Source organism: Enhydra lutris, unplaced genomic scaffold, assembly GCF_002288905.1.
Source record: "Enhydra lutris kenyoni isolate GAN:26980312 unplaced genomic scaffold, ASM228890v2 scaffoldscaffold48, whole genome shotgun sequence".
Lineage (NCBI taxonomy): Eukaryota > Metazoa > Chordata > Mammalia > Carnivora > Mustelidae > Enhydra > Enhydra lutris.
Window position 1 is genome coordinate 16,471,363 of NW_019154132.1, and position 252,783 is coordinate 16,724,145.

The 252,783-nt window shown below is 42.2% G+C and overlaps 2 protein-coding genes across 3 annotated transcripts; both read left to right on the forward strand.

Moving 5' to 3' along the window:
* The first annotated feature begins 5,309 nt into the window (after positions 1-5,309).
* LOC111156756 (RNA binding motif protein 24) lies at positions 5,310-15,695 on the forward strand. 2 transcript variants are annotated; one of them, XM_022517816.1, is made up of 4 exons: positions 5,310-5,512; positions 6,660-6,783; positions 8,326-8,380; positions 15,332-15,695. In XM_022517816.1, exons 1-4 carry the CDS (start codon positions 5,345-5,347, stop codon positions 15,693-15,695), a joined length of 711 nt encoding a protein of 236 aa, XP_022373524.1. In that variant the 5' UTR covers positions 5,310-5,344. The 2 variants fall into 2 exon arrangements, with proteins under 2 accessions (XP_022373524.1, XP_022373525.1); XM_022517817.1 differs by having other exon boundaries at positions 5,345-5,557.
* Positions 15,696-89,925: 74,230 nt separating this feature from the next.
* On the forward strand, positions 89,926-222,670 carry LOC111156708 (cyclase associated actin cytoskeleton regulatory protein 2). The gene is made up of 13 exons (XM_022517746.1): positions 89,926-90,056; positions 115,270-115,391; positions 119,334-119,434; positions 148,849-148,926; positions 186,947-187,090; positions 187,415-187,500; positions 190,283-190,388; positions 209,347-209,536; positions 210,518-210,693; positions 211,984-212,107; positions 212,242-212,324; positions 218,240-218,380; positions 221,246-222,670. Exons 2-13 carry the CDS (start codon positions 115,271-115,273, stop codon positions 221,327-221,329), a joined length of 1,434 nt encoding a protein of 477 aa, XP_022373454.1. The 5' UTR covers positions 89,926-90,056; position 115,270; the 3' UTR covers positions 221,330-222,670.
* Positions 222,671-252,783: the final 30,113 nt, after the last annotated feature.

Consider the following 252,783-nt stretch of genomic DNA (forward strand, 5'->3'; position numbering starts at 1 on the left):
GGTAGCTCATATTTGTACACTTATATGTGCATATTTATGTATAAGAAATGACCCGATATTAGGCATTCTAAAATGTCACATTATTCTGAATAGGACTGTGGATTGTGAGGGGTTTTATTTACTTAATGTATGTCTTTATGTGCATTTAAAATTTTCTGTCATGAAAGTGCCTTTCCTTGGTTAGCAGAGAAAATATCAGTCTTACAAAATGATCTCAAGCAGTTTAAACTAAAAAGTAAAGAACATTCAAGTGTTAGCATTGGGTTGTCTCATCAACTCAAGGTGACCCTCTAAACATATCTGTAAATAAAGGGTCAGACTGGCGTCCCCCATTCTAGGAGGTGTCCACTCAGGGAAGACTGTTGCAGGTTTTTCTAACTGCCTTCAGACGTTTTCATGGAGGAAGCCAAACAAAGTCTTGAATATGGCTCATGAATGCCTGGGCTAGCCTCTAGGTCTGGGGACTCAGGGCTATTTCCACCACACTGTGTCCTCTGCTCAGCACACAGGCAACATCATTAGAATGAATCTGTCATCAAGAGAGAGTCATTCAATACATTTGGAGAGTATCATCCACTCCGTAAAAATAACTTGGCAACTCAGAGGCTCACTGTTTAAAGACTTAAAGCCAAAGTACTCCCTGAATTTAAAATGGGAAGAAGCACCCAGCGGGTTTAAAATGTTTGCGTTCTCTGCCTTGCCTTTCAGACTTCTATAATAGGATTTTCAAGGGTGCATACACTTAATGCCACTTCTTCAGAGGGCCACTGTTGGTCGTGCAAAGTTGGCAGTGAGCTCCTTTTGTCCCCCTTACTTTGATGTTTGCCTTCCCCTTGTTCTCCGAGGAACCCTGTCCTGCTTCCTATTTTCTGGATGTTGATGTGAAAGGAGCATGAGTGAATAAAAGTTACAAATTTCCATTTCACTTTACTTACCAGCTTAGATGTGGTTTAATGCAGCATGAATAGAATTTGCCCAGAGGTGGATGTGAGCTGAACTGACTGGGTTTCTGACTGCCAATTCTTCCGCACACTAAAATAGCAGCATAACCTATTACCACATTTGTTATCTGTTACTAAGAGAAAATTACCAACCCACCCAGAGAGAAACAGAAATACAGTCGATAGTGGGACTTCTCAAAGGGGCAGGAAACCTGTTGGTTTTACATCAGAACGCACGCACAGGCTTTCAAAAGAAGAGAGATGTTTCCAAAGCACCAAAACAAAAAAATCTCATTGAAGCCGTATTCTTGTTTTTCCAAAACAACAAAACAAAATGAAATGAAACAACCAGTAATCTGGCCTAACTACATGGCATGTAGTCAGTTCTAATCAAGAATGTATTTCGGGACGCCTGGGTGGCTCAGTTGGTGAAGCATCTGCGGTCAGCTCGGGTCATGATCTCGGGGTTCCGGGATGGGGCCCATTGGGAAGCCTGCTTCTCCCTCTGCCCCTTCACCCCTGCTCATGCTCACGCACGCACACGCTCTCTCTTTCAAATAAATAAAATCTTTTAAAAAAGTATTTTTCCCCCATCAAGCTTGCTGGTAAATAGATTTAACATAACTATTCTCATAAGTAAATACTTCTTCAGTGTTTGTATGGGTAGAACTATGTGGAGGATCTCACTGACCTGCAGGAAATACAGTGACATCCGAGAGCCCAACCCTGCCCGCAGGTGACTTACTATCCAAAGCGTGCTATTCCTGGAGCAGACACCTCCATGCGTGGAAGAGTGCTTCTCTACCTTCGTGAAATAGTACTCTCTATTCTCAAAACTCTTCATAAGCCTTGGCCCTGGAGATGATTTCCATGATTAGTTTAAGGGGATGGGGGGCAGAAAGTGGATAAAAGAATGTAAAACTTGTCCATTTGGTTCTGTCCCTTAATAGCCAAATAAAGAGTCTGAACAGAGTGGATAATAATTTACTGTAAGTAATAAAATAATATCGATCTTGCCATGGAGTAGGAAAGGATTCGGGCCATCCATATGTACTAATTTGGATATGACAAGCTTGGAACCTATTTATAACTTTTAAAGTATTTTATGGTTCTTTCTTTCCAAAGAAGTACACATCAGATTGCACAAGGTCTGTGAATATACAAGTGTTCTTCTCTGCCAAGAGCAGCTGAGAAAGCAAAAGGATTACTCAAGTATTGTTTTTCAAACTTGACTTTGTAATGGGTAATTATACAGAAAAATTTGGTACTTAATAACCTTGAACGTTTGAATTCAGGAAGATTTTTACGGCCCCAAGGCTACGTGGTCTGATGGCTCAGGTTCACAAATCCACCAAGAATGGTCCTGGCCCTTGAAACTGAACCCACTTTTGTGGGGATGGAGAACAAAACCCAGTTGTCAACAATGCCTCGCTCTAGCCCAGTGCCTGCCTGTGGGGGGCGCTCCACGGTTTGCCAGGCTGATTGGGGGTAGAAATTATGGCTTCCATTAAAATCCGCATGGAAAATAAGGAATCTCTCTTCCTCCTCACCTTTGTTCTCCGTCAATCACATAACACCAGATGATTAGTAATGTTTTAATTATCTGTGGAATTCAAAATCGGGACTACTCAGGCATCATTTCATACGGAATGAACAAAGTTTCAAACCAAGCAATCAGATATTTACTGCTCAGTTGGAAGAATAAAAACACACCAGTCAGGGGCTGCAGGGGGTACAGGGAGGGGGTCTGAATTCTTTTCTCTGGGACCACGGCAGGGAAGCATCTTGTTTCCAGAAGCCGAGTTCTATGTCACGGCGATCCCAACCTGGGATCAGAATTTCCTAATAGATCTCACCACTTTACTTAGTGAATATCCAAGCTGCTGGCTACATTCCCAGACACCCTTCATCCCTGATATTATCACAGTTCCCTCCGGGGTGGGCTCCTCATCCAGGTAGGAAGAGAGGTGAGATCGCCAACATCACTCTTCTCCCCCAGGCTTCTCTGTAATAGCTTCTCCCTCACAAAAGAGTTTTTGCCTGAGCCTCATCCTAACTACAGTAATTCTTCAGTGACCCAGCAAGATGGATGTTGAATATTAAAAAACATGCCTCCTTTGTTTCATAGGCTGCTTTGTTTCTCTAAGTTTTAAAAATTACCTTTCATCACACCAGTACACAGAGTCCCTTTGAAGCGTACTCTGCTTAAGCAATAGGAGAGAGTGCTATTTACAATTTCCCTTTCTGGCTCTCATATGCCTGTAAAGTACCTTGTTTTTCTTCAACTGGATTTTTAAAAAATTCTCCAAAAACCTTTAGATTTTTTCTTTCTCCATATCACCCACTGGGGGTTCAAACTTAAAGGAACTCACGACCCCAAAAGGCCAACTTCACGCAAAAGGCAACAAGGTGAAAAGCTCCAGGATATGTGCGTTCCCGTTCCCTTCGGCAGATGCAGTTTATCTCATCCTTCTGGGCTGACTGCAAAGGTGCCCTGGAAACAGAAACACACATATGTGCTTCTCTAATAGGTTAACATACTGACCTGCTTTAAAGGGAATAAATGGTGCAGCCCAGGGGCAATTAATGCATGGACTTCAGCAGACGCTCCTGAAGGAAATGACTTAAAAGCAATTCATGCTCCAAAAGGGATGGGGGGGAACATTCTGCTCACATTAAATACCTTCATCCAAACCTCAGATAGGACAAGGATTTTATGCTTAATTGAATGTACTCTTGATAAAAAAAAAAAAGTTGCAAATGCTGATATTAAAAAAATAAATATATAGGGGTTGCACTCAAGTCTGTATTTTCTACAAAGGCTTTAAAGGTCTGCTGGTAGAAACCAGTGGTTATGTAACAAGTCGATTTCAAAAATCACCCTTTTTACAATTACAGTACATCCTAGTAAAACAGTTGAGGTCGAGTCACTGAACAGTCCTGCAATTCAAAAGGAAGGAAATGCTTCGGGAAAGAAAAACAAGAGGATTTATAATGAGAAATCGGTACCAAATCTCCCCGAATAGTTAGGGAGGAGTAAGTAGGGAGGAAACACAAATTTGATAACTGTAGGGGCTAAAGTACTAATTTATGGTCCTCTGAAAAAAAAGGCGGTGTCTACGGTTACTTCGCTTGGCTGGGGCCGTGAGCAATTCAAGCTAATGGTTTTCTCCAGCACACCCAAGCACTAGACCTGTATTTTTTTACCCCCTTCTGGCTCTGCCTCGCCGGTTCTCTCCAGCACTGGCTCTCTGGGGGACAAGGAAGATTGGGGACCCTCCTACTCACTCTCCACACCCCAGACTATCAGACCCGGGTTCCGCTGGCCGAGCTCGCCGGCCCTCCCCGCCCGGCGAGGAACTGGCGTTTCCACGAACCGCCCCAGGCCTCCCGGCCCCCAGCTCGTCAGTCCAGGTCGCCGGCCCTGTCACCGTGGCCCAGCGCAAAGAGCTCGCGTCGCCGTTTTGGAAAAGCGACGCAGCTCCCTCCGGACGCAGTGTGTGCGCTCCGGGTCCCGGCTAGGACCGTGCCGAGTCCCTAGGACTTTGACGGGTTAGAGCAGGCGACGCTGAGAGCAAGGCCGCCTCGGGCCATCCCCAGCCCTGCCCCAGCGCCGGCTCCAGAGCCCGAGCCCCGCGGCCCAGCGCCGCGCCGGGAGAGAAGCAGCTGTTCCCAACAGCTGGGGGGCGGCGGCGCCGGGCACCCCAGGTGCGGCCGCGGCCAATCGCAGGCGTCCGGCCCGCCCCCTCCCCAGCCGGGCGCCGACCCCCGGCCCGCGGGGGAAGGGAGCAGAGAGGTGGAAAGCAGTCCTAGCCACTTGTCTTCCAGCTTCCGCGGCGGGAGGGACAGAACCGGAGCCCCAGCGGCGCGGAGTCCCCCACCCCCGGCCCAGCCGCCGCGCCCCCCGCCCGCCCACCTCCGCGCCCGGACGCGCTCACCGCCGACCCTACCCACGCCCCACCCAAGACACCTACCTAATTTTTCAAGAAGGAAAAAAAATCTACCTCTAAACGCGCCCGCTTCTTCGCTCGAGGACCACCCTCTCTTTTCATTTTTGGCCTCCCAGCCGGGTGAGTGGAAACCGCTTGCACATTCTATAGAGCAAGATCCTAACCCAGACGATCCGGAGAATTTGTACCGTGACCGGCAGGGGGGGCGGGAGGAGAGAGAGAAGTCAAGTCTCCGGGGCTGCTGGCGACTTCGGAAGCCGCGCGCCCCGCGCCCTCGGCCGCCCCCGGCCGCTCGCCCCCGCCGCGCCGCCGCCCTCGCCCCCGCGCTCGCCCTTGGCCCCCGGCGGCCGCGAAAGGGTGCGGCAGACGCGGAGCGGGAGGAGGAGGCGCAGCCGCTGCTCGAGCCGCAGCCGCAGCCGCAGCCGGAGCCCGAGCCGCGGAGCGGGCGCGAAGATGCACACGACCCAGAAGGACACGACGTACACCAAGATCTTCGTCGGGGGGCTGCCCTACCACACCACCGACGCCAGCCTGCGCAAGTACTTCGAGGTCTTCGGCGAGATCGAGGAGGCGGTGGTCATCACCGACCGGCAGACGGGCAAGTCCCGGGGCTACGGATTTGTAAGTTGTGCGGCTGGGGGCTGGGGTGGGGTTGGGGAGGGGGAGGTGGGGGCGACAAAGGGCGGCGGGGAAACCGAGGACTGCGGGTGGCGGGTAGGCTCGGGGCGGCGCAGGGCCTCGGGGGTCGGGGTTTGCAGTGGGGGGCTCGGCGTGACAATGTGAGGAACCCCGCGGACGGGGGCGGCGCTGCCCCTTTGCTCCCGGCTGAACTGAAAGTTTGCGCGCGGCGGAGCTGGAGAAGGGAGGGCCGGCTGCTCCCTCGCGGGGTTTCGAGGGGACCCAGCGCCCTGCGGTGTCGGGGGGACCGGCGGAGCGGGGGTGGAAGGAGAGCACTAACCACTGCTGGATTTGCGGGTGCGCAGGGCTGGGAGGGAGGGGCCGCAGCCCCTCGGAATCGCACTTGGGGGTGGGAGGCCGGTGGTTAAGCGCGCTGTTGCTTTGTAAAAATGCGTGCTGTCTTCAGGCGTTCTGGCTGGGGCGGGGAGGGGACACCCCAGGAGGTCTAGGGCTCTACTCCTTATGCCATCCCCCCACTTTTTTTTTTAATTGCAAAGATGGATTCTTTAAAAAGATGAACCTCTGGCTCTTTGCTGAACTGAAAGAGAGCATATTAAGCCTCCTGGGGATTTAAGCGTGCGAATTCAGCTGCCGGAGAGCGGGGAGCTCCAGAGTAGGACAATAGCTATTGTCGTTAGGGAGTGCTTGCTGGTGGTTGGGAGCACGGGGCGGATGTGAGGCTGGACTTTCTTTAAAGCAAACAGTGCCTCTTAGGCTGGGTAGGGACCTGGGGGGTGGGAGGCGGTCGGGGGCGGGAGGATCTAGAGTTCCAAGACGGAATTCAGGCTTCCAACTCCCTGCTAGGCCCTACTAGCGCCCTGAAGACTTTTGAAGTATGGGGAGGGGGTTGTTTCTTTCTTCCTCTCTGTTTTTTTTTTTTTTTTCTTTTCTTTTCTTTTCTTTTGATGGGGGAATCCAGGAGTAAGTTCCAGGGGGGGCGGGGAGAAAGAAACGGAAAGAGGAAAAGTTTAAGAACCCCCTTAGTTTTCTCATGAATGACTTCTCCAGGGTGATTCTTGGTTTCCTTCGGGGGGTTGACTTAGAGCTTTGTACGTATGTCTGTGTGTGTGTGTGTGTGTATGTTGCTAAGGTCACCATGGCTGACCGAGCTGCTGCTGAGAGAGCCTGCAAGGACCCGAACCCCATCATTGATGGCAGGAAAGCCAACGTGAATCTGGCATACCTGGGCGCAAAACCAAGGATCATGCAACCAGGTGAGAAATGTTCCTCCTACCCACCCACACCCAACTTGAGACCCCCTCCCCCCACACCCCAGCTTCTGAATAGAAGGAATCCCTGATTCAGAAGACACTGTAGATGTTTAGTAAAGTTGAACCAGGCTGGTTATTTTAACCAACACATTAAATGAGTGTTGTCACCGGCTCTTGCAGGACTTGAAATGTACCTATGTGCAAAAGTAGATCTTGGGGGTCTGGACAGTTTGTACCCACCCAGACTTAGGCTTGACTCATCTGTTTCAGGTATGACATACAGTCACAGTCTACTCTTTTATTGTCCAGTTTTTAGCCACTTGTAGATCATTCACATGTGGATTATGTGGGCTCAATGTGTCACCTCCCACTGGTTATACTTCCCTACATACTGTTGTCTCTCCTTCTACCACCATGGCCCTGTCCTCAGAGCGGCAATCCAACTTGAACTCTGACCAGGAGAAGCCTGGGGGTAGGGGTTAGGGGATGGCGTCTGGATGGTAAAGCTTTAATATTAAATCACGGACTACTCAGTAGTTAAAGAAAATGGGGAAGATTTCAGTATGCCTGGGTCCTCCTGTAACAGATAAAGAAACTGACATGTAGAGATGGGAAATGTTTTACTCCAAAGTGGTCAGAAGGGAAGCAGGCTTTTATCTATGTGAAAATTTGACCTTTTTGATTATTTACAACACTGCCCTTGCCATTAGCACAAATAATTAAGAGTTGACTGCTGAGCAAATGGGAATCTTTTTCTTGGGTGAGCAACTTGGTTTTGTTAAGTTATTTCCCTCTTTACTCAAGTGTTGCCATCTGAAATTTTGGGATGGTTGACACTTCCATCCTAGTAAAATGGATTTACTAGGGAACTAGATTGTCAAGAAAGTGAGCACATGTGCCCACATCCGTGAACATTAAAACACTTGTGTTAAAAAAAAAAAAAAAAACCAACAACTTGTGTTTGTGTGTGTGCTATCCCGAAAAGGAGACTTTGTTTTCGTGAATTTTTTAATACCATAATCTGTAAAACCCATAATCTTCCAAAGCATTGTCCAGCATGTTCCAAATTACAAAAACTTTTTATAGATCATGATTCAGAACTGCAGGAATATTTGTGACATGTAACTTCATTATCAAGTCCTGTTGTTCCTGGTTTCATTCCATGAGAATTTTTCCCTGGTCTGATTTTCTAAGGTCTTCTTGTGGGACTGTCAAACTTTGCAGATAATTTTTAGTATCCACCTGTAGCTTATTAAAATTTTTACTTGGGTCCATGATAACATTAGTAAAAAGAACTTTTAAATATATATATTTAGTTAGTTAGTTATAATATACGTTTATAATGATAACATTAGTAAAAAGAACTTTTAAATATATATTTATGGTTGTAATATATATAATATTTTTATATATAATGTTTATCATTATAAGGCCTCAAAAGAATGATGATCTTCTCTAAGGGAAAGTTGTGATTGCATTTTATATGTAGGAGTAATGCATGCCTAACCATGCACAAATAGAGAATGTGGTATGTTTTATTGCTAGGTTTTGCCTTCGGTGTTCAACAGCTTCATCCGGCCCTCATACAGAGACCTTTTGGGTAAGTCAACTCATCATGCCCTCCCAAGTTTCCATAGGTTTCATCTGTAAACCTGCCTGTTACATGCAGACAAGATCATCGTGTCACAGAATGTTCCTTGTGATACATATTTATAAACGTTTGTACCTTTTTGATGCTGATAATATAAATATTTTTAGATGAGTCAAGTTACTGACCAAGTTTGCAGCCTCCAAACCAGACACATTTTGAGCTTATGATTAACAAAACAAAACAAAACAAAACTACCAGGTATGACTTGTGTACGAGACGATTGTGTCCCAGACCGTGATTACTGTTCAACTTGACTCAATGTTATTTATCTCTTTCTAACCTGACAGGGCTCGTATACAGTTAAGCTAACTGATCAGAAGGATACGATGTAAGAGGTGGAATAGTTCTGTTTGGAATTAAACTCTGTAACCAGTAGACTCAGACACACAAGCTCAGATGGTGATTAACGATGCATGATGTTGGTGTTGTTGTTTTATTTTTCACAATAGTCAATAGACCTCCGTGTGCTTTATTTTTATTTATTACAGTAATGAAGTGGTGTTGATAGCTAAACTGTGTGCTTTTTACTTAATTGAAAAGAGCTGTAGTGAAAGTGTTTTCTTTTCCTCGGGGAAGGGGCTCTTTGTGTTTTTGATGTTGGTGGTGGTGTTGAGGAGTGTTGACTTTTGACTTTGCCATGGGAAGCAAAGGGCCTTTTTTTTTTTCTCCTTGCTTTTAAGCTGTAGCCTGTGACTTCCACTTAACCATATTTTTGTAGTGAGTGCTAAATGGTGTGATTTCCCTCTGTGAGAATACAGATTTCATTGCTTGCATGTCCTAAGTTTCTGTTTTACTGGGGAGTTTTCTGGGAATGGGGCTCTTTGGCAATGTGTATCCACTTTTAGGCCTTCTCATTTAAAGATTCAACAAACACTCATCAGATTTCACTGACACTAGCCAGTTTTTGGAGTCGAGTGGCACTAACTTCCACCGTTCAGACCTAACTCAGATGAAAAGGCTGCTCATCTTGTTGTTGCCTTTGGGCTCTGTGATACCAGCTTTCCTCCTCTGAGTGCCTTTTTTTCCCTTCTGTTTGGACACCGTAAGTGGGCAATCCCTACCACCTAAATTTACTCTGACCCCTTAGAGTCTGTTTGAGGTGCATTCTACCTGAATGACATTGCTAGAACTCCAGTTTTAGAGGTTTCAGCTCCCTTTTTAAATATTCTAGTTGTTCAAGAAGTGTTTTATCCTCAGGTATATTTTCTTCTCTAGCTTAGCACCTAAACATCTGTGTAACCTGAGAAGGTCAGATTCTAGATAGACAGACAGACAGACAGATATCTGCCTGATGTGTCTCCAAGGATAGAGTAATAATCATTTGACTTGGAAGGGTCAAGTTGTTTTCCATGAATACCTTCTTTTTTTTTTATTTTTTAGATTTTATATAGTTATTTGACAGAGAGAGATCACAAGTAGGCAGAGAGGCAGACAGGGAGAGAGAGAGGGAAGCAGGCTCCCCGCCGAGCAGAGAGCCCGATGTGGGGCTCGATCCCAGAACCCTGAGATCATGACCTGAGCCGAAGACAGAGGCTCAACCCACTGAGCCACCCAAGCGCCCCTATGGATACCTTCTTAAAACCCTCCCTTTAACATAGGGATTCCTCACCTTACCGCCAACCCTTACTTTTTTAAACCATGGAAGAGTGTTCTGTCCAATATGATTAGAAAGGACCTTCATATCTCCATAGCTATCTATCAGTGCCCTATCCCAGCCATCCCGGGTACTCACAACAAATGGTGGGTTGATGGGTCCATTTACGTCTGTAGATCCTCTCCTCGTTGGTCTAGACTACGTGGAAGGTGGGAATGGGGAGGAGAACATACATCCTAACAAGTGGTGATGAACTTAGTCGTGATCTCACAATAATAATCTTGAAACAGTTACACAGCTAAATCGATCAACAGGTATTCGCATGTGTTTATGTTTCGCTGTGCTGAGTAGATGATACAAAATAAGGAGACTACAAAACTAATACACACCAATCAAGAATGATTAATTGCTAAGATACTTGGTATTTAGGACAAAAAGAATTCAGAATAGCCAGAAAACAGGTGAATTGGAGAGGTTGGACAAGGCTTCATGGAACTTGAACTAGTCTTGGACCAGTGGTATGTCTGGACAGGTAAGGAGGGCTAAGGGGTGAGTTGAGCTTAAGCAAAGACAGAGAGGAGGAAAGATTTAGGGCATGGAGACACCAAACTTTATTGAGGATATGGAGAGCTCAACGTAGAAATTTGGACTGGCTGTTGTAGTCTGCATCGATCCTTGAGAAAGAAAGTATCACGAGGAAAATAAGAATGACGAGAATAAAATGTCCTATGGAAATTTTAAATCAAGCATGCTTTGATAGTAACTTTATTGTTCATCCCTGCTAATATTAAGCTGTCTTTATAAAGGATGGTGATTACTACTGTTTGCCTAAATTGTTTGAACTTGAGATTCTTATTAGAAATAGATAGCATTCCAGGAGGACCAAGTGAACCTTCTCTTTTCTTTTTTTAAGGGGTTTTTAACACTGCTGTAATTCCCAGAGTCTGTACCTAACAGATCACACCTGGTCATCCTCAATTCTGTTGGAATGCCACAGATTCTTATTTTAGGCCTGGAAAGAAGCTTGAGAATTTTTAATCTTACTTGATTGGTTTGAAATTGTAGTAACTGAACTAATTTTTTTTTATGTGGTCCTTCATTGGCCCCCAGATGATTCTGGGCTTTTCAAGAGAAAATCTTGGCTTGAAGGAATTTCTGATGTAACACAGTGGGCAGGTGTATGGATACTGGTGCATTTGCTAAGAAATGTCTCAGAAATACTTTGTTTGCAAGAAGCATTTTCTCATTGAAACCTTAGAGAGGAAAGACTATGCATCTGAGAGTAGAAAATTCGAGGCTGGTTTAGATCAGGTAAATGTTTATTCAGTATACCTTTAAGTGGTCAGGGTTTCTGGGGTGGGGAGGGGTTTGAAGATTTTATTTATTTATTTGAGAGAGAGAGAGAGGGAGCGAGGGGTGGGGAGGGGCAGAACGGGAGGGAGAAGCAGACTCCTGGCTGAGTGTGGAACCCAATGCAGGGCTCGATCCCAGGACTTGTAGATCACGACCTGAGCTGAAGGCAGAAGCCTAACTGACTGAGCCACCCAGATGCCCCTTAAGTGCTCAGTTTTATGCTAGTTGTGTTTACACTGTACTAGATACTCTGCTATTCGCTAAGGGGGCAGGAGGGGCAGTAACATTAAGTGAACCTATCCTACATGCACGGTACTAGTAAGAGATTTACATAAATCATGTACTTCTCACAATACGTCTGTGACTCAGGCTGTTCATGTCAGCCTGTGAATGTCCTTTCCAGGGGTGACAAAACAGATACAGAGAGGTTAATTAACTTGCCACAGGGCTAGTAAGGAATAGAGTTTAGTTCTAGGTTCAGAATCATGGTTTCCCTGATCTCAAAAGCCGTGTTCTTTTCTCTGTCAAGTTATAGCCAGAAAGACACAATTCCGTTCTCCCCTGTTATCTAGTAAGGAAACTGAGAAGCCCCCAGAAGGGTTGTGGCTTCAGACAGGGAGGAGAGACATCAGGTTCGTGGGACCCAAGAAGTCTTCATGAAAGAGGTAGAAGCTGACCTAGATTTTTAAAGGATGGTGGAAGATAAGGTTCTTTTGCATTGAGTGCCTACTTTATTCATCACTGTGGGCTCCGTGCATAGATAATGTTATTTAATGCACAGCAATTCAGGGTTGGAAATACTGGATTCATGTCACATATGAGAAATGTGAAACCAGAATGTGATCCAAACTCCTGCAGGCTCTGTACATAGTGAGTGCTAGAGCTGGGTGGATAGGATTTGGATTTTAACAAGTATAGATGGAACGAGGATTGGCTTCCCTGGCAGAGGGACGGCATGAGCAAAAACGTGAAGATCTGGAAACGTGTGGCTTGTCCAGGGAACGCGGAGGAGTCCAGCTGACCTGGGTTCGAGGAAAGGTGGAAAGGTGCTGGAAGGAATGTTTTGGAGCCAGAAGCATTAAAGGCCTAGTATGCCAGTGGGGCCACAGGTTACTAAACAGGCGAATAAAATGAAGACTTTGCCAGCAGTCTGGTGATAGAATGGAAGAGGAAACCAGTTAGGGTGTCAAAAGTCGCAGAGAGACATCAGAAAAAAGAAAAGGAAAAATGTAGTCAGTGTTCTTCGACAGTTGCCCAAGTGCTTTTGTAACCTCGAGGTATGCCCACTGTGTGACTGAGGGAGGGGACACTGGTAGGTATCTCATGGGGGGACAGATTCCCAGATTGACTTCAGGGGCTCCTTGAACTAGTCAGAGACCTCCTGGTGCAAGAATGGCTTCTGAGGCACCACCCTAGCCTTTGGTCCTTTCCTGCTTTCCTTCCCAAACCGAGGTATTTTAGGCTGTCCAGGATCTTCTGGACTCTTCCTTTCCCGGAGCCTCTAACGCTGCTGGGGTTTCATGTGCCTTCCAAACGTATTCCCAACCCTTGCCAGACTTCATGTAGGGTTCTGATATGCTAGGGAACTCTGCACTCTCATTGGTTGGCATTATCAAATGAAAACTATTAATGTAAAATCAGTGCAGAGACAAGAGTCCTATAAGCAGCCCTATCTTCTAGTGCATTCCACACACACACACACAGACTTCATCCTGCCTTTTTGTAGGCTACACGTATTTTCAGTTACCAGCCTTCATTCAAAGATAACAAACCTGGTAACATCCTGTGGTCCTGAGAGCTCTGGGAGTACAGGAGTTAATGTTTCCGTATCAGGGAGATTCATACTGGCTGGACTTCGCAACTGATAGATGTTTTACTTTGGCCTTATAAAGACATTTTGCCCGCTGGAAACCCTTGTCGCATGACAGGATCAAAAATAGCCCGGCTGCAGCCCCTGCTGTCCATCACCACGTGTAAACCGCCTTGAGTGGAGGCTCTCCTGCCGCGTCTGCACATTGCGGACCCCGTGGCCTCCGGGGACGGGTTTCATAAAGCCACACCTGTCGCTGTGAGTGAGTCAGTCACCTGACCTAGACAAAAAAAGTCTGGAGTGTGTGTATGACCGTGCGTCTGGTTTCTGACAAGCAGCTAAGAACATCTCTAAGTGTCCTCAGAAACACTTGATGACGTCTTTTCTCCTGGCACTGGGAAAGATCTACAAGTCTAGTAAAATTGAGTGTATTTTTATCATTGGGGTCAAAGTTCACCACCCTCTGTGATAAATTCATCTTTTCCATGGGTGTTGGTTAGTAAGGACTTTCTGTGAAACTCTGAAAAGGCAAAGCAAAAATCTGTGTTTTCAGAAATCTGAATGTGAAGTTTTCGGTCTTAAGTTCTTTAAAATTCTTTAAAATAAGGATCGTTACTTGTTGCTTGTACTTCCTGTTAAGCTGGCTTAGCCAACAACCAGATGGCATTAGAGTGTCATATTTTTAGAAATATAGGGGGTTCTGATGGAGATTGCTTTAATGAAAGATGAAAATAAATCAGATATTCATGGTAGCATTTAAAAGGGGCAGTAATGAATCGCAAGAGTGAGAATTGAAATGCATGTTTTTTTTTAAATACCTCTTGTGATTTTTTTTAACAAAATTAACTTTTAAGTAAGGTCCTTGGAATGTGTCTTGTATGTGATCTCTGAACGTGTAATTTATAAAGGTATTTGATGTTGCTTCTTGAACTTTTACAGGATAATACATAATACAATTGATATGTATATGTATTAAAAATCTATGAGTAGGGCAGATGTAAAACAAACATGCTGATCTACTTGTTGATTAGGAGGATATAACAAGAGTTAGTATTTGTGCAAAAAAAAAATGTTTCCTTATTCATTTTGTTATGTAAACCTTTTAAGTTTATATGAATTTTAGAGCTATTCCTATTCCTACCTTTTCCCTCAACCTCATCATTTCCCCAAAACCCCTTCTGTCTGTCTTGCATAGAGATAAACAAGCTGGCTGACCTTCAGGTGCCTGATAGTCAAACAGGTTTGGTTGACCCTTATGTCCTTACGAATTTTATGGAGAGAAAGAAAGAAAGAAAGGCAAAAAGCGTGCTGCACATCTCTTTGGGAATCACTGCCATGAATGTTAATAGCATTTCTGTAGCTTCCCACAACAGCCTCTTGTGATAGAGTGAGCTGCACTACAGTTCGTTTGAGAAGTGTGATTCTGCTGTGTTTACCACACTTGTGAACTTTTAAACTTTTTTTTTTAATTTTGTCGCCTGCTTCTTTTATCATCATTATTTTTAATAAGGGTGACTGAGGTTGCAGAGAGATTAATGTGTGCTGAGTCTGCCAAGCAATTTCAAGTAGGGTTGCCATGATAATAAACATACGGATTTTGTGGGAAAATTTATTTCAGTTTTGGGAAATCGGCCAACCCCCTCCTCCCCCCCCCCCCACCCCGCCCCGAATTGAATGATCACGGATTACCTTTGGAGTCCTCTCTTTATCCTATTCATCGCTGAGCATTCCCCCCCCCTCTTTGCTGCAGTTTTACGAACTCGCTGCAAAATTTTCCAAAAGTCTCAAAAATCAATTAAGCATGTATCCACTACCTCTCCGGTGCGCAGCCCTCCCGAACCTGCAACTGGTTTGCCAAACTTCTGCTGAATGATCAGCACCGGTGCTCTTAACCGATCCTAAATCCGACCTCCAGCAGGGAGGGGCACCCCCCCTTCCCCGTTTCTGTTCGCTCAGTTCCTTTCGGGGCGCTCCGCGAGGCCGGCTACCGCCGGAGCACTCGGGCGGACCCCCGGGCGGGGAGATATTGTGGCAACCCTATGCTCGTAATAACCACTAAATTTGAGTCTGTCTGATCTCTGGACGCGCCGCGCTGCGGGCGGGAGGCCGGCGGCGCCTGACCCGCTGTCCGGTTCCTCCGCAGGATCCCCGCCCACTACGTGTACCCGCAGGCGTTCGTGCAGCCCGGCGTGGTCATCCCGCACGTGCAGCCCACGGCCGCCGCCGCCTCCACCACCCCGTACATCGACTACACGGGCGCCGCCTACGCCCAGTACTCGGCGGCCGCCGCCGCCGCCGCCGCCGCCGCCGCCTACGACCAGTACCCGTACGCCGCTTCGCCGGCCGCCGCCGGCTACGTCACCGCGGGGGGCTACGGCTACGCAGTGCAGCAGCCAATCACCGCCGCCGCCCCCGGGACGGCAGCCGCCGCCGCCGCGGCCGCCGCAGCCGCCGCCGCCTTCGGCCAGTACCAGCCGCAGCAGCTGCAGACCGACCGCATGCAGTAGGGCGGCCACGTGACCGGAGCCGGCTCGTTTCCCCTCCCCCTCCCCCCTCCCCCCAAGCATTGCCCGGTGTGTCGTAGGTAAGGCGAGTGAACGTCGACCTCACAACTTTCAGGAGGGACAAAAAAAAAAGAAAAAAAAAAAAAAAGCAAAGCTATGCTCTCGTGAAGCAGAATTCTTCTTTTTTTTTTTTTTATACTCCAGTAGTGTCGTAGATGAGAGAGAGAGGGGAGTGGGCGCCGTTTTGGAAATCGATCCCAAAGAGAGCCTGAGTCGAGGAAAGTGGGAGTAAACAGTGGAACTTCACTTTCAAAACGGGGTTTTTATTTTTTGCTCTTTTTATAGTATCAGGGAAGCAAACTGCCTTTTACAAGTTAGGGGATGCTCTTTGAATCTAGTCGAACCAGGGAATACAGAGCGAGCAATATGTAGCTTGAATTACTTTAAAAGCAGATTTAAAACACACACACACACACACACACACACACAATGGCGAAAGCACTGATTGTCATTTTTTTTAAGCAGTCACTACGGCCTCTAGAACTTTTTCAGGTAAGAAGATCACGTTCTTACTCTCTCAAAAAATGGGCATCGAACAATCAACCTGGGAGCGTGGCAGTGGGTGAAATGGTGGACAGGCACCAAAGCGATTTTCTCATCTCTCCTGCGGATGAGCGGGACTGTGGAGCAAGTGATGTGGAATTAATGGGTGCAGCAGCTGTACAGACAATCAATAACACACACAGTTCTGGAAAGAACACATCACTTGTGCTTGTTTGATGAGCTTGTCACATTCTAATCCCTCTCCCCATCCTGTTTCAATTTTGGGAAACTTGTATCTGCTGGTGTCAGCAGTTCTGATTCTGAACTAGGATCAGGCTTTTACTACAACAGCCTTCTCTTTCTATTGATTGTGTTGACTCGTGGCTTACGATTAAAGGCAGGCAAAGTTTGCAGACTCTAAACCCTTAAGAACTGTCTTAAGGACGTTTATTCCCCCCCCCTCCCTTTTTAAATAATTTTACACTTTTTAGTATCTATTTCAGAGTCATATTTAAAACTATTTATTAGTGAACACAGTACACGAGACAACAAGGTGACCGAGATTACAGTTCTTCAAAGGTTAACGATAATGTGGTTTATACTGTGCCTTAATAGTAATGCTATTTAAGATATTTATTTTTAAGTTTTACTATGCTGCACTCTAAAGAAAGGAACTTTAGATGTGACACTGTAAAATTATGTATTCATCTCATGGCATAAATTATTTAGTAGGTCTAGATGTAGCATATTAAATATTAACCTATCCAACGAAAGATGTTGACTTGGATTTATTTAAATTCATATGTGCACTGTATAAGAGAATACTCTTACATTAACACATTTTAATTTATTTTTGTTTTTAGGTTTTTTTTTTTTAAATGAGAGATACTGCTAGTTTCATGCTTCCTTCTCTAAGTTTTGCTCGTGTAGATCTCATTTATTGGTATTTCATTAGCGTGACACTATTCTTACATAGTTTGTGCAGTTTTAAAATGCTGCTTTACTTTTTTCTTCCGAAACTGCAATATTTGCAATTTTTATTCTTAAACTAAATTGAATACTATTTTACACTGTATTGGATTTTTATACTTGAACAATTTCATACAAGGGAAGACAGGTTAGCATTTTTATGGACTTTCTCCATTATCACTGGATTTACTTTAAGTATTCCCATACTAGACAGTGTTATGTAATGTAGACATGACTCTCCTGTGCAAATTATTTATTCATTGTGTATATTGCTTTATAACATTTCAGATCTTCTAATCTATTCACTTGTATTAAATATAATTTTTAAAAACTTCTGTTGCATTGATTGTTTCTAATTTTGTCGTAAGGGTAGGACGATTTCTCCTTTTAACTTGCATTAATGACCATGATTTACATGTAACATTTTGGGTGAGCAGAAAGCTTCCCAGATGCCCTGTTTTTATACTTTTTAAGTAAATTTTATTAACCCAGCATCTTTCTTATATTCAACAAATGATCTAGGTCTTCCTCCAACAGTGAACCCTAAAGGACTATTCATGTCACTGGAAATCGCTTAACTAACGGTCGCTCAGAAGAGTGGGTTGCAGAGGGGGCCAGTCCATCCGAAGCTGGAGTTGGGTAAACTGAGGTGTGGTGTTAGAATCCACCATTTGCCGGCAATATGAATGGAGTAGGTTGCTTTTTGTTATCCAGCTTTGGGGTGAGGTTTTCACTGATTTCTATAATATTGGGACAGTAATCCTGGTCTCACATGGTTATTTAGATATTAAAGTATATCAACGACTTGGCCCAAAGCCAGATACGGAGTCAGCTCTTCAAATGGTCACTGGTAGTATTCGTCATACCCTACAGTAAAAGCTAATCAAACAGGAAGTCACCTTTTGGAATGTGTTCATTTTTAAATTTTTGTGCACATCGATGTGGCAGTCTCTGATAACGTGGATTAGAACATCAAATTCATTTTGATGACAAAATTCATTTGACTGATTGTCAAATGCATATTGATTGTCTTAAAGTGTATATGTTACGTTAATTATGGAATGGATTGTTAGTCGGTCCCTTGGTCTTAACATTTACCAAACCTGTGATACAATGTCTTTTATTGAACTCCATTCCTTTGCGAAAATTAGGAGCAGTAGAAAGTTGTGATAACAGACTCTATCATGCTTTCTTCTTTATGATGACCAGTAGTACTCTTTTTAGAGCCATCTTAATCTCAAATGTTAATGGTCTCTAATTTTCCAAAGGAAAATAAAGACCAACTTTTTCCCAGGCAGGAATATTACACACCTTCAAGGTACTGTCTTGGGATCTGCAAAATAATTTCTAAGCTACTTAATTCAGTCAGTGCATCAAGGGTTATTTTACTCCAAAAGACACATTCTACCTTTAATTTTTCAGATTTGTGAAAGGTCACTTTTGACCTCAATAAGCCATATATCGATTGCTGAATTCTAGAACGAAACTTTAATATATCAGTGAAGAATAGGTCAGAGGGTTCTGGGAAAAGCTTGTCAAAAATAGCCACACTCAGGAAAGCGGAAAACCCACCTACCCTTGGCTGTACGTTTCCTGGGGGTATTTCTGATCTATGTTAACATCAATATTAGCAGTAGGAAAGAGGGCAAGATTTTTACTTTCTAATACTAGGCTATATATCTATAAATAAGTAAAAGTTCTTAATATCTAATTAAAAGGGGAGTGTAGCCATGGCCTAATGTCCACAGTGGTCAGGCAGGCCAGTTGTATTTGAGGAGGTACAGAAACCAATGGGTCTGAAAAGCAAAGAGCCAGCTGAGTCCTGGTTCCTCTGCCTACCAGCAGGGTGATCTTGAAGCAGTTCATGCTGGTAAGATGTGAGTTGATAGCATCCAACACAGTGGCTCTGTCTACCTCTCACATTGTTGATTAAATGAATTAATTATATATGAGAACATTTTAAAAATTCTGAACTGTTAGGCAAATGGAAATTATAGCGAGGGAATATATACAATATTAATTTGGAAGCTGGTCCTTTGTTATTTTCTCATATGGAAGACCCTTCCAAAGGAGGACAAAACCATATCTTATGATGTTATCTTCATTTGGTCCCAACCAAGTAACAGCTAAAATTGCTGTGCAACAGGAACGGCACAAAAATAACACTGGAAGATGGCAAGATTGCCCAGAGAGGGGAAGGAAGGGGAAAAGAGAAGATTCTGGAATTCATTTCTCTCACAGGGGAGTTATATTTAGCTCCTTCCTCACTCCTGTCAAATATTGTTCTTCTTAATTCCCTCTGAGGCTTGAGAATGTTCATTAAGATGATAGCCTGAGGTTTGAAGGGGCAGAGGTGAAGAGGAACCAAAAAATAAATAAGTGCATTTTCATGCTTACTTTTGTCCTCTCTTCTCCTTCAAGAATTCTAGGCTGTTTCCATGGAAATTCTAACTTGTTTTGCTTAAGCACTTTGTACAGAAGAGGTTTCATTTGGGGTACTTGTTCCGAGTTGAATATCAGAAGTTCAATAACGGTTGAAGCCAAGTCCTTTAAATTCCAGGCTTTGAAGCCCCAGTCGTAAATCAAAATGAGAAAAAAGTCAGGCAAGACGTGTATAAGCACTTTAGAAATTTTAGATAAGAAAAGTAATACACATTTATAGCTTTGATAACATAAATTAGTTATGTCTTCCTGCACAGTATTTGGTCATTCTTGACCCTTGACCAATTTCTAAGGAGAGAAAGTCTATAAAGTCCCCTTTTTTCTAGTCACTCCTTTCCTGAAAGATGGAAGCCATTGCTTTATGTCCACAAGGATAGCACTGAGCTATTAATACCCTGTGAGTTGGAGGGTGTGCTTTCTTTTTCCATTTTGCCACTGTTGGAGATAATTCTGATGGCAGTAGGGACTGCCATCAGAATTTTTCTTTTTTCTCATTTTCTTTTTTTTTTTCTCATTTTTCTTTCTTTTTTTCTCATTTAATAGCTCAGATCATGTGTTCTCAAAATGGCAAATACCTGAATCTGACGTCCCAAATGAGTTTGAAATACAAAAGTAGTTTTGCCAAGTAGAAAGTGTGTTTTTGCTGTATCTTAAAACCGTGTTGCTCTGACAGCCCCAATCAGGTAAGAACTCGTTTGCAAGTTTTCTGACCCCTGCCTCAGATGAGGTGCGAGACATACAGCAGGTGACTTTGGAGAGCCTTGGGGTATGCATTTCTACCCTGCATTCACCTGTGTATGTTTTATCACTGGAGAAAAGAGGGATGTGAAGATGTAGAAGAAAAAATTGAAGAAAAAAGGCACAAAGGTCGAAAGCATCTCTTAACAGCATCTCTGAAAGGGGATGAGATGATGGAGTGTGAGTCACGTGGGATGGACATGTGAGGTGAGGGCTGACCACGAAAGGGGCCACGTGCAGGAGAGAGAGAGAGCTGGCTTGCTGGGTGCTGGGACACTTCATCTGGGGATGGGGACTGGGGGAATCACTTAAAAGACAATAATTGGGGGCACCTGGGTGGCTCGGTCCATTACACATCTGACTTTTGATCTTGACTCATGTCATGATCTCAGGGTCCTGGGATCAAGCCCCAGGTTGGCCTCTGCACTGGGCATGGAGCCTGCTTGAGATTCTCTCTCTCGGGGCGCCTGGGTGGCTCAGTGGGTTAAGCCGCTGCCTTCGGCTCAGGTCATGATCTCAGGGTCCTGGGATCGAGTCCCGCATTGGGCTCTCTGCTCAGCAGGGAGCCTGCTTCCCTCTCTCTCTCTCTCTGCCTGCCTCTCCGTCTACTTGTGATCTCTCTCTGTCAAATAAATAAATAAAATCTTAAAAAAAAAAAAAGTATTCTTTAAAAAAAAAAAAAGATTCTCTCTCTCACTCTTCCTCTGCCCCTTCCCGCCCCTCTTAAATAAAAAAAGACAGTGATTGGATATATGGTTTTCTGTTTTCTAGTTAAATAAAAGACATTTAAGACAACAGCTGAGTTTTTGAATTTGGAAAGGTTTAGACATTTAAAAAATAGGAGTATATTCTTTGTAGTGGGAAAATTTTAGAAACAGGCAAATGTGGTGCCCCTGGGAAGATTGGATGGAGCTTCGCCATGGACCTTGCACGTCCAGAGACATGGAACACTGGTGTTCTTTATCTGTTGTGACTTCCAGTCTTAGGCCGAGAAGCGAGTCAGAAGAGAAAGGAGGAAGATTAGAGAAAGTGTACTTACCTTGCTCTCCAGTATCCTTTCCTCCAACAGATTAAAACGTCATTTGTGGGGCACCAGGCTGACTCCATCGGTAGAGCGTGTGACCCTTGATCTCAGGGTCATGAGTTCAAGCCCCATGTTGAGTACAGAGATGACCTAAAAATAAAATTAGAAAAATATAAAACAACATCTGCGGCTAAGAGTCAGGCTTGCATCGTCCGTATTCACTTGTGCTGCACTGCTTCTGTCCTGCTGCGGGCCCTTGCCTGTTGGTGGTGGACCTTTATAGAAATAATGGCAAGTTTGCAAGGGGAAGCGCAGGAACAGGCTTGCAGCACTAACCACATACCATGTATCAGGTACTTGTATTTAATCCTCGCAGCAATGTGAGGTAGGGGATAGTAGCCCCATTTTTCAGAGGAAGAGAAGAGTGCAAAGGCAAGAAGCAGCAGCCTGCCCAAGGTCACGATGTCCACATGGTGCACAACCGGGCTTTCAAGGTGGGGGTTGGGGGTGCCGAAACTGCGTCCTGTGTGCGCGCCACCTCACCATGCTGCTTCCTGACTCATCCCTTCCCAGCAAACCCTTTGCCTTAACCCTGGGGCTCCTGAGACAGAGCCGCCCACCACTTCCCTGTCCTCCATCCTCTGTTACCTACGAGCCAGCAACCACCAAATTGGTGGAGGGAAAAATCCCTGCACACCTTTAAGAATTATTGGAAACAACGGGGACAACAGGTCCCAGAGGAGCTGAAAAAGCATCAGGATTGCCCTGAACCCATTTTGATTCATTCCCAATCGCAGCTGAATCCACCCTTTGGACCTTTAGCCTGACATCTAACTGTACTTACTGTACCTGCTTATCATCGGGGCACCATATTAAAGAAAAGTGCCATTTTCCACTTCATCCAATATTATTGATAAAGTAGACCCTATGCCTACTTCATCAATAATATTTCAGAGCGCTCCCTATGCTCTGTCCTTGACCATGAGTGGCCATGGGGGGGGGCATAAACCACCACCCAGTGGAAAGAGAATGTGTTGGGAGTGTGGCTGGCAAATGGAAAGCTAACATAAGAGTCAGAAGTCCCACGGGGACATAGAGGGGAATTATTAGTACAAAGCCTTGACCTCATGGATCTTTTGTTTGATCCTTTCCCTGTAGCCCTTGCTTTCTCTTGTAAAGAGACATTCCATCCCGTAGTTCCATATCTGAGAAGGAAGACTGGTAATAGTCCACATCAGATGGAACATTCTTCTCTTTATTCCCATCATTCACTTCTTTGCTGTAAATGTCTACATTTTGGCTGGGCATCCCTTTACCAGACACTGCATACATTATCTTAATTCCTCACAACCTCACAGTAGCTTGGCGTTACCATTTTCATTTGACAAAGAGGCTAATACAATTGGCCCAAAGTCATAACTGAAGGTGATAGCACTGGGAAAGGAGCCCTGAGTCTGGATGATGCCACAGAAATCACCACCATTGGACTATTTTTGCAACCTCCTGTGTCTGAAGGAATTGTCTCAGAAATTCTCAGGGAAGCTTCATAAATATGCCTTGGGTTCAGTACACTGTGGGGCTAAAACCAAATTTAAGGATCCCTGAGGCAAATTATACGCATGATTAAAACCCTTCATACAAGTCATAGAACGTAAACGTCTCCATGCTTCTATTTTAAGTTTAATTTCTGTGGTCAACATTTGTTTAGTCATAGTGCTAAGGATTATACTGATTATTTATCATCTTGACCTCCATCCACTTGGGCTTTTATGGGAAGGATACTATTCAGTGATTTATCATTATGAGCTCCTATAAAACTGAACGAGTCTATGTCAATTAATTATAAACTTTGAACACTGCCAATTTTAACAACAACCACATTGTATTTAAATGCAGAATGTCATTATTAAATGGGTATAGTTCAAGACATGTGCCATTAAAAGCCTGGCTGTCTCCATGAAAACCGAGAAGAGATGGAGGAGAAAAAGAGAACTTGAAGAAGAAATAGTGCCAGAAACAGGAGCCAGGGCATCTTGAAAATGGCTGAGCGAGAGGAACACACGCATCTTCACTTGGAGAGAGTTTGCGAGGGGAAGCTGGCTGGCCAAAGGAGTCATTGGGTTTGTCCCCAAAAGCGCACATGGGAACCCATCTTTACCGTCCAGGGCAGACCGAGAATCTGGACAATTCACGCTTTCGTAACAGCTGCATTTCTTATCATCTTTGGCATATTTCTTCGGCTTGCACAAAGCCTCTTATCTTGCAAACAGTCTCTCTCTGGACTGCTGTCTCCTTCAGCTGCTTCGAGGCCACGATCTCTTAAATCTCCCAGCTGTCTTTCCTACCTCTCAGCCCATGCTTCCTTTATCTGTCTCTATTTTTTTTAATCTTTCCCAGCTGCCACTTTGGGCACAGGGGTTGTCCCCTGGTTCTCTCAGAATGAGACATTTCAGCATGCTGATGTGGGGAAGAGATGGAACGGTCAAAACAATGTATTTTTCAAAATTAGCTCCGCCATCGATTAGGAAAAAACATTTCATTGCAGCTTTCATATAACCTGTGCTCTGTGAATCAACCTGTACATTTCTGAAATGATGCCAGACGCTCCAGAGTCTTGCACAAAGAAAAGCAAGAGAGAACCACGGGAATCTTAATTGTCCCAAACAGGAGATTTCTCCCCTTTAGAAATGCAGATTCTCCGTGGCTACAGGCTCACAAAGTTTATGTAACACCCTCTCAGTTGGATAAAATGTTAACTGGCGTCCCCACTGTGTACAGAAATGTAAATGCTACAATCTGGAGAGAAATTTCATTTCATATTGGAAACTATTTTGTTTCACTTGCCAACTCCCAACACCTCTAGTTGATTCTAAGCTTGTATAATCAATGTAATTGTCTCTGTTCTGGGTAACTTTTTTTTTTTTAAACATATAATGTATTATTTGCTTCAGAAGTACAGGTCTGTGAATCATCAGTCTTACACAATTCATAGCACTCACCATAGCACATACCCTCCCCAATGTCCATCACCCAGCCACACCATCCCATCCCTCCCCACTCCAGCACCCCAGCAACCCTCAGTTTGTTTCCTGAGATTACGAGTCTCTATGGTTTGTCCCCTCCTGATCCCATCTTGTTTCATTTTTTCCCTCCCTACCCTCCCTGATCCCCCGCCCTGCCTCTCAAATTCCTCATATTGGAGAGTGATCATGTGATAATTGTCTTTCTCTGACTGACTTATTTCACTTAGCATAATACCCTCTAGTTCCGTCCATGTCATTGCAAATGGCAAGATTTCAGGGGTTTTGATGACTGCATAGTATTCCGTGTGTGTGTGTGTGTGTGTGTGTGTGTGTGTGTGACATATCTTCTTTATCCATTCATCTGTTGATGGACATCTAGGTTCTTTCCATAGTTTGGCTATTGTGGACATTGCTGATATAAATATCTGGGTGCATGTGCCCCATTGGGATCACTACATTTGTATCTTTAGGGTAAATACCCAGTAGTGCAATTGATGGGTCGTAGCGTAGCTCTTCTTTAAACTTTTTGAGGAACCTCCATACTGTTTTCCAGAGTGGCTGCACCAGCTTGCATTCCCACCAACAGCGTAGGAGGGTTTCCCCTTTCTCTGCATCCTCGCCAATATCTGTCATTCCCTGACTTGTTAATTTTAGCTATTCTGACTGGTGTGAGGTGGTATCTCACTGTAGTTTTGATTTTGTATTTCCCTGATGGCAAGTAAGGAGCACTTTTTCATGTGTCTCTTGGCCATTTGGATGTCTTCATTGCAGAAAAGTCTGTTCATGTCTTCTGCCCATTTCTTGATTGAATTATTTGTTCTTTGGGTGTTGAGTTTGATAAGTTCCTTATAGATTTTGGATACTAGCCCTTTATCTGATATGTCATTTGCAAATATCTTCTTCCATTTTGTCAGTTGTCTTTTGGTTTTGTTGACTGTTTCCTTTACTGTGCAAAAGCTTTTTATTTTGATGAAGTCCCAATAGTTCATTTTCACCCTTGTTTCCCTTGTCTTTGGCGATGTTTCTAAAAAGAAGTTACTGTGGCTGAGGTCGAAGAGGTTGCTGCCTGTGTTCTCCTCAAGGATTTTGATGGATTCCTATCTCACATTTAGGTCTTTCATCCGTTTTGAGTCCATTTTGGGGTGTGGTGTGAGGAAATGATCCAGTTTCATTCTTCTGCATGTGGCTGTCCAATTTTCCCAGCACCATTTGTTGACGAGACTGTCTTTTTTCCATTGGACATTCTTTCCTGCTTTGTCAAAGATTAGTTCACCAAAGAAGTGAGGGTCCATTTCTGGGCTCTATTCTGTTCCATTGATCTATGTGTCTGTTTTTGTGCCAGTACCATACTGTCTTGATGATGAGAGCTTTGTAATAGAGCTTAAAATCTGGAATTGTGATGCTGTCAATTTTCGTGTGCTTTTTCAACATTCCTCTGGCTGTTTGGGGTCTTTTTTGGTTCCATATAAATTTTAGGATTACTTGTTCCATTTCCTTGAAAAACATTGATGGTATTTTGATAGGGATTGCATTAAATGTGTAGATTGCTCTAGGTAGCATAGATATTTTCACAATATTTGTTCTTCCAGTCCATGAACATGGAACATCCATTTCTTTGTGTTCCTCCATTTCTTTCATGAGTACTTTATAGTTTTCTGAGTACAGATTTTTTGCCTCTTTGGTTAGGTTTATCCCTAAGTATCTTATGGTTTTGGGTGCAATTGTAAATGGGATCAACTCCTTAATTTCTCTTTCTTCTATCTTGCTGTTTGTGTATAGAAATGCAACTGATTTCTGTGCATTGATTTTATATTCTGACACTTTACTGAATTCCTGTATGGAGTCTTTTGGGTTTTCCACATAAAGTATCATATCATCTGCAAAGAGTGAGAGTTTGATTTCTTCTTTGCCATTTTGGATGCCTTTTATTTCTTTTTGTTGTCTGATTGCTGAGGCTAGTACTTTCAGTACTATGTTGAATAGTGGTGATAGTGGACATCCCTGCCATGTTCCTGACCTTAGGGGAAAAGCTCTCAGTTTTTCCCCATTGAGAATGATATTCACTGTGGGTTTTTCATAGACGGCTTTGATGATCTTGAGGTATGTGCCCTCTATCCCTACACTGTGAAGAGTTTTGATCAAGAAAGGATGCTGTACTTTGTTAAATGCTTTTTCAGCCTCTATTGAGAGTATCATATGGTTCTTGTTCTTTCTTTTATTACTGTATTGTATCACACTAATTTGATTTGCAGATGTTGAACCAACCTTGCTGCCCTGGGATAAATCCCACTTGGTCGTGGTGAATAATCCTTTTAATCTACTGTTGGATCCTATTGGCTGGTATTTTGGTGAGAATTTTTGCATCCATGTTCCTCAAGGACATTGGTCTGTAATTCTCCTTTTTGATGGGGTCACTGTCTGGTTTGGGGATCAAGGTAATCCCTTGATGGGATGGCCTCATCAGATGAGTTTAGAGGTTTTCCTTCCATTTCTATTTTTTGGAACAGTTTCGGGAGAATAGGTATTAATTCTTCTTTAAAGAATTAATTTAAATGTTTTAAAATTATATAAATGGAATATATGTTTGGTAGAATTTTTGGTAGAATTCTTTAATTCTTTAATGTTTGGTAGAATTCCCCTGGGAAGCTGTCTGGCCCTGGGTTGTGTTTTTGGGAGATTTCTGATGACTGCTGCAATCTCCTTACTGGTTATGGGTCTGTTCAGGTTTTCTATTTCTTCCTGGTTCTGTTTTGGTTGTTTATACATCTCTAGGAATGCATCCATTTCTTCCATATTGTCAGATTTGCTGGTGTATAGTTGCTCATAATATGTTCTTATAATTGTTTGTATTTCTTTGGTGTTGGTTGTGATCTCTTCTCTTTCAATCATGATTTTATTAATTTGGGTCCTTTCTCTTTTCTTTTGGATAAGTCTGGCCAGGGGTTCATCTATATATATATATATTTTTTTAAATATTTAAACTTTATTTTATTTTTCCAGTGTTCCAAGATTCATTGTTAATGCTTCACACCCAGTGCTCCATGCGATATGTGCCCTCTTTAATACCCACCACCAGGCTCACCCAACCCCCCACCTTCTCCCCACCAAAACCCTCCGTTTGTTTCTCAGAGCTCATAGTCTCTCATGGTTCGTCTCCCCCTCTGATTTTCCCCAACTCCCTTCTCCTCTCCTTCTCCCACTGTCTTCTGTGTTATTCCTTATGCTCCACAATTAAGTGAAACCATATGATAATTAACTCTCTCTGCTTGACTTAGTTCACTCAGCATAATCTCCACCAGTCCCATCCATGTTGATACAGAATTTGAGTATTCATCCTTTCTGATGGAGGCATAATATTCCATTGTATATAAGGACCATATCTTTTTTATCCATTCATCTGTTGAAGGGCATCTTGGTTCTTTCCACAGTTTGGCGACTATGGCCATTGCTGCTATGAATATTGGGGTACAGATGGCTCTTCTTTTCACTCCATCTGTATCTTTGGGGTAAATACCCAGTAGTGCAATTGCAGGGTCATAGGGTAGCTCTATTTTTAATTTCTTAAGAAATCTCCACACCGTTTTCCAAAGTTGGCTGCACCAACTTGCATTCCCACCAACAATGTAAGAGGGGTCCCCTTTCTCCACAACCTCTCCAACACTTGTTGTTTACTGTCTTGTTCATTTTGGACATTCTATGTGGTGTAAGGTGGTATCTCAATGTGGTTTTGATTTGAATCTCCCTGATTGCTAATGAGGTTTATCAATCGTATTAATTCTTTCAAAGAACCAGCTCCTAGTTTTGTTGATCTGTTCTACTGTTCTTTTGGTTTCTATTTCATTGATTTCTGCTCTGATCTTTATTATTTTTCTTCTCCAGCTGGGTTTAGGCTTTCTTTCCTGTTCTTTCTCCAGCTCCTTTAGGTATAGGGTTAGGTTGTGTACTTGAGAACTTTCTTGTTTCTTGAGAAAGGTTTGCATTGCTATATACTTTCCTCTCAGGACTGTCTTTGCTGTGTCCCAAAGATTTTGAACAGTTGTGTTTTCATTTTCATTTGTTTCCATGAATTTTTAAAATTCTTCTTTAATTTCCTGGTTGACCCATTTATTCTTTAGTAGGATGCTCTTTAGCCTCCATGTATTTGAGTTCTTTCCAACTTTCTTCTTGTGGTTGAGTTCTAGTTTCAAAGCATTGTGGTCTGAAAATCTGCAGGGAATGATTTCATTCTTTTGGTACCAGTTGAGACCTGATTTGTGACCCAGGATGTGATCCATTCTGGAGAATGTACCATGTGCACTAGAGAAGAAAGTGTGTTCTGTTGCCTTGGAATGGAATGTTCTAAATGTATCTGTGATGTCCATCTGGTCCAGTGTGTCATTTAAAGCCTTTATTTATTTGTTAATTTTTTGCTTAAATGGTCTGTCCATTTCAATGAGGAGGTTGCTAAAGTCCCCTATTATTATTGTATTATTGTCTATGTGTTTCTTTGATTTTGTTATTAATTGGTTTATATAATTGGCTACTCCCATGTTAGGGGCATAGACATTTAAAATTGTTAGATTTTCCTGTTGGACTAACCCTTTAATTATGAGATAGTGCCCGTCCTCATCTCTTATCATAGTCTTTGGCTTAAAATCTAATTTATCTGATATAAGGATTGCCACCCCAGCTTTCTTTTGCTGTCCATTAGTATGGTAAATTGTTTTCCACCCCCTCACTTTAAATCTGGAGGTGTCTTTGGGTCTAAAATGAGTTTCTTGTAGACAGCACATCGGTGGGTCTTGTTTTTGTTTTTGTTTTGTTTTGTTTTTTTAATCCATTCTGATACCCTTTGTCTTTTGATTGGGCCATTTAGCCCATTTACATTAAGGGTAACTATTGAAAGATATGAATTTAGTGCCATTTTATTGCCTAGAAGGTGACCTTTACTGTATATTGTCTCTGTTCCTTTCTGGTCTGTTACTTTTAGGCTCTCTCTTTGCTTAGAAGACTGCTTTCAATATTTCCTATAGGGCTGGTTTGGTGTTTGCAAATTCTTTCAGTTTTTGTTTGACCTGGAAGCTCTTTATCTCTCCTTCTATTTTCAATGACAGCTGAGCTGGATATAGTATTCTTGGCTGCATATTTTTCTTATTTGGTGCTCTGAATATATCATGCCAGTTCTTTCTGGCCTGCCAGGTGTCTGTGGATAAGTCTGCTGCCAATCTAATATTTTTACCATTGTATGTTACAGATTCTTACCCTGAGCTCCTTTTAGGATTTTCTCATTGTCCCTGAGACTTGTAAGCTTTACTATTAGATGATGGGGTGTGGACCTATTTTTATTGATTTCGAAGGGGGATCTCTGTGCCTCCTGGACTTTGACGCTTGTTCCCTTCACCAAATTAGGGAAATTCTCTGCTATAATTTGCTCCAGTATGCCTTCTGCCCCTCTCTTTCTCTTTCTGCTTCTTCTGCGATCCCAATAATTCTAATATTGTTTCATCTTATGGTATCACTTATCTCTCAAATCCTCCCCTCATGGTCCAGTAGTTTTTTGTCTCTCTTTTGCTCAGCTTCTTTATTCTCCATCATTTGGTCTTTTATATCACCAAGTCCCTCTTCTGTCTCATTTATCCTAGCAGTAAGAGCCTCCATTTTTTATTGCACCTCATTAATATCTTTTTTATTTCAACTTGGTTAGATTTTAGTTCTTTTATTTCTCCAGAATGGGATTTTATTTCTTCAGAAAGGGATTCTCTATTATCTTCCAGGCTTTTTGGAGCCCAGCTAACACCTTGATAATCCTCATTCTGAACTCTAGTTCTGACATCTTACTAATGTTGTATTGATTAGGTCTCTAGCCATTGGTGCTGCCTCTTGTTCTTTTTTTTTTTTGAAGTGAGTTTTTTCACCTTGTCATTTTATTCAGATAAGAATAGATGAATGAGAGAATAAAATACTAAAAGGGTAGCAATGTCCCCAGAAAAATATACACTAATCAAATCAGAAAAGACCTGAAACTGGGGGGGAGGAGAAAGAAGGGTGGGGAAAAAAATACACATATATATAATATATATATTATGAATATATATTATATTATATTATATTATATTATATTATATATATTATTCGTGTATATATATATATATATATATATGAATAAAACAGAGCCACACACTTGATTTTGGGTGTATTTGACTTTGGGTGATTTGGGGTGTATTAACAGAAGGGTGTATCTTCTGTTAGAAGAAACTGCCTCCCAAATTTTTAAAGGAAAAAAAAAATATATATATATATATACATATATATATGTAAACACGATGAAGGGATGAAATATGAGTGTAAAGATGAAAATTTTAAAAGATTCTAAAAAAGGAATTGGAAAAGTTAAGAAGTTGATTGAAAAAAGAAGGAAAAAAGGAGGAAAGAATATGATCAGGCTGGAGACTAGAACAAAGCCATGTGGTATATTTAGGGTATATTTTGATCTGTTAAAAGAAACTGTATCCCAAAATTTAAAAAAAAGAAAAATCTATACATATACAAAAAATAAGGTTAAATACAATGAAGGGAGAGAGTATGACTATAACAATGAAAATTTAAAAAGATTTTTAAAAAGCTACTGATAAGAAAAAATAATTTAAAACATTAAAATAGGAAAAAGGAAAAATTTTTAAAAATAGAATAAGAAAAAATAAAATTAAAAAAAATTTAACTTTGAAAAACTAAAGAACCATGAGGAAAAAGCCTTGAAATTTATGGGTTGCATTGACCTACCTCTTGAGTTCCGCAGTTCTCATTGATCAGTGAACTTGGGCTTGGCTGGGTGTTCTTGCTGATCTTCTTGGGAGGGACCTGTTGCCCCTGTGATTCTCAAATATCTTTGCGGGAGGCGAAATTGTACCGCCCTTGCCAGTGGCCTAAGCAATCTGCTCAGGTTCCCCTTTGGAAGCTTTTGTTCCCTGAACGCTGTTCCCTGAACGCTTTCCGTAGAGCTCTGGAGGAGGGGAATGAAAATGGCGGCCTCCCAGTCTCTGGCTGGAAGAGCCGACAGCTTGGGGCCCCACTCCTCAGTGCACCCTTGGAGAAAAGCCTTTAATCCCTCCCCTTTCCCTGGTCTCCGGCCACGCTCTGAGCTCACCCGTCCTGTGAGTGAGTGTTTCTGTCTCCGGCGCTCGGTGCCCTTTGGAGTCTCCAAACCCAGCTGATTCCTGGCATGCACTCCTCCCACTCCTCCCACTCCTCCCGGAGGAAGGTGAGTCTCCCTGGACCTGCCACGTGGGTCCTGCTCCAAGAGCAGTGGCCCAACTGTGTCTTGGATCATGGTTTAAGGGAACCCCAAGCTGAGAGCCCCCTTCTCAGCTCTGTCTCTGCCACAGCCTCCCCCACTCTGATACCTGGGGGCTCTGCCACCCTTAGGCACTACCGGTTTTTCTGTGACCCTGCGGGTCCTGAGACCCCACTGTCCTGGCAAGGGCTCCACCCTCTGCTTAGCCTCTGGAGCCACGTCTCCCAGTAGAGCAGACTTCTAACAGTCCAGGTTTTGTGCTCTACTGCTTGCCGGGAGCCGGCCCCTCCCCCCATGGTCTAGCTTCCTGTATATCGCCTTGGACTCTCTTCTCTGCTCATCCTACCTTCCAGAAAATGGTTGCTTTTCTGTTCCTAGAATTGACGCCCTTCTTCTCTCTGATCTCCTGTTGAGTTTGATAGAACGGTTTGATAACTATCTAGCTGAACTCCTGGAACCCCACGATATTTAGGTCTCCTACTCCCCTGCCATCTTGCTTGAGTCTCCTCAGGGTAACTCGTGTAAGAGAGTTTTAGTGGTTCTGTAGGTCTACCAGGTTTTTCTTAACATGATGGGTTCTGAGTGATTAAGAAAATTAGTATAATCTTAGTTTGGGGGATTTTTTAAAAAGATGTATTTATTTATTTTGGAAGAGAGAGAGAGCGCGAGCCTGGGATGGAAGGGGGAGGAGGAGCAGAGAGATAGAAACTCAAGCAGAGCATGGAGCCTGAGGAGAGACTTGATCCCACCACCCTGAGATCATGACCTGAGCCAAAATCAAGAGTAGGACACATAGCTGACTGTGCCACCCAGGCACCCCTTTGGCAGATTTTTTTTTAAAAAACTGTATGATAAGGGCTTCAGGACCTCGGCAAAGCAGAGAGGGACAACTTCTGGGTGCCACGCTGCTAGGCACATCTAGGAGATTCTGGCTTGGCACTTGACACTCCTTTATTTCTCCTCAAAAACAAGCTCAAAAGGTACAAATGTCTTGGGTAGTCCCCTAATTCCCTTTGAGGTTAACCAGTATGGCTTTCTTCTCCATTAACCCAGGAAATTTGGACAAATTTGTTAAATATCTTTGTGTTGCTAGTTTGCTGTGAAGATTATGTTTCCAAAGAATGATAGCAACCAATGTGAAAGGCGAATCTCTTAATCATACAAAAACACTTGCCCACCATGCTCTGAAGTAAATGGTTACTTTATATACTTAATTAAGTCCAGGTTCTTGGGCGAGGGGAAAATCAAGAGGCAAGGTCTATCCAAGTTGGGTTTACTCATTTTAACCGCTTTCTCATTCAGAATAAATTGCTGTGTCGGAATGGATTCTGTAGAAGTCTGCATCGATGATAGTCCACCAGAAAGAACAGTTGAACTGATACCCACATGCGCACTCACATCTCCGGGTTACAAGGAATGAGCTCTTTCTAGTGAGTACTAATAAGATAAGAGTTTGGGTCCTGATAGAAATAGTTTGTGTTAGGATAGAGCTCTATAACTCTGAAAGATGAATTGGGATCTTGCAGTTCCAAAAATGTATGATTTAACTGAATCAGTTCAGTGCTTCCTAGCCCTCGGGCAGACAAATCATGCATCCAGTGGATGCTACAAATTACAATTTAAGAGCGAAAAGTGAAAAGTTGTAATTATTTTTCATTTTCAGAGTCATTCTTACTCTTTTTTTTTCCCTTGGTCGTAATTGAATTCCATTATCTTGTTCTACTCCAATGATGTCAACACTAAAATCAACACTTTATTGGGCATTGTTGGGCATTTCTTATGTATAAGACATGTGAAATACACTATGTTTCTGCAGTTTTGCTTCTAGGTAATAGCCAGTATGTAGCAGCTAACATCCCCTTGACATTATTTTTAGTGAATCTCTGAATACATTACTTTTTAAAATCCCTCATAGAATAAAGTAGGAGTAACTAAAATGGTGGGAACAGCCTTCTTAAAATTAAACTTGTCACTGTTTTATAGATCAATTATCTTTCTCATAAATATTCCAGAGGAATGATTTGCAGTGGTACTCGTAACAGTTTAATCATCTTCATGATTTCATTTATGTCAAGTTACGTATACCTCGGACTTGTTTATAGAGAGGAGATGTCAGTTAATACCGACACGAATCCCAGCATGAACACTATAAAAAGACTGTAGGAACATGCAAGCGCAGTGAAGAATGAGACAAAGTATTCTCTAAGGGTGGCAGAATAAAAATAATGTGCACCATGGTGTGAAGAATTATGAATTTGCACAAAGAGAAGCATTGAGCTATTGAAATGCCTCAGTAGCCTTTGCAGTATGCTAGGACCCCTCTCCGCCCCAAAAACCTTAGTGGCGTAAAATTTAAAAACAGCAAAAAAAAAAAAAAAAAAAAAAAAAAAAAAAAAGAAATCTGTTTATACTCACTGCCTGTGGGTCAGTAATTCAGAAAGGGCACAGTGATGACAGCACTTCTGTGCCCTGCAGTCAGCAGCCATGATTAGAATGGCTAAGCCAACTGGGAGGCCTGGTGGCCTGAACCATTGTAGCCTGGTGGGTTCCTTGCAGGATGGCCTCCAGCATGGTGGTCTCGGGACTGGTGAGCTTCTTACACAACAGCCCAGCACAGCAGTGAACAAGGTGGGGACCACAGGAATTTTCTTGGACTAGGCTTGAAGCTTCTACCACATCCTGTGGATTCCCAGTGAGTCAGGAAGTCCCACCCAGACTCAGTGGCAGGGAACTTAGACCCTACCTCTTGAGGGAGGAATCAAAACTATTTGGCTCCATCTTTAAAACTGCCCCATTAACAACGTTTTATTTTCGGTGTGAATTTGTTTATCTTTAATGCCTTTTTCATCCCAATATCCAGTGTGTAAAATTCATCATCATCGTACTAAGTTCTCTTCCTTTTCCTATAGTTATATTTGCTTATTTTTTGAAATGGAGGCATTGGCGTGTTGTAAGTGGTACCTTATACCCCCAGGGATATAAGAAAGGTGTAAGAGGTTTCTTCTGACATATCACTGATTTAGTTTTGGTAATAAAATAAAAATGTAGTTGGGTATCTGGGTGGCTCAGTTAGTTAAGTGACTCAATTTGGCTCAAGTCATGATGCTGGGGTCCTGGGATCGAGTCCCACATCGGGCTCCCTCTGCTCTGCAGGGAGCCTGCTTCTCCCTCTCCCTCTGCCTGCCACTTCTCCTGCTTGTGTGCGCTCTCTCTCTCTCTCTATCAAACAAATAAATAAAATCTTTTTTAAAATGTATATGTCAATAGGACATGTTAAATAATTATCACATGTAATTTATCACCCAGCTTTGGAGGAGACCAACACTTTTCCTGAACTTGGTAATCAGGATATAGGGATATAGGGCAGAGAAAAAAGAGCTAGATCTAAAGAGCAGAACGGTAGAGGGCAGGAACCCATGTCCAGAGGAAGCCAGCAGGCTGTCCAGTGAAAAGGACCTAGGACTGGGAGGCCAAAAGCTGCAAGTGTTCAGTCCATGCCCTCTGAGCCACCAGGATGGGCTTGGGCAAGCCGCTCGACTTCACGGTCTTGTTTCCTCATCTGTAAAGAGTTTGGCCGGGATGCCGTCCTTCCAGTTATAATAACACTGTGACTGTAGTTCAAGACCCTCTTTACTGTGCTCTTCACAGAGCAGCTCTGAAAATACCTATGAAAAGAAGATAGGAAAATAATTGAATGAACAAATCCTTTGGTAACCAACTTTATTTTGCATGCACTTTACATGTTTCGGTGCATTTTTACATGTAACAAAAATGCCTAAACTAAGAAAAGAAAGATCTAAGAGCTTGAAGGGAAGGTATTTCAGTGCAGATGGGTTACAATTAAGATTTTGAGTCCAGAGAGAGCTTCCGGGTCAACTTAAGAGACATTTGGTAATGATGTGTGTTTAGGGCAATGACAATTGCCAGTGTCCCTCCCCTCTCCTTTCTCTTTTTCATTTAGTCAAAGAAAAGGCACTTTTATTTTGACATGTAGCTTGAACTACAGCCGTCCTCACGTTGCCTTGGATAAGCATGCACATGGGTTGCCGTAAGGGGACATCTGTGCTGGCCGAACTGAGGCTGAGGAACGGTGTCATGTTTGTCTAGGGTGACAGGGGTCTTGCCTAACCATGAGCTCTATCAATAATCCATGGCCCTGTGGAGAAAGAACCCTATGAATAAGAAATGTTGGCTGTTGGTAGAAGACAGAGCCAATGATGCCCTCGTTCTAGGGAAACAGAATATGCTCAGACTGACACAGCACTCTCCGAACTTTCCAGTTACATCACCAGGTAGCTTAGATCAGAAGCAATTTTAGAAGATGCATTTAATATTCAACTCTCCTTTCTGCCAGCCTAATTTGTTAGGGTCAAAGTCTGGTCAGAAACACCCTTGACCAATTTGTCAATTATACCTCCTTAAGAAGGGAGGGAGGAAAGAAGGAAGATATCAGACCAGAGTTTTGCTTGTTTGTGTTTAGACCGGGCAAGGTCCCTGGTTATTTTGGCGCTTTAGGCTTTATGTTAGATCACTAAGTATGAAAACATTATCTGGGTGGTTTTACACATAAAATGGGAGACTGAGAATCAACAGAATTCTGAAATCTATTTTTTATTCCATTTAAAGCTCATAATCTTCTAGGTTCGTCTAGTTCTTTTTTATGGTGACATTTAATTATTAATCCTTCCTTACTTTTAGGTTCTAATTTAAGAGTGCATTAACAGGTTGCTCACTAGGGGGTTTGCCAAAGTCACACCAGGACAAGGTCGTTAGCCTCCAATGGTTAGGAGCATGGACTTGGAGGCAGACTGATGTGGGGCTGAGACCAGTCTCCACCCTCTGCCAACTGAGTGACCTTAAGCAAGTTACAGCCCTGCTAAGTGTCTATCTTCTCCTCTGAAAGTGGAGATGATGCCTCATCAAGTACAATAATGTAAAGCATAAAGCAAGGCAAAGAGTAAGCACTCAATAAAGGTTAGATATTTTAGTTGTTTTTCTTAATTATCCATCTCACAAATATTTGTTGAGTGTTTAATAGGTGTTAGGCATTGTTTTAGGCATTGGGGACATAGGACTCAGATTTGGTGCTCATGAAGCTTACATTCTGGGAGCAAGGGGGACCACAAGTAAAGAGTTTAATGACTATACTTTTCTAGGAGATAAAAAAGTAATAACGAAGTATAAAGGAAAAAGGGAGATTAAGAGTGATAGAGGTGGGAAGCAGGTAGTAGCATATTATCAATTTCTCTGATAAGATTATATTTAAACAGGGAATAAGAGGATATAAGGGAGCAGGCCATGTGGACATTTGAGGGAAGATTATTTGTGCACAGAAAAGTGCATGTGCAAAGGCCCTGAGGCAAGCGTGTGCTTGGTGTGTTCAAGGAAGAACAGCTAGAGTGGGGACAGGAGATGAGGTCAAGGAGGTGGCAGGAAGCAGAATGTTATGGACCATAATGACTTCAGATGTTACTGCAATGAGCTAGAGAGCCACTGACAGGTTCTGAGCACAAGAGTCAAGATAAGACAGTTTCAAAAGGGTTGCTCTTCTACAGAAGGAAGGATACAGGATATACATAGGGAGGCAACAAGGGAAATAGGGAATCCCATTCATACAAGAAATGATGGTAATTCACGCTAGAATGGCCATAATGAATGGGCAAGAAGAAGTCCTATTCTGTATATATTTTAATTAAAGTGCCAACAGAATTTACAGATAAAGTGTGGGTCTGGAAAACAGAAAGTAGTCAGAGAGGACTCCAAGGTTTTGGTCTGAGTAGCAGGTAGAATGGGGTTGTTACTATCAAGAAGTCAGTCAAAGGCAGGGACAAATTTGGCAATATGAGGTGAGGGCGAGCAAGAAGCCAGGGATTTTTGTTTAGATGTATGAAGTCGGAATTATCTCCTATACATCCAAACGATGTCAAGTAAGCACTTTGACCCACCAGTCTGGAGTTTAGCAGAGATGTTGAGAGAAAACTGCCACAGGTGCAACCATTAGAGCCATTCACCAATATCCCGAGACCCACTGTGGGACTGTACTTTCTGTCCCCTTACCCTTTGGCAGAGCCACGTGACTCGAAATGGCCAATGACTCGGGAGCAGTAATGATTACGTCACTTTAGGCAGAAGCGTTTCGCGTTATGAGTGTGAGTCACAGTGGCCTCTTTCCCTGCCTAGGGGGTTGTGCACACGTGTGTCAGCCTGGATCCCTGAGTGACAGACACCTCTGCTGACTCAGGATGGAAATTGACAATGAAAGAGAAATCTTTGTTGTTCTAGCCCACTGAGGCTTGAGGGTAGTTTGCAGAAAAACCTAACTTCTTCTGAGAATTGTGCATGAAGCTAAAAATGTTTTTAAACCATGGAACTCGAGAAGACCACCCACGGCATGAGTGTTGATGGTAATGAGAGAAGGGCTGAGGCCTGAGCCCTGCAGGGTCCTGACACTGAGAGGTGAGGAAGGAAAGGATGTTCCAGGGAAGGAGACTGAGGAGGAGAAGCTGCCAGGGGGAATGAAGAGATCCCAGGAATAAAATGCCTCAAGAGGGAGGAAGTAATGGATCTGTCAGGTGCTACTGATCTGCTAAGAGCAGCGAGATTTAGGAAATGAACAATGGGTTTCGCGACATGGTGGCTACCGGGACCCCAACAGGAGAGATTCTGTGAAGCTGTGAGAGCACGTGACAGCTTGTCCTGGGTTCAGGAATGGATGTGACGAAAGGAACGGAGATGGATAGACAAGACTGGCCAGGGAAATGTTTCCGTGAAGAGAAGCAAAGAATGGAGGGGTTCAGAGAGAGTGTTTAAAAACAGAAGATTGTAGCAAGAAAGAATTGCCTGGTAGACAGGAAAATATGAGCAGCGCAGGACAGTGGACAGCAGTGGGAGTGGTGTCGTAGGGATCGGACACTCCGCTAGAGACACGGGAACATGGGCAGTCATCCAAGGCAGGAAGGAGAAGCGAAACTCTAAGGACACAGATGCAGATAGGCTGTAGATGTGGAGGTGAATGAGGTAAAAGTTCTGTTTTGATTGGTTCCTTTTTTTTTTTTCAGTGAAATAAGAAGTGAGGTCATTAGTTAAGAGTGAGGATGATGAAGGTGAGGATGGTCTCCAAAATTCTCTGTGTTCTGGCTGCTCCCTGCCCTCTCTGACCTCATCTCCTACCACTCTCCCCTTACTTTCTCCACTTTTTTTTTAAGCTGCACTTTCTTTCTTGCTCTTCCTTGATCAGAACCATCACACTGTAGTCTCAGGACCTTTGCACGTGTAATTCCTTGTGCCTAGAAGGATCTTCCTTTGCATGTCCACATGGGTAATTCCCTTATATCCTCTTGTTCTTTGTTTAAATGTCATTTTATCAGAGAAACTTCCAGACTAGCTATTCAAAAACACCCCCTTTTCCTGCCCACCTCTGTCATCCGTTTTCTGTCCCTTTTCCTACTTCATTCTTTGTCATTACCTCTATCGCCTATCTGAAAAACGTATTTGCTTCTTCATTCATTTTTGGCTTTCCATGTCCCCAGAATTTAAGCTCCGTGAGTACCGAAACTTTATGTATCAAGGAGGGAGGTGAAGGTCTACAATAAAAGGTTAGCAGAGTGGGATTGTTGAAAAAAACAGAATAGAACTACCAGGCAGGAGGTCAAGGCCTGTGTCATGAATTTAAAGCACTGTATCTTAAGTATGACAATATTTACAATTATCTTTTCTACCTGGAAAAAAATTCAGTTTCATGAGCAAAGAGGAGAGGTAAGAAGAAAAAGTCACGAGAGCTCTAACGAAATGCTTTGATTGTCATCCAAATGGAGTTGCAGAAGGTGTTCTGAGAACCCCAAAGCCTAGCTAACTTTGCTCCCAGATACATTTCCACATCATCCACTTCCTATTAGATGGTAGTGGTTTCTTTTAAGGAAATTCAAAGGAGCAGTCTGAACCAAGGAACAGCATTTTCCTGTCTCACTTCTAAAGGCTGGATAACAAGAGATGCTGCTTCACTTATAGCTCTTTGGGTCTCTCTGTATGAAGCTGAGTGTTGGATTTGCCCCTTTTAGGAATGAGCCACCCTGAAGACAGGGACAGGTCTTGTTTACAGTGTGGCTAATTTATGTATATAGTTAGTTTTGCCATCGTGGCAACTGACTTCATGCACATCGTGGCAACTAAAAGCCCCCTTTTTAAAAAGAGGACTATGGGGGGCGCCTGGGTGGCTCAGTGGATTAAAGCCTCTGCCTTCAACTCAGGTCATGATCCCGGGGTCCTGGGATTGAGCCCCCACATCGGGCTCTCTGGGCAGCGGGGAGCCTGCTTCCCCTTCTCTCTCTCTCTGCCTGCCTCTCTGCCTACTTGTGATCTCTGTCTGTCAAATAAATAAATAAAATCTTTAAAAAAAAAAAAAAGAGGACTATGGCAGGAATTGTTTCCTTACCGCTTGCTGAAGGAGAAATGCACTGTCTGGAACAGAGGTGAGCTCTCATAGAATGTGCTCTCCTTCCTGGTATCTGTCTTGAGACTTCTCACCCACCAAGGATACAGTTTTGGTGCTCCTGGCCCCTAATACGTTGGGAAGTTATGGCCTGGCATTTCTTGGTTTGGAAGACTCAGCCCACTGTCATTGATCAGCCACAACTGTGAGTGATTCAGGGACTTATTCTCACAAAGTCTGAATCCCACTCAAACTATAAGGCCATCGTGGTTGCCTGACGCCAGAATAACCCGGCCAAAACCATCTGGGATATTCAGTGACAAGGGAAGACATGAATGTGACACACATCGCTTCTCCTACTCCAGTGGCAAAGGTGTCTCATGACCAAGTGTGCCTTCAGTGAGTTGGGAACATGGAATTTTCTCTCAGGAAGGGCAAGCAGATATTATTGGTAAACTGTGATGGAGGCTACCAGAGAACCGCCCCCCCCACCCCCTGGTCTTCCCAGACAAGCTCATCACTGCTTCCCCTGTTTGACCTCTAGGACCTCTGTATTATTACCAAGGGTATCATAACTGCTTGTGTGACTACATCCCCAACTACGAGGAGTCTTTGTGAGATTTAGGACTGCCTTTTATTGTCTTGTCCCTTCCACGGTACCTGGGATGCAATAGACATGCTGTTGATTAAATGATCTTGGATAAGTTGAACAGAACTGGATGGATTGGATCAGAATGATATAAATCAGAGTATTTGAGTCCATGTGTTGACACGTGGTATAAATAAATAAGCCTGGATAGAATATGACATCAGGTAAAATTCATCTAGATAGGAATTTGAATACAGAGGTCCATTTGCTCAGTGATGATGCTTTGTTGATGAGAAGATGAAAACCAAAGCAGGAGAGGGGGCTGTGGTCCCACATCACACACACAGCCAGCGAGGAACTCAGGGCTCCATTCTCCCGGTTTAGCTCTGTTCCTATCATCACCAGAAGCACCCTTTGAAAACACACAGCCACCACCACAATCACCACCACAGTATTTACTTACAAATTACATATTCAAAGTTAAATTTAAAATAATAAAAAAGGATACGCAACATCCATTCTCCCCATATCTTACCTCTACCCCACTTCTGGACAAGTAACCGTGTTGACACCTGTTCATGTATCTTCTAGAAATTTGCCACCCATGCATAAGCACATAATGTGATTCTTTTTTACCCAAATCATACAACGCGTGCGCCATTTGCTTTTTTAACTTAACGCTATATCCTGGACACCTTTAGTATCAGTCTGTGTGAAGCTATGCCATTGTTCAGTGGCTACGTGGGATTCCATTATGGATACTATAATTTATATCAGTAGCCAGCTTTGATAACATTTAAACATTTCATATCTTTTAATATGACAAATGATGAAATATCACCATTTGCTCAGGACTCCCTAAGGTACATCTCAAGCCGTGACCTCTCCCCCAGATTGTTCTACTCTCGGTCTACTTGGCGTCTTCAATTTGAATATCTAGTAGGTTATCAAAACCGTGGTGGTCAGAAAGAAGAGTTCTTGCCTGCACTCATCAAACTTTTCCTTTCCCAATCTACCTCTTTTCAGTAACATCTCCATCTACCCAGTCTTACAGACTGAAATAGTAGCAGCCCTTCCCATGTCCTATCTTCTCCTCAGATTTCAAATTCGATTTCTCATTGGCTCCAGCTCCAGAATGAATCATGATTTCAGCCACTTTCTCGGATCTCCATTACTGTTGCTGCAGGCTAAGCTCTTCTGCCTCATTTGTTTTATTGAAACAGCCTCCCTGTTACTTTCCCTGCTTCCACCCTGCAAAGTAGCCAGAGTAATCTGGTGGTGTTTTTATTATCAAACAACTATATGTGTGTGTGTGTGTGTGTATGTAATATATATATATATGAATGTAATATATTCATATATGTATATATATGTAAATACATATATGTATATACATGTATATATATGTAAATACATACACAAATACACAAATACCCATATATGTATATACACACACTAATGGTCAAACTATACTTGTTTTATAGATTATATATTTATTCATATATTGTTAAATTCATATTATTTCAATATATATTTTTGTTGGATATTTATGTATGTACTATGTCTCATTAAATATAGATTTATCATTCCAGGGGGGCCTGGATGACTTAGTCAGTTAAGCACCTGACTTTTGATCTCAGCTTAGGTCTTTTTTTTTTTTTTTAATTTATTTGACAGATCACAAGTAGGCAGAGAGGCAGGCAGAGAGAGACAGGAGGAGGAGGCAGGCTTCCTGCTGAGCAGAGAGCCGGACGCGGGACTTGATCCCAGGACCCTGAGATCATGACCTGAGCCGAAGGCAGAGGCTTTAACCACTGAGCCACCCAGGCGCACCTCAGCTTAGGTCTTGATCTCAGTGAGTTCACAGGGAGTTCAAGTCCTGTGTTGAGAAAAATATGTGTGTGTGTATTTATTTATATATATTATAAATATTTATATTATATTTTATAAATTATTCTTAACACCAAATTTATACATTGTAAATGTAATAAAACAAACACCAGATGCACCCATCACCCAGCTTAGGAAAGAGAATATTACCAATAAATACTTTTGAAGAACACAGAGGTATGCCTTTCCTCAGTCATATATCCTTCTCTCCTCCAAAGACAGCATTCTCTGGAATTTTGTGTTCCTAATTTGCCTTGCTTTTTGCTGTTTTTGCCACCTCTGTAATTTGTTGTACATAGTCAAGTAGCTAATGGTCATCAAGATTTCTGATTCTCCTCTCCTGCTGGACACCCAGAAGTTTGATATGAGGCATAATCATCCCAACTGATTTGGCCGGTGAAATGTGAGCAGAATGACACAGCTGGAAATGTATTTATTTTACACTCATCCTGAAATATAATTTCACAATGCATATTAATCTGGGTTTTGCAACTGTGCTCTAAAAACACGTAAGATATGTTTCTATTGTCTTCTGACTCCTAATCTCGCTGTGACGGGAGTCACCGGTAAATCTAACTTGCCATTCTTTTGTGGTAATCCACCTCTTCTCTTTGGCTTTCTGCAATTTTACTCTGATATAGTGAAGAATGCATTTCTTTTTATTTTATCCTACTTGGAATACTTGGGGTATCCTGAGTCCAAGGGTTGATATCTTTTAATAATTCTGTTCTCAGTTCTCAGCATTTGTCTCAAATCATTTCCTCCTCTGCCTTTTGCCTCTGCCTTTTTACAAAACACTAATTTGGTATATTTCTATATTCTATATATTTCTATATTCCTTGACTCTGAACGTATTTATTTATTACCTGTCTAGCTGAGGTGTAGCTATCTTCTGGTTACCTCATCCTCTCTTCAGGTCCTCCCAGTCTGTGTATCACTCCATCCACTGACTTTTAACCTTCTGTTATTTTTCCTTTTGTGTTTAGATATCCTTCGATCTAACCTACCTGATAAAATCTTACAGTTTCTTGCTCTTGGCTCATAAACGTAAGCCTCTAAGCCTCTCATACTTCCTTAAACATAGTAAACATTAAACATGTTCTATGTCCTCATTCAAATGCTCTGTTTCTGCGATGTGTTTTTTTCTGCTGCTTCTCATTCATGGCCTCTTGTTTCCTTGTGTTCTGAGAGACTTTGGTTTATGAGCTCAACATCTTTAAAACTTTATCTAAGAGAATCCTTTGAGTCCTGGGTTGAACTAGGATTCTTCTTGCCTTTGTTTCTCCCAGTTGTATTACAGGCACTGACAACCGAGGACCATTTAAATTAAACTCTTTCTTTGGGATACTATGAATTATTTTTTATTTTCCACCTACCATCAAAGTCAAGGGCACATTTTCACACTTTCTTTTCTTCTTCTATTGTTTTATTATGAACTCTTTTATTACACTCTATTTGTTTTATTTACAAATCTTCCCACGTATCCACTCCCTTATCTGTCCACCACCCCAGAGTGTTTCTGATGTGTTTGAAAGTACATACCATACTTTGTCATACATGTATATTATTAATTGAGTCAATATTTGTTTATGCTTCTTTCTTTTTTTGGAGAATAACATTTAAATTACATGACATGCACAGATTTAAAATTTTCTGTTCTATGGGTTTCAGTTTTATGAAGATATAGAACATTAACGTAACACCAGAAAGTCTTCTCCTACCCTTCCCAGTGAGGCCATGTTCCCTATCTCTAACCCTAGAAGCATGAATTGTTCTGACTTTTGCCTTCTGAGATTAGTTTAGACAATCTAGAATCTCATATAAATAGAATCCTACATTTTGTGCTCTTTTGCGCGAGGCTTCTTTCACTTAGCATAATGTTTCTGAAATGTATTCATGATGTTAAGTGTATCAGTAGTTGGTTCTTTCTTTATTGCTAGCTAGTATTCTATTGTATACATACACCACAACTTGTTTATCCATTCTTGTGTTGGTGAACACTTGAGTGTTTCCAATTTGGGGCTATTAAAAATAAAGTTTCTATAAATATTCCCATACAAGTCAATTTTGGGGCATATGTTTTCATTCTCTTGGGTAAAGACCTCAGGAATAGAATTTCTGGGTCATAGCATAGGATTATGTTTCATTTTATAGGAAACTTCCAAACCATCTTGCAAAGTGATGATACTGTTTTATATTCCCATCGACATTTCCGTGGGAGCGTCTGCTTTCTCCTTCTGCACCATGGTTTCTTTTCTTCTTCACTCTTTAAGATCTGTTCTTTTGGGAACTGAGCTTTATACTGGGGTGGGGGGGTAGTTTTATTACCCTCCCAGCTTGGGTGGGCCCTAGACTTCATCTCTTTCTGCGTGCCTTGAGCATCAAATAAAACAAAGATTAAAGTTCACTACAGTTGAGCAAACACCCTTAGGACGAAAGCCATTTCCAAGGATGTACCCACTAGGATTCCTGTTTTTCTTTCATTTGGTCATCTGCAAATTCCTTGCCTGTTTGCAAGATTTTTAAATATTAGAAACATAAAATTATCCAGAATTTTTAGTTGTTTTTAGGGCAGGGATTCATTTCCTATTTTGATGAGATTAGATTTCATTTAGGAAATCTGCCATGCTATCACTAACTGGAAGTCTCCAGAACATCCTTTTTAAAATGCAAATCAGATCACACCACACCAGTGATTAAAAATTTTCAGGGGCACCTGGGTGGCTCAGTGGGTTAAGACTCTGCCTTCGGCTCAGGTCATGATCTCAGGATTCTGGGATCGAGCCCCACATCGGGCTCTCTGCTCAGCGGGGAGCCTGCTTCCTCCTCTCTCTCTGCCTGCCTCTCTGCCTACTTGTGATCTCTGTCTGTCAAATAAATAAATAAAATCTTAAAAAAATTTTATTTTCAGTGGTTTCCTATGGCACTTAGACCAAAACTTCAACTTCCTATTTCGACCTTCAGGGCCCTACATGATATAATATGTACTTCCTACCCCTTTTTTCACCTTAACACATGATATTCCTGCCACATTGGCCTTCTCTGTGGTCCTCAGACACACCCAGCTTCACTCCATCGTAGGTCCCTGCTGAGACCTTCAGCTAGCTTCCTCTTTCTCCTCTTCAGGGATCCAGAGAGACTCTCCCTGACTTTGCATCTGGAGTAATTCCCCTCCCCCACCAATCACCCTTCCTCCCAGTAGTCTGTTATTTCCTCAGGCCTCTCATCACCGCAAGCAATCGTATTACTGTTAGTACACCATGGGTAGCTCACTCGGTTAAGCATCTGACTCATGATTTCAGCTCAGATCATGATCTCAGAGTCCTGGATTGAGCCCTGTGTTGGGCTCAATATGTCCCTCTGCCCTCCCAGCTTGCATGCTCTCTCTCTTGTCTCTCTCTCTCTCTCTCTCTCTATCTCTCTTTCATAAAAAAACATATTATTATTCACTTACATGTTTGCTTGTCTGTCCTGCCCTGGGAGAGAATGTAAATTCCATGAGAACAGAGACTGGGTCTCTTCATTCCACGCTTGTTTTTCCGGTGCCTAAAACTGCGCTTGAGAACTAGAAGACCCTCAGTCAACAGCTGTTAAATGAATGAACAAATGAATGTGTTCTGTAGGAACTAATCTTATCTACATATTTTATATATACTTTCACTGTAAGTGTAGTCATGCCTGATTCTATAAATACTAAATTTTCATTTCAGAAAATAAACTGATTTCTTTTTATTGCTCCTTTACCTGGTGTTATTTGGATTCTTTTTTTTTTTTTAAGATTTATTTATATATTTTAGAGTGAGAGAGAGAGCGTTTGCAAGTGGGGGGAGGGCCAGAGGGAGAGAGAGAGAGAAGCTGACTCCCCACTGAACACAGAGCCCGTCACGGGGCTCAAGTCCATGAAACTGAGATCCTGACGTGAGCCAAAACCAAGAGTCAGAAGCTCAACCAACTGAGCCATCGTGGCGCCCCTGTTATTTGGATTCCTAATATATATATATATTATATATATATATATATATTCCTCATCTTATCCCCTGGAACCTTCAACATTCTCCTTTCAGGTCTTCTGCTACCTTTCTGTCACTCTTAGTCATAGACTATATACTTAATGGACATCAAATTACAGGGAGGCTACTGTGCCTTAGCCATTTTCCAAAATTCATATTACGAAGTGAACTTTCTAAAGTTTCGCATCTGATCCTGTCCCTGGTGCCACTTTGCCTACCTAAGAAGTTCATTCCCCTCAGCCTGGCTGTGCCGCCCTCTATAACTAGGCACCATCCTCATTCTCCAAACTGTTCCCCAGACAACCCCCGCACCCCCTACACCCCATGCTTCAGCATCCTGCAGTTCCCAAGCTTGCATTATGTGCCTGAGTGGCCCTGGACACATTTCCTCAGCCAGAGTCATCCCTGCCCTGTCTCCTCTTGATTCGCTGTTGAAATCCGTAATCAAAGTCTCCCAAAACTTAGCTTAGCTCTCTCTTCCACTGAGGAGCTGCCTGGGTCTTTACTCCTTCTCTCTGTGTCCTTGTATCATCACACTCACTGTGCTGCCCTGTAAGTTTTTATGCACATCCCCCAATTGGAATGCCACCTTTTATAAAATCCCAACCAGCCGCCTCTCATAAGAGACCAGACTCATGAGAGATACCCAACAAACATCCCTTGAGAAGATGAAGGAATCTCGCACTTGTAGGGTATCTTTCTTCCTAAGAAGGAGTGTTTCCAGTCTCCAGTTGACGAGCTTGAATTAAGATTTCCTCATAACATTTCCCCATGGTACTTTAGACCATCCTTTTTATGCTTCTATTATAGGTCTTTGGAGAGGAAGTTAATTAAACCATCCATACTCAATAAAATGACTGCCTCTCTGTCATGGGCAGAGCAACATGGGCTTGAAAACAGAGACACCATCCCTGGTGTTGTGAAGCTCACAGTCTTATAAGGATGTAACAGCATCACTGGACTTTAGGACTAGAAGAGACTTTCATTTAACAGAAGAGGATATGGAGTGGAGGAGAGCCCTTGAGGGCAGGCTGTAGTAGAACTAGGCTAGAATCTAACTTTTCTGGTAGGAATAATACAACAGAGAGAGAGAGAGAGAGAGAGAGAGAGAGATAGAGAGAAGAACCCTACAAGTGCATGAAAGCATTCATGTTTAGTCAGCAAATGAAACCTATGTGAAAAGTTGGAAACACTAGCAAAGTGATGAGACCATCGTGTAGTCTCAGACAAGCAATTTAAATGGTTCATGCCCCAGTTTCCTCATTTATAAAGTAGGCTTCCTTGCAGGGTGTTGTAGGAATTACAAAAGACACATGTAAAACAATCAGCTCAGGATGCGGTGGTTGCAAACAACATAAAGCTCCATTTGTCGTATCTTAAAAATTTTTTCTTCATATTGAAGTTCTGGAAATAGATGACTGTTGGCATTCATCCAGTGGCATGTGTTGTTGAAAGTTTCTTGGTCTTTTCTTATGACTGTGGCCCTAGACATCATGCCTGCATTCAAGACAGCAATGAGGGGGAAGGAGGAAAGGTCTTGCTAGGACATCTAGTCTTTAAAAGACAAGATAGCAAGTTTGACCTAGAAATGCTGGCAGAATTCTGGTTGTCACATGGGCCCTGTGCTATCATACCCTCTCTAGCTAGACAAAAAGCTCAAAAAGCAAATATTGAGCTTTTAAGCCTCTGTGGTAGGAGATGTCCAAGAAAAGTGAGTTGGGAACAACTTTTCAATAACCAATGAACAGAACCTTCCATAAGAACCTCCCATATAGAGGTGCCTAGGTGGCTCAGTCGGTTAAGTGTCTGACTTCATCATGATCCCAGGGTCCCAGGTTGGAGCCCCACATCAGGCTCCCTGCTGAGTGGGAAATCTGCTTGCCGCCCCCCCACCCTGTCACTCCTCTGTCTCATGCTCACTCTCTCTCAAATAAGCACATAATCTTAAAAAAAAAAAAAAAGCCTACAGTATAAGAAAGGGCTTAATTAAGGGTGGTTTTTGGAATGCTGAATAAGCCTTTGAGGTTTGCTCTGAACCTGTGCAGTCGTCTTGACCTTTGTGCTCTCAATAATGATGTTCCCATTACAAAGAATGAACAAGAAAGTATTTGGTGGTTTTGGTGCGTGGTTTGTGTCTCCCACCACACATCATTGGCGCTTCCCATCTTACATATTGTTTGAGATTATCCTGGGATTATGGGAATTTGGTGACTTGGGTCACGAACTCCATTATGGTGGCATTAACCTTCAGGGTATGGATCCAATAGCAAGCTGGTCTTTGTATCTATTTTTAACATCTTGGATTTGGAAGTAGAAGGAGATAAAGTGAAACCCCCAAACACATTGAAGATTGTGAAGGAATGGGAATGTTAAGTTGGAAGCATGAGGAATCAATGTGTTCTTTATCATCTTCAACGGCTTAAATAAAATGACTGACTATTCTCAAAGTCAAAAATAATTCAGGATTTAATTGGCAAAGGTATTTTAAGGTTCTGTCTTCTTCTATTTTTCTCCTGCTTGGTGAAGCTATGAATTATGTTGCAAGCCCTGAGCATCTTGAAATAGGAGTTACTAAGACAACGTCTTGAATTAAGAATTAATTGAATTTTAAAATCCTCCCGTAGCTGCACACAAACAAACCCTACTGGTATTGTGCCTCTCCTTTTGCCTTGGCCCATCTTCCTAAAAGAAACCTATATAGTCTTCAAATTCTGAAAGGCAACATTTTCCCACCTCCGTATGTAAGCAGAATCCTTTAAACATGATAAAGGATCTTCTTCCTAAGAGAAAGCTACTTATTACATATTACAGAGTCCCATTATATCCTTGTTAGCAGGCCTCCAAGCTGGCTTCCACCAAATTATAGTAAATAGCTACTTTCACTTAAAAGTTGATTCCAGAGTTCCCAGGATTATCTGTCAGTGGTGCTGCCTTGTTTTCTGCGTGCTTTCCTGAATTTCTCATTGTGAGTCCGTGAAGTTCTTCTAACACAGGAAATTAGGAATCTTGGTTTTGAGCCTTGAACGTGCTGACGGGTGCTCCTGATACTATGAACTGAATATTCCAGTAGGATGCTACTCTTCTCTCTGGAAACAGAAGCCAGATTCCTGTGGACACCAAAGGTTAAGGGCAAAGGCACTGCCAAGAACACACAACTCAGCCTACTTACGTGTCTCACAGAGAATCACAGCACAGATCCGCTCATTTTTCCAAGACCATAAACTCGTGGCAGAAGTAAAATTACATCTCAGATCCTCATAAGCTTGAAAATCCTTCATACCCTTTTATGGCGTTCGTGCGGCCATGGTTCTCTCCCCATGGCTACATTCCCCGACCCCCTCAGCTGGGTTCAGGCTCTGTGCTGGGATGCTAAGGATACAAAAGGGACTGAGATGTGATCTTGCTCTTAAAGAACCCACCTGGTTTTTCTCCCTCAAACCATTTGCCCTGCAGGGCTACAAGAAAACTTGCCTCCATTCCCTTCCTCTTCTGTCTCTGGGATCTGGGGACTGCCAAAGCTGTTGACAATGCAAAACCCTTAGAAATCACCAGGAGTGCAGTGTGGGGAGGGATGAGAGTGGGGATGGCTCAGCAGGTTGTGTAGCATGGAGATGGGAGAGAAAAGTTGTAGTGGCAACCACCGTGCCCGCTGCAGAATCCTGGGGCCAGGGCTGAGGGCGGGCTGTCAGCCCTTAAACCCAGGCCACCTCTAGAGCAGTCAATGAACAGGGAGGGGCTTTCCACCCCAGTGTTCAGGATTTTCACTCCATCCTCCCTCCCGTCTCACCCCCTGCCCTGTGGGTACCAACAGTGCCTGGGTTAGCATGATTGGGACAGATGTCATTCTCTCTGATGGGACTAGCTGCTATCTTCCTTGGTTTTCTTAAATTATAAAATAATACATGTCATTTTTTTAAAGATTTCATTATTTATTTGAGAGAAAGAGAGAGAGAGAGAGCACAAGCAGGGTGAAGGACAGAGGGAGAAGTAGATCCCCCGCAAAGCGGGGAGCCAGACGCAGGGCTGGATTCTGTGACTCCAGGATCGTGACCTGAGCGGAAGGCAGGAGTTCAACCCACTGAGCCACCCAGGCGGCCCAATACATGTCATTTTTAACAGAAAAAGAAAAAATATGGAGTTATAAACACTGAGTATTTTGAAACACCACCATCTTTTAAACGCCAAGCATGGTAGTGAATTGTTTAAAAAAGGTTGGATAAATGAACACCAATATTTTACCACCATTTAATGAGAAATGCTTGTCTCAGCTTAAGCTTTAAACTATCACAAGAATCATAAATATATTCAGATGATTCACTTGAATCATTTCAGGTATCTTGATTGGTTCGTGTTTTATTATATCTATTTAGTATTACATGTATATTTTGTGCCCATGAATTTGGAAAACATAAGTATACCTTATGGCAAGGACATCTTTAATCTGTAATCGTAATAAATTAAGGTCTAGTACTCTATGCTTTCTGGACATCGTGCAAGACAAAAATAAATGCCGTCAAAGAGCTCACAGTCTAGTTGGGGAAGCAACCATTTCATTGCTGCCAGAAACTGACCTCATTGTCTTGCTGGCAGCTACTGACTGTGGTCCAAGAGTCTAAAAAAAGACATTCCAACTCACAAGGCAGCTCCAAATTATAGAATAAATACAGTTGCCCACTTAGCCACTGATTCTATTGTCTTCTTTCTCTATTTCTTTTGCTACACACTATATCGCACCCTCACCAGCAAACACAGAGCTGCGGAGATGTTCTACTGCTCGCACATTAGGGTGTAAGATGGAAGAAATCATTCCCGTGGGTCAAGAAATTTAGTTTTTAAATTATTAGATTATTTATTCATAGACATTTTTACCTAAAGATCCGTCTTGGTCCTCTCATTCATTTTATAGCTACACCCATTGGAGAAGATTGAGTCATTTCAAAAGAATGTTTGTTTATGCACTTATCTGGTATACTAGAAAAAGGAGGCATATTTCTCCAAATCTGCGTTGCTTGGCAACTACATCAGCTTTCCATTCTAGTTAACCAGCAGTGGATAAAGCCTGTTAGAATCCAAGGATTGAGCTAACACTCACATATTCACAGGTGGCCTAGAGCCAAGGTCAGTCACAGAGCTACAGTCTCAAGAGAATTGATGCTTCTCGCACTTATAAGATAATAAGATATAAGGCTCTCCGGTTGGAAAAGAACCCAAAAGGTTCTTTAACCTAAGTGCCATCCTGTCTGTAACTTCGATGTGGACTTCTGGACCAACCGCTGTAGGAACATCTGCCAAGTTTAGTGAACTATTAAACTCAAAACGTTTTCAACAATGTACTAGCACGCTTGAGTTTAAACAGATGGTGAGGTTTAAAAATATTAACAATGTTTATATTCCAACATTTTTTGTTTTCTGATTTTTTAAAAGGACATGCATTCTTTTTTTCTTTATTTTATTTTAATTAATTTATTTATTTGACAAAGAGAGACACAGCGAGAGAGGGAGCACAAGCAGAGGGAGTGGGAGAGGGAGAAGCAGGCTCCCCGCAGAGCAGGGAGCCCGATGCGGGGCTCGATCCCAGGACCCTAGGATCATGACTGGAGCTGAAAGCAGACACTTAACGACTGAGTCACCCAGGTGCCCCCATGAATTGGATTTACAGTGAAAAAAACAAAACAAAACAAAACAAAAACCACTATTATTTACCCCATCAGCTTTTCCCCATCAAAATTCTTCCTTAGACTGGGACAAAATCTCTCTGTTAAATCTCCCCATTAAAGATAGTTTACCTGGGGTCACCTAGGTGGCTCAGTTGGTTAAGCACCCCACTCCTGATTTCAACTCAGAGCATGATCTCAGGGTTGGGATCCAGCCCCAGTCTGTGTTAGGCTCTGTGCTCAGTGGGCAGTCTGCTTCTCTCCCTCCTCCTCTGCCCCCACCCAGCTCCTGCGTGCAGCCCGCGCACACGTGCGCGCGCGCGCGCGCACACACACACACACACACACACACACACACACACACACACTATCTTTTTCTCTCTCTCAAATAAGTCTTAAAAAAAAAAAAAAGATAGTTTACCTGTTTGTACCTTGTTGATCAAATCTAATTTCTTTCTCATATGACAGCCCAGCGATATCTTAACCTCCTTTAAGATTTTCCTTCAGGCTAAATTTTCCATTTCTTCAATCAAACCTCACACACCTAGTGCCGAGTCTCTTCACGGTCCTGATCACTCATCTCTAATCTCAAATTAATTTTTATATCTTGTTTTTGAACTGGGATTCTGAGAGTAGGATATAGCCTTCCAGGAATCACAAGGGAAATTGTGACCATGCCCTAACTTGAGTCGACACCATGCTTCTTCCATCAATGCAACTCAACATCACATGACTCGTTTGATGCAAACGATATTTGAAGTTAGTATGTGTCCAGTTTATTGAAGACAAAAACTTCTGTGGCTTGTCCCCATACACAGCTATTAAACGCTGTCTCCCACATCCTGTACTTGAGTTTTAGGCTTTTGGGGGCCAAACGCGAGACTTTAAATATATCCAGTCAAATCTCATTTAATTCTGTCCCTCAAGTTAATCAATCAAAGTTTCCTGATTCTTTTCTCCAATATATCCTTTCTTACAGCTTAGAGTCATATAAATATGTGATGAACCATACCATTTATACTCTTACTCAAGTCAATGACAAAAATGTTTAATGGGGTAGAAGGGACAGAGTCCGATGGGAAGTCTTGAAACCCATCACCAGACTGGCAGTTTCCCATTCATCTACGCTTGATCAGAGCCAGTGAAGAAGATACTCATTCTTGCCTCCAACCCATAGTCCTCTATCTTCATGGGGAACAGATCAAGAAGAACCTTATCAATTGCTCTGCAGGAACCAAAAAAAGAAAAGTAATATACACTTGTCACCTCCTACATTTGAGTTGCCTTATATCACCTCATTTGTATATTCAACAGCTATGTATTGAATACCTAGAGGCCCAGTGCTCTTCTGGGCTCTGGGAAAATATAGCAAAGCAAGGTATTTTGTATTATCACCCATCCAAGTATTATCACCCTCATCTTACTGAGTAGAAAAATTAGGCTTGAAAATGTGAGCTGACGCTCCAGGTGAACATGTAAGCGTCAGAGCCAAGATCCAAACCTAATGTTGACCACAAAAATTCTTGATGTTATTGCTGGCATCCACACTCACGGTTGCTACCCAAACCTCCTTCACTTCAATTTCTTCAACTTTTGCCTTCCACGCATAATGGTTTCCTCTTCGTTAAAATCCTTGTCTAGAGGGTCTATGCCTTAACCCTAAGTGGTGACTATTGGTGAGAATTATAGGCGTCACAGGAAACTGATTGGGAAAATGTCTGGGATAACCAGGCTATCAATTTATAAGGAATCACTGGCTTTACATGTTTTCCCTGTAGCAACTCACTTTCTGGTTCTGTTGTTCTCCTCTTAACAAGGATCCACATCTCCCAAAAATGAACAAAACTCCTGAAGGAAGATAGACAGATTGAAGCACGTTCCATTCCATACCTAGAAGTCATCAAATGCACCTCAAGTCTAGTGAGTTATTCACTATGCTGTAGCCCCCACATCATGCCTGGGAGAAGAGGACGAGGGTTGAGTATTTCCAGGGCCAACTTTCAGTTCCCAAAGAAAATACTAACGTTGTGTTTAAGGCAAACAAAACCAGCAAAGTAGTCTAGAATCTCCTGTTTGTCTTTATCCTTTTAGGTAAAAAATTTAAGCTCACAGTAAGTTCTTTCACGATTACTCTTTTTTTCCTGAATAAAATCATAATGAACTACATTTTTATTGAGAAAGTAATAACCAAAACTGGATTAAATTGGTTTAGTAGAAGGATGGGTATATAATGAAATAGAAGCCTTCTGGATTTCCACATCTCTCTTTTCCACTTAGGAAAAATTGTTGATTATGGTTACCTGTGTGTTCTTCCAGACCTCATTTTCTATGTGCATATTTTATGTATGTGGGTTTTTTTTTTTTCTTGGAGATCTTCCCATATTGAACAAGGGAACTTGCCATGCTCTTTTTGATATGTTCATTGTATGCTTCTGTACAAATGTAGTATATCTGATTTAACCAGCATCCTGCTGAGGGGCATTTAGCTTGTTTCTAGACTTCACAATTGAAAGCAATTATTTTAACTTTACTAAATCAAAATATATAACATGTACCAAGGGCCAAGCTGTGATCTAAGCCCTTCCCAAAAGTCAGCTCACTGAATCTCTAAAATAACCCATGAAAAAATAATGATAAAATAACCCATTGAGGTAGGCATTCATGTCATGACCCCTGTTTCACAGATGAGGAAACAGAACAGCATGAAGTAACTCATCCCAGGTCACAGGGGCTGTTAAGAGACAGAGCTGGGTTCAAACCCAGCCTCTTCCGACTCAAGAATCCGTGTAGCCTCCCGTGAGAATCAAAATTCCTCTCCTTTGCCGCAACACAATTGCCTGTTCCTGAAGCAAATCAGTTGCTAGGCATAAAGAATGAAAGATGCTTTTAGTAGCCCGCATTAACATCTGAAAAAAAAAATGAGAAAGAAGAGAAAAAATAGATGACAAAATGCCTCTAGAGCCTCTTCCATTCCTCTCTACATGCTCCTTCTCAATGGCTTCTGCAAATCTTTCTGAAAGGCAGACAGACCCAAGCGTCCTGAGTGATCAATTCCTCTGCAGGGTTAAGTCACTTCAACCAGGAGTGGAAGCGACAGCCCAAAGAGCATCAGCTTTTAAATCTTGCAGAAAAATAGCACAGAGGCTAGCGCACTTTTGCACAAAGCTTCGCTGGCATGCACGATTTTCAGTGAAAGGTAAACAATCCAATCAAGACTGTTAAAAAGAAGAATTTGTCTCAAGAAATCTTTCTATCAGAGCTACAATTACAGCTTCTCAGTCAGAAGAGAAGCAATTTCGTTGCTCTGAAAAGCTCAAAAGCCGAAACGCGCTCAATTCTTTCTCCCAGATGCAGAGCAACTGGTTCTTTGGTGCCAAATTTCATATTTCTTAAAGATGATGTTGCATGCTGCCACTAGTGATTCTATTTGAATCTCAAGATTTGAGGGGAACCTTGTCAATGCTTTAGGTTTTAAACGTGACAAACCCCCTTCCCTTCTCAAGTGGTAAATAGGAAAAGTAACTGTCAGTTTCTCTTAGTACACACAATGCTAATGAGTTCACTGCTCTAATTTTATTTCTAGTCTTGGATCCAGCTGAAGCTTTGCTGATATATTAACAATGACATAAATGTTTGCACCGTTTTTGAGAGTCTGAGACTATAAATCACCTTGAGAGAACTAGCTTTGATCAGAATATGAGAGCTCCATCGGAAGTTGCTTTACTATTATTATTGGTGGTAGGCAGGCCATTTGAACTTCAGGATGAAAAAATTACAGAGAATCAATGGAGGGAGAGAGTGTATGCCACGTATATGCAACTCTTGGATCAGGCAGTCAAAAGAGAAAAATTCAGAAAATTCATGGCTCCTCTGGGAAACACAAATTAATTCGATGATCTGATAAAAGAAAAAGAGATAATACATTTTTCAAGGTTTAGAAGAATTTACAGATGGGTTTCTGGGAATACTGAAAATCTTTGAACTGCTTCTTGGTATTTCATTTGATGACCCCAGAGGGTAGACCCACCAAGGATCCCCCCACTTCTCTCTCTCTGTTCTGACCCTTCTTCTTCCCTGATACCTCCCCTTCTCTCTAGCAGGATCTCATTATAATACCACATGAGAGGCACACTTCCAGAGGGAATTAGAGGTCTCAACAGCCATCTTAATCTTCTGCTTCTGCAAATAAAAGATGACTCTTCCCCATTGGAAAATAAATGTACACCACTGCTCTTTTGGGAACGACAAGGAATCTGACCAGGCTACGTCTACATCAGAAATACTAAGAACTTTAGACAAGAATTAGGCATACTTGGGCACCTGGGTGGCTCAGTGGGTTGGGCCACTGCCTTCAGCTTGGGTTCTGGTCCAGGGGTCCTGGGATCGAGTCCCGCGTCGGGCTCTCTGCTCAGTGGGGAGCCTGCTTCCCCCTCTCTCTCTGCCTGCCTCTCTGCCTACTTGTGAACTCTGTCTGTCAAATAAATAAATAAAATATTTTTTTAAAAAAAGAAGAAGAAGAATTAGGCATACTTATGTTCGGTTTTACATCATCTATGTGGGAAAAAGTTGTGAAAGACTTTGAACTGTACCATGAGTTCACTGGGTGTTTTCCATGCAAAACTGTGTTCTGCTTGGAGAACATTCTTTTGGGTTATCTGTAGGGGGTCTCTGGGGCTTGTGTCTTTTATTGTCTTTGAGCTGTCTTAGCATTCAGTAAATTGGAGGTAACAAATACAATGCAGTATTTTTTGTCAATAGACCTGCAACTAAATTCTGTCAAGGGAGAGACAGTTGCTGTCTCTCCTCTACCAGCAGAAAGAGCCAGTTTGGTCCACCTAAACCACCACTTTTTAAATTCTCCTTGAAACTGGTTGTAGCATCTTATTGGTCCCCTTATTCATCAATGACTTAAACTCTCTGATACTTATTCATTTTATCTGTACAAAAAAGTCATGATTTTACATTTTATGAAAGTCATTTTGAAAAATTTAACAAACTGCTATATATTCCATTGTAATTGATTTTTAAAATTACCCAAGCCATCATTTGACTTTGCAAGAGACTCTCCAGGTTCTCTTTCCCAAGAACAGAATATGGAAATAAATTATTTCCCCCAGCTCTGCTCATCATCCTTACCTCGCAAGTGAATTTTTTTTTTGCATAATTTAGTAAGGTCTTTTGTTTCTCTTATAAATGTTTCACTCACAGATGTCCTTGGGGTCTTAAGTCAGGAAAACACATCAAAGAGGGAATGTTATGGCATTCCATTAGTGAAATAGCTTTCCTTTTTTAATTTTTTTCTTTCCTTTTTGGGGGATAATTTTTATTTATTTAAGGTATTTATTGATTTATTTATTTGAGAGAGAGCAAGCGAGTGGACAGGGCAAGGAGCAGAGGGAGAGGGACAAGCAGACTCCATGCTGAGCACATAGCCCGAGGTGGGGCTCCATTTCAGGACCCTGAGGTCCCCACCTGAGCTGAAATCAAGAGTGGGACACTCAATTGACTGAGCCGCCCAGGTGCTGGGATAATTTTTAATATATACTTTATCTATCATTGCTATCCTTTCTTTTCTCTCTCTCTTTTTTAAAAAGATTTTATTTATTTGACAGACAGAGATCACACGTAGGCAGAGAGGCAGGCAGAGAGGGGGAAGCAGACTCCCCACCGAGCAGGGAGCCCAATGCAGGGCTCAATCCCAGGACCTGGAGATCATGACCTGAGCCGAAGGCAGAGGCTTAACCCGCTGAGCCACCCAGGAGCCCCTCTTTTTATTTTATGATATGTAAGCCAATCGAACTAACAGAGTGAGCCTACCTAATATTTATGTAGAAAGTATGTTTATGATGGGGCCCAAATTCAAGAAATGCCTCCAAGGAGGCCTTCAAATAATAAAGGCCTTGCACAATTTGTTCAGATTCTCTTGGTGCCTGAATTAATGCTGGGAGTCTATTGGCTATTTAGAAGAATAGAATCTCTAGCTTTTGGGACATCTTTCAATAAATGAATATCACAGATCTCTCAGCAATAATCATGAAGGTCTTATGCATTATGATAACCACACATACCTATGCCTTCATCCCAAAAGTACCGAGAAGGAAATATGAAAGTTTTATTGAAGCTGATTTCAGCCCAAGACTTCCTTTGAAGTTGAAATCAGCACATCCCTGAAATGAGTGGAAACTTTTGGGCATGGCTGTAATATCTGAGTCTCAGAAGCAGACAGAAGACCAGCTGTTTGTAGTGATGAAACTGTATTCTATATTCAATTTAAAACTGGGCTTATGGGACCTACAACTAAAGGGACGTAGAAGGGGGGACTCAGGGGCAACCGTGGAGGTTAGTGACCTTGAATGGTGAACCTGGCCCCTTGCAGCGGCAGCAATCTCTACAAGGATTGACAGTCATGAGTTTTGTTTTTTTTTTTTCTTTAACTTACTCTTTCAGGAAATGTAGAAATAGGAAACTGTAGTCAACTCTGATCCTTAAGCTCCCCCAGGAAAGAGTATTTATAGGAACAAATAGACCCTGCTGAGTCCCTTTCCAACTCGGAGTTCTGTGGGTCACCCGCTGGAGGTTTGGGTGTTATTTAGCAGCAAGTTCAGTTCTGCCATTCACTGTCATTGGGTCAATCCCCAAATTCCCGTTCTGGAAAATGACTAATAATGGTATCTGTCTTAGAGGGCTGCTTTGAGGATTGAGAACATTGATGTGTGTAAACCTGGTATCTGGGAGGCAGTAGGCACTCAAGAAACATTTATTAGCAGCATGAAAGTCAAAGACTGACTCCTCAGGTCGATGATATTTTATTTTAGTGAGGAAAAGACTATATAGGGCAGTGCTTTTCAGACTTCAATAACCATGTGAATCACTTGGATAAATGGTGGATTCCGATTCAGTGTGCCTGGCTGGGGCCTGAGAGTCTACGTTTCCAAAAAGCTCCCAGGCCAGACAATTCCACTTGCCGGAGGACGAGACTTTGTATAGCTGGGCTGTAGGTTTACCAGGCTTACTCTTGAAAGAAACAGAAATTTGTTGAAAAATGTGTAGTATTTGTTAGGATTTTAAAGTGTGCATGCTTTTTAAGAGAGCAATTCCATGTCTGGGAGTTGACACTATCTGATTTCTTTCTCATTTACCTAAAGATAAAAGGATGTTTGTAGCAGCATGAGTTATTAAAGCAAAAAATTGGCAACAACCTAAATGTCCCACAGTTGGGAGTAGTAAATCGTGGTAAATTGAGGATTATTTTAAAGCCATTAAAGAGAACATGTACCATCATGGGAGATCCTTGGAATTTCATCAAGTGAAGTTATATAGAGCACCACACATTATATATTTAAGGAAGTGTGTATATTAATGCATATATATGGAAATGTATAAGAAAGTATCCAGAAGGACACACATCGATTTTGTAGTGGTTTCCTCTGAGTAAATGATGTAGGAAACAAAGGCAGAAGAAAAATTAAATTTCCTTACTGTCTACAGCCCCTGGACAAGTCCTTGAAACAGACAGAGTGACCTTCCTTAGGGACTCAGCTGCCTTGATGTTAATACTTGGTTAAGGGCAAAAGGCAATCACAGTCCAAACCCCTAGGATCCTCTAAGTCTACTTTAACATGTAAAAATTCCTTTGGAGGGCACCTGGGTGGTTCAATAGGTTAAGAGTCCGTCTTCCACTCTGGTTTTCATCTCTGGGTCCTGGAATGGAGCCCCACATCGGGCTCTCTGCTCAGCAAGGAGCCTGCTTCTCTTTCTCTCCCTTGGATGCTCCCCCTCCTAGTGCTCTCTCTCGCTCTCTCTTTCTCTGTCTCTTCCTGTCAAATAAATAAATAAAATCTTAAAAAAAAATTCCTTTGGAAACTTCCTTTATCTCCACCCTCCAACATGTATGTTGGTAGTCCTCCCCCAAACAGATGACTCACTGATATACATCCGAAGGGTCTCATGACTGAGGTTTTATTAGACAGTAATAAATAACCTTTTCCCAACGACAGCTGGCCCCCTCAAGATCCTGGAAACCTTGCTTCCAAAATTCCTTAGAAACTTACACTCTCCCTAACCCCCTCCCAACTTGAAAATAGATAATCAGCCCCTCCTCACGACCCCAGTGCAGCTCTTTCTGCCCACAGGTCCTGTCCCCATGCTTGAATAAAACCACATTTTTGCACCAAAGACATCTCAAGAATTCTTTTTTGGCCATCAGCCCCAAATCCTAACATCTTTCCTACATTATAAAGCCATGAAACCAGAGCAGGGAAATAAAAAGGAAAGCTTCACTTTTTAGACATTTTCCTTCTGTATTTTATACACTTCAACACAGACACAAACAACCGTATAATTGTTTCTAATAGGAAAGCAAGAGATGGGCAAGGGAAGTTGCCATGGGTTCATTAGAAGTATACTCATGAATGAAGTCTAAAAGAAGACTCTGGCTTTCTCTACTGCTACTACGGCTCACGCCACTTTTTTTTTCTTTTTTTAAGATTTATTTATTCAAGAAGGGGAGAAGAGGGAGAGAGAGAGAAGCAGACTCCAGCTGCATGCAGAGCCCAATGGGGGGATCAATCTCATGACCCTAGGTCATGACCTAATCAAAATCAGGAGTCAGACACTCAACTCACTGAGCCACCCAGGTGCCCCTCATGCCTCTTCCGACACCAAATGCGGGGGTTATCTACGCCAAGCAATGCTGACGCTGACTTCCTGGAGTTGGCATCAGACCCCACAGGTGAAGGGCTCAGTCCAATCCAGACTCGCCCCACTGCCGTGCTGATTGCAAGTACAGGTCCCCAGTAGTCCCGAATACAAATCAGGGGTTCCCAAGACCCCCTTCTAAGGTTTGATAATTTGCCAGAACAACTCACAGAACTCGGGAAAACAGTGTACTTACTATTACTGCTTTTTTTTAAAGGCTGCAAGTCAGAAACAGACAGATGGGTAAGGGGTACATAGTGCAAGGGATGTGGAAGAGGTTTGAAGCTTCCATGCTTTCTCTGGGAGCATCAACCTCCCACCCCCTCAATGTGTTCACCAACCCAGAAGCTCCCCAAGCCCCTTGGTTAGGGTTTTATATGGAGGCTTCATCAAGTTAAGTGTGATTGATTAAATCATTGGCCATTAATGATTAACTCAACCTCCAACCCCTCAACCCTCCCTAAAGGTCAGGAGGTGGGGCTGAAAATTCCCAGTCCTCTGATCTCCAGGTTGGTTCCTCGGCAACCAGCCCACATCCTCACAAGCTTTCCAAAAGTCACCTCATTAGCATAAACTCAGGTGTGGCTTGTTACAAATAACAAAAGACACTCCTTTCTCTTTTCTTGCTTTGGAGCTATTTCAGGAACCGGGGATAAAAACCAAATATTTTAACAAAAGATGCTCTTATCGCTCTACGCTTAGAAAATGACAATGGTTTGAGAAGCTCTGTGCCAGGATCTGGGGACAAAAACCAAATATATAATCTCCTTATATCACAACATCACAATGTCCTTATGGATGGATTGGATTCAAGGACAAAAAGTGGATTTGTAATTGTTAGAAAAAAACAAATCCACAACCTATTCACCAACAAGAAGGGGCTCTTGTGGCATGCTCCGCTACTCTGCTCTGGTCCATTGAAAAATGCTAACCGATGGCTTGCATAGGGGGAAACAGGGTGTTCAATCAAATATTCAAATGATGTAAGGCTAGGGGAGAATAATTCTTTGAATGATAAAACTAGGAATTCAAAAATATCTTGACTGGGTGGAAACATTGATCAAATCTGAAAGAATGAAATTGCTTTGAGATAATTGTGAAGTCCTACTGCTAGGTTTAAAAATCCAACAACACAAGTACAAAAGGAGAGAAACATGGTTTAATCAAATCTCACCTGATAAACTGGAGAGTTTAGCTGCCTGCCACTCCAAACGAGCTAGAATATAATGTGGCTGTCACAGATACCAAAGATTAGATAGCTGGAAAAAAACAATGTTTCTTAAGATCCACATCAGGACCAAAGTGGTGAACTTTCATGAAGACAAATTTCAGGTCAATATAAGGTAGACCTTTAGCCAGTCTAACAGTAGAGTACAGCATCCTGAGATCTTGCATTCCTGATTTGTGGAAATGTTCAAGCAGAGACCACTTTGCTGGACAAAGTGGGAAAAGATGAGGCAGACCACCTGAAAGTCCAATTCTGGGATTCCAGAAATGTACATTTGTATGACATGAAGTCATAATCGACTTGTGATTTTTAATGTTCAAAGACAAGATATGATATCATATCTTAAACAGAAGAATTTTATTCATTTGATCAGTTCTGCCAAGAGCGAGTCTTTTGACAGGCACAGGAAGTATAATGGGGGGTCCAAGGCTTTTCTGCCTTGCTGGGTGTGGCGCATACTTTCTTTATTAAAGGTACCTCCTTAAATCCCAAACCTGAAAGAAATTAGGAGCATCTAGTCTAGAATCATCTCACTGAAAATGAAATAGAATTGTGTGCCTAATGTACATAGAATCCTTTGTGCTCAACCTCTGCCTCACACTCACATTCCTTCAAGCTTGTACCCTGGCCCCAATCATTCAAGGGCATCTAGGGTCAAGGAGGGTTGCTACCATCTGGGATACCAGGAGTAGTAGTGGAGCAGTTCCTCTACCATACTTCTATGCTCTGATAATAGTTTTTAATGATATTCAGGAAACAAAATCCCTCACTCCTGGATAGTGGGGACCAGGGCTGTAGACTAATTTTCTGCCCTGCTCCCAGCCCCCTGTGGAGGACTTTACTTTGTCCTAAGACTGCTGACTTGATAATGCTAACCAGAGCTTTCCCGCCAAAAGATTTCCATATTACCCTTGCACAAATCCACTGTGCCACGAATTTATTTTTTTTTAAGTATATCCTACACACACACATGCAAAATTATCTCTCCCAATATTTTCATGGCTTAATTTTTTAAAAGATTTATTTATTTGAGAGAGAGAGAGAGAGAATGAAAGCAGGGGGAGAGGGAGAAGGGGAGAGAATCTTAAAGCAGTCTCCCCATTGAGTGGTAGGCGAGTCAGACACAGGGTTGGATCCCATGACCCTGAAATCATGACCTGAGCCAAAATCAAGAGTCTGACTCTCAACAGACTGAACCACCCAGACACCGCTCCTGGCTTAATTTTTTTTAAGCCCAGAAAATTGCCCCTGACCACCTTAATGCTGGTGTTGATGTCAGTGTTGCCAGTTAGGAAAAAAAAAAATAATCCCTCAAAGAAAAAGCAGATAGATCATTTGGGGATTCATATTGTGTTACAGGAGGGGAAGAGTTTGTATGTGTGTGTCATCCTGTCACCCCAGAATTGCTATCGGTGGACAGAAGTATGCTAGTCATTGTTTAACTGCTCTTCAGGAAGAAGAAAAACATGGATATGTAGCATTGGCCAGTTTCTATGGTATAAATATTCCCACCATGCTTGATTTTGAGCTACCGGTACAGACAACCCTGGACTTGGGGGCAGAAGGAGATACACTGATAGACTCTGATAAGTCAAGCAAGCCTCTTCTACTGGAAATTTAGTTGGGTATTTAGAGAAAAACAACAAATGCTTACATTTGATACCTGATGTGACTCTTTCTTCATAAAAGATTTTGCAGACGTTCTTAAGACTGGTTTGAGCCTGGTGCATTAAAATAAAGCAGTATTTGTTTCTTTTTTCTGTCCTTACGCCAACTGTTTTGATCATCTGTCTAAACTTCTTTCTTAATAAAGAATATTTTAAGCATGAGAATTGCAGCTATTCTAATATTTATCTTGAGGTCCTTCCCATCATTGTGATGCTTAATCTGTATTTTTATATCAAAGAGGAAACTGCAATAACGATTAAAGCTGTGTGGTTGTAAGGAGAAACATAATTATATATCTTTAGGATAATTCACTTATTCTGAAGTTATATCCTCTCTCCTCCACAAAATAGCTACATAAATGATTCAATCCCATTCAATGTAATGAAATCTGTTTTTTTAGGTTGACATTCTTTCTTTTTTTTTTTTTCAAGATTTTATTTATTTATTTGAAAGAGAGAGAGAGATCACAAGTAGGTAGAGAGACAGGCAGAGAAAGGGGGAAGCAGGCTCCCTGCTGAGCAGAGAGCCCAACACGGGGCTCGATCCCAGGACCCCAAGATCATGACCTGAGCTGAAGGCAGAGGCTTAACCCACTGAGCCACCCAAGTGCCCCTAGGTTGATAATCTTTGATGGAAAAGAAGACCCAGAAATTCTTGGCTGAATATCCTAATACCCATTCCCAAACCCTCTTCCTTGTCTTCCTACAGAGAGAGGAGACAAGTAAATGAACACTTTCTCAGATTCCCCTGGGAATCCCTGGGAAACTCCATGCTCAATGGAGGTCTGTCCAATAACATGCACATGAAACCTGCTTACAGCATATGGGAGAAAAGTGAATGGACACGACTGCCAGAATCCTGTGTCTTCCCGACATAATGCCTGATCGATGGCAGCCGATGTCATAGGTAGCTCACAGGAGGATGAAGGCCAACATGGGAAAGATGGCAGATTGGAAGGTGAGATTGGATGAATCCTGACAACACGGTCAAACCACTGACGGGTACTTGATGTCTTAAAATGAGAAAATGGCCCTATTATTTTTTTACAGCTTCACTGAAGTGTAATTTACATAGCATAGAATTCACTTGTCATAAGTAAAAAATTCAGTGAGTGTTAGTAAAAACTAACAGAGTGGTGTCCCATCAAAATCCATTTTTCCCCTCAACCCATTTTCAGTCAGTCCCCATTCCTAGGACTGGCCCTGGGCAAACACTGATCAGTTGTCGGAGTCTAAACTTACCCTCCCTGGACATTTCCTATAAATAGAATCCTGCAACCAGCCATCTTTTGTGTCTGGCTTCTTTCACTTACAACGTTTTTGAAGTGTCCATGCTATAGCCCCTATCGGTATTTTATTCTTTGTCAATGCTGAATCCCATTCTACTTGTATAGATAAATCTCAGTTTGTTTATCCATTAACTTATTGATTGATAATTGGGTTGTTTTCAGTTTGGGGCCATTATGAATAATGCCAATCAGAACATTTATGTATATGCCTTTTTTGCAGATCATGTTTCCATTTCTCCTAGGAATGAAATCTGGAAGTCACACAGGAAGTTTATGTCTCCCTTTTAAAGAAATTGCCGAACTGTTTCCCCGAGTGGCCGTACCATTTTACGTTTCCACCAGCAGTGTATAAGAGTTCCCATCTCTCTACATTCTTGCCAAAATACTTGGTGTTGTGTGTCTTTTTGATTATAAGCATTCTTAGTGTATAGTGACATCCGATTGTGGCTTTAACTTTTATTTCCCTAATAACTAATAATGTTGGGCACTTTCTCATGCAAATAAGCCATTCATGTCTGCTGTGGTAAAAATATCTATTCAAGTCTCTTGTCTACCAGTAACTGGGTTATTTATCATCTTCTCAGTTATAAGAGTTTTTTTTAATAAATTCTCAATTCATGTTCTTTATCAGACATATGGTTTGCAAATATTTCTTTCAGTCTCTGGCCTATTTTTTCATTTTCTTAATCTTTTCTTCTGAAGCACAAGTTTTTAATTTTAAAGAAATCCCTATTTTTTTTAAAGAAATCCTTAATTTTAAAGAAATCCAGGGACACCTGGGTGGCTCAGTAGGTTAAGCGTCCTCCTTTGGCTTGGGTCATGGTCCGGGGTCCTGAGATCGAGTCCCATATTGAGCTCCCTGCTCAGCTAGGAGCCTGCTTCTCCCCCTGCCTGCTGCTCCCCTTGCTTGTGGGCTCTCTCTCTCTTTCTCTGACAAATAAATAAATAAACTTTTTTAAAAAAAAGTCAAATTTATTCATTTTTTCCTTTTATGGCTTGTGCTGTTAGTGTCGTGTGTGATTGTTTGCTAACCCAAGGACATGAAGATTAACTCCTGTGTGTTTCTATAGAGATTTAACCTTTTTATTTCTTTTAGGGCTAAAAAAAAGTACTCTGGAGTTAAGTTCTCAGCATAGTGTGGTGAAGTTCTGTTTTCTGGTTTATATTATTTATTTGTTCCATTTTTTTCTTTTCCACCTATGGATATCCTATAGCCTCATTGCTATTTATTGAAAAGACTATCCTTTCTCTATTTAATTTCTTGGCATCTTTGTTGAAAATTAATTTACCATAAATGTAAAGGTTTATTTTTGAACTTTTTTAAAAAAGATTTTATTTATTTGACAGATAGAGATCACAAGTAGGCAGAGAGGCAGGCAGAGAGAGAGAGAGGAGGAAGCAGGCTCCCTGCCCAGCAGAGAGCCCGATGCAGGGCTCTATCCCAGGACCCTGAGATCATGACCTGAGCCGAAGGCAGAGGCTTTAACCCACTGAGCCAGCCAGGCACCCCTGAACTTTTAATTCTATTCCACTGATTTATAATAGGGGTCACAAAGTTTGGTCTATGAGCCAAATCAGCCCACCACATTTTTTTGTTAATGAAGTTTTATTGAACACAGCCATTCCCATGTGTTTACATTTTGTTTGAGCTGCTTTTGCACTATGACAGCTGTGTTGAGTCATTGCAACAGGAACCCTAAAGTCTCAAGTATTTACTATATGGCGCTTTATGAAAACAATTTGTCAAACTCTGATCTCCGTGCTATCCTCCTGTCGTTACCGCATTCTTGATCACTGCAGCTTTACAGTAAGTCATGCTATCAGACAGTGGAAGTCTTGCAACTTAGTTCATATTACTCAAAATTGTTGAAAAAGAATTGTTTTGGCTATCCTAGGAACTTTGCATTTCCATATAAATTTTAGGATCAGCTTGTCAATTTCTGAAAAATCATGGTAAGACTTTAATAAGGGTTGTGTTGAATCTATAGATCGATTTGTTGAATCTATTGATCAATTATAGATCCGTCAGCCATCTGACAATATTGGGTCTTCCAATCCATAGGCTTGCAGTACATAAGTCTTTGATTTCATCAAATATATTTCTCTGTATTTTATTATTTGGGAGGCTGTAATAAATGAAATTGTTTTCTTTCATTTTAAGGCTTTTCATTGCTACTATATAGATATACAATTCATTTTTGCACACTGATTTTGTATTCTAGGAACTAGCTAAATAATGTATTGCCTCTTTTATGTTCCCTGGATGTTTAAAATTTTTCCACGTGGAGGCTCATGATATATGCAAAGAATATACAAGAATAAAATATACAATTTTATTTCTTCCTTCCCAAACTGGACTAGATTCTTTTGTTTTTTTTTTTTTTTTCTCAAACTTTTACACTGACTAGAACCTCTAATATGATGTTGAACAAAAGTGTTGATAGTGGACATCTTGCCTTTTTTCCTCCTGATCTTCTTTGTGGAAAAGTTTTCAGTCTCTCACCATTAAGTGTGATTTTAGTTGTAAGTTTTTCATAGATGATCTTCATAAGGTTGAGTAATTTTCCTTCTATTCCTAGTTTGTTGAGATTTTTTAAAGTAAGAATGGGTGTTGGTGTTTTTTTCACATGCTTTCCCTGAAACAATTGCGGTAATCATGTAACTTTTTTTCTTACTCTTCTATTCAGATGGTATTCTGTATTACGTGACTTTCAGTTGTTAAATCGCCCTGGAATTCTTGAAACAATCACACTTGTTGATGGTGTAAAACTCTTTAATTAATTTATTTGAGAGACAGTGAGAAGGGGCAGAGGGAGAAGGAGAAAGAGAGAGCTTTAAGCAGACTCCCTGCTCAGTGTGGGCTCGATCTTATGATGCTGAGATCATGACCTGAGCCAAAATCAAGAGTCAGTCATTTAACTAATCCATCCAGGTGTGCCTTCCATAGACGGTTTTTGACTCTACATTTCACATTCTTTTTCAAAGATTTTATTTATGTGTGTATTTGAGAGAGAGAGCGCAAACAGGGAGGAGCACAGGGAGAGGTACAAAGAACCTGCAGCAGAGCCTGACCGTGGGCTGGATCCCCGATGGTGAGATCATGACCTGAGATGAAACTAAGAGTCAGATGCTTAACTGACTGAGACACCCAGGCACCCCTACATTTCAGATTTTGTTTTTCTTCCACTATACATGTTGTATAAACTATGACATGTCCATGACACGGTCTCTGGCCGTGTGCCTATGTGTCATAAAGTAGAGTGATTCAGTATGAAACAGTAGAAATATTCCTAAAATTGTATCACAACAGCTATCAATAACTCTACACGAAAGTGTTATAAACCACATAAATATAGCCTTCTAAACCTAAATTAAATGTATCCCTGACTCAGCTTCTCTCTGGCTGCATTCCAGAACTGGCTGCAACCATTGTATCCCCACCCAAATGAGGGAAGATGTAATGGAGGAAAAGTTGGAGTGGAAAGAGACAACGATCTTGCCATAGCTGAAAATATCTTATGTTTGCAACATTTACAGAAATAGGTTTCTTTTATGAAAACATTGTAAGGACCCTACCCAGAGCCTTAGGAAGGACTCAAAAAACAGTCCTAAACCTTGGATAGGACTTGGATGATATAGGATAACTGAGACACAATGAACATGCACTAGAGATTTGGGGACTAGGATGGTAGGGAACAAGGGTAAGAGAGAGACTTTCCACGGCATGCCTTTTTATTATTTGAGCATCTGTGTACCTATTAAAAATTAGAATGTCTAGACAAACCATAAGAGACCCTTAATTTCACAAAACAAACTGAGGTTTGCCGGGGGGAGGTGGGGTAGGGAAAGGGTGGCGGGGTTATGGACATTGGGGAGGGTATGTGCTATGGTGAGTGCTGTGAAGTGTGTAAACCTGGCGATTCACAGACCTGTACCCCTGGGGCTAATAATGCATTATATGTTAATAAAAAAATTTTTTTAAATTGGAGTGTCTAATTGGGGCCAAATATTATAAACTGGAAATGAGTAGCAACTACACTAAACACCAAGTGAGCCTAACTTTCTGATAAAAAAGAAAAAAATCAGAAAAAACTGTGATTGTAAGTAAACAGTTTATACCGAGGACTATGAGGGCGGGCAATAGACCCCCAATACTAAGTAAATAGTGATAAAACCATTTTTCATTGACCCTTAGTCCTGCCCTTCCTAGAGGGTCTTCACAATTATTATGTTAAGATATAGCCAAGCATCCCATAATGTGATTTCTTGGCTGCAAAAATTCTGCTATTATAAATTCAGTTAAGTGTAGACCTTTGAAGTTGTACCACAACCCAAGTTCCATGTTTTTATTGAGCACTCAAGATGTGGTTAACACATCTTGAGATATGTTGTAGTGTAAAGTGCATACTGTGTTTTAAAGATTTCATACAAACAAGAAGCTCGGAAATAAATTTCACAGAAAATTAAATGATTACAAGTTGAAGTAATATTTAGAATATCCTGAGTTAAAACATTAAAATTAATTTCACCCTTTTTTTACTATTAAAAATATGACTACTGGAAGAGTTTAAATTAGATGTGTCTTAGGTTATATTTGTTTTGAAAAATGCTGCTCCAAAGGCACACTGCTCAGCTCCTACCATTTGTAGGACTGTTGAGGACATCACTTGACACAACTATGCCAGCTTTATTACTTTTTTTAAAATATTTTATTTTTATTTATTTATTTGAGAGAGAGAGACAGAGAGAGCATGAGCGAGGAGAAGGTCAGCTTTATTACTTTTAAAGAGAAAGTTAAATTTCAAAATATCAAGAGCTTAAAAACGTCCAGAATGAGAAAATTACATATCTATCACCACAATTGAATAGATCCATTTAAGTGTTACATAATTACATTGTTTCACAAATTTGAAATCATCTCAAGAGTTTTCTTTAAAGTAATAAGTAGTTTCTCCAAATAGTTCATTCTAGTTATTACCAATTCATTTTATACCTTTCCAAAATACTTCAAGTTACATAAAATGAGAATAATGGCATTCCATAATCATTAAAAATAATCTTATAAGAAAAAAATTATAACAGGGTGCCTGGGTGGCTCAGTGGGTTAAAGCCTCTGCCTTTGGCTCAGGTCATGATCCCAGTGTCCTGGAATGGAGCCCCCGCATCAGGCTCTCTGCTCAGCAGGGAGCATGCTTCCCTTCCTCTCTCTGCCTGCCTCTCTGCCTACTTGTGATCTCTGTCTGTCAAATAAATAAATAAAATCTTTAAAAAAAATTATAAGCAAGAAAGACACATACAAAGTGGAATGATTTCTCAAGTAGTCTAAGTTATTTATTATGGTTAAGTATTCTACTAGCTCGCCCTTCAATATCAGCTAGTTTTCAGATCAAACACTCATGTGAGGTAGTTCAATATATGAAAATTAGTTAGTGTCATATAATACACCACATTAATAGAATGAAAAAAACCCCTCATCTCAACTGATACAGAAAAAGCATTTGACAAAATTCAGCACCCTTTCATGAAAGCACAACTTTCAACATTCTAGGAATGAGAGGAAACTATCTCAACATAATTAAAGGCCATTCATGAAAGCCCACAATGAGTATCATATTCAGTGATGAAAGACTGAAAGCTTTTCCTCCAAGATCAGGAAGAAGAGTAGGATGCCCATTTTTGCCACTTCTATTCAACATAGTACTGGGAATCTTAACCAGAGCAATTAGGTAAGAAAAAGAATTTAAAGGCATCCAAATTTGAAAAGAAGAAGAAAATCATTTCTGTTTACAGATATCATGATCTTAGATATCAAAAACCCTAACAATCACACACACATACACACACACACACACACACACACACACACACACACACACACACAATGTTAGGACTAATAAATAAATTCAGCTAAGTTGCACGATATAAAATCAACATTCATAAATCAGTCGTATTTCTATACACTAACAGTGAGCAATCTGAAAAGATAATTAAGAAAATAATTCCATGTATAAAATCATTAAAAAGAATAAAATACTCAGGAATAAACTTAACCAAAAGAATTGGACACTACAACTGCAAAATGCAGAAAGAAATTAGAGAAAACACCAATAAATAGAAAAGCATCCTATGTTCATGAATTGGAAAACTTGTTATGCTATCAATACTACCCAAAGTGATCTTTGCAATTCTTATCAAAACTAAATGCAATTCATATCAAAATCCCAAATAAGGTGCCTAGGCGGCTTAGTCATTAACTGTCTGCCTTAGACTCAGGTCATGATCCCTGGGTCCTGGGATCAAGCCCCCCATCAGGCTCCCTGCTAACAGGAACTCTGCTTCTACCTCTCCCACTCCCCCTGCTTGTGTTCCCTCTCTCACTGTGTCTGTCTCTGTCAAATAAATAAGTAAAATCTTTTAAAAAAAGAAAAAAATTCCAATACTTTTTCTAGAAATAGAAAAATCCATCCCAAAATTTGTATGAAACCTCAAAGAGAGCTAAAATAACCAAAATCATCTTGAAAAACACAGTTGATCTCACATTTTCTGGTTTCCAAACTTATTATAAAGCTACAGTAATCAAAATAGTGTGGGGGCATCAGGCTGGCTCACTTGGGAGAGCACTCAACTCTTGATCTTAGGGTCATGAGTTTGAGCCACACATTGGGTGTACAGATTGCTTAAAAAAAAAAAAAAAGGTTAAAAAAATATCAGGGTAGTACTGACATAAAGACAGACATCTAGATGAGTGAAAGAGAACAGAAAGCCCAGAAATAAATTATATATAATGTCAAATAATTTCAAAAAGTGTACCAAGACCATTTAGTGGGGAAAGATGAGTCTTTTCAGCAGAGGGTGCTGGGAAAACTGGATATCCAGAAGAAGAAAAAAATAAAGTTAAATCTTGGCATTGATCCAGATACAAAAATTAACACAAGAAAATTGAATCCTAGAAAACTCCCAAATAAACTCTATAGCCATTAACAATCATTCCCCATTTTGCCCTTCTCCAGTCCCTGGCAACTACCAATCTAGTATCTGTCTCTATGGATTTGCCTGTTCTGAACATTTCACATTAATGCGATTGTACACTATGTGATTTTCTTTGTGTCTTGATTCTTCCACTCAGCATAATATCTTCAAGGTTTGTCCATGTTGTGTCCTGTATCTGTACTTCATTTATTTTTAGGGCTGAATAATATTCTGTTGTATGAATACACAACATTTTGTGTATCCATTCATCCATTAATGGATATTTCGGTCATTTCCATTTTTCTGGATATTATGAATAATATTGTCATGAACATTAGCATGCAACTTTTTATACGACCATAGGTCTTCATATCCCTGGAGTAGATACCTAAATGTGGAATGGCTGGGCATACAGAAGACTATACTTAGCATTTTGAGGAACTGCCAAACTATTTTTTTTTTTTTAAGATTTTATTTATTTATTTGACAGAGAGAGATCACAAGTAGACAGAGAGGCAGGCAGAGAGAGAGAGAGAGAGAGAGAGAGAGAGAGAGGGAAGCAGGCTCCCCGTTGAGCAGAGAGCCCGATGCGGGACTCGATCCCAGGACCCTGAGATCATGACCCGAGCCGAAGGCAGCGGCTTAACCCACTGAGCCACCCAGGAGCCCCCAAACTATTTTCCAAAGTAGTTTTCATTAACTTAAATCTGTAGATTGATTTGGGAGTATTGTTATCTCAACAATATTGAGTTTTTTAATCCATGAATATGGGATGTCTTTCCATTTACTAAGATGCTCTGTAATTTCTTTCAATAATGTTTTGTAGTTTTCAGCGTACAAATCTTGCACTTTTTTGGTTAAATTTACTTCTAAATATTTCATTGTTTTTGATGCTATTGTAAATAGAATTAATTCCTTAATTTCATTTTCAGAATTTCCAGTGTTAAAAAATAAAATAGATTTGTGTATGTGTGTGTGTTAATACTGTATCTTTCAATCATACTGAACTTATTTATTAGTTATAATAGCTTTTTGTGTGTACCTTTCTTGGGATTTTCTATATACAAGATCATGTCATCTTCAAGTAGAGATAGTTCTACTTCAAGTAGAGATACTGCTACTTCCTTTCTTCCTTCTACTCCTTCCCATCAATCTAGATGCCTTTTTGTCTTGTTTCCCTGGTTATAATTCCCAGTACAATGTTGAGCAGAAATGGTGAGAATAGACATCTTTGTCCTTTTTTGGGGTCTTAGAGAAGCTTTCAGTCTTTCATCACGAGGTATGATGCTAGGTGTTGTTTGTGTTTATTTGTTTGTTTTTGTAGAAGCCCTTTATCAGGTTGAGAAAATTTTCTTCTATTCCTAGTTTGCTGAGTGTTTTTTTTTTTTAATCACAAAGGAGTTGGATTTAGTCAGATTTTTTTTTTTTTTTTGCATCTATAAAGAGGATCATATGCTTTTGTTTTTTTCTTTTTGAGGATAATGTCTTTCTCTGCTTTTGGTGTTGAGTTCATACTGGCTTTATAGGATGAGTTGAGCAACGTTTTCTACCTAGCACTATTTTCTAAAAGAGTTTGTGAAGAATTTATATTGTACGTATTTATGTTGTATATGTATTTGCAACTATTTGATAAAATTCACAGTTGGAGCCATCAGGACTCAGACTTTTCTTTGTGGGAAAGATTTTAAATACTAATTCAATATCTCTTTTTATAGACCTATTTATATTTTTTTCTTATGTCAGCTTTGGTTGTTTGTGTCTTTCTAGGAACTTGTCCATTTCACCTAGGTTATTTAATTGGTTGGTATAAAATTGTTCACATGAGTCCTGTATAATCCTTTTTATTTCTGTAAGGTTGATAATAACATCTTCCCTTCCCTTCCCTTCCTAATTTTAGTAATTTGAATAAATTGAGTAAATTCAGTAATTTGAGTCTTGTCTTTTTTAATCTTTCCAAGGAAATTACTTTGGGTTTTGTTGATTTTCTCTCTTATTTTTCTATTCTTTATTTTCTTTCTTTTTTAAAAAGGGATTTTGTTTATTTATTTATTTGACAGAGAGAGAGAGTGAGAGCAAGAGAGAGAGCAGGGGGACAGTCAGAGGGAGAGGGAATTTTGAGCAGACTCCCTGCTGAGTGGGGAGCCACATGCAGGGCTTGATCTCACCACCCTGAGCCAAAAATCGAGTTGAATGCTCCATTGAGGTGCCCCATTTTGTTTATTTCTGGTCTAATCTTTATTATTTTCTTCTCTTCTTATTTTACATTTAGATTTTTTTTTAACTTTCTTAAAGTAGAGATTTGATTATTGATTTCTTTTTTTAAATATGGACATTTACTACTATAAATTTCCTTCGAAGAATTTCATTGGCTACATCCTTTAACTTTGGTCTTGTGTTTTCTGTCTTTCATCCCAAAGTATTTTCTAATTTCCCTCATGACTTCTTCTTTGACTCATTGGTTATTAAGGAGGAGAATGTTTAATTTTCATGTATATGTGACAAATTCCTTCTGCTATTAATTTCTAATTTCATTCCATTGTGGCCAGAAAACATAGCTTATATAATTTCAGTCTATTTAAATTCATCAAGCTTGGTTTTTCGGTTTTTTCGGTTGGGTTTTTTTGTTTTTTTTTTTTTTTTGGCCTAACATATGTTCTATCCTAGATAAAATGCCTTCTCTAGAAACACATTCCAAGTGTAATTGAAAAGTATATGCATTCTATTCTCCTGGTTTTGGGTAGAGTGTTCTATAGGTATTTGTTAGATCAGGTTGTTGTTTTTGTTTTCTTTCTTTCTTTCTTTCTTTCTTTCTTTTTTTAATTCATTTGAGAGAGAGACAGAGAAGTGCGAGAGCACAAGCAGGGGGAGGGCCAGAGGGAAAGGGAGATCAGATTCCCTGTCGAGCAGGGAGCCTGTCATGGGGCTCAATCCCAGAACCCTGGGATCATGTCCTGAGCTGAAGGCAGATGCTTAACTGACAGCCACCCAGGTGCCCCTCAAGTTGGTTTATAGTACAGTTCAAGTCTCCTATTTCCTTGTTCTCTAGTTCTCTCTGCTATTGAAAGTGGAATATTGAAGTCTCCCACTGTTGTTGAATTATCTGTCTCCCTTCCATTCTAGAAAAAAATGTTAGTTTTTCTTCTCATGTATTGGTGCTCTGTTGCCAGTTTTGTATTTTTTTAAAGATTTTATTTATTTATTTGACAGACAGAGATCACAAGTAGGCAGAGAAGCAGGCAGAGAGAGAGGAGGAAGCAGGCTCCCCGCTGAGCAGAGGGCCCGATGTGGGGCTCGATCCCAGGACCCTGGGTTCATGACCTGAGCCGAAGGCAGAGGCTTTAACCCACTGAGCCACCCAGGAGCCCCAGTTTTGTATGTTTTTATTGGTTATATCTTCTTTCTAGATTGACGCTTTCCTCTTTTGAAAATTCCCTTCTTTGTCTTTAGTAACTATGTTTGTCTTGAAGTCCATTTTACCTGTTATTAGTATAACAATGACAGCTCTCATTTGGTTACGTTCACACAATATTATTTTTTCCATTCTTTTATTTTCAAACTACTTGTGTATTTGAATCTGAGTGTTCCTCTTATGGGAAACAGGTACTTGGATTATGTTTAAAACCCATTTTTCCAGTGGCACCTGGGTAGCTCTGTCGGTTAAATGTCTGCCTTTGGCTCAGGTCATGATCTCAGGGTCCTGGGATGGAACCCCCTGGTTAGGCTCCCTGCTCAATGGAGAGTCTGCTTCTCCCTCTCCCTCTGCTCCTCCCTCTGCTCTCTGCTCATGCTCTGTCTCAATCTCAAGTAAATAAATACAATCTTAAAAAAAAAAACACACATTTTCCAATATCTCTCTTTCAATTAGAATATTTGCTCCATATATATTTAATGTAATTACTGATAAGATAGGACTTATGGCTGCCAATTTGCCTTCATCAGTATATGCCTTATGTCATTTTTTGATTCCTATATTCATCCACTGTTGCCTGCTTTTGCATGAAATAGACATTTTCTTGTGTTTTATTTTAGTACTTTTTAAACTATATATTTGTAGTTATTTTCTGTAGTTGCCCTGGGGATTATAATTAACATCTAATGTGTCTAGATCTTGGTAGTCCAAGTTTTAGCCTTCACCTCTGTGACTTCTGTCAGTGCTAGTCTTCTCCCTGAGTAAGACACAGATGAGCCAAGGCTCTGGACCGACTCACAGCAGGAAAGGCATAGCCGTTCTGAGATCATCACCTTTTACCACTCAAACCGCCTTCCTCTTTTCAGAGTTCTTGCCTCCTATTACAACATTCTCACAATTCACTTTCCATAACCCCCTCAAGGCTGGATTCCACCACCACCTCATCTCACCTTTGCCACAGAGTGATTAAGTGACCTATTAATTAACAAATCACAGGACTTTTTTCCACACAGTCCTCATCCCGAATGGACCTATTCTGTTGTGAAGCAATGAACTTGTTCCTCCCTCCCACGACTTGCTTAGTCATAGGAATGCTTGTGCAACTTTCTCATTCTGAATGCTGCTCTGCCTAAGGTACTGGGGACCACTTCCTTTTTCCTTGAAATTCTCTGTCCTTGGTTCCTATAAGGCTGTTCTCTCCCGGTTCTTTTTTTCTTGTAACTTTGTGTTTCTTTTTCCTTTCCCTCGTTGACCTGTCAGACTTGAATGAGGGACTTCCTTGAGGTTCAACTCTCAGTTATTTACATGTCCTCCGTTTATGCTTAAAGAATTCATTGATCCTGGAAACCCAGATCTGATATGGTGTTATGTTAATTATCATATCTTCATCAATAGCTAAGGGACTTCTGTTTATGTCCCAGAACACTCGTTTGAGCTCAGACACACTTTTCTAATCGCCCATTAAACAGGTCCATTTAGCTATTCTCCACTCTCCACAAATCCAACAGGTCTAAAAGTCAACTCATTTCCTCCCCTTCCTGTTACTAATCCCCCTCCATGCCCTCATGACTTTTTCTATTTCCGTGAACAGTGTCACAATTTTCTCAATCCTTCAAATTTCAGAATTAAAACAAACAAACAAACAAACATGATTTTCTTTTGTTTTTAAATTCTTTGGCTATTTGCCCTCTGTACATAATCATTTAATTTTACTGAGTGTCCCTTTAATCTCTTGATTCACTTTTTTGGTGGGTGATTGGCAGTATCTATTACGTATTTTCATGTGCATGTTCTTTGGCTCAAAAATTATATTTAAAAGAATTTATCACATAATTTTTCTTAAACACCTGAAAAAAGACTGACACATAGAGGTATGTTTATTTCAATGTTGTCAAGTAGGAAAAAATTGGAAACAAGCTAAATGTCCCCCACTCTCTGATTCTGGATGTAAGTTATCTAAGATACTCTTTTCATGAAAAAAGTAAGTGATGAGATTAAACTCATACTATTATTTTATTTTGCATAACAAAACCACAAAAAGATACATACATAAGCACACATACTTATATATACATAGGCACTTTTTGTAATATATTTTTCACCATTTAAAAAATAATATAATTTACATTACAATAAGATTTATGCTTTTTAGTGTATAGTTCTGAGTGTTTTTGACAAAGACGTACAATTGTGTGATCCCGTCATAGTGGAGATATAGAATAGTTGTGTCAGTCCGAAAATCTCTCCTGTGCCATATATGGTCTACTCCAATTGTCACCCTCAACCTCTGGCCACCAGTGATGTTTTTTGTTTTTTTTTTTTATCTTACATACTTTTATCTTCACCAGAATGTTGTACAAATGAAATTATTCAGTAGACAGCCTTTCGAATTTAGTTCCTTTAAGCTATTATTTGCATATTTAGATCTACCCCTGTTGCTAGGTGTAACAGTAGTTCCTTTTTAATCACTCAGTAATATTTCATGATATAGAGAGACTACACTTTGTGTATCCATTCTCTAGTTGAAGGACTTTGGATGTTTCAGATTTTAGTACTTAGAAATAAACGTCCATGTGAATTGTAAACATCCATGATTAGGTGTTTGGGTAAATGCAAGTTTTATCTCATTTGGATGAGGAAACTCATGGGAATGATGGATAGATCATTCATTATCTTGACTGTGGGGATGGTTTTGTAAGTACAAAGAGACGTCCAAATGTATCAAATTATCCAGTTTAAATATGTGCTATTTAATTTGTGTCAATTATCTGTTGGTAAAAGCTGTTAACAAAATTGAACCCTAACAATATCTGAAAAGCATTTTGCCTCCTTATCATATAAACATATTATGTAGAAAAGTAGCCGTGTTGATGAGTTTCGTCTGCAGACCTGTGGATTTTAAGACTTAGAGGCATCAGATGATGGTGATGATGAGAAAGGTTCTCAGAGATGTGCCATTTAAGTCATCAGGGATGGGGTTTTCTCCTCTCATCTCTTTTTCTCCTGCTGAATGGCCAAATGCTGCACTGTCAAAACAGTAGCCCCAGGCCACATGCGGCTCTTGAGCACTTGAAATGGATCTAGTGAAGAACTACACTGTTCATTTTATTTTATTTTCATTAAATCATCAATTTAGTTAACAGATTTAAATTATAATAGCACATGTGTCTAGTGGCTACATACAGGACAGAGCAGCTCTAGAACACTTGTGGCTAGAAATCGGTTTCCTTGTCATTCTTTCCCCGTCTGAGCACCATCTGTGTTCTTCCATCCTCACGAAAGGTAACTGTTAATATCAAGATGATTCCTGACAATGGTGGTGGAGGCTTCTGCTCTGGGAGATGAAGCAGGCCAGAAGCAGGGAGGAACACCTAAACTTTTCTTTCTTTTTCTTTTTTTAAAATTTCTTTTCAGCATAACAGTATTCATTGTTTTTGCACCACACCCAGTGCTCCATGCAATCCATGCCCTCCTTAATACCCACCACCTGGCTCCTCCAACCTCCCACCCCCCGCCCCTTCAAAACCCTCAGGTTGTTTTTCAGGGTCCATAGTCTCCCATGGTTTACCTCCCCTTCCAATTTCCCTCAGCTCCCTTCTCCTCTCCATCTCCCCATGTCCTCCATGTTAAACACCTAAACTTTTCAAATCGAACTTAGATGAACAGCTGCATCATTACAGAAAGTTCTTCCGGACAGCGCTGCTCCCTGGAGGGTTGCTGAAGCTGTTTGAACATGACAGGTTTGAACTCACAGGCAAAATGAAATTTGCTGTCTGCTTGCTTCTAAAGCCAGGGACGGGGACAGTCACTGAGTTCCACTGGCTACAGGTCTTCAGATGCACAGAGCAAATGCTGTAGTGAACCAGCCTTCATCAAACAGGCTCAGCACATAGCCTGGGTCATCACTGCTCCAGGCACGAGGGAAAGATGAGCTCTGGGACTTTGGCTGCTAGAGCTGGATTTTATGTGGATGGTTGAAAAACTATCTACAGAATGTACCCTTACATAATGAATAAGCTTCACCACTGATAAATGCCAATTTTCCAGTGGACCATGGAAAATTGGCTATTTTGGGCCACTCTGTGGGAGGCCATGGTACTGGTGCTTTGAAGAATCCTGGAAAATGAAATCTATGTCAGGACTTGCTCCAATTTGCAACCAGTTTTCTGTCTTTGGGGAGGTGGGAGGGCACCAATCTCTCAATGGGTATTTGGAATCAGATCAGAATAAATGAAAGGCTTGTGGTATTGTTGTTCTTAGCAAGTTTTATTCAGGTTCTGGTTTAGATGTAATCCAGAAGACAATGACTAAACCTGTCAGCAGCCAGCAACTTCCTGACATCGATTGTTTTTACACCGTAAGAAGGTTATGATTGGAGTTACTTTTCATTACAATCCTCATTAATGACCACATCGGACTTCATGAAGAATTTCTGAATACAGGGAAAATCAGATACAGGAATGTCTTCTGAGTTATAGAAGTTAGAATAAAGAGGGGCACAGGGGTGGTGCAGCGGGTTAAGTGACCAGCTCTTGGTTTTGGCTTAGGTCATAACCTTGGGGTTATGAGATCAAGCCCAGCCTTGGGCTCAGGGCTCAGTGTGGTATCTGCTTGAGATTCCCTCTCTCCCTCTGCCCCTCCCCTCAGGGCAGGCTCGTGCTCTCTCTCTAAAATAAATAAAGCAGGGGCACCTGGGTGGCTCAGTGGGTTAAAGCCTCTGCTTTCGGCTCAGGTCATGATCTCAGGGTTCTGGGATCAGGCCTGCATCGGGCTCTCTGCTCAGCAGGGAGCCTGCTTCTTCCTCTCTCTGTGCCTACCTCTCTCCCTACTTGTGATCTCTCTCTCTGTCAAAAAAATAAATAAAATCTTAAAAATAAATAAAATAAAATAAAGCTAGTTAACAAAGTTTAGAATAAAGAAAAGTATAGTTATCAGATTTTAAAAGATGGGTTTTCATGCCTCTAAAAGGAGCTTCATTCCATAGTTGAGTCATCTAAAGAAATGTGCCTAATCCAAACAAGCAAATTTGAAGAGTGTAATTATAATTTCAGAACGCTCATTGACCATCCGATATGTTTGGAAGGCTCTGCACCATTATTCAGAATTTCTGTAGTTACTTTTTTAAAAATGTGGGCAGCCTGGTCTTATTGTACAGATCTCCTTGACACTTTTTATGAGGTTATAGTAAATCATTCAAGACTTGTCTAAAGATCAGGTTTGTTAAATGAAGGATGAATTTTCATCGCTTCGTCTGTGAGATCTAAGGTATTCATCCCTTTTGTTCCCAAAGTCAACTTAGATTTAAGCCCTCAGTCTTCTCCTTCTTCCTCATCATGTCAGAAACTGGAAATAGAAACTCTGCCCCACTCTTTGCTATAGAATTCTCCCCCTTCCCATTTATGGCATTTGCAGAGGTGACATTGATTTTTTTTTTTCATCCGCTATTATTTCATTACGACTAGGAGAAATTCACAAAATAGTCATGAGATACTTTTTTAAAGTTTCCCAAAACGCAGACTTTCACCCATGAATGCTTTTATTATTCTTAAAACAGGAAATCTAAAGTAAAGGAGCCTAGCCTCTCTAGGCTCCTTTGGTTTCGATTCAGGACAACTTTCAGTGAGACCTGCCCTGTGGTCACGGATGGTGGACCGAAAGGGTTTCTTCTAGCCAGGCGTTGGCTCCACACCCCCAGTGGCACCTGCAGCCCAGCCCGCCACTTTTCCCACCAATGCCAGCAGCACGGGCTGGCCCCGGCTCTGGCTCTGCCAATCCTCTCCTCCCCGCACAGAACCCCACCCCTTTCCTGCTGTCTCCTCCAGAGCCTCCCTGCATACACGCACTGCCAGATGGATCCATGGGTATCCTGGCCACTCCCTGTCATTCACTGCACCTCTCCTCTCTCCAGCCTCTAGCCCTACTGATCCCCCAAAAGGAGAAGCTGGGAAAAGAGCCCAGGCTGAGCAAGGTCCCACACCTCACACCTTCCTCCTACCACCAGATAACTATTAACCAATTCGACAGGATGCAGAGAATTTCTGAAATAGTATTAAGATGAGCAAGGTACGCTCTCTATCATATGAAACCCAGATGCTAATGGTTTCGTCCCACATGAGATCTCATTCAAAAGAACAGTAATGCAGAAGCTCAAAGAAAAAGCTAAGAAAGCCAAGCCTTTACTGAAGGTTCAGGCATCCTTCCGGGAGCACCAGTGAGTGCAGGTGAGGTGCCCCCCCCGCCCCCACTACTACCACCAGATGGTGTAACCAAAAGTGTGCATGGTGACTCTGTTTCCTTAATTCAGGAATTTCCCTCTGTGTGATCAAGTTCTTGTGTTGGCAGCTGAGCAAGCCGCTGACAGCTGGGGAGTTATTTTCTCCTCCAGTCACAGGATGATGGAGATAATCTAGGATGGGAAGTGTGGGGGAGAGGAGGAGGAGACAAATGCTCCCTGCTCGGAGCAGAATTGGGAAAGATGGCTCATAGATCTTCCTTTCGTGGAGATCAGACACCTAAATAACTCATGACTCTATCCCTCACATCTGATGAGAAACAACGGGATCGCATTTTTGTCGATATCAGACATTTGAGGTGTCTGAAAGAAGGGTCAGATCTTAAACCAGCCTTATTATTCTTCTCGGGATCATTACAACATACCTAATCCAGATGGCATTGTTTCAAAAAACAAACCAACCAACCAAACCTCAAGAATGCATGAAAACCAATAGAACACTATTTTCCAAGTATGCGTTCTGGCCAGGGAAATTATTTGAAGTTAATCCTTCCTGTTTTGTTGATGAGAGGTGAGCTAAAACAGGCAGAAACTTGGACATCTACAGTTGTTCATTGTAAAGAGTTTTCCAGGATGAGTGTGCGGCTCAGTCAGTTAAGCACCTGCCTTCGGCTCAGGTCACGATCCCAGGGTTCTGGGATTGAGCTCCTTGGCAGTCTCCCTGCTCAGTGGGGAGCCTGCTTCTGCCTCTGCCTCTCTCCCCTCCCCCACCCCACCCTACCTATGCTCACTCTCTCTAAAATAAATAAATAGGATCTTTAAAAAAAAAAAAAAAAAACTTTCAGCTGCCCTGACTAGGAATATGCCTTCTTGGAAGGAAATTTATTGTTTTGGAATTTTCCACTTGCCAGACTTAGAGATTCCGTGAAATTGTGGGTCAACGCACTCTTTACTTTGTAGGTATTAAACACATTCTGTATTTAATATCCACTAAATATACATTACATACATATATATCACATTAAATTTATAAGAGACCATTGATGATTATTTTCTTGTTTAAAATTATTTTGAACAAGGAAAGTTTCTTCTAGACAATGCATATTTTCGAGATTGTTCCCTTAGCACTGGGTGCCACAATACGCAGTCCAACCAGTATCCAGCGAGAGCCTTCCATGTGCCAGGTGGATAGAGATATTAACATTTCTTTTTTAAAAATATTTTATTTATTTATTTGACAGAGAGATCACAAGTAGGCAGAGAGGCAGGCAGAGAGAGAGAGGGAAGCAGGATCCCCGCTGAGCAGAGAGCCCAATGCAGGACCTGAGATCATGACCTGAGCCGAAGGCAGAGGCTCAACCCACTGAGCCACCCAAACGCCCAACATTTCTTTTATTTAACAGGGGGTTGTTAATTTTGGCAAAGTTCTGGCTAGACTTCTCCATACACCTCAGTTTTTCTGCCTTTGCCATCATTCGTGGCCCTATCGTGCAGCAATAGTGTAAGTACTTACTTCTGCCATAATTAAATGAGAGAGGCAGGAGTATTCCACTTAATAAATAAAAATCTTATTTTAAAAACTGAAATCTAATTCTCTATTGTAGCTATATATTATGGCTTTGCTTTTAACTTACAACTGCAAAATATATCACATAGAAGATATGAAAAGAAATTAGAAGATAGAAAAATACTTGCATATTGTGTTAGAATGATGTAATTATTTTTATCTGTTCTCTATTTTTATTATTTTAAGATACTACGCCAAAATGAAGAATAATAAGCTTGTCATCTTACTAATAAACTCTTGTCTAACCATTGGCATCTGGCAATTTCACCTTCTCAAACCTTCTTTATACTCAGAGTAGAAGGCTTAAATGCAATATTGTGCTTTTTTCCTACTCACTCTGGGTTCAAATGGGCCTCCCAGACTCTTAAATTCTCTTGGGTAGTCTCTCTCCCTTAGGCTATCTCTAAACTTTTGAATCAGGCTTTTCTCTTACTCTGTTTTCAAAGTCATTATCTTATTTCTTCACAATAATAGGAATTTTTAAAAATTCCTATTATTAAAACTTTTAAAAATAATAGGAATTTTAAAAAACACTTCTTGCAAAAGTTTGGTTATTTTTCCCCCCACACTATTCTGGATAAACTTGTCTATTTCTCTGAGCTCTGACTTTAGGTCTGGACTTGTTCCAGTAAGTAGAACAATGAAATCGTGTTCTGACCGCTGATTACACGTGATGCATGGTCCTCAGTTAGGGCCGCTGTGTATAGCTGCGCAGGTGTGCCCAGCATGAGGGTACCTAGCTAACAGGTAAATAGAGGTTGTTTGCTAATATGCTTCAGGTGGAATAGACTGTGGGCAGCCTTTTCCTTAGCATTGCATAATGATATAAAGTAAATTTGAAATATGTAGGGTTCCGCTTTTAAGCATTAAAATACAGATAGAGAAGACTTGGAAAGTAGAAAGCAGAAAACAATTTTCAAGAGGGAAATTTCTTTCTACTTTAATGCATAAACTATCGATTTCAAAGATATTCAATGAAGGAAGAGATTAATGTGGACTGGAGTGTTTGGGAATAGCTCAGTGGAATATAAAAAGAATCCTTACGTTTAAAACCAGCGGTCTTCTCTATTTCTAGTTACATAAAATTTTCATGCAGAGTCATCTTATCCACAAAGTGGGTTCTTAGAGGCATGCCCTGTGGTTTGAGTGGTGTCCACCAGCCCCCTTCATCCTCTCAAATGCCTCTGAACCTCACTCCACGCCCACCTCATTGCCTGGGATTAGCAAATTATCCTTTTGAGTTAAGGTCTGACCATCACAAGATGCTCTTAAAAAAAAAAAAAAAAAAAAAAAGCTATTCCCAGAAGGCTAAACCTACCAAATATAATCTGCATAGATGATTCTGCTAAAACGAAACGGCCTTGTGCCTGGGCCCTGGAGAGAACCAGAGCCTGTATTCATCTGACAGTGAGATGCTGACTTTGCTGTGGGACTCAGGTAGCAAAGGCGGGGAGGACTCATTTGTCTCTATTTTGCACTTCAGTAGATCACTGATGTCTTGATTAATGATTAGACACGGATCTGAATTTTTTTCAGAGCTGACTCCAAAAAAAAAATAAAAAGATAAAAGCAATGGATCCCCTTCTCAGATAAATACGGTAGCCTGAAACATCGCATCTAGTTCATGGAGCTCACAGAGGCCTGAAGCCTGTCTGGAGAACCCAGGTTAAAAATCTCTTTTCACAGAACACATAACAAGTGTCATTTTGGGTGTCTGCGGTGCTGACGAAACTGATACTGTCCACCTTCCCTTTCTTCTATCTATAGTTCATCACTCCTCTTCCGTGCTCACCCTTCCCTCACCGGCCCCCCATGTGTGGGTGGACAGACCAACAAAGACATGACTAAGGATCCTCACATTGGAAAAAAGATGGCTGAGTGCCATCTACCTCCAATTTGTTTCCAGGTGCTAGAACTATGTGACCAAGAGCAAGGTGTGGCCAAAGGAGGCGGGGGCTGCGTGGGGTTGGTGGTGGAGGGGAAGGTGGCATGGAGGGGGTGTCTCAGAGGCTATGTGATGTGGCCGGCTCCTCCATATCTTGCAGCTGCTCGGTCAAAGGCAAGCTCAGTATAACTCTTCCGTATCAGAGAAAATCAGACCATGTAGCATAGCCATCCAAGAGTTCTCTCTTTCATAGATGCTGGGTGGGGGCATATGGAGTGAGATGAGAGAGGAATCCTTACTAAGGATCTTCACGTGGCGAAAGATGGGAATGTTTAAAATTTGTTTCCAGGGTCTTTTACTTCTCTGGCACAAGCTCCCAATGCGTCAGTGGAAAGACAGGTCAGGATGACAGAGCTGAGCTACCGTGGTTTCCTCTTTGAGAAGAAAGGATAAAGAATCCATTCATCCAAAGCAGCCGATAACACAATGTTACCTTGCCAAGGGAGTTCGTATCACAGAAATGCGGCGACATTTAACTTACATAATTTCTCTTTGTCCATAGCTCACGAACTCGAGGGAGTATTACTCACCTGCCCCTTTGTCTGCACGGCTCACTCCGTGATACTAGAAAGCTCCATCATTTCCTTCGTCGGGTTTATTCATTCCTGATACATGAGCTCAGTGGAAGTGGGATATCAGTTTTATTCCTACATATTCTTGATGATGCATAGACTAATTTATTTCTAATTAATTATTTATTTAGTATTAATTTATTCATTGTTATTATTTTATTATATAATTATATATTTTATTATTATATAATTATTTATTATATATTATTATTAATTTATTATTAATTAAATTAATTTATTATTTATTATTATAACTAATTAATTTCTGTCACAACTATTTAGATATCTAGTCTTATAGTAAGCATTTGTGTTATTATCCACTGCTACTTTTCTTTTTATTTGTTTATTTATTTATTTAGTAATCTCTATGCCTAATGTGGGGCTTGAACTCACAATCCCGAGATCAAGAGTCGAAGGTTCTTTCAACTGAGACAGCCAAGCATCCCCCCCTCCACTGGTAATTTCCCATTCATTCCTATTTGTTTCTATTCATTCATGTAAAGCATAGTGGTGAAGTGCACAAGGTCAAGCCAGATTCCCGAATTCAAAAATCCCGCTACCAATGTTGTGTTGGGATCTCAAGCAAATGGCGAAAGCTCTCTGTGCTTGGTTCTTTATTTATAAAGTGCAGATAAGAACATACTCACTTCACGAGACTGGGGAGTTAGTCTGTATAAAATGCTTAGAACAGATCTTGGCCCATGGTATGTGTTCAGAGTTAGCCATGGACCAAGGAATGCTCCCCAAAGGGACATTGTGTTCGCTGGATGCTCTCCATTTGCCAGTCAAGGAAAGGGTATAAGGGCAGAAGAGCATGGGGGCAATAATCTCGTCTTAGGGGGTCTCAGCAGCCATGTGGGTGGAGAGGGGCTCACAGAGACCTGGGGCCCTTGCACAACTTCATGTAGGGCACCACTTGGAATCCAGAGACCCATTCTTCATGCACCAGCCCAGACACTGCTTAGGAAGGAGGGTCTCTTCGGGTTCCTTTGTTTCCATTCATGATGCCCCTTTAGGGGAAACTTCATCAAGCCAGCTCAGAGACAGGTAGCCTCCTATATGTCAGACTGACACGCAGGTACGCTTGGACCTCGCGAGTAGGTTCTAGCAGAGGAGCACGGAAGTCTGGATTCTGCCTGACATTTGTCTGAGTTGTATAGACTATGGATTTTGACATCCTGAGTCACCTACTCACCATCAAGATTCTAGCAAATTCCTTCACTTGAAGTACTTAATTTCAAGGTTTTACACTATATACAAAAGGCAGAAGAACAGTAGAATCATTCCAACAATGGGCCCCTCCACTTGGCCGTGTGTCTGCCATGTTATCAGCTCTCGGATACAGACATGGCTGGTGGCAACAGGAGTGTTGATCCAGGGGACTAAACCGATGGAGAGGAGGAGGCTCAGGTACAAGAGTACGAGCTCAAAGTGGAATAAGACAAGAAAATTATTAGCTTTGGCAAGGAAGGGGACATTAATTCAAGTGAAATATAATGAGCAGAGAAGAGGAGCAGAGACATTTGGGGGCAGAAGGGAGCTCACATGGCATCCGCCTCGTGGTATAGCAGATAATGAGATCATTGGCTAAGGAGAATGGCAGGTTTGGTTTGGAATCTTGAGGAAGGACTGAAAAGACTTAGAAGAGCCTAGCTGCCGTCCTCTTCCTTCCAACTCCACAACCTTCAGAACAAGTCCTGCAAAAGAAAAAATGTATCGGCAAATATGGACACAATGGCCTTTCTGTGTCAGCCTTGGGGACATAGCCTTAAACATGTGAATAGACATGATCCTTGCTTTCTTGGAACTTTGGGGTCTAGCTGGAAACTATAGACAGTAAAATTAGGGAGTTGTTTAGGAAAATGAGTTCACAGGGGGTTGCCCCTGTTGGGACACAGATCAGCAGACCTATGCTGTTGGTGAAATTAGTTCTAGGAAGAATTCAGGCACCAGGTTAAGACTCATTAAATATTTTTCCTCTCAAACTAGTGAATAATTTCTTAGATGATTTCCCTGCTTCTTATCTCTTTCCAATCCTAGATGACACCAAATTAACCATTATCAAGGCTTAGCTCCAAATCTGTGAATAGTTCCCCGATGCCTGCCCCCATGGGGATCAATCATTTTGCGTTATGATTGAAGACCTCCACCAGCTAGAATCTATCTTCCCTCCTCTATCTGACTCCTGCAGCTCTCCATCCCAGCAGAGTTCACTGCCTGTCCTTCAGACCTGTCCTGTCCTTTATCACTTCTTCACTTTTGTCCCTGCAGTTTCTTTCAATGTGAGTGTCCTCCCCAGACCCTCCACTTGTATTGTTTTATTTCTGCTTGAAAGTTCAACTTCAGTTCCACCAGGCTGAAATCTCTGATCCCAGTACTAGAAGCAACCTCCCTCTTTTCCACAGGACAACAGATCTTCCACCATATTTCTCTTGGGACATTTTTTACAGTCTTCTTTATACTGTGGTTATTTGTGTACTCTCTTCTTACTACTATATCATGAACCTAAGGGCAGGATTTTTGCCTTATTCACCTTTATATTCCATAATACTTTACACTCAAATGCAAAATATACTCAGCTAAAGCAAATGCTCTATTGGTATTATTTGATGTTAATGTTAGGGGGGGAAAAGATCATATCAGACAGGAACCTTGGATGTTTCCTATAAACCTTTATAAACTGGTTCTTATGGATGTATTACTTTTTATATAGTAACATATATAGTTTCTTGGGACATAAATATTCTAAATACATATATACTTCGTCCATCCATTTGTTCATTTTATCAGCTACCTTCCAAATGCAAGGCACAGGCATGATAGGGAAGGCGCTGGCTCTTGGATATACACAGTGTATGCATTCACATGTCAATGTTTTGTTTTGTTTCTAAAGATTTTATTTATTTATTTGACAGAGAGATCACAAGTAGGCAGAGAGGCAGGCAGAGAGAGGGGGAAGCAGGCTCCCTGCTGAGCAGAGAGCCCGATGTGGGGCTCGATCCCAGGACCCTGGGATCATGACCTGAGCCAAAGGCAGAGGCTTAACCCACTGAGCCACCCAGGCACCCCATCACACATCAATGTTTATGCCATTTTGTTTCCCTTCTTTTCAGACAAAGGGAACCAAAGAGGCATCTCCCTGCAGACTAAAAGCAATGTGTAATAGCAATGACCTTTATGTAAGTTGTGACTATCGGGTCAGAATAAGCCTTGTAAGGCTCGGGACCAAACTAAATGTGATTTTACCACTGACAGAAAATATTAGCTTTTTAGACATTCATCCTCTTATTTGTTTGAAAATTTTGCTTTAAGAAGTATCCATTTCCATCCCCCCCTTCTCTCCTCTGTAATTATTTTCCTGGCATTTATTCAATGAAGAGCTTCAAGTCCACTTTCTCAGATTGAAATAAATGATGAAAATTGAAAATCAGTGTTTTCCTTCTACTCATGTTAACAAAAAAGAGGCCTCTAATTTTATACTTATAATCAATCAATATATAAAGAGGAAATGGCCACAAATAGACATAAAAGTAGAGTGCTTTGGGATAGGTTTGCTTTTAAATAATTGGGCATTTATTCTCTTTTAAAGATGCTGTATGTTAGATGCATTTTTAAAAATACGCTAGAAAGTGTTTTTACAAGACCTGAATGCATCTGAGCCTGATGGCTAGCTAGTGCGTCAGATGTCCACCTCCCGCTCCTGCCGTATTGGGGTGTGGGGGCACACAGGCCCGTCTCCTGCTTCCTAAGTACCCGTCCTATCTCTGCAAAGTCTTGGAGGAGCCAGCCTGTTTGCGGCTCTTCGGCCCGGAGTCTCCCGGGTCTTTCCAGACTTCTTGCGAGGCTGCCTGACGCGGTGAATCCATTTCTTCCATAGCCGGGCGCTTGGCAGGCTCTCTCTCCCCCTTCCCCTGTCGTCCCCACGTCCCTCTCTCGTCTCCCACGGCCCATCTGCCCCTCCTCCCCCCCAGCCCCCTCTCCTCCCGGCTCGCCTTTATTTCCACCCCGCACCCGCGGGGCTTTGCCCTCCCTCCCTCTCCCCCGCGCTCGTCTGTATTTGGAGCTCCCGGAAGCCGCCGGCGACTCTCCCCGGGAGCGGCGTGACTGACACCGGCTCCGACTCCGGGGGGAGGAGGGCGCGGGAGGAGGGTGCGAGTGGCCGGACTCGGATTTGCGGCGCCGGGGACGGGACCCCGGGACACCCGGCAGGTAACCGGGAGCTGCGGGCCGGCGCGGGCGGGGAGGGCCGGGGGCAGGTGCGGGGGGGCGCCCCGCGGCCGGCCGCTCGGAAGTTGCGTCCCCGGGGTGGGGTGGGGAAGGGGCCGGGACGCGGCGGCGGCGCGCGGGCGGGGAGGCGGCCCGGGAGCCTTCGGGGCCGGCGGGCCGGGGCCCGGGGCGCGGAGGCGGGCGGGCGGGCGGGGGCGACCGCCCCATCTGGGTCAGCGCCGCGGCGCCCTGCCCCCGCCCTGTCCCCGCTGCAGGCGCCCCGGGGCGGGCGCGGGGAGGCGGGGTGCGCGCGGGAGCCGGCCGGGGCCTACTCGCCCCGCGCTGCCGCCCCAGGCCCGCCTGAACTTTGGGGGTCCTCGCCCGCCGGGCTGCGAGCCGCACGGCGCGGGGGGGGGGGGGGGGGGGGGGAGAAGGGGAAGACTGTGACTGGGCTGGATCCGACCACGGCACCGCGACTGGAAAGTGCTGGAAAGAAAAGGACCTGGCTTGTCTGCAGAACCTGTCTAGAGGCAATGAGTCACTTTGAAAAAATGCAAAGGCAACTGAGGCATTGAGGGGACAGCCCGGAGTAGGGCCTCTCCCCAGCTGGGTCCCTGACCGCTTTGGGTAGAAGGCTGTCCTACAAGCAGCACTTTCAGGGCTAATGATCGCATATGCAGATGGCCTTTCCTTTATTCTCCTCGGAGTGCTGTCCGGCATCACAAACAGGCTGCAAGTTTTAGCTGTATTTGAACTGATAAATTCTGTAGAGTAGATATGGGTGACAGCATTTAGGACATGGAGCTAGGATTGGGTCCAAACAGCCACATCGGAGATGGAACATTTAGCGAAACATCAAGAACCTTTGGTTCTGTTGAGTCTTGGCAGTGCAGAAGCCTATGGGACTCAGGCACCATGGTTTACCAGAATTGTTTGCAGGTACTATTTCTTTACTGCGTATGTAGGTTTCTTTTAATTTAAGGAACGTGCCTTAGAATTCTTGGTAAAATACCTGAGCTCACTTAATGTAAGATTAAGGAAATTGTTCTTACAGTTACTAAAGTCTAACTAGACTATAAGCCTTTTGAGGGCAGGGGTGGGGTTTTTGGAACTTCTTTCAGGCCAGAACTGTATTTGACTCAAGCATGTCCTGAGCAGGGAGTCGAAGTTTTTCAAAGTAATTGACTGAATAGCTTGAGTGTGGCAGAATCATGACTTCTTGAAGATAAAGTGTATTTTGCAAAGAAAGACTATTCCGTGAATTCCCACATGTAAAAATCCTTAATAGAATTAGAATCAAGGTATCATATTTATTCAAGAGAAAAAGACATTGAGAAGTCAGGCGGGTGACCATCAAAGTGGTCTTGACTTATAGGAAAGAGGTTTTTGGTGCTTGTTGTTGACGTGGTGAAAATTGTATGAACTTCAGATTTCAGAGTCCATAAGTTTCAGCTGCACCATTCCTTTGTGTATTGTCTACGGCTGCCTTTTTTCGCTTGACAGTAGAGTTGAGTAGCTTCTGAAGAGATCACATGGCCAGCAAAACCTCCATATTTACTCTCTAGCCCTTGGCTCAAAAAATTTGCCAACAAATTTGAAGTTCATATAATTTTCACCAGGAAAGAAAGAGTCTTTTTTTTTTCAGGCATTTAAACATGTAAAAATAATTCTTAGCTTGAGAGAGGAAGGGGAGACATAAAGACAGGAGGAAATTGAGGCAGGTTTGTTCTGTTGGTAGGACTTTGCTACTTCCACCTGCCTAGTGATAGTTCGAGGAAGAGCCTTTGAAGGGATTCATGGGCCAGATTATTTGAATGCCTGAGTCATACCCAAGAGTTGTTACATACCTTCAAAAGTAGCATTAACTGACTTGGGTATTGGAGTGTTTCATTTTGTCTTGAATATTTCCTAACAGACATCTTCGTATGTGAAGTTCTGTTTTTTATTAGTTATATAATATACATAAAAATAACAGGCTAAGCATATATAAGCTATAACCATTGTGTTCGAATGGCCATTACCTCATTAAAAACTAGGGTTTAAGAACTAGATAATTGTGAAAAGATAACCTACAGAATAGGAGAAAATATTTTAGAGTTATGTACTTGATAAAGGGCTTGTATCCAAAATAGGTAACGAGCTCTTACAACTCAGTAATAAAAAGATAAATAACCAATATAAAAATTGTCAAAGGATCTGGATAGACATTTCTCCAAAGAAGATAAACAGATAGCCAGTAAGTAAGGAAAAGATGCTCAACATTATTATTCATCAGAGAAGTAGAAATCACACTGAGATACCATTTCATACCCACTAGGATGGCTAGAATAAAAAAATCAGCTGGTAAGTGTTGGTGAGGATGTGGAGGAACTGGAACTCTTTTAGTCATTGATGGTGGAATGTCAAATGGTGCAGCTGCTTTGGAAAACAGTTTGGCAGTTCCTCGAAAGTTAAGCTGAATTACCATATGATAGAGCAATTTCTCTTCGCAGTATATACATCCAAGAGAAATGAAAGTCTATATGTGCACAAAATCCTATTCACAAATATTTATGCCAGCACCATTCATAATAACTAAAAGCTAAAAATGTCCATCGACTGATGAATGAATGTATACAATGTGGTCTACCCATGGAGTGGGATAGTAGTTAGCCATAGAAGGAAATGAGGGGCGCCTGGGTGGCTCAGTGGGTTAAAGCCTCTGCCTTCGGCTCAGGTCGTGATCCCAGGGTCCTGGGATCGAGCCCTGCATCGGGCTCTATGCTCAGCGGGGAGTCTGCTTCCTCCTCTCTCTCTCTGCCTGCCTCTCTGCCTACTTGTGATCTCTGTCAAATAAATACATAAATCTTTAAAAAAATATTCTAAGTGAAAGAAGTGAGTCACAATAGACCACAGTTTAACTCTGTTCCTATGAAAATGTCCAGAACAGGGCAATCTATGGAGACAGGAAGTAAATTAGTGGTGGTGATAGTTATAGGCTACAGGGTTTTTCTTTGAGCTGATGAAAATGTTCTAAGATTGACTCTGGTGATGATTACACACATCATTGAACTATACACTTCAAATGGGTGAATTGTCTCCTATGTGTTACATCTCAGTAAAGCTGTTAAAGAGAATAAACAGAAAGTAGGCAAAACACAAACCTACTATATTGTTACCTGTCCTGTTGTGTCTTCGCGCTCCTCTCCTGTGCCATTCCCCAGGTCCCTCCAACCCTGAATTTTGTGTCAGTCAATCCCTAGTTTTACTGTAAAACTGCTTTATGACATATGTATATATTCCTAAACAATGGGCTGTTTAGGTTTTCTTGGTGTTTGACTTATGAAAGGGGTGTATATATTCTCACTTTTAAAAAACTCAACCTTAAGCTTTTAAGAATTGTCTATTGCCTCAGGTAGCTACATAGCCCTTGTTGGCAACTATTCCACAAGTCATTTATCCATTCTCTTACTGGTGAGCATTTGGGATGGTTCCCATGTTTTGAAAAGTGCATTGCTGTGAAGACTTTTTCTTTGTGTCTTGGCACAGATGTGCAGGAGCTCTTCTGTGTGAATGTGACTGTATCATATATTTTAATGACAAAAAGAAGAGAAGAAGTTGATACTTCTTCTGACTTGTACATTAATGGTCTGTCTCCAGCTTCCTTATTCCCCCAAACCAAGTGAAAAGAACTGGGATCCTATCTTCTCGTTCCATTTAGATTCTAATTGCAATATCTATTATGTGATGTCCCAAGAAGTGTGGAAAAGCGTGGGTCTGAAATTGTACAGCTAATTTCACAGCAGGACTCCGTACCCCACGAGCATCTTTATTCCCTTTTATCACTTGGATTTAGGATGGGACAGAGAGCAATTTTATTAACTCAGAGGGACAAGACTTTCAGCAAGGTCCTAAGTGGTTTCTAAACCTTCCTAACATTTTCCTTGTATGTGTATCCCTGCTGGGCAGGCCAGTATTTCTGACATGACTTAGTTTGGCTATTCTGGTAACAAGGAGCCAGTTGGAAACCTGGCATTTTAGCCCTGGGCTCTTTCGAAGCCTGCCCTGACTTGGGCTGTGAGCTTTTGGATTTCATCCTGGGTATTTCTACTTCTACTTAGGAAGAGAGGAAGCAGGTCAGAGCAGGCCATTATAAGGGATTTTTCTAGGTGTTTTTTCTCCTGTTTTAATTATGGTAAAGTATACAACTTAAAATGTACCGTTTTTATCATTTTTAAGTGTACAATTCAGCAGCATTCAGTACATTCACAAAGTTGTGTGACTGTCACCACCGTCCGTCTCCAGAACTTTTTAATCACCTCAGCCTGAAATTCTGTTCCCATCAAATGATAACCCCCAGTCCTCCCTCCCCAGCCCCTGGTAACCACCAATTCCACCTTCTGTCTCTAAGGATTTGACTGTTCTCAGTGCCTCATGTCCGTGAAATCACGCAATATTTATCTTTTCACATGAGCTTTTATATCAGGGGAATTTCATGTTGTTTTGTTTTTCCTAAGTAGACCCTTTTCTCACTTATGGAAAACATCTTCTTTTACTGAGCAGTTATATAAAGAGGACGGTTTCCTTTTCAGGATACAGCCTTGTGGAGGTATAGCTCAGGGGTAGAGCATTTGACTGCAGGATACAGCCTTGTGTAGGAATTGACATAGCAAGTGTTCTAAAACCAGAGAAAGAACTTCTGATTATTATGGATTAGTAATAATAATTTCACCTGACCGGTCTCATCAGTTAGACATCTAATCATCCTAGCTTCTCATGGACCGCTTAACCAAGTGAACAAGGTCCAGTAGTCCCAAGATAGAAACTCACATCTATCTAATGAGAAGATAAATTAGGTAACTTGAAGTTCCCATAGTCCCCAGCTTCTCAGAATTTAAAGGCCATTCTACAATATACGAGTCTGATCCAAAATCATTCGAGTTTTAATAGGGTATTAAAGAGCAGGAGAGGGGCACCTGGGTGGTTCAGTTGGCTAAGTGTCTGCCTTCGGCTCAGGCCATGATCTCAGGGTCCCAGGATTGAGTCCCATGTTGGGTTCCCTGCTCAGCAGGGAGTTTGTGTCTCCCTCTGCCCCTCCCCCCTTCTCGTGTTCTCTCTCTCAAATAAATAAAATCTTAAAAAAAAATTAAAGAGGAACAGGAGAGTTCTGTGGGTCTGGAGATTGAAGCTAGGTGATCTCCATGTAGTTTTGAAGAGGCAGGTGGTCCCTGGAGAAGCTAGATGCTGGAGACAGCTGAGACAACTGTAGTAGTACATAGACGAGCACAAGGAGGGCAGAGTGAGAGGGAGAGAGAAACTAGCAGACTCCATGCTCAACCTGGAGCCTGACGTGGGGCTCAATCTCATGACCCTGAGGTCATGACCTGGGCCAAAACCAAGAGTCAGACGCTTAAACTGACTGTGCAACCCAGGTGCCTTCAGAGTCTCTGGATTTTGTTTTTTTAAAGATTTCATTTATTTTTCTGACAGATCACAAGTAGCCAGAGAGGCAGACCGAGAGAGGGAGAAGCAGGTTCCCCGCCGAGCAGAAAGCCCGATGTGGGGCTCGATCCCAGGACCCTGGGATCATGACCTGAGCCGAAGGCAGAGGCTTTAACCCACTGAGCCACCTAGGCGCCTCAGAGTCTCTGGATTTTTATGAGATAAATTGAGTACTTTATTTTAAGGCAATAAGAAGCAGTCAAAATGGACCATGCTAAGACAACTAGCCGATTGAATTTTTCCAGAATCAGGTGTAATAGGCTTTGTAGTGGCGAGAGCATATTTCTGTCTGATTATAGTCTGATGTGTTGTGGAGGCTGTCCATTCTATGTATCCTCAGTTTAGAAGCCCAGAGCGTGTACGTAAGGGGCTGGTGAGATATGAGAGTGGTCTTTTCATCTACTGAACACTGTTTGGGACCTGTGCTCACTCCCATCCAGCATCAGGTCGCGAGTAGGTTGCTGGAAGAAGACTCCATCCAGTTGGTAGCTTGGCTTTCGGCTGACCATACACAGTTTCTCCTGGTACCATCTTCTAGCATGCTGGAAACTGTGGCTGGAGATTGTCAGGGGTCCAATGCAGGTTCACAAGTATTGAGTCAAAATCCTTAAAGTTGTGATTGTGATTCCCTGTTCATTTCCATTTTGCTTCTTTGTCTCTCGATGCTCTCGTGGTATGCTCCGCTGTTCAAAGTTCCCTCTGTGGGCGGCCCTCCGGCTCCCCTTCTTCTGTCCTACTTCAGAAGAGTCTCTCCCTTCGTCCTACCCTCAGTGTCTCGTCTGAGTGGAAGGTGGACGATTATCTAATGAAAGTTCTCCAGCCACTGAAAACTTTGAAAAAGAGGTTTTCTCATGCCATGAGTGGGCTGGCATTAGGGGTGGGACTCATTATTATGCTTCTTTAGGCCAAAAGTCTTCAAACTGTGTACATTAACTGTATTCAGAGACTTTCCCCAAGGTACCTGCACACAGATGTTTTGAGAAAGTAAATTTTCAAGTCCTCCTCTTCCCCATGTCCTTTTTCCAGAGGAGTCTTCTGGAGAACAGGCCTGCCCCAGAGATGAGGTTCTGTCTCCCGCCTTCTTTTCCATAAGCACCTTTCTCTTATTCTGCCTAAGAAAATCCTGTATCTCTAATCCATCTTCCTAATTCATTTGACTAAGAAGCCCTATTTCTAACCTATTTTTTACTAAACTCCACTGTCTAAGGATATCATCTAGGGAGTGGGGAAGGCAGAAAAGGGGGACATTTCAGAATATCAGCCTTAGGGGTGTGAAAGTGAATGATTCCAATGCCCAGATATCGCAAATCATATGTTTTCTAAATCTCTGGAGGGTATGTGCTATGGTGAGTGCTGTGAAACGTGTAAGCCTGATGATTCACAGGCCTGTACCCCTGGGGCAAATAATACAGTATATGTTAATGAAAATAATTAAAACAAACAAACAAAAACCAAACACACACACACACACACACACACACACACACACACACATTGAAGATCGATCTAATCAAATTGTAAACCAATATTAAAGGACAAATTTAGAAAGGGATGAAATCAAGGCTCTCATACACATGAAAAATGAACTTTTTTGAAAGATTTTATTTATTTGAGAGAGAGAGAGAGTATGCACAAGGAAGGGGTGGGGGGGCAGAAGGAGAGGGAGAAGCAGACTCCCTGCTGAGTGGGGAGCCCATGTGCAAGGGGCTGGATCCCAGGACTCTGGGATCATGAGCCAAAGGCAGACACTTAACTGACTGAGCCACCCAGGAGCCCCAAAATGAACATTTTAAAACTTACTAAAAAATTAGAGAGCTGGAAAGGTCTGTAGTCAGTTCAAAGGAGATCATTTACGGGAAGGTTGAAATGAATTTGCTTAATTGGTGTTAAGCCGGCTTCTTCCGTGGGGGGAGAAGGAAGTCAATCCAACCTTCACAAGGTAAAACTATTTATGTGCTTATAGACAATAATTACCTGCTTTCCCATCAGTTTTCTACAAGTTAACTGCTATGTCTGCAGAGCTGTAAATGGCCCTCGTCAAAGACAGTGATGGGCTGAGAAAAGGCAGAATGGATGAGTAGGGAGGATACTCACTCATCAGTCCTCCCAGCTTCTCCATACACCCGTGACTCAAATAATTTTTGATATTTCTTCACCATGTGATGTTAGTACACTCAGGAGTTCAAAGAACAGAGTGACATTTCTATGACAAAATGTCACTCATTCCCATCTTCTCATTTATGTGAACATAGTTTCCCAGCATTTACTTTGATAAAAACAAAAATTGAGAAATTGATGTTCAACCTTGACTCATTCTGGTAATAAATTTTTTCATCCACAGCTGCATGAAAAAAAAAAAACACTGCAAAATGAAAGTGCTCAAGAGAGAGGGTTCTCCAATAAAAATTACTTTTTACGTACATTTAGTAATTATTTGTCACCATTTGTAATATGTGTGTTGTCTTGATAAGTGGCACTCAGAGTTACGATGGTAGCAATCAGAAGAGCTTTTTGCTTTTGCCATTGAATTTAAAGATTTTATTTATTTGACAGAGAGAGAGATCACAAGTAGGCAGAGCAGCAGGCAGAGATAGGGGGAAGCAGGCTCCCTGCAGAGCCCAATGTGGGGCTTGATCCCAGGACCCTGAGATCATGACCTGAGCTGAAGGCAGAGGTTTAACCCACTGAGCCACCCAGGCACTCCTTGCCATTGAATTTAAATTGAAGTTTATAAACATAGTTTTGCTGCAGAAAAGTATGATAGAGTAATGAATAAAAGATATTAAGGCATAAAATAAATAATACTGGGATACATTTCTACAGGGCAAGAAGAATGGAAATATAAGTTTGAGGAGAAAATATAATTATGCAAAATTTGTGATTGTCAAAAAGCAGCCTGTTCCTGTATTTTTTTTGCAGTAAGTGTGAATTTCAGTGGCTGAAAATGAGAATGAGAAATAATTTTATTTTTATGCATCAATAGTAACAATGCTAAAGGTTACATTCTTTGCAGCCATTCACATTTTGGTGAAATTTTTTACATGTCAATCTAGAAATGGGCAGGAGGGTTTTACAAAAATGCTTTCTGGATATTTACTAGTGAAAATTCGGAGATCCCTTTTATAGCCTATCCTTCCTCTATTTTCAGACCAAAAATCAAGGGGTCGGTAATACGGCAAACGTTTCTGCACGTTCAGTGTTGGTAAAGGAACCAATTTGCTGACTGAGAGAGTTCTAGGGACTCCTGATTCTGCTAGATTTAGGGAAGACATTTCAGAGTGAAAGGTCCTGATGCTTGTGACATCTCTCAAAAGGGAATGATGGATAGCCCATCAGGTTTTATTTCTTTTTAAGCAGTTATGCCTTCACTTTACTGGTCTTTCTTGATCTCCCCTTTGGAGGCACTCAGTGTCAATGATGTGTGTGCATGCCTGTGTTTAATAACCAGACAGGTCGTATTGTTTGGATCTGTCAACGTGTGGCTTTCATCAAATTTGGGAAATGTTTGCTCATTATTTCTTTGGGTATATTTCCCATCTCAATCTCTTTGTTCTTGCCTGGGATCTCAAGGACATCGTATTAAATTATTATATATATACATATATAATATATAGGATATATAAAATATCATATATATAGTGAGATTATTTAATATAATAATCTGACCTCTGAAGCTCTGTTCATTTTTTCCTTCAGTTCCTTTTCTGTCTGTTCTTCAGATCAGATAATATCGCTACCACCAAATACACAGTGACTTCCCATGGCAGTTGCCATCCTGCTCTTGGGTTCATCATGCATTTTTTTTGCATTGTATTTTTCAGCTCTAATATACTCACTTATTTCTTTTTTATAGGTTCTCTGCCTCTGCTGAGAATGTCTGTCATTCCATTCATTTTAAGGGTGTTTGCCTTTATCTCCCAGAGCACAGTTAAAACAGCTCCTAGAAATCTATCTGGTAATTCCAGCATCTGTGTCACTGGGCAGGGGAGGGGTGTTGCCATCAATGGACCGTCTTTTCTCTTGAGAATTGATCACGTTTTCCCAGTCCCTTGCATGACAAATATTCTTGGGTTGGACTCTGGGCATTTGGGGCATTGCATTGTGAGACTCTGAGTCATTTTGAAATGCATATCTATATATTTTGTTTGTTTGTTTGTGGTTTTGTTTTCTTTTGTTTACCAGGCAGTCAGCCCAGTTCTAGCTTGCGTTCTGTGGGCAATGGTTCCAACATCAGTGCAGTTTTGCTGTGCTGCTTTGGGTCGCATGGAAGTGCTTTTTAGGGCTTAGTCCGGGCTTGAGCAATGGATTCTCCCACAGCTCAGATCTCAAAGCCTCTGGATCTGTCCCACACGTGTGCAGTTCCAGGAGAGACTGAGGCTTGTGCTGCCTCATGCACAGAAGAAAGGGATCTCCTTCTCCAGCTCTGTCTTCTCTGGAATTCCTCTCACTGGCTCCTGCCCCTAAGAGACCGTCCCCCACCTGGGCTTCTAGCCAGAAAGATTGGGTTTTTCTGGTAGTTTTAGCTGCTCACATTGCTGTGGTATAGTTCCCTAAGACCAGGGCCATCCTCAGGGTTGAGCAGTGAGAAGAAAGGAGGGGGAAACCTCTCATAGGGATTCTCCCTGTACGCTGGACCACAGGGACCTCTTTCCCCTGCTCCTCATGGCAACTCGGGAGAAGCTTTCAGGTGCTTATGTTGCTGCTGATCTGAGGAGCAGCTCTGTGCGCACAGCCACACTTGGGAGAGGAAAATGGACCCCCCTGTCCCCCACAACCCCCTGGACTTTCTGTTCATTTTTCCATTACAGAGTCTCCTTTCCAGGTCTTCTGGCCAAAAAGAGGAGGGTTCTCAGATTTGGTTGCCTGAACCCCCTGCATAGTTCCAACTTTGGGTCAACCCTGGAGAGAAAAGAGGAAAAAAAAAAAAAAAAAGAAAACACCCAGGAACACATTCCCAAATAAGTTTCCTTTTCAAGTTTTGATTACTTTTCCTCAGTTCACCCAATTGTCATTTGTCTTTCTGAGTCTGGAAGTTGCTTTTTGAGTTTTGAACGCCATCTAGAGAGAGGCTGGAGTGGGTGATTCCCTCTTGACCCACACCAGTAGCTCCCTCCTCCTTTTGATGCCTTCCTGTGGCCCCTTTCCCCCTGACCCCACACCCCACTGTTCTCTTTGTTCTGTGTTGTCCTCTTTGTATCCCCTTTACTTTGGACTTCCTAGTCCAAAGAGGGAAAAAAAAAAAAAAAAAAAAAGAACCTGCAATCTTTTGGTGGTCCACTGCTCTATTTGAAAACACCAATTTTGTTACAAGTAATAAATCAAAGTCAAGTATGGAAGTAGACCTGGGGCTGGAGACTCATGAAGAAGCAGAAGGGGCCTGGGGCCAAATCCATCACTGGGCTGTTCCAAGTCAAACGATCACGTTCACATTTGTACAAATGTCCACGCACAAAACTGGCCCTTTTCTTGAGAACTGGTCCTTGGGGGTTTTCCTTTTAAGAGGGTTGCCGAATCTGCTCTTCGACCATCTATAAATCTCCCAGTGAAGGCTAGAAAGTTTTGAGATCAGAAGGAGTTTCAGCAAACCTTCTTGCCTTCGTTATTCCTGAGAGACATGGTATTCTTAACACCGAAACGATGGGGTTTCGGGAGTGAGGGAGTTTTTGTCAGGTGGTGAGGAATAACTGATCATATAGGATGCAAGCCCCTTTTCTGCTTCCTGTCACTAGTGTCCCTGCTGTTGAGATGCGCTATGGCCTCCCCTTAGAACTGTGGTGTGCAAGATGTCCTTGGTCGCCGTGTTTGGGGGATTCGGAGTCACGCTGTCCCGTGCAATCATGAGCACATCCCTGTGAGGGGTGCTGGGGCACATTCAGAGATAAATTATAACAGTGACACTCAGGCATCATTTTCTAGTTCTCAAAGCTCACATCATCTCCTCTGAGCTCTCCAAAACTCCCGTGGCAGTTGTTATTATTAGGTAAAAGTTACAATTCCATCCCAGAAGCCCCTCTGGGCTTTCCCTTTCCCTTACAGCCACCAGCTGTCATCCCGGTAGGCACTTGGAACTCAGTGTCTAAAACTGAGGTCCTCCCCTTAGCCGGCCACCTGCAAGCCTTCTCTGGGTTAGCGCCCGCACCACCGGACCCGGAGGGAAGGCAGCCAAGACATCCTGCCTTCTCTCTTCCCCTCCCCGCCCTGCTGATCCACGTGGCCCTGTCTCAGATCTCCGGCACCCCAGACATGGTCTGACCTTCTCCAGTCTGCTGCCACCTTGTAGGGAATTCCCACGTCTCCCCTCAGCCGCATCCGCTGCTCTGGCCAGCTACCGTCCATCCTGGGTTTTCCCCTGTGCTCTTTTCCCCCTCTGCTCTTACCTTCTGGCACAGAGTGAATGCTCCGGAGATGTTTTCTAGCTGTAAGGCCTCAGTGCCTTGGCACGTGCATCAGCCCAGAGATGCTTTTACCCTCACTTACCTCTCTTCTTCCGAACTATGCCTTGAGAAGGCAGTAATACCTCCTCATCCTCTGAGATTCAGCTTAGCGCCTAACTGAACGTTAAGAGCTTCCTGACTTTCCGGGGCTCACGTGAGTACCCGCCCTTCTCTACCCCCACCCTGTGCACATATGCTCCCGCAGCATTCCTCTGCACTTCTATTATAGGATTTCTCAACGTGTGGCTCCTTTTACTCTGAAGTGTGCTTCTGAGAAATGCAGATTGCTGGGAGTACCCAGAACAACGGAGTTAGGATTGCTGAGCGCGGGGCCCAGGAATCTGCATTTTGAAGCACTCTCTGCGCCGCCCCCCCACCCCCACTGCTTCTCCTCAATGATTCTTTTTTTTTTTTTTTTTAAGATTTTACTTATTTATTAGACAGAGAGAGACACAGCGAGAGAAGGAACACAAGCAGGGGGAGTGGGAGAGGGAAGAACAGGCTTCCCGCTGAGCAGGGAGCCTGATGCGGGGCTCGATCCCAGGACCCTGGGACCATGACCTGAGCTGAAGACCGCTTAACGACTGAGCCACCCAGGTGCCCCCTCCCCCGTGATTCTGATGCAGTGGAAACCACTGTTCTCCTTTGCCCCCTATCATGGCCCCTAGCTGTGGCCTCTCAGAGCAGTCTTTGGTTAAGGTTCATTGCCACCTAGGTCTTCTCTGGGAGATGAGAGCTGCAAAGTCATTCAGATTTAACTGTTTTTCAACTATATCTTTGTAAAGAGGAGCAGTGCCCCTGACCCTTGAACGACATAGGTTTGAACCTTGCGGGGCCACTTGGTGCAGATTTTTTTAAAATAAATATGTACACTGCTGTGACTGTAGTTTCTCTTCACGGTTTTCTTTTCTTTTTTTTTTTTTAATTTTATTTCTTTGACAGAGAGAGAGATATCACAAGTAGGCACAGCAGGAGGCAGGGGTGGGGAGAGAGGGGAAGCAGGCTCCCTGCTGAGCAGAGAGCAATGTGGGGTTCTATCCCAGGACCCTGAGATCATGACCTGAGCCGAAGGTAGAGGCTTAACCCACTGAGCCCCTCAGGCACCTCTCTTCACGGTTTTAATGTTTTCTTTCCTCTAGCTTACATTATTGTAAGAATACAGTATATAATACAAATAGCATACAAAATATAAGTTCATCGACTGTGTATGTTATTCGTAAGGCTTCCAGTTGGTAGTAGGCTATTAGTAGTGAAATTTTGGGGGGACTCAAAAGGTATACGCAGATTTTTGATTGCATGGAGGTGTTGGTGCCCCTAACCTCTGCATGGTTCAAGGATCCATTGTACTTGTTTTTGAAAGCTTTATCGAGGTACAATTTTGCATAAAATTCACCCATTTTAAGTGCACAATTCAATGTTATTAGTGTATTTCCAGCATTGTGCACCTGCCACCATGATCCTGTCTTGAATCCTTTCCCTCACATCACATAGAGATTTTTTGCCTGTTGGTACTCACTTCCCATTCCCATCCCCAGTTTAGGCAACTGCTAATCTTCATTCCGTCTCTAGACACTTGCCTTTTCTGGATATTCGTATAAGTGGAATTGAATTCTGAATATTCATATAAGTGGAATATATTCATATAAGTGGAGTATCTGCTTTTCCGTGTCTGGCTTTTTGACTTAGCGTAATGTTTCAGTGTTCACCCCTGTTGTAGAATGTATCAGTACTTCTTTCCTTTTTCTTGCTAAATGATACTCTGTTGTGTGGCTACATTTTTTTATCTATCCCTCGGCTGATGGGCTGTTTCCTTTCATGTTTCACTATTACGAGTGATGATGCCACGAACATCTGTGCGCAAGCCTTTGTGCGTGTGGACATATGTTTTCACTGCTCTTGAGTCGCTAACAATGAGTGCAATGGCTGGGTCTTATAGCAAACGGATACTTGACTCTTGAAGAAACTTCCAAACGATTTGATAGCAGCTGCACCATTTTGCATTCCCCCTGGAGGTGTGGGAAGCTTCTGATTTGCCCACGTCCTCACTGGCACTTGTTATCATCTGTCTTCCTGGTCGCAGCCATCCTAGCGGGTGCAAAGTGGTATCTCATTGTGGGTTTGGTTTGCATTTCCCTGATTGCTCTTGATGTCGACCATGTTCACTTATACTGCTGGATGTGTGCCTGTTTTCTTTGGGAAAATGTCTATTCAAATATTTTGACCATTTTTAAGTTGGAGTTTTTGTCTTATTTTTGAGTTGTAAGAGTTCTTACGCGCACAGGGAAAGCAATTCATTTTGTTTTATGGAGGGACGGAAGGTCCCTAGAAACCCTTCCCAGGCTGTGGTAGTCTAGTGGGGTCTCCAAGGTTCCTCTTTTCCCAGTGCCACGATATGGCCCTTGAAGTCCTCCTAGAAACACCTTTTTGAACTACACTTGCCCCATGGCCTAAGCAAGAGCAAACGGGCAGCACCTGTTTGCTTGCCCAGCACGACAGGAGCTTAGAAAGGGCATGGAGTGAGCTGGGGAGGGAGCCTCTCTTCAGTGAAGGGTCTTTGCCTCACATTTCGCTAAGAGAGTAGTTCACACTTCATAATAGGAGAATGAAATAGGGATCTGTCCTGGTCCCACTCAGTGTTCAGACTCTAGCATTTTATGGCTCTGTCCTTACCCGTAAGCAGCACCACCCCAAGTCAGGGCGCAGAGCCAGCCTTCAAGATATACTTAGACCTCCCCCATGGCCTCGGTTCCCACTGGGCTTTTTCCTGCTGAGATGGCCCCGTTCCCTGCTGCCTGGCATCCTGGAGTGCTGGACTGACCCCAGCAGCCAAACCGTCCGTTCCTGAAGGAGATCATGACCCCCTGATGAATCCGTGTCTTATCTGTCTGTGTAGCTCCAGCAGCCAGCGTGGGATACATCTCAAAAACACATTTGCATACAATTCTCTTAAACTGGTAAATGAAGAAGAAGGAAGGAATTCATGTATCAGAAATGAATAAATTGAGACTCACGTGGGTTACGTCATCTGCCTGGAGTTTTGGAAGCTGCCAGTTAAGGGGCTGGAATCTGAAATCAAGGATCTCTGATGCCAAAATACTTTTTCCACGAGATCAAGCTATGAGTTCTCGCCTCTAATCTTCAGAGATTCCAACTTAGAGGAAAGATATTTATATCACAAGACTGATCAGGGACCCTCCTGAGAAGTGATACCACCAGAGCGGAGAGGGCAAATGGAAAGGGGAGGTCCTTTCTACATGTGGTTGTTTGTTTTGCCCTTCTCTGCCCCACTCTGGATTTGGTTGTGATGACAGGGAGTAAATGGCAGGTGGTAAAGAGAGGTTACCCCTGACCTGTGAGGCCGTGGGTGGCCTTGCGGAGGAGTTGAGTTGCAGAGTATGGGTGCAACAGTGTTGGGAAGGACCCTGAGGCAGTGGGAACAGCACGGTGGTAGAGGGAGGGGGGGCATGTTTGGGGAGGCGTGACTTGTCTCTGTGAGTGGGTCTTTGGAACCGCTGAGATGGAGGGGGCAGGGGTGAGGTCCTTTCCCAAGTCCAGCAGAAGACACTTTGCCCTTTTTCTCTGCACTGGAACTTTATTAGCGGTTTTGGAGGAATCCATTAGCCATTCAGGATCTTGTGTTTTCTCCAGTTCTGTGAAACATTTAAGGTGTTCTTTTATTTATGTAACTCTCTGATCTTTCCTATTCTGGTTTTACTGTTTCAAAATTCAGAGACTCTTGAAACTTCTTAGCAATGAAAAGAAAATGATGGCTTTTTTTTTTTCCCCTGTTTGGTGAGAAGCTGGCTCCAAAAATGCCCAGTAGGAGAGTAAGCAAAAATATAAAGGCAGGCATCTTGGCAACATGAACATATCTTCTTAGAAAAACAACTCCCCGGCTTGACTGAGCAAGGTCTACTTCCAGCCCCATCGCAAGACAGCTGGGCAAGAATTGTATTTTGATCCCCCTTTATTTTCTACCCATGCCCCTTGTGTTTGGCAGATAGTGGGAACTAACTGACTGAACAAAACCAGCATATTGAGTGAGCCAATGAATGAATGAAGGAGGGAAGACCATGGTTTTTTCCTTCTACATGTAACTATTATCCCATGGTTACGTGATGGTTAACCACACAATTCCTTCCCCAAATGATTGGTAGCTTCTGGAGAAAGGAAAGAAGGTCATTGTTACACTCATGATAAAGAGAAATTAACACCTAGGGCAGCCTGGTTTGATGGTAGTTCAACAAATATATGTATTTTTTAATCTGGGTGGATTTGTAGAGAAAGTAATCCATTGTGACTTTACTGGTTCGGGAGAGCTCACATATAACCAGCAGCCCAACCTCAACATCGGAGAAGGTTAAAAAGTCATCTCCTCCTGTCAGTTCAAGTCAACCTTCTGTTTAAAGCTTAGACTCATGATCTTTGGAAGCCCTTGGATCTAGGTCTCCCTTACAGAGTCTGAGGAGAAACGCTCACCACAATTATTTCTGTACCTTCAGCCTAGTGAGGATGACCTCAACCAGCAATCTAGAACCTGGAAAATGCAGCCGTTGTGAACACGAAAATATTATCATAGTAGGGTTCTCCCTTGCTTGTTTTATGACCTTGCTGTGAGGAATTTACAAAACCCTTTGGACAATGTGGACTTTTAAACATTCCTGAAGCCCCGAAGAAAACAGGTGCTAATGGAAAACGCAAGGTTCACACTCCCGAGAACAGGGGCACTCGTGTGAACCATGGGAGGAAGCCACTGTGGTGTTCAGAGGGGAAAACTAAGCCAGTGTCTTCTTCGAAATGGAAACTGCTCCTGTGAAAATCTGGCTTGCCACCTGATCTGGGATTATGCCAGTGAGTGGGCCGGCAAGGGAAGGCGGGGAGTGGTAGCCAATTAATTAGTCAATCAAAAAATATTTATAGAATTGCCTGTGTACACGGCAGCAGGCAGGACTCAGCGGGCGATGCAGGAAGAGTAAAAGGTGGGACGTCAGCCCGTGAAGGGCTCAGACTTGTCTCCTTGGGAGGCATGGTGTGCACGTGCTAGCAGCAAGCATGGCCAGAGACAGTGTTTTTTGTTGTTTTTTTTTTTAAAGATTTTATTTATTTATTTGACAAACAGAGATCACAAGTAGGCAGAGAGGCAGGCAGAGAGAGAGAGGAGGAAGCAGGCTCCCCGCTGAGCAGAGAGCCCGATGCGGGGCTTGATCCCAGGACCCTGAGATCATGACCTGAGCTGGAGGCAGAGGCTTTAACCCACTGAGCCACCCAGGTGCCCCAGAGAGAAAGACAGTGTTTTAATTGAGCCAGGTGTCTTACAGATGCCGGGAATGTGACCCAGACAAAGAGGCGTTATTCTGGGCTTATCACCACGTACTCCAGACCCTGGGGGGTCAGTTTTCAAGGCAGCTATGAGCATTGCTTTTTATAACTTTTTATAACGTTATAAAAAGCGCTACTTTTTAGAACGAAGTAGCTAGGTCTTACTGGACCCCTTACCACGGAGCACAAGATGATCTGGATGGAGGAATGAGGGAGTGTTGTCTTCCAAACATGCTTCTGCAGAGTTTGGGTTTGTGTCCTTAGCAGAGGACGGTGTAAAAGCAAATGAGTCATTATAAAAATGCGTAGGGGCCTCCGGTTATAGGATCAGTAAGTCCTGGGGGTGTCACGTACAGCAGGGTAACTGGGATTAACAGTCCGGTGTTGTATCTTTGAAAGTTGCTAAGAGAGGAGATGCCAAAAGTTCTTACTGCAAGACAAAAACTTGTACTTGTGTGTGTCGAGGGTTCATTGAGCCTCTCTTGGGGGCCATTGTGCAGCGGACAGTGGTCACCCCTCACCTGCGGTTGTCAGTTGCCTGTGGTCAGTCGCGGTGGGGAAGCAGGTTATCCTCTTTCTGATGCTACAAGGTCTGCAGTAACCTCATGCTGTCGTCACAGTGCCTGCATCACATCACTCACCTCCCTTCATCTCATCATGCTGGCACTTGAACACCTCGCATCGTCACAGGAAGGAGGGTGGGTACCATCCGGAAAGATCTAATGAGAGAGAGAAAGGTCATAGTTACCTAACTTGTATTATAGTACAGTATATTGTTGTAATTGTTCTATTTATTATTAGCTATTATTGTATTTTATTATTAGCTATTGTTGTTAATCTCTTACTACGCCTCAGATATATAGTAAACTTGGTCATAAGTATGTACCTATAGGAAAAAGCATGGTATGTATAAGGCTTGGCACTATCTGTGGTTCTAGGCTTCCACTGAGGGTCGTGGAACGTATCCCGGTGGATAAAGGAGGACTGTTGGGTACATATATCAAATCATTATGCAATGCACCTAAAACTGATACACAATCTGTTGATTATTTCTGAATTTTTGAATGCTTGGGGGAATATTTGTGACTACAAAACTACTGATTATGTACCCCAATTTTTGTTTTGTTTATTTTAAGATTTTGTTGATTTATTTTGGCGGGGGCATAGGGGAAGGTGGAGGGGATGTAAGGAGAAGGAGAAGTAGGCTCCGTGCTGAGCAGGGACCCTGATACCCAGCTGGATCCCAGGACGCCAGGATCATGACCTGAGCCTAAGGCAGACTCAACCATCTGAGCCACCTAGGCACCCCTAAATTTTCATTTTATAGTAACCATTACGCATTAGAAATCATGACACATTAGAAATCTCGGTGAAGGGGCACTTGGGTGGCTTAGTCAATTAAGTGTCTGACTTTTGATTTCAGCTCAGGTCATGATCTCAGGGTGGTGAGATCAAGCCCCATGTCGGGTTCCAAGCTAGGCATGGAGCCTGCTTACGATTCATTCTCCCTCTTCCTCTGCCCCTCCTTGTTCCTCTTTCTCTCTCTCCCTTTCTAAAAGGAAAACAAACAAACAAAACAACAACAACAAAAAAAACCTTGGTAGAGTAAGTATGTGAACAAAGGAAAATGAAACACTGAAAAAAAAAATTTTAAGGGTATAATTATAAGGTATACCTGAAATTTTTAGCTAGTCATTTCCATTGGCCAGGTTTTTTTTTTTAATGTTATGTTATTTTACTTTACTTATTTTTTTAAAATTTTTTACTGAAGCATAGTTAGCTTCAGGTATACACCCTAATGATTTAACAAATCTGTTGACCCAGTCTTTTAGGTGATTGCTCAGCATTTAAAATAAACAAAGACTTGATATAGTGGTTTGTAGATCTGTTTCCACTGAGAGCAAAACAGATGGGATGACTTCATAACAGTAGCTAACACGTTTGTCACCTACCATGTGACAGACTTTGTATGCCTTTCTACACATATTCTAGCAACTCTATGGACGGGTAGTAACTAAAGCATAGCAAAACTAAGCTCTTCCCCAAAGACCTGCAGCTGGTGATTCCAAAACCAGGGTCCCCTATGAACAGCCCTGGTTAAAAATGGACTAAATGGGGGCACTTGGGTGGCTCAGTTGGTTAAGCATCTGGCTCTTGATCTCACCTCAAGTCTTGATCTCTGGGTCGTAGGTTTGGGCTCCGCATTGGGCTCCATGATGGGCATGAAGTCTACTTTAAAAGGCAGGGGGCAAAATGATTGAGACCTTATAAAATGTTTGCAAGTGTGGGGAATTCTCCCTTTCTGGAAACTACTGTGGGAAAGAATCGGAATGCTATCTTTATTGTGTTAGAGTAGTCATTGCCTATTGACAGAACACTGGACATAAAACTAGTATCAGGAACTGAATATTTGTGCTTTAAGGATGGGTCTTATAAAATGACCAATGAGGCAAAAATAATTTTTTAAATGATGACAACTGTCTTTTCTCCTAGGAAAATGCCTCCAGAATGCCTTAGCCTTCCAAGACAATATATGAGAGAAAATTCACTGGCTATGTTCTTACTGAAGTGTATGAAATATTTGTAAATGTGTGCCATTGCTGTGAAAGGAGTTTAAATTGTTTAAATATTTAGAATCCTAACTACTTTATTTGAAAAAAAAAAAAAAAACAAAAAACCCACCCCAAAATGTAGTTTTTAAACTCACCCAAAGGTACAATATTCAATGCCCATTTTCCTATCTTTCCCACACCTCTGGAAAATCATGTTTAAAGAAAACATTTGACAGGTCTCTGGGTGGCTCAGTCGGTTAAACATCTGACTTGATTTCAGCTCAGGTCTTGATCTCAGGGTCATGAGTTCGGGCCCCACATTGGACTCCGTGTTGGGCATGGAGCCTACTTAAAAAACAAAAAACAGGGGCGCCTGCGTGGCTCAATGTGTTGGAGCCTCTGCCTTTGGCTTGGATCGTGATCCCAGGGTCCTGGGATCGAGCCCTGCATCAGGCTCTTTGCTCAGCAGGGAGCCTGCTTCCCTTCCTCTCTCTGCCTGCCTCTCTGCCTACTTGTGATCTCTGTCAAATAGATAAATAAAAAATCTTAAAAAAAAAAAAAAAAAAAAAAATCTGGTCAACCACAAGGTATATCGCTGTGAAAGCCCAAACTGCTGAAGACAAAGACCCCAGAAACTCCCTCCAGAAGGGAAAACAAAGGTTATGTCAAAAGGATGAAGAATCAGAAAACCAGAACGGCTTTAGACCTGTCCACAGTAACCTAGGAAGCCAGAATCTGTTGGAGCAGCCCCTTGAAAATTCTGAGGAAGCCTTCCAGCCTGGAGTTCTACACTCAGCCAAACCACCAATCAGGTGTGAGGGAAAAATAAAGATAATTTCCAACTTGCGTGTTCTCCAATAAACAACTGTGCTTTCATGTACTTTTTCAGAAGACAGTGCTCTGAAATTAAGAAGACAGTTAAGGAAATACACCAAGAAATAGGCGGCTACAGAATCCAAAAAGCAGGCGATACTACATAAGAGAGAGGGGGAGATGCCTCATGGGGGAAGGTGTAAGCAGATCTCTGGTCACAGAGCCTACAGAGCGCCCGAGCCCTCAGAGTGACTCTCCAGAAGAGAGAACCTCTGAGAAGAAGGACCTAATAGCATTCCAGATGTGTTTGGCCCGCTCAAAAGGAGACTTCCACAACTGGGGAAAGTGTTCCGAGGTGAATCAGGATTAAGTATGTAGAAAACAGAGAAGCTGAACCACATGGCTACAGGAAAGCGGGTTGTAAAAACAAAACCAAAAAAAAAAAAAAAAAAAATGGAGACTGATCTTAAGAGACGTCATGACTCAGCTGTGAATGGTCATAATTGTGTTGACACCGATGATTGGTCACACAGACATTGTGACACAATAGTCCTGGGGCACAGGAAAGTATGTGCGCGTGTGATGGTGGGGATTAGGCAAGCAGAATGTGAACCCTCTTGGTTTTGGTGGGAACTCAGTGAATAATGCCTAGAACAGAAGAAAAACAAGACGTAAAGAGAGAAGCATGTTGCATACAGAAGAGGTAATTACTAAAAGCAACAGCTCAGCTACTGGAGATCGGTTGATTCTCACTACAAAAGTGGAAGGGGCAGCCGGGGGACTGTTGTGTTTTTGTAATAAGCCTTGTAGAACTGGTGACTCTTTAAATTCTGTGCATGTTTAAAAAGTTCAACTTTAAAAGGGGGAAAGGGAGGGGAGAATTCAAATGAGGGGAAAAAAATGGTAAGTAAGATGAGTTACACGTCCTATTATAAGGGAGCTCAAAAAAGAATACTCCCAGAAGAGTAAATGAAACAAGATGGGATTGGGAGGGAGACAAACCATAAGTGACTCTTAATCTCACAAAACAAACTGGGGGTTAATGGGGGGGGGGGGGTTGGGGGGGGATTATGGACATTGGGGAGGGTATGGGCTATGGTGAGTGCTGTGAAGTGTGTAAACCTGGCGATTCACAGACCTGTACCCCTGGGGATAAAAATATATTATATGTTTATAAAAAAAAAAAATCCCCCTGATATATGACACAGGAAAAAAAAAAAAAGAATACTCCCAAATTAATACAAAACAAGGAATTGAGATTCATGTCAAGTGTAATTTCCTAAAACAGATCATTAAAAAGAGAAAGTTGTGGACTTTTATGTTCCTCTCCTTTTTCCTCTCCTTTTTCCTTTCCAGATACCCTCACACCTGACCAGATGATTGTGTTTATCTGCTGTAAACCAGAGGTTATAGGAGACCTCAAATTGGCATTGGCTTTTGCCTGAATAGGAGGACTGGACAGTGGGGGCCAAGTTGGAGCTCATCGTCTCCCCTAGGCTCTTTTTAAAAAATGTATCTATTTGAGAGACAGAGAGCAGGGAAGGGGAGAGCAGAGAAAGAGGGAGAGAGAATCCCAAGCAGACTTCCTGCTGAGCATGGATCCCAACTCAGGGCTCGATCTCATGACCCTGAGATCAAGACCTGAGCCGAAACCCAAGAGTCGGACACTCAACCAACTGAGTCCTCCAGGTGCCCTTGACCTAAGTTCTTGATTGTCCAGCTGTGTGTCTGGCTTCTCTCTGCTTCTCATCTGATTCTTAGAACATCTTATGTCTAGCTATCTTGTATCCCCCTCTTCGGTTGGCTTCCTGGTCCAAGCTCATCTGTCCGTGGGCCTGGTTTCGACTCATTCCTTACCCTGACCTTGCTGTCTCCAGCCCCTGCACTATCCCTTTCCTCAGCCTAATTCTTAATTCCTGGCCCCCACCTCTTCATGAAAACTTGGCTCAATCAACTTTGAAAAACCAAGGCAAATGGAACTGCCTGGGAAGAATTTGGAGAATCTGCTGCCTTGTTCTTCATTCTTGAGAGCCAGAATAGCAGCTGAGGGCGCATGTGGGAAGAAGCACATGCATGTGTTTTGGGAGAGGAGGGGACAGCCATCTCGGGCCCCGTCCTTCTCCCTGGGAATGCTATCGTGTATATTTCCGACATATTGGTGCATTCTTTCATTGATACGTTCTCCTGTTTCTCTTAGAAACGGTTCTCAAATTTTAAACCTAGCTTCCGTGCATGAGCTGTGTTTTGGTCTCTTAAGAGGCTGTGAGCAGACTCCACAGTCCGTGGTGATTTTACACGAAGTGACATCTGATTTGCTTTTAGACTGCATTCCATACCAATCAGCCCAGCCCTGCGGTTTGTGGACTAACTCCTGTTGTCTCTCAACATATGGAGTGCTATTAGATAGTGTGAGTTGGAGTCTTGTCAGGGAGGCTGATTAAGCCATAGTCGGGGACAGCCGTCCTAAGTGTGAAATGTAACAGGCCCTCCGAAACGGCGCTGGGAGCCTCTGGAGGTGGTTGGTGCCTCTCTGTTGGGGCATCGGGAGGTTCGCAAACAAAGCAAACACATTTTTTTTCCCCTAGCATGGGCTAGGTCTATGGCAGTAACATTTGGCAAGTTGAGTAACAGGGAACATAGATAACTGTGAACAGATGGACAACTATTAAAAGATTTGAGGGGCTTTTATCATCTCTCAAATGGCCTTCACCCACCTACAGGATACCCAGTTCCCTTGCAAGATTACGTAAAGGGCTCAATTAAATTTCTTCTTCCCTTTTTTTCTTCTTCAATTGCAATAGAAGCAAAAGTTCTGATGTTAAGAGGAAAAGAATAGATGAGAAACTTCTAATTTTGAATCCCCTTGGGATTAGATGCTGATCTCAGCTGTGCAGAGAATACTGCCCCATATTTTGAAAGAGTAGCTGCTGGCAGTTTTAGAGATGACTTCCAAAATAGACAGTGAACTCCCCCATCCGTATCTGATGACCGTCTGACATTTAGATGCAGAGTAACAGAGCTATCCTCGTGTTTTGAGGAGTATAACCTTGTTTTTAAATATGGCCATGGCAAGTCGTTATGTTTAAGCTCAAACTAGTGAAATACAAAATGCAAAAAAATATATATATATATGCATTACCTGGTTCCTTGCAGAAATAAGAAATGTTGCACGTCTTAGAGCAATAATATTTATCCACCCTCTGGGGCAGCACTGTCTCTGATATGGGAGCATGCCAGTCCTCTTTGGCTCAAGATGATGCTTGGAAAGTTTGCAAGAGTGAGATCGACAAACACTGATCAAGATGAGGCATGTCTTACTCTCTCTGGGGCAGAAGGCTGATTTTGCCAAAAATAGTCATAGGGTGGTACAGTGGGAGCTGTGGTACCTCAATGTTGGATCTCATGAGCCCGGCCAAATTAGATTGGGTTCCATTCCTCAGGGGTCACCTTCCTAGCATTACGTTATAGGGCCAACAAATTTCAAGGTACTGAGGCACCTGGGTGGCTCAGTGGGCTAAGCCTCTGATTTTGGCTCAGGTCATGATCTCAGGGTCCTGGCATCGAGCCCCGCATCGGGCTCTCTGCTCAGCGGGGAGCCTGCTTCTCCCACCACCCGCCTCCCTCTCTGTCTTCTTGTGATCTCTGTCTGTCAAATAAATAAATCTTTTTAAAAAAATTTCAAGGTACTACCTGTGTACACTCAGTGTAGCTCTTGAAGGAGTGTTTGGAAGCAGGAAGGATAGATACCCAACCCCACTTTTATCCAATGTCCATTCCCTTACTCAATGTCAAACCCAGTTGCTCCCAGCTGAGACTGCTGGGTCACTGAAGCTCCCTATCTCCAGAAACCACCCTCCGCCCCCGGACCTATATTTTGTCCAAAAACAACCCACAGCAAGAGGAAATAAACATTCTTGATATTTTAATTTAAAATCTCCACCCTTCAGAATAATTGTAATCTGAAATAATCCAGCAACAGAAACGCTAAAGGTAGTGATAAGTAGAAAACAGGTAGCTCTTGGAGGTAAAAACCCATTTGCCTGCTAAACGATGCAGTTTTATAAACTCATAGTTCCACGCTGGGCTGGTTGACTTAAGGTAATTGAGTAAATAAACAACAATGATCAGTAGGTTTAGTATCTCCTGGAGAGTTATACTTGCACAGAAAGAGTCATTGGGAGTAGTTAAAATATGTTCCTACCATTTAGTAGGATAAAAGTTGGCAACGTTAACCGTGAGATACATGTTCACAGGCTTTTAAGTATATGCTAGACATAGATTGTATCATAGCACAGGAAGCATCCAACCAGACACTTGTTAATGGCGTAGGGAGTGAATTTCTTGTGCATTGCTTATGGGGCTTATAAATGCCATTGAATTGAATGAATAATAAGAATAATTTCATTGAATTGAAATTTGTGGGGTGTTTTTGTTCCAAGTTCTATGTTTTTTGGAATTACACCTGTTTTCCTGCTATGTAGAAATACTGTCTAGGTAATTAAAGCCATTCCGAGCAATTTTTATTTTCCTTCTTGCTGCTGTTGAGTTTACTGGCGTTGGCTTGCTAATCCTCCCTGATATTCACACGGACTCCCGTTTGCTCCTGTGTTTTTCTAGAATGGCAGAGATGCAGGCACTGATGGAGAGGCTGGAGCGGGTGGTCGGCCGACTGGAGCTGCTGTCTGCAGGGTCCCACCGGCCTCCTGGGGACTGCGGGGAGATTAATGGTGTCATTGGAGGTAGGGACACAAACTGTTGTCATTACTGGTCTCCGTGAGTGTCGTTTAATGTTGTCCCCATCACTTAGTTCTCCAGAAATATTTTTGTCGACTTCCTTCAGCTTCTGTACCCCTTCCCTTATATGTGACCATGACATTAACCAGATGTAAGCCATCCCTGAAAAAGGGAAAGGCAGAATGTTCCAACCCACAATCCACAAAAATTAACCGGTTATCTGTGCCTATTAAGAGCATGATCTATATGGCAAATGTCATTTTTCTTTTGTTTTAGTGTTTATAATGTTCTGCATTCCATAGTGACTATAAATATATTATCTGAGTAATTATCAAAGAGAAATTAACGTTCTCAATTACAGCGTCAATGGGAAGGAATTATCATTCTGTCGATTTTAATTTTAAAGAGAACAAGTCATTAAATTTAAGAATATAATTGGGAAGGAAAGGAGTCTGAGGTGAAGGCAAACATTGGTTTCAAGTAACATGATTACATCGCACTGTTTTACTTGTGCTTATTTCTAATCAAATGTGCCTTTAACCTTATGTGCCAATGCCACATTTGAAAAAGAAGATTTAAAAATATTATATGATCAAACATAAAAAGTTAACTACATAACATAAGAAGTTAATTATAAGGACACCATATATGGTAAACTCTCTAAGTTATCCACAGTCATTTTTTCAGTTCCTTCTTGTCTGAGGTCATAGACTTAGCAAAATAAAAATACAGGACACCCAGTTACATTTGAATTTTAGATGAACTACTTTTTTTTTTTTTTTTTTTTGGCATAAGTGTGTTCCAAATACTGCATGGGATATACTGCATGGTTACACACTTATCCTAAAAATGTATTCATTGTTTATTTGAAATTCAAATGTAACTGGGGGTTCTGCATTTCATCTGGCAGCTCTATTCTTGTGTCAAGTACATTTCCTCCTTATCTGACCCATTTTGAATCCTATCAGGCTTTGGGGGCTGGGAAAAGCCTTGGGGAATGGGGGCTTCAAAAAAAAAAAAAGCTTTCACCAGGCAAGGTTCACATTGGTGCTTCTAGAATTTCAGGCATATTTGGAACCTTGCCTTGTGTTGTATGCCTTGGGACAAAAATGACTGTGTGAGCACAAATGTACAGGCTGGTCTCCTCCCCAGCCCCCCCACCCCCGGAACAGAATGAAAATTAAAATGCTTTGAATGAGTTGAAAAGGGGTGTTGTTTAAAGGGAGGCTGCCAGGGGCCTGCAAGTTCCTTCCACATCAACTGAGATACATCTATGATTTCATTTTAAGCCTCTTTTTATTAACGGTATGGTTGGTATACGGATCCAATCAACCTCCTTTGTAAGAAAATATTTTCATGTTCACTTCAGTAACTTGGTTTCCTTATGTCTTTGACATAAGTGATCAAAAGACATTTCTTTACAAGTGCTGACCACAAATGGAGAGCCTGTGAATGCAGAAAATAAAGTTAAACTCCAACTCTCAGGAGACCGTGTCCTGTTGTTGAATGAAGGGGGAAAGAAATCCCTCTGTAGTTTGAACCTCACGTGACTTAAAGAGGTGCTGGGCTGCACTTTGTATTCTCTTTGTTAAATAATTTTGGGGGGAAATTAATAGGTCAACAAAATCGGAAGGCAGGTAATTAAATTACTTAGGTATTTAAACAGGTACGTTCTGATACAGCAAATCATTCTAAACCATTTATTAAAGTTAGGTGTTTCAAAACAACTTAGCCAGTAATTTATTATCCTGCTTGAAATGGAGTAGGGTCATTGGGAAGAAGGATAAGTAGCGAAATACCTGGAAGATACCCATCCTTTAAAGTTCGCTCATCCTCAGCAGCGCTGGTTTCATTTCTTCTTAATTTCGTGAGCCTTGATGATCTCCTAAACTCTGTTTTTAACAAATCCTTGAGGACAACCTCTTGCTTTAAACATAAACATCATTATAACAGTGATGTTGTAACTAAAGTTTAGGGAAACATTTGAAAGTAAAAAGAAACTTTTAGATGAAATCCCATCCATTACACATCTGTAATATGCACAGATCAAAGAACTGCCTTCGCATGAGCCTGGGGCTCTGTTGGGTTTTACGATGTGTTTTCTTTCTTTTTTTCCCCCTGACAATCAGGTAAGTTTGGTTCAACTGCTGAAGAAGTATTTCTGCATGCCCGCCAAGTGACAGGTACTATATGTTACGTGCGAGGAAATCTTAAGATGAATTACATACAGTCTGAATCCTCCAGACTCTTTAGTCTCTGTGCATTGCCATTCATGGCCACAGATGCTTTGATTAAGGTGCTCACAAGGTGCATGTTGTGGGGAAAGACAGGTCGTTAAAGGCTGCCCAGAGGAGGTATGAGCAGAGCGGAGTGATGAAAGGAAATTGGAAAATAGTCCCTTTTATCACCATTCCTTCTGCTAGGTAGAGTGCTTTGTCGTGTTCCTAAAACTCTCCCACTTTAGACACGTAGCAGAGTCCTCTGAGGCGTCTCCCCCAGCAACAAATGGGTTGATCTGTTTCCAGATGGATCCATAAGGAATCTTTGGGCATATCTCCCCTTTTATGTTCAGTAGTTGATAACGCACTATATTGTGAACATTAAGGTAACTCAGCTTCAATAACCTGCTTAAAAGTCAGATCGCAGGTGTATAGCACTGTTGAAAACTATTTTCATCACCCTCTGGGCCTGTGGAAATGGGCCTCTGGGAAAGCAAGGAAGCTTTATCCTACACGTTTATGAGGAGGGATACTTCAGTAGAGTATGAGAAGGGAATCCTAGGTTTTGGTTTGGATTTTTTTTTAAGATTTTACTTATTTATTTATTTACTTACTTACTTGAAAGAGAAAGAGAGAGCATGAGTGGGGGCAGAGCAGAGGGAGAACCAGACTGCCCACTGAGGAGGGAGCCTGATGCAGAGCTCCATTCCAGGACCCCAGGATCATGACCTGAGCTGAAGTCAGATGCTTAACTGACTGAGCCACATGGGCACCCCTGGTTTGAATTTTAATTGTCCGTGGGGTTGAGTTTCTCAATATTAGGGTCCTGAAATCTGGGACTAAGGCACAGTTTTTCTGTCAGTTTAAAGGCAGGAGAAGAGAAGCAGAGCATGCCAGGTGGGGCTGATGTCATTTGGTTTTGACAAAAAGTTGTCAGATCAAAACTTAATGTGAGGGGCGCTTGGGTGGCTCAGTGGGTTAAAGCCTCTGCCTTCGGCTCAGGTCATGATCCCAGGGTCCTGGGATCGAGCCCCACATTGGGCTCTCTGCTCCGCAGGGAGCCTGTTTCCCTTCCTCCCTCTCTGCCTACCTCTCTGCCTACTTGTGATCTCTGTCTGTCAAATAAATAAATAAAATCTTAAAAAACAAAAAAAAAGAGGAAAAAAAAAAGACTTAATGTGAGTTAGCTCAGCAGTCCTTTCCATGCCTCCAACTCCACTTCCTACCCCCCAGAAAGTGAGGACAGGGCAGAACAGAATATGTGACACTGGTGTTCTTTTCCCATTTATTTGCCCAGAGTTTGTTATTGCCTTTTAATTGTCCTGGGCGATCTTGGTAACTGTTTGCAAGGTCGTATCAATAAGGCTTGTGTCAGTTCTTGGATCTGCCGCTCAATTTGACCTATAGCTTTGGTCAAGTCATGTGCCCTGATTGCATCTCCATTTCTTCATTGGTAAAAGTCTGATGCTACTTACCTCATGAGTTTGAGGCAGAAATAAATTAGTCTGTAGGTGAAAGTGCTTACTCAAGTGGATGAAAAATAGCAAAGCATTGTTTTCTTAAGCCTTGAGCCGTTGAGAAACGTTTCCTAAATACTGAGTGAATGAATGCCCTAGTGAAAAGAATGAGAATGGCATGAGTGATATTAAGCTTCCATAGTTCCTATGGCAAAGCAATACTAGCTTTTCTTTAAACTCTTGGGAACTGACAAATGTGCTTCTTCCAAAGGTGTGGCACCCTCGGTGGAAGCCTTTGATAAGCTGATGAACAGCATGGTGGCTGAGTTTTTAAAGAAGAGTAGGATCCTTGCTGGTGATGTGGAGACTCACGTGAGTACTTTCCTCTCTTGTTGTCTGTGGAGAAGATGACTACTATTAAAAAAACCCAAAATGACAGAGGCGGGTGAAGATATGGGGAGACTGGGACCCTGGTGCACTGCTGGTGGGAATGTAAAATGCTGCAACCCGGATGGCATTCCTGCAATCCCACTTCTGGGCATAGACCCAGAGAATTGAAAGCAAGATCTCGAAGAGGTGTTTGTACACCCAAGTTCACAGCAGCATTGTTCGCAATAGCCAAGAGGTGGAAGCTACCTGAGTGTCTGTTGGTGGAGGAAGGGTAAACACAATGCGGTCTGTACGTACAAGGGAATATTATTCAGCTTTGAAAAGGAAGGAAATTCTGACATGTGCTACCATGTGGATATACCGAGGATGTTATGCTCAGTGAAATAAGCCAGTCGCAGGAGGACAAATGCTGTATGGTTCTACTTCCATGAGGTATCTATGATCTCATTTATTTGAGCTATCTGAGTAGTCAAACTCATAGATGCAGAAAGTAGAATGGTGGCTCCTCAGGGTTGGGGGAAGGGAGAAATGTTTAATGGGGACAGAGTTTTCATTTTGCAGTGAAAACTAAACTCCAGAAAAAGTTCTGGAGATCTGTTGTGAAATAGCATGAATATACATAACACTACTGAACTGTATGTTTAAAAATGGTTAAGATGGGGGGCACCTGGGTGGCTCAGTGGGTTAAAGCCTCTGCCTTCAGCTCAGGTCGTGATCCCAGGGTCCTGGGATCGAGCCCCCTGTCGGGCTCTCTGCTCAGTGGGGAGCCTGCTTCCTCCTCTCTCTCTCTCTCTGCCTGCCTCTCCACCTACTTGTGATCTCTCTCTCTCTGTCAAATAAATAAAATCTTTAAAAAAAAATGGTTAAGATGGAAGATTTTGTATTATGTGTGTTTACCACAGTGAAAAAGTGCAGCCTGAGGAAAAGCAAAGTCATAGAATTTAAAAATCTTGGGATTGGGAAAGACCTATAATGATATCTCGGCCATCCTCCGTAAAAAAGAAATGTAGGCATTTCTTTTTTACATTTAAAATGTTTAGCATCATCCTTGAGAGCAGTCATTATTTGCATGCATTGAGTGAAAATCCATTGTAATAGCCAAACCAATTAGAAACCTAAAAGAAATCTATCACCAGGTTCTTCTTTTTTATTTGCCTTTGTTTCTCACAGAGGATTAAATTCCAAATCCATCTGCTTATGGATTTCTCAGCAATGGCAAAACCATTTTCAGTGTAGATTCACAGAAAATCTGATTCTTGAATAAAGCTGTGGTTTGCGGTAAAAGGAAAAAAAAAGAAAAACATAAAAAGGGACTCTCTCTTACTTGTCCCCCAATTAGACATTACCTGCAACACCCAACACCAGTCTTCCACACGATCTGGTGACTCAGGTTATACCAGAGTTTCCAGAATTGTAATTAATAGGTGCTTCTCTCATCACATTTGCAATGCATTTGTTCATCACATCTGAGAAAAATGAAGATTCTCCTCATGACCTCCATTTTTATTAAATATACCTATTGAAATGCCATTGGCAAAAGAGGGGAAGCTCTGATGTACATGAGTTCTAGAAAAGTCTGCGTAATAAGACGTGTTCGCTTCAGATGTGTTGTAGAGCTCAGTAATTGCTCTGGCCTGCTCTTGAGCTTTAATGGGTTTGTTCGTAAGAAATGGTGTACACAGTAAGATAGTGGCTGAGCTGCTTCTGTTCTGAGGAGTGATGGTACCTGAAAACCACACATAAAATGGACTATTGCTGCCCATACACTAAGAGATTCTCGAGTGATTGACAGACCTTTATTGTCTTGAACTCTATTACAATTGGGTCATTATTGTCACTATTTTTTAAAGATCTTATTTGTTTGTTACTATTTTCTTAAGATCTTATTTATTTATGTATTTGAAAAGAAAGAGCATGAGTGGGAGAGGCAGAGGCAGAGGCAGAGGCAGAGGGAAATGGAGGATCCCAAGCTGACTGCACAGAGCGTGGAGCCCAACACAGCATTCAGTCCCACGACCCTGAGATCATGACCTGAGCCAAAATCAAGAGTCAGCCACTTAACCAACTGCACCACCCAGGTGCCCCTCATTATTACTACTATTTGTTCACATTGACATCGTGTTTCTGAGATACAGAGTACATTATAACTCTCATTAGTAATAGCTCACAGAACCATGTAGAGAAGTATTTTACTAAAGAATGAAGAGGCCTATTAATAGATATATTTAATTTTGCATTAGAAAACATGTAGAGTTTGCATACTAAGTAAGTCTCTTCAGATTCCATAGTAAACAGTCCCTTTCAATTCCTTTCAGAACAAAGCAAGTTATAAAAAAAGTGTAGTTCATTCATATTAAGCTTTTTCTTCTCTCCACTCATCAGCCTGAAAATAGTATGACTCAGTTGGACTGTTCTCGATAATGGATGCAAAATGCTTAAAAAATTTGTTTTTCACTAGTGGGTTTTTTTAAAGTGAAAGAAGGAAGGTAAGGAGAGAAAGAAGGAAAGAAAAAAGAGAGGGAGAGAGAGGAGGAAAAGAAAGAGGAGAGGGGAGGGGAGAAGAGAGGAAAGGAAGAGAAAAGAAGAAAAAAGAGAAAAGAAAAGGAAGAAGGGAAGGGAGGGAGGAGGGTAGGAAGGAAGGAAGGAAGGGAAAAAAGCTTGTCATCCACAAAAGTTTAGACTCTGATTCTACAACACAAAGAGAGCACAGGCAGCCATCGTCCATCTGCCCATGACTTTCATACATTGAGCAAGTGGTTTATTTTTTCTCTCTTATGGAACCATGTGTCATTGACGTTAAGCTTGCAGCTGCTGCCTCTCACATAAGCCAGAAGTGGGGGGGGGTTGAACTTTGTTCCAAGAACACACCTGTTGCCTAGAAAAGAAAAAAAAAAAAAAAAAACCCTCACATACCTGATTGTACAGTATGGAAATTTGAGAATGACACAAATGTGCGTCACGCTAAATCCTAGCCCTGTGTTTAAAAGCTATCCCACAGATACTAATGATGAATAAGGGCAGCCGAGCTATGATTTAACGTCTGCTTCGATGTGTTGGCTGCTGGTTGGGCTTAATTTACTGATCACTCAATAGTCTATTGACAGAACGGACCACAAAAAAGGGGAACTAATAGCTACAATTAGGAAGCTCTGCTGAACCAGAGAGCATAACAGGTTTAGAAAAGATTAGATCTTGTAAAGCCTTCTTAGATGCACTGTAAACCCAGGGGCTTATTTAAATTGCTCTTCAACCCAGGAACACTGATGCGGCTTGCACCCCTTTTAAGAAAAAGGTATAATTTTATCATGAGGGTTAGATTAAATGGGGTCTTCATTGTCAAAGGAAAGGGTCATCCGTAATACCAAGCCCTTGGTCAGACATCATTTATCTTTAACTGGACTAATGTGATTGTTTCTTACAAAGCTGTCCTGTTGTTATTCATGGTCTATGGACCCAACCTCGGGCTAGTTCTAAATGACTTGACAGTCATGAAACAGCTACAAGTCATGTAGATCCTCATAATGCAAACCCTTTTGGGAGATTTATGGAATTTACATTTTTAAAATGTCTCTAGAAGTCTGGAACATTTATTTTCTGCCCTTGATTAAAATGGATAAGAAAGAAACACTCTTTTATTCATCGTTTCATAAAAATGAAAGAACCATAATTTGAACAAAAAGGCAATACAATTCAATTAAGAAGTATAACACATTTAAGCATCGTGTGATTTACTCACACCGCACAATGTTAGGACCTTGCCTTCCCTGCCATCATAAAGGATGCACATTTTTAGCCAATTGTGGTAGCTGAACTCTGGGGTCACCATCACAGCTCTAGATGTGTCTAGTCTTTGTCGTTGATGCAAGTCATCTACAAAACCTTGTGTTCATTTTAGGCCGTGCTGGTTGAGTCACGTGTTCAAAGAGAGGCTGACAAGGACTAGCAGTCTGTATCTGGGTCTTAGAGCTGGCTCACCTTTTTACAGCATAACCTTGAGCTTGTCCCTTACCCTCCTCAGTAATGAGGCTGGACAACCTCACTCCCAGGGGCCTTCCTTTTCTGGCAGCCGGTGGGAGTGACCACCTGTTGTCTCGGCATTAGAGCAGGAGGGAGGGCTGGTCGGTTTCCAGACAGAGCTTGCCATAGGACATCATCACAAGCATCTTGGGCCATGCCAGGGAGAGTACTTCAGTCATCTCAACATCCAAAGCAAACAGAAGGACACACAGAACACTAAAGACAAAATATCATCCTGCTTTACTATGCTACAGAAGACACTCAGACGCCTTCATTGGAAGAGACCTTGAGGCCTCCCTGAGTCTGTCCTCCTTGGTCTTACAGGTTGTCACTTACTCCTTTATTGGACCTGTTCTCTGAAAATAATAACTGTCTTTGGAATAAATAATACAAAATGTGTGCATATTTATGTTTCTAGTTGAATCCTTTTCTTCCTTAATTCATACTCATTTAAAAAGTGATCCTTTGGGCTGCCCAGGTGGCTTGGTTGGTTAAACATCTGTCTCTGGATCTCAAGCTCAGGTCTTGATCTCAGGGTCCTGAATTCAAGCCCATGTGGGGCATGGAGCCTACTTTAAAAAATACATTTTTTTTGCATTTTAAATGCTTTATAACCTGGGTCGATATAGGAACCCTTCTGCCCTCACTCCCCTCCCCCCCAAAATCATCAGAAGCAGAGGTCAGGGGTTGACTCCACCAACACCCCATTCTACGCAGACCTCCTTCACTCTCCTGCTTACCTTCAGCCAAGTTGTTTCTCCCATTAACTTCTAGTTCCCTGCTGATTGCTTCATTTGAAACATTTATTTTTACAGTAACTAGACATAGAGTACTTTGGCAATTTCAAGCCCGAAGGATCTGTAGGTCTTTCACATTCTCCAAATGGCAGAGATCCAAAAAAATGACTTGTGGCAAGAATTCTGCCCCTAGAGTTCATACAGACTTCGAGTTGGGACTTTTCCTTCTTACTGGCTTAGCCAGTTAACGATTATCAGAATTATTAGAGAAGGAGATGCATTAAAATTATCGCTTCTAATATATATACCCCTTTCCCTCTTCCTTCTCCCTCCCTCTCACCTTTCTTTCCTACTTCCCTCCCTCCTTCCACACGCTGGAGAGGTTAGGTGACATGGGTGATAGGCTGAGTGATGAGCCATGACTTGGTGCGGAACAGGGAGTCTGGTCTCCCCAGTTGCAATCCTTTGGGTGGGGAGACACCCGTCTTTGACTCTCAGCAGCTGTATCCCCCATCACCTTTGTGGGAAATGAGCCCTAGTGAGAAGCACGTGGCACTGACTGCTGTCTTCCTCCCAGCCTCTGCACTCCATAGCGGTTCTCGCTTCCCCTACCGGATGCGAGGAAAGGGTGGTCAGACAGCTAACTCAGACGAGGGCTTAGGAGGGCGTGGCACACCACCACTGCTCATGTACTTCAGGCTTCTCCTCAGAGCAGTGCTGAGTGAGGCGACAGGGCAAATGGTGGCCTGCAGGACAGATGCATGGTGTCCCTAGAGGGTCTTGGCTTCCGCCCCATCACACCAGCCTGGTCTCAGCCTGGTCCTCACTCACTGTGCTGTTGGGCGTCAAATTTGCAGAATTCCAGAAGGTCACAGATAGATCCGTTTCTGTCCTCATTTCTTCCCAAGAATGTGAAGAATTTTTATTCTCAGCATTGGACACATACTTTGCAACCCAGCCCATGCTCTGACGCATAGCCCACTCCTGCTAGGTCGCTAGCCTTAGTGGGACCTCCCTGGGACCCCTTTTCAACTTAAGGGCCTTGCTGTTCGGAGCATACAACCCCTGTCTCTTTCCTTGCACATTCTTGTTTCATGGTGCACTGAAGGCTTTGGGGACCAGCTGGTGAGAAACTGGTCTTAGAATCCAGACATCTCCTGAAGGGCCCCCAGGCATCGCTAACCCCCAGAATCTCCCCATCTACCAAAATTAAAATGCCACCCAAAGTTTTTGCTGAAGCAATGAATTAGGTGCCGTGAATCTTGCAGGTTAAGATTTTTTCTGCCTTTTCTTTTTTCCTTCCTGAACAGTAAACAGTAAATTTGCTTTCACTAAACTTTTGCCTGAATGTTTTTTTTTTTTCTTCTTCTTCTTCTTGAAGGAGAACCATGGAATACTACACTGGTCATCCCTGTCTGTTCTGTGTTTGCTAGTACGAACCACATGAAGAGCAGGGATGCCTTCTGAGCCTGCCCAGGCCTGCTGTGGCTGGCGGGTGGGCTGGGGGATGGGCTGAGGGGCGGGGGGCAGACCTGTCCCCCAGCAGCTGGCTGCTCTTGGCCTCTACCTGGGGACAAAGTAGATGACTGAGTCTCACACGAACGGCACTGCTCTGTAGAAGCCTAGCAAGAGTGTGCAGCTCAGGTCACTTTGTCAGGAGTTCCCCAGGGTAACCAGCAACTTCTCTCCAGCCTTTTTTCTCCTGGGCAGCGCCCTCTCCGAGGATTCTTGCCATGTCAGAATTGAATCATGGTACCTAGTCCCACAAAAATTCATGTCCTTGTCCTCACCCTTCTCTTTCCCTGCCCTTCCTTCTTCCTAAAACTATGCCAATAGTTGAAACATTTGTTGTTTGTTTTAACTTAATTGTCCGCCCAGAGGCTGCTTCAGCATCTGAAAATTAATACTTTGTCTAAAAGTAATGGCCTGATTTCATTTAGATTATCTTGTTATTTCTATCCATGCGCCCATCCCCACAAAGCACATGCACACGCACACGTGCATATCCACTACGTGCCTAAGAATTCCTCGTCACGCTGCATTAGCTACGTATGAGAAAAAAACAGTCTCGGGCAAATATATCAGATGTCCGGCCCAAGACTCCCTCAGATTGTAGGAAATATGTTTGCAGCTTTGTCAGTTGTGTGGAAGGCAAATACAAAATGTGCTTTCTTGCCTTTAGTAGTAGTATTTCTATTATTTTTTATTAGTATAGTTAGTATTTAGGTTGTGGTTTACCAGTATAAGTCTCAAAATATGAGAGTTTTTAAAAAAAATATGAGCGCTTATACATTTTATAACATATTACAACCCAACTCTTTTTAATATGTCAAATATAAGATGTTTTAGTGATGTAAAAGAAAAGAACGTTCTCAATAAATTAATAATTTATTGTCCATTAAAGGAGATGCATATGTATAAAATAATCCATTGTATGTATGTGCATATACATATATATACTCAGCCATTAAAAAAAAAAAAGTGAAAGCGAAAGAAGTCAGATGGAAGGACAAATACCATAGGATTTCACTTACATGTGAAATTTAAAAGGAAAACAAACTAAGCAGAAGAGAAACAGACTTACAAATGCTGAGAACAAACGCCAGCGAGGACAGGCGTGGGGAGGTAGGCAAATTGGGTGAAGAGGTACAAACTTCCAGTTAGAAAACAAATAAGACATGGGATTACGATGCACAACATGGGGAATACAGCTAACTAATTTATTGCAGTGACCGTTTCCTCGTGTATAGATACCAAATCACTATGTTGTATACCTGAAACTAATACAATATTCTATTTCCATTATCCTTCAAAAAATAATCATTAATCACTCATATGTGTTTGCAATAGAAATCTTTTCCCTTTCAGAACACTCTTCTTTTTTCTTTTTCTTTTTTTCTAAGATTTTATTTGTTTACTTATTTTTTCGAAGATTTTATTTATTTATTTGACAGAGAGAGAGATCACAAGTAGGCAGAGAGGCAGGCAGAGAGAGAGGGGGAAGCAGGCTCCCCGCTGAGCAGAGAGCCTGATGTGGGGCTCGATCCCAGGACCCTGAGATCACGACCCAAGCCGAAGGCAGAGGCTTAACCCACTGAGCCACCCAGGCGCCCCTCTAAGATTTTATTTTTAAGTAATCTCTATGCCCAACAGGGGGCTCAAACTCATAACCCCAAAATCAAGAGTCACATGCTCTACTGACCGAGCCAGCCAGGCGCCCCAGGAAAACACTTTCCTAAGGCAACTGGAATATGGATATTTGACTTTCGGTTAGTTAATTTCATTAAAACCAATTAATATACAGGAAAGGTAGTATGGTTTACTGATAATTTGGTGCTGGGGTTTAGGACAAGGTCCTAGAAGTATGCTGCTTTCCTCTGACCCTCTCAGCTTCTAGCACTGTACCCACAGGCTCATCCGTGCTTGCTAAATGAATGAATGAAAATGAATGTTTGATAAACGAATCAAATCATTAATGAATTATTGAACCAATGCATGGACGAACATACCGTGGCTGAAAGTGTAGATAAAATAATATCCCAGACTAACAGTTGAAAAGAGATCAAGGCCAAGTTTAAAGTCATGAATCATGTGAAATTTGGAGAAACATAGACCCCAAAGATTGTTGTTTATCTCACACACACACGCTTGTATCTTTAATTTCTCATAGACCTGACAGTTTATCTAGTACCTCCCTCATTCCCTTCATTCTCATTAAGAAAAGCTAAATGAGAATTTTCTCTAATTTATTTGAGGATAGTTGACTCATATGTTACATAGTTTCGGGTGTGCCGCCTAGTGATTCAGCATCTCTACTGGTTACGCTGTGCTCACCATCAAGCCATCTGTCCTGATACATTGTAATGCTATTGACTATATTCCCTATGCTGTACTTTTTCTTCCAGTGACTTAACTCATTCCATAACTGGTAGCCTGTATCTCCCACTTCCCTTCACCCATTTTGCCCATCCCTTCACTGTCCTTCCTTCTGGCAACCATCAGTTTGTTCCTCTGGCTTTACAGGTCTGCTTCTGGTTTTTGTTTGTTTATTCATTTGTTTTGCTTTTTGGATTCCATATATGGGTGACCTCATATGGTACTCATCTTTCTCAGTGTGACTTATTTCATTTAGCATAGTGCCTTCTAGGTCCACTGCATCACAAATGGCAAGATCTCATCCCTTTTTATGGCTGTGTGGTATTGCTATGTGTGTGTAGTGTGTACCTTCTTGGTCCATTCATCTATCAATAGACACAGGTTGTTTCCATATCTTGGCTATTTATTGTAAATGCTGCAATAAACATAGGGTGCCTGTATCTTTTTGAATTCGTGTTTTTGTTTTCTTTGGGTAAGTACCCAGTGGCAGAATTATTGAAGCACATAGTATTTTTATTTTTAATTTTTTGAAGAACCTCCATACTCTTTTCCTGAGTGGCTACACCAATTTACATTCCCACCAACAGTGTGCAAGGGCTCCCTTTTCTCCACATCCTCACCAACACTTGTTGTTTCTTGTCTTTTTTATTTTAGCCATCCTGACAGGTATAAGGTCTAAATAAGAATTTATGAACATGAGAAAATCCATCAATGTAGTGACTTGTAGTCACTGCCAGTAGAAATCCCATGAGCTCTGAGACAAGATCTTTTGTGAACTTTACTGTATTTTAAACTAAAGCCCAGATTTTAAAAAGCAATAGAATGTTGTTTGTGTTCTCTGTTTGGATTGGGTTTTGGCATATTACTTTCCCCTTTGATCATGAACATTCGCAATGATAGCGATTGGGTGAGAAGTAACTTTGTAGAGTCCTAAGGGGCCAGTTGGGACATTAAATTTTTGTATGGTACTTCGTCGTATAATTGCCAATAATCAACTCTCCCAGATTCCAAGAGTCTTTAGCTGTCTTTTTATAATTTTAAACATCTGGATGAAAAGTAAAAAACTGACTGGATTATCTCAATGTATCAAAATACTGACCATCCCAAACTTTGAAATGGGGACTCTCACCCCAGAGTTCACTTTTAAATTAGTTCATAGAAACTTGGAAGACATTTGCCCATAGGCCTATTGTGAGCAAAGGGGGTTCAATTCCTGCTCAAAGACATGAAAGAACATTCTTCCATGTGCAATACGCAGACCACTGAGATCTACAGTCTCGTTGCTAACGGTCTGCCATGAGAAAGGACAGAAATTGTAAGATTTGAACACTTTGCTAGCAATCCCACAGAGTAATTTTAAGTCTGCTAAATCCAGTAATTTAAAAAACTAGGACTTGTACTTTGTCTGGTTCTTCTTTTTATTTTTCTAGTAAGGCTCTTTTATTATTTTACAAAAGTATCAGTCTGTGACAGATGAGAAATTAAAAAGAAAAACCTTTAACCAAATGTTTTTTGAGCGGCACTTATGTAATGCAAAATGCTAGAAAAAAAAATTCTTCCACTGTGCTTTTAGTTAAATGAAGCAGGAAAACAGTAATATAAACTGCAAAATGGTTAGTAGTTCCAAAGGCAGAAAAGTAAATTTTCTGAGGATAACTGAGCCGAAATTGAGGGGAGATTAAAGAGGTGGTACATACACTTTAAGAAAGATTTGTCTTATTAAAAATAAAGTCTGAAAGGATATTCATTGAATTACTGACAATGGTCATTGGGTCGGGGGGGTCTGGACTTAATGAAAACTTTTACTTCCTAAACATTCAAATCTTTTGAACTTTTTACATCATGTGTGTGTTACTGTTATCATCAAAAGAGAGGAAAAGGAATATTTGACAGTAATGGGAAAAAATCTTGGAATCAAGGTTTTGCCTGAAAAGGGAGTTCACTGAGCAGCAAAAGATGAAGGAAGGGAAAATGCAGGCACCAGGTGGCCCCCCTGATCCTGAGCACTTGGCTGCAGAGCACCCTTGTGGTCAAGGGTCCAGGGTGCCTGGGAATCCATGGGGACTTGGGGAATAGGTGTCAATCAAAGACCTTGCATGGATTGAGTGTTCCTCATAAGAGCTCAGTCTAGATGAATTGATATTGGCTAGAAATGGTTGATGAATGAACAAAATCTGATTCTTAGCTAAATTTTGTAGTTGCTGAAGATCAATCTTATTTCCCTGACTTATTTTCATTTTCCATATTAGTGAGATAGGCAGTGTAAAGAAGGGGAAAGAGAACTAGCATTCGTTGAGAGCCCACTAGATGAGGGCACTTTGCATAGTGACTGACAAACATTCCTCCGTCAGTAGGAGAACCATTTAAGATGGAGAAAGATTGGCTAACTTGCTTATGGCCATGCATCTAGGAAAGGATAGAGTTGGGTTATATCTCGGGCCTATCTGAAGGTCTAAAGCTCATGATCTCTGCACTACACCAACCCACTATCCAATAATTTAAATCATTCATTATTAAGCAGTAGTCACTGAGCTTCTGTTGTAATAAAGACCCATTTATGTAGGTACCCATGGACCTCATCTTCAAGACCTACTCGGAGACGCAAGGCATATGCACATGTGTGGAAGTTAAATAAGAATATGGCTTACATAACACGAGTGAGGGGACAATGCTTAGTGTCACACTGCATTCTAGAATAAGGATAACCTTGTTGTCCCTAATTTTTTGGAGTGATCTTAGAGCAATCAAGTGTCCTTCACAATTGTGTAGACCCAAAGTTCATTAACCATGAAGCAGTTCTGGCTTACCAAGTCAAAAGATTTGGTTTAAACATGTTGATACAATGCATTGGATTCCTTAAGTGTTAGAAAAACAAATTAGAAAATTTGGAGAAGAGCCAATCTGCCAAGTATTTTTTAGCTACACCATGATTGAATTTGAAAATAAAGTTAATTTAGGAGAATGGTTCTGTGCAGAATACAAACTTGGAACAATATTCATACCTGTCAGAAAAGCAAATGGATTTAAACATACAATGGTGTTTTCTTTTTTCCCCTATTCCCATGCCTCGAGAAATACTGAATGTTTTTCTTTCAAATCTTTGGCCTTTTTAAATGTAAACTGCAACAGTGGATTATTTAGAGGAGTTTTTGTTGTTTTTTTTTTTAAACTACAGCGATTGTTTTTATATTAGAGATTTTGCAAAGTCTTCTGCACATTCTATTTTTGTACACTGCTTGTTTAATTTAGACCACATGTTCTGGACCTCTTTCCATGCCAGTGCGTTGGGGTCTCCATTTTCATTTTAAATGACTGTGTAGTATTTCATTATATGGCTACACCATAATTGATTTAAACAATCAAAATCATATCTAGGTGAAATAATGTACCTACAAGAATGCAGGGCCTGGACTAAGGTGACCCAGGTAAGATGCAAGTAAGGAGGGAACGTGCCGGCCCTCCTCACCAGTGTCACCCTGGTCCCATCCCTGCAAGGCTGGGCATCCAGTATCGTCATTTATCTTCATTTTAAAAAGTAGTAACATTTGGGACGCCTGGGTGGCTCAGTTGGTTGGGTGGCTGCCTTCAGCTCAGGTCATGATCCCAGTGTTCTGGGATCGAGTCCCACATCAGGCTCCTTGCTCAGCAGGGAGCCTGCTTCTTCCTCTGCCTCTGCCTGCCTCTCTGTCTGCCTGTGCCCTCTCTCTCTCTAATAAATAAATAAAATCTTTAAAAAAAAAAAAAAGTAGTAACATTTGACTTGTTTTCAGTTTTTCCCCATTAGAAACAAAATTTCAGTGGATATTATTTTCTGAAAGAAAATTCCTGCAGTTGGAAGTACTAGGTCAATGGCAAGCATTCCCTAATACTTCCTGTTCCCCTTTACCTTTCTCCCCCTTCCCCCCGCCACAACACACATGGTTCTGATTCATACTCTCATGGTGTCTTAAAGTGCTTTATGAAATTTGGTGGTAGTTACGAACTAGGAAAATAAGAATTTTAGGGGAAAAAAAAAGAATTTTAGGGATGATTTGAATGCCCGTTAATATTCATGATATTGGCTCTTTATTTTATTTTTTTTTATGTTTTCAGTTTTTATTTTATTTATTTTTTTTTATTTATTTTCAGCATAACAGTATTCATTGTTTTTGTACCACACCTAGTGCTCCATGCAGTCCGTGCCCTCTCTAATACCCACCACCTGGTTCCCCCAACCTCCCACCCCCCCCACCTCTTCAAACCCTTCAGATTGTTTTTCAGAGTCCACAGTCTCTCATTGTTCACCTCCCCTTCCAATTTCCCCCAGCTGCCTTCTCCTAACTCCCCATGTCCTCCATGCTATTTGTTATGCTCCACAAATAAGTGAAACCATATGATAATTGACTCTCTGCTTGACTTATTTCACTCAGCATCATCTCTTCCAGTCCCGTCCATGTTGCTACAAAAGTTGGGTATTCATCCTTTCTAATGGAGGCATAATACTCCATAGTGTATATGGACCACATCTTCCTTCTCCATTCATCCGTTGAAGGGCATCTTGGTTCTTTCCACAGTTTGGCAACCGTGGCCATTGCTGCTATAAACATTGGGGTACAGATGGCCCTTCTTTTCACTACATCTGTATCTTTGGGGTAAATACCCAGTAGTGCAATTGCAGGGTCATAGGGAAGTTCTATTTTTAATTTCTTGAGGAATCTCCACACTGTTCTCCAAAGAGACTGCACCAACTTGCATTCCCACCAACAGTGTAAGAGGGTTCCCCTTTCTCCACATCCCCTCCAACACATGTTGTTTCCTGTCTTGCTAATTTTGGCCATTCTAACTGGTGTAAGGTGGTATCTCAATGTGGTTTTGATTTGAATCTCCCTGATGGCTAGTGATGATGAACATTTTTTCATGTGTCTGTTAGCCATTTGTATGTCTTCATTGGAGAAGTGTCTGTTCATGTCTTCTGCCCATTTTTTGATATGATTATCTGATATTGGCTCTTTAAAAATGCTTTGCCCTCTGCTGGATGTGCAGGGAGATAAAAGCAAAGCTATTCTTCCCCATATAAATCATCTTTTTTTGCAAAAGAAAACCATCTATCAGTTCTTTTCATAGTATTTGACGTACCAAGTAATTTATTTAACTTCCCTCTTTGGGACTGGATATATGATGTGTTTTGGGTGGGGTTGGTTGAGTGTTGAGTCACTTGAACTGAGACCACTAAGGCAGCTGAACCATATAATAAAAGATTTCAGGCGTGGATGTAAGAAGGGACACGTTGGAGCTGTTCCCTAGCATCAGAACTGTGCACCGTGGTTTATGTAAATACTTATGTGAGTTGGAGTTGCCAAGGCAACAATCCTATTAATGAAGAATAAACCTCTTTTATTATCAGTGCCTGAATGATTACTTTTTTTATAAACTGTGCCTGGTAGTCTAACACTGACATTCTTAATCTGCCTACTCATCTTTGCTTTCCAGACTGCAAAACTATTTAGCTCTATTCAATAAGCATGCCTCCTTTCTCTGCCAATGGAAGTGGAATTATTGGGGGAAAAAATTAGCCAACTGTAAGGGCAGTAAAAATACTAATTTATAACAATTATCTAATCTAAAATTATTGCCCTTTTGATACATACTTTGACAAAGGTAGAGCCTGAAATTGACTGAACTTGTTTGGTCTTTGAGTGGGCCAGTCTTTAAATTAACTTGTCTCTATGATTTAACAGAGCATTGCCAACATATTTTTAAACAAGTGGAGTGTGACATTACTGCTTCCTTCCCCTAGTCAGACTGTAAATTTAGACTCCATTTTATTGCGTGCACACTGGATACTTGAAAAAGGGCAGCTGTGGCTGAGTCATAGGGAACTCTGTTGTCTTGAAGGGCCAGAGAGCCACGTTAAGGGGAATGGGAATGATACCTAGAAATGAGTGAATTTGAGGCAGTGTGCTTCTTGGGTTCTAGAGAGAAGGAAATCTTTTCTTCAAAAAAGAATACATTCCCTTTTAATGAGAATGCTTCTTGTGTGTTGTCGAGCTAACCAAATGTTGTCAAGCTTACCTTTTCAGTCGTGGGTTGATGAAATCAACAGTTCATTCCTTTCAGGACTGGATGTTTGTTTTCTGTTCCGTACAACTAGCACCTTAACACTTACCACTCATGTTCATTAACCATTCTCTGTATTCATGATCCGTTTCCCTGATTTAAACTTGGTAGCACCCAGGCACCTAGTAGGTACTCAGAAAAAATATTTTGATTGTGACATTTGATAATAAATTTCAGTCTTACTCAGTTATATCTGTTACATATTTCCCCCGATAATAAAATTTTAATGTTTGTTGAAGAAAAATTTGACAACAAATGTATAAAGAAGAGAACAAAATCCACTCACAATTTCATTACTCGGAGATAACTGCCATTGATATCATGGCAGAGTTATTTCATAAGGACTTTGTTCAAAGTCCTGTTTTCTCCTCAGTAAGTTGGAATCAGCACTGTAATCTGTGACAGCCATATGTACAAGGACAAATGACACATGTCAGGCACTGACGTGCACAGGTAGTCCGGGTGAGACATTAGGATGTTGAGTGAAATGATGGGACCAGTCATAGTCCGAGCAAAGCTTGGCCCATCTCCCATGTCACTGTGGCAATTTGCGGTTCAACAACAAATAGTCGATCTGATTTCTCAAGTCTTCATTTGTAGCTTTAGATGACATCACTAGCCAAGCAAATTTGCCCTCGAGCAGGTTTTAACATATACAGATGTACATGTTTCCTTATGAATGGCAACTCGGCTGGCTTGCTTTATTCCTCTTCCTGATGGTACATTGGGAAGAGACAAGGCTGTTCCCCAAACTTATATAGAATAGCCAAAGTCCATGGGAACTCAAGAAGTCATAATGAAGAAACAGCCCATCCTCGCATGCTTTATTCTTGGCTGTGACAACATAAAGGGGCAGTTTGAGTGTTGCTTTCATTCCCTGCCTCAGTAATCTCTGTGAGTACCTCCAAGTACCCCAAGATAAGTATGGTAAAAATAACCATAAGCACAAAGAATAAAATCTCACGTAATGAGGACAAAAGCATACAACTTTGTTATTTTAACAAACAGAAACAATCCAAGTAAAAATAGAGTTTTTATCATAGTCTCTTAGTGACCCCTCCCCCCGCCACCCTTGCCACCAGATAACTGTCCCCAAGCATTTCCCATGTAGGAGTTCATAACACCTCTGTGTTCATAACCCCCCCCACACACACACACACACCTTACCTGCAATCCCATGTAAATATCAATATAGCAGGTGATGAGGAGATGCTCTGTCACCAAGAGGATGAAGTGGGATGAAGTTCAAAAATTTCTGAAAATTTAAATAGAATAAGTTTTTTCTTGCTTAAAAAAAAAAAAGTGGAAGGACTTCGAGTTCTGATTCCATAGGTAAGGAGCTTAAAAATCACCACACCATCCTGAACAAGTAAAAAGTTGAACAGATTAAAAGAACAGCAACTCTTTTTGGATCTATAAGAGAAGGGAGGACACAGGGCAAACTGCTGTGCCCAGGATCAGAGAAACAGGTGATACACGGAATGCCGGTGTAGTGGAGCAAAGACTCAGGAGGTGAAACTGCCACCAGTGCTTGGGTAGGAAAACAACGTGAACTGTAATTGGTGGATTGTTGCCAGCTCAGTGCAGACAACTCTGGGAGTTAAGAACTCCAGGAGGACCAGTTGTTGGGGTCCCCCACCACACTGGGAGATATACCCATAGCATTTCAACCAGGTTCCTATCGTAAATATGGAAGAAAAGTATCCCCAGACTTCTGTCAAGGGGAGGGGGAAGTAAGCATTTTGAAATTAGCCAGAGCACTCTGTTCTCAATAAGGCCTTTCCTCAGTGGAAACTAATCAGGTCATACCCTGGTGCAGGGTATTGTCAGAGCCCTGCTGACCTCGGAAAGAGAAATCCTCAACTCCAGCTGGCTCTAGTCTTCCACATAGGAAAGAGAAATCAAGTCTAGCTGACTGTAGCCACCCTGTCCCATCTCAGGAGGAAGGGAAAAAAGTGAGAGACACTTAGGAAGTTCACAGTCCAGAGGCATAGGCTCACTAAAAGATCGGAACCTAATTGTAGGATTAAAGTACACTTCCTCATCTTGCCGCACCACTCCGTTACTAAAGTCCTGTTGACAGCAGTTTCTTTCACTCAGTACATCACATCTGGCTATTTAAAAAAAAAATTATCAAAAAAATTACAAGGCATACCATTAGACAAAAACCAGAATTTGAAGAGGCAAAGCACACATCAGAACCAAACGTAGTAGCAATGTTAGAACTACCAAATTGGGAATTTTAAATAACTGTGATTAATTTGTAAAGGACTATAATGGAAAAAGTAGATAGCATGCAAAAACAGATGGGTAATAAACAGACAGAAATCCTAAGAAGGAATCAAAAAGAAATTCTGAATATTAAAAGTACTGTAACAGAGGCAAAAAGTGGCTTTGATGGTCTTATTAGTAGACTGCACACCACTGAGGAAGAAATCTCTGAGCTAAAAGATATATCAGTAGAATCTTCCAAAAACAGAGAGAACAAAGACCAAACAAAACAGAACAGAATATCCAAGGGCTGTGGGACAACTATGAAAGGTGTAGCATATGTTTAATGGGAATAACAGGAGACTAAAGAGAGAAAGGAATAGAAAAAAATACTTGAGGGCACCTGGGTGGCTCAGTGGGTTAAGCCTCTGCCTTTGGCTCAGGTCATGATCTCGGGGTCCTGGGAACAAGTCCCACATCGGGCTCTCTGCTCAGCAGGGAGCCTGCTTCCTTCCTCTCTCTCTCTGCCTGCCTCTCTGCCTACTTGTGATCTCTTTCTCTGTCAAATAAATAAATAAAATCTTTTAAAAAAATATTTGAAACAATGGTAACCAAGAATTTCCCCCAAATTGACATCAGAAACCAAACCACAGATCCAGGAAGCTTAAAGAATACCAAGTAGGATAAATACACAAAAACTACACCCCAGCGTATCATTTTCAAATTATAGGAAATAAAACATAATGGAATAATCCTGCAAGAAGCCAGATGAAAACACATTTTCTATAGAGGAGCAAAGATAAGATACATCTGACCTTTCCTCAGAAGCCCACAAGCAAGAAGAGAGTAGAGGGAGATATTTAAAGTGTTAAGAGAAGAAACCTACCAATCTAGAACAAATATAAGATACATCTGACCTTTCCTCAGAAACCCACAAGCAAGAAGAGAGTAGAGGGAAATATTTAAAGTGGTAAGAGAAGAAACCTACCAATCTAGAATTTTGTACTCTGAAAAATTAAAAAGTGAAGAAGTACTTTCTCAGACAAAAATTGAGGAAACTTGTTTCCAGTAGACTTGCCTTGCAGGAAATGTTAAAACAAGTTCTTCCGAGAAAAGGAGTATAATATAATTAGCTCAGACACCTGTATCTATATAAAGACTAACATCAAAAAAGAAATAAATGAAGGTAAAATAAAAACTTATTTTTCATATTCTTGATTGATCTAATGTGTAACAATTCATTCAAAATAATAATAATAGAAACAGTATATTGAATTATTATACTTCTGTATATATCATCTATATGCATATGTATCATATATATGTATATAAGTGAAATGAAAAGACAGCAGTGATACTCAGGACAAGATGAAGAGATTAAGATTATTTTGTTATTACAAGGTATTTATGCTACTGTGGTGTAATGTTGTTTGAAAGTGATCTTGGATTAGTTGTATATTGCAACCTCTTGGCCAACCACTTAAAAAGGAAAAAAAATACGTAACTGATATGCTAAGAAAGGAGAGAAAGTGAAATCATCTAAAATGCTCAGTTAAAATCACAAAAGGCAGAAAGAAGAGTAGAAGACCAAAAAAATAGGAACAAATAACAAGGGCAACAAATGGAAAACAGTAATGAATATGGTAGATATTAATCCAGTGATAGCTGTAATCACTTTGAATGTCAGTCGTCTAAATGCACCAATTAAAAGATAGAGATTGTCACAGGGGGTCAAAAAACATGGCCCAACTACATGTTGTCTACAAGAAAGCCATTTTAAATGTAAAGACACAGATTAAAAATAAGTGGATGCAGAAAATATACCATGCTAACATTAATCAGAAGAAAGCAAGAGTACCTGTATTAATTTCAGAAGAGCAGACTTCCAAGTAAGTGAAGTTGCCAGGGATAAAGAAGGGCATTGTGTAGTGATAAAAGGTATTATAAGACAAGAAAATTAGACTAATATCTCTCATGAACCTAAGTGCAGAAATCCTCAAAAAATATTAGCAAATCAAATCCAAAAAAGTATAGAAAAAATTATACACCATGGTCAAGTGTAATTTTTCCCAGATCTACAAGGCTGGTTCAATATTCAAAAATCAATTAATGTGGGGCACCTGGGTGGCTCAGTCAGTTCAGTGTCTGACTCTTGGTTTAGGCTCAGGTCGTGATCTTAGGATAGTGAGATCCAGCCCCATCTCAAGCTCCACACTAGGTGGGAGTCTGCTTGAAGATTCTCTCCCTGTGCCCCCCGACTTGTGCATGTGTTCTATCTAAAATAAATAAATAAATCTTTTAAAAAATTAATGGTATTAGGGTAGTACTGTCCTCATGGAATGATTTAGGAAGTGTTTCCTCTGATTCAGTCTTTTAAGAGAGATTATAGGAAATTGATATACTTGTTTGGTGGAATTCTCCAATGAACCCATTGGGCCTGGTGGTTTCCATTTTTAAAAGGTTATTAATTATTAATTGAATTTTTTTAACAGATAAAGACCTATTCAAATTATGTGTTTCTTTTTGTGTTACAAATGTAAGTTCTCGGGCTCACTCAAACCTACCAAATCTGGAACTTGGTTTTAAGGCTCAACAATCTGTTTTAACAAGCCATCCAGGTGATGGGGTGCCTGGGTGGCTCAGTGGGTTAAAGCCTCTGCCTTTAGCTCAGGTCATGATCCTGGGGTCCTGGGATCTAGTCCTGTATCGGGCTCTCTGCTCTGCAGGGAGTCTGCTTCCCTCTCTCTCTGCCTGCCTCTCTGCCTACTTGTGATCTCTCTGTCAAATAAATAAATAAAATCTTTAAAAAAAAAACCATCCAGGTGAATATAATGCACACTTAAGATTGAGAAGCATGGTGTACACCCTCTTTATGGTTCTTAATATGTCAACCCAGATGCCTTTCATAATCTGACTTTATAGAGTTGGAGCCTTTGTTCATTTTTACAAAATTAGACATCTCCAATTTGTTTCCAGCAAAATCATGAAGTGGTGATATTTTGTCTTCATCATCCTATGACCTCTTGTCATCATTTCATTTTCTTGTTTTTCTTCCATCTCTCAGGTCCCTCTTTAAAGGCTCTTCGTTGGCTGAAACTCAAGGAACTTCCCCTTTAGAGTTTGAGGCCCCTGATTAGAGGCCCCTAAGGAATAAAATCTAAAAATACATTATCTCTAATTGTAAAATATAGGGCATTGGCAGATTAATTAGGGAGGAATATGGGGATAGCATTGACCATGACCTCCTCAGCCAGCATATTGCTCCCAAAGAGCAGATGCTCATTCCCCTGACCTTAGAAGAGGAGAACCCTCTTCCCTTCACTGTTGGGTCTCAGGAAAAAGGATAATACTGTTTCAGAAGATCTGGAAATCCCTTCATTACAGGTACCCTTGCTGGATACTTTTTCATCTCTTCCATGTCTCTTACACATTTCCCCCCAGTTGCACCTGTCCCCCTTTTCATCCACATAGTACTTTGCAGCCTGTAGCATTCCCAGTGAAGCAGTGCAAAGATCTGATGGGTATTTAAAGATCACTTAGGCTTCCCCCAGGAGCCAGCTCTCTCCTGAAGAGATTCAATGGAAATAAGTCATATTTGCCCAGGTCTTCTAGTCCCAAGGTCTGCTTTAAATTGACTACCAAAATTCATTCTCCTACTCTGTCCCCTAGGAGCACAAAACAAGATGGTCCACCATTCCATCTATCCAAGAATCCCAGTTACCTAAATGATAATTGATTGAGTTTAAATAAAATGTGTAGCCTTGACTCTTACCAAAGTCTCCCTCTTCTCTCTGCACACACGTGCTTGCAGGAAGATAGATGCACATAGACACCCACAAAGGTCACTGAGGCTCTTGAGCCCAGCATACATGTGATGGACAAACTCAGCAAAAACCCTCAATTATTTGTTGTTACTGAAAATCCCTACGTTTGGCTTTTTCTTTCACAATGTTTCGAACTGCCTGAGTGAGCCAAATTCTCCCTTTCAAGTTATCAGAACTCAGCAGGTTTAGTAAAATTGCTCCTAAATAGGATGCTGTCTGGTCAAGGGGACTCACGGAACTTTCATGTAGAAGCAGGTGGACCAGGATATCTCAAGTGTGGAATGAAAATCCTTTGAAACATGGACCGATGAGGTTAAACATGAATGTGGTTTACAATCTGCTAATTATGCCCAGAATTCCAAGGAACTGGAGGGAGAAATCTTTCTGAAGATTCTGTGGATCCTGTAGATTTCGCTGCATAAGCAAAGTGAAAGGGAGAGTTGAAGTAAGAATCTACGTATTGAGCCATTCTCTGCTCCAACCTCCACCCCTTTTGTTGAGTGAAAGACTGTTTAGGAAAGAACTCTAATTAATGAAATTGGCCATTTTGCTAATCAGACCACCAGAAAATTACTAGCACCAGGTAAACATTCTTTCTAGGGAAAGTAAAAAAATGCTACTGATAGTGTTCTTCTAAGGATAACTACAAAAATATTGTCAATACCCCTCAAAGCTAGCAGTTTTAACTACAGAAGTCAGGTAATCCTAAATTACTGTTCCATAGCAACTACAATTCAGTCAACTCTGCAAGGCTTGTAATAGATGAGGACAATACCTCTGTGTTATTGTGGCCAGGAGAAGTACAATTATTTTATTTACATCCAAGCTGTGGAAAGCTGTATCTCATAGTTTTCTTTCCTTTTTTTATTTCATTTTATTTTATTACTTTTCAGTGTTCGAAAACTCATTGTTTATGTACCACACCCACTGCTCCATGCAGTACATGCCCTCCATAATACCCACCACCAGGCTCACCCAACCCCCCTCCCCTTTCCCTCCAAAACCCTCAGTTTGTTTCTCAGAGTCTACAGTCTCTCATGGTTTATTTCCCCCTCCGATTTCCCCCAACTCACTTCTCTCCAACTCCCACTGTCCTCCGTGTGAAACCATATGATAATTGACTCTCTTTGCTTGACTTTTCACTCAGCATAATCTCTTCCAGTCCCATCCATGTTGATATAAAAGTTGGGTATTTATCCTTTCTGATGGAGGCATAATACTCCATTGTATATATGGACCACATCTTCTTTATCCATTCATCCGTTGAAGGGCATCTTGGTTCTTTCCACAGTTTGGCGACCGTGGCCATTGCTGCTATGAACATTGGGGTACAGATGGCCCTTCTTTTCACTACATCTGTATCTTTGGGGTAAATACCCAGTAGTGCAATTGCAGGGTCATAGGGTAGCTCTATTTTTAATTTTTTGAGGAAACTCCATACTGTTTTCCAAAGTGGCTGCACCAACTTGCATTCCCACCAACAATGTAAGAGGGTTTCCCCTTTCTCCACATCCTCTCCAACACATGTTGTTTACTGTCTTTTTACTTTTGGCCATTCTAACTCGTGTAAGGTGGTATCTCAATGTGCTTTTGATTTGAATCTCCTTGATGGCTAGTGATGATGAACATTTTTTCATGTGTCTGTTAGCCATTTGTATGTCTTCTTTTGAGAAGTGTCTGTTCATGTCTTCTGACTCTTTTTTGACGTGATTATCTGTTTTGTGTGTGTTGAGTTTGAGGAGTTCTTTATAGATCTTGGATATCAGCCCTTTATCTGTAGTGTCATTTGCGAATATCTTCTCCCATTCCATGGGTTGCCTCTTTGTTTTGTTGACTGCTTCCTTTGCTGTGCAGAAGCTTTTGATCTTGATGAAGTCCCAAAAGTTCAATTTCTCTTTTGTTTCCTTTGCCTTTGGAGTCGTATCTTGAAAAAAGTTGCTGTGGCCAATGTCTAAAAGGTTACTGCCTATGTTCTCCTCTAGGATTTTGATAGATTCCTGCCTCACGTTGAGGTCTTTTATCCATTTCAAGTTTATCTTTGTGTATGGGGTAAGAGAATGGTCAAGTTTCACTCTTCTAGACATAGCTGTCCAATTTCCCCAGCACCATTTATTGAAGAGACTGTCTTTTTTCCACTGTACATTTTTTCCTGCTTTGTCGAAGATTATTTGACCATAGAGTTGAGGGTCCATATCTGGGCTCTCTACTCTGTTCCACTGGTCTATGTGTCTGTTTTTGTGCCAGTACCATGCTGTCTTGGTGATCACAACTTTGTAGTAAAGCTTGAAATCAGGCAACATGATGCCCCCAGTTTTGTTTTTCTTTTTCAACATTTCCTTAGCAATTCGGGGTCTCAGCAAAGGTGGTCCTAAGGGGAAATACATAGCCATCCAAGCCTCCCTCAAAAAAGTTGAAAAATCCAGAATACACCAGTTCTCTTTACACCTTAAAGAACTGGAGAATCAACAACAAATTAAGCCAACCCCACATACAAGAAGGGAAATAATCAAGATTAGAGCAGAGATCAATGAGATAGAAACTAGAGAGACAGCAGAACATATCAACGAAACTAGAAGCTGGTTTTTTTGAAAGAATCAATGAGATCGATAAACCATTGGCCAAACTAATCCAAAAGAAAAGAGAGAGGACCCAAATTAATAAAATTATGAATAAAAAGGGAGAGATCACGACCAACACCAAGGAAATAGAAACAATCATCAGAAATTATTGTCAATAGTTATATGCCAATAAGTTAAACAACCTAGATGAAATGGATGCATTCCTGGAAACCTACAAACTTCCAAAACTGAATCAGGAAAAAATTGACAACCTGAATAGACCAATATCTAGTAATGAGATTGAAGCAGTGATCAAAAATCTTCCAAAAAAACAAGAGCCCAGGACCTATCAGATTCCCTGGAGAATTCTACCAAATATTTAAAGAAGAAATAATATCTAGTCTCCTGAAGCTCTTTCAAAAAATAGAAACAGAAGGAAAACTTCCAGACTCTTTTTATGAAGCCAACATTATCCTGATCCCCAAACCAGGCAAAGACCCCACCAAAAAGGAGAATTTCAGACCAATATCCCTGATGAATATGGATGCCAAGATTCTCAACAAGATCCTAGCTAATAGGATCTAACAGTACATTAAAAAAGATTATCCACCATGACCAGGTGGGATTTATCCCTGAGATGCAGGGGTGGTTCAACATTTGTAAATCAGTCAGTGTGATAGAACAGATCAATTAAGAGAAGAGAGAAGAACCACATGGTCCTCTCAATTGATGTAGAAAAAGCTTTTGACAAGATACAGCATCCGTTCCTGATTAAAATGATTCAAGGTATAGGGATAGAGGGAACATTCCTCAACTTCATAAAATCTATCTATGAAAAACCCAAAGTGAATATCATCCTCAATGGGGAAAAACTGACAGCCTTCCCTTTGAGATCAGGAAAATGACAAAGATGCCCATTCTCGCCACTGTTGTTCAACATAGTTTTCTTTTTGGAAATGTGGTCATTAGAGACTGACAGAAGTCCTACTGAACCACTGAAAATACACATTTTGATACATGGGTGAACTTTCACACAGCTCAGAACTTTACATTCCTAAGATCATAATGGCCTCCAGAAGAGTAAATATTGAAAATCCTCTGTTCCTCCCTAAGGAACATCCAAAATTTTGAGATTTTGAGCAATATAATCCCAGCAGTCAGAGTACCAGGACAAATAATAGGAGATGGTATACTCCAAAATAGAAAATATATCCTATTTAAATATTCATGAGACCTATTCTATTATGCTGATGATTGAATTTGTTGTTTTATTGAAATGGTCTAAGGATCTTGGTTTGAGCTGAAGCTTTTTATCTCAGAAAAAAACTCCTTGAATGAGAAATAACAAGAATAAGGTGCTCATGTCAGTAAAAATTTTAGAAAATTTGTCAAATGTCAGAACATGTTAATGAAGTGGAATGACAAAAACTAGTCACTTCCCCCTACTTTAGTGACTTTTCTTCAACATAGTATTGGAAATCCTAGCCACAGCAATTAGGCAAGAAAAAGAAATAAAAGGCGTCCAAAATGAAAAGGAAGAAATAGAACTGTCAGTATTCGCAGATCACAGATGATGTGATACTATATTAAAAACTCTAAAGACTTCACCAAAAAACTATAAATGAATTCAGTAAAGTTGAGGACACAAAATCAATATACAGAAATCTGTTTCTTTTCTATATACTAATAATGAAATAGCAGAAAGAGAAATTAAGAAAGTAATTCCATTTACAACTGCACCAAAAAGAATAAAATACTTGGGAATAAATTTAACCAAGGAGGTGAAACACCTGTACTCTGAAAACTATAAGACATTGATGAAGGAAATTGAAGATGACATGAATCAGTGGAAAGCGATACTGTTTTCATGGATTGGAATAATTAATATTATTAAAGTATTCATATTACCTCAAGCAATCTACAGATTCGGTGCAATCTCTATCAGAATACCAATGACATTTTTCACAGAACTAGAACAAATAATTCTAAAATTCTTATGGAACCACAAAAGACCCTGAATAACCAAAGTGATCTAGAGAAAGAACATAATAAATGGAGGTATCCCAGCCCCAGATTTCAAACTATAGCACAAAGCTGTCGTAGACAAAACAGGTTGGTACTGACACAAAACCAGACACGTAGATCAGAGGAAAAGAATGGGGAGCCCAGAAATAAACCCACACTTATATGGTCAGTTAATCTATGACAAAGGAGGCAAGAGCATACCATGGGGAAAAGACAGTCTCTTCAATTAGTGGTGCTGGGAAAACTGGACAGCCACATGCAAAAGAATGAAACTGGACCACTTCCTCACACGCTACACAAAAATAAATTCAAAATGGATTAAAGACCTAGATGTAAGACCTGATGCCATAAAACTCCTAGGAGAAAACAAAAGTACTGAACTCTGACATTAGTGGTAGCAATGGATTTCGGATTTGGATCCTCAGGAAAGGACAGCAAAAGCAAAAATAAACAAGTGGGACTATGTAAAACTAAAAAGTTTTGCACAGTGAAGGAAACCATCAATAAAATGAGAAGCAACCTACTGAATGGGAGATTTTCACAAATGCTTTATCAAACAAGGGCTTCATCCCCAAAATATATAAAAAAAAAAAAAACTCATGCAACCCACTATCAAAAAACATCTGATTAAAAAATGGGTGGAGGTCTTGAATACAGTAATTTTCTAAAGAAATACAGATGGCCAACAGGCATATGAAAAGATGCTCGGCATTACTAGCCACGAATAAAATGCAAATCAAAACCACCAGATATCACCTCACACCTGTCAAAATGTCTATTATCAAAAAAAACAAAAACAAAAAAACAAGAAATAAGAGGTGTTGGCAAGGATGTGGATATAAAGGGAACCCTTGTGTGCTGTTGATGGGAATGTAAATTGGCGTAGCCACTGTGGAAAACAGTATGGCGTTTCCTCAAAAAATTAAAAATAGAACTGTCATATGATCAGCAACTTCCCTTCTAGGTATCTATCCAAAGGAAATGAAGACAGTAATTCAAAAAGATACATTCACCCCTATGTTCATCAAAACGTTATTTACAATAGCCAAGATGTGGAGTGAATCGTTGTTTAGGATATTCAAAATATTCAAAACCAGAAGATTGAGTAGCGTCCAAATTCTCGAAGACTGGACATCTCCTCACTGAGCCATCCCTCTCCTGTCCCAGTCCATCAGGCCCTTAAAGAGTTTGATAGAGCACAAACCCTTGATTGAAAGGGAAAATAAAGAAACCCACAATATGGTAGTGAAGGACTCATGGACACACCTTCATGGCAGCCAGAAGTAGTGTGTCAGAAAGAACATTGCATGCGAAGGGAAGGCATCGGTTCACGCTCAGAGAAAATGGAACATAAGGAACAGAAACAGATTCCTCAAAATGGCTTAATTAGAGCATAACTTACACACTCAGAATTAATGAGAGTATAAATGTATTTTTAAATAGCTTAAAGACGGGGCACCTGGGTGGCTCAGTGGGTTAAAGCCTCTGCCTTCGGCTCAGGTCATGATCCCCGGGTCCTAGGATCGAGCCCCGCATCGGGCTCTCTGCTCAGCGGGGAGCCTGCTTCCTCCTCTCTCTCTCTCTGCCTGCCTCTCTGCCTGCTTGTGATCTCTCTGTGTCAAGTAAATAAATAAAATCTTTAATAAATAAATAAATAAATAGCTTAAAGACAAGGTGATAAAACTTTGGTGGGAGTGAAATGCAAGAGAAGTTGAAGGTCTAACAAATGAAGAACAAAAATGACATCCATACAGAAATGATACGTAAATTAGGTGAATGTATGTATAAGAGATCCTGTTGGAAATCTGTTCACTCACAGTAGAAAACCGTATTCATGTGATCACAGTAAATACAGATGAAGACAAAGAAATTGAAGGCAGAGAGAGAAGATATGAAGACATTCAAACATCACACAATCTGAAGATAATAATTGGAGTCCCTGAAGAGAGATTCTAACAAATGGAACAGAGGTATCTTGAAAGATAAAAGAAAAATTTTCCTAGAAATGAATGAGGGCCAAACCTACTCCAGCAGATATAATATAGAATGCTCAAAACCCAAACACATGATGGCTAAGCTGTTAAACCCCAAGGATAAAGAAATAATTCTTCAGGTGTCAAACTAGAAAAAGCCAATTTTCTGCAAGAGAGAGAAAAAAAAAACAAACCAGCTGGCTTCAGATTTCTCTGTTGGTACATTTAGTGCCGTGTTATCTGAAAATGGATGAAGAATGTTACCCAAGGAGGTTCCATTCAGCTCAGATGCTGTTAAAATAGAAAGACGACAGGGAGACGTGTCCAGACCTAAAGAACTAAAAGCAACTTTGAGATCTTTTTGAAAAAAAAGAATTGATAATGAGGTTCAGCCAATAAAAAATCTCAGAATAATCCGGAAATGGAGAAATCACGGTAAAATGACTGGTAAGAACCACGAGGTGTATTTAAATGTAGCCCCTGTCCTAGAGTCTGTGGATTCATGTTCCAGCTAGGCTATGAATGCTATTTAATTGATCAAAATAAAAATAATAACTCAAAAATATGGAAGATAGGATATCAGAAATAGGAAAAAACATAGGAATACTTATATTTTTATAAGTATAATACATACTTATATTCTTATCTTTACCAGTAAGGAGCTAATCAGTACTGTCTAAAATACTGTCTAAAATGATACCATGTAATTTAAAATGCAAATACATAATTATTCCAATCTCTTAATATTATATATATTTACATATTTATATATAAATTTTTATATATTTTTTTCCCTTGGAATGATCATTTAGAACTTAATAATTATCATAGTGCAGAAACTTCTAATTTACCAATTCTGTCTCTTTCATCTCTACTATTCAACCATAATTAAAATGTATACTTTTTATTTTAAAAAATAGTATCTTGGGTATGGTCCCATCTTTTAAAGGTCTCTATGCATATATATCTTAAAAGATGGCACAGTGGTGTTCATCTATTTTTAATAAAGATTATAGATGTGAGACTTTTTTAAACCTTAATATTTGTAACTTTCCACCTTTACAAATTATTCTAAATCCTTGTGCTTTGTCTTATGAAAATAGCTATGTGAATTTTCTTAAGAACTAGAAAAAGGGTGCCAAAATGGTCACTTGTGTGTGATACAAAAATCTGGAATCCTTTTCTTCTTGGTCCTCTTCTGTAACTTTTTAAACTTGAAAAAGTAAAGCATTAATAGTGAAGGTGCCGTGTATTTGAAACACACTCTCCCGCCTGGCTCCTTTCTTGGGGGGGCGGGGTTCAGTCCAGGTAGTGCTGAAATCTCTAGATCTGTCTTAATAATTGGAGAAGCCACTGGCTCACAGTGAACACAGGTGTCTGGGGACAATTTAAGAGACAACTTCCTTTCCAGCAGAAGGCATAGAAGAGGCAAACGGAGACAGGAGAAATACCCTTTGAAAACAATTGCGATTGGGGCTCAGACATTTTTCAACAGCTTTATTGAGATGTCATTCCCGCAGAATAACATTCACTCTTTTAAAGTGAACAGTTCAGTGGTATTTTAGTAGATGCCCCAAGCTGTAAAACCATCAGCAGTCTCTGCTTCCCACCTCACCCCCAAAAGAAACCTCGTACTCCATTCCTCTCTCCCACCAGCCCCAGGCAAGCATGAGTGTCCTTTCTGTCTCTGTAGATTTGCTTATTCTGGACATTTCATATCAATGGACTCATACACATGTGGTTTTTTTTTAACCGGCTTCCTTCACTCAGCATGTTTTCAAGGGTCACCCGCACGGTGGCACGTATCAGCACTTCACCTCTTTTTAATGCTGCATAACATCCCATTGTATGGATATATCACATTTTGTTTGTCCATTCATCCCTTGATGAAAATTCTGGTTGTCTCTCCATCTCAACTATCGTGAATAATGCTACTGCAAATATCCAGTAGCAAGGCTTTGTGTGGACGTATGTTTTCAGTTTGGGGTGTGTACCTCGGGATAGATTTGCTGGATCATATGGTCATTCTTTGTTCTGAAGCTCAAACGTCTAAACTTCCTTCGTCTCCTTTGTTCCCAGGCGGAGATGGTACACAGCGCTTTCCAGGCCCAGCGGGCGTTCCTTCTGATGGCCTCGCAGTTCCAACAACCCCAAGAGGTAAGAGTGTATTTGGGAGGCAGGGCTGCCTAGACAACAGGCAGTAGTGTGAGACAGACAACAAGGAGGGAGCAGAACCATTCACTCTAAGAGTCACGCCCGAGATGAGTTCTATAGCACGTAGATATGTTTCTAATCAAGGTCATGGTGCGGAACATTCCTTCTGCTTTGTCATCTTATTGTGGTCAAATTCCTACTGTAACATCACCTGTTTAAAAGGTCAATTCATTTATGTCATCTGCAGCCCATTATTTTTCTTTTATTGAAATATAGTTGACATATACGGTGTTATATTGGTTTCACGTGTAGAACCCAGTGAATCGACAGTTCTGTGCATTACGCAGTGATCACCACGATTAAGTGTAGTTTCCCTCTGGCACCGTGATAAAGAAGATGTGATGAGATAGATAATTGGATGGATGGATGGGTGGATGGACCGACGGACAGACAGACACCATGGAGTACTAGCCATAAGAGAGAATGTAGCCTGTTCTTTTTACTAGTCTCACAACCATTTTATAACCAAGGAAGTATTTACTACTTTTTAGTTCACATTTTGTGCTATTTTGTCATCAAAACTTATTCACATCTCTCATTATCTGTAAACTGCATGTATGGATTTGGTTAGCTACTATTTCGTAGAGTGGATAGGCTAAGCCAGTGCTTCTTAAATGTATTGTGTATGTGGGTCATCAAGAGAGAGTCCATGCAGTTTCTAACAACTTTTAACCTACTATCACATTGCCACGTAAGGCCCAGAGTAAACTTTAATATAAACATAGTGGTGGATATTAAGAGCAAAGTGGTGGTTGGCAGGGGTCCTTCCCATTCCCCAGGCCATTATAAACTTCCCACTTTCTAAACCCAGTGCCCCCCACTCCCCACCTGGCCCAAACTACAGACATCCCATTGTGTAAATAATCCCATCATGCTCTCTACCAAGGCTTCATGATAACAATATTTTGACCTTGCCGATAGGGTTGTAAATGAAATTATCCATTAAAAAGTAGATCTATGACCAGCATACATTGCTAAATAAGAAAAAAAAAGAATTCTTGTTTTGACTAAATATTCTGATTCTGAAGTTTGCTGACAAACTATCTAAAGATAATTGGAGTCCCCAGAAATTGCAGCTACGTTTGTTATGATGCAATGGAGAAATTAAGTTTGCTCATCAGCTCGCCTTGAGATGGGGAGATTATCCTGGATTATTGGTGTGGGCTTTATGTAATCATAAGGGTCCTACTATGTGGAAGAGAACAAGCAGAAGAGTCCGAGTCAGAGAGAAATCTGACGTCATGCTGCTGGCTTCGGAGATAGAGGAAGGGTCCACAAGGCAAGGAATAAGGAAACTGTAGAAGCTAGAAAAAGCAAGGAAAGACATTCACCTGTAGAACACCTCAAAGGAATGCAGTCTTGTTGACCCCTTGATTTGAGACCCATTTTGGACCTCTGTCTTTCAGAACCGGAAAATCATATGCTTGTGTTGTTACAAAGCCACTACATCTGTGGTTAATTTCTTGCACCGTACCAGAAACTATAAGCCCCAGGGAAATACCGCAGCATTCTCACTGGGATGGCAAACACCGAAAAGTCCGACAATTTCATAGGTTAAGAATGGGGAAGACGGGAGGTGTCATGCTATGCTGGTGATGGGCGATAAATTAGTACATCTTCTTTGGGAAAAAAAATTAGTGGAAAAGAAAAAGATAGTTGGATATTTATTATAATATAATAGCTTAAGTTGACTAGCTCCCTTTAAATTCTGAAACAAACTCCCGAAATGAAAAAGTTTCGCTGAGGATCTTGAGAAACTAGGGCTTTGACTTTCAGGGAAGGATGGGGGCAAGACCCGAGACCCCCAGCCCTCCCTGGAACAGCTGTCATGCAGTGGAATCACCCAGAACATTTTTTTAAAATAGCATCTCGTGGATCTCACTTCGGGAGGGTCTGGTTTGATTGGTCTGAGGCGTGATCTTGGCCTTGAGGGTTTTGTGGGCTTCTCGGGAAATTCATACTTGCAGCCAGAGCTTCCATGGATCTGTCACTTCCCTCGTGTGACATGGGGAGTCAGCACGCAGCCCCGGCAGGCAGCTTTGTGAGGATGGTGAGATCGTGTACTCTGCTGTGGTTTCTTTTCCCTCCCTGGCCTTCTCAATCCCTGCTTTTTCTTCCCCCTTTGCAAAAGAGAACAGTGAAACTGGAAAATCACAATGTAGTGCATTCTAGGCACAGCCCTAGCGCAGCTTTCCTGTGATTAAAGTGGGAGACGTGACTTCAGTGCATCACTTGCTGATGGCCTGCCCACTCAGTCTCTTTTCTAGAGAGACCTCTCCATTGGCCTTGCAGGCCTTGCACATAGAAGTCACTCATTAGGGGCGCCTGGGTGGCTCAGTGGGTTAAAGCCTCTGCCTTCGCCTCAGATCATGATCCCAGGATCCTGGGATCGAATCCCACATCAGGCTCTCTGCACCGCGGAGAGCCTGCTTCCTCCTCTCTCTCTCCCTGCTTGTGATCTCTGTCTGTCAAATAAATAAATAAAATCTTTAAAAAAAAAAAAAAAAAGAAGTCACTCATTAATTATTGGGTGAATGAGGACAAGTGAGCACACAAATGAATGCAGTAGAATCGTGGCTTCCCCAAACGAGCTGTAGTTGGGGACACGTGTGGCTGTGCAGATTCCTGGGTGTAGCCACTGTAGTTCCCCCTCCTTACTCTACTCATTAGCAATCTAAATCCAAATGCAAGATAAATTCATCAGCGTCTCCTTAAATTGGAGAATATACTCTCTCTTTCTGAGTGACCACCAGCAAACTAATCTGGTAGAGCCTACATTATGTTTACGCTGAGCCATTCTGACCAAACCAGCGTGTTAAGTTAGGGTAAAACACTGAGGGAAGAGAAAGTTAAACTCAGCCCATGTTTCCTTCTCTTTAAAATGCGGGGAGCTTCTGGCTGGCTCCGTTGGTAGAACATGTGGACTCTTGATCTCAGGGTCATGAGTTCGAGCCCCACATTGGGTGTGGAGCCTACTTAAAATAAGAAATAAAATGGGGATGATCATTGCTACTTCAGAGAGGAATTGTGAGAATTAAATGAGAAAAAGCATGGGAGTGTCAGGGGACTGAGTAGAAGAATTTGGTGTTAGTCAAGGGAGCCCAACCACTTTAGGAAATAGTCCCCAAATCTCAGAGACATACTATAGTGGACATTTTTTTCTTGCTCATGAGAGGTCTACTCTGGTGGTTTTGGCTGACAGTTTTCTACACGGTCATTCAGGGATCCAAGTTTCTTTTATCTTGTGGTCCCACCTCCTGTAGATCTTCAGCCATTAAATTGAAAAGGAGAAGGCTGGACCATTCCTGGGAAGGTTTGATGGGCCAGGCCTGGAAGGAGCATATGTCACCTCCACCTTCATTCAGTTCCCTGACCATTCCTCGCTCCAAGGGATGCTGGGGAAATGTCATCACCCTGTATGCCAGGAAGGAAGAATTCATAGGTTTGGGGGTTGTCTAGCCAATCAGCCAGCATGAGTAACTTGGTTTGGCTAACATGAAGTCTAGCTCAGTGGGAAAATATTGTCCTCCTAAACACTCATTTGGGTTTTTCCAAATTAATCCCCCAGTAACCATCCAAAGGACAAGTAAACTTTCAGATGTTTTCATTGTATCTGGATATATAGAGAGAGAGCTAAAGATGTAGATACATGTACGTAAATATCTTAAAGGTTTTTTTTATTAGACTGATTTCATCCTTTTTCCTCTGTAGTGTTTAACCCTAACTACAAGGTGTCAAATTATGGTCCGATATTCTAAAAGGCCAAACAGAACAGTTATGTGACTTTGATCTCAGAGCATGCCTTGGGTGAATTAGGTGGTGCTGGTGGCAAGTCTGGAAATTGTAAAAGAAAAGCAAACGAGTGAACAATGCCAGGCTCACAAGTATTCCCTAAGTCCATGCCCAGAAAATGTCACCACATTGCTCAATCGAAGTTGCTTGATTTTCTTGAGAGATTTGGCCATGATTAATGCTGCTAAGTTCTATTGTTAGGGGGCATATGACAGATAACATAATGCAATAAAGTAATTCTGGCCCTAACGTAAAATGAATGCCTGCTTTAAAATATTGCTATAAAGCTCCCCCCACCCCGAGGACATTTAGAAATCAAGACATCAAGAAAATATTCTGCTGAGTAACCATTTTTAATATGTGCCAAGCAAGTATTTCCAATGGACTTTTAATATGCAATTCTACATTTATCTTGAAAATAGAAAAAAAGCCAGAAGAGAAATAAATAAAAGATATAAAAACTTTCTGTTCTTTCTATCAAACTCAGCTATGTTTTCATTGAGTAGTGGTGTCTCCCCGTGTGACCTGGGTGGAGGAACGCTTTAGAATCTAATCAGCGGCTTACCCTATAGCCTTTTCCAAATTAACTCCATATTCACACTTTATAAATATGCATAAATTTCTGCTCTTTCTGATGTTGCTAAATCGACCGGGTTCTCTCTTCACTACGAACTCAAAGGCAACCATAGGCAATATATGCTTTTAATCTCTGGAGAAGCGTGTAGACGTAAGTCCAACTAAAATCTTCCAACTAAAAACTTCATTGCTTGCTGGTACCCTCCAGGTTGCTTTCTTGGAACCAGCAGCTTTCTGAGTTGCATTTTGTGTTGTAGGTGGAGAAGTGGGGGCAGAAAGAAGCCTTTGCTTTCCGTGTGAGCCTTTCCATGGCAAGAAAATTAACCCGGTAATTAGCACCACTGCCCCTCCCAACCCAGCCAGCACGTGTGAAGTCTGGATATGGATGCCGGTTCACAAGAAATAGAACACCAGGAAAGGAAGGGGAGGAAGAGGTTTGTGTGATATCATCAGGGTCTGATTGAGTTGACAACCTGAAGCTACCCAGTGCGTGCTGAATGCCCACAGGAAAGCTAATCATTAGTTATCAGGATGCAGAGAGGAGGATAATCAGAAAGGAGAGTAATTCTGTCATTCTTCTGCCCAGACTGTTTATTTTAGCAACATAAAGCTGTGAATGGGCCTGTGAGTTAGTAGCTTTAAAGGTATTTAGAAACCCAGGACTTTGGAGGCAGAAAGGATTTGCTAAGATCCTGTCCTGTTGGACATCACTCATGGTGACTTTTTTTTTTTTTAATCTGATAAGGCACATTAGCTCATCTCTCTTTGTGTAAGACATGAATTAGATAATGAATGGCTGCCCAAAGGAAGTGAGGTGGTTATCACACACAGGGGATTTGGGGGATTATCTGAGGGGTAAAGGTTAATAAAGAAGGATAACAGTCCTTTGTTTTATCAACTATTTCATATGAAGTTTGTGCCATTCCAGACTGCCTTGAAGGCAAATTCTCCATCAAGGCCAGAACTCTGTGTATGTCCAGGGAAATGTTTCATTCTCCTTCTGTCCAGTGTTGGGATCACTTTGCATCTTTAATGAAATAGTTACTATTTACCATTCTCCATTGTGAAGCTAAATATTTGATTGCTGGGGCGCCTGGGTGGCTCAGTCCTTAAGTGTCTGCCTTTGGCTCAGGTCACGATCTCAGGGTCCTGGAATCAAGCCCCACACTTCTCCCTCCCCCACACCCCCTGCTTGTATTCCTTCTCTTGCTCTCTTCCTCTCTGTCAAATAAATAAATAAATATTTGGTTGCTAGTCACCATAAATCTGCTGGGAAAAAAACAAAAACAAAAAACCTTGCAGGCTTTTCTTATAGTACTTGAATCAGAAATTAATTTAAAAAGAAGTGGTTGAGTCATTCGACAGATCCTTTAAAAAGCCACAAGTGTCTCGGCCTGCAGATTTGCCATTGCTCACGGTTTCGGGAGTCTGGGCAGGAGTCCCCTTTGCAAGACCCTGCTTCTGTCAGCATGTCTCAGGCTGTGTGTGTGGACAGAGTGGACAGGGAGAAGGTAACTGCAGCTGGCATTTCAGTCTGGGCGCGCCGTCATAAATTACTCTGCAGAGGGCATGGGCCATTACTTTTTATGGTCATGTTCTATATTTGTACATGCCGGGGGATGGATCACATGATAAAACCATCATTTGATATTAGTGATTATGTGCACTGACGAGTGAGAGGGCTAGATTTAAGCTTCACTGTGCAGTACTTTTAATTTGTGCAGTTGGCTCTTAATTGAAAATGCAGGGGCTTCCCTAAGTACTAACACGGCAGATAATCCAGAATAAAGTTGACGTAGTCATCCCTGGAAGACAGGTTACCACCCATCCTAGCCGAAATGCCCAGTGCCTTCCAGAGGTTGTAAAACTTAAACTTAAAACTTAAATTTTGAACATGAGCAAGTCAACCCTGCTGGAAAAATAAGCTAAAAATTCACCAATTTGCATCCTCTAGCCCCTCTCCTAACTTGAGCAAGAGAACATCTTATGAATGGCATTTTATTTTGAAGGAGATGCATTTCCCAGACATGGAGAGAGGAAAAACACACACAGGCTTTTTTCCTTATCTTTCCCACATTGTTTCCCCCGCTTCATACCGGGGTTTGCAGTGGCAAACACCTAGAGAATGTACTTCTTCCAGGGCACCTGGGGGGCTCATTTGGGTAAGTGTCTGCTTTTGGCTCAGGTCATGATCCCAGGGTCCTAGGATCGAGCCCCGCATCGGGCTCCCCGCTCCACGGGGAGCCTGCTTCCCTCTGTCCCCTCCCCCTACTCATGCTATCTCTCAAATAAATAAAATCTTAAAAAAAAAAAAAAAAAGGAATGTACTTCTTCTTTATTGATTATTTCTTTTTACAAATTATACACGAAGAAGATGTTCTTGTCAGGTTTGGGCAGCTTGGCTGCTGTGAGAACTCGTGTGTTCGTATCCGGAATCACTTATTCGATCAGTTGGCCTGTGAGTAGTTGCTTCGGATCTTCATTACAGCCCGTTCACCTAACGTACTCGGGCCCTCTTTCATTTTTATTTCTTTGCCCCCCCCCTTTTTTTTAGCCCAACATTTACTGAACACCAGCTATCTAGCCATCATAGCATTTGGCACTTCTATACCTACCATCAGCTCATTTCTATGTGAAAATGTATTTTGGAAAACCACGTCGTGAGTGCTGCTGTTTGTCCTGATTCACGGATTCCTGTCATTCACGCAGGTCTTAGCTGTTACCACACTCCTGCCCCCACTACAACCACCATTCCAGGTTCCCTGCCCACTCTCCTCTATGAAGATACTTACTAACTATGCCTTCTTCTTTTTTTTTTAAGATTTTATGTATTTATTTGTCAGAGAGAGAGAGCACAAGCAGGCAGAGTGGCAGGCAGAGGCAGAGAGAGAAAGAGGCTCCCCTCTGAGCAGGGAGCCCGATGCGGGACTCGATCCCAGGACCCTGGGATCATGAGAGCCGAAGGCAGTGGCTTAACCGACTGAGCCACCCAGGCATCCCTAACTATCCCTTCTGATAGTCTCTTCATAGCTTGCAACTTCCTGAGCGCCTGTAGACTAGTTTCTGTCAAAGCACAGGGAACTTCATACTTTCTGTTTTTTCAGAAACATTCCCCTGTTATTTTTTATGCATGTCTTCCATCCCCTCAACAAGATTCTAAGAGCTTCAAAGATCTTCAGATTGATGTGTCTTTGCTTTTAGGACAAAGTGTGGTCCTAACTATATATATATTTTTAAGATTTTATTTACTTACTTGAGAGAGAGAGAGCACAAGCAGGGGGAGTGGCAGGCAGAGAGAAAGGGAGAAGCAGGTTCCCCACTGAGCAGAGATCCCAACATGGGACTAGATCCCAGGACCCTGGGATCATGACCTGAGCTGAAAGCAGATGCTTAACCGACTGAGCCACCTAGGCGCCCGGTCCTAACCGTATTTTATTTGAGGTCTAATTTGCTCAGAAGGGAGGCCCAAAAAGAGCTCGATATGTGGAGGTCTGTTTGGTGGGGATTGAGATACCACTGAAGGGTATAACTGGGAAAATATAAGTCGTGGGTCAACCATGTAGAATTAGCCTTGAAAAAAGTCTTCCTAACAGGAATTTGGGGAAGGTAAGTTAGAGGAAGAGCAGGTGATACGGTGTTGGTAAGGCATTTTATTTCAAAAATACCACTTCTTTTATCTACCCTTTCACAAAATGAGTGCCTTTGAGGCCTACCACAGAGTGGTTCGTTCTTGGGTTGTGTGGAGCATTTAATGACAAGAAATGATCACAACCAGATTTGGGTGACAGATGTAGCTCAGGCATTCAATGATTCTAGAATATAGGTTCTGGGAAGAATGAGCTGATTAAATTCACAGAGGCTGTGGAGATCCAGCTGGCCTGATATTTAAATGCTGGTGAAAAATGTTCCAATTAGATGGCTTCTTCTCAGTTCAGAGTTCCATGTAATTGTGAAAAACGGTCCTTTCTTGAGGCTGTGAAGTTGTCATAAGTGTCCACGGTCAGCCCTCTGAAGCTGGTCACGATGCATTTGGAACCAGAGGCTGCAGCACAGAATTTCCAGCTTTATCCCATCTCTGCCCCAAAGGATTCTCTCTACAGAATAATGGGCTGCACATCCCACAAATTGGATTTAAGTGATTCAGACAACAGGAGTCCCATCATTTCCTTTGGCTAGACAGCCTATGGTAGACTGTGTGCAGGATTCCTCTTGGAAAGTCATAAATTGGATTCTGTTTTCCCATAGGAAAAGGGATATCATTTGCAACTTCATATTTTACCAACTTGACAGCAAATAAACCACAGACAGGACAAACTGTACATCATAAAAGCCCAGATACAACTAAAACATTAGAATTATTTAAAATGGGAAAATGTGGCTCCAAGTCCTGTCAAGTGGTCATAAATATACTGTTCACTTTAATTACAAGTCCCAAATGAATTCTAACTGCATAGACAGCTCATAAAAAAGTCCATATCGTAACTTACCTATCTGAAACTGACAGTGGCTATAGTAGAGATTCATCAGTAATGAATCTTGCTTGACTTTATAGAATTTGGAGGGTCTTGTTTTTTTGGTAGAAATATGCTGGATAATCCACGTCTTTAAAAGACATTATGTGAGGAAGTGAAAGTTCTTGCCTTTTCTTTTCCTTTCTCGACAGCATTTCTCTGGCCCAGAGACATGCAGAAACCTGTAATTTTCTAGGATGATCCTTGAGATTGAAGTATCCTTTTCAAAAATAGCAAACAAAGAATCACAGCCTTCAGAGAGCTTACCAAGACATCCATGTGGGACCATTCTTTTGGCCCTGGTTTTCTCAGTCAACTTTTCTTTGTTCTTCCATCTCCCAAGATTTAAGCGGGGGTAGGCACCTGGGTGGCTCAGTCGGTTAAGCATCTGCCTTCAGCTCATGTCATGATCCCATGAGAGTCCCCCATCGGGCTCCCTGCTCTGTGGGGAGTCTGCTTCTCCCTCTGCTCATACGCTCCAAATAAATAAATAAATAAATAAAATCTTTGAAAAATTTCTATAAAGGAGAAAAAGATTTAAGGTGGGAAAGGAGTCCAAGAAGAGCAATGGGAGGGACATGAAGGAAGAGGGTAGAGAAAGACAACAATATCCCTATGGTTGATCAGTTAGAAGCTGGGGAGGAGGCTGGGAGCCGAGCATGTGGCTGTACACCTTAGAACTTTCTAGCCCATGATGCCTCTGAACCACTTGGCTCTCATTTTCTTCTTTGTACCTTTGTCCACCATCTGTAGCCTCCAAGATGGGGGAAAGGAAATTGTTGGTGTTACTCAATAAGAAGGCAGGGGTAGAGCTGTAAGATATGGGGCCACCTGTGTCAGGTGTCATCGAAACACTTTAACTTCCTTTGATTTGTTTTTTATGTCTTTAGTTTGAATCGGGTTACCCCCCACTTAGTGGTTTTCTCTATATTCATGGAGTCTTCATGTTCTTACGTTGTCCCTTGTGCAGAATCTGTTTGATTGTCGACGTAGGTAGTGAGTAATCGCTTAGTCCCAGGGAGGGTCTAAGATAGTAGCATGTGATTATCGGGTGATTCTGAGCAATGACCACCCCCCGCTCCCAGTGCCCAGTGCCGATAGTAGGTGTTCTGTAGGACAGAGTGAGTAAACCATGTAAAACCACCGGGGCCCTGGATATTCAGGGCCTTAAGACCTTCAACTCTGAGACCCTTCTCTTATCTTTGTATTTGTGGAAAAAATACATAGAAAGTCAACCCCAGTCACTTTTTACAGATTCTTCTTTCCATATTTATGGAATGCGTGTTTTCTAGCAAAAAGGAGATTCACACTCAACAAGACCATCATGAAAGGCCTTAGCGTGATTATCCCTGCCTATGGATTGGGCATTATGAACAAATACACTTATTCCCATGTAGATAAGGAATAAAACACAGAATGATTACTTGTCTGGTATCCTTCAGTGAGAGCCAAAAAGTAGAAAGCCAAGGTTTTCCAGTTCTGAGCATGAATGTATCATCCCCATCTCTCTTTGGTTTAGTTTTTTTTTTTTCTTTAAATGCTAATTAAATTTTATTCTTCCCACCTGAACATCAAGATAACTGGCTTATATGGTCTTCCCAGTAGATATCACTACAAATTTCACCAATGAGCCATTCAGTTGCTCTGAGATGCTTTATGTGGTTTTAATCTTGTTTGGATTGTCTAAGTGGAACATTTATTTTACTATCGATGGGACCTGGAGATCGATTTATTCCACTTAAAAAGAGTACTTTTGCTGACTTTTTCTAGAACCTGTCAATTTTCGTGTCTCTTCAAAGAGGATGACCACTGTTCCATTTTGTCCCTGATTTTTGGTTTTGTTAAAAAAAAAAAAAAAAAAGAACCAAAAAAATTCTAAAGAAAATAATGTAATGGACACCATGCTATAAGGACTTAACAGCATTTCACATTCTCCTCAGTTCTGTGTCAAAGTACTTTTTCTGCTCTTTGTATATAACATGACTAAAAATTTACATTTTCTCTTATCACCCTAATCTATGTTTTTGTCATTGTAGTAGACATTCTGTATTAAGTAATTATATATAACATGATTTGATTAGGCATTCTATTTTTGAGTTACTTTTGGTTAATCATAACCAAAAGATCTGTTATGATCTGTATCTTCCTTTTTTGATTTGAGAAAGAAATCTGAGCCCATGTATATAAAACGTAATTTACATTTTTAAAGAAGATTGACTAGAGAAGACCATCAAACAGATCAGCCTTTAAAAAGAGCAAACACCACCCAATGCCCTCAGCCAAGCATGGGGAGAAATCCTGAAGAATTGGGACCAAAAAAAAAAAAAATTTTTAAGGAATCAGGTTCTAGAAGAAATGTAGGGACAGAAAAATAAAAATTAAAATAGAAGAAATATAAGCGCAAAGGGGTTGGGCTGTGGCTTGCTTCTTTATTGATATTATTGCTAAGAAAAATTTTTCTAATAGTATGGTATTACTTAAATAAGATTCAGTAGGCATGTGTTTATTAAAAGTGACTTTGTCTCCCTTATTTAACAAGTGGTGGGGAGACATCTGGTTTTAGTGAAAAAATATTTGTAATTCTGTCATTTAGGTTGTTTCCTAGGTCTATTAGTTTTTCCTTAACTTTTGTAAATTTTGATTTTGTCTCTATGCTTTGTCCAGGCATGTCCTGAATATAGTTTGTTTATGCAATTACTCATTCATTTATTTCTCCTTGCTGCCCCCCCACAACTGACTTCTCTTACATACTTTTTTAATGTTCCTTAGGACATAAACATTAACTATTTTAGGTAGGTTGTGTCTACGGAAATCCTATAGCAACCTCCCATTTTTGTTCAGAATCCTCTCTTTAATCTGGTAACATAGTAAGTACCCCATTTGTGTGACCACCTCCTAATTTCTCTGGAAGCTTATCTAATCAATCATTCCCCTCTTCTCCCTACTGGCTCCTTCTGTTTGGTCTGCAAATCAAATCAGGATTCTTTCTCCTTTAAAACAAGCAAACAAAAAAACCTGCCAAAATCCTTGACCACCTAAACCATCTCTTTCCTTCCCTTCGTCGCCAAACTTCTTAGGAACTCTGTGCTCCCTGATTTCCTGTCCTCACTTCCCTGTCACTCTTCAGTCTCCTGTCATCTGTCTTCCCTCCTTATCATTTTACCAAAAAAAGACTTTCTCAGTGCCCTGGTATCTTCCTGATTGTCTTCAGTCCATTCAACTTCCTGGAGGAAATTTTACCACTGGCCATCACCCTCTTCAAAGTACTTTCTTCCCTCGCAGATGAAACTCTGTTCTTTGTAAGTTGTCTACTTTGTTTAAGTTCTTTTCTGACTTCTCTTTCTAACTCTACCTCTGAATTGCATGTATTCCCACAAGATTTCATTCTGTATCATCAGAAGAGGATTTTCGAGAACCCACTCTTGCCCTGATCAGTATTGTCAGTTTCCATGGTGGTACCCATCACCCCTGTGGTAATGGTACCAGACTCGGCACCTCCAGACTCGGGCCTTTACTCCTTAACTCCAGGCCTGGACGCTGCATGTGGACCCAGTGCACCCAGTCCAGAACCACACATACACACTTTAACCGAACTGTGCCCCACCGCAATTCTTTCTCTCCAATGATGGAACCATGAACCATCTGTCGCTTGAACTTGAAATTCCTAGCTCTTTGGACTCTTCTCCTTTTCCTTCAGCCCCCACATCTACCCAATGACAATACCCTGACCACAAGAGTCTACGGGATCTGAAACCTTTGCTCCTTTCCCATTGCCCCAGTGCAGAGAGGAAGAAAGGATGGGGGAGGAGGAGAGAGGTGGTGAGGGTGCAGAGAAGAGGGTTTAAAATTTTTAATATAAATGTATTCCAGGCTTGCTCTTTAAACAGTTGTGAATAAAGGACAGAGGAGAGAAATGCCGTTGCTCACTGACACACACTATAGGAATGGACTGTCCTAGCTAGTCTCCCTGTCTGTGCCCCACTCTCTCGTTGTAGGTACTGTGACAAAGTCAACATGCAGGAAAGAAATAGTCAATCCCATAGATTGCAGTCAATCCCATAGGACTCATTCGGGGCCCCTTGCAACTTACTGTTTCAGCATCTGAGTCCCCTCCCCCCCCAAGCCCTTTTCCTGAACAAATGTAATACCCCCATCACACTGGGAAAACAAAATTCTCCAGAACAGTATACTTTCACGTCTGTGTGAATGAGAGGCCCAAAAAGTCCATCTTTCTCTTCCTGATTCATTTATGTTTCCATCATTTGACTACCTCTGCTTAGAGACACCAAGAGTGTCTTTCTCCAGGAGCTCAAGGTCTCATGAAAGCCAAAGATCCGTCTGATGTGATGCACTGTAATCGATGCTGAGCTGATGGGGCCCCTCGGTAGCAGACTTGAGCACTGCCTAGGGGTTGGGGAAGTTGGAGACATGGTCATGGAGAAGGGGCCCTTGGACCCAGTCTTGCAAGATAGGCAGGATTTGAGTGTGTGAAACTGCATCTAACGAATGGAAAAGCCCAGAGTATCTCTGCTCTTGTGGTTAAGTGGGTTAAATCTCAGACCATCCCCCCACACCCCATTGATCAAAATGACTTGGTGCTAAATATATTTCTTTTCAACAACAGATTGCTCAATTTTATTTTTTTATCTCGTCAACTACTTTTTTAATAAGCAAGTTCAGGCTGTTCATATTTATCTTTGAGACATGATGTATCCTTAAGCCCAAGTCACTTTGTCTTTTATTGTGGTCATATACTGCTTTCTCTTTTCATTGCTTCGTTTTCTGTCATGGATTTTACATTCTTTGTTTCTTTTTGAGCTCGGCCAAAGGCTAACCTTAAGTGGTCTGTTTGTGAACATCTTAACATTAATGCATTTCAGAGAAACCATTTTAATTGCTTCTATTTATTTCTACTATTAACTAAATAAACTTTGATTCCCTTTTAGGAATCAGAAGGAGACTTTTTGTTCCCCCTCCTACTTTGTAGTTATTATCTGAGATCCTTTTGAGGTTCTGCTAATACCTGATTGCTCCAAGAATGTATTTGCTAACTTACCAAATGTTTTCATTATTAGTGAAAGGAGTATTAATTAATCCTTGCTTAAAACTCCAGTTCATTTGTTTCTCAAAGAGATCTTTAAATCTCTGTCTAGCCTTAATTATCCCCTGCAGTGACATAATGGGTATGAGTCTTTGTGACCCACTGTTTCTATTTTTAGATGACCAATTGTTTCAAGTCCACGAAATCTTAAAATATTCTCCTCTGCCCTCAAAGAGCAAGGTGACCCTGGTCAAGTATTTTTTTCTTGGCTTTGTCATAGTTTCTCCACCCAGGTCTATTCTCCCCCAAAGTCTAAGGAGGGAAATCGAATTGCTTGTTATCCTTACAGCATTAAGTACCAATTTCCTTATTTGTGGTCACTCTGATACTTTGCCTTCGTCTTCATATATTTTTTAAGTGATAGGCAAGCCTGTGAAGGGAAATTTGGGCACAGCAAGTCACTCATGACTGAGCAGATCTGTCCGGGTTCTCATCATATCCATGCCAAAGGTCTGTTTCCAGTCAGGAAATTTTGTTATCTTTGTTCCTAATTTTGTGCTCATTACCGTCCTCTCCTGACTCCACTGCAGGCCTGTTCTTCAAAGCTTGAAATTCTCTCTCCGATTTTCTAGGTGTGAGTCGGCTAGGGCAGCCGTAACAAATACCACAGGCCGAGTGGCTTAAAGAGCAGAAATTTATTGTCTCACAGTCCTGGAAGCTAGAAGTCCAGAATCAAGATGTCGGCAGAGCCACACTAGGGAAGGGTCTTTGCCAGACCTCTCTCCTGGCTTCCGGTGATTCGCCGGCGACCTGGTCCTCCTTAGCTAGTCGACACAGCCTCTCAATGTCTTCATGTTCACATGGCATTCTCCCAGGATGTGTGTCTCCCAGCATCCAAATTTCCTATTTTCATGAGGACCCCAGTCAGAACGGATTAGGAGCCCACCCTACTCCAAAGTAACCTCGTCTTAACCAGTTACATCAGCAACACCCCTGCTTCCAGATACGGTCATGTTTCTGTGGTACTCATGGTTCGGACTTCAACATCTGAATGTAGGGGAGACAGTTCAGTGGTTAACACCAGGTTGGTAGGTACGGCTCCCTTGTTACCATCTGTGTAATGCAGCCGTAACGTGGGCCCGTTGTTCCGGCATGTCGGGTGATAACACTCACCACCGGGGCTGTGCCAGTGCTCCTCTTTGGGTTTTTTATTCATTTATAATATTTCCAAGTTTTGCCAAGCTTCGTATCGCTCCTGATTCCTTTGTAGTGATAACTGTATCTTCTGCCTCTCTGTAGCTGTTGTCATTGGCTCATTCAGACGTCTTTAGGTGGATGGCCCCAGGTCCCCCTTTAAACTGTTACGTAGGACTCAGGCTGCTAATCGGTGAATTCTGTCTGTTTGACTTATTTATTATTTATGAAGCTCGTTATATTGCAGTGGTTGTGTCTTGGTTCTCTATTTTAAATCATTTTATTGGGGTGGGGGGATGCTGCCTTCCCCAAAATTCCTTGTCGAGAGTGCAGGGTACTTAGTAAGCAGCTCTTTCATTTTTTTTCCCCCTCCATGGTTTCTTTTCTAATTTTTCTGGACGGTTCTGTAATCTTTGTGATGCCTCTAAGATGTCATGTGTACACATGGAACACTTGGAAATGTGCAGGAAAAATCCCGCTGCTGTGCAGGTGGCCACACCCCGCGGAGACACAGCCCACAGCAGACCAGCTCCGTGGAGTGCAGATAAGGCAGAGATAAAAGATCCACTTTGACTGGGATTCATCATTACAATGGATATGGTTAGGCTTGGGCCTCTATGTGGAAGAACCAAATACTACTCCGTAATGGGAGGGCATGGAAAGATGGAAATTCAAGCCTGCGTGGAACGCTGGGGCCCTCTGATGTAGCCTTTGTCACATCCCCAGCTCTTGCCCCTGGAGCGCAAAGCCCTCAGGAAGGCCACCCCTCCAAGCAGGTTAGAGATCTTGCCCATACATTTCATGTTTCAGGAACCACCAGCTCATTGGTCAGTAAGAGAAGTGGGCCAGGCTCATTAACTAGGGACAAGGGGGCCCTGGAAAGAACCAGAGGCGCTTGCCCTAGACTGTCACCCTCTGGGTTCTCTCCTGTGTCTCCCCTCTGTACCGTCCGGACACATACAAGTCATTCTTATTTGGAGTTGTGTTAAGTCTGGTGGGAAGAGAAGTCTCGTGAGCCCAGTAGGAGGAACTGACCGTTTCCGTGTTTATGTCCCTGGGGACATGTATCGTCTGCTAGTCCGAGACAAGAACCATTTTTGCAAACCCAGATCCAAGAGGATGATGCATTTGTTTTCTTCCCAGAACTCTGCCCTGACAGTGAAGATGTTGGTGGGCAGGGAACGGTAGAAGAGAATCCTTTCTGTACCACGTCCAAGAGTCGGCTCCCATGCATTCGACCCCTCCCTCTCAGGCAAGCCCTGGTAATGAGTTCCCTCATCCTGAATTGTTGGAACCTTCAGCCTGGCTCAAATGACCACGGGCTGCCTCTTTGTCAGACACACACTGTGCATCTGGCGGCCTCACCGGGGGTAATGTGATCTGGCCCACAATTTTAATTTTAACCAAAAATACATCTGTCAGGCTCATTTCAGCTGACAGGATAAATATCATATTTCTTTACTAGTTTGTAAACACCTTGCTTTTTATCTGGATCTAACGTGTTCCCAGGTGTTTTACCAATGGGAAAACTGAACAGAATACATATGGGGCTGAGGGCGTGTGTTGTGAGTATCCGTCACGTGTGGGGGTAGCGTTATGGGGAACTGGGTCCCGCGCATGCAGCACACAGGTGCCTGACTAGGGAGGTCTGACTGGTACAGTGCCGGAGAATTGTCTTTTGAGTCAGAAAACTCAGTAGGCAAGTGGTTCTGAGACCACCCCAGCTGCCTGTAGATGCCTGGAGTTTTCCCTAGTACAGGGGAAGGAGGATTATGTCATCGTCTCGGGATGCACGTCCCCATTGTTTCTCTGGACACAGACTGTTCTTTTTTTTTGTTTGTTTCTTTGTTTGGACATTTTTTTTTAATAGGCTCCATGTCCAGCGTGGAGCCCAGTGCGGGGCTTGAACTCATGACCCCGAGATTCAGACCTGAGCTGAGATCATGAGTCAGACTGTTTTTTGTTTTTTAAGATTTTTTTTTTTATTTGAGAGAGAGAGAGAGAAAGAGCATGAGCATGAGCAGAGGGGAGAAGACAGAGGGAAAAGCAGACTCCCTGCTGAGCTGGGAGCCCGTTGCGGGACTCAATCCCAGGACCCTGGGATCATGACCTGAGCCGAAGGCAGACACCTAACTGACTGAGCCACCCACGTCCCCTCATGAGTCGCACTGTTAACCAGCTAAGCCACCCAGGCGCCTCAGGACACACACGGTTCTTAACCAAAACCAGTTTTCTTTCACTGCCTTTGTCTTTCTGATTTTCTAGTGTGAAGATTCTTCTAAATGAATCCAAATGCTATTGTCCCATATCTCTGCTTACCGTGAGAGCGCAGATACAGCAGGGACAGTACCCGTTTTGTGGAGGAGTTCAGCAGGGAAAGAGTTGGAGAGAAGTAGAACAGCAAATAGAAATAATAAAATACACAGATCTCCCAGTCCTGAGGAACCCCCCCTTCCCGAGTCCTAATATAAATGGCATAAATACTGATGGCGTGCTATGTGGCTATGGAGAAGGAACCTTTCAATTCAAGGATCTCAGAATGCTTTTATCACCTCTTAGTTTGCATAATGTCCCGCTGGAGCACATGCATAGTAATGTTACATGCCATCCACAGATGGAGACACCAGAGCTCACAGATGTCCTATCACAGAACTTGCCAGAGACCTGCAGTGATCGATGAGGCTTTTATCAGCCTAGGGCACAGGCTTCTGGTCACCAGTGCCACCAGCTTCCCCCAGCCAGGCTTGATAGCCAGGGACACTCTGGCCCAAGACGGCAAGGGAGCTGGTCTTGAGAACTGGGCCCAGGGCTAGCCCTGGGTACAGAGGGAACAGTGAGTGTGGGTCTCACTCACTCTCTCAGCTCCCATCATCAGCACCCTTTTCCCGCCAGGCAAGCTCCCACCTCCCATCTACTTGTCCTCTTTTCTTGTCAACCCTTTTATTGCTCTTGGTTGATTTGCAGGAACCCTGAAAAAGGGCTAATTGATAACTAAAAGGGCTAGTAATTACTTTTTTATAAGATTTTATTTATTTATTTGTGAGAGAGAGAATTTCAAGCCAACGCCTTGCTGAGAGTAGAGCCCGACTCGGGGCTTGATCTCAGGACCCTGAGATCATGACCTGAGCCGAAATCAAGAGTCGGATGCTTCACCAGCTGACCCACCCAGATGCCCCAAGGGGCTAATAATTATTAACAAAGTCATACTTTTCCAAAAAGCATATGTATTTTGAAAGAACAGCAGGAGACAGCTGTGTCTCCCCAGTCTTGCCTCCTATTCCCTGTTCCAAATGCTCTTTCTCTCCACTGTCAGGAACTGGAGACTCCTAGAACCTTCTATTGAAGTAGCCCACAAACCCCACCTCCATGACAGGCTCTTCTGTCGTAGTGCAGGGCTTCTGGCAATGAAGAAGGAGAAAGGAAGAAGGGATGGGGGAGGGTGAGCTCTGCATCTTGCCACCATCCACAGTGCCACACTGCTCAGAGAGTGAGGGAGTATAAATGGGGCGTACCAGTTCTGAGAACATAAAATTCCTCATCTTACAGCAATGTGCCATGTTTATGGCCAAACATGTTCTAAGAAGCAAAAAAAAAAAAAAAAAAAAAAAACTACAAAATAATAAGAAGTAAAACTCTAGGAATGTATGAGTGTTTGTAATTTAAATTTCTTCAGGTGAGAAATCTAAGTAAATAACATAATAGTTGAGCATGGCCAAGGATATCATAAAAACTCTATAGACTGCTTATAAAAGATCCCTAATTGAGGAGGTACCTGGGGGGCTCAGACAGTTGAACATCTGCCTTCAGCTCAGGTCACGACCCTAGGGTCCTGGGATCGAGCCCTGAGTCAGGGTCCCTGTTCAGCGAGGAGTCTGTTTCTCCCTCTCCCTCTGCCCCTCCCCTTGTGCTTGTGCTCTTGCTCGCTCGCTTTCTCTCTCTCTCTCTAATAAATAAATAAAATCTTAGAAAAAAAAAAGATCCCAAATTCCATCACATGGGAAGATGAAAGGCTCGGGATCTAAAAATATTTTCCCTTATCAACTCTTGACCATAATCCAGAGGCTAGCTGAAGTCACTCTGCCCCTTAGGTTTCATGCAAGATGGGCTCGAATTCGCATTCCGAGCCGTGCAGAAAGCCCAGGGTGTCTGGAAGTCCTAGTGGGCCATATTGTCGTGGTCACGTCTGGCTTGCAGGATGTGCTGCTGTGGACGGAGGGTGCCGTGTCTGTGGTGTTCATGGGATCCAGCAGTTTCCCTTGATTTGATCAGCTGGAGACAGCTGCGTTTTTAAATAGCATCCCCCAGGAGGGAGCCTAGGAAGCCGCCTCCATTCTCCCTCTGGCCCCACTTCTCATTTTACCTCATCCGTCAGCTCAGTGGTTGAGCGCCTACTATGTGCCGGCTGCTTCCGAGATGGCAGAAAAGAGACAGAATCCATCCTGTCTGACATTCCTCTCAGATGTGTCCCCTTCTCCTGGTGGCCCCAGCCCCTGCCTTCCTCTGTCCTTTATCAGTACATTATAAGCGCCCCCTACTGGCCGTGCTGCATCCGCCTTGGCTCTGCCCTCACCAACCTCCCCCTCCCCCCAGCCTTGCTCTGAACCTCTCCTCCCTGTCAGGTCGGTTATTCCAAGCTTCCTGTTGGGGCCCTGCTCTGCCTAAAATCCTCCCAAGGATCTTCACAAAATCCGCGTTTCTCAGCTCCCCGTGTGGGGCTCCCTAGGAGCAGATCCCTCCTTGTGTGGCTGGACAGCCTCATCACCCCAAGGCCCCCACACGATTCGTGTTCCATGCCACCCAGGAAAATTTGCTGTTCCCTGCACACTGTGACTTTGTATGCCTCTGTTTTTGGTTTTGGGGTTTTTTGGTTTTGGAGGGGGGGTTGTTTTGTTTTTTGGGTTTGTTTGTTTTTGCCTGCTGTTCTCCCAGTCTTTAGAATGCCTTCACCCCTCACATTTCTTCTCATTCTTTTTTTTTTTTTAAGATTTATTTATTTTTTTATTTGACAGACAGAGATCACAAGCAGGCAGAGAGGCAGAGAGAGGGGGAAGCAGGCTCCTGCTGAGCAGAGACCCAGCTGGATCCTTGGACCCTGGGATTATAACCTGAGTTAAAGGCAGAAGCTTTAACCCACTGAGCCACCCAGGTGCCCCTCTTCTCATTCTTAAAGAATAAGCAAACATGGCCCTTCTGGATTGTCCCACCTGCCCCCCACCTGCCTCAGACCTGCTCCTCCCCACCCCCACCATGGACCACATCTCACTACATGTAACTGTGCATTCAAGGGACCATCTCACCCCTGTTAACAGTACGGTGGTGGGAATGTGTTCATTGAGGCAATTACTGCTAATTGTTAAGTGAATTTCATTCCCTTTTTTTTTTTAATTTTTTTTTTTTTAATTTATTTGACAGACAGAGATCACAAGTAGGCAGAGAGGCAGGCAGAGAGAGAGGAAGGAAAGCAGGCTCCCTGCTGAGCAGAGAGCCCGATGATGCTCGATTCCAGGACCCTGGGATCATGACCTGAGCTGAAAGCAGAAGCTTTAACCCACTGAGCCACCCAGGCGCCCCAATTTCATTCCCTTTTTAAAAAATCACTCTTGATACGGACCAACATTAACTTCAGAGATAAAATATGAAGTGTGCCTTGGTCTCAGTCTTGTCTGCTGAAACATGGGATAATAGTACTTCGCTTCAAAGTAATTACGAGAATGAGCCTCTATCAAGGCGGAAACCATAGTACGGGTCGCTCGGTGGCATCTCACTAAAGAGTAGCTCATGCTTGTCATCGGAGTTTGCACTCCGAGTTAGTGCAGTTGGTCTCAAATTATACCTTCCAGAAGTGTCAGGAGGAAGGCATTAATGACTACAGCACCTGTGGCTTCACATCTGTTCTCTGAGGCGACTAGCTTAAGAAGGGGCAGAGTCAGGACTAAAATCCAAGACTGACTCTGGTGCCAGTGGCGTGTGGGAACTCCACGGTCCGATGGGTCTGAAGCAAACGGGGCCTTCAGCCACTGGAGGTGGACCTCCATCCTCTGCCTGTGGCCCACTCCTGCAAACACAGGAAAACACAGGCGCCAGAAAGTCTAGAAATGACATTAATTCTAAAATTTATAAAACCGATGGCCATGAGAGAAATCATCTTAAAGAGAATGAGCAAGACAGTAACGACCTGTCAGCACTGACAGCAGTGAGTTCTCAGAGTCCGGCGTGACGTCAGCAGCTGAGAGGTGGTACTGTCACGCCTGGCTTTGAGTTTGGGTGGCTTCTCCCAACGACTATTCCTCTGTGCTCCCGAGATTGTCAGGGTGCCCCGTCTGTGCTCCAGCATGTGGAGTTGGTACCGGGCGCACAAGAGTCAGTTGCCTGGGAGGCTCCAGAAGAGAAGACCCCATCCAGGGGGCCTGTACTAGAAGCTCATCCTCTTGACGGCGTCTCGTGGGCACTGCACTCTCCGTCCTTTCACCAATCCTGAGGTTTAACTGAGCCACACCATTCTGTTAGGCCATCAGTGACCTACTGTTTCTTCAGTATCTGAAGTCCGTAAAATGTTCAGATGACTATGAAAATGGCAGCAACTCCCATGTTTCGGCTTCTGTGGTCTGTCCGATGTTCTACACACACTGTCTTATATGGGCATCATCAGAGCTTCACGGATGAGTCTTACTTACTCCTTTCCTAGAAGGATTCTGGGGCTCACAGAGGGGAGTTAACCCCAACTGGTGTGAAAGATGCGGTTCAAACCCAGATGTGTTCAGCTCCAAAGCCAGTGCTTTTTTCGTTATGCGTAATGACAAGCTTTGAGCGCCATATGTATCTGTGTTCAGATCCCACTTCTAGCCAGATGACTGTGAGCGAGTTGCTAAGTATTTATTGACCTTATTCCCTCATTCATAAAACAGGAATAATCATGCCAGCTTTTCCAAGTTTTTGTGGTGTTTTTTAAATGAGAGGTGGAATGCAGAGTACAGTGCCTAATCGATAGGAGGCAGTCAATAATTCGTGGTCTCCCCCCACCGAAACTGGTCTCCAGATGATGCTCACCACCAAGGTCTTCTGCAGACTTTTGTGGGGTTCCTAACATGGCCTCCTGATAAGGAGCAAGTCCCACTGGCTGTCTAGCTCAGCTGCTCTTGGCTTCAGCCTGTCCCTATCTTTATTCTAGAAGGAGCATTGAATGTGCAGGAAGGAAAGAAATATCCCAAAGAAAGAACCTTTCGTTTGCAGAAATTGCATTTTGTAGTTTGCAATGGGAATGTGTGATGTTGGAAAGAGAAATCTCCTAAAACCAACCAAGGGAAATGTTTGCATGTTTTCCCTCTCTATAAATGTACCAACATCTTATGATGTTGCCCAGTGGTACGGATACATGTATTCACATTTTAATTTTGCGCGTTGGGGGTCGCCCCAAAAAAAAACCCTGAGTATATTTAACATGATAAAGTAATGCTACAGACTAGAAGTCAGAAGGGCCCAGAGCTGACCAAATGTACTTCAATAACGAAAGTAATGACGATTGGTAACAGACCAGTGTTAACACAAGGTGGCTAAGCAAGTGGAACTATAACTCGCATATTCTATTCTGTAATGCTCATCAGTAGCAAGTGTGCTGTCCTCTACTGCGTGCCAAGGTCAAGGGTGTCTGGCATTGAAAGTGAACTGTAGCTTATGAGTGTAGCTCACGAGCAGCTGAAGTTAGGTTGGCCAGTCGGGTGGAGTGGGGGAGGGGCGGTGGCAACTTTTATCCCCTTCCAATTCCTGTTTTCTCCTCAATGATGTTTCATATTCCACTCTGATCGGCTGCTACCTTGTGAGCAACTGACTAGGACAAGCAGAATTAACCAGATTCTCGGTCATATATTTCAATCAGCCAAATATTCTCACCCAAGCCTTTTTACATTAATAAAACTCCCCAGCACCAGCCCCATCCCTTTTTATTGCTTTATTCCTTTTTTTCATAGTATGATCTGTTGATTACATGTATTTTTATGATCAGTTTACCCCTTTTTTTAATCTTTTTTTTTTAAGATTTTATTTATTTATTTGAGAGATAGAGAATGAGCATGAGAGGGGAGAGGTCAGAGGGAGAAGCAGACTCCCCGCTGAGCAGGGAGCCTGACGTGGGACTCGATCCCAGGACTCCAGGATCATGACCCGAGCTGAAGGCAGTCACTTAACCAACTGAGCGACCCAGGAGCCCAGTTTACTACTTATAAACCTAGAGGAAGTTTTTCTTGTCCACTAATGTATTCCGAATAGCTAGGATTATTACTGGCACGTATCAGGGGCTTGAGATATATTTTAATGGATAATAAGGACAAAAAAGCTTGATAAGGTCAAGATGGATGCCATGCAAGAAAAAGCTTATAAAGGAAAACAGAGGAAGAAGACATGAAAGAAAATATCTGATAATTTTGTTCACTTTTGAATAAAAAAAACACATATCAAAACAGGATAAACTATTGCCACCTTAGGTAGATACATTTATTTCTACTATCCAGATCACATCTCGCGTCTCAGAGGTTCATTTTTACTTACTACTTTAGCATTAATTTGTCTGTTCATTCATAATGTGACGAGCGCTGTGGCATAAAAATGTGAGGGGTGCCTGGCTGGCTCAGTTGGTCGAGGGTGCACCTGTTGATCTCAGGGTTGTGAGATCAAGCCCCATGTTGGGTGCTGAGACTACTTAAAAATAAAATCTTAAAAAAAAAAAAAAGCAAGTTAGATCATCAGCACACACTCATACAACATGATTGGGTCGGCCCCCAAATCAGCCATATTTAACAGTAGGTCTCCATACATTACTTTGATTAGTTAAAATACAGTACAGGGGCGCCTGGGTGGCTCAGTGGGTTAAAGCCTCTGCCTTTGGCTCAGGTCATGATCCCAGGGTCCTGGGATCGAGCCCCACATCGGGCTCTCTGCGCAGCAGGGAGCTTGCTTCCCTTCCTCTCTCTCTGCCTGCCTCTCTGCCTACTTGTGATCTCTGTCAAATAAATAAATAAAATCTTAAGTAAATAAATAAATAAAATACGGTAGAGATGCAGCCAAGTCCAAAGGTTTAATCTCTCTGTGGGCCAGCTAGTTTCAGGATATAATGAGTAATTGACCTGGGAAATTAATAATCTTACCACCAACCACAGAGTGTACCCATTATCCAGGCTAATTGTGTCACAAACATTTGCTCCTGGTCAGAGTGGATGACTGAGCACAAGCCATCACCACGAGAGAAAATGGCACAGAGCTCACCTCCTGCTGATTGTGAACCAAGGGCACCATCCTTGTATCTGAGCAGCAGCACAGTTATACCCTGTGTTGCACTGACTTGAGATGGAAGGACATGCTTCCAACCAAAGGCAAGCTGAAGAATGGAAAGCAGAAGAGGATCAAGCTTGGGAGTGGGGAAGGGAGTTAAGGACATCAAGAGCCACTTTGCAGACCTATCAGTGAATTGTGGCCCCTTGGAAAGCATGGTTAAGGGTAGACTAAACAGTGTGTTAGATTTGAACTTCGGGTCTTCCTCCTAACATCTTTTCCTTCTCAGTGTCTGCTTCTCAAGTGACCACAACGTCAGGTCAAAAACCAGGTCAAAAACCAAGGAGTTATTCTTGACTCCTTCTGTGCTCGGGTAGCCCACATCCCTCCCGGAATCTAGTTCTCACAGTCTCCCCTACAGTCACCCTGGCCCCAGCTGCTTCCATCTCTCATCCACACTGCTGCAAAGCCTCAAATATGATCTCCCTGCTCCCGCCTTCCCCAACCCTCCCGCCTTCTATTCTCAGCACAGCGGCCAGAGTGATCCTTAGAAAAGAAAATCACATCATGTCATCCCTCCGCTCAAAACTCTGGTGATTTCCACTTCATTCGGGATAGAAGCCAGAGTCCTTTCAACAGCCTGTGTGAATTGCTCCCCTGCGCCCCACTATTTCCTCTTTGACCTCTTGCCCCACCCCTTCCTCCCACTCCTTCCAGCTCCACTGGTCCGCTGGCTGTTTCTTGAACACCGCAGACACATTCCAGCCTCGGGACCCCCACAGTGGTGGTTTCCTCTTGCGACAGTTGTATCTGCTTCCCCCGGACAGCCCCATGGCTCATGACTCCTACAAGTATTTATTCAAATGTCACCTTCCTCATGAGACCAACTCTGGTCACCCTATTTTATTTTCTTTTAAATTTTTTTAAAGATTTTATTTATTTGAGAGAGAGAGAGAGAGTGCAAGCACAAGGTCGGGAGAGGGGGGGAGCAGCAGGCAGAGGAAGAAGCAGACTCCCTGGTGAACAAGAAGCCGGCCTTGGGGCTCCAATCCCAGGACCCTGAGATCCTAACCTGAGCCGAAGGCAGTCGCTTAACTTCTGAATCACCCAGGCACCCCGGCAGTCCTATTTTAGACTGAAACTCATCTTCACGTGTATTTCTGATCCCCCTGACTTGACTCCAATTTTTTCCCCAGCAGCTTTTAATACCTAACATGCTATATAATTTAGTCATTTATTACTCTTTGTTCTTACTGATACTTTCTCTGATCATCCTTAATCAGAAGTCTGCTTCCCACAGAGTATATTTGCCCCCTGCAGGGCTTACTGTTGTCTGTCTCCTCTCGTCATGGTTAATTGTATATGTCAGCTTCACTAGGCCATAGGATTCCCAGATATTCGGTCAAACATTATTCTAGCTGTTTCTGTGAGGGTGTTTTTGGATGAGATTAACATGTAAATCAGTAGGTTGAATAAAGCACCCTAGTGTGGGTGGGCCCCATCCATGAGTTGAAGGCTTAAATGGAACAAAAATCGTGACCCTCTCCTGAGTAAGGAAGAATTCCCCCTGTCTGCCTTCAAACTGGGACATCAGCTTTTCTCTGCCTTTGGACTCGAACTTAACATGAGCTCTTCTGTCTCAAGCCTGCTGGCCTTCAGACTGGAACTGTGCCATGAGTCCTTCTGGGTCTCTGGCCTGCCAGCCCACCCTGCAGATCCTGGGACTTGTCAGCCTCCAAAATTGTGTGAGCCAGTTCCTTCCCCACCCCACTTGAACAAAAGAGGGCAGGGACAGAAAAGTCTCTGTATCGTTTGCTGCTGCAAATGCTCCGTTGTATCTACTGCCCCACCCCAACATGTCTGACCAGCCCTAGCACGTAGAGGGCACTCCTCATACATTTGTTGAATAAATGAAGAAACAAACACATAACAAGGGGACTCTCTCTAGAAGTATAATGAATACAATCATCTCCGTATCTCCTGGTGAAGATCTATGGGCTTTATACCTTCCAACTGAATCAAAGATAAAAGAATGGTCTTCCTAGCTTTGCGCAGTGGCAGTATCATAGCCAATGAGGTTTATCCGAGGCGCGATTATTGCTAATTGAAAAGAATGGTTTTCCTGCATATGTTTCATAGAAAGCCATCCTGGCTGTATAGTTTCATGCTAGCTTCACACACTGTTGGCTACACTTTCCCTTGGGGGTCAGTGTGAAAAAACAGGCACAGCAATCTCCAAGCACGGGTAAGACTGAACCCAGGAGATCTGTGGCATAAGGAAACCTTAAATCAGGAAAAGCTCTGGGACTTCTCTGGGCGTGGAAGTAGCCAGAAACCTGTCCTGGATACCAAGAAGCTTCCCATGGCCGTGGAGCTGCACAGGGAGAAAAGACAGCTCGAGACATGAAGACCAGAAGCAAATGTCATTCGCCATCATTTTGCTCTGCAGAAGGAAAAGAATGCTTCTGTTTCTAAATAGTCTGCCTTTTCACACCATGGTTTCATGGGCAAGAGAAGAAAGAGGGAGAGACGATGAGGAGAAGGGAGAGGAATGAGACAGGTGGGAGCGATTAGAAGTGGGCGTGGGGCTGGTCAAAAAAAGACTGGCAGAGGGGATGGCAGTAGAAGACAGAAGCTCAGTGCAGAGGGGGCGGGCTGCATCAACAGCCCTCCCAGAGATTATTATAGCTCCGGAAGACGGGGTGTGTGTGTGTGTGTGTGTGTGTGTGTGTGTGTGTGTGTGTGTGTGTGAGAGAGAGAGAGAGAGAGAGAGAGAGAGCATGAGGGAGATGAGGAGAAGAGGCTTCTTCACCTCCATTAAATGCCCTGGAAAGTGTTTCCATGGTAATGAGCAAGGCTGACTGGAGAGGAGGGGACTGTGGATACCCAGTGAGCAGCCCCGCAGACTTCTGGGAGTCCTGCAAGCCTCCCACCCCGACTTCCTGGATCAGGATTTCCCACGCTGTGTCCCACAGAATATCAGATTCCCTAGAAAAGGGCATGGGGGAGAGCAAAGTTTCCGTGCGCCAAAAAAAAAAAAAAAAAGCTTTAGGAACATCAGGTTAAACAAAGCTAAATAGATTCCTTTAGTACCTCCTTTAGTATACCAAGATGAATCATGATGTGCCAAAAGGGGGATACCACATGCAGAATTCTCCCAACCTCCCTGGACCAAGAAGCACTGTTTGTGGGGAGCTGTTCCCCAAACTGGGGCCAGTGTTCTGTTGGATTCCCAGCGGGAAGCATAATTCTTGATAAAAGCAGACAGTAGAATCTTATGGAGATTGTGCTAATCTTAAAGAAAAAGCTGGTTTCTAATTAAGAATGATTGGAACTAAGCATCGGTAGCTTGATACAGTAATGGTTCACTTACCATATGGGTTACCTTAAGATTTCTTGGGTAGTTGTTGAAAGACTTTGCATCTCTTGAGTTTGAAATGGAAACGACGGGTTTATGTCATCTCAGCAACGTTCTGCATAAATGAATCTCAGGGAGATCTGGCCAGCCTTCTACCAGGGGCAACTTATCCAGGGGGAAGACAGTGACCCAGCAGATGCTGCTGACTGGGCTAGGATTTTTCACATAGAGCTTTGGTAGTTTAAACTGAGAGTTAGTGGCCCCGGGTGGCTCAGTCAGTTAAGCGTCAGGTTATGATCCCAGGGTCCTGGGATTGAGCCCCACATCAGGCTCCCTGCTCAGTGCTCTCTCTCATCAAATAAATAAATCTTTAAAAAAAAAAAGATACTTCAAAAACTGAGATTTATCATGGCAGAGTAGACCCAAGTGGTGACTGTATGGTGTTTGGCGTATAGTCAGTGCTCAGCAAATGTTGGTAGAAAAACTAATGGCAGTACAGTATTGTATGTTTATGTTTTTGTTTTTTGCATTTCAAAGAACGAATTTCTGGTCACCGTATATTTTAGATTTTATACAGCTGGTGAATTCTAACAGTTTTGGCGATTTTCTCCAGGTTTTATACCCCTTAGAGATTGTTGGTGAAGTCCCTGTGCTTTTAAGTAGAGCACAAAATGAGATCTGCTGTTCAGCATTGATGTTCAGTATCCTGTACAGTAAAATTATAGGTGATTACAAAAGTCGTCACTCTCAGAAGCCAGGTGATGCCTCCCCAGATAGGTTAAGAGCTGGTATCTTCTCAGCTGGGCCCATAAAATAAGACGAAAACATAACAAAGTGCAAGATGAGATCATTCCTGGTCACCCAGTCTACTCTCTCAAGCTTGTTGTGGATAACCAGCTTAGGTTGTTGCTTTTCAACTTAGTGTGTTTTTCTGGTTTCTCTCTGCCATGATATAGTATGTCATTGCCCATGGTTGACGCTCTACTTTCTTCTGGATCTCAAATAATCCAGCTAATCCCACATCCCTGCCATGAACCCAGCATTTTCGAGGAACCCATTTTGTCGAATCCGATCGAACAGGAGAGATACACTAGAGCTTCCTGGGTATCCCACGTTCGTTTTTCAGCCAGCACACCCATGCGTAAACGCAAAAGACATCTTTTCTCTGGCTCAACTGATCTCTTTTTGTACTACCAGTGAAAGAAAGACTACCTATCAGAACAGCTATAATGAAAACAATAAATCTCAACCTGAGGGAACAGTTAATGTTATAGCATTTTTTGTTTGGTTGGTTGTTTTGTTTTGCTGTTGTTTCCCTCTCCTGACTCCCACTGTTGCAGCGGGATTTGGGATATATAAGGTATTATAAGGACACAAGCTGTTGTGGGTCATTATGTAAACAGTGAGATTTCTACTCAACTCTGCTTTTCGTATGGCGTAGCTCCTCTTCTGAGACATGTCAAACACTGAGAGCTTAGCGAAAACTGTGGCCCGCCTATCATGTCAGCAGAACTGTGCTCTTGTTCTGATGAATCGATTGTAGGTTTTAAAGTGAAGACTGCTTCACCTACTGCACACAGAAACTAGAGATGATGAGAGCTAAGGCTCACACGCGTGAACAGTGCGAAAGACAGAAACTCTAAGTGGGGATTGACAATGTATCTATCGCCCAGTGTCAGTGGCCCTGAAATCGTAAATAAGGCTTTGAGTGTTAAAATATATAATTTAAAATATATTGGCAACAACAGTGTAAACTCTCACTTGTATTATTATCTGAACAGTAAAAAAAAATGACTTTGGAGAAGGCTCGTTAGCCAGGGATTTGCTGAATGCTTTGGCAGGAAAGACTTTACATTAAAAATGCCCAATTTGGGGGCACCTGGGTGGCTCAGTGGGTTAAGCCTCTGCCTTCAGCTCAGGTCATGATCTCAGGGTCCTGAGAGCAAGCCCCACATTGGGCTCCCTGCTTAGTGGGGAGCCTGCTTCCCCCTCTCTCTCTGCCTGCCTCTCTGCCTGCTTGTGATCTCTCTCTCTGTCAAATAAATAAATAAAATCTTTTTTTTTAAATGCCCAATTTGGGGTCGCCTGGGTGGCTCAGTTGGTTAAGCATCTGCCTTGGGTTCAGGTCATGATCCCAGGGTCCTGGGATGGGGCTCCGCATCGGGCTCCCTGCTCCACAGGGAGTCTGCTTCTCCCTCTGTTTGCCACCTCCTCTGCTTGTGCACTCTCTCTGTCAGATAAATAAATAAAATCTTTTTTAAAAATTCTAATTAAAAAATGCCCAATTTGTGGGAATGTAAATTGGTGCAGCCACTGAACAGTATGGAGGTTTCTCAAAAAATTAAAAATAGAACTACCATATGATCCAGCAATCCCACTTCTGGGTATTTTTCCAAAGGAAACGAAAACACTAATGTGAAGAGAAAGCTCCACCCCCGTGTTCATTGCAGCATTATTTACAATAGTCAAGGCTTGGAAACAGCCTGAGTGTCAGTCAGGACAGATGAGCAAATTGGAATCTGTATACAATGGAATATTATTCAGCCATAAACAGGAATGAAATTCTGACGTCTGTGACAACATGAATAGACCTTGAGCCCATATGCTAAGTGAAATAAATCAGGGAGAGAGAAATACCAGATGATCTCACTTATATGTAGAATCAAAAAACAAAACAAAACAAAACAAAAAAAACACACAAAACCGAAACAGGAAGCTCGTAGAGAAGACACACTGGGAGTTGCCAGTGGGGAGGGGAGGAGGGGGGCAAAACCAGTGAAGGGGATTAAAAGGTACAAACTTCCAGCTCTATTATAAGTAAGTCCTGAAAATGTAACAAACAGCATGGTGACTACAGTTAATAATACTGCATTGCATATTTGAATGTTGCTAGCAGAGTAATCTTAAAACCTCTCATCACAAGAAAAATATTTCGTAACTATATATGGTGATGGTTATGAACCAGACTTGGGGTGATTTTTTAGCAATATACAGAAGTATCAAATCATTGTTACACACCTGAAACTAATATAATGTTTCACGTCCACTATACCTCCGTTTAAAAAATGAGCAATTTGCAACCTCAAATGCACTGTTCTACCTTTATGAGAAAAATAGAAAGTTTGACATCAAGCTTCAGTGCCTTCCCTGGGGTTCAGTCTAAGTAGTTTGTCCCAGGCTCCAGAACTCTGCATTTGCAGCTGTTCCCCCAGCAAATGTCAGTAAAGGAATAGCATAGTGATGATCCTGGACCCTGATGCAAAAATTTTTAAAAGATTTTATTTATTTATTTATTTATTTATTTGAGAGAGAGACATGGAGAGAGAGAGCAGGGACACGGGGAGAGGGAGAAGCAGATTTCCCGGTGAGCAGGGAGCCCGACGTGGGACTCGATCCCAGGACTCTGGGATCATGACCTGAGCCGAAGGCAGGTGCTTAACGAACTCAGCCATCCAGGCTCCCCCCTATGCAATATTAAATTATGTTTCATATACATGGATGCCTCTCTTTTAGTCTCTATGCTATTATATATGTCTGAAATTGTTTTTAAAAAAAATTACTGAAAAAAGAAAGTGCTGTTGAGTATAATGGATGTTGACAGATTCACATTAAAAATTTAAGTAGGAGTTTTCAAACGTTGGAAGCTTCTCTCTTAGGTATCAGAACAATGCAACTCTCCGAAACCATTCATTCCCCCAAGGAGACCAAGTCTTTATGGTTTTACTCTTTAAAAATGATTTTTAAGAAATACAAGCAAAAAAGCCTTTGGGATTCTTAAGTATATTTTTAAAGAGAGTTTAGCAAACCCTAAAATGAGATATACATGTGGAATGTAAATCCTTATGAGCATATAAAAATATTTTCCAAGGAATTTGTCATGGTGCAATATAATGACAAATGACAATAATATAATGAAACTAACACGGTACCGGGTGGGTACATTTGTGGGCTTCGTGAGTTTTGTTTATTGAGGTTCACTCCTGTGACAGTTTTGCAGATGTTTTAAATGTACAAGTTGTCTTAAATGTACAGACGTTTCTAAAGTCTTTCCATGAGGTATATTCTTGAACCTCCAAAGTGTTCCTGGACAGTGGGAGAATTTTATGTAAGAGGAACATGAAAGGAAATGTCTATAATTGCACCAAAGCAGGTTAGGTCAAATTGATGTTTCTGAGAAAAAAATACTTGCTCCTAACTTAAAATGATGAAAACAATCACTTCATTTATTAGCACGTCCCAAATAAGTATATTTTTAGAAGCAAATACTGTTCCTGGTTTGGTTAACTTTTGCCTATTCTTCATCTGCATAATTCATTCTGGTAATTTCTGATGATGTTTTCCTGAAGCTGCTTTTCTCATAGGAAGGAAGAGGCCAAATACTTTTTGATATGTGTAAATTTAATAGTCCCTATTTAAAAAAAAAAAAAAAGATTTCATTTATTTATTTGAAAGAGATCACAAGCAGGCAGAGAGGCAGGCAGAGAGAGGGGGGAAGCAGGCTCCCTGCTGAGCAGAGAGCCCGATGCAGGGCTCCATCCCAGGACCCTGAGATCATGACCTGAGCTGAAGGCAGAGGCTTAACCCACTGAGCCACCCAGGCGCCCCCAATTTAATAGTCCCTATTAAAATTTTTTTCTATCACTGAAGGTACAAAAGTGGTTAATATGTTTTAAAACGTTTCCCTTCATCAGAGAAGAAATGCATGTATGGATTGAAAAATGTAGAATATATGAATAAGCCAATAAAATTAGATAAAAAATCTTTGTTACCTCTTTGATATATATCTTTCCATAAATATCTTCTGGGCTATAATTCATACACATGTAGAACCAACTGGTAAAACTCTGCACAAGAACACATTAGCCAGTAATAATGATTGATAATTGGCAGTATGGTTGGCTAAGAATTACTGTTTGGTGTGAGTTTTCTTGAATTTTAAATGTAAGTGGGATTCAAATAAAATCCAATTTTTTCTTTGATGCTGTTGAGTTTGCTTGAGTCATAACAGTAATGCTTTTGTAGTATTTACATTTAAAACATTCTTTCTAAAATTACAGAGTTCTCACAGTACTTGCCAAGAATATATATTAATGGGATTTTATTTGTTTTAATGCTTGCTTGTTTTAATTGAACTGCTTGAATTCAAGGACTGTTGTTTATGTTCTTAATAACCAGTGTTTTTAAAGTAAATTATTCTTATTTTTGAAGATATCTCTAATAAGCATATCTACCAGGAAAAAATAAACATTTAGCATGCTTTTTTTCATGTGGTGGAATTAATTATGTTTATTGTCACTTACGTTTTCCCATCTGGTTTTTTTTCCCAGTGTTTCACAAAGAGCATCTATATGTTTTATAATCCAAAAAAAAAAAATTATTTAAAAAGAAGTAACGATGGATTGATCCATTCTGTACCTGATGTAGAACCACATAAAAACCCTGGATTCCAGAAACAGGCTTATTTCCTTTCACTCAGTGACACTTCTTTGAGGTCAAAGTCCCAGAGTTTGCTCCATCCCTTACAAAACAGCATGCGTGGAAATTGGTTTTCCTTTTTGGGTAAAGTTTCTCCAGCGCTTGCTGATAAAGCTCTTTAATTTTACTTTCTGCAAAACAATTATTTCTGGAGCTAAACTGAGATGAAGCAGATAATGGGTCTCAATTCTTCAACCTTAAAGCAGACACTAGGGTCATAAGTAAAGACATGGAGTCTTGAAATGTTCTCTCCTTCTGTGGAAGCCCAGAGAACTGAGGGGAAGGGCAGGCAAGACTTTCCACTTACTCTTCCTTTGAGTCTTGCAAAATGGTTTCCTTTCTTTCTGAGGTCCTCCTTGCAGCACAGTAATTGCTAGATGTTTCTGAGGGGCCATCGCCAGGACATCCATTTAAAAAAAAAAAAAAACAGGACGCCTGGTAAATGTATCTCCTCCTGTGAGTGGAAAGCCCTTTTGCAGTGCTGATTGACATCTGCCTTTCAACCTGTATCTATCAAGTGTGCCTGATACAGGCTCACTCCCCAAACAGGTGGAAATACCTCTAACTAATCACCTCTCCTGTTTGCATTTCCTCTGACATCCTGGCATGATCAGCCTTGACAGAAATCACACCATCACCCGAATTTTCTCTCCGTGTTTGATTCCAGCTGTGAAAGTTCAGGATGAGCTGGAGAATGTAAGCCCAGTTTGAAGTAGGGGAGAAATCTACTGGCACAGAATTAAAGCTATACTGTTTATTGAGGTTGTGCCAATAGCCGTCGTACTTAGCTCTCTGAGCCTGGCTTTTTTCCTTTCCTTTTCTTTCTTTCTTTCTTTTTTTTTTTTTTCTTTTTAATGAGGACAATTCTTCGAGCAATTCCCAAACGAAGGCACAAGAAAACTTTCTCAATCTTTATGATGCTTTCATCAGATAAGCAATATAAAATATCTTCCAGAATACCCTGTCTCCTCAGACCTTAGAGTTTGTTCTTGGGATGTTGGAGATAAACGAAGATGGCCTTAATAAATCTATCTAACATTGTAAATACAGTGTTTCTGGTTATTTTTCCCCTTGAGGCAATAAGCCAGTTATCACCAATGATTCAGATATTCTGGCCTTTCTCAAAATTGTCACTGCAGCAAGAATATCATAACTTAGCAAACTGTTAGACAAAATCAGAATAATGCTTTTTAGTAGTTATGCCATAAATAAAAATCATCTGCCTTCTGGAAGTACCTATAACACACCTTCAAACGGGTATTGAATTTGGACTAAAAAGAAGCCCTTGAAGAGGGAAATGTTGCCCTTCTCAAAATGGATTTCCAGGGGCACCTGCCTGGCTCACTCGATAGAGTGTGCAACTGTTGATCTTGAAGTTGTGAGTTGGAGCCCCACGTTGGGGGTAGTGTGTACTTAATTTTTAAAATGTTGTAATAAATAAATAAAAAGTGAAATTCCAAGGAGAGCATTCAAACCTGACTTTGGGCAGCCATTAAGAAGGAAACATGGAAGAGTTGTGTTTGGGCAGGAAATGTTTGGGAAGGGGTTGTTTCATGGAAAGGTTTGTTTGCTGTTGAGGATTCAGAGTACCTGCTCTCCTCTCCTGTAGAGCCGTTATCCCCTTACACTAGTTTGCTAGAACTGCCAGAATGAAGTACCACAGACTGGGTGGCTTAAACAATAGAAATTTACTTTCTCCCACTTCTGGAAGCTGGAAGTGGGAAATCAAGATGGCGGTTGATTTCTTCTAAAGCTTCTCTCCTCAGCTTATGGAAGGCGGGCATCTCCCTGTGTATTCTCATGATCTTCCCTCATACACGTCTGTGTCCTTTTGGGTTAGGGTCCACCCTAGTGACCTCATTTTAACTTAATTACCTCTTTTAAGACCTTACCTCCAGGAGTGCCTGGATGGCTCAGTGCGTTAAGCCTCTGCCTTCGGCTCAGGTCATGATCTCGGGGTTCTGGGATCAAGCCCCGCATCAGGCTCTCTGCTCAGCGGGTAGCCTGCCCCACCCCCCGCCCGCCTCTCTGCCTGCTTGTGATCACTCTGTCAAATAAGTAAATAAAATCTTTAAAAAAAAAAAAAAAAAAAAAGACCTTACCTCCAAATACAGACATGTCCTGAAGTACCGGGGTTAGGACTTAAACATCTGGATTTGTGAAGGACACAGTTCAGCCACTAACAACTCTGAGTCAGGGTCTCCCTGCCAAACCGATAAGATCTTTTCTTTCGAATGGTTCTAAGGGTAAGCAAGAAAGCAGAAAGGTATTCTTGAATTTTCCACAAGACCTGGCTAGCTTCTGCAACAACCTTTTTTGTTTTTCTCCTCCTTCAACATGGACAAATTTAAAAAGTGCATATCCCAGCTAGGAAATCTCTCTCCCTGTGTTTGCATATAAGTGATAGGAAGGAGCTGGTCAGTGAATCTGGTCAGTCAGAGGCTTCACTGGCAGATACCCTAAGATCACCCCCCATCCCGTTTGCTGAGCACCCAACTCTGTACCAGGTGCTGACGTGTCCTCTCATTTACTTCTAACAGTCTTGTGAAGTAGGGACCATTCCCAAGACTGTTTTGCAGAGGAGATCATGGAATCACATGTGTGGAAAGGCCTAAAACCCTGGCCAGCAAGGACTTGAACCCCAGTAGTCTCATTCCAGACCTGAGCCCTTAATATCTTCACAATACCTTTCCCTAGTCTTGCTGGCAGAGAAGAAACTTGTGTTTGGGGAGCGAACCATATTTTTCTGAGCACCCAATGCAGAGAATTTTCTCGGGGCTTCTTAGAAGACCTGGGTTCCAGCTTCAGCTCAGCCAACGCTTGCTAGCTAATCTTGTCTCCTAGTTATGTGAGATTGGGGAATTGGATTTGATCCATGCTTCTGAAACTTTCAGACTGAAATTCATAATGAGAAATACATTGTACTGTGTGGTTCAGTACACACATGCACACACACCAGTACACTCATACACACACATGGCCACATACCCATGCAAACAGACCAGTACACACGCATACATGTGTGGGCCGTGTAACTGAGACAACTGTTCACGAATCATGCACCCACGTGAAATACATGTGAACGACCCTCTGGTCGTTTCTTTTCTCTTTCAGTTACTTTTGGAAACACTGATTCTGACCTACTTGAATGGGTTGGTCAAAAGCTGAATTAGATGACCCGGTTTGGATTCCATAATCCTAAAACCCTGTTAGCCTAGGTGGATATTTCTTGGGAGCCTCTCATCTTGAATGCACAGACATTATTTGAGTGTTACCTATTAGAGAGAGGACAGCCCTTTTGCCTCCAGTCTGAGCGAATTGCATGATAGTAATAATAATCATATCCATTTACTGTGTACCTCCCATGTGCCAGAGGCTTAAAATGCTGTATCTCCTGTAGCTAGGGGAGTCTGTAAGTCTCTGACTTACAGATGAGGAGACCAAGACTCAGATTAAGGAATTTGATCAAGGTCGTTTAGGTAGTAAGTGGCAGAGCTGAGATTTGAACTGATGTCATTCTAATTCCAAAGCCCTTACATGCATTTCTTATGAGGAAGGGGGAAAGAAGGAAAGTGAGGTCTGGAAACGGCTATGGCTGAAAGCGATTTCTTCCCTAATGGTCTGCTGTCCCTTGCAGAAACAACTGTCTTGGGGGTCCTAAGCCACCACCATGGCAGTGATTAAAATCTGCACCTGGGGAACGTTTCCCAGCACGCCCCCCCCCCAGGCCACCTCCAGACCACTTAAGTCACAGTCTCGGGGGGTGGAACCCAGGCCTCTGTTTTTCAAAGCTCTCAGGTAATTTCAGCGTGTGGCCGAGGTTGAAAACCTTTGCTCTGAATTCTCAGTTAAAGATAGGAAGGAGTTTTAAGGGCTTTTCCACTTTTCTTCCTGCAAATGAGATTTAGTAAAATATTACCAGAACGTCTTCAGTGACTTTTACGAAGCTGAAGTACAGGCCGTTTCTAGTTCTTTGGAGCACATTTAAAAAAAAAAAAAAAAAAAAATCAGGTAACCTTGTATCTACTTCAAAACCAAAGTAGAGCTTGCTAGAGGGATGGATGGGGAGGTGTTCCAGTCACCTCCTTACCTCAACTCACATAATTTTGAAAATTGTTTTTACATGACTAAGGAAGTTAGTTTTTTAATTAATTAATCAGAAGCCAGAGTAACCAGTGGTCGTTGGCCAAGTTCATGGGGCACAATGTAGAAAGCCAAACCAGACCCAGGTTACTAAATATTATAAGCAAATCCATTTTCTTAAAAAGAGCCCCTTGGAAGATTTTCAGTTTTTCACATGGATTACAGGATCTGTGGTCAAACGGAGGACCCTCCCTCACATCGGTGCCCACAGGAACAAGAACACACCTTTCGACTAACCTCTCACCCACCCTGGTTTTAGACCTGTGTCATTCCAGCATGTGATCTGTGCACCTCATTTGGAAATATGACCGACCATGCTCCGTGTCCCTGTGGTCCCTCCCGGATTCTTTAAAACAGGGGCTGTCTCATAGGGCTGGGTTTCGTCCATGTCTCCAGAGGACAGTTGTAATAATGTTAAAAATATGCACATTTTCGTACTTCTGAGAATGAAAATACAGTATTCCCCCTAACAACAACAACAACAGCCCGTCCTACTCTGGAAGCCCCTGACAGATAGATGACAGGTCCCAGGCACTCCTGCTGAGGCCATGCTGGGTAGACGCCCTAGCTTCTGTTCTGCCCTTAGTCACAGTACTCAATGTTTGCTTGCAGAAGGACGTGGCTGCGCTTCTGAAACCGATATCAGAAAAGATTCAGGAAATCCAGACTTTCCGAGAGAGAAACCGGGGGAGTAAAATGTTCAATCATCTCTCAGCCGTCAGCGAAAGCATCCCTGCCCTCGGCTGGATAGCTGTGGTGAGTCCGTCCGCAGGGAATGGCACCCCATTCCAAAGCAGTGTTTCGGAGAACTTCTAGCTACCTTCGGGCTCCTTCTGTCTGTTACACTGCAGGGAAATCCTCTCAGGGTGAATGCCCCAGACCTTTCTTACCATGTTTACAGTTCAGGACTTTGTGTTCTGAGATGTGGAAATGTCTCACCCTCCTCTTTACAGAGCAAAATGTTTGCCTCCTGACTTTCACTTAATATTTCCATGGCTTTTCTTCATCTTGAAGGCATGTTCTTTCTTATCCTATTTTTCTTTTTCCTTCTATGCTTGGGTGATGGTCCTGTTCTCTCAGTCCCCTAAGCCCGGTCCTTATGTCAAGGAGATGAATGACGCCGCCACCTTTTACACTAACAGGGTCCTAAAGGACTACAAACACAGGTACGTACCTTCCTTTACTAGCCAAATTTTCAGGTGCTTGCTTGTCATACGTTTGTCCCAAAGCTTCATGTAGTTCACCCCTGATTCCTTTCAAAGGTGAGTTTTTGGCAAATGTTAAGGAAATATCCCATCTTTGCAGCTAAAGCCAAGTGGGAAGTGAGGTCCGTTATCCAGATAACGTATGTGCGTTAGAAAGTCTGGCTCAGTTCCCTTGTGATGATAAACTCCCTACTTGAGTCCGTGTTGCCCCATATGTGTTTCCGCAACAGCCAGAGAGCTCTGTGATGGCTCGTGAGGGACCCGCCCTAGAGGGTCACAACTCTTTATGCTGCCCAAGACAGAACTGGTGAGTGCAGAGAGAAGGAAGGAGAAATCAGGAAATGAAGTGTAAATGAGCAGCAGAAAGGAGATGTGACAATTAACCAGGCCACTGGAAGGGAGACCAGCGAGTACTTTAAGACAAAATACGATTGGGGGGCGCCTGGGTGGCTCAGTGGGTTAAAGCCTCTGCCTTCGGCTCAGGTCATGGTCCTAGTGTCCTGGGATCGAGCCCCACATCGGGCTCTGTGCTCTGCAGGGAGCCTGCTTCCACCTCTCTCTATCTGTCTGCTTCTCTGCCTACTTGTGATCTCTGTCTGTCAAATAAATAAATAAAATCTTAAAAAAAAAAAAAGACAAAATACGATTGGGGTGGACAGAGAGACGTCTATAAAAAAAAGCAGTGCAGATGAGTCCAAAGCACGCTGGAGAACCAGCTTAAAAAGACATCGCATTCTGCAGTACGAATAATAGATCCTAGAGACACTTAAACTGGTGTTGGAATGGAAAATGGGATCGAGTAGAGACCTATGCTTTGTCTCTCAACTACTCAGGGGATGTCATGGGATTTCTTCCCCTCTCCTACGTAATGTCATGGCTGGCCCTGTGAACACTTAGCTAAATGTGATGTGGCTGATGGCTAGTCATTCTGGGCAGGAATGGGACAAAAATAAAAGCAATAAAGTTCCATCCTCTGGGTGCCAGGCTCAAGAGTGGATCCCCCTTTGAGCCCTTGGGTGGTAGAAGCGGAAGTGCTCCTCATCCAGCAAGTGCACGGGCTCCTGCATCTCACTCGCTGGCCCAGGTTGAAGGAAACTTGAGGGCCAGGTCATTGACCAATATTACATATTCAAAATTTTGCATAACTATTTCTCTTTTAGGTTATGTTTTATTTTATTTTTTTTAAGATTTATTTATTTGACAGAGATCACAAGTAGGCAGAGGCAGACAGAGAGAGATGGGGGAAAGCAGGATCCCCACTGAGCAGAGAGCCCGATGCAGGACTTGATCCCAGGACCCTGAAATCATGACCTGAGCCGAAGGCAGAGGCTTAACCCACTGAGCCACCCAGGCGCCCCTAGGTTATGTTTTATTTTAATAAACACAGAGTAGATGTGAAAGAATATTTGTAAAATATAGAAAGGATACCGTTGAAATGCAAAAAGACTTCTATGCCCACCACTCAGTTTAAGAAATATGTACAGATATTTTTTACTGCCAAAAGCAGACACACTCAGCAGTTCTACTCCCAGGTGTATTTCCAAAAGAAATGAAACATGTTCACACAAAACCTTGGACACAAATGTTCGTAGCAGCTTTATTTATGATAGCCAAAAAGTGGAAACAATCCAACTGTTAGTCAATGGCAACAGATAGATAAAATGTATATCCATAAAATGGTATGTTATTCAGTCATTAAGAAAATGAAGTATTGATACAAGAGCAACATGGATGCACCTTAAAATATCCTAAGTGAAAGAAGTCAGATGCAAAAAAAACAAAAAAAAACAAAAAAAACCCACATATTGAATGATTTCATTTATACGAAATTCCAGAACAGGCAAATCCAGAGAGACAGAAAGTAGCTTAGCACCTGTCTGGGGCTGGGAAAGTTTGGGGAAAATGTGGAGTAACAGCTAATGGATATGAGATTTCTTTTTTTGAGGTAATATAATGTTGTAAGATTGACCGGTGATGGTTGTTTGATTCTGTTGACCTAATCTATTGGATTATACACCTTAAATGGGTGAATTGTATGGGATTTGAATTATATCTCAATAAAGCTATTATTAAAACAAACAAACAACAACAACCAAAAAAAAAAACCCACAGCCACAGTGCTGAGCTCCTCTCCTAGAATTCAGTCATTCTGTGTTTGGGAAACAGGTGTTTGGGCAGTTGTGCCCAGCGCTACAACTCCGTGTTGAGTTAGGGACTGGGTGTTCCCTGTTTGTAGGAAACCTTCCCCTTGCAACAGCACCCTCCTTACCACTCTAAAATTCTCTAATTTCATGACTCTCTTGGCCAAATAATTCAGTCAGATTATTAGAAAACCAGCCAAAGGACTTTTTTTTTTTTCTAATGCCATTCTCCTTTCTGAAAGCACATTGCTTTTCATTTTGCGTCACAAACAGTACAGAAGGAAATGGCCTCCCTCCACGTTCATCTCCCTGTTGGAGATCACGAGAGGACGCATGGCCTGAATTGCTGGGTCCGCTCCCAGTGGTCCTCTCTGCCCCACACCTGAAGCTCAGGGAGGACACTTGTCTCATCTCAGGAGAGACCTGGGTCACCGGCCTGTCGAGTCCTTTTCAGAATTGGTTCACGGGGACTGAACCAGAAGGACAATTGGCCCAGGGTCCTCCAGGGCCTTAGTTACTGGATTACCATGTTCCCACCAATCTTTTTTAAATTTTATTTTCAATCCTAACTCTACTCTCTTCCGCCCTCTTTTACAACAAAGTGATTTGCGCCACGTGGACTGGGTGAAGTCGTATTTGAGCATTTGGAGCGAGCTGCAAGCGTACATCAAGGAACACCACACCACAGGCCTTACTTGGAGCAAAACCGTAAGTGCCACGCCCTCTGCCACCCAGGGAAAGAAACTCTGTAGAAATATTCATTCCTGGTAGCCTGGAAATGTCACACCTTAGAATTCAAGGAAATTCAAGGAATTTCAAGGAAAGCGTAAGATAAAATAGGTATGTAGAAACTGTGCAAGTGTCGTTTGTCATGGAGCGATCTGGAGATAGCCTACAGGACAGCAGAAAGAAGATGGTTAAGTTGTCCATGGTAAGAACCCAACATTCTTCAGCCGTTGAAGGTAACATATAGGACAGGCACCTGGCTGGCTCAGTCAGTAGAATCAGTAGACTCTCGATCTTGGGCTCATGAGTTTAAGCCCTGTGTTGGGTGTGGAGATTACTTAAGTAAATAAACATTTAAACTCTAACATGTATGATGTCTACATGGGAAATGATTGACCAGCCAGTGTGATAGAATGCAAAAGGTTTTGAGCACTAAGATGGCATATATATTAAGAAACCGTGATAAAAATTAAAGGAAACAGGAAGGTTTTGAAAAAGGTTTGAAATTTTTTAAGGAGATAGAATGACTAATAAAAATGTCTTTTTATATGTTTTAAATTTCTCTTTTGGCATTCAAGATATTTTGAATAATATTTTTGAATATTACTTGGGCAGTCCTGGTGCTTTGAGTAGTATCTGGGTCATAAAATAAAGTCCCAGCCTTTGAGATGTTGCCCATGACCTTGGCCCTGCCCTCATCTCCAGCCTTGTCTTTCCTCTCTTCCCGCCTCTCACTGCTTCCCAGCACTGCCAGACAATTATGGAACCCTGAATACATGCAGATCAAATCAGATTGTCGTTGTTTCAAAGTCTGCAGATCTCAGATGGTTTAGCCCTTTCTGCAATGTCCCAAACATACGTCGTGCTGTATGACCTTCCTGGGAATGGATGCCTCTCCTCCGTGCTTCCTTTGTATCTTGAGTATACCTCAGCCATAGCCGTGAGCTCATACAGTTGTCGTTTGCATGCGTGTGTTTTGGAGGCTCTCCCACTCAGTTGGAAACTCATCTCTGTCTCCAGCCCCTAACATAGTACCTGGCACAGAGCAAGTACTCAGTATATGGTTTGAAATGGTTTGAGGGGCGCCTGGGTGGCTCAGTCAGTTAAGCATCCGACTCTTGATTTCGGCTCAGGTCATGATCTCAGGGTCGTGAGATCAAGCCCCAGGTGGGGCTCCACACGCAGGGCAGTCTGCTTGTGATTTTCTCTCTCTCCTCTCCATCCCCCCCTTCCCCCGCCCTCACGCGCACACGCATTGTCTCTCCCTCTAAAATAAATAAATATAATCTTTAAAAAATCTGGAGGTAGGGAACTCTTAGACTCTTCCTTGTCCTTTTAAGTGTCTGCACTTGTTATAGAAAGCCTTCCCCATGGAAACTTCCTTCCGTTAGAAATGAATGTTACGTTTAAATGGTCAAAGTGGATGGTCCAACTGGAGTTAATATTGAGAAAACAAAGTGGCAAATTTGTGAATTCCGTTCAGGGATAGAACTCTCATTCTTCCATGGTCGTGGTCTAGGTCCTAACTCTCATCTGAATGTTGATGTCCGTGAGGTTGGCTTAATACCAACACCAAGTCTGTGACTTTTCAAAGGAGCGTGGGACTTCTGCCTTTGCTCCCCACCACTCGTACAAACATTAACATTGACCTCCATAGATTAACACTTCCTCTTATTTTCTACTCTGTTTTCTCCATAAGCAAAAATGCACAGTTGCAAAGTACAACTAAATTGATTATTTTTCATCTGCCTATGATATTATGATTTTTTTTTAAAGATTCCACTTATTTGACAGAGATCACAAGTAGGCAAAGAGGCAGGCAGAGAGAGAGAGAGAGAGAGGAGGAAGCAGGCTCGCTGCTGAGCAGAAAGCCCGATGCAAAGCTTGATCCCAGGACCCTGAGATCATGACCTGAGCCAAAGGCAGAGGCTTAACCCACTGAGCCACCCAGGCACCCTAGATATTACGATTATTGAGAAGAGTTCATAAACACTTTAAGTGTTTTAATATGGAAAGGTATAATGGGGATGCAGGTGTGTGTTTGGGTGGATGGATTAGAATTATTTTTCTTACACTTCCAATGAGATACTGTCTTGTTACAGACCAGTTTGTCATAAAGGGGGAATTGTCACGTGTTTGCCATGGAACTAGGTCATCACTAGAGAGTAGTAAACTAAACAGCGAGAGTCCTTGGATGTCTTCTTATTATACTCATAGTAAATAAATGGAAAAGGAAAGAGAACCCATTTGTGGGAAATAGTCATGTTGACAAAAGCTGGGCAATTAATTTTCTTTTTTTTTTGGCAATTAATTTTCTAATGGCATCCATAGAAAAGAAAATTACTTTTAAATGGCTTCAGTACCTTTTACCACACTGTACAAAGCTGAGTAATGGTGTTTTGAATATATAAGATAAGAATCAAATATTAGGGGCACCTGGGGGCTCAGTCAATTGAGCGTCTGACTCTTGATTTCTGCTCATCTCATGATCTCAGGGTCATGAGCTCGAGCCCCATTTCGGCTCCATGCTGAACATGGGGCCTGCTTAAGATTTTCCCTCTCTCCTTCTGCTCCTGCCCCCTCTAAAAAAAGAATCAAATATTAGTTATAGAAAAATAAGCATCGTTGTTTTCCTTTATTCTAGAGTGAATACTTATGTTTTCATTATTTTCATTAGAAATATAAGCCTTGTAACAATAGCTTTCAAATTTTTAAGGCAACTAACAGTGAGAAATACAGTTCGTTACTACATACACACCAGACACAACCAATTAACAACACTAAAACAAGTTTTACAGAACACTTCTTTTAACATGTGAAATGTATTCAAATATTTTTTTCTATTTTATTTCGTTTCTTATAAAATTCTGGCTGAGACCCACTGAACTGATTTCATGACCCGACACATGGTACATTTTTAAAAACATGTTATAAAACATAAATGGCATATTTATACATGTGTGTATATATTTTACATACAATATAATCCTTGGAGCAGGCATTGGGTGGCGTGGATTGCCATAATAGTAGTAGCAGCTATTACGTATGGAGCACATGTTATGCTAATGGGAGAATATGATTTAAAATGGTAATTGTAAAAAAATAAAATAAAATAAAATAGTAATTGTAGGGGCACCTAGGTAGCTCAGTCAGCTAAGCGTCCGACTCTTAATTTTGGCTCAGGTCGTGATCTCAAGGTGGGATCGAGCACCATGTCGGGCTCTGAGCTGGGCACGAAGCCTGCTTAATTAAGGTTCTCTCTCTCCTCTGCCCCTCTCCCCCTGTGCGCCTGAGTGTGCACACAGGTGCTCTCTCTTTCTCTCCCCCCAAAATAAATAAATAAATAAATGAAATGGTAATTGTTATAAAGCAGAGCACCTGCTTCACTTCTTTAATGGGAAGGTTGTGGCCAGATATTAAAAGTGGAGAAGGATTATGGTAAGAAAGTGTTGGTTCAGAGAACATCCTATATGTAAAATCTTTTTTTTAAATAAATATTTAATTTATTTATTTGACAGAAAGAGACAGTGAGAGAGGGAACACAAGCAGGGGGAGTGGGAGAGGGAGAAGCAGGCTCCCTGTCGAGCAGGGAGCCCATGTGGGGCTCAATCACAGGACCCTGGGATCATGACCTGAGCCAAAGGCAGACACTTAATGACTAAACCATCCAGATACCCCTGCAAAATACTTTAACAAGCTTTAAGACATACATATAGAAATACATTTCCTAATATTTTAGTCCTCTTCTTCTAAGGTTTAGGGTAAAAAAAAAAAAAAAAAAAACATGTATTACAAAGTATATTATAAAAACCAAAGATTTTGGGATGCCCGGGGGGGCTCAGTCAGTTAAACATCCACCTTCAGCTCAAGTCATGATCTCTGGGTCCTGGGATCAAAGCCACATTGGGCTCCCTGCTCCGAGGGGAGCCTGCTTCTCCCTCCCCCTCACCTCCTTCCCCTGCTTGTGCTCTCTCTCTCTCTCTCTCTCTGACAGACAAAATCTTAAACAACAAAAAAAGTTTTTAATTTTAAATCCAAATGACTAAAAACTATTTAAAAGATTCCATAGTCCGAAGTAAGCTCGGACAGACCGTAGTCTGCCAACATAGCGGCAAAGTGAACGATAAACGTCTACAGCCAGAATCACAGCGTTCTTGCGAGGGCTGTCAGAATGCTCTGATCAGATGGCCTTTGGGAAGAAAAAATAAGTAGGAATAACTTCACGTCTTTGCCCGCTGATCACAGCCACACAGACAGAATGTATTTATGAGACAACAGGGATCCGAGAGGACGTAGCAAGATGGGATGTTGGCACTCACTGACACCACCATGCTCAGAAGGTTGAAGAGACACGTTCCATTTTAAGGGACACAGTCAGAAAGCTTAGGGTGACTTAACACTCCAGTGTTTGGAGTAACCCTTGTGTTTTCTCCATTTTCAAATCAGATGTTGAGGGTTGAGCCCTCGGGGGGCTTGGGGACCCAGCAGCAGGCTGCTCGAGGCTCCGGACTCTCAGAAGTCATCGCTCCCCCTGAGTTCGCGACTGGGACTGGCCTTGCCAGCTCCCACCTCCTGACATTCGCCCTCAGACCACAGCTGTGTCAGGCAACTGTTGTTCCCTTCAGTTGTCAGGGCGAAATGTCAGACTTGGAGGCTGGCGATTCTTGGGGCCTGAGCCCGGAGCGAGGGTCTGTGCACAAGTGTGCGGGCGCGGGGGGCGAGCAGCAGCTGTGGGCTCATCTCTGTGGAACGTCCTGTGACATTTACTGCGGGAAATGACATCTCGTTTCTGCAAACTGTCCCTTACCAGCACCTCGATCCAGAAGGACCCGGGGCCAGAAGCAACCTGCAGTTCTCCCTTTAATTACTGGTGACCCTTTACGATATTAATTCACGTGGTGTCCTCAGCGCTGTGTCTCACACGCACTTTGTCGGATAAATCGGCCCTTTGGCAGGAGCCCAGGGGAGACCCTGTTCCTTGTCATCCCTTGCAGTTGGTCAGATTTGTAATATCGTTGGCACTTCCTGTAGGTCAGATAACAAGCGCTGAACAGCCAAGGCCTTGTCCTTACACTGAAAACTACCAAAATAACTGATTTTTTTCTATGAATTGGCCAGATCGACTTGGAGACAGTTATTGTGTTCTGTGTGGCTCTGGCCAGGAAGAGGTCATGGAAAGGATTCCGTGAATCGGACAAAACGTGTTTGTCTTCTTAACTTTCTGGTATTAAACGTGTTGACTTCTTTCTGTCCTTTCGTAGGTCTCCCTGGGTTCCTCTGGCTTTGGGAACCAGTGGGGTGTAATGAATCATAGAGAGGAATAAAAGTGCTCATAAGTGACCGTGCACGAAGCCTTATGTAATGGGGACAGGACTCCTTCTGTTAGGAATGTGCCTTTAACCCATCTGTGCTCTACCCCAGTTGCCAGGCGTCGAACCTTCAGAAAAACACTAGTAGTTGGGAGTGGCACAGTGACAGACGAGCGGGGTTTTATTTTTCTCAAAGCAAAACATTTTGCCATCACTCCCTTTTCTGGGGGCCGAGCCTTCTCTTCGGCCTCTTCCTCAGCGTAAAGGCCGGACGTCCGTTAACAAAACGCAAGCGTAACAGTTCACTGTGAGCAAATTAAAACTCAGCCAGAGGGCATTCGGACTTATAAATAATGTAGGCCCTGTCGCATGTCATTAAATATGTATGTCTTGTAAGTTTTCCTGTCTTCTGGCCTCTCTGGCTCCCTCTTGATTCTTACAGAAGGAAGCTGTTCTCAGTCTTTTATATCAAAATTTTCATCGAGAGCTTGTACCCAACCTGTGCCTTAGGTTTGTCGATCAAAGTGAGTCGGTAGTGTCCTTCACGGTGTGTCACTCGCCTGGGTCACAGAGCTCCTTGATCTCTCCCGCGGGGCTCCGGGCCACGGAGAGTGGCTCCTTCCAGCCTACCTGACCACAGCTGTGTTCAGTCGACTTAATTGCTCCCGGGTTTTTAGCTCCCTTTTGGGGCTTTGGGTAACCAATTACTTTTGTTCTCCTACGGAGAGGATCCAGACTGCTCCGAGGGAGTCAGGAGTGTCATTGACTAGCAAAGTCGTTCCAAATGCACAGATAATGAAGGAAGCCAGGCATTGTCTTTGAACAGCCTCAAAGAAACTAGTAATTAAACAAACATAGCTTAAGCACCTACCATGACCCAGGTTCCGGGCAAGGTGCCGAGAATGCAGAAGCGGATATAAGACGCGTTTGACACCATTTCTGTCCCCTGAAACTCACATTCTTGCTGAAGGACATATGAACGAATGCAGCCTCGCTGGAAGTAAGCACAAAGCGCGGCGCTCACACAAAACGTGGAGGGGGGCAGAATTCAGGCGCCCCGAATCAGAACCTGCATTTAAAAGATTGCCCCAGGTGACTTACCTGCGTGTTAAGATTTGAAAAACACCGCTGTAGTGTATTCGAGTTGGACCCAAGGAGTCCAACTGGAGGGAGACTCAGGGGAGATCTTTCATTTTTACTCTTCCATTTATTTAGCAACTCATTTACTTAATAGCCATGTATTGGCTACCTACCAGGGACAAGGCACACACCAGACATTCTATTTATGCTACAGTCTCTGCTGTCAAGCGGCAGGTTCCAATTATGATGTGAAAATAAATAACAATAATATAAGGCTTGTTGGAAACTAAGCCTTGCTGATTAGACTTCCTGGGTGGGAGGAATGGACAACGAAAGGACTGACATTTGGTTTGGGTCTTGAAGGATGAGTAGGAGTTCGCAGAGCCGTAGAAAGACAGTAAAGGAAAGGGCAGTTCTTAACAGGGAATTTGGCATATGCGCATAGGACATGAACAAAATACTTGGAGAGAAAACCTGTGAATTTTGCAGAGCTGAACATGGCAAGAGTTGAGGCCAGAAAGGCAGGCGGGGGGCAGGTGGTGAAGTCATTCATTTTATTATTTTATTGAAGCGTAGTTGACACACAGTCCTCTGTTGGTTTCGGGTATACAACACGGTGATTCAGTGTTTATGTACATTAGGAAGTGATCACTGCCATGTCCAGTGACCACCTGCCGTCGCACAAAGTTAACGACATTAGTGACTGTATTCCCTGCTGTGCTTTTCATTCCCAAGACTGACTTGTTTTATAACCGGAAGCCTGTGCCTCCTAGTCCCCTTCACTTGTTCTGCTGATCTCGTGCCCACACCCATCAGTTTCTCCTGTATGTATGTATTTTATTTTATTTATTGTTTTCTGTATTTATGAATCTGTTTCTTTTGGTTTGTTCCTTAGATTCCACATGTCGGTGAGATCACATGGTATTTTTCTTTCTCTGTCTGACTTACTTCATTTAGTTAAATACCATCTAGGTCCATCCATGTTGTCACAAATGGTAAGCTTTCATTTTTTTATCGCTCAGTGATATTCCTCTGTGTGTGTCGTGTGTGTGTGTGTGTGTGTGTGTGTGTGTGTGTGTGTACACCACACATTCCTCATCCATTTGTCTACCAGTGGACAGTCAGGTTGCTTCCATATCTTGGCTATCCTCGAGGACGCGGCAGTGAATCAGTGATTTCTAGAAAACAGCTGCTGGGGGTTGGAGGTAGCTGCAGGTTTATAGAAGGACGGAGTATGCTTGACTTTGTGTTATGATCTCTGGATCGTGTGTAGACCAGTTGTCTGATTGGATGAGTTATTGCTTCTAACTTCAATTTCTGCCTTTTGAAGCTTGGGGATTATTTGAGGATTTTATTTGTACTTGAGCTCTATCTTCGGTGGAGTGAGTATAGGTCAAAAATAAACATCTACAGCGGTGCTGGGCGGCTCAGGTACGTGTCCGACTCTTGATCGTAGCTCAGGTCTTGATCTCAGGGTCATGAGATCAAGCCCCATATTGGTCTCCACGCTAGGTGTGGAGCCTATTTAAATTAAAAAAAAAGATAAATAAATATCTACAATTTCATACACAATGGCTCAGAGTTAGCTACACTATAATGCTCTACTTGTTTTATATTTAAAACCATGTTTTTTGGGGCGCCTGGGTGGCTCAGTGGGTTAAAGCCTCTGCCTTCAGCTCAGGTCATGATCCCAGGGTCCTGGGATCAAGCCCCGCATCAGGTTCTCTGCTCAGCAGGGAGCCTGCTTCCTCCTCTCTCTCTACCTGCCTCTGCCTGCTTGTGATCTCTGTCTGTCAAATAAATAAATAAAATCTTTAAAAAAAAAAACAACAACATGTTTATTATGTCAAATATCTGAGTTTTAGTAGTGGTTAATAAAAATATATAAATTTTTTAGGGTTTTAAAATTTCCCCCTTCCTAAATCAAAAGAGTAGTAGCTTTTAAAAGTGCCAGCCTTAACGATCAAGATTATTTTAGGGGTGCCTGGGTGGCTCAGTGAGTTAAGCATCTGCCTTTAGTTCAGATCTTGATCCTGGGGTCGTGGGATCGAAACCCACATGGGGCTCCCTTCTCAGCATAGAGCCTGCTTCTCCCTCTCCCTCTGCCACTCCCCCTGCTTGTGCTCTCTCTGTCAAATAAATAAATAAAATCTTTAAAATTAATTAATTAAAATTTTAAAAGTTTATTTTATTTACTAGCACTTTTTCTAAACAAGAACTTTGAGCTCTCTTAACCCGAGGGCTAGCAAGTTAATACACCTTCCTAATTTATTTAAACCATCACCTTGGGAATATTTTAATTAAGGTGTGTGCATTTAAAATTCTTTTGTGTGTAACGTTGAAGGCAGTGGTGTAACTGGCAGTGTCCTGTTCCTTACCCTCTCCTGCAGCAACTCTTAGGAAAATGAGAAGGTGGTGGCTTAGGCTTGCAGGCAGAGGTGCTCCCCAGAACAGAACCGGGGGTGCCTGAACCAGAGGAGACGTTGAGTGAGCTCCGCTGTCACTCCAGCCCAGAGCTGAACAACGTTGGGCACCCCGGGGTTCACATTCATCACTGAGGAGCCGCTCCTCTGGTTCGAAGTTCAGCCCTCATCGTTCTCCGGGGGGGACTTGCCCACTTCCTGAGACCGGGCCCCCATTAATCATGACCGTGGTTGTATTTTTTGTCCATCTCCCTGTCCTTCCCGGCCCTAGGGCAAGAGCCAGTAAAGCCTTCCTTCAGCCCATCTTTTTTAGGGTATTAAATGATAGCAAATCCTCCTGCTTTAAAAGTGAATTTTATCTTTTCAAATGGCCAAAAGCCATTAAGACCCTTTTTGGGGGGGGGGGGGGATTAAGTCAAGTAATACTCTTTTCAATCAAAAGGAACAGAGTATAGAGCATGAGTGATTGCTTGGTTTGTATGTTTTTGTAAATAGATCTGAAGGCAATCTTCAAAGATAGTTTCGAGCAGTGGTAGTTTGATTAAACAAATGTGCCACCTGAGAAGGTAATGCCTACCGGGGCGCCTGGGTGACTCCGTGGGGGAAGCATCTGACTCTTGGTTTGGGCTCAGGTCATTATCTCGCGATGGTGGGATGGAGCCCCACGTCTGGCCCCATCCTGAGCTGGAATCTGCTTCAGCTTCTCATTCTCTCCCCCTCTGCTCCTCCCCCTGACTTGCTCACTCACTTGCTATTTCTGAAATAAATAAATAAAATCTTAAAAAAAAAGAAAAGGTAATGCCTAGAAAGACATCACTCACGTGAGTCTATGAATTCTTGCATGATGCTAACTCTTGAGTTGCAGATAGTTGTAAAGGCAAGGCTTGTGTCCCCTCCTCCTCCCTCTTGCTTCCTTGTGCCAAATCCAGTCCAGCCAACCTTCAGAGCCTATTTCAAATGGTCTCTCCAAGATCCTCTCCTGTCTTCTCTGCTTATGTCCCAAGCTGGAAGTTCCCCTTTCCCCCCACAGAATCTCCACAGCACCCCTTAAAATTCGTGCTGCTTTTATGATGCCTAGCACTTTCAGCGTTGTGAAGCAGTTCCTTATTCACTTCAGTAAATATTTATGAAGCACCTGCCATGTTTTAGGCACTGGGCCACATTACCGGGAACATGCAGATGAAGAATGAGTGGCTCTCCTGTGCTCAGGCTCATGACCAAATCTGAACTCACTGACAGATAACTGCCGTGTACCATGAACAACCCTAACACGGGGGGTTCCTAACGGGTGCTCACAATAGAGAAACAGGAAATCTGCACTTGGGAGAGAAAAACCTACGAAAAGGAAGAGACGTTCGAGGTGAGCCTTGAAGGATAGGCAAGGATTTTCCAGACTGCAAATTGGGGAAGTCTTCCAAACAAAGGCACAGCCTGAGCAAAGACACAAAGGCTGAGAGCTGAGAGCCTGCCGTCTGGGAACACCGAAGTGCTTCTCTCTTTCTTCTCTTTCCCCTCTTTTCCGGGGCCGGGAGCTCATGAAGGCAGGGCTTTGATTCAGCCTGGAATCTGCAGCAGGGACTGGTACGGGACCTTAAACGCCATGCCCAGTGGCATTGGCTACATAGAACACATTAATTTGTAATCACAGTTCTTCAGGATGAAATTCCCAGCATGTTACTCCATTAGCCACAGACTCTGTTCCTTGTGCAAGAGCTGCATAAGTAATGTCTCTTTACTACTTCTCTCCAAGGGTGGTAACCGAAATGGACAATGCATTTTATAACAAGCAGCAGACTATTGGTCCCAAACGCCTCCCCTGCACCTGTCCCTTGCCACCTGCTCGCCACTAATTCCCAGCTGGTGTAAACTCAGTAAATGCACGCTAATATTAGATGAAGCCAGAAGGGTTTCTTAAGGGAAGGGAGGAAGGTGCAGGTAGGACAAACCCTGCCCGGAATGTAGCAAATGTAGCACAGAGCCCCCCCCAGACCACAGTCCACTGGTCTGGGTTGCATCTCTTAATGCAAGCTGAGCTCCCCACAGTCCTCTTCCCGGACCTGAGCACCAATTAAACTTCCCTGTGAATTTTGGAGCCTGCGGTTGAGACAAAAGATACTCTTCGTGTGCTTCAACGATAAAGTTCAGGAGATGCTAAAGCTTCTATTTTTTTTTTTTTAAACTCTTTCACAGAACCAAACGTCAGTCATCTTTCTAACAACCCTTATTTCCCTCACCCCATCATTTACCAAGCATATACTATATGCTTGATATAGAAATATAAGAAATTTAAGAAATATAAGAAATTTATATAAATTTAAGAAATTTAAGGAATATAAGAAGTTAGAAGAAATATTATCATTTCATTAAGACCCTAACATCTGAAAGAAAAGCAAACACTTTAATTCGATGAGAGTTCAGACCTAGGATTTTCTGGCCAAATGAAATAGTTGAACAGATAATTCAAGCCACATGTCACTCTCGGTCTTCCTGTAACTATTGGCTATCTATAGTTTGCCTCTTTGATGGGTCTACTCGGCTATCTTTAACTCTGGAAAATTTTCCAATGGAAAATTTATCTTTCCTTTTTTATTTTTTTTTTTTAATGAGAAATTATATTTTCAAGCTGCCAGTGCTGGCCAACAAGAAGACAAGACGATCTGGAAATGCCAGATTTGTTCCAGATAGCAGTAGCAAAGCAAGGGCAAACTAATAATTAAGGCTACTTACCAAGACAATTTATGCAAAATAGCTGCATCAGTTGAGCAAATTAGATGGTGCTCAGTAGATCCTTCTAGACTCTGCTGCTCTGAAGGCTTGATCTGCTTTCACTAAAGCATTTCTGCTTGGCACTTGTAAAGCAGAAATCATCACCTTTTTGAAGGGCCACATCCGGATACATAAGTTAGGAGTACAACAGGCATAAAAACCATAAGTTACTGGTTTCCACAAACTAATATAGACTGTGCATGTTATTCCCAGGCTGTGTTCCAACTTAACGCCGTTACTCCTTCTCCGAAGGGACTTTCTTGTTCTGTTTCTTCTTCATCGGCTTCCATAGCTCACATCCCTCCAGGTCGTCAAAGGAATGAAGAGAGATCACGTGTGGCTGGAAGGGTGGGCAAGACAGAGACCATCAGAAGTCATCGACGAAACCATGCGATGTATTTTCATGACCCTTCCTCTTGTGCTTCTTGAAATGAGGGTGTTTGGAACCTTGTCTCCGCAGAAAAGTGATCAAAATAGGCCCCACATTTCCTTCAGAATTGTGGGACCATCTTTGTATTTCTTCCCTAAAATTCAAGTAGTGTTCTGTTACCAAAGATGAAATAGGAAATAGTCCCAAAACTGACTTTTAAAAAAATTATTAATAAACATATGCTTAAAATAGTATACAGCACTTCATTGTAATATTTTTAACTGTTTTCTTGGAAGGGCCCCCAGAAACTTTGTTTTCATTGGCAGAAGAAGTCTCAGAATTATAGGAAGTGATAAAAATAAGAAAATAGAGGCGAAAGTCATAATTCCCTTTGGCTTCTACTTAGGTTGTGCAGGATGATCATCTGTTAGTTTATGTGCAATCTTTTTTCTTGATTATAGTTGTCTGCCAATGAAAGCGCGATATAAATATGAAAGTAAAATTCACAAGCACTTATAGAAATTGACAAATTTGGAAATGTATCAATTTCACTAAGTTCTTGATCAAAGTACATCTTGCAAAAAATAGAAAGAAATTAGTTTTGATTCTAAAATATAAACAAACCCTAAATCATGAATTTGTGAAGTATTTTTTTGCAACAAGAACAGTTGGTCATGTGTATAGAAAGTCTTTGGTTCTAAAACTGGTATTTCCTTCATTTAACCCCTCCCTCCTATTGTGGTATATGAGTGGCTCTTCACCCTCGTATCTTATTTTATTTTATTTTGTTTTGTTCTATTAAGATCTTATTTATTTTAGAGAGAGAGAGCAAGGGCACAAGCAGGGGGGATGAGGGAGAAGCAGAGGGAGAAGCAGACTCCCCCCTGAGCAGGGAGCCCAACATGGCTCCATCCCAGAACTCCAAGGTCATGACCAGATGTTTAACCGACTGAGCCACAGAGGCACCCCATCACCTTTGAATTTTAGATGCTATATTAGGAAATTAACAAACAGCATTTGAACCAAAATTTCAGTTGTAAAACAATTTGAATTCTCGCAACTGTAGCACGTTGATGTAAGCGTATTTGTGACTAAAATGGCTTTGCGATTTTTAAACTGCTTCTGAAGTGTGTCATTAGGCACATGTACATTGTCACTGCTACCTAGAGGTCACTAACTGTAAGCCAGGGGATGGATGGGTCAGATTGGCTCCAGGGAGGGCAGCTAGAGAAAGAATCTGACCAAGAATCAGAAGGCAGCTATCTGGGTGTAAGTGTGAAGGGGACCTGGGTGGGGGCCATAAGGAAAGGATGGCTGGCGGTGGGGAGGGGGGCATAAATAGTACCACTGCATGGCAGATGTTTCATTTTGTAGCTTTATCTGTGATCTTCACAAATACTTGGCCAGACAGGTGGCTCAGATTATTACTATCACTAAGCTAGTTTCATAGAGGAGACATTATAACAGAAACTGTGTTGTATGGGACATAGTCCACTGGTTCCAAGAGTCTGTTGCGTGGTATTTTTTTTTTCTTAGTCTCTGCTTTTTTAAAAACTGGTAAAAACACAGGCCAAGATGTAGGTTGGCTGACCTATTCTTAAAGGTGGGTGTTATCCACTTTAATGTTATCTGCATGTACGTTTCTCCCTCGGCATCTCTCTTTATAGGAACCCATCCTCTCCCACACATTGGATGGTGCAGCCCAAGCATAGGCCACAACAGCCCTTCTCTGGCTCCCCTAACCTCACTGTCCTGGGGAGAGTCGGTCATGCCCTCATTTGTGCCTTTCACGCCCCAGTTCATGTTACGCGTGGCCTGTATCATGCTGCGTCGTCTGTGATTACTTACTTGTGCACGTGACACCCCTGCTAGATTACGTGTTTCTTAATAACAGGGTGCATGCTGACTTCACCGTATACCCAGTTCCTTGCAAGGAGGCACTCGGGAAATGTGTGCTGAGTGGACTGACGGATGAGGCTACTCAGCCTAATTCACTTTCAATCTATCCATTACAGAGTTAGGTTCTATGGAGACCAAATCATCTGCTACCATTATTGTTGGCTTTGAAAAATCTTGGAATTAAAGTGTAAGATTTGAAAATTTCCAAATCCGTTATTTAATTAATTTATTTATTTTTAAAGGTTTTATTTATTTGTTTGAGAGAGAGAACACATGAGTAGGGGGAGGGGCAGGGGGAGAGCAGAATCCTTGCTGAGCAGGGAGCCCAATGCAGGACTCAATCCCAGGACCCTGAGATCATGACCTGAGCCGAAGGCAGATTCCTAACCAACTGAGCCACCCAGGTGTCCCCAACCAAATCAATTATGAAGCAGAGAAATCTTAGATGGAAAACTTAGGGCCAAGAGACAGACAAACAGAGATGATGTTGGTAGTTTGTTTTTTGTTTTTTGTTTTTTTTACTTAAGCAGCTATGTTTCACTTTTTTGCCTAATTTTTCACAAAGATAGAAACCTCTGTCTAAAAGTACCCCCATTAGACCCACTTTCTACAAATTTAGCAAAATGGATAATCGGAGTAGAATCTTTTTTGTAAATTATTTAGATCCAAAGCTAGACTGTAACCTAACTAACTAGATCACTAAGGCAATGGTTTGCCATTGGGGATAAAAATGGGTTGTTAATGACATCCGTAATTGCCACCAGCAAAACAATAAGGAGGTTTCATTTAAGAACCAGAAGTAGTTTCTTCTGCAGAATAAAATCTAAATTCTAAAGTAATAAAATGATTAGTAGCTAATTTCAAGTAACATTTAATGAAAAAAATGCAGTGTATATTAGTACATAACTGTATTGCATGTTATATATATGGCATATATATCCAAAACATTACAAGCCTTCCACATGCTGCATACAATGGTTTCATTATTTTATAGTTCGTATATTTAAAATCAGAGGAAGCAGCTGTTCCCAGGACAGTTGAAATTAATTTAGAGGAAGAGATTCACAGATAGTCATTGTCCATCCCCCCCCAAAAAGTATAAATCAAACATCTGCTCTCAAAATTAATCTTGATAGCTCTCAAAACCAGATTTCTAGGTTTTGTGCTGTGCTCTTGCTGCAACAGAGGCGAACTTTTGCACCTTGAATATGGCCATTTAAAGTCACAACTCTGCTGCTTTTCTTTTTTTTTTTTTTTTTAAGTTGCAGGTCATTGTTAACAATGACTTTAGTAAAATGTGTTTTCGTTTGTTTCCAGTCTGGGGCTCTAAGTTATTTGAGACTTGGTTCATCAACATATCAAAATAGTATTTTTTTTAAGATTTTATTTATTTTAGAGAGAGAGTGAGCGAGTGGGGGTAGGAGCAGAGAGAGAGGTCAGGTCCCCATGCCAGAAAAACTTGACCATTAGGCAAGGAACCAAGATTTGGGTGCAAATGCCCCATTAATGGAACCAGGTACTCAGGAAAGATGAATAAGGCAAGAGGCCAGTTTCCCGAACCAACGGCATAGAGTCACAACAAACCCGTACCAAGAATGACTTGATGCTGAGATGTGGGTTTCAACACCCAAGACTTCCAGAGCAAGGCATAGTGGAGATAAAAATTAACCCGGTTATGACTACACCCCCCATACTTCCGTCATGTTTCTTCGAGCCAAAGCCCCAAGAGCAACACACTACATATGTGCTGAGGTAGCCTATGTCTCTGGTTCTTAAATTACACTAGTGACTTTTTTCTTTAGTCCTGAAAATAATATACAGGATTTTGCTGAAGACGACTTTGGAATCAAGCAGATACGTGCTCGAATTCTGTCTGTGCCCCTACTGGCCGTTTACTGTTGGATCAGTCTTCCTCATTTCCTGCTTTGTCTTCAGTTAAATAGGGATTTCAAGACAGTCCTAGTAATATTATTATGAGGACTAAGATTAATCTCAGCACGTAGCCGGGAATGATGCTTCCCACACTTGACTGCCTATTGGAATCACCTCGGGAGCTTCAAACGATGCAGATGCCCGTGTCGCACCTTCCCAGAGCATGTTTCTGGGATGAGGGCTGGGCTTTCGAATTTCTAACAGATCCCCTCAATGATTCTAATGTTCCCACAGGTTTGGGAACCTCTGGCATAGAGCCTGTCCTATTCCTGAGCATTAACTATCTGTTAAATGAATGGAAATAGTTAGCACTTGGCACACACTAGACTTTCCAGAATTCTTGGCTCCCTTCCCTTCCCCGACCATCTTCCCTCTCTTTCCACATGGGATGCCTGAAGATTCGTGCTGGGCTGTGATTCCAGTGGGTGTGGCTGGCCTTCTGGAGGACGCAGAAGTCTCTGGTACCCTGTGCTGGGATATCCAGGGAGGGAGGAGGAGAGGAGGAAGAGGCAAAGACAGGTTGCACTGCAAGGGACAGCCCCCGCAGTCCTATCAAGGGAAGGGCTAACGAGTTTGCTTTTGAGGATGCTGTCTGCAGTGAGGGGCTGAGTACTCACTGTTAAGCCGCTTGGAAACCAGAGCCTCATTTTGTGCCCTCACTGGGCGGGCAGCAAGAATGTGCCAGAAGCTACGAAGAATCAGTGGAGAGTTTCAGCTTCTCCTGAGTTCTCTTCGTTTTTGGCTTTTATATCCAACCGTTGTAGTAAATCCTTTGTTTGGTTCCCGGGTCAGCCCTCTGAAAGTATCGAAGTTCCAGAAAGTTGAATATGGGGCATATTGGTTTCAGTGTCCCCTAATGGCTCTTGGAAAGAGACTCTGAATTCTGAGAACAGGGCACCATCCCAATCATTCTAAGATATAGAAGCCAGTATCTTCTCTCCTTTCCTCAAAATAGGAGGACTAGAAAGCTGTGGTGTTTCAGATGTGAGGAGAGGGTCTGGCCTTTCACTCCCTGTGTTATGTGTTTAGGGGTAAAAGTAATATTTGAGGGCTCCTAGCATCTGGAACAGAGCACCAGAACACTGTTTGATGTGCAAAACCTTAGATTGTACGCTGTTCATGATTCAGAGCAAATTCTCAAATTTCACCCCAGCAACATAACAGTGAACATTTAAGAGGCTTTAAAAAGAAAAAAAAATTGGCCAGTCTCAGGAATTGGGTAGTGGTTCTCTGCATGACCCAAGGATCCTGTTGGAGTCAGGCTGGTCTTCTTAGAAACAAGAAAACATCGCAAATTATCGCCTCAGGAGACAAGACCTCCAGCCTACTCCATTTTTAAGACATGCATTCTGAAGAAGAGAAGAATCTTTTATCTTTAGAGTAATTCTACACATAATAAGGATTAAATAAGTACTTTGAAAATAACACTTTTTTTTTATTTGAACTGGAAACTACTCTAGATTAAAACTTCCCGATATTGATACTTTGGAACACTGAGTTCATGCAAATTAAGAATATTCTGTCTTTGTTAATATTTAGCACTTACATGTTTTATATTTTGTACTTGGTGTTGGAAATATATGAACCTAAACCACATTTCCGTCACTCTGAATTTTTTAAATTTTCCTGACTATTGTTGAAAGATTTGTATTTATTTGAGAGAGAGAGAGAGAGTGCGCACAAGCAGACTTCCTCCTGAGCACAGAGCCTGACGTGAGACTCGATCTCACAACCCTGAGATCATGACCTTAGCTGAAACCAAGAGTCAGACACTTGGGGGCACCTGTGTGGCTCAGTGGGTTAAGCCTCTGTCTTCGACTCAGGTCATGATCTCAAGGTCCTGGGATCGAGCCCCGCATCGGGCTCTCTGCTCAGTGGGGAACCTGCTTCCTCCTCTCTCTCTGCCTGCCTCTCTGACTACTTGTGATCTCTCTCTCCATCAAATAAATAAATAAAATCTCAAAAAAAAATTTTTTTTTAAGTCAGACACTTAATCAACTGAGCCTCCCAGGTGCCCCTACTTTTCCTGACCATTTTTTACTTGGTCTAACTTATAATTCCTTATCATAGGTCTACTGTTCTACTACAGGTTGTAAAGTAAAATGCTGTTTCACTCAAGTTTGTGGCATAGGTGTGCTTCTATCCTACTAGTTTTAAGTTCCTCTATTGTCTAGCACCTTTTACTGTCATGTAAACTTTATTAGAACTTCCTACTGAAAACAGTATTTGAATTTCATGGGACATCTGGGTGGCTCAGTCGGTCAAGCATCCAACTCTTGGTTTGGGCTTAGGTCGTGATCTCAGGGTCGTGGGACCGAGCCCCACTAGCACCCTTGTCGGGCTCCATGCTCGGCAGGGAGTCTGCTGGAGATTATCTCCCTCTGCTCCTTCCCCTGCTCATGCTCTCCCTCTCGCTCTCTCTAAAATAATTAAATATATTTTTGTTTAATTTGAATTTCACACAGCAGCAAAACTGAGAGTAAGCATAGCTCTTGCTCAGAAAGGATTCGGGTTCTAGTCAGTTCACTGTCAGCATCAGATGAACGAAGCCATCAGGTGGGTCCTGGACGCTAATCACTTTCAGATCTGATGGGCGTCCAGGTCATATGACGCCCTTCCTTAAAGGTCAGTTCGAGGCATTAAAAAATGAGCTCCAGAGGAAGAGTTGGAGTATCTCTTTCTTGGGCTGCTCCAAAAGGTTTCAAAAACACCTAATAACCACTGAGTATTTTCCACTACTCTCTCTCTCTCATTGGTGTTTGCAGTTCCCAGTGGCCCAGAAAGTCAGATCCTCTTATCAGTTGGACTACATTTTTCTTACAATTCTCAGTTGGACAAGGCTGGTTTGTTTCACATCCTGAGCTTTGGACTTGACCCTGGGAATGAGGCTTGGTTTGCCCCTGTGTTGGCAGCATGAACTCCGTTTCCACCAACAGGGCTGTACCGCTCAGTCATGCTCCACTCCCAGGGTAGATCCCCACCTCGGTCCCAGAGCTCCCAAACAGACCCAGGATGCGCAGATGTGCCCCCTCAGTGCCTGTTTGTGAATGTTGAACCCCATTTCCTCACCGGTAACAGGTTCTGAGTGACGTTAGCAAAATCCCAACTCAAGTGAGGGCATCAGTCTGAAGGCAACGCTTCCCCTTTTCTCTCTCCCGCAGGGTCCAGTAGCCTCGACAGCATCCGCATTGTCAGTCCTCTCCCCTGGGCCTGGCCTTCCTCCACCCCCTCCTCCTCCACCTCCCCCCGGGCCACCGCCACTCTTTGAGAATGAAGGCAAAAGAGAGGAGCCCTCCCCTTCACGCTCTGCTCTATTTGCCCAGCTTAACCAAGGAGAAGGAATTACAAAAGGTGAGAAAACTGGACCTTGATGCTGTCTCCCTCTGGCTCCAGGCACACAGATCCCCAGAGCCCATAATGCATCATTCCATCCCTGTCCCCAACACACAGGGAGCTGCTGCTGGGAAAGCAGAAGCCTGCAGCCTTCTTCACCTTGAGGCAGATGGGCTCAGTGGGCTGTTGCATGGACCAGCAAGAAAAACTCAGAGACTCTGGGTTCTAAGTAGACCACTGCACTGCATCACCACTTAAGCCTCCGACGCTCCAGCCCCATCTACAACCAAGGCATTAAGATAGAGTGAAATAAAATGTCAAACATCACATCTCTGTCCTCAGGCAGTGTACAGGTTGCCAAATAATTCTATCACTAAAGTACTTCTGTTCTCACCATGAACAGTTTTGTTTTAAATCATACAACATTTAAAGTATGTCAGGATGTACATGCATTCTACACAATAAGGTTTATACAAATGCATTTTTGCTTTAGACGGGTAATAGGAGTTATTTTACAGTTGTCCTTGTGCACTGGGCCAGGAGCTAAGAGCACCAAATTCTAAATTTTTCTCTGGCTCCAACTGGCTGGGCTGTTCCCTTATCTGAAAAGTAAGAGAATGAATTCATAACCCTAAAGTCAATTCCGTACTCTGACGTATACTTGCTGGGATGCCGTATCCTTGCAGGTTATGCCTGGGGAATGATTTAGCCATGAGAAAAGAAGTAAATCATGCCATCCCTTTTGTCCGTATGCTTTGTTTGCTTTTTGTAGGATTTTTATCTGTCATCTCCAATTTAAAAAAGTGTTTACAGAGCTTCTAATTAATACTGTGTTTATAAGGTCTTGGACTCTGCCTGTCATTAACCTTGAGAGAACACTAGACTGTTAGGAAATTATCAAAATTCCTTGTGCTTTTTGCATCACATTGATTTAAGGAGTGAGGGGCATTTCCCTTTGCATAAAATACAAAGACACGTAGCTGTGTGTTACCTTCCCAGGGCTCCGGCACGTCACAGATGACCAGAAGACGTACAAGAATCCCAGTCTACGGGCTCAAGGAGGACAAACTCCATCTCCTACCAAAAGCCACGCTCCAGGCCCCAGAGCCCCCCACTCTCATTCTTCTCAGAAGCACGCTCCTATGTTCGAGTTGGAAGGAAAGAAATGGAGAGTAGTGAGTGAAGCGCTTTCTTCTTTATTCCTGACATGCTCCCGGGAAAGGACCACTGCTAAACCATGGACTAAGGTGGAAGGGTTACCGAGGCTGAACTGTTGACTGAGGTCTTAAGGGTTTCTGAGAGACGTGACGAAGACGCAAGCCACCGGCTACAGTAGAAACTAGGGCATTTCTGAAAGCTTCCATCGACTTGTTTTTTGCTTATTTTTTGTACATTGTTTTCCGCAGTGTTTTAAAATTATTTTTTAAATCGTGGTAAAATCACAAAACGTGTCATTTGCCATCCTAATATCTAAGTGTATCTAATGACCTTGGACATGAAGTGCATTGACATGGCTGTGCGGCCATCAGCCCGGCCGGCCGGAGAACTCCTGCCATCTTATAAAACGGGACCCTTGTGCCTCTCAAGTAACCACTCCCCGTTCCCTCCTCCCCTCAGCCCGGCACCCGCCTTTCTATTTCTGTCTCTACTTGACCACTCTTTCCATAAACTTCTCACCTGTGCCCCATTCTGGTTGGAGGACGTCTGTCCCGCTGACAAAGAAATAACGTAACCTCCCGCGCCACCCAGCACTTTCAACAGAGACCCTTCAGATGTGCACGAAAGCTGGTGCCTCCTGCCAGTCCAGGGAGCTTCCCCGAAGTTGGAGGACCAGAGTCCCCGGAAAGGCTGTCTTGGGGTAACAGTACCCACGGGCTTACGCCGCCATCGTCCCACCTGTTTGCACTGCTTGTTTTAGAAGCGGCAGCGTGAAGTCCAGATTCAGCGTAGAGACTTAACGGAAAGCTCCCACACCCCCCACCAGCCCGGGTGCCTGATATTTGACTGTTTGCAGATGGACCCTGACGCCCTTCTAGGCCGTGGTTCCATCCATCCCCATCATTACAATAACAGAGGAAGGGGACGCCTGGGTGGCTCAGTTGGTTAAGCGGCTGCCTTCGGCTCAGGTCATGATCCTGTCATGGGATCGAGTCCCACATCGGGCTCCTTGCTCAGCAGGGAGCCTGCTTCTCCCTCTGCCTCTGCCTGCCACTCTATCTGCCTGTGCTCACTCTCGCTCTCTCTCTCTGACAAATAAATAAATAAAATCTTTAAAAAAAAAAACAAAAAACCAAAGGAAAAGCCGGGGTTTTGCCTTTTTTTAAAAAAAAAAAAAAAAAAGTGATTTGGAAAGAACATACCGAAAAGCTGTAATGAGTGTTGAACCCCATGGTAATTCCAGCATGTCAGGGAGCCCATCCGCCTGTACGTCCTTAGATTCGTATGTGCGTGTGTTTTCATTTTAGGAGTACCAAGAGGACAGGAATGACCTGGTGATTTCAGAGACGGAACTGAAACAAGTGGCTTACATCTTCAAATGCAACAAGTCCACTCTGCGGATAAAAGGAAAAATCAACTCCATAACAATCGGTATGGCAGCATGTTGGGGGGTGCGGGGGGGGCGCGGGTGGTCACTGGGGGCCCCCTCTGGTCACTGTGGTCGCTTTGCATAAACATGCTATGGGCATGTTGAATGGAGCTTTGCTTTGTTTTGTTTTTCCTAGACAACTGTAAGAAGTTCGGCCTCGTGTTTGACAACGTGGTAGGCATCGTGGAAGTGATTAATTCCAAGGATATTCAAATGCAGGTACGGGGCCTTTTCTTTCCTCCCAAAGATTTCACTTATTTATTTTTATTTATTTACTTCCTCACAAGTGAGTTGGGGGAGGGGCAGAGACAGAATCCTAAGGAGAGTGTCTGCTGAGCATGAGCCTGATGCGGGGCTCGATCTCACGACCCTGATACCATGACCTGAGCAAAACCCAAGAGTCAGATGCTCAGCCAACTGAGCCACCCAGGCGCCCCCGTATAAGTGGCCTTTTCAGCCCTGCCTTATGCCCCCTTTGCATCTTTATTCAGACCATCCTGCTTGTACGGAGCTGGCCGTGTCCACCTAGAGAGCTCCTCTTCCCTTCCCATCAGACACAGCTCTGTCATCCAGCCCTCTCTTGGACGGTGTTAATTCCTCCTCTTCAGTCTCTTACAACACATCCTGTCTTGCACCGCAGTCGCCATTTACCAGGCCTGTTCCAGGGGCACATAATTCATCTTTATGGCCACAGAAACTGGCACAGCACCCCTGCACACAGCCAGTGTCCAGTAAATGTTTGCGGAGGTGGTGATTGGGAGGCATCCACTAATGAATGAACACAGATACTAAGAGATGCTCCCAGCCTAACAGCACCATCCCGAAGAGAATTTTCTTTGCTCAGGGAGCATTGGCTCTGGGTAAGGAGGTGGAGGAGTTTCTCTGAAGTCAGTGAGGTAATCAGACCAACAACCTGGAAAGTAGGTTTGGAATTGAACTTGCAAACTAGGGGAAAACGTGCATTCCTTTAGTTAATTTTGATTTAACCCAGTGGGATTTTACAATATGCCAAAAGCTAAAGGACCTCCTGCCTTTGGCCAACTCTAACTTCCACCTTTGATTACACTCTCTTCATACTGTTTTTTTCTTTTTTTAAGATTTCTTTTTTAAGTAATCTCTATGCCCACCGTGGGACTCGAACTCACAACCCCGAGATCAAGAGTCCCATGCTCTACCCACTGAGTCAGCCTGGTGCTCCTCTCTTCGTATTGTTAATTAACCCCTTACGATCCCATGTTTCCTGATAAACGTTGGTTAAAACTGGATTCTGGTTTTACAGATCTCTCCCTCTTGTTTCACTGGGCTTTTTACTGCTGTCACTTTTAACTAGAGTGTGTTCGAGTGGACATTTTACATTTCACTCGCTGCTAATTAAGACGTTGGTTTGTGTGTCCGGTTAATGCAGTGGGCAGGCGAGCCCCAGCTCTGTCCTCACCCACCACGTGTACTTGGGCGGCTGGCTTCACCTCTGACCCCGAGTTCCCTGCCCTGAAACACAAGGTTAGCTGGGGGGGGGGGGGTGTCTCAGTCCTCTGCAGCCCAGATTCCCAGTGGTCTTGCCACACAGGCTCTGTGGGGACCCGTGACGCTTTCCCATTCCAGTTGCTTGTGTTCTCTGTGGCGCGTCTGTGTAGGTGCCCTGCCCCCTAACCGTTCTGCTCCCGCTGCTTCCCAAATCCCCCTCCTGGACAGAGAGCCACTTTGGGAGAGGGTAGCCAAGCAAGCCCTCCCAGGCCTTTACCATATCGTTGTCTTCGCTGTGGAAACAGGGGAAACTCGACCATCCTGGGCTCCTGCTTTAGGTCCTAAAATGTGAGCCATAGCATAGAGCACGCCCTCGGTCATTCATTTGCCAGATGTTTACTGAACACGGCTGATGTGCGGGTCCTGCTCTCATCTCTACAAATCGCAGGAAGCAAACGAGATAAGCATCCTCGCCCTCTTGAAGCTTGTGTTCCATAATACCACCTCCCAACTTAGCGTTTCTGCCAACCACATATATCCACTAATTGGACAGTCCTCCTTCTCCCGGAGTATCATGCATGAAAATTTTAAGGACGTCTCTCATCAGAAGAAGTCCAGTTCCTCAAGGAGAAATATGGCTCACATAAACCTAATAATGAGGCCACAATTTCTGAAGAACTCTTTTGGATACTGGAAGTTCCTGCATCAAAGATCCACGCTTTCTCCCACTCCACATCATTTTTAACCAACATCCCCCCCACCCCGCCAGCAAAGTCACAGAAATCATATTCTGTGACCGAGGTGAGAACACCTGTTTATTTAGCCAGGTGAAAAGTATCCTGGAAATACTCTCATCTGATCCATCCAGAACACCTGTTTATTTAGCCAGGTGAAAAGTATCCTGGAAATAGTCTCATCTGATCCATCCAGGTGCCCCAGGAGTCAGCATTTTTCATAGTTACCATGTAACCATTTTTAAAAGCGATCGAAGAAGAGGGGTACCTGGGTGGCTTAGTTGGTTAAGCATCCAACTCAGTTTTGGCTCAGGGTCGAGAGATCGAGGCCCGCATCGGATTCTCCCTCTCCGGGGGCCTGGGTGGCTCAGATGGTTGAGCATCTGCCTTCGCTCAGGTCATGGTCCCGGGGTCCTGGGGTCGAGTCCTGCATCAGGCTCCCTGCTCAGCAGGAAGCCTGCTTCTCCCTCTGCCTCTCTTTCTCTCTCTCTCTGTCTCTAATGAATAAATAAATAAAATCTTAAAAAAAAAAATTCTCCCTCTCCCTCTGTCCCTCCTGCCCCCACTTGCATGTTCTTGCTCTAAAAAAAGAAATAAATAAGATAAAATAACTGTAGTTTTATGTACAAAAATGACTGTAGTTAGATGAATAAAAATAGGTAGATCTCAAAAAGCAGCACTGAGCAATGAAGACAGATGACAGAATGGCAGGCACTAGACAATGTGTCCCTTTATGTAAAGATTGAAAACATGCAAAACAATACACACCTGTTAAGTACACTTGTGAGGACCCGAACTAATATCACGCTGTATGTTAACTAACTACAATTTAAATAAAAACTTAAAAAGAAAGAAAATATGCTTATGAGGGCTCCAGGTCACCTGACTCAGGGGTAGTCCTGGTGTGAATGGTCAGCACAAAATTCAGAAGAGCGGTTTCATCCAGGGAGGGAGAAGGGAGTGAATGAGGTGCCGGATGGTACAGGGAGGACTTAACCGTGCTGTAAGCGAACTGTCCTAAAAAAAAGGCCAATAAGCCAAATGTTAAACTCTGATAAAGCTGTTTGACATACATGTTTAAGTATTTGGTGTATTTCTTATGTTTCTAAGTTTGAAATACATCCTAATTTTCTTAAGGATGGGCATGTGTTCTAAAAACAATCTGGTTAAAAAAAATAATAATAAGAATAAATAAATAAAAACAATCTGGAAGGATATGCCGTGGTTATCTGTCCAACAGGGATAGGAACTTGACAGCAGGGTTCAGAGGTGAGAGAGGTATTTGATTGAATACTTTTCAAGGTTTTGGGTGTTCAAACCAAGTGAATGTCATTTCCTGTTTAAGACATTTAATACATTGTTTCAAAAGGGCTGCACACAACAGAAATCAGTGTTTGTCCTCCGGGTAAGGACAGGTATTGACTGTAAGTGGGCATTAGGGATATCTGGGGAGTGATGGAAATATTCTAGAACCGAAGGGATAGCTTCACAGCTCTGTAAACCTACTAAGTATCATTAAATTGTACACGTAGAACAAGTGAATTGTAGGGGCGCCTGGGTGGCTCCGTTGGTTAAGCATCTGCCTTCTGCTCAGGTCATGATCCCAGGGTTCCTGGGATCGAGCCCCTCCTCATTGGCGGAGCAGGGAGCCTGCTTCTGCCTCTGCCCCTCTCCTTGCCCCCTCGCTCCTCCCCTGCTCCTACTTGCTTGCTCACTCTCTCAATTAAATAAATAAAATCTTTAAGAAAAAAAAAAAAGTGAATTTTATGTTTGCAGATTTTACCTCAATTACTTAAAAGATTGAAAGGAGAAAAAGGGCATGCACCAAAGTTCACATGATTTGGGCCAGTTATTCTGTTTTTGGCAAACTACCCTCAAAAAAAGGACAAATGATGAGGGAGAGAAGAGACTAAGTATAACATGGAAATTCTTTAAATTTTTATAGAGAAATGGGGGCGCCTGGATGGCTCAGTCGTTGGAGCATGCGACTTTTAATCACAAGGTTGTGGGTTTGAGCCCCACTGTGTGTGTTGAGTTACTTTAAAATAAAATCTTTTTTTAAAAACCACTTTTTTAAAAATGTATTTATTTATTTGACACAGAGAGAGAAAGCACAAACAGGGTGAGCAGCAGAGGGAGAGGAAGCAGCAGACTCCCCGCCGAGCAGGGAGCCCAACACAGGACTCCATCCCGGGACCCTGGGATCATGACCTGAGCCGAAGGCACTCGCTTAACCAACTGAGCCACCCAGGCATCCCCTAAAAAAAACTTGTTATAGAGAAACAAATTTCCGAAAACCCTAACTAATCTAGAAACATATTACATGCTAGAGCATTGGCTTGGGCAAGGTCACACATCACCTGTCACTCAGCAGAGGAGATACTCTTTGGCCCAGTTCTCTTGACAAGAAACCAGCTCTGTTCTCAAAGTGTTCCCAGACCACCAGGGGCAAAGAGCGTGGAGATAAACTCGTCTCATGCAGCATTGACCGAAATGCTGTGGAAAAGACCATTCTCACCGTTTATCAGGGCGATGTTTTTAAGGTCTGCTGTTGCTTTTTCAGACTTTCAGATCCGTGGGGTATTGAAGCATTTTTAATATAGCATAGCAGTATATAAATATAAATAAAGTGGATTAGCGTCCTGCACTTGCCTCCCGTGTCCCCGTTCTGCCTCACGAACAAATCACCCAAGGCAGTTTATCCTTTCTCTCGTCTTGCCTCGCTCCCCGTACCACTCTGGGCAGCGTGTAGATTCTCTTCCTCACTCTAAGATAAACAAATCTAGAAATTACCAAAACATTACTGCTGACACATTCTTGAAATACAGATACATGTATTATTACTGCATTTATGTCAAAGCCCTGGGCTTACCTGACCTTGAACTACCTTTGCCTTTTTTTTTTTTTTTTTTTTTTGGCCCTGGGGCTCATTTCTAACTCAGTGTCCAGTTTCTATGGAGAGAGGAGAAAACAGAGAAGTGTGGCAACCTGGCTAGACTCCCCCTAAGGAATTCCTTACATCATCTGCCCCATCAACGGGAGTTGCCCCTTGGGTTTGCAAACCAGCCTTTTCTTCGGGGTGAAAGAGGAGAGGTCTTTATCACGTCAATTACCATGACAAGAAGGAAAATCATAGAGTTGTAATATGGTCATTGGGGGAACAGTCGGCCCCTATAGAGATTGGGGGAGAGGGCAATGTCTGAAACCTGTTCAAAAAGAAATGTGAAACGGGACCGAATTTTTATAGCACATAGATATTTGTAAACAATATAAAGGAGGTTATTCTTTGTCTTTGTCTATATTTGTCTATGGTCCTGTTTATCCATGCAATGAGTGGCGTAAACCACGTCCCCACTTCTGGCTCCTGCAATTAATACATTTCAAAATACTTAGACACTCATTGTCTTACTCAAGCTTCACATTGAGCCAGTGAGATTTTTATCTGGTGAAAGATTTCTATGAAAAGAACCGTACTGTTTCTTATTTAGGTTCAAGAAAAAAAAATCTACTCAATTACAGAATAATGTATTTACTCTGAAATGACAGTATTAGGATTTGTTTTAACCCAAGATTCATAGATTTGTCAGAACTAACATTTTCAGCAAAGAAAAGCAAAATGCGTCTTGTTACTTTTATCCGTGAAATCAAATATATGTTTCAAATCCACTAGAGGGTTGTGAGACTTTTTCTGAACGCTTAGCTGCTGTTTTCGCATTAATCCCTTCCCTTGGTCTCAGGAAAAGAGACCCTGAGGCTTAAGAATCCCTTTGTGTGGTCCTTTCATTCTGTCCCCAAATGACACCCACCGGTTCAGCCTGGAGACGATGCTACTCACGCCCCTCTCCAGCGCTGACCCCGCCCTTCCTAGAGCCACGGCCCTCGGACTGTGCTGTTTTTACGTATGTCGGTGCCAGACCGTTCTTTTGCCTGTTTCAGGTAATGGGGAAAGTGCCAACCATTTCCATCAATAAGACGGAAGGCTGCCACATATACCTCAGTGAGCATGCGCTGGGCTGTGAGATCGTGAGCGCCAAGTCTTCTGAAATGAATGTCCTTATTCCTCAGGATGGGGATTACGTAAGTACCGTTTCAAAGCCGCTGAGGACTTTCTCTGGAGCCTCCCTTAGTCGCGTTCTCAGAGACTGATTCCTTGACTCCCAGCCTGGGAGCTTCGTTGGTGGGTTGATGCGCGGGCACGAGGGGAATTCGATGTGTGATTGTCCTGGCAGCGGACTCATAACTGACCTCACGGGCTAGCCTTGGTCAGATAGGACCTCGCGCACCTGAGTTCACGGTATTTAGGCCTGAAGGTTGTCCTTTGCTATGGTGAAGGCAAACACGAGGGAGAAATTCGAGCGAGGGGGTGATAGTAAGTCGACCTATTTCTGTAGGTATACTTGGGTCAGGGGTTCTCAAACTCAGCGGAAGGACCCGCCGAGAAGCTCCAAGGAAATGCCAACTCCCAGAGTCTGCGCCTTGGGGGCTGGATTCAGGAGGCTTCGGGTGGGGTCTGGGGAATCGGTATTTTAATAGGCATCCTGGGGGATTCCGACGCCGGCAGTCCATCCAGCCCTTCCCAGACCCCCAGCCTAAGTCATTCGGCCACCACTTGTTTTCTGGGCCTCCTCTCCTGCAACAAAGCAGCTAATAGGAGAAGCATGCAGATACCCTCCCACGTTGAAAAGGAAGTCCAGGGGCACCTGGGTGGCTCAGTGGGTTAAATGTCTGCCTTTGGTTCAGGTCATGATCCCAGGGTCCTGGGATGGAGACCCCCATCGGGCTCCCTTCCCTGTGGGGAGCCTGCTTCTCCCTCTCCGTCTGCTGCTTCCCCCCTGCTTGTGCTCTCCTACTCTCGCTCTCTCACAAATAAATGAACAAAATCTTTAAAAAGCAAACCAAAAAAAAAAAAAGAAAAAAAAAAGAAAGAAAGAGAAGGAAGTCCAAATGTATCCATCTTCTGCATCACGCAGTGTGGTGGACTTGATAGCTGTGGCTCTCTGGAAGCAAGTTGTTGCTTTCTACTCGCTGTCCCTTCTTGGACGTGCAGATAAACCCAGAGGTGATTCCCTCTGATTCTGACTGTGGAAGGGGCGGTGAGCCGGAGAAGGATGGGAGAAGTGACTTCGAAGACACCCCCATCAGCCTGTGGGCCAGTCACCATCCGCATCCTTAGGCAGACAGCAACCGTGCTTGAATGTTCTCTCACCTGTCCGTAAATTCCTCAGCATTACCCTCGTGCTACGGGATGTAGCCTAGAATCCATCACATAAGGCTGAAAAGCAAAAGTCTGCCAACACTGAGCCACGCTTCGTGGCTATTTGCTTAAACTAACCCCGAGTTTGGGAAGAGCCCTCTCACCTTCTCTACATAAAAATTACTGAGCATTACTAGAGCTGATACAGAGCAGCTTTGCACGGGAGAGCCAAATGTTAGGCTGGTCCCTGGCCTTTGCACTGTTCCAGCAGAAGGCTCCGCTACATGGGAGCTGGATCCGCTGAGAGAAGCCGTGGGTCTGGATTGGCATTCCAGACTGAGCTAGCATCCCTGGGCGCAGTCCCAGGCATCTGTGCTCAGTAGAGCTTCTCAGGGCATTCCACTGTAGGGCCGAGCTCCAGATCCCCTGACCGAAGGTGGGAGTATGGGTCAACACCTGAGCTTTTATGCTGAAAAAGGAGTCTTCCCCCATCAGTAGGTTTTCCTGTGCCCTCATCCCATGGTCCTCTTGATAACATTTTCTAGTGGGAGCTAGTAGGGAGCAGGCAGAGGTCCTACCATGGACCTTGTAATCTGGGAGTGGGTGGTGGGGAGGACTCATCCTGAAGAAGTCCGTCACCCAGAGAAGAATGTCATCATATTACTGTCACTTCACCGCCAAAAGAGATGGGGAACGGCTATCTGTAGTACGGTTAGCTGTCAAAGAACTACCTTCACTCTGGGGCATTCTCTACCTGGTACTTGACAGCAAGCACCAAGCCTTGTTTACTTCCAGAAGAGGCAGTTGGATCCCACATCTAAGAAAATACGTACTCGTGTGTGGGTTCCACTGCAAGAGGGCGTCGCGCTGATGGAGGAGCAGAGACACAGCTTATCAGACACTTGGGGTCTCAGCCGCGCTGTGAGCACATAACATCCCAGGAGGGCCCAGAAGCCGGGGCCAAGGGGACTGCCTCCCAGCTTCCTCGGTGATCCTTTTCTTAAATGACTGCAGAACCACTTTCTGGGGAGTGGAGAGATTCCAAACTACTTTTACTTTGGCTCCGCCCCCCTGCCGCCCCCCTCCCGTGATGCTCATGCGTGTCCTACTCCAATGGGAGGAGTGAGGTGGTAGAATGCAGGGTAACACGTTGGTATACAACCCAAAGCACAACTTCGTAGTTCATTGGAGAGTCTATAGAGAACGCCGGAGCAAAGCCTTTCTAGTCAGTGTCACTAGGATCCGCAGCCTCAGTGTCCCCTCGGAACTGGTTGGAAATGCAGATTGCCATTCTCTTCCCCAGATCTATGGAATCAGAATCTGCATTTTAACAGGCTCCCCCAGATGATCCTGGGCAAGTTTGCCTGTGGCGGAGAGAGGGTTGAGAGGCTGTCTGGCTTTAAGTCTGGCTGCTTATGGCCATACCATCCTCGGCCATCTGTTCAACTTCTCAGACCTGCGCCCCGTAGATGGCATGTCAGGAACACCCAGCTTCTGGGCCTATAGACTAACAGAGACCATATATATCTCGTAGTTAGAAGAATGCCTGGCTCTTAGTAGATTCTAGCTTTAATGATGATGCTAGCAGACAGTCACAGACCCGACGCGCAATGATGCAGATCTCCACGGGACCCGGAAGACCTCGCCACAACACAGGTTTGGATTCCATAAAATGTCTTTGTCCACCATGTGATACAAATCAGCCTTTCCTCTGTTTAAGTAAATTCGTTCTTCTGCATTTTTTCCAGAGAGAATTTCCTGTTCCAGAACAGTTCAAGACAGCCTGGGATGGATCCAAGTTGGTCACTGAACCTGCAGAAATTATGGGCTAACCTCCAGAGAGACCGAACCCACTGACCTGCATCCACTTAAAAAAAAAAAATAAAATAAAAAAAAAAAAGGCAGCATTAAACACCTAGAAGTGGCAGTAACACCTACGGCTTTAGTTTTGGCCTCCAACAATTCTGTGTTCTAGAAACAGCATCATTTCTGGCATGTCTTCATGGGCATTTTGAAGTATTTAACGTGTTTTCATGATTTGCCTTTGTGTGTGATTTGAGTTCCACATGATGACTTGTGAGCATTACACATTTAAAGGGGGTAAAAATAGTATTCTGTCCCCCGATATTATTAACACGGTAGCTGATGGGTAAAAATACTGCATGATTCAGTTTGATACTTAGGTTTAATTGCTACTTGGAAAATAAAACCTCTGAGAATCTAAGATGTACATTTTTACCTTTAGGCAATTTCTATATGATGTAGTACTAGTTATGCTCTGAAAAATCTCACATTTTTTTCTCATTTTTACCAAATGTTCACCTTTATCAGCACGGATACATCATCAGCATGAATACATATTTCAACCCATTTTTTACAAAACATGAGAAAATTCCATCCCAAGGACTATATCTAGTTACTTGGCCCTTACAAGACTTGTTTTCTTTACGGTTACTAAACACTGAAAGTAGATTGTAATGATTTATCTTAAAATATTCTTCTGCCGTGTCACACGGAAAACTTTTACTTCTCTGCAGAAAGGTTTTTATGCCAAAACATGGGTGGGAGGAAGCAGATGTATGTAGTACCTCGAAATTTTTCTCGAAGATCAAGCTCAATTCTTTGTTTCCCAATTTTGAACCCATTGAATATCAGATGCCTTGTAAATTATGTCATTAATGTTGTATTATAGACTTTTCTTTTTCACTTGCCAGACTTCTAACCAGTCTCAAAAAACAACTAATGAATGTTAAAAAGCCATAGCTGTAATACTTCTTTCAAAAACTGAATTCTTTGTTGGTTTGACTTGCTGCTCCTATTTTGTAGTATTGAGTACCTGCTTTTTCAACATAAGAGAAATATGATATTCCTTTGTACCTTTTCAGTACATAGTGCTGAAAAATCTGCAACTTCTCGGATCACATGTAATGAATTTTAGTATAATGCTTGCAGACCCAATACAAGCATATATATTGTGCCTACTACAGCCTTTGGAATACGTCATTTCCGTTTTTTAAATACCTTCTATATCCATATAGTATTCAGATTACTAATGCTCATGTACCAAGGTTTTGCTATAAAAGTTTTGTTCATATGAATAATGTGGCTTTAGTAAATACCTTTTTTTTCAACTGTAAACATTCTGAAATGAAGTAAAATTCTAATTGTTTAAATACTGGGATGAATTCTGCTTGTTAAAATTATTTTTTTCTGCTTTGATTTGTCCCCTGATCATATGTCAGATATGTTACATTCAGGAAAGACAGCTGAACCCTTCTGGTTGGCTTGAAGAACGTATCTAGCCTGTCGTCGGCTTCCTCGAAGAATAGCTTCTTTTAGATACCAGAGAAAGCCATTTGCAGTTGGCATGACTGTCAGAAAATTCTGGAATCCAGTTGCATAATTCAAGTCCACTGAGAAAATGCTCTGCATAGAACTTCATTAATGTAAATATCCCAGAAAATAAATTTAGCTTTTTTTTTTTTTAAGATTTTATTTACTTGACAGCGAGAGAGAGCACAAGCAGGGGGGTGATGTGAGCCAAAGGCAGACACAACCACTGAGCCACCCAGGTTCCCCTAGTTTTTAATAGGATACAGTATGTATACTATGTATTTTAATGTATAATAAAAATAACGTAATAAATTTGTAAATAAACTTCCGGAGGAAAGATTGTAAGTGGGAAGAAAAGACCCTAAAAAGGACATGCTACATACCCATTAAATAGTAATAATTTTATATTGAAGAAGTTCACTCAAAATTCATAGACTCTTTTGACTGTCCTTGGGCTTTCGTCAGGCTTTCAAAATGCTTCATCGCAGATATTGAAAATCTGGACTTGAGGTTCAATTACTTTCTCACCCCTGGGTCCTTAAGTCACCTACTGGTTTTATGAGTAGGTTGACTTTGTTGAAAAACGGGGGAGGGAAACCAGCTTTGGCAATGTATAAGAAAATGATTACCCAGACAATGCTGGAAATGCAGTATGCTTTCCTTCTTGCACATTATGGAATTCCAAAGTAACCAATGCTATGACCTAAAAAAAAAAAAAAAAATTAAGGATAAGAAATCCATATGAGCAGAATTGCATGTCTTGTACATTCACTAAAAATCAAAACAAACGTGTCAGAACATTAAGTGCCAAGCGTCTCCTGTACCTGTCTGCTTTGCAATGTTACAAAGTATCATTTTATAGGATCGAATGATAAAATAATCAAGAATTGTTGTTTTGAAAAACCTTTTCTTGATAATACAGTTTCCACCAAATAATCTATTACTGATTAATTTCCTTTCACAATAAGACATCTTAGAGTGAAGGATAGATATTAACCACTTTTTATCTACAGAAATTCTTTCTAGAACTGGTAGGAAATAGATACAGTGTTATTCATTTATTCTTTCGTTCATTTCATTCATTGAAAATGTCTACTTCAACTTCTTAGAGTCTGGATGAGTTTCTCTAAAGAATCCCTTCATTTTAAAGACGACAGAGCTGAAGTCTAGTGACATTAACAACTTGCATAAAGCAACTAGTTAGAGATAAAGCAAGGACTAGAACACACACGCGCGCGCGCGCCTTTTTATAACTACTGTAATTTGGCTTTGAGTCTCACCATGTTTCTGAAACTCTCCAAGGACATAAATCTAGTGGCTTTCTGTCATTCCTCATCCGCTGAGATTTGGACACTGCTGTTTTCTTGTTAAACTCCATTTGATTTTGTGATGCACAGTAAAGTTCTCTGACTTCTCTCCCTTTTTTTTTTCTCCCCCTGGCAAATGCTCACTTGTCTCCCTCCATCTATCAGTCTTATGTAGCTGACTGCCAAATCCACATACCTAGTCGGAATCCATCCCCCAGTCTTCACTCCCAATCGCCCAGACAGTATTTCTACCTGCTTGTCCCCACTGCATTCCACATGGCGAAAATGAACACACATTTGCTGTACATATCCATGTTTTCTTCATCTGCCTTTCTAGCTGCTGTCAGTTGTCATCCTAGATCTACAGCCAGACATTTCCCTTGATGGGAACTGCTGAAAGAGAACCAGATCTGGAAGGAACCATGGTTTAGTCTGAACGTGTTTAATTCAGGATATCTTTGTGACATTTAATTGGAAGAAGAGTACGCAGTTGGATGTGGTCTTTTCCATTGCCTCTGACATGAAATCTTTAGGAAGCATTTCTAAGTTTCATATTCCAAAAATGCCTTCCATTAAACATGTTCATTTCAAAACAATTATTTTTAAACCATTGGCACTTTCAGTACCATTTCAGATACAGAAACAACTTAAGGGCTTTAATTGCTCCGACTGAGACGAGTCGATTTAATAGCATTCACAGACTTCTTTGGCAAGTTTAACCATTTCAGTGTTTCTGTGTGTGATGCAGCTTATATCTGTACTACAAGGGAAATGCAAGCCAGCTCAAATTAGCCAGTGGTAATCCATCCAGATTTCTCCAAATGGTTTTTGTTCTTCTGTTGTTTATTTAGTGACTTGGCAGAGAATATGCAATTAACAGAGGGTAACAGTTGCCTATCAATAGAGAATCACTTTCATGTTTCCCTCTAGTACAATCTATCACTTTATATTTAAAAAAAAATGATTTTGGCCCAGGGGCCCCTGGGTGGCTCAGTGGGTTGATCGTCCTACTCTTAGTTTCAGCTCAGGTCCTGATCTCGTGGTGGCTTTGGATGCTCTCTCCTTCTCATTCTCGCCCACTCTCTCTCTCTCTCTCAATGAACACAGTTTTTTTAAAAAAAAAAATTTTAAAGGTGATTTTTGCCCAAAGGTACAACTTTGAATATTTGAGTTCTAAGTCCACTTTATTTCAATATCTTGCTTTTTAAGGCCATCATGGTCAAAAAATGGTGTCACATACTCACATGAAGATTCAGATGAAAGAAATGCATCCTTGACCGCACTTCATGAACCCTAATGGACATTTTTAAGTCCCGTTCGCCAGTGTCACAAAGGTTTCTTTCAGTCACATTCAGTTAACAATTTCCCGTGATGTCAATAATTCATCTTCGAAACTAATCAGAAGGTGTGCATTTAATAAGTATTTTTTGTTATTTTTTAATAATAACTGTATGGCCTCATTTCTTCAACTCGTAAGTCAATAACCTTAGCATGGAAAGTCTTCCTATGAACGTAACAGTTTTGCAGATTTATTTGGGAAAGTGATATTTGTTTAGGAAGACTTTGCCCCCTGCTCACTGTCCCTGTGGGGCAGAGTCATGTTTACGCATCATGAGTGGTTCACATCTCCTAGCAGGGGGGAGCCAATGACACATGTCCCCCAGCAGCCTGCCGTGCAGGGAGCCAATATCATGACACCCCTGCTTTAGGCATTCTTCTTCACTTTAAAAGCCATGGAGGAAATATCCCAGTTAGGGAGGTGCAGACTGCTAGTTTCCAGGGAAGTGACTGCCTTCTGCCATCAAGCACGATAGAATCCATGATCTTTTATGGATATTTAGAGACACAGTCCTACAGCATTACTGAACGACGTCCAGAGATGTAGAGAAAGATTTTACAAGAGCCACGTATGATATGTATTTTCAGGAAAAGGACCTAAGTGTATGGCAATATGGTATTTATGGGAGTCGTAAGTTACACGTATTCCCCATATCCTAGGATAAAGAGAAGTTGGAGGGAATCATCAGGAATTTTCCTCCCTATTACAGATCTTACTTCTTTAGCTCTGACTGCAATGATGAATTGAAACAGAAATTTTTATATTTATTGAAATGAGACAAAACAATTGTTTAAGCCTATTGAAAAAAATCATATTTAAAAGCCTAAGTTATCCAAATTACCTGTCCACATTCACTAAATAAGTGGTCGAAACTTACCTATACATCCTCAGTCACGCTGATATGCCAGGATCTGAAGAAGAAAGAGGGAATATTTTAATGTAAGCCCATTCAGTGGATGTGGAATTCAGAGAATGGTGTCCCATCATTAACAACTAAAATCTAGTTCTCTAGAGAGTCATCAAAATGTTCTCTCATTTGCTAGCATCTAAAATAACTACACCAGCAATATGGTCTACATTCTGCATGCTGCTTCTTCCAAATGGCTACACAACTATTTTATCAAATTAATTCCATACTCTAGTTTTCAGAAATAATTCTCTCTTCAACATCTCACCAGATAGGCATATTTCCAGTAGGGCTTATCTTCTGAGGAAGAAAGCAGCTCCAATTTCGTTAACTCTTCAAGATAGTAAAGTAGGTCTTACACTAATTAGAAGGAACTTCGGGATGGGAGTCAGATCTGGTTTCCATTTGGGATCTGCTACTAAACTGAGGTGTGTCCATTTAACAAATTCTGGTGACACTTTTAATGACGTGTCATTTTTAAAAATTTTTTAAATTTTTATTAATATATAATGTATTATTCACATGTCTTTCTTTTAAAATGAGATCAATGTGTTAACATTTTTTCAGACAGGATTAAACAAATATACAACAAAACTGCCAGTGATAAAGTCTCTAGCTGCCCTCCAAAATCTATTCTTTCATTAGTAGACACATTTCCCAGCCTCTTTTGCAGTCCAAGGGTCATGTGACCAGGTTCTCTTTGAAGGAAGGTGAATATAAATCCCACTTCAGGACTCAGTCTTCTAAGACAGCATATTTTCTCAGTGTTCCCTTTCCCTTCCACCAGTCAGATCCTGGACACAGCAGCCAACCTCAATAATGCAGATGACAATATACTTTGAACAATTCAAAAATACCAAGATAGAAAGTTGTGTCCCTGAGCCACAATATGGAATTCAGCCGCTCACTGACTCAAACCTGTTTGAGGTAGTTGAATGAGAAATAAATTTCAGCCCAAGTGTCCCCTGATAGATGCACGGATAAAGAAGATGTGGTATATGTACACAATGGACTATTACTCAGCCATAAAAAAGAATGAACTCTTGCCATTTGCAACAACATGGATGGATCTTGAGGGTGTCATGCCAAGCGAAACGTCAGTCAGAGAAAGACAAATACCATATGATTTCATTCATGTGTGGAGTTTAAGAAACAAAATAAACAGAGACAAACAAAAAAACAGACACTTAACTATAGAGAACAAACTGATGTTACACGGGGGGCAGTAGGTGGGGGGAATGGATGAAATGGGATGGGGACTAAGGAGTGCACTTCACCATGATGCGCACTGAGTAATGTGTAGAAGTGTTGACTCACTATATTGTTTGCCTGAAACTAATATAACACTGTATGTTAACTCTACTGGGATTAAAATTTTAAGTATATATATATTTTTTTAACTATATATACTTAACTATATATACTTAAGTGTGTGTATATATATAATATATATAAAATTTTAAGTACATATATAGATACTTAAAAATATAAGTATATATAAGTATATATACTTAAAATTTATATATAATATATTTATATATTTAGATAAATGTATATATTATTTATATATTTATATATTAATTATATATTTAATTATTTATATATGTAAATATATATGTGGTGAATTAAGGAATAAAATAATTCTTGCCAATCATTTAAAAAAAGCAATGTTTATATTGTGCTTAACTATTACATATTTGAATTTACTTATCACAAAATTTGCCTACCAAAACTTACATGCCACCTAATGAACCCTTTGATTTACTAGTTCAAGCACCAGAAACACCTTCTAGTAATTTGGAAAGATGTGCACATTAAGTCAAGTGAGTATATATCAGAAAAACAGATTGTAAGAACATTTTTATTAAAATGTTATAAAATGAATAAGTCACAGAGATGAAAAGCAGAGCCCAGGGAATACAGTCAATAGTGTTATAATAAGGTTGCTTGGTGACAAATAGTGACTACATCCATTACAGCGAGCACTGGGCAATGTATAGAACTGTCAGGGGCATCTGGGTGGCTCAGTTGGTTAAGCCTCTGCTTTTGGCTCAGGTCATGAACCCCCCGCATCCGGCTCCCTGCTTCTCCCTCTCCCACTGCTGTTTCCCCTGCTTATACGCAGTCTCTCTTTCTCTCTCTGTCAAATAAATAAATAATTTTATTTTTAATTTAAAAAAAATAGAAGTGTTGAATCATTACGTTGTACAGCTGAAACTAATAAAGCACTGTATGCAATTATACTTCAATTTAAAAAATTAAATAACAAAACAAAGGTTACCCAAAGGATCTTTTGACAGCCCAGCTAAAACAATGTAAAATCAGTTTTAAAATCTTAAAAACTAAAATTTGTATGCTCATTAAAAGAACTATGTTTAAGGGGCGCCTGGGTGGCTCAGTGGGTTAAAGCCTCTGCCTTCAGCTCAGGTCATGATCTCAGGGTCCTGGCATCCAGCCCCACATCATGCTCTCTGCTCGGCAGGGAGCCTGCTTCCCCCTCTCTCTGCCTGCCTCTCTGCCTACTTGTGATCTCTCTCTCTATGTCAAATAAATAAATAAATAAATAAATAAATAAACAAAATCTTAAAAAAAAAAAAGAACTATGTTTAGTTTCTATAGAGAGGTATATAAATATATATGACAAGAAATCATTTAGTATAGTGTTTAAAACATGGATCATAATTTTATAACTTTAAAAATTTTTTTAAATCACTTCTCTGCACTTCAGTTTGTTCATCTTTAATATAGAGATGATGATAATAACAGTATTTACTCACCAGATTGTTTTGAGGATTAAATTAATATTGATGTAGCACATAATAAAGGTTATATAAGTATTAGTTAATATTATCATCATCATTATAGCATTGAGACAAATATGGAAAGATACCAAAATGGCAGCAATGGTTATTTGAGTAAGGGGTTGAAGGAAAAGACATTTTCTCTTTCTATTCTTCTTTATTATTCTTGAGTAATCTCTACACCTAACATGGGGCTTGAACTCATTATCCTGAGATGAAGAGTCACACCTTCCACTGACTGAGCCAGCTGGGTGCCTCTAAACACTCAATAATTTTTTTTATTAACGTTTAATGTATTATTTGCTTCAGGGGTACAGGTCTGTGAATCATCAGTCTTACACATTTCACAGCACTGACCATAGCCCATACCCTCCCCAATGTCCATAACCCAAACACCCTATCCCTACTCCCCTACCCCCCAGCAAACCTCAACTTGTTTCCTGAGATTAAGAGTCTCTTATGGTTTGTCTCCCTCCCGATCCCATCTTGTTTCATTTTTTCCATCCCTACCCTCCCACGACCCTCTCCCTGCCTCTCAAATTCCTCATATCAGAGAGATCATGTGATAATTGTCTTTCTCTGATTGACTTATTTCACTTAGCATAATACCCTCTAGCTCCATCCACGTCATTGCAAATGGCAAGATTTGGGGGGGTTGATGGCTGCATAGTATTCCATTATATATACATGGAATATATATATTCCATATGTGGAATATATATGGAATGTGATATATATATCATATATATACGTATTTTTATATAGATAAAGAAGATGTGATATCAATATCACATCTTCTTTATCCACTCATCTGTTGATGGACATCTAGGTTCTTCCCATAGTTTGACTGTTGTGGACATTGCTGCTATAAACATTCGGGTGCATATGCCCCTTCAGATCATTATATTTGTATCTTTACAGTAAATACCCAGTAGTGTGATTGCTGGGTCATAGGGTAGCTCTATTTTCAATTTTTTTTAATATTTTGATTTATTTATTTGACAGAGATCACAAGTAGGCAGAGAGGCAGCCAGAGAGAGAGAGAGAGGAGGAAGCAGGCTCCCCAGAGAGCAGAGAGCCAATGCAGGGCTCGATCCCAGGACTCTGGGATCATGACCTGAGCCAGAGGCAGAGGCTTTAACCCACTGAGCCACCCATGTGCCCCTATTTTCAAATTTCTGAGGAACCTCTATATTGTTTTCCAGAGTGGCTGCACCAGCTTCCATTCCCATCAACAGTGTAGGAGGGTTCCCCTTTCTCTGCATCCTCTCCAACATCTGTCATTTCCTGACTTGTTAATTTTAGCCACTCTGACTGGTGTGAGGTGGTATCTCACTATGGTTTTGATTTGTATTTCCCTGATGCTGAGTGATGTTGAGCAATTTTTCATGTGTCTCCTTACCATTTGGTTGTCTTCTTTGCAGAAATATCTGTTTGTGTCTTCTGCCTGTTTCTTGGCTGGATTATTTGTTCTTTGGGTGTTGAGTTTGATAAGTTCTTTATATATTTTGGATATTAGCCCTTTATCTGATATGTCATTTCCAAGTATCTTCTCCCATTTTGTCAGTTGTCTTTTGGTTTTGTTGACTGTTTCCTTTGCTGTGCAAAAGTTTTTTATCTTGATGAAGTCCCAATAGTTCATTTTGCCCTTGTTTCCCTTGCCTTTGGCGATGTTTCTAGGAAGAAGTTGCTGCGGCTGAGGTCGAAGAGGTTGCTGACTGTGTTCTCCTCAAGGCTTTTTTTTTTAAGATTTTATTTATTTTCCTCAAGACTTTTGATGGATTCCTGTCTCACATTGAGGTCTTTCATCCATTTTGAGTCTGTTTTCGTGTGTGGTGTAAGGAAATGGTCCAGTTTCATTCCTCTGCATGTGGCTGTCCAATTTTCCCAACACCATTGTTGAAGAGACTGACTTTTTTCCATTGGACATTCTTTCCTGCCTTGTCAAAGATTCGTTGACCATAGAGTTGAGGGTCTATTTCTGGGCTGTCTAATCTGTTCCATTGATCTATGTGTCTGTTTTTGTGCCAGTACCATACTGTCTTGATGATGACAGCTTTGTAATACAGCTTGAAGTCTGGAATTGTGATGCCACCAGCTTTAGTTTTCTTTTTCAACATTCCTCTGGCTATTTGGGGTCTTTTCTGGTTCCATATAAATTTTAGGATTATTTGTTCCATTTCTTTAAAAAAGTTGATGGTATTTTGATAGGGATTGCATTAAATGTGTAGATTGCTGTAGGTAGCATAGACATTTTCACAATATTTGTTCTTCTAATCCAGGAGCATGGAACATTTTTCCATTTCTTTGTGTCCCCTTCAATTACTTTCATGAGTACTTTATAGTTTTCTGAGTACAGATTCTTTCCCTCTTTGGTTAGGTTTATCCCTAGGTATCTTATGGTTTTGGGTGAAATTGTAAATGGGATCGACTCCTTAATTTCTCTTTCTTCTATCTTGCTGTTTGTGTATAGAAATGCAACAGATTTCTGTGCATTGATTTTATATCCTGACACTTTACTGAATTCCTGTATGAGTTCTAGCAGTTTCGGAATGGAGTCTTCGGGTTTTCCACATAAAGTATCATATCATCTGCAAAGAGTGAGATTTCAACTTCTTCTTTGTGGATTCAGATGCCTTTTATTTCTTTTTGTTGTCTGATTGCCAAGGCTAGTACTTCTATTATATGTTGAATAGCAGTGGTGAGAGTGGACAGCCTTGCCCTGTTCCTGAACTTAGGGGGAAAGCTCTCAGTTTTTCCCCATTGAGAATGATATTCACGGTGGGTTTTTCATAGATGGCTTTGATGCTATTGAGGTATGTACCCCCCATCCCTACACTGTGAAGAGTTTTGATCAAGAAAGGATGCTGTATGTCCTGGAAGCTTTTTATCTCTCCTATTTTCAATGAGAGCTTAGCTGGATAGAGTATTCTTGGCTGCATGCTTTTCTCATTTCGTGCTCTGAATATATCATGCCAGTCCTTTCTGGACTGTCAGGTCTCTGTGGATAAGTCTGCTACCAATCTAATATTTTTACCATTGTATGTTACAAACTTCTTGTCCTGGGCTGCTTTCAGGATTTCCTCTTTGTCACTAAGACTTGTAAATTTTACTATTAGATGACGGGGTGTGGACCTATTTTTATTGATTTTGAGGGGGTTTCTCTGTGCCTCCTGGATTTTGATGCTTGTTCCCTTTGTCATATTTAGGGAAATTCTCTATTATAATTTGCTCCAATGTACCTTCTGCCCCCTCTCTCTTTCTTCTTCTTCTGGAATCCCAATTATTCTAATATTGTTTCATCTTATGGTGTCACTTATCTCTCAAATTCTCCCCTCGTGGCCCAGTAGTTCTTTGTCTCTCTCTTGCTCAGCTTCTTTATTCTCCATCATGTGGTCTTCTATATCCCTAATTCTCTCTTCTGCCTCATTTATCCTAGCAGTAAGAGCCTCCGTTTTTTATTGCACCTCATTAATAGCTTTTTTTATTTCAACTTGGTTAGATTTTAGTTCTTTTATTTCTCCAGAAAGGAATTCTCTAGTATCTTCCAGGCTTTTTTCAAGCCCAGTTAGCACCTTGATAATCCTCATTCTGAACTCTAGGTCTGACATCTTACTAATGTTGTATTGATTAGGTTCCTAGCCTTCAGTAATGCCTCTTGTTCTTTTTTCTGAAGTGAGTTTTTCCGCCTTGTCATTTTATCCAGATAAGAATAGATGAATGAGAGAACAAAATACTAAAAAGGTACCAACAACCCCAGAAAGATATACACTCACCAAATCAGGAGAGACCTGAAACTGGGGAGAGAAGAAAGGAGGGGAAAAAAAGAAAAAAGAAAATGATATAGATATAGATATAGATATAGATATAGATATAGATATAGATATAGATATAGATATAGATATAGATATAGATATATTAGACTGGTGAATATAACAGAGCCGCAAACTTGATTTTGGGTAGATTTTGGTCTGTTAGAAGAAGCTGCCTCTCAAAATTTTAAAGAAAGAAAAATCTCTATACACACAAATAAGGACAAACATGATGAAGAGATGGTATATGACTGTAAAGATGAAAATTTAAAAAGATTCTTAAAAAAGGAATTGATAAGTTAAAAGTTGTTTGAAAAAAGAAGAAAAAAAAGGAGGAAAGAATGTGATCAGGCTGGAGACTAGAACAAAGCCATGTGCTAGATTTAGGGTATATTTTGACCTATTAAAAGAAACTATATCCCAAAATTTTAAAGAAAGAAAAACCTATATGTATACAAAAGAATAAGTTTAAATACATTGAAGGGATAGATAGAATATGACTATAACAATGAAAAATTTAAAAGATTTTTTAAATATGTTGATAAAATAAAATAGTTTTTTAAAACTTTAAAATAGGAAAGAGGAAAAATCTTAAAAATAGAGTAAGAAAAAAATAAAATTAAAAAAATTTAACTTTGAAAAACTAAAGAACCATGGGAAAAGCCATGAATTCTATGGGTTGCATTGCCCTACCTCTTGAGTTCCGCAGTTCTCATTGATCAGTGGACTTGGGCTTGGCTGGGTGTTCTTGCAGATCTTCTTGGGAGGGGCCTGTTGCCACGATTCTCAAATGCCTTTGCCGGAGGCGGAATTGCACCGCCCTTGCCAGGGGCCGGGCTAAGCAATCTGCTCGGGTTCGCGCTCGGGAGCTTTTGTTCCCTGATCACTTTCCGTAGAGCTCTGGAGGGCGGGAATGAAGATGGCGGCTGCCTAGTGTTTGGCCAGAGGAGCCGAGAGCTTGGGGCCCCACTCCTCCGTGCGCCCTCGGAGAAAAGCCGTCAATCCCTCCGTCTCCCTCATCTCCAGCTGCAGTCTGAGCTCACCCGGCCTGTGACCGAGCATTTCTGTCTCTGGCGTGGGGCCCTGTTTGGAGTCTCCAAACCCAGCAGATTCCTGGCATGTGCTCCTCCCGGAGGAAGGTGAGTCTCTCCAGATCTGCCACTTGTGGGGTCCCTGCTCGAAGCACAGTGGCCTGATTGTGCCTCAGGTCACGGTTTAAGGTAACCCCAAGCTGAGAATTCACTCCTCAGCTCGGTCTCTGCCACGGGCTCCCCCACTCCGATACCTGGGGGCTCTGCTGCACTCAGACACCCCCAACCCTTCTGTGATTCTGCAGGACCTGAGACCACGCTGTCCCTGCGAGGGCTCCATCCCCGCTTAGTCTCTAGAGTGATGTCTCTCAGTAGAGCAGACTTTTAAAAGTCCCAATTTTGTGCTGTGCTGCTCCACCACTGGCCCCTCCCCCCAGCAGTCTCTCTTCCCATATGTCACCTCGGATTCACTTCTCCGCACATCCTACCTTCCAGAAAGTGGTCAATTCTCTGTTCCTAGAATTGCTGCTCTTCTTCTCTTCTATCTCCTGTTGAGTTTGTCGGTGTTCAGAACGGTTTGATAACTGTCTAGCTGAACTCCTGGGACCCGCTGATATTTAGGTCTCCTACTCCACCCCCATCTTGCTCCTCCCCCCACACCCAATAATTTTTAAAACACATTCAAAAGAAGATAATTACCTTTTGCTTTATCAGTTTCTTTTTGTCTGCTACATATTACAGGTTTTGGTTTCAAAAGAGCACACATGGGGACGCCTGGGTGGCTCAGTTGGTTGGGCAGCTGCCTTCGGCTCAGGTCATGGTCCCAGCGTCCTGGGATCGAGTCCACATCGGGCTCCTTGCTCATCAGGGAGCCTGCTTCTCCCTCTGCCTCTGCCTGCCATTCTGTCTGCCTGTGCTCGCTCTCTCTCCCTCTCTCTCTTTAGACTGGTGAATATAACAGAGCCGCAAACTTGATTTTGGGTAGATTTTGGTCTGTTAGAAGAAGCTGCCTCTCAAAATTTTAAAGAAAGAAAAATCTCTATACACACAAATAAGGACAAACATGATGAAGAGATGGTATATGACTGTAAAGATGAAAATTTAAAAAGATTCTTAAAAAAGGAATTGATAAGTTAAAAGTTGTTTGAAAAAAGAAGAAAAAAAAGGAGGAAAGAATGTGATCAGGCTGGAGACTAGAACAAAGCCATGTGCTAGATTTAGGGTATATTTTGACCTATTAAAAGAAACTATATCCCAAAATTTTAAAGAAAGAAAAACCTATATGTATACAAAAGAATAAGTTTAAATACATTGAAGGGATAGATAGAATATGACTATAACAATGAAAAATTTAAAAGATTTTTTAAATATGTTGATAAAATAAAATAGTTTTTTAAAACTTTAAAATAGGAAAGAGGAAAAATCTTAAAAATAGAGTAAGAAAAAAATAAAATTAAAAAAATTTAACTTTGAAAAACTAAAGAACCATGGGAAAAGCCATGAATTCTATGGGTTGCATTGCCCTACCTCTTGAGTTCCGCAGTTCTCATTGATCAGTGGACTTGGGCTTGGCTGGGTGTTCTTGCAGATCTTCTTGGGAGGGGCCTGTTGCCACGATTCTCAAATGCCTTTGCCGGAGGCGGAATTGCACCGCCCTTGCCAGGGGCCGGGCTAAGCAATCTGCTCGGGTTCGCGCTCGGGAGCTTTTGTTCCCTGATCACTTTCCGTAGAGCTCTGGAGGGCGGGAATGAAGATGGCGGCTGCCTAGTGTTTGGCCAGAGGAGCCGAGAGCTTGGGGCCCCACTCCTCCGTGCGCCCTCGGAGAAAAGCCGTCAATCCCTCCGTCTCCCTCATCTCCAGCTGCAGTCTGAGCTCACCCGGCCTGTGACCGAGCATTTCTGTCTCTGGCGTGGGGCCCTGTTTGGAGTCTCCAAACCCAGCAGATTCCTGGCATGTGCTCCTCCCGGAGGAAGGTGAGTCTCTCCAGATCTGCCACTTGTGGGGTCCCTGCTCGAAGCACAGTGGCCTGATTGTGCCTCAGGTCACGGTTTAAGGTAACCCCAAGCTGAGAATTCACTCCTCAGCTCGGTCTCTGCCACGGGCTCCCCCACTCCGATACCTGGGGGCTCTGCTGCACTCAGACACCCCCAACCCTTCTGTGATTCTGCAGGACCTGAGACCACGCTGTCCCTGCGAGGGCTCCATCCCCGCTTAGTCTCTAGAGTGATGTCTCTCAGTAGAGCAGACTTTTAAAAGTCCCAATTTTGTGCTGTGCTGCTCCACCACTGGCCCCTCCCCCCAGCAGTCTCTCTTCCCATATGTCACCTCGGATTCACTTCTCCGCACATCCTACCTTCCAGAAAGTGGTCAATTCTCTGTTCCTAGAATTGCTGCTCTTCTTCTCTTCTATCTCCTGTTGAGTTTGTCGGTGTTCAGAACGGTTTGATAACTGTCTAGCTGAACTCCTGGGACCCGCTGATATTTAGGTCTCCTACTCCACCCCCATCTTGCTCCTCCCCCCACACCCAATAATTTTTAAAACACATTCAAAAGAAGATAATTACCTTTTGCTTTATCAGTTTCTTTTTGTCTGCTACATATTACAGGTTTTGGTTTCAAAAGAGCACACATGGGGACGCCTGGGTGGCTCAGTTGGTTGGGCAGCTGCCTTCGGCTCAGGTCATGGTCCCAGCGTCCTGGGATCGAGTCCACATCGGGCTCCTTGCTCATCAGGGAGCCTGCTTCTCCCTCTGCCTCTGCCTGCCATTCTGTCTGCCTGTGCTCGCTCTCTCTCCCTCTCTCTCTCTGACAAATAAATAAATAAAATCTTTAAAAAAAAAAAAAGAGCACACATGAAGAAAATGTTTTGTAATCAATATGAAAAACTATAACCCAAAGGGAAAAAATCAAATTGTTTTAAGTGCTTATTTTTTTAAAAGAGGTAAAGGCTATTTAACCAACACAATTGCTTAGAACCTGGTGATTTCGATTCAGCAAATTAAATATTTTTTAAAGATTTATTTGAGAGAGAGGGATAGAGAGAAAACAAGCAGAGAGGAGAAGGAGAAGCAGTTCCCTGCAAGCAGAGAGCCTGATGTGGGGCTCAATCCCAGGACTCTGAGATCATGACCTGAGCTGAAGGCAGATGCTTAATAAACTGAGCCACCCAGGTGCCCCTAAATATTTATTAAACACGTCTATGTGATGGTACTGAGTATACAAGGGGACAAGTGTCACAGTCCCTACCTCAAGAAAAAATACAGATTTTAGAAAAACTTAAAATTGTTTTAACTCCTAAAAAGATTATTAAAAAATAATTCATGCTTTCTAAAACATGAGGAGAAAGGAAAAAAAGTCATACACCAAAGTACAGCAAATAAAAGAATGAGACAGAATAGAGCAAGATGAAACCTAAGACCAAAGGTATTACATAAATAGGTATAAATGTGATACATTATAGCACAAGAATATAGAAACTCTATTCAACAAATATACACACAGTTTTTAAAAAGCACGTCAAAAGGGGCGCCTGGGTGGCTCAGTGGGTTGGGCCTCTGCCTTCGGCTCAGGTAGTGATCTCAGGGTCCTGGGATCGAGCCCCGCATTGGGCTCTCTGCTCAGCAGGGAGCCTGCTTCCTCCTCTCTCTCTCTCTGCCTGCCTCTCTGCCTGCTTGTGATCTCTGTCTGTCAAATAAATAAACAAAATCTTAAAAAAAAAAAAAAGCACGTCAAAAACAAGGCATCTCAGGGCACCTGGGTGGCTCAGTCGGTTAAGCATCTGCCTTCGGCTCAGGTCGTGGTCCTGGGGTCCTGGGATCGAGCTCCATGTCCAGCTTTCTGCTCTGCCCTTTGTCCTCTGTCCCTTCCCCTCTGTCCCTTCCCCTGCTCATGCTCTGTCTAGCTCTCTCTCTCATGCACCGTTTTCTCAAATAAATAAAATCTTTAAAAAAATATATATTTTTTTTAATTTGAGAAAGCATCTGCAAATGTGAGAACTAGAAGGATGGGTAAAGGAAATTAAATTAATGCAAACAAGAAAGGAGTCACAATACTAACCCTATATAATAAAATTCAAAGTAACTCTATTAAGCAGAAAATTAAAGGTTACTTTATAACGATGACGGATAGAATTCACAGTTAAAATACAACTCTCAGGCGCCTGTCAGGGTGCCCGTCAGTTAAGTGCCTGACTCTTGGCTCTTGATTTCCGCTCAGGTCATGATCTCAGGGTCGTGAGATTGAGCCCCAATGTAGGGCTCCTCACTCAGTGGGGAGACTGCTTGTGGATTCTCTCTCTCCTTCTTCTCTCCCCCTATACCTCACCCCTCTAAAAATAAATAAATCCAAAAAAAAAAAGAAACCACAACTCTCAGAAGTCTTTCTGTGGTTGTGTCAGTTTTCTATTGCTGCACAGCACATTACCTCAGACAACTGTTATCCCACAGATTCTGCAGCTGGAAGTCTGAGCATGACATTGTAAGGGCTCCGGTCAGGGTCTAACAAAACTGAAGTCACGTCAGGATGTCCTAGAGCTGTGTTCTCATCTAGTGCTCGTCCAACACTTGGGGTCGTCTTCTAAGCTCATTTAGATTATTAGCAGGATTCCATTCCTTGAAGCTGTAGGACTGAAGTCTCTGTTCCCTTGTTGGAGATTGCCTGGGGATCCTTCCTAGCTTCCAGAAGCCGCCCTCAAGTCCTTGTCGCAGGGCCCCTTCCATAGGTGGTTCACAACAGGGCCGTTTCCCTCTTCAAGGCCAGAGTGAGGATCACTCTCCACATATCTTAACAGCTTCCGTCTCTGATCTTTAAACTCTCTTTTAAGGCTCACCTGATTTGGTCAGACCCACCCAGGATAAGCTACCTTTCGATTAAAATTGGCTGCGCAGGTACGTTGATATTATCTGCAAAATCCCTTCCCCTTTGCATATAATGTGGCCTAATCTTGGGAGGAATAACTTGTCATATTCACAGATCTCTCTCACACTCAAGGGAGAAATTACACCCAGTATGTACACCAGGAGGCGGGGATTTTTGGAAACATTCTTAGAGTTCTGCGTGCCAGAGTGTGGAATTGTTTTTCATGAAAATGTGTTCAGCAATAACTTAAAAACGCAAAAAGACGAATTTTATAAAATATAAAAGAGGCGGGCTCTAATGTGTATTTCTCTCTTGGACAGATTGGGCAGGCAAAATTACTGTGACTCTGATATAAAAAAATGTAAATTATATTATTAATGAGATTAATTTGAAAGATCTTTAGAAGTCCAAAAATAGAGGAAATACGTGTTTTTCCAGTTTCATATGGGCCATAGTATTTGAGGGCAAGGTAGTCAAGCCAAAATGGAAAAGAAAAAATTTTTTTCTATTCTAACCACTGAGAAAGTTTAATGCTTGAATCAAAGAAGAAGGCAATATTGCAATAACAAATTAGTGACAACAGAAGCACCGAGTATGGAAGATTTTAGAATGATTAGCATGCTGGCAAAAAAGTTAGGAAAAGGAAACAAAGCTTATTAAAGGAATAGTGTAGGCATAAATTAATAAAGCAAATATTAAAGAATCATAATATTTTTTGCATTTGAAAAAGTAGAAGAAAATGTAGAAAGATCTATAGAGACAATGTGACAATCCTTTGGAGTGCAAAGATATTTATTTGTGGCTTGAATTCATTATAACAGGCAGATTTTACTTTTGCAATTAAAAATAGATGAGAGGTAGGCAAAGAAGGAATATTCTGACTTCTGCAGGTTAGCTAGAAAGTGCTAATTATATTGACTGTTTTTCCAGTATCTTATGAAACATTTAAAAATTGATCATTCAGTAATTCAAAAGTAGCGTCAAATTCCAAAATGCAAAAAATACACAGGCATTGTTTCTGAGCTCAAAACAATGAGTCTAGAAAACTAGAATTTAAAAATAACAGAAAGATTAGCTATTAGACAGTCAGTTCTTTGATTTTTTAATTTCTTCAGGTATAAATATCTTTAGGTTTTTGTGTTCTTGAGTCAATTTTAGCAACTTTTTTTCCCTAAAAACAAATCCATTGAGGGGTGCCTGGGTGGCTCAGTCATTTAAGCATCTGCCTTTGGCCTAAGTCACGATCCCAGAGTCCTGGGATCAGCTTAAGCAGGGAGTCTGCTTCTCCCTCTCCCTCTGCCCTTCTCCACCATGCTCTCTTTCTTTCCCTCTCTCTCAAATAAATAAATAAAATCCTTTTAAAAAATCCATTTGGATTATTTAGAATGAAACTAAATGTCATATTGTGGGATTTTTTAAATTGTTTCAGTGTTCTCAATTATATGTTCTTCCGTAATGTTCTACAACTGTAGTTTCTTTTTTTCTTAATTAACATTGTCAGAGTTTTCATTGTACTGTTTTTTTCTTCAGAATACTAGTTATTGAATTTGACAAATTACTCTACTGTTCTTGATTTCTAGCTTTTAATTTTTGATGGCTACCTCATTTATTTTCATTGGTTTACTTTTACAAATAATCCTACAGAAAATAAGCTTGCCTTGTATCTTTATACCCTAGTGCTCATATTTCTGAAAGGCAGATTCCTAAGAGGGGAATTCAGGAGTCCAAAACTGAGACATTCTGAATGTTGGTGGGTGCTACCAAAATTTCCTGCAAACAAGTCGTGCAAACGCACACTCCCTTCAACCCTGCACGAGTGAACCTATTTCTCCACACCTCATCAGCACAGGGTACCATCAATCTTCTTAATTTTTCCAGTCTGATAGGCAAAAACAGGACATGGCCTATTTAAGTACACAAAATTGATTAGAGGTGGGGGGGTGGCAGAAATTACTATATAGCAAGAAGATAAATGAGGTGCCTGGGTAGCTCAGTTGGTTGGGGATCGGACTTGTGACGTCAGCTCAGGTCATGACCTGAGGTCATGACCTCCTGACTGGGACTGAGCCTGAGTCAGGCTCCCTGCTCAGCCCCCAAATAAACAAAATCTTTTATAGATAGATAATTGATAGATAGATAGATAATAAGTTATCCTGGTGAGAATAAAGTGAGTCAGGATATTAAATTTAGAAGAGCATACAGGTCAACAAAACTCCATAGACAAAGAGAAAGTGGAGAAGCAACCAGAATTGAGGACTTTTTCATTCGTTTGACCCCCAAGAGCAAGTAGGCCAAGAGCAGAGTGGGAACTGGATGGAGTTGGGTTGAAGTTTCAGTTCACGTCCGGCTTAATGATAGGTGATGGTATAATGGGGAGAAATCATGTAAATAAAATAAATGATAATGAGGAGTGAGAGAGGGGCCCTAGGCTAGTTGGCTTCGTCCTGGAGGGAATTCAGGGAGAAATCTGGAAGGAGTGGTGCCATGGCCAAGGAATGAACTCTAAGGGAAGGCTGTGAGTTGAGCACCGAAGGGCTGGTTGGAGCTGGCTGCCCACGAGCTTCTGTGGCTTTTCCCTGGATTGGTCACTGCCCCTGCCAATAAATGAAGGCCCCGCGAACAAAGGCAAAAAATGGATGTTTCCAACATTCATTTGTACTAACACTTTATAAACATTTGTCCTCTGTCTTTCATAATAGCTTTGCAATGCAATGCAGCCACGCTCTGCCTCCCCACCTGGACCTTTCTGGGCACCACACTGCTCTCTGACGTGTGCCTGGGGCACCTGTCAGCTCCTTCCCTCCTGATGTCGCTTCCTGTACACGTCTACTTATTTTCAGCTTTTTATCTAATGCTATCCATACCTTAAAAGCATTTACTTCTCCCCCAATCCTCAAATTTCCAAGTAAAATATAATTCTAGCCCTAAAACAGTCCTTCGTTTCAGGCATCTCAAGGGCACTAGGTGTATACGTACATATAACTTGGAGCTGGTCAACAGTCCTTGGTTTCCATTAGGACCAGATGAAGACCAGATGGATTATTTTTACGATCCCCAGGTTCTGGCGTTGCGTTTGGACGGTGTGGTAGTTTTTAGCTTTGGAAATTCCTCCACCTACTGGATGCCTAAAGTCAGTTTCCATTATATAAGACTTGGGTTGCTCTCTGAGTTCTGCCTGCTTTCAAGAACATGTGCGTCTCGCAAATGCTGATGTGTTTATAAATCGCTTTGAATTCCTAAAATCAAAAATTCTGTTATAAAGAAAATATATCCTTCTAAAATATTTAAAAGCCGAGGATACGTTTCTCAGTGCTTTTTCACAACCACTAGAGGGCAGAAAAGCATCATATTCACTCCATGTTTGGCTAGAGAAAAAGGATGCCTTATTTTATGTGTATTTCTAGAATTTAGTACTAATATCAAATTATTATTACTATTATTATTATTAATTTTAGGGGGGAGGGGCAGAAAGAGCGGTAGAGAGAGAATCCTAAGCAGGCTCCACACACCCAGGCCCAGGGCAGAGCCAGACCTGGGGCTCAATCTCAGTCATTATCTGAGCCAAAATCAAGGTCAGATGCTTAACCAACTGAGCCACCTAGGTGCCCTGAAAATCAAAGTATTTTTAAATGTCATCTTTTATTTGGTACACTACACATCTTTCGGGAAGAAAACTTTGGCAGCGGTGGTTTTATCATTTTTTTCAAATTGTTTTCTACCCCTGTACCAAATCAGCCAAACTTTATTCCTGAAGTGGACATTTTAAAGAGCAGTTTGCCCGTCATGGGGTGATTCTGTCATACGCCATCAGTATGAACAGGTGAAACACATTGATAGACTAAATCTCACTAAAAATGAGAGAAATCAGTATTAAAATAACAGATTCGTGGCTGCTCAGTTTTCAAGAACTCTTTTCCATGGTCCTAGCAAAACGTGCATTCAGGCATAGCAGAAGCAGTTAGCTACTCTCCTAACCATGTTTCTTCTAAAACAAACTCCTCAAAGAATTCAAAGAATTCGCTTACCTCTACTTCCTTCCCTTCCCTTCTCTCTGCCATCAACCTTTCACCTTTCCAAACCCTCAGGGACCTCCTACTGGCCATATCCAGTGAAGGCTCTTTAGTTAAAAAGACAATAAACCAGCCCTTGCCAAGCTACACAGAATTTATGGGGAGGGCGCGGGCTGGCTCTGTCGGTAGAGCGCGTGTGACTCTTGATCTCCGGGTTGTAGACATGAGCCCCATGTGGGGTGCAAAGGTTACTTAATACTAAAAATCTTCTAAAAATATATATATATTGGAAGGCTATCGCAGCCTCTAAAATTAAAGGAAGAAGTATAGATAGCAAGAGATAATCAGCGGTCTTATCAGGGGTTGATGCTGATAAGAAGTGTATACTTGTTCCAAGTCCCAAGTGCCCAATTGGCTGAGCGTGGGTGCGTGCCCACCCCACCAGCAGAAGGCCCTGACACCCCACCTCAGCTGCACAGAGTGGGAGAGGGGTCATCAGGAAGGGGAGACTGGTGTGCTGCTATTTCCAAAGGAGGGAGAAAGCGGGAGCGTGGCCCACCATTTTCATTCTCCTTGGTTTCCTTCACGGCTTCAACACCAGGTGTAGTTCCCTTCTCGTGGAAAGTCTCTGCTGCTCAGTCAATCCCACTTTCCTTCCCACCCCACTATTTTCTCTCTCTCTCTCTCTTTTTTTTTCCTTCTTCAGTATGACCCTGGCCTCTGTTCTTGGCTTTATTTTCTTGTCATTTCAGAGTTTTCCACCTACTCATCACTCGAAGGGCCACCTGCAGGCTTAGGAGTCCACAGTCTGTATTTTTCCAGACACATGATAGTCAACAGCCAGTACCCCTCGGACTTCCCAGGGCCATCTCATGGTCCTGCCTTTCACCATCTTGTGCTTCCTTCCACCTTCTTTTATTTCCATGAATGGCGTCACCGTCCACTCGCTCAGGCATCTAAGCCAGAGACTCTGCGGCTTCTCTCACTCTCTGCAAATCCATGCAGTCACCGAATTCCAGAAGCTGGCCTTCCTTACTGTCACTCAAATGCCTCCTCTCCTCTACATCCCCCTGCTGCTGTCCTGGCTGAGGCTCTGTCCACGCATTTAAACGACAGTCTCCTGCTGGAGTCCCTGCCTTCAATCTGACACCATCCCATCCCCTCCTCCCCCCCCGCCCCCCCCCCCCGCCCTGCCCACATGGCCACCGGAGAGAGGAGTCTAAAGAAACAAATATGACTGAGTTTATTTCCCCAAGTTTCTATCCCTTCAATAGCTTCTGCTGTCCACCAGATAAAGTCCTAAACTCTCTTATGAGGGACAAAAGCCCTTCCTACCCTGGCCCTTCCCTACTTTTCCAGATTTATCTCTACTCAGTCCATCCCAGACCATAAACACCAGCTTAGCTATTTCCATGAACTTTGTTCCTCTCGCATCCTCTCCCTGGAGCCTTCCTTAGTGGTCTTATAATAAATACTTTAAGACTTAGCTCAGCCCAAAGTCACCTCCTATATAAAGCCCTTCCCGAGTCACACCTGTATCTCCTGGCAAATAGAACTGGCCAGTCCTTCTTCAGGCTCACACTTATTTTGCCTAGTACTTACTTAGCAATTTTTCTCACCTACTACATCCCCTGAACTGCAAAGACAGGACTTAACTCACCTTTGTACTCCTCGGACAAGGCATAGTGTCTGTACCTTAAAATGCTCAGGAAAGGACTACAAACAATTCGTGACTTATGATGGTGGGACTTTTTGACTTTACAATGGTGCAGAAGTCACAGGCATTCAAAAGACACCATACTTTGAATTTTGAATTCGGCTCTTTCTGGGGCTAGCAATGTGGGGTGTGATCCTGTCCCATGATGCAGTGCGGTAGCGGCTCCTGGCCGGCCCAGCCATCCCCAGGGTGAACCACCAACACACCCACAACCAACCACTCCATCCCATATAGCTGTTCCGTTTTCACTGTCAGTACAGTGTTCCACCAACTACACGAGATTTTGCCCAGCTATAGGGTAATTCTAAGCCCATGTAAGGTAGGCTGAGTATGATATTCTGTAGATTATATGTATTAAATGTTTTCCCCCACTTATGCTGGGTTTCTTGGGACCTAACCCCATCGATGCAGTGGAGAAAATCGACATACTCACTTGAGGAACCCACGGAGAACAGAATCACCAATACCTTCTAGCTAGAATCAGCTAGGCCAATCCAGAGATGCAGTGTGTATCAGCGACTCTTCCGAATCTAGTTGCACAGTAGAATTGCCTTTGGAGTTTTTAGAAAACATGGATGGCTAGAGCCTAATTGAGACCCGTTAGATTAGAATCTTTAGGGGTGGGACCCAACACAGGTGGCTTTTAAAGGCTCCTCAGAGACCGTAGTGTGCAGCCAGAATTGGGACCCACTGGTGCACAGCACTCCTGAAATGACTAAAGCCAGACTACAGGAACAAGAGGAGTGGAATGCCCAGGTAACTAGGGGCTACCCACCCAGGAAGGAACATCGGCATCACTGGCCTCTGACCTGGGCACTGGTTCGTCATCAATGAGGAGGAATGCTTTCAAGAGCAACTTAAATCTTACATGTACCACTTGAAGTGTTTTATGACCCAGCTCTAAGGAAGTTTGTTGAAAGCGAATACTTGTAAAAAGCTATAAACAGGGATAGACCTTCCTTCTCCTCCTGGAAAATGTTGGAGAGAAATTGTAAGCTATTTAGTTCGCTGACGAGAACGAAAAAGGGAATGTGAGGAACTCTGGAATCCCACCCTGGTTTAGGATTCTTTTGGTTTTGAGTAACAGAAGCAAAGGGAAAGGGACTTACTAGTTTGAGCGACTCTAAAATTCAAGGAGATGGTTTCAGACATCACTGGATCCAAGAGAGAAAGAGGTCACAAGAGTATTTTCTGTGTTTCTCTATCTCTCAGTCCCACCTTGCTCTACGTTGGTTTCACTTTCAGGCAAAGTCATTCACATGGCATAAAAAATGGCCACCGACAGCTACAGGGATGGTAGGAACCATCTTTGCATACAGCTGGCATCCAGTGGACCTTGGGCACCTCCTTTTAGATGGCAAAATCCCAGAGATGACCCATCCCTGATCCTGTGGCTGGTGGATACTCTGAGGTGTAGGACCAGAGGCCACAGTCAGTCTCATCAGAACCACATATTAAGAACGGGCGGAGGCATGGTTCTCCCGTGAAACGCTGAATAATGAAAAATCTATTTTGTGTGGTTCAACTGGTACAGTTTTGTGAATATTATCCTGGGATGGTTACTATTTCTGGGTTATAATCCAAAGAATCTGACTCTGGCTAACAAGGGGCTGGGGAGGATGACGAGAATAATAGGCAATTCACAGAATCAAAGGGAAATGTGAGCGGACTGTAAAGTGATTAGGAACCAGGGACACTCCAAGGATCCAGTAACAAGCTCACGGACGATCTGTTTTGACTGATGGGTACCCAGCCACTGCAGTCACCGTTCAAGACTCAGGTTCTACTGAGACAAAAACCCGTTGGCCCAGCTGTGGGGCAGGTTGGTAGAATGATGCTCGACAGTCCCGTTGCCACAAGTATCGAAAGAATGGGGGTGGGACAGTTTTCCAAATCATACACAGGATGCTGTTGCTCAAAGGAGAAAAGGATCCTTGATAGTAAAATCCAAAAGCTAATGGATATAAAGTTTGTTAGGCAGGATGCATAGTTCTAGAGACCCACTGTACAATACAGCATCCACAGTTAACAATACCGTATTGTACACTTAAAAATCTGTTACGAGAACAGATCTCATGTCATGTGTTCTTGCCACACACACACACAGCCAAACACCCGCTGTCCTCCCAAACCTCGGAGGCCAGAGGAAGGATCAGATCAAGATAAAGGCACTTTTCTGCCATCTTGTTACTTACAGCAACTAAAACTATCGAATGTGTTTAAAGTAAAATTTTCTAGTCTGGATCTGAAATCCAAAACATTTCATACCAAATACAGAAGAAATAAAATGAAAATGGCCCCCTGGACACTAGATGTACACAACTCTATGATGTCAGCTACCGCAGATTTTACTGAGCTTTCAAATGCCTGTTCTGTGCAGGGAAAGGGGGTACGTCTTTTCAGGTATCAGTCACGCAGGGATGGTACCCTGCCAACAAATTTTAGTGTGTCTCAGAACCGATTGGAAATCTTACTAAAACACAGCTTGGTAAGCCCTCAGGTCCAGAGCCTCTGATTCAGAAGGTCTCATGTGCAACCCAAGAATTTGCATTTCTAGCACATTCCCAGGTGCTGCTTCTATTTCTGGTCCAGGAACCAGACCTTGTAAATCACGGCAATGGATTGATTCGGCTTCCACGGTTCCATGGTACCATCCTCTCAAAGTCAGCCATGTCCTCTTCAATTCGGTGCTCTTTTCTCCATCTCTGTCTTCCTTGACTCTTCTGTTATATTTCAGACATTTTCTTTCCTAACCTTCTACTCTTGTTTGACTCTATAAAAATTCTTTCCCACTACTATTGTCTTCTTTCGCTGACTCTCCTGTCCCTCGACTGATATGCACACAACTTGTGTTAGCACACAACTTCTCACCGACAAAGTGTACAGCTGCAGCTACATACTACAGACTAGGAATATGGAATGTGAAGGCAGAAGCCTTTTTTTTTTTTACTCTAACAGCAGTGTGTGCTTTGCTGACACGGAAGCCAGATCTCAGAGATATTATTTGAACCTTCTCTTTTGAGTCATGAAGTCAGCCCCCTGCTTCTTTCTTCTTTTCTTTCTCGTCCATCCTTCCTTCCTTGCCATCAGAGTAATATAGTTGTTGTTTTTAATCAAACAGTAGAAGAAAAACAGCAAAACTCTACCCCACCTTTCCCCACTCTGGGCACCCCGTCCCACTCCCTGGAAGCAAGATCACTGGAGTGTTGGATGTGTACTGCACAAACTCGCAGATGTGTTCGCAACACAGGTATCGTTTATTTTCTTGCTGGCAGCAGTGTTTTCTGTTTTTGCTTTTACAAAATCAGAATATTACATTAACTTCCTAACAGGTTTATGTGTCTTGAAAAAAGGAAGCCTCCACTTAATTTCCACGAAGGTAACCCTGAGTACTTCCAATGCTTTCCAATGTTTTGCTTCCATATTTCTAAATACGTTTACGTCAACTTCTTTATATCTCAGTTTTAGAGGTCATGTCATTTAGGAGTCTGTCGGCTCTTCTGTATAGGAGATCCACATTTAGCTACCTCATGGCCTCCCCCACCTCCTCTGTTTCCCATCCTCTCAAAGTTATATGTCACAGTTCGGGTTAAAACAACAGTACTGTTATTAAGACTCTTGTAAATAGTCCTCAATGATGAGCCAAGTTGCAATTATGACTATGTTTCCTTTCCTTTCTTGAGCTTTTTATTTTTTCTGGTATTTTTTTTAAACTGTTCATTTCCCATCACCCTTATTTCCATTTCCTGCTTGGAAGTCTGTAAAAGAACAGCCAGAGACTTCTCAGGGATCATTCCTACACATCCGGTAGTGTGCGTAGTGGGAGCCGCAGACCAGTGTTGCCTGGCAGGCTGAGCGCGCCAGGCCTCAGTAGGGAACGGGTGCGTGGGCAGAGAGGGCCCCCTTGCTCGCCTCTGACCTCGGCAGAGTGGCTGTAAACTTGGGGCGTGCAGCAGTCCGCTTATGCTGGAATTCCTCCCAGGCCGCAGTCTTTCTGGCAGCAGTGAGACTTTCAAGCTCTTCTCCATCTCTTCAGGATCTCTGGAGTAGAGATGAGGCGTGATCTGCCACGGGAGTTCACAGGAGATGTCACCGTGTGTGCGCAGAACCTCCAGGGCCAGCATCTGCATCAGACCCGCTCAGGGAGCTCCTTGTTGGTGCTGGGATGGTGGCATCCACACAGCACAGAGGAGAGTCTGTGTTTCACAGAGCAACGGAGACAGGTTCCCTGAGGACAGTTCTCTGAAAGGCTGGTGGTCAGCCCTGGGATCAGTATCTTCCAGAAGGAGTGACTCCCAGACAGCGACCCGGATCTAGCTGGGGAGGGTTCCAGGAGGGAAGCAGCCAGGAACAGGAGTGGCCCCTGTGGCAGCAGCACCCTTCTGCCCAGCTCTCCGGCCAGGATTCCTAGAGGGTATGACATGACATCAGCTGGGTTTTCAATGGAAACAATGGCCGGAGCTGCCAAGCAGAAGCTTCTATCTTGTTCTCTTCAGATTTGTGATGTAACCATCACATTTCCTTCTGTAGATGTACCGTTCCGTTTGGAAATCAAGGTCGGTGCCATCCAAGTTCTACTTCCACAAGGACTTGAGGACATCTCCTTTTTCTGCAGGACAGCAAGAGCTCCAGACACTGTAAACATTTTTAAGTTACGACAGGAACTCAGAACACCAGCATACAGACCTCGTTCTGGGTAGCAAGGAGAGGCTTGCTTTTCCTGGTAGTTAAGGTGGCCTTTCTTTTTAAAATGTTTGATTTTAGGGGCGCCTGGGTGGGTCAGTGGGTTAAAATGTTTGGTTTTATACGTATCCAGCTGTCTTTTTTTTTTAACTGCCAAGTGTTCGTCAATATTATTCTCCACAAGTCTAACATATTAATAGATTTGTTTTTGGAAAGCTCTTTCCCTAACCTTCTACCTTTATTTTGATCTTCTGGTAGGCTTCCGGATAAAGTAATAAGCTGGCAAACCAAACTTCTTGTTCTTGGACCCGTGAATGGCAACATAGAGGCTTTCTCTGGGACCATGTCGTTTCTCAAAAGAAGCCTATTGCAATATCTAGCTTGGGAGGCATAGGTTTAGCTGATGGGAATTTCAAAAGCGGGGCTGGGAGAAAAACTGGGGTGAGGAGTCACTGATACACACTTACTTAATCTTCCCTCCTGTCAGCACTGTGTTCACTTCCACCATGCAAAGTACCTTATACCTCCCGCTTCAAGCTTTCCTCCTTAAATCAGTGACCTCCTCGCAAAACCACCTCTATCTTGTCAGTTTATAACTTTATTCCTTTGTTTCATTTCAACAGGAGTTCTGGAAAAGAGATGAGTACATGGGGTCAGTTCACCATGCTTAAGATGATTTTTCTCAATCTCATTTAACTCAGCAGTTAGACCTGTGCGAGGATCTAAGGTTTTTAAAGCCATTTCTTTTTCGCATTGCCCTCCTTGTTTCTGTGTTACATTTCCACATTTCCTTTTTGCTGAAGTATACCCTTCAGCGTTTAGGTGTGAATGTAAAACATTCCATTTCTATGTGATGGTTTATTAGAAGGGGAGCGTCCCTGTACTCCCTTCCCAAATCAAGAAACAGAATTTTGAAGCCTGTCTGTGAGCCCCATCCCAATTACAAGCCCCTCCCTCTCCCTTGACTTTGATCACTTTCTCGGTATTTCTTTCAGTGAATCCCCGTAGACATTATATTTTAGTCTTGCTCTTTTCTTTAATCAGGTGCCCTTTCAGTCTCCTTTAATCTAATGGTTCTCCCCATCCCTTTCTTTTCCTACAGCGTATCTCTTGCCGAACTCAGCGGTTTGACTCGTACAGTCCCTCAGTCTGGATTCTACAGGTTGCCGACCAAGGGTGTATTTCAACATGCTTTTTTGTCTTTTGTTTCCTACAAATCGGCCGTTAGATCCTGACACTTGATCAGATTCCAGTTTAGTTTCTGTATTTGTATTTAGTTTCTGTATTTAGACATATGTAATGTGTTACCGTTCATTCTAATGATTACCTTTAGTGAAACTCAAATTATCCCATCTTTGGCCAAAGGGAACCTCTTGAAGTTGGCTTCTGGGTCTGCTGGACATGACCCTAGAAGGCTTTAATAGTTCCTCTGCGCTCTGGTATAACAAGACATAACACGTTCATTCTATGCATTTTCTGCCCCAGATACAGAGTCATCCAACCCTCCAATAAGCCCGTTTCTTTTAGCGAAACACGGCGTTTGAAGACCACAGTGCAGGTGATACGGACAATGGCTTCCTGAAAAGAACCAGAAAATCAGACAAGAGACAGATAAGAGTTCAGACTAATGATAATTACTCATTTTATGTAACATTACACACACATTCTCAAAATAAAAAATTACCACCATCATTGTACTGAAAAGTCTAAAAGTTTTTGCCTATGTTCTTCCCATACTCCCCTCCGGTTTTATAGAAATTTCGTATCAATATTTCAGAATATATATCCATCTCAGGTGACACTCTCTCTTAACCCTGTATTAGACGTCTGTTTATGGACTCTGGGCTCCAGATCTTCACTTGCTCTGCAATAATGGGGCTGAACTCTGTAAATACTCCTTCCATGCCAGTTGGTCAGATGTTAGGTTCGGTTAGTAGAGGGCACTGGAGAGCCACGGGGGAGGAAGAGGCTTCCCCTTGCGGTTTTCATGCGCTTACCTCCTTGGGCTCCCACTGAAGACAGGGTTCCTTCCAGTACTGCCGCGTGGCCGACACGCAGCAGCTGCCCAGGCCACCCCTCTCTTGGATGGCTTCAGAGTGGCAAGCTGCTGGCCAGGCGCCTTCCTGTAAGTGGTTTCTCTGGATACTTCGTGGTGGATTCTGAGACAGGGCGCCTGAGATAAGCCACCCTGTGGACAGCTTCCTCCCACGGTCCAGAGAGAGGATTTCTAACAAGTCCCACTGAGGCCACACTTCTGTGAGCTTGTGTCCAGCAGTGAGCCCCAGTCATGCCTTCCCCAACAAGGTCCAGACCGCAGCCCCAGGGCGGGGGTGCGGAGCCCTTCCTTGGGCATTCAGTTTCAGTGCTGGGAGTGGTGGCCGCTCCCCAGATCTACTGCTCCTACGTGATAGGACTTCTCTCTGCTTCTTACCCTCCAACTTCCCTTCACTCCAATTCCATTAATAATGCTTTATAGCAAACGTTCTCCATCCCGATTACTCTGCGGTCTCTGTCACTTGAATGCACCCTGACTGAGACGCACCCTCATTTAGTCTTAGAGCTACACGTAATTAAAGATTTAATGCTCATCACTGTCCTTCTGTCATTGTCTGTTTTTATTGCCTGTTTTTATACTTGAAAGTCAGTTTTGTCGAATATAAAGTCCTCGGTTCTTGTTTTCTTTCTTTGAATATTTTAAATGCTTTACCATTTTCTCCTCGTGTGAAGTGGTAATGTTGAAGTCCTATGATGATCCAGTTTTCTTTCTCTTTCTCTGCTAAATGTTGGCCTTAGAGGCGCCTGGGTAGCTCAATCGGTTAAGCCTCTGCCTCCGGCTCAGGTCATGATCCCAGGGTCCTGCGATGGAATCCCACTTTGGGGAATGGAATCCCACTGTTCTTCCTCTCCCTCTGCCTGCCGCCCCCCCTGCTCATTCTCTGTCAAATAAATAAATAAAATCTTTAAAAAAATAATGTTGCCCCAAATGACCAAAATGTGAGGTGCGGTCATTTTTACTAGAATACACCTTGCTATTCATTGTGTTCATAGTATGCTTTTTCAGTATGAGGTTTTAAAAAGATATGTGAATATACATATGAATATATATTACGGGGCATGTGTGAATATATATATAAATACAAAAATATATTTATATTTCAGGTAAAGTTCTCTTAAATTACCACGTGTTGTATTTGTTCTGTTAACTGGCTCTGGTGTTCTTTATGGGGGTGGTGGGGGCTTCTTTATCCATACACTAGATCCTCTTTGCCAATCTTCAGTGTCCATCATTTCTTTCTCTAAACTTCTTTTGGACTTAAAAAAAAAATCTCATTTTCAAATTCTAGTTCTCTTTGGACACTATCTGTTGTGTTTGTTTACTCCTGTGTTCCTCCTAGTTTGGTACTCTTTTCAGATCTCTTCTCCTTTCAAATTTCTAATTCTTTCCTGAGTTCTTTTTTCTTTTTAAGATTTTATTTATAAGACAGAGAG

Bases quoted from the DNA above. Each gene is read 5' to 3' on its own strand.
- LOC111156708 (XM_022517746.1), top strand. From the start codon at position 115,271: ATGGCAGAGATGCAGGCACTGATGGAGAGGCTGGAGCGGGTGGTCGGC. The intron at 115,392-119,333 runs GTAGGGACACAA...CTTCTTCCAAAG, and splicing joins GATTAATGGTGTCATTGGAG to GTGTGGCACCCTCGGTGGAA. The intron at 212,325-218,239 runs GTACGGGGCCTT...TGCCTGTTTCAG, and splicing joins CCAAGGATATTCAAATGCAG to GTAATGGGGAAAGTGCCAAC.
- LOC111156756 (XM_022517817.1), top strand. From the start codon at position 5,345: ATGCACACGACCCAGAAGGACACGACGTACACCAAGATCTTCGTCGGG. The intron at 5,558-6,659 runs GTGGGGGCGACA...TATGTTGCTAAG, and splicing joins GTGGGGTTGGGGAGGGGGAG to GTCACCATGGCTGACCGAGC. The intron at 8,381-15,331 runs GTAAGTCAACTC...GTTCCTCCGCAG, and splicing joins CTCATACAGAGACCTTTTGG to GATCCCCGCCCACTACGTGT.